The 236,402-nt window shown below is 35.5% G+C and overlaps 11 protein-coding genes and 1 long non-coding RNA gene across 26 annotated transcripts; 7 read left to right on the top strand and 5 right to left on the bottom strand.

The window, feature by feature from the left end:
• Positions 1–18,229: 18,229 nt before the first annotated feature.
• Positions 18,230–44,628, bottom strand: LOC123684135 (eukaryotic translation initiation factor 5B). Its single transcript, XM_045623278.1, has 14 exons — positions 44,412–44,628; positions 44,273–44,347; positions 43,293–44,047; positions 42,799–43,167; positions 42,535–42,714; positions 42,253–42,425; positions 41,972–42,190; positions 40,868–41,340; positions 39,840–40,053; positions 39,521–39,784; positions 27,248–27,324; positions 26,651–26,954; positions 25,086–25,247; positions 18,230–18,647 (listed from the first exon to the last, which is right to left on the bottom strand). Exons 1-14 carry the CDS (start codon positions 44,456–44,458, stop codon positions 18,540–18,542), a joined length of 3,420 nt encoding a protein of 1,139 aa, XP_045479234.1. The 5' UTR covers positions 44,459–44,628; the 3' UTR covers positions 18,230–18,539.
• Positions 44,629–44,833: 205 nt separating this feature from the next.
• LOC123683789 lies at positions 44,834–45,923 on the top strand. The gene is made up of 3 exons (XR_006748052.1): positions 44,834–44,936; positions 45,006–45,211; positions 45,266–45,923. It is a non-coding gene; the product is annotated as an uncharacterized LOC123683789 (long non-coding RNA).
• Positions 45,924–46,614: 691 nt separating this feature from the next.
• LOC123683788 lies at positions 46,615–49,849 on the bottom strand. Its single transcript, XM_045622681.1, has 13 exons — positions 49,643–49,849; positions 49,201–49,548; positions 49,041–49,144; positions 48,879–48,979; positions 48,492–48,775; positions 48,283–48,437; positions 48,027–48,231; positions 47,858–47,943; positions 47,611–47,801; positions 47,344–47,503; positions 47,199–47,293; positions 46,979–47,140; positions 46,615–46,908 (listed from the first exon to the last, which is right to left on the bottom strand). Exons 1-13 carry the CDS (start codon positions 49,799–49,801, stop codon positions 46,835–46,837), a joined length of 2,124 nt encoding a protein of 707 aa, XP_045478637.1. The 5' UTR covers positions 49,802–49,849; the 3' UTR covers positions 46,615–46,834.
• A 1,924-nt stretch (positions 49,850–51,773) lies between these two features.
• On the bottom strand, positions 51,774–59,649 carry LOC123683787 (exportin-5). 2 transcript variants are annotated; one of them, XM_045622679.1, is made up of 12 exons: positions 59,456–59,642; positions 59,113–59,404; positions 58,726–58,947; positions 58,338–58,652; positions 58,128–58,277; positions 57,657–58,039; positions 56,481–56,809; positions 54,228–55,198; positions 53,320–53,443; positions 53,057–53,263; positions 52,563–52,996; positions 51,774–52,088 (listed from the first exon to the last, which is right to left on the bottom strand). In XM_045622679.1, exons 2-12 carry the CDS (start codon positions 59,395–59,397, stop codon positions 51,963–51,965), a joined length of 3,546 nt encoding a protein of 1,181 aa, XP_045478635.1. In that variant the 5' UTR covers positions 59,398–59,404; positions 59,456–59,642; the 3' UTR covers positions 51,774–51,962. The 2 variants fall into 2 exon arrangements, with proteins under 2 accessions (XP_045478635.1, XP_045478634.1); XM_045622678.1 differs by having other exon boundaries at positions 52,563–53,263; positions 59,456–59,649.
• A 1,436-nt stretch (positions 59,650–61,085) lies between these two features.
• On the top strand, positions 61,086–83,932 carry LOC123684236 (high mobility group protein DSP1). 2 transcript variants are annotated; one of them, XM_045623414.1, is made up of 5 exons: positions 61,086–61,233; positions 71,630–72,082; positions 82,241–82,401; positions 82,841–83,015; positions 83,099–83,932. In XM_045623414.1, exons 1-5 carry the CDS (start codon positions 61,153–61,155, stop codon positions 83,213–83,215), a joined length of 987 nt encoding a protein of 328 aa, XP_045479370.1. In that variant the 5' UTR covers positions 61,086–61,152; the 3' UTR covers positions 83,216–83,932. The 2 variants fall into 2 exon arrangements, with proteins under 2 accessions (XP_045479370.1, XP_045479369.1); XM_045623413.1 differs by lacking the exon at positions 61,086–61,233 and adding an exon at positions 63,422–64,075.
• Positions 83,933–85,876: 1,944 nt separating this feature from the next.
• Positions 85,877–103,417, bottom strand: LOC123685397 (acyl-CoA:lysophosphatidylglycerol acyltransferase 1-like). Of its 3 annotated transcripts, XM_045625059.1 has the most exons (6): positions 102,047–102,069; positions 101,964–101,969; positions 101,582–101,793; positions 89,851–90,065; positions 88,669–88,954; positions 85,877–86,773 (listed from the first exon to the last, which is right to left on the bottom strand). In XM_045625059.1, exons 1-6 carry the CDS (start codon positions 102,052–102,054, stop codon positions 86,379–86,381), a joined length of 1,122 nt encoding a protein of 373 aa, XP_045481015.1. In that variant the 5' UTR covers positions 102,055–102,069; the 3' UTR covers positions 85,877–86,378. The 3 variants fall into 3 exon arrangements, with proteins under 3 accessions (XP_045481015.1, XP_045481016.1, XP_045481014.1); XM_045625060.1 differs by lacking the exons at positions 101,964–101,969; positions 102,047–102,069 and adding an exon at positions 102,770–103,417 and having other exon boundaries at positions 88,693–88,954; XM_045625058.1 differs by lacking the exons at positions 101,964–101,969; positions 102,047–102,069 and adding an exon at positions 102,770–103,379.
• Positions 103,418–103,771: 354 nt separating this feature from the next.
• On the top strand, positions 103,772–114,277 carry LOC123685396 (phospholipase D2). 5 transcript variants are annotated; one of them, XM_045625054.1, is made up of 17 exons: positions 103,772–103,865; positions 103,987–104,287; positions 104,356–104,632; positions 104,786–104,987; positions 106,439–106,639; positions 106,701–106,857; positions 106,907–107,234; positions 107,293–107,444; positions 107,520–107,800; positions 108,837–109,072; positions 109,174–109,418; positions 110,054–110,771; positions 110,994–111,205; positions 111,274–111,399; positions 112,826–113,066; positions 113,205–113,543; positions 113,605–114,277. In XM_045625054.1, exons 5-17 carry the CDS (start codon positions 106,462–106,464, stop codon positions 113,704–113,706), a joined length of 3,315 nt encoding a protein of 1,104 aa, XP_045481010.1. In that variant the 5' UTR covers positions 103,772–103,865; positions 103,987–104,287; positions 104,356–104,632; positions 104,786–104,987; positions 106,439–106,461; the 3' UTR covers positions 113,707–114,277. The 5 variants fall into 5 exon arrangements, with proteins under 5 accessions (XP_045481010.1, XP_045481011.1, XP_045481013.1 ...); XM_045625055.1 differs by lacking the exons at positions 103,772–103,865; positions 103,987–104,287; positions 104,356–104,632; positions 104,786–104,987 and adding an exon at positions 105,672–105,993; XM_045625057.1 differs by lacking the exons at positions 103,772–103,865; positions 103,987–104,287; positions 104,356–104,632; positions 104,786–104,987 and adding an exon at positions 105,672–106,136 and having other exon boundaries at positions 106,442–106,639; positions 106,701–106,801.
• A 2,237-nt stretch (positions 114,278–116,514) lies between these two features.
• On the top strand, positions 116,515–118,600 carry LOC123684145. Its single transcript, XM_045623293.1, has 2 exons — positions 116,515–117,021; positions 117,075–118,600. The coding sequence occupies exons 1-2, from the start codon at positions 116,568–116,570 to the stop codon at positions 117,539–117,541; spliced, it is 921 nt and encodes a 306-aa protein (XP_045479249.1). The 5' UTR covers positions 116,515–116,567; the 3' UTR covers positions 117,542–118,600.
• Positions 118,601–118,990: 390 nt separating this feature from the next.
• On the top strand, positions 118,991–123,919 carry LOC123684144 (V-type proton ATPase catalytic subunit A). Its single transcript, XM_045623292.1, has 9 exons — positions 118,991–119,146; positions 119,526–119,618; positions 119,672–119,784; positions 119,840–120,067; positions 120,179–120,316; positions 120,374–120,525; positions 120,583–120,707; positions 120,879–121,489; positions 122,848–123,919. Exons 2-9 carry the CDS (start codon positions 119,543–119,545, stop codon positions 123,247–123,249), a joined length of 1,845 nt encoding a protein of 614 aa, XP_045479248.1. The 5' UTR covers positions 118,991–119,146; positions 119,526–119,542; the 3' UTR covers positions 123,250–123,919.
• A 4,518-nt stretch (positions 123,920–128,437) lies between these two features.
• Positions 128,438–204,493, top strand: LOC123683921 (protein kinase C-binding protein NELL1-like). 6 transcript variants are annotated; one of them, XM_045622928.1, is made up of 13 exons: positions 128,438–128,624; positions 180,160–180,315; positions 183,603–184,030; positions 188,008–188,163; positions 188,238–188,366; positions 190,235–190,328; positions 190,733–190,924; positions 191,073–191,192; positions 194,704–194,964; positions 196,050–196,286; positions 196,341–196,930; positions 198,409–198,458; positions 201,257–204,493. In XM_045622928.1, the coding sequence occupies exons 3-13, from the start codon at positions 183,656–183,658 to the stop codon at positions 201,543–201,545; spliced, it is 2,493 nt and encodes an 830-aa protein (XP_045478884.1). In that variant the 5' UTR covers positions 128,438–128,624; positions 180,160–180,315; positions 183,603–183,655; the 3' UTR covers positions 201,546–204,493. The 6 variants fall into 6 exon arrangements, with proteins under 6 accessions (XP_045478884.1, XP_045478880.1, XP_045478879.1 ...); XM_045622924.1 differs by lacking the exon at positions 128,438–128,624 and adding an exon at positions 130,644–131,059 and having other exon boundaries at positions 198,409–198,429; XM_045622923.1 differs by lacking the exon at positions 128,438–128,624 and adding an exon at positions 130,646–131,059.
• Positions 204,494–204,590: 97 nt separating this feature from the next.
• Positions 204,591–211,892, bottom strand: LOC123683922 (N-acetylglucosamine-6-phosphate deacetylase). The gene is made up of 7 exons (XM_045622929.1): positions 211,496–211,892; positions 209,185–209,459; positions 208,019–208,148; positions 206,668–206,756; positions 206,457–206,595; positions 206,227–206,403; positions 204,591–204,877 (listed from the first exon to the last, which is right to left on the bottom strand). The coding sequence occupies exons 1-7, from the start codon at positions 211,686–211,688 to the stop codon at positions 204,696–204,698; spliced, it is 1,185 nt and encodes a 394-aa protein (XP_045478885.1). The 5' UTR covers positions 211,689–211,892; the 3' UTR covers positions 204,591–204,695.
• LOC123683924 (homeobox protein XENK-2-like) lies at positions 208,426–236,162 on the top strand. Of its 2 annotated transcripts, none has more exons than XM_045622931.1 (4): positions 208,426–208,614; positions 231,511–231,716; positions 234,494–234,884; positions 235,566–236,162. In XM_045622931.1, the coding sequence occupies exons 2-4, from the start codon at positions 231,524–231,526 to the stop codon at positions 235,786–235,788; spliced, it is 807 nt and encodes a 268-aa protein (XP_045478887.1). In that variant the 5' UTR covers positions 208,426–208,614; positions 231,511–231,523; the 3' UTR covers positions 235,789–236,162. The 2 variants fall into 2 exon arrangements, with proteins under 2 accessions (XP_045478887.1, XP_045478886.1); XM_045622930.1 differs by lacking the exon at positions 208,426–208,614 and adding an exon at positions 214,142–214,307.
• Positions 236,163–236,402: the final 240 nt, after the last annotated feature.

Below are 236,402 nucleotides of genomic sequence, written 5' to 3'. Positions count from 1 at the left end.
AAAAATCAACTTTTCCCTCAAATAGGGAGGAACGGAAGAACTCAAAATTCTCTGTACCCTTATGGTCATCTGAAGCCGAACAATATTCTCGACCCTGAGACACGCAAGTTCACTTATTTCCCTATCATATTGTCTCAAGCCAAAAATAAACCGACAGCACGAGTTTTGTACCTTTTACATAATGCCTCACAACAGAATCAAGACAAGGATAAACAATTGTCAATCCATAGTTAAATTTGGACAATACTAGTGACTCCCAAAGATAATCACTCGTTCTCGAGAGGACAAAAATGTCTCTGTCGAAACAAATGAAGCAAGAAAGGATTTTTTCAACAATGAGATATGTTCCTTAAACCTCAACTAACTGTCAAAAATGATGCCTAGGTTTTTGCAAACCCAAACTCAAGTGATACAAAAGGTATTTGCACCAACAGTGTCCTATCAGCAGTTCTGCTCGTGGTAGCTCTAGGAGCTTTCTGGTTTAGGTCGGTAAAAACACCATCAATTTCTTAGCCTGAGCACACTCACGAGTATTCCTATTGTCTCACCCCTATTGTTGGACCACTGCCTTGTATTGGTATTTTCCAATTTCACAGAAGCACTCAGGACCAACAGGTGTCAACCTTGATGCCCTTTTTGCAAGTTCATCGGCTTTTTCATTTCCTTCAATACCATAATTCCCCGGTACCCATAGTAGAGTTTTGATTGCCTCTGGCTAGTTACTTTATGGTATTACGGCACTCCCATGTCAATAGATACCCCTGGCTATATGATTCCAGCGTGGCCTGGCTGTCCGCACCCCTTTGAGGTTCCTTTTAAGACACTCTTGGGCGCAAGTCTGGACAGCTAGTGTCTCGTTTTGAAAGATAGAGGGCTCACTTCCCAGAGATCTAGAGCTCCTTGTTTTAGTCCCATATACCTCGATACCTATGCCTTTTTCTGATTTTGATCCATCGATATACCATATGGAGGACTCTTTGTTCAAGCGATTTACGAAGTTCATTGCAATGAGACGGTCATCAATTACTGTTTCAAAGGTTTTCAACATAGTTGGCATCACATCCGAGGGTTTTGCCAGGATGTTTGAGTTTAATTGATTCAATATCCCTATATGTGTCCAATTCCGGATGGAGATTCCCATGAATATCGTTTAGTGATTTTTGCATTGAAAAATGATGCTTGATCCGTGATAGAAGAGTTCCGAGTAGCAGAATATAATAACGAAATATAACCATGAAATCTAAGTGAAACTGAGATATTCCTGCACGATTTTGTTCTAACGGGTGTTTTTTTTCGAGGTATATAACTTTAAGTTGGCATTACTGTTCAAGATGGCGATTTAACAGCGGTCAAGTGATTTATTCTCAGTTTAGTTTCGCAATTCAACATGAATTGCCTGAACAACGCTTGCAAATAGTGCAATTTCATTTCGAAAATAATGTGCCGTTGTTCCCGATTTTCATGAGCGAATTTTGTTTAGCGATGAAGCGCACTTCTGGTTGAATGGCTACGTCAACAAACAAAACTGCCGCATTTGGAGTGAAGCTAATTCTCAAGTGTATGTCGAAACACCGTTACATCCAGAAAAACTGACTGTTTGGTGCGCTTTATGGGCTGGTGGAATCATTGGTCCGTACTTCTTCAAAAACGATTATGGCCAGAACGTTACAGTCAATGATGATCGGTATAGAGCCATGATTACTAACTTTTTCATTCCTGAATTGAACAACCATGATGTCCAGGAGCTGTGGTTCCAACAAGACGGCGCAACATGTCACACAGCTCGTGCCACAATCGATTTATTGAAAGACACGTTTGGTGACCGCCTAATTTCACGTTTTGGACCTGTGAATTGGCCTCCAAGATCTTGTCATTTAACACCGCTAGACTACTTTCTGTGGGGCTATATAAAGCCATATTGCGGATAAGCCACAAACCCTTGACCATTTGGAAGACAACATTCGCCGTGTTATTGCCGATATACGGCCACAAATGTTGGAAAAAGTCATCGAAAATTGGACAGATTGGACTACATCCGAGCCAGCCGTGGCGGTCATATGCCAGAAATCATATTTAAAATGTAATGCCACAAGATTATCTTGCGGATAAATAAAATTCATGTCAATCGAATAATCCATCGTTGTTTTATTGCAATTTAAAGTTCTATAGCTCTAAAAAAAACACCCTTTACAAGGTATGGAAGAAAGAACGGATTTGCCACAGATATGGAGAAAATGATATCTACATAGATGCAAGTCCAGAGAAATTGTATTTCAAATTAACTACCTTTACGTTTAATGGCTTATATCTTGGCATATCTCAACCTGCCTATGCCTGTTTAATGGAAATGAGTGCACAGCTCAATATCATCTCATCAATAATCGCCTCAACAAAAAAAAAAAAAATTGTCCTGTTATAAGTGAATCCGTTCACTTAACCTGCGTCTTGTATCTTCAACAGAATAATTTCATTCGAACTGTTTCTTCACGCAGTAATTAATGTAAGTATGTATGTGTGGAATCCTCTTCTACGCCAAAACGATGTTCAGAAAGGAGCTCGCCGTAACGAGTGAGATTTCTCCCCATTTTGGTTGTTCATTCATAACTTCTTGTCAATTAAATGACTCCCATATAAAGCAGACAGGCGTTCTTTCGATTCTACGAAACGAATCCAGTGATGAATTGCGAAAAAACCGGAAATAGACTGAGGGATGTTTATGGTAAGACGGGTACGGTCTCCTAAAGAAGTTAACAGTGACGAATGCCATGCTAGGAAAAAAATTGTCATCGACGAATCTCATGCCCATGTAAATAAACACCAGGTGGGTAGAATGAAGACTAGGAAAAATTGGTTTTGGTTTTGATTTAAAATTTCTACTTGTACTCTAGTTGAAAATCATTAAATTCATGCCAAAAAAATCGGCTATAGCGATGAGAATTGACGATTTTGGCTACAACATCTTCATTTTCAAAGAAGTACAGGTCAAACACAACACCAGACCAAATTTCACACCATACATTTACACTTTGTGGATGTAATGGTCTCTCAACAGTTACTTCAGGATTTTTACTGCCCCACATGAAACAATTTTTCTTATTTACATAGTCACCGAGTGAAAAATTTGCTTTGTCGCTGCAAAATAGACCATAGCCTGTCGTAAGAGAGGCCCAAATATTGTGCGCGCCGGGGAATGAGTAAATTTGGATCACTTCCACTTACAATAATAATATTTTAGATCTAGCTAGCAATTCGATAATGAATGGGCCTCAAGTCATCAGTAACAGATCCAGCCTCGTCGTATTTTTTCACTGTCTCAACAATTGTAAGCTCAGATGGACGAAAAATTCGCAAATAATCCAAAACGTACGTCATTCTTTATGTTGTTTTATTTATTCGATTTATTAGTCATTTTTCGATTGGTAGTTTCAATAATTTTAATTTATCCAAAACGGATTACCATGTTAGCATAAGATATGAATGGTAGTTATGGCTAAAGCTCCGCTTGAGTATAGCAACCCAACGATGAAGAAATTTCGACATGTTTTGTACTTTCTATATTTTTAGAACCAAAAATTTGCTATTAACAATTTGAAGATTACATTTTGTAACCGCGGTGAGTAACTGCTGAACCGATTCATTATATTGTTTTCTGAATTGTTAAATCTTGGTACCCATCTGTAGATATGTTCGAATTAATTGATAAAAATATGCGATATAGCTCAGGTAGAGGAATCATCATAAAGAAGATGTATTAAGATTATTTACAGCCAAGTATCTAAAGGATTTTGAGTGGAATTTTCACTTGTGATCTAGTAAAATAGAAGGAGGAAAATAAAGGGTGATTTTTTTAGAACTATAGAACTTTAAATTGCAATAAAACAACGATGGATTATTCGATTGACATGAATTTTATTTATCCGCAAGATAATCTTGTGGCATTACATTTTAAATATGATTTCTGGCATATGACCGCCACGGCTGGCTCGGATGTAGTCCAATCTGGACGTCCAATTTTCGATGACTTTTTCCAACATTTGTGGCCGTATATCGGCAATAACACGGCGAATGTTGTCTTCCAAATGGTCAAGGGTTTGTGGCTTATCCGCATAGACCAATGACTGTACATGGCCCTACAGAAAGTAGTCTAGCGGTGTTTAATCACAAGATCTTGGAGGCCACTTCACAGGTCCAAAACGTGAAATTAGGCGGTCACCAAACGTGTCTTTCAATAAATCGATTGTGGCACGAGCTGTGTGACATGTTGCGCCGTCTTGTTAGAACCACAGCTCCTGGACATCATGGTTGTTCAATTCAAAAATGAAAAAGTTATTAATCATGGCTCTATACCGATCACCATTGACTGTAACGTTCTGGCCATCATCGTTTTTGAAGAAGTACGGACCAATGATTCCACCAGCCCATAAAGCGCACCAAACAGTCAGTTTTTCTGGATGTTACGGTGTTTCGACATACACTTGAGGATTAGCTCCACTCCAAATGCGGCAGTTTTGTTTGTTGACGTAGCCATTCAACCAGGAGTGCGCTTCATCGCTAAACAAAATAAAATGGACGTAGTGCGCGATACGTATTCCGCACAGAACCATTATTTTCGAAATAAAATTGCACTATATGCAAGCGTTGTTCAGGCGTGAGCCTATTCATGATGAATTGCCAAACCAAACTGAGAATAAATCACTTGACAGCTGTTAAATCGGTCGCCATCTCGAACAGTAATGCCAACTTAAAGTTATATACCTCGAAAAAAAACACCCTTCATTATGAATATCATATGCATTAACCGTAAAAATCAACGATAAAAACGTTTAGAATTTTTCGAATATCTCGAACAGAAATGAAGATATAACGAAATATTTGAAACAGTCACTTTTCAGAAACGCCCTTTAACTCGAAAACAAATCAAGATATCTACGATCAGCTTCATGATATTTTAATATTTCGAAAAAAGAAGATAGATAACAATATCATCTCTTGATTGCAGAATGATTCATTTAGTATTTTTCGTTCTCTAAAGAAAATTATTCCGAAAATAATAGTATTATTTCGAAAATCAAACCGAATGACATTTCTTCTCGAATAATACACCTAAGTTGGAAAGAACACCATTCATAACTTCATTCTGACCATTCACAATCATGTTCAGGCCCTTCAACTGTCGATTTTGGCTTCCCTCACTCAACTTCCGGCATTAGGATATCCGGTTTCTCAATTTTTTTTTTCAATGAAAGCATGCGTATCGCTAAGGGATTCACACACGTCGAAGTTTTTTCCAACACCTGGCCAATTTGTGGCTCGGCGTTCATTCATAATTCAGTTTACGTTCGAAAACAAATCGCCAATAGAAGAATGAATGTTGTAACGGAAGGAACTCTTAGGGTCGTATTACTCACCTGGCGAGCATCTCGGGGGGTGTCGAAAACGGAAGTAGACCAGAAGGTTCCGACTTTCATTCATTCTTTCCGAGTAATAATAGAGGAAGGCAGATGTTTGAGTTGACGGGATTGGTTGGATTCGTTTCTGAGGGTGATTCCGACCAAGGGTTGACTTGACATCGACATTGCTATTGTTCCTTGCACAGCTGTTATTCTAGAACTTCGACTGAAAAATTCGTGAACATAAGAAGATAAATTACAAATAGTACTTAACAAATACAGAGTGATCACCACGATGGTCTATTAGACGTTTATGGAAAACTAATCATAATTTTGTGCTGAAATTTGATTGTTGGGGTTTGAGACAATGATCTTTCTCCATAAAATATTTTCAGATCTCTACAACTTCCGGTTATACCGGAAACAGACTACTTACGGGTGTTTTTTTTCGAGGTATATAACTTCAAGTTGGCATTACTGTTCAAGATGGCGACCGATTCAACAGCTGTCAAGTGATTTATTCTCAGTTTGGTTTGGCAATTCATCATGAATAGACTCACGCCTGAACAACGCTTGCAAATAGTGCAATTTTATTTCGAAAATAATGGTTAACGTATCGCGCACTACGACCATTTTATTCTGTTTAGCGATGAAGCGCACTTCTGGTTGAATGGCTACGTCAACAAACAAAACTGCCGCATTTGGAGTGAAGCTAATCCTCAAGTGTATGTCGAAACACCGTCACATCCAGAAAACTGACTGTTTGGTGCTCTTTATGGGCTGGTGGAATCATTGGTCCGTATTTCTTCAAAAACGATGATGGCCAGAACGTTACAGTCAATGGTGATCGGTATAGAGCCACGATTACTGACTTTTTCATTCCTGAATTGAACAACCATGATGTCCAGGAGCTGTGGTTCCAACAAGATGACGCAACATGTCATACAGCTCGTGCCACAATCGATTTATTGAAAGACACGTTTGGTGACCACCTAATTTCACGTTTTGGACCTGTGAATTGGCCTCCAAGATCTTGTGATTTAACACCGCTAGACTACATTCTGTGGGGCTATGTAAAGTCATTGGTCTATGCGGATAAGCCACAAACCCTTGACCATTTGGAAGACAACATTCGCCGTGTTATTGCCGATATACGGCCACAAATGTTGGAAAAGGTCATCGAAAATTGGACGTCCAGATTGGACTACATCCGAGCCAGCCGTGGCGGTCATATGCCAGAAATCATATTTAAAATGTAATGCCACAAGATTATCTTGCGGATAAATAAAATTCATGTCAATCGAATAATCCATCGTTGTTTTATTGGAATTTAAAGTTCGATAGCTCTAAAAAAAAACACCCTTTACTACCTTATTTCAAATAGCACACCTAGTATATTAATGCATCATTCGATAGCTTTTTTGATGACAATTCCGGCAATATGCCATACTTTAGGTGAAAACTCAACGGTTCATGAGTTAATGGGATTTTTTCAAAAAAATGGTGTCGATGAGGACTCACATTTTTTCGAATATTTCTGACGAAAACACTTTTTTCGAAAAAACCTTTCTTATCTTGGATTCTCCAAATACGAAGTATTATGAGACTGTTTCCGGTTTGGACCAAAAATGTAAAGGTTATTATAAGAAGATCATGAAGTTGGACAATTCAACTAAAGATTTTCGAATTAGAACCTATATTTTTTATTATTTCAGTCGATTCTACGTACAAAAAAAGTGGGGGTTACTTGAGCCAACCCCATAGGTACCTGAAATGAAGACTTGAAGAGTTATCGAGAGAACGAGCACTCAAAAACACAAATAATCCAAAACGTACGTCATTCTTCATGTTGATTTATAAGCCATTTTTTAAATGATAGTTTCAATGATTTTAATTGATTCAAAAATGGATTATCTGATGGAAGCATGAAAAATGGCAGTTATGGCTCAAGTTCTGCTTGTGTACCGAATATCAACAATAAGGTCAATAAGAGCAAGTTTTATATTTTCTATGTTTTTACCACCAAAAATACGTTATTTACAATTTGGATTATTACAAGTTTACATTGTGTAACCACAGTTTGTAACGGTGGTTTTAAATTCTTAATTCTTGGTACTCTTTTAACTATAGAAATAAATAATATATTCATCATCAAAGTTTACATATACATAAACATACATATGAGGGACCAATGTTCCTATTGATTGATAGAAATATGCGTTATAGCTCAGTCACAGAAAACATCATAAAATATATGTAGTAAGTGTATTTACAGTCTAGTATCTCAAGGTTCCGAAATTGTTTTCAGACGAAGTTGTTTTCATTAGAACCCGCAAAAATAAATTTCTCAGAAACGGCAACGGTTAGCACGGTTAAAAATTAAAAAAAAAATAATAGGAAACACATTGAGCTCTCAAATAAACCATCACCTACCAAATTTTTGTCAAACGTTGGCTCAACCGTTAATTTTTATAGGTTGTTTACGATTGTATTGCGCAATAAAAAGACTATATAATAAATTATATCTCCCAGCCTTCTACCATTCCATGAATGTAATTACATAAAAGATTCATTCATAAACATGAATATTGTTTTGTAATCTTATCACTCAATTATGAATGTGGTTTCGACACCGGATATATTGTTCATAAATCTGTTATTTTCGGAAAATCTAGCGGAAATGGTATTTGAAATTCGTTTGATCAACCTCTACAAAACACCTTTGTCTAGATTGTGAATAAGTCCATTGTGTTCATTCTGTGCTATTAGTCATCGAATCGAATTGAGTTTTGGGATTTATGCAGGAATATGGGAAATCGAGTTGCAAAATCTACCGAACTGAGTTGAGGATTACTATTTTACTGTTTCAGTCGTTAATATCTTGTAGTTCATTCTACCTTGTTTCAGCTGATTTCATCAAAATTTCGAGTTCAATTTTTCATGAACTGTGAGATCTTCGAGGGACCAGAAAGCGATTTTAGAATGAACGATCCACACTCAGCCGAATTTCGAACATGTCCGAAAATTTTTATATCGAAAAATTAGCCTCCATATTTCCATACTCAGACCTCGGTGAAAAAAAATTGGAATTTCTTACATGGGAATTTATTAGAATTTTACCGATTTTTTTCCAAATTTCGAGTTCAAATTTCCTCAAATCCGTGAGCTCTGCGAAGAATCGGTGAGCGGTGCCTTAATTGACTATCTCTGATTAGCCGAAATTCGATCTCACATGAGATTTTGTCCAAAGATTTTCGCAAAATTTTCCATACATAACCCTTAGAAAAGTTTTGAAAAGATAAAAGGTGGAAAAATCGACGTGATTGATCAGAATGATAACGCGAATGAAAAACTACACTGCAACTGATAATAACCTCAAATTCCAATCGATTTTCAACTATAAAATTAGAACTTTCTATACCTACGTTCATTGAAAACCTTCCAGGCTGAATTCGCCTCAAAGTACTCAAAACGTCTTTAGCGGAACAGAATTTTTTTTGGCAGACGACCAATGTACGAAATCGATTCAAAATCGTATGAAAACGGCCACCCACACACCATCAAACCGGAAGTCTGGATCATAAAAGTCTTGATAACTAATTTCGAAAATAAACAGCTGAAAACGTTCTGATCAACCAATTATCTCTTACGATCGTCAATTTTTGAGGTCATGCAATGAAAATTGGATTATCAGGAGAAGCGGCAGAGCTAAGGAGATTTTGGTGGATCATTTTGGCGTTTTGGAATTTCTTCATCTATGATCAGGAGTAGGTAACTATAGAATATTAAAATTTCAAACGATTCTGGGCTATTCTAGATTGAATGAAAAATGTATCCACAAAAAGATTTGCCCAGTTCCATAATTGAAATTATCTACATTATATGCATAGTTATAGAATTTGAAAGAAATTGTTTTCTTCGACTTAACTTCCTACCTATAATATCTAATTGTTCTAAGTACTCACCGTTGGCTTAATTCCTTTATGTGAAAGAGTTTTTCGTCATTATAATCTTCGATAATATTCGATTCATTCATTTCCCAAAACTTCGTTGACTTCATTTTCTTCATCACTGTTAGGAATTGACTGATGGAACATCATAAATCTATAACAGAGAACATATTTAGTATCATCAATATCATTTGATAAACTATATCATAATTTCAAAAGTAATTTTATATAGAAAATGTTCATAAAATACCTCGAAAATAACTAACTGAAGAACAATTGATTGATTCACGTGAATCTCGTAATTTTGCAAGTCAGTCTCATATACTACAATAATAATTCAGTTCACCAGAAATCATCGATTGGTGGGTGGAGTTTTGGAAATTCTTCAATCTATGATCAGGAGTAGGTAACTATAGAATATTATAAATTCGAAACAATTCTGGGCTATTCCAGATTGAATGAAAAATGTATCCATAAAAAGATTTGCCTTGTTCCATAATTGAAATTATCTACATTATGCATAGCTAGAATTTAAAAGAAATTGTTTTCTTTGAATTAACTTCCTACCTATAATATCTAATTGTTCTAAGTACTCACCGTTGGGTTAATTCCTTTATGTGAAAGAGTTTTTTGTCATTATAATCTTCGATAATATTCGATCCATTCATTTCCCAGAACATCGTTGACTTCATTTTCATCATCAATGTTAGGAATTGACTGATGGGACATCGTAAATCTATAACAGAGAACATATTTAGTATCATCAACATCATTTAGTATAATAAATCGTAATATCAAATGTAACATGTATAAAAACTGAGCATGAAATACTTTTAAAATAATAATATCTGGAGAAAAATTGATTCACGTAAATCTCGTAATTTTGCAAGTCAGTGTCATAGACTACTTTAATAATTCAGTTTACCAGAAATCATCGATTGGTGGGCGGAGTTTTGGAATTTCTTCAATCTATGATCAGGAGTAGGTAACTATAGAATATTAAAATTCGAAACAATTCTGGGCTATTCCAGATTGAATGAAAAATGTATCCTCAAATAGATTTGCCTTGTTCCATAATTGAAATTATCTACATTATATGCATAGTTATAGAATTTGAAAGAAATTGTTTTCTTTGAATTAACTTCCTACCTATAATATCTAATTGTTCCAAGTACTCACCGTTGGCTTAATTCCTTTATGTGAAAGAGTTTTTCGTCATTATAATCTTCGATAATATTCGATCTATTCATTTCCCAGAACATCGTTGACTTCATTTTCATCATCAATGTTAGGAATTGACTGATGGGACATCGTAAATCTATAACAGAGAACATATCTAGTATCATCAACATCATTTGGTATAATAAATCGTAATATCAAATGTGACTTGTATAAAAACTGAGCATAAAATACCTTTGAAATAACTATCGGGAGAAAAATTGATTGATTCCTGTGAATCTCGTAATTTTGCAAGTCGGTCTCATAGACTACAATAATAATTCAGTTCACCAGAAATCATCGATTGGTGGGCGGAGTTTTGTAATTTCTTCAATCTATGATCAAGAGCGTGGAAAACATGCAAAACTGTGATTGAATTTCTGTGCTTTGTCATCGAATAACAAGATTATCAAATTGGAGTATAGAATCATGTTTTCAGAAACCGAATTGCTAGATCGCAATGAATTTAAATGAAATGTATGGAATTGATGCTGCGTCCAAGCCCTTTTGAAAAAAATTAAGGTCTGACTAGGGGCTTTTTTAGTTATCAGCGCTTCGAATTTAAATTGATTCAAAGGAGACTGGATAGACATCCTAGAGAATACAAACAATCATCTGTTGGGGGAACGACCGCTCAAAAATGAAAATAGAAGTTATTTTCCAACAAATAGTCATTTCAACTATTGAACTGATCCCCAAACGTGTAACCTTCGATTGGAAATATCAATCGTTTGAATATCCACAAATTCAACGTGCTCTTTTGCAAATTACTCAAAACCAAAACATTGATTCAATGTCTACCTTGAACGGAAAATAATAAATGTGTCATCGTAATCGATTATGTTCAGTTGATCGTAATTATCACCAACTGCAGTGATTCAATAATTTAGAGAGCGATGATTAAGAAGTATCTTCTACTATTGTTCTTTTTTTTAGTTGCACTGGATGTAAGTAGTGCTTATCATCTGGAACCTCTGTATGTGGATCCTCCGGATTGTCCTGATGATGCAGCCTCTGGAGAGAAGATGCTTTTGGTGCCAGTTTTAGACTATAAAGGGTCTATGAAACCAGAGAAGATCGAGAAATTGGTGAAAGAAATGTTCAGCAACATGAAAATAGATGACGTCGAGAAGAATGAGGAAAGTTAGACTAATCATTTTGACATAAAATATATTTTAAATCGTAATTTGTAATTCTGAGATTCTCTGCTGCAAATTGTAAATATACTTATTTATCAGTAGTAATTGCAGCATGGCTCATTGGTATGAAAGAAATATTGAATTTTTTGAATGTTCATTAGGTACTCTATACCTATTTATAAATTGTAAAATTTGTTGCTATATCATTAATTTATTTCATCTTCATGTAGGTTTTATGATAATTCAATTCTCCTACAGAATGTACTCAATCTGTTAAGTGTTGTGAACGATAAAATATAAAACATTCCAAAATATGTCTACCTACCTTCTGTTGTGTTTTACCAACCAAGTACATAACCAATGCCATTTTCAAGTAACCAAGTTTCATCCAGATAAATGAATTTCACATTTTGTTGCAAATATTCTCTGTATTCACCATAAAATCGTACTCAACTTATTATTTTTTTCTGTTTATCAATAAGAATTTTTCTTTTATTAACTGTTTCGAACTTGTAACCAATTAATTTCATGAAATGTGTCTGTGATTGATTAAAATCCAGATGCTTTTTGGTCAAATTCTATCCAGGTTACTTTTGATTTTGGTAACAATCAAACCATTCAATGATTCTTTGAAGGTCAAACCGTATTGCACAGGTTTACTTCCACTAATAATCCAGGCTGTAATGACTTGCTTTCTTCTTTTTTCAAACAGTACTGGGAGAAATACTCAAATTAACTCATCAATGTGTAAAAAATTGATACAACTTTTAGTTTAAACATTTCTAGGATCAAAACCAATAACACAAACAAACTGAACTAAATCTAACCTCCTGTCAATAACATTTCCAATGCCAAGCCAACCCGAAATCTGCAATTCTAAATATTACTTCATGAGCCAGTAGGTACCAACTTAATTTCGATTTTCCACAGCCACCCGGGATGTCAATAATTCCTGAACGGACTATATTAACAAATAATCCAGAAAGTGGGATCGTTCAAGAAGGCTATTTTCAAAATTTCAAATTAATTCGTTCAAATTAGATAACATCTATTGTATCATCCTGACAAAAGGTGAAATTTCACGTTGCTATGACTACTTCCAAGTCAGCGATTTCTAGGACGTCCCCCCTCTACCCACGCAACACAATAGAAACGCCCTAAAATGCTTTTGGCCTAAGTTTGCATGTTGTCTAGTTAATTTTTTTTTTGCGTGTGCCGAAGTTTTTGCTTCATTCAAATCCGATCCAACTATCGCAGTTTATCATGTCCTTAAGGAACTGAAGGGCGTAAACACGATGCAAAGTAGGTATTTATCTCGTGAAAGCAGTTTTCAAGATTTGTCTAACAAGAATTTTTTTTTTTGTGTTTTTATGCGATAACTTCTGAACGAAGGTACGCGAAAACTTGAAATTTCCAGGGTGGGTTTGGATTTCGAACACCGATTGTTTTTTAAAGGGAAAAATACAGTTGAAGCAAAATCTTGGCTTGATGAACAGTTTCCGGGGTCTGCACCTGGAAAATCAAGCATCATTGATTGGGATGCTAAGTCTAAACGTGGTGAAATGTGCACCGAAGACGGCGAACGCAGTGGACGCCCAAAAGAGGCTGTCACTGACGACAAAATCAGAACAGTTCAGTAATAATTTTGAATTTTAATTAATTAATGGCTGGCAAGGTTATGGTAACAGTATTCTGGGATGCGCTAGGTATAATATTCATTGATTAGTTCCAAAAGGGCCAGACCATCAACAGCGATTATCATATAGCGTTATTGGATCGTTTAAAGGATGAAATCGTTAAAAAAAGGTCCAATTTGTAGAAAAAAAGGTGCTGTTTCATCAAGACGATGCGCCCTGTCACAAATCAATGAAAACAATGGCAAAATTGCATGAATTGGGCTTCTGCATCCACCGTATTCGCCAGATCTGGCCCCCAGCGACTTTTTCTTGTTTTCAGACCTCAAAAGAATGCCCGCTGAAAAGAAATTTAGCGCCAATGAAAAAGTAATGGCCGAAACTAAGGCCTATTTTGAAGCGAAAGACAAATCGTACTACAAAAATGGTATCAAAAAGTTGTGAGATCGCTATAATCGCTGTATCGCCCTCGTAGGCAACTATGTTGAATAATAAAATCGAATTTTGACAAAAAAATGTGTTTTACTATGGTATACCAGGAATTTTCAATTGACCTGTTGATTACAATATAGCAAAAATTCTCGGAAAGCCATTTCCCTGACTAAAAGTGTGGGATCCTTTGCACGCACAAGAAGTATCCAAGTCACGGGATCGATTTCGGCAGAATATCCACCCAGCGGAACCCGAAAACAAAGGTCGTATATTGTTCCATCAATTCCGGAGTTTCAAGGTTCGCTAAATATTTCCCATCTAATTTTTCCTTAGACGTAGTGGTCTCGTTTCCGTTTCAATTTCTCATGTGCATCGACTTCGTCGGAGAATTCCTCCATTCATAAAACTAATACGGGAAGCTGCCAATTACAGAAGAGACTACTTCCTTTCCATGAATGAACGGAAGGAAGTAGGGTCGTATGTGTTTTACATCAATGCTGGTATTTTTAAAGAGGAAAGCCAAGAGAGGGGAAGTTTCATTCATGGTTCTTGTGCTTTGAGCGATGATAGGAGGATGCTAATTGATTTTGGTATGAATGGTGCTTTTACACTTAATATATCGGGGTTTATGAATAATTGATGGATATTGTCGATTTGTTAATAATTCTGGCAGTTCTCCTTAGGAAATCACTTCCCATAACAAAACCTCTTGAAGCATATAGAATTTGTTCCTTCAAGATAGAAAGCTTGTCTTCTAAGTGTGAAAAAAATTGTCATTTTTAAGATTTTATTTTTTTTCCTGGAATCAGTTGGCACTTTTGGAGGAAAAATCCAGAAAAATATCACAATGTAGATCTTCAATCGAAATAGGCATCATTGGAATATCTATTCCAAATTTGAGTTGAATATCTTGTGAAGTCCAGATGATATGAACAAAAATCCAACTTCAACTCCCTGTACCTCGAAAACAAAGCGTTTGACAGACTTTTTTCCTCGAAATTAACTGAGAAATATCTCCTTTTCTCTTGTACCTACAATTTAAATAGCATGCTGTATATATACAGACAGGAAATCCAAATTCGATACTCACAACACATTTTTTTCGCAAAATTCGATTTTATTATTCAACATAGATGCCTTCGAGGGCGATACAGCGATTATAGCGATCTTCCAACTTTTCGATACCATTTTTGTAATACGATTTGTCTTTCGCTTCAAAATAGGCCTTAGTTTCGGCGATTACTTCTTCATTGGCCCTAAATTTCTTTCCAGCGTACATTCTTTTGAGGTCTGAGAACAGAAAAAAGTCGCTGGGGGCGAGATCTGGCGAATGCGGTGGATGCAGAAGCAATTCGAAGTTCAATTCATGCAATTTTGCCATTGTTTTCATTGATTTGTGACACGGCGCATTGTCTTGATGAAACAGCACCTTTTTTCTTCAAATGGGACAGTTTTTTAACGATTTCATACTTTAAACGATCCAATAACGCTATATAACCAATGAATATTATACCTTGCGCATCCCAGAATACTGATGCCATAACCTTGCCAGCTGACTGTTGTGTTTTTCCTCGGTTTGGATTCGGTTCATCGTGCGCAGTCCACTCAGCTGACTGGTCGATTGGACTCCAGAGTGAAATGACGGAGCCATGTTTCATCCATTTTCACATATCAACGCAAGAATTCAGGTTTATTGCACTTAAACAGCTTCAAACACTGCTCAGAATCATTAACACGTTGTTGCTTTTGATCGGTTGTGAGCTCGCGCGGCACCCATTTTTGCACACATGTTATTAAAACATAAAATGATAATTCAATTGTTGAATTTTTTTTACCAAAATCAGTGCTCATTTGAGAATCCTGAGAAAAATTTATGGACTAAATTTTTCAGTGAATCCACTCACTATTTGTCGTAATTTAGACAAATCCAAAAGTTGTACCTAGTAAGGTTCAGTAATTGGTACTGTTACTCTAGTAGTCTAGTAGATAACGTATAATGAAGAAAATTCACTTTCAAATTTGTCAACACTACAATGAGTAGGGAGTCAATTAACTGAATACAAGATTTTTTCCTGAATTTCTCTCATTCACAAATGAGCACTGATTTCAATAAAACAATCAAACAATTGTTCCCTTCATCTTGAAAATCTAATGTATCAAATCTGTAGTCAAAAATTTCAGTTATTATCCCAATAACGATGTAGAAAGATTCAATTAACATTTTAATATTCCCCTAAAATTATTCCTCTCGGAATCAGTAAAATTATAGCTCACAATAAAATGTTGAATTCGTGTTCTTCTCCATGCAAGACTCAACGTTCAATTTCTGAAATTACTGTTTTTACGTCCTATGTAGATTCTTATGATTTTATTAGAATTTCAAATCCGGCTCCCATTTGAATACATAACTCATAAAATAGCATAAATCGTGAATAAAAATTCCATTCCTGTGAATGGAGCTGCTATAAGCAGGCGCACATCAGGCATGAATGAGTTTGATTTCAATGAAATTTATTGCATTGTTCGACGCTAAGCCATTGAATAGATCTTACATGAATGGTTCGGTTCAATTGAAAGTTATTCATATGTTCACTTATCTGGTGAATCACTACGTGGAAATGGGAACAGTTATTTCTGTATTGGTTATACGAAAATAAGAGGTTGTAGGTACCTACCTAAATATTGTACAACTTTGATGACTTGAAACGTATGGCATCTCGTATACCTCTCATTAATTTTTTTCTTTTATTTTATATTTATTTTCAACAATTTCAAAAGGTGACCATTTTACGTTCGGTTGATAAATAAGACAAATCATGAAATGATAAATCATTACATAAACCGGATTATGTGCATTTGCATATCCAGCCAATCTTCACCACCAATCAAAATCAGTTATGGTCAATTGAAAAATCCCGGTCTGCCATAGTAAAACACATTTTTCTGGCAAAATTCGCTTTTATTATTCAACATAGTTGCCTTCGAGGGCGATACAGCGATTATAGCGATTTTCCAACTTTTCAAAACCATTTTAGTAGTAAGTTTTGTCTTTCGCATCAAAATAGGCCTCAGTTTCGACGATTACTCTTTCATTAGCACTGAATTTCTTGCCAGCGAGCATTTTTTTTGAGATCTGAGAACAGGAAAAAGTCGCTGGGAGCCAGATCTGGCGAATACGGTGGATGCAGAAGCAATTCGAAGACCAATTCATGCAATTTTGCCATTGTTTTTATTGATTTGTGACACGGTGAATTGTCTTAATGAAATAACAACTTTTTTTTCTTCAAATGAGGCCGTTTTTTAACGATTTCATCCTATAAACGATCTAATAACGCTATATAATAATCGCTGTTGATGGTCTGGCCTTTTTGGAGGTAATCAATGAATATTATACCTTGCGAATCCCAGAATACTGATGTCATAACCTTGCCAGCTGACTGTTGTGTTTTTCCTCGCTTTGGATTCGGTTCATCGTGTGCAATCCACTCAACTGACTATCGATTGGACTCCGGAGTGAAATGATGGAGCCATGTTTCATCCATTGTCACATATCAACGCAAAAATTCAGGTTTATTGCAGTTAAACAGCTTTAAACACTGCTCAGAATCATTAACACGTTGTTGCTTCTGGTCGATTGTGAGCTCGCGCGGCACCTATTTTGCATACAGCTTTCTCATGAACAAATATTCGTGAATGATATGATTTACACGTTCAGATGATATCTTCACAATGTTTGCTATCTCGATCAACTTCACTTTACGGTCATTCAAAATTATTTTGTGAACTTTTTTGATTTTTTCGTCGGTGACAGTCTCTTTTTGGCGTCCACTGCGTTCGATGTCTTCGGTGCCCATTTCACCACGTTCAAACTTAGCATACCAATCAATGATGGTTTATTTTCCTGGTGCAGACCCCGGAAACTCTTCATCAAGCCAAGATTTTGCTTCAACTGTTTTTTTCCTTTCAAAAAGCAATATTCTATCAGCACACAAAATTATTTTTCTTCTATCTTCTATCTATAACAAAAGTAGCTACACTCACAACGCAATATCTCACAAACTAATGGTCGGACTGCTGTCAAATTTTGACAGGTATCGTTTGAAGGTTGGTACTAACTAAAAATCATCTGTACATCAGACCGGGGACTTTTCAATTGGCTTTAATTACTTATCTTATTATTGGAAAATAATGCCATTTGTGTATATTTAATATTCTTCTATAAGTATATTAATTTTTTATATATTTGGAAATCAATAAACTTTATTATTTTATATTAATATCAGTTGAAGAAGATTCACTTTTTTACCATTTTTATGGATATTTCGAACATTTTCCTTGAACTTCAATGCTTTTTATATTGCATAAAATCCACTTTCTAATAATAACTATATATTGGGAAAGAGATTCATGTTAGTTAGACCAACATATGGGCTATAGGATCAAGGGTTCTAATAAAGCAAAATAAAATCAATTCATTTTTTATTATCAATATACTTCATAATTTCTTCAATAAAAAATAAATTGCAACTCTTTCGAGCTTAATAAATTCAAGAGTATGTTAAACATCTTAAAATTGCATTTGCACATACCAACTCAATGGGACGAAAACAAATCACTGTCCATATCCGAAATAAAAACATTAAATTGAATGCAAGAAACGAAACAGAATTCGATTCGGACGAGAAAAAAACATCTTTTTGAATACATCGATATTCACAATGGGAGGGTTCTGTTTCCAGTTTAGGGGGACACTAGACATACAAGTACATCCAAAGTTTAAAGAATCTGGAACACTTTCTTGAGTTCCACCATCAACGCCCAGTCGGACTTCAACAGGTCATCTCTGAAGTAGTCCTTACAAGCGTCGATTGACTGACGAGATATCTGGAAAAAAAAATCATTCGTTAAAACCATTATTTTCTGACCAGGATTAGGCAATTGTAAAGGGTGTCTTATTTCGAGGTATATAACTTTAAGTTGGCATTACTGTTCAAGATGGCGACCGATTTAACAGCTGTCAAGTGATTTATTCTCAGTTTGGTTTGGCAATTCATCATGAATAGACTTACGCCTGAACAACGCTTGCAAATAGTGCAATTTTATTTCGAAAATAATGGTTCTGTGCGGAATACGTATCGCGCACTACGTCCATTATATCGTCGACAAAATCGTCCATCAGATCAGTTAATTCGATTAACCATGGAACGTTTTCGCACCACGTTTACTCTTATTGATAACTCGCATCCCCAGAGACGCCGTACAGAAGAAGCTATTGCTGCTGTAGAGCGTAGCATTGAGGAAGACCCGAATGAGTCTATCCGCCATAGAGCACAGAAATTGGATCCGCTTTATGGAAGATTTTGCGGAAGGATTTTGGTTTGCGTGCTTACAAAATCCAACTCGTGCAAGAATTGAAGCCAAACGATCATCAAGTAAGGCGTAGATTCGTCGAATGGGCCCAAAATGAGATTGCCGTTCTTCCCGATTTTCATAAGCGAATTTTGTTTAGCGATGAAGCGCACTTCTGGTTGAATGGCTACGTCAACAAACAAAACTGCCGCATTTGGAGTGAAGCTAATCCTCAAGTGTATGTCGAAACACCGTTACATCCAGAAAAACTGACTGTTTGGTGCGCTTTATGGGCTGGTGGAATCATTGGTCCGTACTTTTTCAAACACGATGATGGCCAGAACGTTACAGTCAATGGTGATCGGTATAGAGCCACGATTACTAACTTTTTCATTCCTGAATTGAACAACCATGATGTCCAGGAGCTGTGGTTCCAACAAGACGGCGCAACATGTCACACAGCTCATGCCACAATCGATTTATTGAAAGACACGTTTGGTGACCACCTAATTTTACGTTTTGGACCTGTGAATTGGCCTCCAAGATCTTGTGATTTAACACAGCTAGACTACTTTCTGTGGGGCTATGTAAAGTCATTGGTCTATGCGGATAAGCCACAAACCCTTGACCATTTGGAAGACAACATTCGCCGTGTTATTGCCGATATACGGCCACAAATGTTGGAAAAAGTAATCGAAAATTGGACGTCCAGATTGGACTACATCCGAGCCAGCCGTGGCGGTCATATGCCAGAAATCATATTTAAAATGTAATGCCACAAGATTATCTTGCGGATAAATAAAATTCATGTCAATCGAATGATCCATCGTTGTTTTATTGCAATTTAAAGTTCTATAGCTCTAAAAAAACACCCTTTACTTGCGAATAATCGGGAGGAATGTGACTACTCCAACGGTCCGGCTGCCGAGACTGACCTCAAGAGAAAAAACGAAAAAAAAAAAAGGCAGCCATTAATCCCGTCTGAACGCTGCATAGACCATTCAATATTTCGCGTTTTATCGCTACCGGATGCGCCGCTAAGCTTTAACGACGCTGCCACAACGAAACAAAGCTGCACTTGTCCAGTTTTAAGACTCCGAAACAACTTTCGGATTTTTTTTTTTTTGCGACTTTCTTGGCAAATTATCGAATAAATATAGTCGTATTCCAGAGAGCTGCTGTTCCCTCCAAGGGCGCGGGGATATTTGAAACCTTTTTGTGGGTTTTGCCATCGATCGGCGTGGATGTTCATATATGACCCAAATAGATAGAGGGAGTATACGCAATTTTCACATGTCCCCAACATGGATAGATTACGTTGTCGGATTGTGATATATTTTCAAATCCACAATTCTACTACATCGTTATGAATGTATATTATATTGAATGAAATATATTTATTTGAGTAATTCCCGATTAAATATGCAAATTTGAATATTTGGAATCCGATATTTTTCCTAATTGTCGAATTTTTAATGAGCAGAATATTTATTATTTTCTGTATCTACCTGCTGAAATCCAAGGTTTGGCAACTTTTGCTCTCCTTGTCATCGGTTGTTTTACGTCGTTTGGCGCGCTTGAAATTTGTTTCCTGAATTTCTGATATATTTAGGTATTTAATACAATATATTTTGAGTTAATATGAAACGTTGATTCACTCTGAGACATAAGAAGTGCGTTCTTTGTGGAGAAACTCGCGAATTGAGTGAAATATCGTATCACTGATATATTTTCATTTCCGCGCGCTTCATGTCAAATTTGATAGTTCATGTTGGGGACAAAATTTGCTTACTGAAAATGACATAAGGCTTCCTCTATCTATGTTTATCACTCTGAGGGGTTTTCACATAATCTCCTTAAACAATAATCTAAAGCAAGCAGGTTTTGAAAAATTTTCAGCTTTATGGGCAATGGGTAGTTAAATAATGGAACGGTAGCTCTCCTACTAAGACAACTTTGATGTCTACTGGCAGAAACTTGCAACTACCAGAGAGGATTGGCAATTTGTATTACATTTAAACACAATATGTATGTGAATTTTGGCCTTGTGCGAGTGGGCTTAAAAAAATTAACATCTTCAAAAACATTTTGAAAGTTGATGACGCAATTTTCTGCCCTTCCATTTGTTTTTTCAGTACCTATCGACAAAACGTTCGAAAATCCGTAATATCGCTTTCCACTCCCTGCACACGCCATCGACCATAAAAATCACTAATTCCAACTGCCATAATTTCTCCACCCAAATATGTTTCCGCTATTTTTTTTCCCACTCCCACGCGATCCCGAAATATTGTCTTCGGAACATATCAAAGGGATATAGCGTAGGTCGAAAAGGTCGGACAGCGTGTCCTACATTCCGATTGGACGGGAAAAGCCGGTCACGGCGGCGTCGACCAATCGCGTGGCGGCCGACTGGATGAATGAAACGGGGTTACACTCGCGTCCTACCCTACCCCAGTTTTCATTGATTATTCGAGGAGAGCCAGGCGTGGGAACAGGTCTGGCGGCGGAAAAACCTAGCGGTGTTTTCGAGAGAGAGGTCGATTTTTCGAAAGACTGCAGAGTTGGATGCGATAAGGACTGAATACCGATGATGCTGGGGGGCAAGGGGGTCCCGTAGGAATTTATTCCGGTCGGGAAGATCGGGCGTGATACTGGGTTGTTCATGTCGCGAATTGCCAGCCCTGTTTCAATGACATATGTCAAACGTAACTGTCATCCAAAGCGTCACATGTTTAGATGAAAGTTGGCCATTTAATAAGAAGAACAGCATACTCAACAGTTGTGGAACAGTTGTCAATATTCTCAGAGTAATAAACATAGATAGATGGACAATTTAAGGATATCAGGTGTGGAACTCAAACTCTATAAGACCTATGAAATAATTTTTTCTGCATTCATGCAAAAAGCAAAACTTTATTGAACTATATTTAGTGGAAAAAGAAGTTCTTTATTGCACTAGTGCAATAAAGTTTTTATTGCACTCATCTGTCATTCTACTTCAACGTGCTGTCATCATGACAAACATAAACGTTCAAACCCACTACATATTTATCAGATATGCTGTGAGATTGGCAATACGTTTTAAACAGTTACATATTTTATATTATTTTGTATTAATGTTAGCAGCCAGAGATAAACAAACAATGCCTTCCCGAGTATAACTCCTTAATCAAAACTGATCCGATTTGTAACCGTCTACCTCCATAGAGCAAACTGAGTGTACTATGACCACACCTCATGATACATATTGTACATTTTTTGTTTTTTGCATGAACGTAGAAAAAATGTTGTATGCAACTCGTGCAAAAATTGTTTATTGCACTCGACGTGTTGTCCAACTCGGCCTAACGGCCTCGTCGGACAATTTCCGTCAAGTGCAATAAACATTCACTTGTTGCATAAATAACTATTGAGAGATAATACTGAATGAAAAATCGTAGTTTCCAGATTAATAATCAGACCATTGAAGCATTTTTAACTATTAACACCTCAACATCTCGAATTGATGTGAGTGTTTTAAGTCATGCTTGTTGTTGTTTTTGTCTTACTGAATGTATATTTCAGCTCCCTGAAGATGATTACAATGATGACCGAAAGTTAGGATGGTACAATAAATGAGATAGATCTTATAGAGTTTGACTACCACACCCGATATCCTTGAATTGTCAATTTACTGTAGTCAATATAAATTAGTTGATTTATAGATAGAGGGAGCATATGTCGTTTTCAGTAAGCAAATTTTGTCCCCAACATGAACTATCAAATTTGACATGAAGCGCGCGGACATGAAAACATTACAGCGATACGATATTTCACTCAATTCGCGAGTTTCTCCACAAAGAACGCACTTCTTATGTCCCTTAGTGAACCAACGTATCATATCAACTCAAAATATATTGAAATTGTGGCGGCTCGTCATAAAGCTCCACATAGCAACTATATACACAGCATTCGGTAGCCTAGAGGTTAAGAGGTAGACTCACGCACCGAGATGCGACAAGGTCCCGGGTTCGAATCCCGGCGGCTCCCGATAATAATAAATTCCCCAAGCGTCTGTGACACGGCACACACAATTATACCAAAGTCACACTGATGAGTCCGGTGTGTGTGCCAGGGACGAAACGCATAAGTAGGTATACGTGAAATCCTACATTGGTGACCCCGACGTGATGGCGGAAAACTGCGGCGTTGGAGCGCAGAGGCGACTCACTGCCCCGCTCAACGTTACGGCTACTGGGGTGTCCGTCGGACACTAGAGCCGATGGCACGCCGAGCCTCGTGTTTCCGTCGTCACAGCATGCAAGCCCGACGTGATGGGAATGGTCATCTTGACGATGTGTCCTGGAAAGCAGAAGGTTGATGCATAGCTCCCATATATCTGCAATTTCCAACGAAACTCTAGACGCCCATTCCCATGACGTGCAATACGTGCTCCTTGGTCTGTCGCGGTATGCCGGACGTGAATAGGCGGCATTCACCGTCCGTACGATGCCTGCGAGGTGCAGCTCTGATTAGGCGGCAATCACCCAGCTGCACCGATGACCTCGTAACACGCATAAGTTTCGTTCCTCCGTCACTGGGGAGGGAGTCATGTGGCGGCTCGTCATAAAGCTCCACATAGCAACTATATACACAGCATTCGGTAGCCTAGAGGTTAAGAGGTAGACTCACGCACCGAGATGCGACAAGGTCCCGGGTTCGAATCCCGGCGGCTCCCGATAATAATAAATTCCCCAAGCGTCTGTGACACGGCACACACAATTATACCAAAGTCACACTGATGAGTCCGGTGTGTGTGCCAGGGACGAAACGCATAAGTAGGTATACGTGAAATCCTACAAAATAAATACCTAAATATATCAGAAATTCAGAAAACAAACTTCAAGCGCGCCAAACGACGTGAAACAACCGATGACACTAGGAGAGCAAAAGTTGCCAAACCTTGAATTTCAGCAGGTAGATACAAAAAATGATAAATATTCTGCTTATTATAAATTCGACAATTAGGAAAAATATCGGATTCCAAATATTCAAATTTGCATATTTAATAGGAAATCGCTCAAATAAATATATTTCATTCAATATAATATACATTCATAATATTATAGTGGAATTGTGGGTTTGAAAATATATCACAATCCGGCAACGTAATCTAACCATGTTGGGGACATGTAAAAATTGCGTATACTTCCTCTATCTATGTTTATTACTTTAAGGAAAATCCCATATAAATCGGCGATTTATTTGTAAGAAGAAACATCTCTAATTTTGTTTCGAACTGAGTAGCCAAGTCGTGGTATTCCCTCTCAACAGACCGATACTGAAGCATTATTTAGAAATTTTGTAACTTTGTGAAAAATTTGTTAGTCGCAATGAACCGCCAGTTCTCCTACTAACAGAACAACCAAGTGGCTTTGATATCGATTTGCCGAAAACAAATAGGTCACTAGAACCTTCCTTTGGCCCGCAATGTGTTGACTCGTTTGTCTGTACACGAATTTGCGGGAATGTCGTGTCTGCAAACTTGACTCTCTGCAGTCCAAGAACCGTACAGGGTGGTTCGAATGCGATATCTGGTGATGGGATCTTCTGAACTGCAGCATTCAGAGAAAAATGAATGGCACATTTTCGAGCTGGGATTGTGCTCTTTTTTTCTACTTAGCATCGTACTGAAAGGAAATATCGACTAGGGTTTTTAGTATCCTTCATTTCTCGAAGAAAAAACTCGAAAATATGCCATCCATATTTCACCTATAGTTCCATAGAGTTCTGGAGATCCCATTGAAAGACATCCATATTGAACCACCCTGTATTTCAAGGAAACTAGTTCATTATTAATACCAATACATTCCTCCAATGATGTTTATGAGTTTCTAGATGCCTTTTCAATTGAAAAACTCAACCCTCTGTTATTTGCCAATGCTTGGTTAATGAAAGAGAGTTATTGACAAAAATGAAAAAGATACTCACCTTACTAACTAACATATCTTTTTCGTCGAAATGCCTGCCGAACATCTTGGGGGATTCACCAGGAATAGGTTCGATCTTTATGCACACTTCCATACCCTTCCTGGCATTTTCAACGGGCTTGTGATTAATCTCAACGCTAGTCACTATACCCACTTCAAGGAACTGCAAAAAAAAAAGTTAGTTTTTACGCTGCCGATAACATAAAAGTTAACTGGGGTCAGGAGCTTGTCAGCGCCTTTCATAGCTCAGAAATTATTGTAAATAATATGTAGTAACAAGTAACAACAATCCCTCTTCATAAAGAAACAGTAGAAACACATGGATGAAAACGGGCACAAATTTTAGAAATTGATTTTCTAATGGTTTGTTCCAGATGTGAGAAACTTTCTGAGAATTCAAAATCTTCCTGAGAAAAGCGTTGTTTCTTTGAAGCAATGTGCCATCCCATCCATCTGCTGAGGAATTGAAAACCAGTAATTGAAATATTTTTGTGAAGTTTATGGGTCCACCAAATGTTAGAACTCTCATACAACCGTTGTTGTCTATTGCTAAAGCCAGAGGTCTCTACTGACAAGGGAGAGCCGTAATACCATAAAGCAACTGATTAGAGGGAATAAAGTAACTCTACTATGGGTAGCGAGGCATTGTGGTATTGAAGGAAATGAAGAAGCCCATGAACTTGCAAAAAGGCATCAAGGTTGACACCTGTTGGTCCTGAGACCTTCTATGGGCTTGGGAAATACTAATACAAGACAGCGGTCCATAAATAGGGAGAGAGACAATAGGAAAACCTTCTGAAGGAATACTCCGGGACTTGCTCAGACAGAGAAATTTGTGGTCCTTTCACCAACCTATACCAGGAAGCTCTTGAAGCTACCACGAGCTGAGCTTTGAGTAATGGTGAGACTACTGACAGGACACTGTCGATGCAAATCCTTTTGTACCGTTTGGGTGAGTCGGAAGATAAGTTCTGCAGACTCTGAAAAAAGGAGGTAAAAACAGCCGAACACATAGTGTGTAAATGCTTAGGACTGACTGGCCTAAGAACCACTCACATGGGAAAATCAGTTCTGGATACTCACAAAGTAATAGCCAAAGCTCCTGAGGATGTCGTCGGTTTCGTTAACAGCATCGACAGCCTCCCTAGGATTGTATGAATAGGTAGGGTTAAGAACAAAAGATCAATTTGTATCCAGGCTCATAACACTTAATTATATGAACCTCTTCAGTGCTATCAAAAAAATGATCCGGTAGTATTCGATCTTAATAAAGTCTCACTGAAGGACGGAATGATGAATTTAGCTTCAGCATGGAACAAGTCCCCAGGTTATTGAAAAATGTTGGAATAAGACATTGATTACTACAAATAACAAAACCATTTCTCTTCTTCAAACTTCACAAGACATAGATGATGAATGAATATACTAATCTGGGAGAGTGCAACGAATTTGAAGAAAGTGACTGCAACATTTCGGCTGAGTCAAACTTTTAACACAGCAATAAGGTGGGCAGAACAGAATACTCTGCATTGTCGCGATTCTAACGTTCCAACCTTCTTGACTCACCTCTTTGGTAGGCACACATATCGGAGTGCCCTCTCTGACGACGCCAGCCTCGACGATCACGCCACATACTATCGGATCCCTAGAGTTGAAGACGAACTGCGGTAAAATCCTCAATTTACAAGGGAACACAGCCACGTGTTTGAATTCTTCCCGTTTCCTAGCCTTCAGTTCCTCCCTGTAGGCCATGAACTTGTCGAAAAGATGGTAAATGATGTCGGCTTGGAACACCTTGACGCCCAAACTATCGGCCAATTCTTGAGCGTCCTTCTCAATCTTGACGTCGAAGGCCAGGATGGTTGCGTACCTGCAAAAGTCGAGTATTGGTGGATGAGTGTCTCTGATAGAACTCTTCTGATAGAGAAGTGTCAGTACTCTATGGTCCGATCAGCTGCTGGAGGCACATGTAACAACAATTAAGCATACGCATAGCCTATTGGACAAGTTAAGCTGAATTGACGTGGTCATGGCCAATCAGAAGCCTGTGATGCTTCGGTTGTCCCCCCCCCTAGCAGCTGTTTCGTTAAGTCGGCTGACACTGCTCTACTCGGCACTACACAGTAGTGTAGTCGGATGAAATAGAAGACAAAAAATACTTACTGGCTATCGTGTTCCAACATTATAGACGCCTTCATGATGTCCCTTTTAACTACAGGACCGATTCTTATTCCAGAATACTGAAACAAATAAAAAAAGTAAATAATGAAAAACAGCAACTACAAATCAATTAAGTCTTGCACGAGAATTTTGTCAAACAATAAATGACTACCATAAAAAACTAACGTTGCCTAAGGAGAAGTTTTCGCTTATGAATAATTCTTTAAAAAGACATCTGTTGAAGATTGGTTCCAACATCAACATGAAGAATTTCGAAAAAAGATTTGGGTTAACACCATAGAGTAATAAACATAGATAGAGGTAGCAATTTTTCATGTCCCCAACATGGTTAGTTTACGTTGTCGGATTGTGGTATATTTTCAAATCCACAATTTTACTGTATCATTATGAATGTATTGTATTGAATGAAATATATTTATTTGAGTGATTCCCGATTAAATATGCAAATTTGAATATTTAGAATCCGATATTTTTCCTAATTGTCGAATTGATAATAAGCAGAATATTTATTATTTTCTGTATCCACCTGCTGATATCTAAGGTTTGGCAACTTTTGCTCTCCTAGTGTCATCGGTTGTTTCACGTCGTTTGGCGCGCTGGAAGTTTGTTTTCTGAATTTCTGATATATTAAAGTATTTATTTCAATATATTTTGAGTTAATAAGAAACCTTGATTCACTATGGGACATAAGAAGTGCGTTATTTGTGGAAAAACTCTCGAATTAAGTGAATTATCGTATCACTGGTATGTTTTCATTTCAGCGCGCTTCATGTCAAATTTGATAGGTCATGTTGGTGACATAATTTGCTTACTGAAAATGACATATGCTTCCTCTATCAATGTTTATTACTCTGAGGTTTACACCTTTTCAAAATTCAATTGATTCAAGAACTAAAGCAATTGCATTATAAACGTTGTTCATTTTCTGATTTTGCCCTTGAACAACTTCAAGATTATGAACAATTCTATCTAAAAATTTTATCCAGTGACGTTGCTCATTTTTTGTTAAATGGTTAACAATCATAATTGCAGAATTTGAAGTGATGAAAATCAGCTGTTACGAAACAGTTTCCAACGATTCCAGAAATTTTCCATTGGCGATAAAAGAAAGAAACGCGAGTAGCGAATATATTGTAACTAACGCATCCGTTATCAAATTACAAGAAGGCATAAATAAGGGCCCGCGAGAACGTGACGTACAAATTCAGTACCACCTAAATTTAGTCCTACACACCGAGGTCTCTCAAGATGGCATTAAATCTCTTTTAGGCAAACGCTTATGACAGAAACATTATTTTTAACCGTAATTTTTACATGCCCGACAACCAATTATATAATTCATCCAATTTTAGAATGCAGGAAATATTGACAGGAAGTCGAGACGTGTTGTTATTGCGTCTAAGAAAGTCATGAATGTTTGTCAAACAGGAACACGAATATGTGACAGACGTCATCATCTTCCGTCCTCCATTTTGAGTTATTGTACGGCGGCTCAATTAATTAATCTTTTTCACATCTTGGCCACGCATCGGTTAAATTTAGGATATGAGGGGGCATACGTATAGCATACAAGTGCGGTTCGTGGAGCACTTGGAGGTACCTTGAAGCCTATGAGCAATCGAAAAATGCGTGGCAACGAACCTAGAAAGAAAGGTTCGTAATCCATTCTGATACTGATAGTCAACTTCGCTCAATAAGTTAGGGGCCCAGCCAGTAAAGTTTGTTCTTAAAATTTCGACTTTTTTCGTCAAAAGTGGCTTCTCTAACTCATCAATACCTTCTCCCTAGAAAGATTCGTATTTAATTTCGGAATAGGGTTTTTCAACCTTGGAAATCACTTTTTCGTTATAGTAAAATTTCTTTTAATCTAGTCAACTCAGTAGTTAAACTCGGAATTTGAAATACCCGAATCCAATGTAAATTCTCGACGCTCAAAAGAGAAAAGGAGCTCTCATGAATTCTCTCATGAATTAGTGAATTAATTGTGACTTGATCTTCTTGAGTTCTTGATGTTGAATTTCGAATGATTGATATTTGATTTTATTACCTATATTGTATTTTTTTTATGACATGTAAACTGAGGTTATTGGGTTTCTGGGATTATCCTGTATGTATTCCTATTTATCATAAATAAATAAAAAATAAATAAGACTCGTGTCAAACGCAACAAGAATTGGCAGGTTCATCGGGAGTGACGCAACAAGCCATTTCAAAACACTTGGAAGTCATGGGAATGATTCAGAAACAAGGAAATTGGATGCAGTACGAGTTGAAGCCGAGAGATGTTGAACGGCGTTAGTTTGCTTGTGAACAGCTTCTTGCAAGGCTAAGACGGACGGGATTTCTGCATCGCATTGTGACTGGAGACGAAACATGGGTTCATTACGATAATCCCAAACGCAGAAAATCATGGGGATATCCCGGCCATTTCAATGGATTTAGGATGACCCTGTGCAATCAAGCGTCTTCCTGAATTCGGAAGCCTTACAAATACGCTTTATTAGTGTGACGTCACACACCGCCATTTTTGGTTCTCCTGTCAGTGTTCGGAATCCAAACAAACAATTTGTCAATCAAATTAATACGATGTCGTTGAAGGAATTGGCTTATTTTCATAAATAAGAGTATTTGAGGAACGATTTCAGTATTAGTTGATAGACTGAAGGAACGAGGTTAATACCAGTAAGTTTGAATCCTGTATCATTCCCCAGATTTTGTATAAAGCCGTGTTTATTAGTTGAACTTCAAGTTCGAACTTACTGGCATTAATCTCGTGCCTTCTGTCTATGAATTAATAGTAAAATCCTTCCTTAAATAATCTTATTCATCAAAATAAGCCAATTTATTCGACGACAACGAACTAATTTGAATGACAATTTGTTTGTTTGGATTCCGAACACTGACAGGAGAACTAAAATGGCGGTGTGTGACGTCATCACTAATAGAGCGTATTGCGACATTCTGTGCTGGTACTTCTACGGATTTACAACACTCTGAAGAAGCGGAAACGTCTTTTGGGATATTTTGATATTGAAATGAAAAACGAGTATATTTTATTCCTGCAGGACGCTGCAACTGATGCCAGTATATGCGCTCGGCAATAGGTTAGAAGGATAACTTTTTTGGCCTTTTAAAACAGTTTTCTTTTTATTCCTCCCACAAATGGACTAGTTTTCATTTTTTTGTTAAGGATCAATTCTAAAAATTTAAGTAAAATGAAACAAAATGTGGAAGAATCATTGAAATATCTCTAGAAATGAAAAAGTTATGGGACTTTGAAGTTGCGCTTGGAAGAATAATTTCATAGTCTAGTGTGTGACGTCACGCCACTTACACGTGGCGACTGGTATTCGCAGAGTGCTTACGAATTCATTGGTGTACAATCACTTGTGCCGTTCGTGTCGTGTTTTGTTCGTTACACGATGGCTGAAATAAAAAAAAAATCCTACAAATATTGTATTGTGCCTATGTGTGCAAGCACGACAATTAAAAACCCCAATAAATTGTTTTTTCATGTACCAAATGACATGAATCAAAGGAAGAAGTGGTGCAAATTAATGAGGCGTGACTTAATTGGACCTAAAACTACTTCATATGTGTGTGAAGATCATTTTGATGTAAGTACCTATCAGTACTAGCTGTCTATTTCTGATAATAAAAATACTAAGGTGTTAGTTGGTTTGGAATAAGTTATTGAGTAAAAATAACTTTGTCCTTTCACGAAGCCTTCTTCCATTATGGTGACATAAAAACAAAACTCGAGTTAAAATTACACTGTACAACTACAAACGGCGCGAGAGCCTTGGCGCAGCTAAGTATTTAAACGTAGTTTATGGTGTAGCGATCACAGGCAAGTGGCGTGACGTCACAGACGAGTCGGAGACCAAAGACGTTCCGCGCTAAAATACGTAAATTTAAATAATCTATTTCTCAGTCATTTATTGATGGATTTTCAAAATTTTTTCACTGATTTATCAGTTTTGCTCTATATTTTAAATCTATCGTGTCCAATATAGTATTATCAACATCACTAAACTAGTCCATTGAATTTTGAACGTGGAATTTTTAGTTCGTGAAGTAAAACTGAATCTAGGGGGAGGGTATCCGAGAGAAATACCGCATAGCGTCTCCCATTTTAGTAATATCGACAAAACCATCACCGAAAGACGTCCCCGAACACTTCCCACATAGCAATGAGCGATTCCCAGAACGATAGGAAGAAACCCAAGCGCTGTCAACAGAGGAGGTCGTCGGAGGTTTCGAATTTTGACATTTCCGTCGACTACGAGACACGTCCAGTGTGAACCGGCCATTACGGGGAGGCGACACGTGACCCTCGCTATCACGTGCATCTTTCGCAGAATGGCACGTTCCTCTGGCGTATCCGCTAGCGGAAACAACGTAGCTGTCAAAAGGGGGACCGCACCACGTTTCTGGTTTCTTCAAGGGTGGGTTCATGGGAGGAAGTCTAGGTTGTGAGATGAAAATGTTGAAGAATAAAGGAGTGATGGTGTTACGAAACAATATTTATTATAAGGGTTCTACAATTTGCAGACCTGGAAAGAATGTTCAAGGTAAATAGTCCAATCATCTTAATAAAAAGCAAGTACCAATCTCGGAATTTGAGATACCCGGATAGAAACTTCATCTTCTGCAGTAAATATATAAACAAGCTATTTCCAAAAAATGCGCAAAAAATGAGTTTTTCAACTTTTGACCTTAGATCTTAAGAGGGAACACCACCACATGGTAGAGTAATAAACATATAGATAGGCAGCATTTATGTCATTTCCAGTAAGCAAATTCTGTCCCCAATATGAACTATAGGGTGTTTTTTTCGAGGTATATAACTTTATAACCGATTTAACAGCTGTCAAGTGATTTATTCTCAGTTTGGTTTGGCAATTCATCATGAATAGACTCACGCCTGAACAACTCTTGCAAATAGTGCAATTTTATTTCGAAAATAATGGTTCTGTGCGGAATACGTATCGCGCACTACGTCCATTTTATTTTGTTTAGCGATGAAGCGCACTTCTGGTTGAATGGCTACGTCAACAAACAAAACTGCCGCATTTGGAGTGAAGCTAATCCTCAAGTGTATGTCGAAACACCGTTACATCCAGAAAAACTGACTGTTTGGTGCGCTTTATGGGCTGGTGGAATCATTGGTCCGTACTTCTTCAAAGACGATGATGGCCAGAACGTTACAGTCAATGGTGATCGGTATAGAGCCACGATTACTAACTTTTTCATTCCTGAATTGAACAACCATGATGTCCAGGAGCTGTGGTTCCAACAAGACGGCGCAACATGTCACACAGCTCGTGCCTCAATCGATTTATTGAAAGACACGTTTGGTGACCGCCTAATTTCACGTTTTGGACCTGTGAATTGGCCTCCAAGATCTTGTGATTTAACACCGCTAGACTACTTTCTGTGGGGCTATGTAAAGTCATTGGTCTATGCGGATAAGCCACAAACCCTTGACCATTTGGAAGACAACATTCGCCGTGTTATTGCCGATATACGGCCACAAATGTTGGAAAAAGTCATCGAAAATTGGACGTCCAGATTGGACTACATCCGAGCCAGCCGTGGCGGTCATATGCCAGAAATCATATTTAAAATGTAATGCCACAAGATTATCTTGCGGATAAATAAAATTCATGTCAATCGAATAATCCATCGTTGTTTTATTGCAATTCAAAGTTCTATAGCTCCTAAAAAAACACCCTTTAGTACCCTCGATCCTAACTCCACGCCAATATCCCGATGCTCCGACGCGGGCAGAGGCGGTCAAGTCGGTCTCCTACCGGCGAGATTGTTCGGGCTCGGCAAGACGTAGTCGACGACGACCGGTTTTCTCGGAATTAATCGCCAACACCCACCAGCTTCCGGTGGAGGAAGTCGACGGACGCGCAGACGACGGGGCCGTAAAATTCGGCTGATGTCCGAGGGGGTTGGCGGCGAGACGGGGGGGGCCTACGAAATTTCGGCCCGATCGGTTGCCAGATGCTACACGAGTCGAGGAGGATGGTAGTACCGGGTGTTTTCTTCACCGTGGGCAGTACCGATAACGTCCCCCGCCGCGGGGTACCCGGGCGACGTTGCCGGGTCCGGGGAGTTTTCCCTAAACTGGGGAAATGCCGTTTGGCGACTCCTTTCATCATGGAGAGATACACGTTTCAATAACGTTTCGAAACTGTTGAATTGTTCCATCAAAATCAAAATGCTCATTTGAAAATTGTTAAGGCTTACACAGGAAAAAGAAGAATTTCTCTGTTTCAACTCTATGCTTACTCTTACTCGCATCATGCTATCACCTCTATCAAGTGCTTCCATAATAATTATTATTGTTATTGTTGTTCTCTCGCTTAACAAGGCATATTAAATAAGTTGATATTTAATATTTTGAAACAAGTTGCAGAATGGGCTCCTATTCCAACACGAATGCAAAAGTCGAAAAGGAGCGACAAAGGAGCGAGTTTTCGAACGCATGAGTGTTGGACTTGCCTTCTGCAACGAGTATTAGACGATATTTTCTCTATTTCAGTTAAGTTTTGAGAAATATTGTCAAAATTCAATGAAAAAATCAGATTATACGTCCTAGGGACTTTTGTATTGTATCTTGGCAGTTGGTGTGACTGTAACGAAAATTGACAGATTAAAGAATTTGAATCGTACGTTTCGAATTCTGTATTAATTTATAATTACGCATTAAATTCGTGAATTATGTCTGACGAAATCGATTCACACCACCATAATAAAGAATTGCGAATAAAGTTGCAAATCATTTCACTATTACATCCAAATTATATTGACAATTGACGTGTGTTGAATGTTGATAGGATCGGAAGTCAGTGTAGACAACCACAAAACGAAAAATATAACTGAAAACAATGCTGTAATGAGTTCATTACAACACTTTTTTAGTACTGTAATAGACTCATTTCGATACTAAAATATCGAAATAAATATTTAAATTGTCATTCCTATTGGAAAATTCGTTACATATAATACAAGCAAAAATTAATATTCCAACAGAAAAGTAAAATAAGAGCGTGGTCTAAGCATCAATTATAATAATTATATGCCTTTCAAGGCAACAAAGCACATATAGCTTAAAATATGGCGTAGGAGGTACATAAACACCTGGTCTTTCTTGTTTAAGAATCCAATGTTATTCTTAAAATTCAAATCAATAACTGAATTCTATAATAGTTGCATTTTTACAAGGAGGTACCAGCTTTGATCACTCAAAAAATAAGGTCTGGCATACCTACTCAATGTAGGTACAAACTAACTACCTACTAATAAATTTCATGATAGTAGAAAACTATCGTAGTGATTCAATCAAATGAAATAGCATATTTTTCACTACAAAGTTCTATTTCTAATAGTCCAAGAGTGAGGTCATTTTGACTATTTCATAAAATGTGGATCTCCCAAGTTACCATTAGAGATATTCCCATTGGAAAACCTTTATGTGGTATCCAATGAACGCTCAGAAGCTCCTGACTTAACGTCAAAAATTTACTTTTTTTTCCCCTTAAGCATATATTATTCTCATAGAGTAATAAACATAGATAGAGTGAGTATAAGCAATTTTTACATGTCTCCAACATGGTTAGGTTAGGTTGTCGAATTGTGAGATATCTTCAAATCATCAATTTTACTATGTCATTATGAATGTATATTATATTGAATGAAATATATTTATTTTAGTGATTCCCGATTGAATATGCAAATTTGAATATTTGGAATCTGATATTTTTCCTAATTGTCGAATTTATAATAAGCAGAATTTTATCATTTTCTGTATCAACCTGCTGAAATCCAAGGTTTGACAACTTTTGCTCTCCTAGTGTCATAGGTTGTTTCACTCCGTTTGGCGCGCTTGAAGTTTGTTTTCAGAATTTCTAATATATTTAGGTATTCATTTCAATATATTTTGAGTTAATATGAAACGTTGATTCACTATGGGACATAAGAAGTGCGTTCTTTGTGGAGAAACTCGCGAATTGAGTGAAATATCGTATCACTGATATGTTTCCATTTCCGCGCACCTTATGTCAAATTTGATAGTTCATGTTGGGGACAAAATTGGCTTACTGAAAATGACATATGCTCACTCAATCTATGTTCATCACTCTGAGATTATTCTCTAAGACCGTTAGCTCTTGGATTCTTCAATGTTGTCATCTATAGCCTCTCATCGAGCCATTTCACCAATTCCTCTCTCGAAGTCCTCTTCGTCCAACGAAGCTGGATCCGGATCAATATTAATTACCTACCGAAATGGCCATCTCATCGGATGCTTACAGGCCCCAGAGGATTAATATTTAACATATCGTTTTTTTTCATTATTTATAGCCCCTCTTCTTCTTCTTCTCTGCCTCTCCTCCTCAGCCTTCCTCTTTCATTCGGCCGTAGTGACATGGCTACTGGTGTTTATCTCATTGAGAATCTTCACCGTAATTACAGATCCCTGGACCAGCTGTTTGGGCCCTACCTGAATTTTAGATCGTTATAAAAGATAATTTTTTTTTTTTTAATTTGGGAGCAGATTCGTCTTCGAAGTGGGGTATCTGCTTGGATCTCTGGGCTTTTTTATTATTTCTGTTGCTTCAGGATGTGGTGAGGGATTGATATTGGAAGTTTCGTTAGCGATATAATGATTCGGATCCGGTGCTTTTATTTTGTTTCTGACGGGATGAGCATAGAGGGCCGCGATTTGGAAAATAAGTAAGTCGTATGTCGTATTACAAGAAAATTATGTATCTAATTAATAAAATATTCAAAATACATATGTTTTAACAGGCCAATTGAAAAGTCCCCGGTCTACCATAGTAAAACACATTTTTTGGCAAAATTCGTTTTTATTATTCAACATAGTTGCCTTCGAGGGCGATACAGCGTTTATAGCGATCTTCCAACTTTTCGATACCATTTTTCTAGTACGATTTCTCATTCGCTTCAAAATAGGCCTCAGTTTCGGCGATTACTTCTTCATTGGCGCTAAATTTCTTGCCAGCGGGCATTTTTTTGAGGTCTGAGAACAGGAAAAAGTCGCTGGGGACCAGATCTGGCGAATACGGTGGATGCAGAACCAATTCATGCAATTTTGCCATTGTTTTTATTGATTTGTGACACGGCGCATTGTCTTGATGAAACAGTACCTTTTTTTCTTCAAATGGGGCTGTTTTTTATCGATTTCAACCTTTAAACGATCCAATAACGCTATATAATAATCGCTGTTGATGGTCTGGCCCTTTTGGAGCCATTCAATGAATATTATACCTTGCGCATCTCAGACTACTGAAGCCATAACATTGCCAGCTGACTGCTGTGTTTTTCCTAGGTTTGGATTCGGTTCATCGAGCGCAGTCCACACAGCTGACTGTGGATTGGACTCAGGAGTGAAATTATGGAGCCATGTTTCATCCATTGTCACATATCGACGCAAAAATTCAGGTTTATTGCACTTAAACAGCTTCAAACACTGCTCAGAAGCATGAACACGTTCTTGCTTTTGATCGATTGTGAGCTCGCGCGGCGCCCATTTTGCACACAGCTTTCTCATGTACAAATATTCGTGAAGATATGATGTACATGTTCAGATGATATCTCCACAATGTCTGCTATCTCGATTAACTTCACTTTACGGTCATGCAATATTATTTAGTGAACTTTTTTGATCTTTTCGTCGGTGAGAGCATCTTTTAGGCGTCCACTGCGTTCGCCTTCTTCAGTGCTCATTTAACCACGTTTAAACTTGGCATACCAATCAATGATGGTCGATTTTCCTGGTGCAGACCTCGGAAATTCTTCAACAAGCCAAGATTTTGCTTCAATTGTATTTTTTTCCTTCATAAAGCAACACGAATTTTTTTTTCAACCTTTTTTCGAATAACAGTAGCTATACTCACAACGCAATATCTCACAAACTAATGGTCGGACTGCTATCAAATTTTGACACGTATCGTTTGAAGGTTGGTACTAACTAAAAATCGTATGGATTTAATACTAGCACCGCCATCTGTACATGAGACCAGGGACCTTTCAATCGGCCTAATATGATCAGCTTTCTGATACCTTATTATTTCGAAAAAAGAGATCGAGAGTTCTTGAAAAATGTTTCTCTAAGTCTTATTATAGTTCCAGAGATTATCTCAATGAGCATCGAATTTGATACACCCTGTAAGACATTAACCTAACCTTTGACGCAATCTTCACCCTCTAAAACGGTCAGAAATTTCGTTTTTTCCCCATTTTCAGACGCTAAAACGACGTCAATTCCACTTTGGGAAGCCGCCCGATACATTTATTAATACTTTACTCCCTCCCCCCCTCTAGAGCACCCCTAATTCCATTCATGTTTGCCGCCGCTACATCGTCGGGATATCATCAAACGGACTCTGTACGTGGGACGTCGGGGGCGGCGAAATCGATGCTGGCGGGCGTGCGCACAGGGACGGTTGTTGTGAATGAGTCTCTCCCGAAGGTGTAGTGGGCGTTATCGGATCGGGCAGGGGGTGAAGCTACCCCCCTTCAACAGGGATCTAGCGGGAATATCGGATTACTTTTTTTTCAAGGGATTCGGTGTTTACTTAATGGGAATTCGTCGCAAAGAATAAGATGAAATAATTATAATTTTCAGGAATATTTCAATGTCAAAAGGGTGTACAGGGTGGGCAACTTTCGATGTTTTAGCACTACAACTTTTAAACCAGAGGAGATAGACAAAATCTGATACCCCATTCTCGTTCTCTTTTTCTGAGAAACTAACGAGAGTAGTATTCATTTTTGGCCACCTTCTTTCGTTTTCGAGTTATAAGCGAAAATTGGAAAAATGGCGATATCGAAAAACATTCATATCTCCGCTTATACTGATGATAGTGCTCTGAAATTAAAACATTACAGGCACTTTTTTACGTAGAATTCAGTGGCGTGCTAGTATTTTCAACATAGTTTTTAATTACGAAGCTGTGACCCAAAGTTATGTTTTTTCAAATGGGAACACTAGTTATCTGTGCCATTTTTTGAAAGTTTAATTTTTCCTGATTTCAAAAATATACATGGTATGGTTTGTATCAATATAAACAATAGAAAATGGTCAAAAACCTTTTTCATCTGAGAGTCTCAATATTTCTATGGTTTCAACTGTTGATGAGCACAGAGAAATTGATCTTCCTATAACAAGAGCAGTGTCCTTCCGTCAATCTGATTATTTATATGCTTTTTACTAATTTCTACAAAATTTTTGCTACCAAAAAATGGCACAGAAATCTAGTGCTCCCATTCGAAAAAACATAACTTTGAGTCATAACTTCGTAATTGAAAACCATGTGAAAAAAACTAGCACGCCACTGGATTCTACTAGAAAAAGTGCCCGTATAATGTTTTAATTTCAGAGCTTTATCATCAGCATTAGCGGAGATATGATTTTTTTCGATATCGCCATTTTTCCAATTTTCGCTTATAACTCGAAAACAAAAGAAGGTGATCAGAAATTAATACTACTCTTGTTAGATTCTCACAAAAAGAGAACGAGAATGGGGTATCAAATTTTGTCCATCTCCTCTGATTTGAAAATTGTAGTGCTAAAACATCGAAATTTGCCCACCCTGTACACTACCTTTCACACTAGGTTTTTCACATGGAATAACCAATTTTTCTAAAAAAACAACCTCAAACCAAGCCGTCATTTATAGCTTTCTCATTTTGTAAAAATTCATTGATATTCTGAATTTTCAAATTGAAATACACGAAAATTTATATATTGTTTTTTGAAAAACTCTAATTAGTTGGTATATTTTATTTCAAGAAAATGTAAAAATTTCATTGAAATAGTTGAGATAAGAAGATATTAAAAATCACTGTAAGAGAACTTACAGTGACTTAATAAACCACATTGGCAACACGAGTGGTCTCATATTAGATATGCTGGATTTTTGTTCACATCCTCCATTTACCTAATTTTTCGGATTTATTCAAAATGTAAGGCTCATTTTATTAAGCCACTGTAGTATTCTTCAGTTGAATTAATTTGTTCTATATACAATCAAATACTATCAGGCCCAATAATTTTGATTTTGACGTGTGTCAGTTCAGTTAATCGTATTCTTAAGTTCTATGATTAAGCCCCGCCCCATTCGCCAGTTTTAGGCTCAATTTGAACGTATTGTTACCACTGTGCTTTTTTAAGTCACTGTAAGAGAACTCAGCAATAAATGTGCTAAATCGACTCACCGGTATCTTACTGGTCCTTAAAAAGTCCAAAAGGGCTTCCAAAGATCCTAAGGTGGATGCCTGCACATAAACACCTCTCTCCTGTAGCTTAATATTGGATAGAGCCGATTTGAGTTCTTTGGCTACTTCTTCTTTCAGAATATCCACCTCATCCGGCTTGTTGGCAATGAAGAGATTCAGACCTGCGATAGCCTTCTCCAATTCCTTAGCAGCTATCTTCACTCCTTGTGCTGCTTTGATTTCGCGATATTCGATATATGCATTCTGCAAATAAATTTGTGTTTACAACCTAGAAACCGTTTATGCTGTGTGAAAGTACCTTAACACGCAATTCTTTCATGGGTTGGGGCATCAGCAAACTTCTGATTTGCGTAACAATTGGCCCATCGGTACCAGCAATTAACATTGTATCTCCTTCCCGGAGAGTACCGTTCACTAAAATCACGTCAATCGTGGTTCCCAGTCCTGATATCGCTTTCACTTCCAATACTGTGGCTTGTAATTCGTCTGAGTACATTAATCGCTGAGGAAGTCTAAATTAAAAAATCAAAACTACATGAGTAACTGAATAATGAAAGAAAGTATGAAATTAAATGACCCAATTGCGTAGAATGAAACATTCCCGACAGAAATAGTTATTTATAATACAATTCCAAAAGACATTCATTGTCTTCCACAAATTCAAAAATCCAAAATTCGAAAACACGTCGCAAAGTGCGAGTTTTTAATAAACAAGTGTAATAATTTGCATATTTTCTAGCTTCATCAAGTAAAAAGCCAAATGTCAATTTTAAGGTCACCTTCAAAGAAGTGAAATGCCAAATGCCAATTTTAAAGTCACCTTCAAAGAAGTAAAATGCCAAATGTCAAAGACAACTTGCTTACTTAAATATATTTATAATACAAGTGTAGATGGCATTAACATTCTTCCAAGAGTTGAAATGAGCCTTCAGTACTAGTATTATGCATTATTTTCTCTAACTCACTGAATTTTCATCAAAATTAATGATATATTTCCATAAATATCGTTTTGTGACTTGTACATTGATAAATTTTGGTTGGCGACACTGTTTTCTGTATCACAAATGAGACAGATAGCAGATAAATCTATTACAGGAGAGTTTCCAGTACCAACATAGAATAATGAAATCTGTGTGAAATTGAGATATTCCCTCAAGCTTTTGTTCTAAAAACTAAGGCAAAATGTACAGATTTGACACAAAATTAGAGAAACTAATTCAAACAAACATACAAAACCTCCTGACTTCACGTCAGTACTTTTCAATTTTTTTTATTATAATATAGAAAAAAAAAGAAATGCGTTGGGCCCCTAACCTAATAACTCACCTAGTTTGACAGTATTCCACTATGAGGGCTAACAAATTTCCCATTCCTTCTCCAGTTATGGCACTGGTAGGCACCAAAGAAACGTAGCTTCGTGAGTCTGGATTCTCGTAGAAAAGAGCAGCGTTCAAACCTTGCTGAGCGAACTGCACGATAACATCTTTAGTACGGGTCTCGAATTCGTTTTGTGTGTTCTGCGCCTGCGCCTTCAAAATATCCCTAATGTCCTTTCTATTCATGGTGTTCCAATCGTACAGCCTATCGATTTTATTCAGTGCTACAATGAAAGGCGTTTTCCTCTTCTTCAGGATGTTGATGGACTCTATCGTTTGAGGTTCGAGACCGTGCATAATGTCTACAACCAAGATGGCTATATCACAGAGAGAAGATCCCCGATTTCTGAGATTGCTGAAAGATTCGTGACCGGGCGTGTCGATAATGAGCAGACCAGGTATTTTGAGAGTCATTTCGTTAGCCTGAAAATGAAGGGTATGATAATTATCAGTGCTTATTCCTTGTTTTACACAGAGTGTGACATTTGAAAAGATTTGATCTTCAATATGGCCATCATTTTAATATTTGATTCATTTTCTAATTATTGGACATAGCTTCAAATGCCACACACTATATATTGTGCATTCATAAAGTTTCCTCTCTTCTAAAATTTTATTTGTTGAATTATAGGTTTGAAACTTTTTACACTGTAATTTGCATATTTTCTAGCTTCTTCAAGTAAAATGCCAGATGTCAATTTAAAGGTCACCTTCAAAGAAGTAAAATGCGAAATGTCAATTTAAAGGTCACCTTCAAAAAAGGAAAATGCCAAATGTCAATTTTAAGGTCACCTTCAAAGAAGTAAAATGCCAAATGTCAATTTTAAGGTAACCTTCGAAGACAACTTGCTCACTTAAATGTATTTATAATACAAGTGTAGATGGCATTAACATTCTTCCTCGAGTTAAAATGGGCCTTCTGTACGAGTATTATACATTATTTTCTGCAATTCACCGAACTTTTATCGAAATTAATGGATTTTTCCATTGATATCACTTAGTGATATTTCTATTGCAAAATATTGGTATATAACTCAGTATATAGGGTACATACCCCTTTAACTATTCTTATATTTTCTTTGATAGCGTCTATTGGTACATTCGTTGCACCAATTTGTTGAGTGATACCACCAGCTTCTCCGTCTTGCACATTTGTTCTTCTCAGTTTGTCCAAAATTTTAGTTTTACCAGTATCTACATGACCTAACACACAAACAATAGCTGCCCTTAAATTGTCAAGACTTCTATTCTTTTCGGCTGCTTCTTTTCTCAGCTAAAATTGAAAAAAAAATTATAAATTCTATAAATTTCTGGAAATATGATGAAAAAAATTACCTTTATTCTTTCTAGAGCCTTATCTCTAGCCTTCTGCGCTGGAGTTCGATCATCCTCATCTTCCTCATCTTCTGATTCAGAATCTTCAGTTTCTGTTTCTTCTGAACTACTGTCTTCTTCCTCGTCACCTTTGTTCTTTTCTTCAGATGATTTTGGATTTTCCTTTTTGGACTCTTGAATAAACATTGATTTATCAATTACAAAGTAAAGTTTGAATTTATCATAATCAAAATCTATTAGGGATTGCTTTTTGCATTTTTTTAATCTATGAATTTTTCATACCTGCAGGTAATTCGTCAGAATTATCTTCTTCCTCTTCAGATGATGCATCCCAAGCATCTTTCACATCATCTTCCGACTCTACTTGTGGTTCAACAACTTCCGGAGTTGTTTCAACAATCTCTACCTGAACTGGAGCTGCTGCTTCCTCCTCTTTTTCAGGTTCCTCTTGAGGCTTTTCTTCTAAAAAAAATCACAAAGAGTTACTATCGAGATTTCAACAAATTATTTTTTGTTGAATACATTTACAGAATTAAATTTGCTCACCTTTAGGTTGTGGTTTCTGTTTGGTAGGTTTAACTCTGGTCCCTGGCCTAGGTTTCTTGGTACCAACATCTGGAAGCTCCACACCTTGTGCTTTCAAACTATCAATTAGAGCCTGGGCTCTAGCCCGATCAGCTTTCTGCTTAGCAGTCAGTAACTTTCCTTCAGCTTTTAATCTTTCTTTACGTTCTTTCTCTTTTTGCTTCTTCCTTTCTTTCCTCTCTTGTTCTAATCTCAGAGCTTCAAGTCTAGCTTTCTCTGCTTCTTCTTCTCTCTTTATCCTTTCCTCCTCTTCGCGTTTAAGGCGATCTTCCTCTTCTTTAATTTTTTGCAAAGCCTCTTGCATAGCAGCCAAAGCCTTTTTTCCGGGGCCTATAAGGAAAAATTACCAGTATAATCTTCATATGGAAGAAATTCAAAATATGACTTTTAAGGCAAATAAAGCCTTATAAACGTAGTTCCAATAACTAGGACTATAAAAAAATTATTTTTCTTACCTTTCTTGGCATCTTTAGCTTCTTTCTCGTCCTTGGCTCCCTTTTTCTTTTTTTTTTTAGAATCTTTATCATTTTCCTGTTCAGCTTCTGCATCTGCTGCTACTTCTTTAGTTTCAGGAACTTGACTTACTTCAACAGCCGCTCCTTCTGCAGTATCCCCACTAGGTTTTTTTGCAGTTTTCTTTTGCTTTTCTTTCTTTTCTTTTTTCTTTTGAGCTGCAGATTTGGCACCTGTTGAGTTTTCATCAGCCACGTCCTTTTCGTTTTCTTTACTTTCTACAGGTTCCTCATTTGGTTGTTTATCTTTTTTCTTTTTCTTTAATTTCTTATTATCAGAAGATTCTAGATTTTCAACCATGTCATTTGATTGAGCAGCAGAATCTTTAGCATCTTCTTTTATGCCAGCATTTTCTCTTGCTATTTCTGCCAGAGCTCTTTCAATCTCTTCATCACTATCTTCCTTTTTCCTTTTAGCTTTTTTTCCTTTTTTGCCCCCTTGTTCCTTGGACTTTTCACCATCCTTAGTTGATTTTGACTTTTGTTTCACTTCTTTTTCAATGTCACTATCAGCATCATTGATATTATCGTCAGATCCATCATCTTCTACACCAAGAAGAGCGAAAGATTTTTGAACTTTAGAGACCAAAACTTCCTCTTCATCAGAATCTGAGTCTTTACTCTTTGTTTTTTTCAATTTGGTCTTTTTCTCCTTTTTAGAATCACCATTGCTTTTTTCAGTTGAATCCTTAGCAACTCTATAAGAAATATACATACTTGTCAATGAAAAAATATGGTAACAAATAATACAGAGTTCAAGTTGAATATTGAGTATTGGATCATTATTTTCAATGTATCAGCTTCCTATGAAATGAAGATATACACTCAATATTCTGACTTTCATGCAGTTTCCCCAAGCATTAAATTCAAAAAAGTGTACAGACGTGCACCCTAACCTAAAATTGAATTTGAAAGCAACTTACTTTTCGGCTTTTTTCTTAGGAGCAATTTTTTCAGTAGTCTCTACTGTAGTTGTCTGGGTCTCTTCATCGGAATCACTTAAAATATAAATAAACAATACATATTAAACTTCCCCATTAACCTAGCATATTGTTGACTTACCTTATGTCTCCTTTTCCTCCTTTGCGACCTTTTTTCGCTTTACCCATTTTATATTTTTCAGATATTTGCGATCACTATTCCAAGCTTTGAATATTTGAGTTAACATATGTTGTAGAATAATCCTTAATATAAATTTCACTCAGCAAATACACTGACATGACATGCTTTTCAAAAGGAAAGAATCCCTTTTACATTTGCACTATTTTATTTGACATTAACTTCGGTACTTTGGGGATCATTTGATCAATTATCTTCCTCTTTTTGCCAAGACCATTGAATTTCAATCTGAAACCTAACTTTTTTGGAATTTCTGAATTAAATGATTCAGATCTATTTCTTTGTTCCTGCTGATAATGTAATAAGAGGAAATAATGAAAATAAAATAAATACCTCTTTCCTAATCTACTAATAGGAATCTGTGATTAAAACCATAGATATTGAGCTTAATCTGATAATTGACAAGATAAATGTATAGGTTATAGGTTGAAGTTTCAAGAAAAATATTTGTGATGTAACATCACCATGGTAATACTTTACTAATTATTACTCAAAACAAGAATTTATTGAAGAAATTCAATTGAATTATTGTTTCAGTTATGACAACTATAGGCAACATTGGAATAGGATTATTAATACTCATTTTGGTTTGGATATTTGCTTTAGGAATATTTGTAATTGCAGTTAAACTACAAAGTAATATTGCCTGGATAGCTTTATGTACAGCCGCTGTTATTACAATAATTCTTGCTTCCTTCCCAGTGGAAAAACATAATAAAGAATTATACGATATAGAGACTGAGGTATATAGGAATCAATTGTATTATACAAATATGTCATGACTTATACTTTTTCAGGATAGAGACTTCACATTAATTTATAAAAATTTAGTACTTGTATTTTTATTGTTAAGTGCAGTACTTGGTTCTGTGGCTTTTTTTTTGTTTCATTGTATTGAACCAGTTCATGCAAAAGCAATACATAGTTTTTACCAGAAAAATAAGGAACTATGAATTTCATAACAAGAAGTGCTTGCAATTGCATCAGAAAAAATGTTGAAAAAATTATCTCATCAAGGAATATCACATCCTCTGCACAATTAAAAAAATTAATTTCACTCAAATCAGATGATGAGTTCTTGTCAAGAGTTTTGAATTCAAATAAGCCAGTTATTGTCAATTTTCATGCAGACTGGTGTGAACCTTGCCACATTTTAACCCCTAAACTTGAAGAGTTGATTGCACATAATATGGATATTGATTTAGCAACATTAGAGATTGATGACCATCCAGCTTTAGCCCAAACTTTTGAAGTCAAAGCAGTACCTGCAGTCATTGCTGTGAGAAATGGACTTGTTGTGGATAAATTCATTGGATTAGTTGATGCAAATTCAATTGAGGAATTGATTGAAAAGTTGAGTAAGAAGGAGTAGCAAATCGAGTTTATGCTCAAAATTATGTATATTTTTATATTAAGTTGTCACAGTTAATGAGAAAATATAAAAGTTGAAGGTAATGTGTTATTACTAGAACTAGTCTAAGGAGTTGTGACCCTTTTTTGATTTTAAATGATAACTCGTTGAAATCAGGGAAAGATATAGGCTTTCGATGATGAAAGTCTTATCTCTTATCATTTTTGATAATTGATCAGAGGAAATTTCAGTAGTACACTGAATTGAACTATAGATTCCTCTCATCAAATAAGTCACCTTTTTCATTTGCCATGTTTCCAAATAGAATTCAGTTAGAAAGTTTATGAAGGTTTCACAATGAGCTAATGCACTCCTGTCCTTTCAAGGCTTAAACCACTGAAATAACACAAATGTTAACATAGAAGTTTTATTAATTATATTATTTTTGGATGAAGATGCACGAATAATGGATCGCAGACGTCTGATAAAGTGCAAAATAATAAGCAAAATGTGATCTACTGTTAATTGCACTTCATTATTCGTAGATCTGGAAACGTTCATCCAAAAATAATACAATTCTTAAAACTTCTATGTTTGAATTATAATATCTCAGTGGTTTAAGCCGTGAAAGGACAGGATTGCATTAGCTCATTATGAAACAATTAAATGTTTATAACTTTTTAACTGAGCATAAAATGGTAAATAAAAAAGTGATTTCTTTGATGACGGATCTATAGTTCAATTCATTGCACAACTACGAAAATGGGTACATGGTGAATAAAAATAAGACATTTATGTGATACTAAATTTCTGTATATTTTGTACAGATGATTAGATGAAATTAACAATCTGGAATATAATAAATGTACAAAAAAACCATTTACAAAAGTGTTCCAAACAGTTATTAATTTTATATATTGATTGGTGCAGAAGTAAATACATGATAAAACTATGAAAAGCCAATATACATTTTTAAGTAAAATTAATCAACTCGTATAATTTTATATACAATAAACTATATTAATTCAAAACTGGAACTAGATACACATGGAACATCTTCGAACAGACAGAGTTTTTCCAACCTATGCACTGAAAATGGAGAAATATCATGAGAAGCTATATATTTCATTCCATTCATCAATTCTCTTTAAATCCTTACCTTCTTCAGTCAAATTCAGGTCATCTTCAAATTCTAAAAACGTTTTACATATTTCTTTATATCTTGAATAACTATCGATAAACTTTTCTATTGAGTCATATGAATTGAAGAATAGTAATTCAAAAACTCTAATTCCACATTTGAATATGGAAATATATTTATCTGAAATTATAATTCATTAATAGGTTGATAAAAAAATATGCCACATGTATATCCTCACTTTTTTGCCTATTGTTTTTATTTTCCTTGAATCTCAACAGTGTCCAGTATAGTACCTCTATTATCAATTGATACAATTGCTCCAAACATATACATCTAGAAATTAATATGTATACTTTGTAATTCAGTATTAACGACTAACTTACTTGTCTTTTTGCTGATCGTGTACCCAATATGGATTACTGGTGAAAACATTTTCTACGAATGATAATACATTGTATGTGATATCCAACGATAATTCTTCTTCCTTAATATCTTGCAGTGCATTATTCAAGAGAGAAACGAATAATGTGAATTTGCAGGTGTCTGTGGAATAAAATAAAATGTATACCTAACCTAACATAACCTATATGTAGATGAACTCTCCAACTTAGATATATTATTACTAAGGCTATTAACGTTTTATAAGCTACCTTCTGAGAAATAATTCAGTTTTCGTTTCTTATCCACCGTAAACTTTTTACCATCTGGTTTCATGCACAAAAAATCTAGGAATTTTTTGGATTTCGCACAATTTTTCGTGACAACCAACAGTTTATATATAACAACAGCTGGTGGTCTAGTAAACAATATAGATCCAAATAAAGAAGTGAAAACTGAAAAGCTGAAATAAAATGTATTATCAATATTACTATCGATTTCATTACTTATGAAACTCACATGTTATGATACAAGTTTTCCCTTGAAACGACCAGTAATAAAAATGCAACTGAATTCAAAAAAGTAGTGCATACCTCTGTCTTCCTCTGTTAAAAAAATTTAATAGTATATTTTATTAGTGATTATTCAGTGACTAACTTTCAAGTTGAGATGTTCAATTATAACTTACCAAAATGAAAATTTTTCTAACAATATCATTCAATAATGAAAAGTAGAATTCCTTTTTCTTCAAATCCCTCAAATATTCACGATATGAAGAATTCTCTTGACAATTTTGATTAAATAAAATAAGGTCTTTCATATATTCATTATAAGGTAATAATGCAGCCACAACTTTTATGGTTCTACCTACTCTAACTCCAATTTCACAGTTGCTAAAAAAGTTATCTTACAAAATAAATTTTTAAACAAAAAAGTATTCTCACATGTCATGCTTTTTTTCTGCATTATCACATTCTTTGGAATTTTGCTGTATAAATATCCTATCCAATTGTTCGATATCCTCAGTTCTATATACGTTTTCTAATTGATCCAAATATTGCATGAAATGTTTCATAAGTTGAATGGATATACTTAGTAACTGAAAATTATCGACAATATATTTAAAAAATTCAATATTTCTTATATGACTTACTTTATTGATGGTTTCTTTTTTATCTTCTGCATTAATATCAGTTACATTACTTTGAAATAAGGCAAATACTTCAGAATAAATATCCTCCAAAGAAATGTTCCTATTGTTAATGCAAGCAGATAGTTTAGGTCCTGGTGGAATTGTTAATTCTTCTTGAACGAGCTGATTATGCAGGTATGGTATAGTATTTTTTACAAATTGAGTAACCCTAGTTTCTACCACATGAATTTCTGGGGTAGAACTATCAAAGAAATCGAAAAGATCTTTTGAGTGTGCAATATACTCTGAAATTGATATTAATTTCTTCAAGTCTGGTGTTTCATTCAAAAATGTATCATGAATATATTGTTTATGCAATTATGCTACCGACTCTCAGAAACTGTTTACCTGGTTCTAATAATATACTGGTGTGAACATCTTTTCCTGTTTCTTTTACTACTTTCAATGTTTTTTCCTTATCGTCATGTGTTATATTGCTTCTTGATGGACTGAAAGAAAAAATAAATCATATATATTTTTAACAGTGATAATAAGGATAATTGTATTCACCTTTCAATTCTTTGTTTTTTGTTATGTTCATAAACACTGGAAATACTAAGATTGGTTCTAGAAATTTCTGAAATCTTTTGCTTCAAGTTAACTATTTCCAAGTCCTAAAACAAAAATATTTGTAAAAAACATCTCCCTCATAAAATAAAGTACTTTTTACCTTGAAATCTAACTGGCCTTTTATAGATTTTATTTCCTTTTCTTTCATGTTTGTGATTTCTATATATTCCTTCTGTTTTTTAGATAAATCTTCCACCATATCAGATTTCATTTTTTTTATTTGTGCACGAAGAATACTCACTTCTCCTTCTTTAGCTTCACATTTTTGTTGTAGATATGTTAATTTCATTGTTACATCTTCAGTGTTAGAAATTGGTTGTGGTTTTTTAAATACATTGTGCGGTGTTGAAATAAAATTTTGAGTGGAAGCAAAAGGTATATTCGGTTTGAAAGAATCATAGCTGAGTAGGGTGGAGGAGTTTTGTTGAGATTGCTGCACGATATCATCCTAAAAGGAATATTATTAATTTCATAATGCATGAAAATTGTATCAAATTTTTCTATTTCCATGAGTTTTAAATTCAATCAACGTCCAAGCTTACTTTTTCTAAAATTTTGTTAGCTATTTCGTCGAAACAATTATCATCAAGATCGTCATCCCAAAGTGTCTCATCGTGATCTTCTAATTTTTGTTTCTTTGATGTTTTATTGTTAAGTAGTAGTTCGCCAGAACGTTTTGCCATTTCAAAACATTTTATCATTTAAATATTCAAATATTAGTTTAGGTTATATGGATATTCTATGATTTCTCATAAATAATCATAAAAAACCAAGAAACTGAATGAAATTTTTTAAATAACTAACTTAAAATTCTAAATCGAAAAAATGGATTGTAGAAGACCGAATTAAAATAAAATCCTCTTTCATTTTTTGATTCGTCGAACAAATTATTAGCCCCATTACATTTGTAACTACCAAAAATTCTTTCCATTATACCTATTCGCAGATGAATAATTACTATTTCTTAATAAATCAAGATGAATTTATAATTAATTTCTTATTTAATGTAGAAAAACCATTTCTAAAATTTTTCCATTTTTATACATACCGAATGTGCCGATTCAACTTCATCACGTTCCTCTTTCAAAACCAAAATTTTATCAAGACAGTCAGCGTGATATCCAAATTTGCGGGCTGTTTCACGAGAAAATCTCAAGTTGCGATGACTGAAATGTATAGCTTTTCTATTTGCTATCAATTCCAAACACTTCTGCAATGTATCTGTTGAGAAATTGGCAATATTCGGGGATAAACCGCAAATGAAACATTTCTTCATCGATGTTGATAGAAATAAACTTGAATTTACGAAAGAGTATATCAAAAATGGTGTTATTTTGTTTGAAGAACTGTTTGCTGTAGCTCGGTTCTACGACGATAAGTATTCTGAAAGGTTCAAACAAAATATCATGTTTTCTAGGAAGGGTAAGAATATTTCTAGGAAACTAGGATTTAGGAGTTCCTAATTGGCTGTTTCATATTCAAAGCTGGGGTTTAAGTGATTTGCTTTGAGAAATTGTCGGACAGTTTCTTTTTAGGTTTGACCGTTATGGATTAAGATACCTAATGACACAAAATGATTTCAAAGGAAAAAAATTCGAGAAATGCGCTAACGTTATTCCACCATTATACCTAAAACATTCTTGAATTTGTTGAGAACAGAATATTATTTTATTATCGTCATTATCAAATCAATTTGCTTCCAAAATGTCTCAATTTGGAGATATTTCGAATTTTGTTGATAAATTCTCAAGAGAATTTGATTGGAGAATATTTTCACCAATGAACCTTAAACCTTAGGTCTTATGGAAATATATTATTATTTTGTATAGGTAAACCCACTTAGATCTAAAATGCATAAGTGATGGCACATCAATTATGTGAGTCTCTATTTAAAATTCTAAAAATTTAATTTAGTGGAGAATTTGCCAGTAAGTCATCTATACAGCAATTACTGAACTTATTCTTGGCGATGCTAACTACAAGTAGAATCCTGTAACGTAAATGCAAACTACAAATAGAATCCTGTAACGTAAATGCCAACTACAAGTAGAATCCTGTAACGTAAATGCCAACTACAAGTAGAATCCTGTAACGTAAATGCCAACTACAAGTAGAATCCTGTAACGTAAATGCCAACTACAAGTAGAATCCTGTAACGTTATTGTCACTGCCAAAGCTTGGTTTGAGCTACTTTTCTTAGATGTCGCCATTAGTCAAATCCTTTTAAAGAAAATTTGGTGGATGCGCTATATTTAAGCGCATCCGCCCAAAAATTCTAACAGATAGAAATAATTTTCTGCTAAGAATCCACGCCTTATTCGGAATCTACAATCTTGAAGCCCCTTAAATAACAGAACCAAATTTTCAATTCGATCCGTCGCTATCTTTAATTCTTGATAATTTAGAGAATAAATTGATTAAAAATATCAAATTTGTAAGTCACGTAGAACAGATGGCATTTATAATCTGTTTGTTTAGATATACCAAAGTGTTTCACAAATAGTTTTGTAATGTCAGATAATTCAGTTTTTTTACTTCTGAACTATTTATGGGTTGTGATGATAATTCATGACAGCTCAAGTCTACTATAACTTTGCAATTCACTATCAACCCAAAAAATTTACCTCAAATTATTTCTAAAAGGATTTGAATAATGTAAGGAAAAATAATAAATATATTATAGAAAATATAATATACCACTTTTCGAAAGACTTATCCAATTATATTGGGCAAAATTGAATAATAAATTTAACAAAGTATATATACAAAAAAATGCATTCTCACAAATTTTCCTATACAGACAGTCATTTTTTTTTAACATGAAGTTGTTCAATATATTAAATAAATACATTTACAGAAAGTTCAACTCAGCAGACTCAAATCGCCAATAACTTCCTCCTGTTCCTTTTTCTTCTTTGCAGGCATCTGTGGTAAATCCTGTATTCGAACTTCTTTCTTGAATAACTGCCCTACACTTCTACCAATTAACTAAAACCAAAAAGAAACACGATAAGAATAAATGAAAATCATTAAATTTTTTCATTATGTTATAAGTAACAAACAAATAACAGCACATTCAATACAGCATGTTCCTAAATTAGAGGTTCAAATGAAAATAAGAGATTTCCCAGATGATTTTATGAAGTACTTTTTGGTTTCTTGTAGTTTTGTCGTATCTACTACCAATTTTGTGCCGGTTTTTTCCCAATATGGAGCAATGGTTCATAAAGATTTGAAAAACTCATATAATCATCAATTCATCACAAAAAAAGGGGAATTACAAAAAAAACCTGCATCTCGAAAAAAAGGGTTTTTAGGCTAATGTTTAGAAAACTTTTTTTCTTAAAGTTATGGGGAATCTCTCATTTTAATTTGTACCTCTAATTTAGGAACAACTTGTCTAAGATAAGGAACCTTCAAATAAATATAATAAATGAAAAATAAATAAATGTGTGTACTTACAGAACCGGTAATTTTCCTGAATAAGTCTTTTTTAACCTTTTCGATTTTGTTGCCTTTGCTAGTAGTCCCTGAAATTCTTTCGTCTAATTTCTGTAAATCTACAGGGCTAACACCAGGGATTTGTTGCATGATGCCCAAAACCTCCAGGAATAACGGTCTCAACATCTCATACATCTGAGCACCCAAAGTTAACAGAGAACCCTGATTCGCCTCGTGTTGACCATGCAGAGTTAGAGCGTTCAATACAGCGGCCATCACATGGGCTGCCATTTCTCCGTTCAAAGAATTATCAACCACTAGCTGCCTTATTATCGGTCCGATCAGGTAGGTAGCCTTCAGCGATGCGTTGCTGTCGATCCAAGACAAAGCTCCGAGAACCGTCAGCAGAATGGATTGGCAAGTTTTTTCTTTCCGCAAAAGGATCAGGCCTAAATCTGAAATCACTTCATTTGTGATATTTAATCTAGTCGAAGGAGGTGTGGGAGAGTCAGTACTGAGATCCTCAATTTCCATGGTATCGTGATTCGGCTCCGGAGTGTAGGTACCGCCGACTAGAGCTATTTTGAGAATATCCAGGTATTCACGGGTGAGAACTCTCGTTAGAATATCTTCCAGCACTTCTTGAGTATCTTGATCCTCCTGAGAATCTGGGTTTCGGAGTTCGCTGACTTGTTGCCATTTGATATGCAATTTTGACAACACTGAAAGATACGGTTTTTAGAATTTCCAAATATGGTTTTTTTTTTGTGCTACTTACTTATCGGTGTTAAGTGTTCCATGATCGGGGAAATTACACTTTCATAAAATGGGGCTGGACAGGAATGTATGAAGGGTTTCAAAAATACCCTTATGATCGGCCTTAACCTATAGTCGGGAATAAACTGCAACAAGGGCAAGAATAATGGATTATTTCATGTTGTCGGGGAATTAGACTCTTTGGTTCAATAAACCTCTTATTTACTCTGTATTAAATTAGGGATTTTTTGAGTCTACTATTTAGATTCATACTTTTTATTTTTAATTGGTAATTGCGGAGCTGCTCTATGTTATTTTTGAGGTTATGCTTCAAAAATAGGTTTGAAATAAGATGCATAGAATCCCTGGTGTGTGTACTGATTCGATTTTGTTTCAGACTTTTTGAGATATCCACCTGTTGCTTTGGTGTTCTGCTTCACCAGAGTTCTGCGAGGTGGCGCTCTTCAGAAATTTTCGAATTACCGCTATCTGCCTGGCACGTTTAAAAATGAAATACTGATTTTAGACTTTACAAACATTCACAATAAATTACAATTCAGTTCCTGTCGATTTTTTAATGAAATGAATGGAATATAATGACAGAGTATAAAAGATTGTTACGAGCATAAAATATAAAATATTATTGTTCTATACTCAAAGGTCACGAGAGCCGAGAATCGAGAGAAACGTCAAATTTAAACGATGTATGCGCCATCTGAAACAGACGCGATCCCTCGAAATCAAGTAGGTATAAATCTGAAAAATCTCCCGTTTTGTCTGAAAGTTTTACAGGTATAAGTAGACACACCAGGTTTTCTATGCATCTCAGCCCAGATAAAACCTATTACTGTAAAACCGTTTATATGGCAAAGATTTCATTGAAGCTTGAGTATCATTATCAGTTTTTAGAAATATTCAAAATTTACTCACTTGTAAACAAGACAGAATGCTGTTCATAATGGCTAATCCAATATCCGGCAGGCCGTAAAGATCTCTACCCAAGGAAGGCCCCATCGATCCCATCATATGATAGCAGTTTTCTTGCAGCGCTACCAAAAATCTCTGTATTCTCTCCCCAGAACCGGAAACAGTATTATCGCTACTGTCGGATATAACTTGTCCTATCAACCCCAAAAGATTCGATTTCTCCGTTTCCAACATAGAGAAACAACCCCTATAATCATTGTGAATGATCGATTGCACTTCTGGTAGAAACAATTCGTTAAAAATCCTAATAAGAGAGAGAATGTTTGGCAGTAACGGTATAATGTGAGGTGTTGCCGGATTGCGACAAATGGGGTTTCCGGATTCCGTCAATCCGACCACGAACCCACCTCTGGTTGCCCTCTCCGGGTCGTCTGGCCAAGAACAACGTTTCACAGCCCCCAAAAACATATTGATGCAAAAATTGATGTTGCACCTGTTAAGACCGTACGTGTCCAAGATATTTTGAACGGGGGGCTTGTCCAAACCTATGAAAGATATAAAACTAGGGGCACTCTTGAAAGCTCCGGAATTTGTAATGCTGGCCCAGCAAATGTTCGGTTCTCTCAGAGTTTCAGCGACGAAATTACACTGGCGTTCGTAATCTCCGAAATGGTTTGATATTAACAGTAGAGACTCTTGAAGGGTGACTTTTTCCATCGTACTCAGCTGTGCCGGACCATCTGCTCTCGATAAATTTTCTACAGTTGCCCTTATTTGATCGAAAACGGGTAATAAAAGAAGCGGATACTTATTTCCTATTTTTACCATCAGGGAAGCTGCGTGACGTCTTACGTTTTTCACTTGACGAGATCTAGTGCTCCTATCGTGGCCTTCTGGAGAGTACATAAGTGTCGAGAAAATTTTATCTAATACTTGTGGCAGAAGAGCAGCCCCCGATGCAGCAACTGAATTAACTGGAAAAAATATACAACATACACAGTGTTCCTAAATCGGAGGTATAGGGTGTTTTTTTTAGAGGTATATAACTTTAAGTTGGGATTACTGTTCAAAATGGTGACCGATTTAACAGCTGTCAAGTGATTTATTCTCAGTTTGGTTTGGCAATTCATCATCAATAGACACACGCCTGAACAACGCTTGCAAATAGTGCAATTTTATTTCGAAAATAATGGTTCTGTGCGGAATACGTATCGCGCACTACGTCCATTTTATTTTCTTTAGCGATGAAGCGCACTTCTGGTTGAATGGCTACGTCAACAAACAAAACTGCCGCATTTGGAGTGAAGCTAATCCTCAAGTGTATGTCGAAACACCGTTACATCCAGAAAAACTGACTGTTTGATGCGCTTTATGGGCTAGTGGAATCATTGGTCCGTACTTCTTCAAAAACTATGATGGTCAGAACGTTACAGTCAATAGTGATCGGTATAGAGCCATGATTACTAACTTTTTCATTCCTGAATTGAACAACCATGATGTCCAGGAGCTGTGGTTCCAACAAGACGGCGTAACATGTCACACAGCTCGTGCCACAAAAGATTTATTGAAAGACACGTTTGGTGAACGCCTAATTTCACGTTTTGGACCTGTGAATTGGCCTCCAAGATCACCGCTAGTCTACTTTCTGTGGGGCTATGTAAAGTCATTGGTCTATGCGGATAAGCCATAAACCCTTGACCATTTGGAAGACAACATTCGCCGTGTTATTGCCGATATACGGCCACAAATGTTGGAAAAAGTCATCGAAAATTGGACGTCTAGATTGGACTACATCCGAGCCAGCCGTGGCGGTCATATGCCAGAAATCATATTTAAAATGTAATGCCACAAGATTATCTTGCGGATAAATAAAATTCATGTCAATCGAAAAATCCATCGTTGTTTTATTGCAATTTAAAGTTCTATAGCTCTAAAAAAAACACCCTTCACAAAGGAAAATGAGAGATTTCTTGGATAATTTCATTAAAAAAAACCGCTGGAATTTTGCCAACAAAATGTTTTTTACTATGGTAGACCGGGGACTTTTCAATTGGCCTGTTATGCCAAATTTAAGTTAAATATCTTGTGAAGAGAAGGTGCTATTAGAAAAAATCAAACTTTAACACCCTTTATCTCAAAATCAAAAGGTTGGCGGGCCAATGTTTATACGACTTTTTTTTTTTAATGATCCAAGGAATCTGTCATTTTCGTTGTACCTGTATTTATATCAAAATGTGAGGTCTAGTAAAAAGTTACCTGTTGGTGCCATTTGCCCAGTGGACATACTGAGAAACACGAAAAGGGCAGAAATGCACGTCAACAAAGTGGACAAGATCAGCGGATCTACAGGCTGGTACGAAAGACACAACTGCAATAATTGTAGACCAGAAGCTATCGACGGTCTTTCTTTGGCTTGAAGAACTCGACTCAGTATACTTTCCAGAAACGTTGACAGGGCTTCCCATTCCTGAAAGACTGGATCCGTCTGGTTTATATTGGTCGTTAGATTGGGAACTTGCAGACATTTGATGAGCCACTGCTCCACATAGTTGAAAGTGACTAACGGAGCTACTATTGTAGCGTGCCTGTAATACGTTGTTTGAATAATAAGTGAAAACCGGAAAATAAACATTCTAAATTCAGGAGCTTTTGTGTGCTTGTCCAAATTAGAGAATTCATTGAAATATCTCAGAGGCGTAACATTTTTTTCTTGAAAAATTTGAAAGCAATTAATTGTCAAATATTAAGAAAAAATTTAACATCTATTAGGCCAATTGAAACGTTCGGTCTGATACACAGTCAGCTGGCAAGGTTATGGCATCAGTATTCTGTATAATATTCATTGATTACGTCCAAAAGGGCCAGACCATCAACAGCGATTATTATATAGTGTTATTGGATCATTTAAAGGATGAAATCATTAAAAACGGCCCTATTTGAAGAAAAAAAGGTGTTGTTTCATCAAGACAATGAAAACAATGACAAAATTGCATGAATTGGGCTTTGAATTGCTTCTGCATCCACCGTATTCGCCAGATCTGGCAACTAGCGACTTTTTCCTGGTCTCAGACCTTAAAAGACGCTCGCTGTAAAGAAATTTACCGCCAAAGAAGAAGTAATCGCCAAAACTGAGGCCTATTTTGAAGCAAAAGAATAATTGTACTACAAAATGGTATCCAAAAGTTGGAAGATCGCTATAATCGCTTTATCGCCTTCGAAAGCAACTATAATAATAATAATGAATCGAATTTTGCCAAAAAAATGTGTTTTATTATGGTAGACCAGGGACTTTTCAATTGGCTTGTTATGAAGCATTTGCGAACAAAATTGAGATATCAAAATTTTACAAAAATTTTGTTTTTTCACCTATAACCCCGGAATTTTTTCATTCTCTGGAACAAGCACAAAAATGAGATTAGACCAACGACTCACCTGAAACTATCAAGGAAATCGGCCCGACATCTATAGAAATGAGTAGAAAATTCTTCTTCGCTATCGAAATCATATTTAGCATATGTGGCACTCGGACTAAGGTCAGACTGTGGTGTTTTGGCAGAGGGATAAATGAACTTAATTATTTTTGGTGCGGTGCATTGCACCCACTGGGGAATGCAAGAAAGAAACATCGGATCTCTGGATATCTGGTCATGTTTGAGCATGCAGTTCCATATCGGATTTGCCAGATGGGCGAGTGTTAAACTCTGGTGACTACTGAAAGCAAGAATGGCCTCTAGGAACATGGAGAAGTTGGGTGGTCTGGTCCAGCCGTCTTTACCCCAAAGGCTGCAAATTTGTGTTGTAAGACCTCCTAAAACCTATCGAGAAAGTAACATAAAACAAGTATGTAGTGACAACATTTTTCAGTATGAAGTAAACAAAATTAATTAAAAATTTCTTATTTACCTGTACCAATTTTTTTTTAAAAAGGTAATGCTGTTCATTTCCAGAACTACCAGGGTTCTTAGCAGCAGCTACTAGACATTGAATAGGTTCCTCAGTAAATAAAAGCAGTAGAGGTTTTCGTTCTTCAACTTTTCCTTTTCTGTTAACGATCTGAATCCAAAGAAAAAATGCAAATAACAAAGGCACCTCTCGACTATAATTCCAACTCACCTGAGAAAGACATTCTGCCGAGGGATATTGAAACGATTCATCGTTTAAAAGTAAACAGAGAATCTGTAGTAACCTGCCGTTTTGATTCATTATGTGCACCATTGATACCCATTCTACGAAACCAGTTAAAGTTAAAAGCACCATCTTCACCACTCGTCCATGTGATACACCTTTGCTAGAGTTATTTGTTTCACAGCACAGCCTGAACTGACTTACATGTAATTCAATTAGTCTTAGAAAAAAATCGAAAATAATTGCCATATTGGCTGTCAGCGCATGATAAATATCCTTTCTCCTCTGATTAGATTCTAATGTCTAAAACAAATTAAAAATACATATGAAAAATTCAAATCCTCATGAATGACAATAATATTAATAAATTATTCACCTGTAACAAGGCTACATCTTCAACAAGGCGTAGGAACACTAAAAGAACCAATTCTGTTTGTACTTCACCACAAGCACATGCATCACTCAATTCAGACAAAAGGCTAGGCCATTGCTGGGGCCATTCCCTCTTGACCATTTCTACAATGACTCGACTCAAGGCATCTTTCATATGAAGTTCATCACTAACTCCCCCAGCAGATAATAACTTCATAGCATTTTCCTATGGTAAAATTAAACCAAATGTATAGAAAAATTGATCAGCCATATTAAGTAAAAAATGCAATTATTGCATCACATCTTCGTTATAAAAAAAATACTACTGGAACATATATTCACATAAAGTAAAGGCCAGAAAGATATAAAAGGGTTGATTGAGTGAACTTGCCTTTATGAAAATTTTTTCTTGTTGGGATATTTGTGTCCATCTATATTTAACCATATGTTCCATTAACTGCAGACCAAAATGCCTTGAAGTGAGGGAATGTTCAGAACCTGCAGCCAAGTACAACCCTGCTGCAGCACATAGTGGTGAATTTTCTTTGAAGCTTTCACAAGCATTGTATGCTCGGTGCCTGTCAGAATGAGATGCTTCTACACTCATAGCTAACTCAACAGCTCTAGCTAAATCAGAAGCTAGAGCTGCAACGTCTGTACTTGCCATTAGAGACATTTTTCATCTAAAAAATTAAATTGTTAGAATCGTCACATGTAAATACACATGGTCTTACATAAATCAAATGTTTATCATCAAATCTAACAAGCTTCAATGGCTTTTGTCTGTAGTATAATTTTGTATGGTTTACTGCATCCTCACATCAAAATTTGGATGAATTAAGTGTCACCATCCAATTCTAAAATATTTCAACATTTGTTGCCGGTTGCTGTGATTCTTGGAAATCGTGAAATTGTTCAAAGAATAACTGTCAGTGTCAATTTTGACGAGGGGTGCGTTCAGAAATTATGAAATATTCAAACATTTGGCAATTTATAAATATTATTTAAATTATAAATATATTTATTACCAATATGTTACGATTTATTTTTTGATTACTAAAATTAGCAGAAAAAAATTGAAACAATTAAACGGATTTATATGATTCCTATACGCATATCTACCAAGCATTGTTTAAACAATGCTACCAAGTATTATTATTTAAATTTATATCAGTCAAAACAAAATGAAAAGTTTTGTTTACTAAGTTTAATGAACCAGTTTATGAGAAATATTACTGAGTTGACTATTATAGGTATATAGGAAAGAATTGTTGATTTATTTTATGCTAATATTTTATCGATAATTACTTGCATTGTATATTAGTTTCTGAAGTAATATACTTTATCAGGGATTCAACTTGATATTTTATTATTTTAAGTAGATATCAGGCTTGACGTTGATTTTTCTATTTACTTTCGTGCAGTTTTTTTAAATGATGAAATAAATATATGGTGGATGCGCTATAATAATAAAAACTATACTTTTTTCTTGATGTTTAGACTCGCTTGGAATTAATGTGTTTCCCTTCTCATTTGAAATATGTTATTTTTATATATCAAACAATTGAAGTATTAAAAGGAAATAGTGCAAAACAATTGTTTTGTACTATTGCAGTATTCAAAGGAAAAATTGCAAAATATTGGTTTTGCACTATTTCCTAAGATAAAAGATTGCTCAATATAGATCAACCATATTTGAAATAGGGAGGAAAACAAATGAGTTTCAAACAAATCTAAATATCATGAAAAACATTATGATTTCCATAATTACAGCGCATCCACCATATATTCATTTCAACGAGTCAATGGTCAAAACCAAATTTTTCCATATTAAATGTCAAAATTGTATTAGAGCTCGTTTTGTTTTTAACTCGATTTTTATGCATTGATAGTTTTTGAAAGACGTAGAAAATGGTAATTCGAAGTAATTATTTCCAAATATGTGAATTCGACTAAAAGACAAATACCCATCATGTTTTTGATAAACTTAAATGATTGAATTGATAATTTTCAACTCTTATACGTACGTGGACGATTGCAATATACTTATATTTAAAAAAATTACAGGTTTCAGAACCCTTCAGGTATGTTAATTATTCGAGAGTATCCCAACTGTAAAATATTAAGATATCTTTTGAACATATAGCAAGTACATAAGTTGTAAAGACGTCAACTTAGAGTCAACTGAATTAAAGTTGAAAGAATAAAACTAATAAATTCCGTCTTCTATTCAATTTAATTAGAGCAAATTAATGATTTATTTCCCGCCTTTGTAAGATCCACTAAAAAGCGTTGATGCCTCCTTTATTGTGCAACTGAAAATATTATTGGGCATGAAAAGAAATGTAACGTTGTCGTATTCTCGATCCGCCATTGGTCGATTCGTAGCGCTAATTTTGAATCGTACCAACGAGAGCGCCCGAAATTTCCAATGCTATCTTATACACTCGTAAGTGGCGTGGGGCATCCAAATACGAAGCCGTGTTTCAGCAGTAGTTTGAAGCTCTGTCAGGTAAGAATCGTTTGTATTTTTGTTTGTAGAAATTGTCATAGTTTCATATTCCATTATTTTATTAGTATAATAATATGTAATTTATTCTCCGAGTAGCGTTGGAAAAATATTATGCGTTCACTTGAAAACTCGGATTTACTCGTAGCTGGTAGTATACGTATAGAATATATGGCAAATGGCTGCCATAAGGATTGCATTGGAAGGTTCGGTATGAACAGATATTAATTTTTTCCAAGGAAAGTATGAGGTTTTGTGAGCGGAAAATTTTTGAGGTGGGGTATCGAATTATTTGCGATTTTTAGGGAAAATTTGAGGGTATAGACTTGAACGGTTTCCGATTAATTAAAATTTTCTTTTTAACGCTTTGTTCATATGGCTACTACTTGACTGTATTGGACTCCATTGTAGCACGTAGATCCTATACAGTACAGCGTTAGGCTTATGGCTCGTATAAGTGCATTGGCGTTATATCTTTAATGGAAATTAATGTATTTTTCTCGTTAATTCATCATTATTTCGAATACAATTACACAGAATGATTATTTTATCATAAGTTTCATTGATGACGTTACATCTATTTCGAAATTTTCGTATTAATTTTATTTTCTACTCAGTTTTTAACTAGGCCAATTCCTAGAACGCATTTCGCGCCAAAATTTTTACCCGTCAAATTTGTTATGAGGGGTTTTCTGAGTGTCGATAAATATTTATATTTTCCTTGGAATATAGCCTGAAGGTTATTTGGGGTCAAGACGCCTATTTCAACTAACTTTTTTCGTATTATTTAAATTTTTATTAATCGATATAAGCGTAGTTTTTTTATATTAACTTATTATTTAATTTATACGTTTTTTTTATTTTTCTGGTATGTGTAGAATTTATTCCTATACTCGTACAGTGTGGTATTGATTAAAAATTCACTTGATGTGACCTAATTACATTAGATTTTTAAATTTTACTGTAGTAATTAAATGGAGTCTTTAATATTTTTAACGCTTTAAATGGATTAATTATTGAATTTAATATTGTTGAAAATAATTTTGTCTATGGATTTCTGAAATAGGTAGGTACAAAACACCTAAAACAATTTTACTGTATTGGTAATGATGTTTGATGTTATTTCAATGGATTTTGATTTCTTTAGTTTGATAAAAATATGGTTAACCCCTTGAAATTTTCTCAACAAAATGTATTCGTAGAATCGAATAAAAAATCTTCTATATTGGAACTTTTGAAGAAAAATATATATATATATATATATAGTTACTGCGTAAAAAAACAGTTTGATATTGAGAATCAATAATTTTAACTCTGGATCTTATTAGAATTAATATATTTCTGACGCACTATATTTTTTTTGCTATAGTTTTGATGCTCAGTGAAATTTTAAATCTTATTGTTCTTCCTTTAGTTGCTGATGTAAAAATAATTCAAGAACATTTTGAAATGATTCAATATAGGTATTTTTGTTATGATAGCAGCCGATCTTATCAGTTATTCTAAGGAATTGATGTATTGAGTACTATGGGTATACGTTAATTCTCTTAACATAAACCTATTTCGCAGAAAAGATCTATTGGATTTCAGTAGTAAACAAGTATCATTGATTATTTTCGATAAGTCGATGTTCAGATTCAAAAGTAGACAGGCCAACGCTTTTTAATTTCTTGTAAGATTTGTTTTGAGATTATTCTACAATTTCAAAACTGTTCTTATTGGAAATCCATTTGCATCCCTTTCGAGCCTTTTTGTTACCGAAAAAACTCATCGCCTTTGGCAGAAAGCACCTCTGCTCTCCTTCTCTTTGATCATAGTTTTCAAAAATCTGAATAAAATACCGGCCATCTCTAGAAAACCGGTTTCGGAAAATACATAGCCAGGCTTGTCCGAGATTGGAGTTAATTCGGGGGTACGTTAAGGGGGTTGAAACAGGAGATTTAATACGTTATTGATGAGTTATGGCAGTTTTCATGATTGGATATTAGCGTAGGCTTTCAGTACCCCGGGCTGGGAGCTTTGTCTTATCGAGCGCCTAATGTGGGAGGGCGACAGAAGTTCCCAAGTCGGCCGCTGCGTTTGAGGGCGCTGCCTGCCACTAGATGCCGGTATTGGCGTCCCTCGGTCTCGCGCCATGTTGCCACATTTTCAGGCTAAGGCTACGTCGCGCGTTCTTACTCTTTCATTATTCACCGTGCGTCGTGCCGAAGATTGTACCTCGATGACCGGTGCTCAATGTTTTCGGTGAATTTCGGTGCGTTTGAACACAAGTGACGGGTATGAATGATAGTGTCCTCCAATTGTTCTTGTGTGATGCCCCCCTGTGATTTTTCGTGTAGAATTGTCCTCCATGCGCAATAAATTCTGCGTCCCCCTCGAACAACAGAGTTAGTTTGAAATGTCGGAGCATCACCCAGGAGGCTGGGGCGGCCGACACGACCAGGGGATGTGGTGGAGCCCCGATCATCAGCAGTCGATGCACCAGCATCAGCAGATGATGCAGCAGCAGATCGCTCAGCAGCAACAGCAGCATCAGGAGCAGATTCTGGCTGCTAGCACGGCTGCTTCGCAGTCACAACAGCTGTTTTCTTATAAAATGGCCAATAGTTTCGAAAATCCCCAGATGCATGTGTCGAATGTACATAGTACGTCTCCTGTGGGAGCGCAGGGGATTCGGGAATATGATTACAGACACGGCGGTGGCAATCCTACTATGTCAATGCCGTCTCCGGCGGCGCAATGGTGGTATCCGCCATCCACGATGGAGAATATGCATTCTTCAATGTTATCGCAGCAACAACCCCCTCAACAAACCATGGCACCTGTACAGTCACCCTCTCCTACGGTAGGTTTTCTCGTGGTCATCTTTTTCGATCTTTTTTTTGTACCTGTGAGATAAACAAACCCTTCCAGTTGAAAGGATTCGAGAGTAGTCTGAATTTCTTTGTCCGTCCAACAATGGTTTCGAAAAATCACATTTTTCTGTTATAGGTTATATATTTTGAGTTTAAGATACTGAACATGAAAAAAACAATACTTAAATCCATCAAAAATCGACATGATTGAGAAGAAACAACCAGTAGACTATTATTCTCACACTTCTTGTCATGTTATCATTATAATTTCCAATGAATCACTATAAGAAACACCACAATATACATTTATTATATAAAGCACTAACTTAAATAACACCACTAAGATTACACAAGGTTATAAATAACTAATGTCATAGTGCAGTTTACTTTTAGCAGGTTTGGAAGCAATTACATAGTTAATTTTGAATAATAACGATAACATACAATTTATAATTGCCAATTTTGAAGTGTTTCATATAAAATAATTGTTTGCAATGGCGAAAAGTGATGAAGAACCTTTCAAAAGCCATTTCAATGTTGAAATCATTTCCCTGTAGGTACAATTTATATTCAAGCAATCATAATTTCAAGACGTTGTATAATTGTGCAATATTACAATGTTTTAACAGCTAGGTTCTAGGTTGTATATTCACAATTTTGAATTGTGTATTAACGAAAATAGTAATAATGATACTTAAATATAAACTTTCATCGATAAAAAATTGAACGCTTTAGAAAAAACAACCATTGGACTATTATTGTATCACTTCTTGCCATGTTATCATCATAATTTACAGTGAATCACTATAAGAAACACCACAATATAGATTTATTATATAAAGCACTAACTTAAATAACACCACTACGATTATTCTAGGTTATAAATGACTAATGTCATAGTGCTGTTTACTTTTTGCGGGTTTGGAAGCAATTATATAGTTAATTTTGAATAATAACGATAACATACAATTTATAATTGCCAATTTCGAAGTGTTTCTTATAAAATAATTGAGTGGAATGGCGAAAAGCGATGAAGAACATTTCAGAAGCCATTTCAATGTTAAAATCATTTCCCTGTAGGTACAATTTATATTCAAGCAATCATAATTTCAAGACCTTCTATAATTGTGCAATATTACAATATTTTAAAAGCTAGGTTCTAGGTTGTATATTTACAATTTCGAATTGGATAGAAACGAAAATAGTAATGATACTTAAATATAAACTTTCATCGTTAAAAAATCGAACGCTTTAGAAAAAACAACCATTGGACTATTATTCTATCACTTCTTGTCATGTCATCATTATAATATTCAGTGAATCACTATAAAAAACACCACGATTTAGATTAATTATATGAAGCACTGACTTTGATAACACCACTACGATAATACAAGGTTATAAATGAATAATATCGTAGTATATTAACTTATTACTGGTTTGAAACAAGATAGTTCACAGATTTAAATAAAAGCGATAGTATACAATTTATAATTGTCAAACAACTGTCTGGGATAGTGAAAAAGCGGTGAAAAACTTTCAAAAGCTACTTCAGTCCCTGTATTTATATTAAAGCAATTGAAATTTTCAAGTTAATTCTGCAACATTACAATATTTTCAAGTCAATCACTATAAGAAACACCAAGATATATATTAATTATATAAAGCACTGACTTTAATAACACCACTACGATTATACATGGTTATAAATGACTAATGTCAGATTTCAAAAGTTTTGTATTTTATCTTACACTTATTATAACTACTTTATTAAATTATAACTTGAAAATTATTTACAAAATACTTCTTGCGTGGTAATGAATTCAAGCAACAAAGCATGAACGAATATAATAATATTTACATTTGCACTTTTATCAATTAATATTAGAAGACTCGAGAAGAAACTATTAATAGACTATTATTATCTAATTTCTTGTCATGTTATTATAATTTTCAGTGAATCACTAAAAGAAACACCGCGATATAGATTAATTAAATAAAGCACTAACTTGAATAACACCACTACGATAATGCAAGGTTTCATATGACTAATTTCTCATTGCAATCTACTTATTTCGGAATATAATGAGAAATTTTGAGATTGGAGAATATTTAATGAAAATTAATTAATAATTTATTTTGTTGTGTCTCATTTGTCATATTCTGTTCATATGATGATTGAATGAGGTGAAGTGCAACCTATCTCTGAAATAATAGTTATTTATAATACAAGTGCAGAAGGCATTGATATTCTTCCACGAGTTCAAAATTCAAAAACGAGCCACGAAGTGGCGAGTTTTTGAATGAACGAGTGGTAGAATTGGCCTTCTGTACGTGTATTATACATTATTTTCTCTAATTCATTGCATTTTTATTGAAATTAATGAAATATTTCCATAAATATCATTTAGTGATTTTTGCATTGAAAAATGTTGGTTGGCAGAACTGATTTCTTTAAGGCAAATTGATGAATTGACAGATGAAGCCGTGGCGGAAAGTTCGGAGTACCAACATAGAATAATAAAATATAACCATGAAAACTGTGCGTTTCTGATATATTCTCGCACGATTTTGTTCTACAAGATGTGGAAGAATGAACGGAATAACCACAGAAATAGAGAAAATTAATTTTCATGAGGAATATCTGAAAATGTTCTCTCTAATTTGGCTGGACATTTCTTTGGTATGATATGTTTTAAGATCCCGTAATATAATCTGAAACAGACTGAATTCTCTCTAGGCAGTAACTTTTACATGATTTTATGACCAGGTGAATAAGAATTACTATCCAATTGGTCGGCTAACTTTTTATTATCGTTGAGAGGAAAGAATCGGTTCCCTAAGGCTATGAATACCGTTATTTTAATCGTATGATTTTACTCATGTTATAATATCGTAAGATTTTTTGAGCTCTTGTTCCACAAACCAGACACAAACATTCTAAAAAATTCTGTTATTTCTTTTTTATCGCTCATACAAATTTTTGGTGAAATGAATTGAATGTAGAGTTACATAGATTCTACGTCAACTGAGTAAGAACAAAGAACCACTTAGCAGTATACAAGGCAAGAAAATAAAACGCCGACTATTCCAGATAAGAAGAAGAAACAAAGCTGACCAGTCAAAAAAGCCAGACGCTGATCAAGTTACAAAGCAAAAGGCAGAAAACTCATTCCAATATTGTAATCAACTATTGAAAATGAATATCGCCTTCACATCGACAGACAGATAAAATATGAAAAAAATATCTTTGTTTTTCTTTACACTTTTGGTTGAACAAATTATTCCGTGTTCTTCAAACTTGAATAACTAGGAAACTGTTTATTTTTAGAAGATTCTTTCTTCAAAAAAAACTTCAGAGAATAATATTTCAGTATATCTCTCCTGAAGAAAAATGACGTAAAAAGAGTTACTCACCCCTTGAAAACAACCCTTAGTAAATCTAAAGAATCAAAGTAGTGAATGCAAAATAACTTATTTTGATACCCTCAAATAATAATCAAAATTTGAATCGATAATGTTATTCATGAAAAGCCTATTATCGTTTGGTATCTTCTAAGGGTTGTAGCACCCTTATTAAGCGGTTTTGGTAAAAAACCCACTCATTTTTCGGTGTTTTATTACCCCTTAAAATATTGCTCGACATTGATGAACGATGTTATTACTAAACCAAAACAAAAATTGTTTTTCAAAATAGATTTACATTGTTTGCTTCGTAAAATGTAAATTTGAGCTATATTGTATTTGTAACAATCGATAAGATATTGTATGTGCATGACTAATTGTAATCAGTTAGTCATGAATATTTTAAGATTATAAATGAGTGTTAGACAATATCAAATAGGTACCAATTCGAAAAGAATACTAAATTTTGCAACTAGGATTAAAAATTCAAAATCTCAATAGATGATATCATCTAACATATTTTAGAATTTGAATTCAGTTATAGGTTTTAGTATTCTTGATCTTGATAACTTAGAAATCACTTAAAATAACTTAAATCAGGATAGTGATATCTGCTAAATTGTAGATCCAAAGGAAAATGAGAGATTCTTTGGGTAATTTAAGAAAAAAAGTTCTATAAGCATGAACCGCTAAAAGCTTTGTTTTGGTGATACAGGGTTTTTCTTGTAATCCTACTTTTTTTGTGATGAAAATACCAGTTTATCGAATCTTTATGAATTTCCTCTACATATTGTGTGAATACTTATCAAAACTTATAATTAATTTATTCATCACAGCTTACTAATCGAATCTTTATAATAATTTGGATTTTCCTGAGAATTACTAAAGGATTGTTTGCAATTTTTTTACCGGAATCGGTAGCAGATACGATGCCAAATTCAAGTTAAATATCTTTTGAAGGGAAGGTTCTGTAAGAAAAAAAACTTAAATAATATACTTTAACACCCTGTATCTCGAAAATATGATGTTTGTGGATCATTTTCGTTTCTACCTCCAATTAAGAGAATTCAGTTTTAGGATGTAGTGAAGTATCGACTAATTTCATTCCTAAGAAATCACAAAAAATATGAATTAGGATGTGCTAAACGCCAAACAGGAAACCAAATGTTCCACACATCGCGAATACATTACTTTTAATAGCTGCACAATTAAAAATTAATCCTTCGTGCGTGTCTAGAATGAAACAGGAATTTCATAGCGGCTGAGCCAGCTCTGGAAACCGTTGAAAAAGTTAGTCCAGTCTTGCGGGGTCATACTTTTGATGATGTAGGGGTCAAGCTAGGTGGAGCTCTTCGAGGTAACTTCATGGTATTTATACCATCGCCCAGCCTTCAAACTAGTCGGTTGGCTAGTACTTAAATAATGAGACTGGAAATTACCTAACCTAGGCTTTAATTAACTTTTTGGGTTTTTTTTTTGGGAGATTTTTATCGGTATATAATAGAAAATTAATATGTGTCGGTGGAGTGTCTAGCAAGCAGAAATGAATTTGTGATGATAATCTTCGATTAATGAAGGCGGGGAAGCTTGAATATCTTTATAAAGCCGGAGGATTAGAAAAAAAAAATTAGGAAATAACTAACTCTTGGTATCGGAAGCATAAACTAAATTTCAACCGAATACAATCAATAAAGAAATCTCTTTAGATATTCTCTTTGAATTTTCTATGGTTTTGGTCGAGATATCATCATGAAATTTTGCATCGAGCTCAAAATGGATAATATTATAAATTGACAGGCAAAATTTCAACTCTGTTGAATCTGTTATCATTGAAATATTTGGTTTTTTCTTTTGACAATTCAGTTGAATATGTTATTAAAGAAATATTTGGTTTTTTACTTCGATATTTTGTTCGAAATTTCTATGGTTCTGGTGGAGAGATTACCAGAAAATTTCGCAGGAAACTTGAAATGTTTGTTTTATATGTACAGACCAAATCTCAACGCGATATAATCTGATTCCACTGAGATACTTGGTTTTTGCTTTCGAGATTCTGCTAGAATTTTTTATGGTTCTGACTACGTGATCAACAAAAAATTTTACATTAAGTTTGACATTCTCATTTTATATGTGTACACCATAGAGTAATAAACATAGATGGAGGAAGTAAACGCAATTTTTACATGTCCCCAACATGGTTAGATTACGTTGTCGGGTTTTGATATATTTTCAAATCCACAATTTTACTATATCATTATGAATTTATATTATATTGAATTGAAAATATTTATTTGAGTGATTCCCGATTGAATATGCAAATTTGAATATTTGGAATCCGATATTTTTTCTAATTGTCGAATTTATAATAAGCAGAATATTTCTCATTTTCTGTATCTACCTGCTGAAATCCAAGGTTTGGCAACTTTAGCTCTCCTAGTGTCAGCGGTTGTTTCACGTCGTTTGGCGCGCTTGAAGTTTGTTTCCAGAATTTCTGATATATTTAGGTATTTATTTCAATTTATTTCGAGTTAATATGAAACGTTGATTCACTATGGGACATAAGAAGTGCGTTCTTTGTGGACAAACTCGCGAATCGAGTGAAATATCGTATCACTGATATGTTTTCATTTCCGCGCGCTTCATGTCAAATTTGATAGTTAACGTTGGGGACAAAATTTGCTTACTGAAAATGACATATATGCTCCCTCTATCTATGTTGATTACTCAGAGGTACACACCAAATCCCAACACAATCCAATCTGATGCCACTGAGATATTGATTCTTTTCTTTTTTTCGTAAATCTTTGATTTTCTCTGGTTCTGGTGCTCCGATCAACATGAAACCTTGCATGATGAATCTGTAATTATACGTTCAAATGGTGTGGCTACCTCAAGCAAAGTAGTGGACCACATTCAGAGAAGTAATCGAATAAAGCATAACAAACATTGACGGTAATCTGCAGTTCAAACATTCAATTAATTACATGGCGGTAATTTCCATCAAACACATAATCTTTATTTAATTTCCCATTTCAGTTTCATTTTATGGCGCATTCGCGCCATGTAACCGCATTGTTAATCAATTATTTTTGTCATTTCCAATTCAATTTTGGTCTTTTCACGGTGCTAATACGTATTGCAGGGGTGTTGACTTGTTGGATATTCGAACAATTGAAGAGCTGAAAGGATATCGTTCCTTTTCTGTCTGAATTTTGTTCTAATGCCCGCCACTCACGAAGCGTTTCTTCCAGTGTTTGGTAGCTAGCGTCGAAGAGATTCCAGTCAGACAGCTCGGGACACGGCCGTACGACTGTAAATCAGAGTATGAACTTGACTGCCCGACTGGAATCTCTTCGACGCTAGCTACCAAACGCTGGAAGAAACGCTACGTGAGTGGCGGGCATAAGTAACTTGGGAATCCAATCCCTCTGAAATTTAGCGGGATTTTCCATGCATGATTCAATATTAATATTACATATTAAACAATTAAAGCGCAAACGTCTTTTGAAACATCCAAGAAGGCAATAAACCACTCATAAGTTACAGTCGAAGATGCAACACTGCTAAAACTACACTTCGTTTCATGATCAGCAAATTGGAAAGTCATTATAACTCGACATTGAGTAAAGAAATGGTTAAAGCTTTATTTTCTAGGATAAAAGAGCGCCGTTCATTAATGACAAGTATGATACCGTATTTAGAAAATCCAGGCAAACATCTGGAATTTCTGGGATAAAAGTCAATGTCTACAAATGGCCAAGAAGATACATTTGTACTTTATAGCAAATCAACATTACAAAATGAAATTAAGAGTTTGACTAATAGGCTGCAAATAGGAACGTCTTTAGAAGACAAAACACAATCCCAAACTGAAGATCATCTTCAAGAGCCATACATATACACCAACGCTTCTCCAACTTCTCAAAATAACTTTTCTGTAGAAATAATCGGGGAACAGCCTGAAAAAGACTGGTCAAGCAATAGCCTTGATTGCACAGTATTTCTTCTTATCAAAAAACAGTGATTCATCAACTTTTTTTATCCGACAAAAGTTGCATCAAACTTTATATTGCAAACAAGTGTAACTAATATACTCTAGTAATTATTGATTAAATAATATATTTTCTTTATTCTTCCAGCAGTCAGAAGCTCATGCTAGATTAGAAGAAGCACAGCGTCAACAGCAGCATCAAGAAGCCGTTCAAAGGCATCAAGAGGCTCAGACGCAACAGAACGAAGCTATCCACAGATACCACCAAGAGCGGCAGCGTCAAGCAGAAGCTCAGCACGCCGCCTTGCAACAACACCACCAGGCACTGGTAGATGCTCAGCAGAGGCATCATCAGCAGTTGAACAACCACCATTCGCCGCACCACCAGTCGATTTTGCATCAACAGCAGAATCAGCAACAGTTGCAGCCAGTAGCTACCAAAGGCAGAATGCCGCGCGCAAAAGCTGATGCCAGGCCAAGGGGCCGTATGACTGCGTATGCCTTCTTCGTGCAGACCTGCAGGGAGGAACACAAGAAGAAACACCCTGAAGAAAATGTTGTGTTTGCTGAGTTCTCGAGGAAATGCGCAGATAGGTGGAAGGTAAGTGTTTTCTGGAGCAATGTCATTGATTTTTGAGCACTAGGTCTTTAAAAACAAGAATAACAGTCCGATTGAAAAGTCCCCGGTCTACCAAAGAAAACACATTTTTTTTTTTTTGGCAAAATTCGATTTTATTATTCTACATAGTTGCCTTCGAGGGCGGTACAGCGATTATAGAGATCTTTCAACTTTTCGATACCATTTTTGTAGTACGATTTGTCTTCCGCTTCAAAATAGGCCTCAGTTTCGGCGATTACTTCTTCAGTGGCGCTAAATTTCGTTCCAGCGAGCATTCTTTTGAGTTCTGAGAACAGGAAAAAGTCGCTGGGGGCCAGATCTGGCGAATACGGTGGATGCAGAATCAATTCGAAGCCCAATTCATGCAATTTTGCCATTGTTTCCATTGATTTGTGACACGGCGCATTGTCTCGATGAAACAACACATTCTTTTTTCATCAAATGGGGCCGTTTTTTAACGATTTCATCCTTTAAACGATCCAATAACTTTATATAATAATGGCTTTTGATGGTTAGGCCCTTTTGGAGGTAATCAATGAATATTAAACCTTGCGCATCCCAGAATACTGATGCCATAACCTTGTCAGCTGATTGTTGTGTTTTTCCTCGCTTTAGATGCGGTTTATCGTGTGCAGTCCACTCAGCTGCCTGTCGATTGGACTCCGGAGTGAAATGATGGAGCAATGTTTCATCCATTGTCTCATATCGACGCAAAAATTCAGATTTGAGAGAATTCTTGCATAATTTTGAGAAAAAAGATACCTATAAACAACAAACGCTCTGTTTTCGAGATAGAGAATGATCCAAAGAATCATTTTCGTTTGTACCTCTTATTTAGGAACAACCTGTATATCAGTAGATTATTTATTATGGGGAGCAAAACCTCTGACACGAGAAAAACCCTATAAAACTCAAAGCTTCTGAAGATCAGTAGTAATTATGATTTGTTACTGCCAACCCATGAGTAACAATTGAGGTTTTTCTGTATTTTTTATTTATTGCCGAGCAAACTAGAGTCTATTAATCTGATAGCTGTGCTCTCCAGTGATTTCAGGAAGTTCCAATTATAAATCTAGTGTAATGGACCTTTAGATTCCCCTCTTGATTATTACTTCCACCAATAAACCTTGAAAACGATTCGAGGAAAAAACAACTTTGGCAACTCTGCAAATTCTTACGGTTTTCTTTCATTAGATCATTTTATGGAGACATTTTTTAAATATTTCATTTCTATAATTAATAAAAAAGTGATAACGTCTAAAATATGCAATAGGCTTGTGTAAAGTTTTCAGCGTTTTGTGAAGTTTACATATTTCATAAATATATACATTATTTGTCTAACCATAAATATATTTTTCTGAATAATTTTAATCTTTTAGTTTTTCTATCATTACTTTTACATCTTTGATAGTTAGTTGATACAGATCGTAGATTTATGGAAGACTAATGAAATCAGTACAATAATAACGATTATTAAGACCCTTTCACAATTTTTTCGCGGTTCAAAATATTGCAAGTAGGCAATAGCAATTTATCTAAAGAATTTTCGTTTCCGTTAATCTTGTACACAGAGTAAGTTCACACATGTTCTTATCCTAAACTCCTGACAGTTCACATACGAAACTTGATATAGTAATTCAACATGTGTGGATCCTAGGAAATATGTTGAGGAAACTAAAGTAATAGGTTCCCTTTTTTTTGGTATTATTTTAAATTGTTATGTAATAATATACACCCAAGGCTGATCTTCTTGTTTCAACAAATAACGATACAATTCAAATGGTTATAATGGCAACACTGTATAATTTTCTGACATTTCTTATGTCATTTATGTTCAGTTGTTTATGCCATTGAATCATGGAAGGATATACGCTTCTACATCGTTCAGAAATCGTTGTATTGTTCTATCAAAATCAGTTATGGTCAATTGAAAAATCCCCGGTCTAACATAGTAAAACACATTTTTTTTGGAAAAATTCTATTTTATTATTCAATATATAGTTGCCTTCAAGGCCGATACAGTGATTAAAGCGACTTTCCAACCTTTCGATACTATTTTTGTAGTACGATTTGTCTGTCGGTTCAAAATAAGCCTCATTTTCGGCGATTACTTCTTAATTGGCGCTAAATTTCTTTCCAGCAAGCATTCTTTTGAGGTCTCAGAACAGGAAAAAGTCGCTGGGGGCCAGATCTGGCGAATACGGTAGATGCAGAAGCAATTCGAAGCCCAATTCATGCAATTTTGCCATTGTTTTAATTGATTTGTGACACGGCGCATTTTCTTGATGAAACAGCACCTTTTTTCTTCCAATGGGGCCGTTTTTTTTAATGATTTCATCCTTTAAACAATCCAATAACGCTATTTAATAATCGCTGTTGATGGTCTGGCCCTTTTGTAGGTAATCAATGAATATTATACCTTGCGCATCTAAAAATACTGATGCCATAACCTTGCCAGCTGACTGTTGTGTTTTTCCTCGCTTTGGATTCGGTTCATCGTGTGCAGTCCACTCAGCTGACTGTCGATTGGGCTCCGGAGTGAAATGATGGAGCCATGTTTCATCCATTGTCACATATCTACGCAAAAATTCAGGTTTATTACGCTTAAACAGCTTCAAACACTGCTCAGAATCGTTAACACGTTGTATTACTGGCATTATTTCGGAGTTTCAACTAAATGTGCATTATAACCGACTAAGTTATTGAGATGGTTATTACTGCATAGTCGTTCAATTTGAATAATCTTCAATACTTAATATCCTAGCAGAAGATAGATAGATAGAGATAGATGCTCAAAATGTCCGGTTACAATACAAGTCATTTCAACTTGGGCGAATATAGTACATATTTAACTCTGAAATAATGGCGTTAAGTTATTTGAGAAGAAGAAAAAAGAAGTATTTTTTGCATAATAAACTAATTACATCGCTGAGGTATATAAATCATTAAATGAAAAATATTCAGTAGTTTTTGAAGATTCCAGAAATAAAAACAATATTTTGGTTGATCTGTTTGAAACAGAAAAATTTATTACATTTTCAGAAAGATTCTACAAAATTAATAAAAATCGTACCAGCCGATAGTTTGGAAAGATTAAAAAGAATATTTTGCAATGAAAACTGTCAATTACCATGCTCACTCCAGTACCATAGACTTCCCGTACACAAATATTCAAATGAGATCATCTTGTCTATTTTGAGTCAGCTGCAACACTTCCTTCAGAAAAAAAGTCGGTGTAGAACGCTGAAAATGTCTGTCGAATTTTTTCGTATCGTGCTCTGCCGACTATAAATTATTGTTTGTGCCGCAGGGCCATTTTTTTTATCCACCATCGGCTTTAATGACCATGAGCTCTCGGGAGTGAATAACCTCTAGCCAGCCCGTTCTCTCTCCCAGCCTCTATCGTAATTTATTTCTCGAAAATTAATCATTTCTTTATTAGCGGAATTACAACACCACTATTTTTAAGAATATCGGATATTATTCGACGATTTATCTCTCAGGAATTCCAATGCGTCAGATGGTTCTTGTGGATCGGAGTTTGTTCATTCATATGTTGACAAAAAGAAGAAGCGAACGTATTGCGAGAAGCTTTGATGAATGAATTCGACTATACAGGGTTTTAGCGAATAAGTGCGACAAAAATTTTGATATACAGTGTTAGAATTATTTAGAGGGGCACTATTGGGATATCGAAAACCGTTAGAGATACAGATACATATCTCCAATGGTTTCCGAGATATTTCGAAAAAACTGAAAATCCTGATTTTCTTTTTTTCTGTATAACTCATTTGTTTTTGGAGATAATTTCACGAAATTCAGATTTTTTCTTTTTTTCATTGTTTCAGAGACGCGATAGTCAATTGTTTTTTATTATGGACGCTATATTGGTTTTCCTCATGAGGTGATGCAGAAAAAAATTACGAATTCAACAATCTATCACACTCTACAAAAATATCGAGTCTAGGTACGCAAATTTGAAGAGTTGTTATGTGAAATCATCAGTTGACTATCGCGTCTCTGAAACAATGGTAAACAGAAAAAATCTGAAGACACCATAAGAATCTCTATATTGGATAATGACTACAAACTGAATTTCGTGAAGTTATCTCCAGGAACAAATGAGTTATACAGAAAAAAGAAAATCTCGATTTTCAGTTTTTTCGAGATATCTCGGGAACCATTGGAGATATTTTGGATCTGTTCACACCAACACACTCATCCCTAAATAACGCAACTTTTTTGTAATTTGAGCCACCCAGTCTTTCAAACGGTTTTCGATATCCCTGTAGTGGCCCCCTTAATAGTTCTAACCCTGTATATTCTACCTAAAATCCAAATAGAAATTTCATCAATTCGAAAATGTAAGACTTGGTGGTAAAAAAATTTCATATTCATTATCACTTAGCAAGAGGATCAATGCAGAATATCAACCAATTTTTTGTACCAAATCAGAGGTTATCTTGCAAATATATTTTATTGAAATATCATTGAATTTGGGATATTTTTTCTAGATAGGAGAATAGTTATTCATCATACAAGTGCAGAAGGCATTGATATTCTCCCACGTGTTCGAAATTGAAACACACTGACTAGTTTTTGAATGAGCCGTGTATTATAAATTATTTTCTCTAATTCACTCAATATTTATTGAAATTGATGAAATATTCTCATAAATATCGTTTAGTGATTTTTGCATTGAAAAATGTTGGTTGGCAGAATAGTTTTCTGTATCACAAATTTGACAGATGATAGATAAATCCGTGACAGGAGAGTACCAACATACAATAATGAAATATAACTATGATATCTGTATGAAACTGAGATCCCACATGGTTTTGTTCTACAAGGTATGCAGAATGAACGGATTTGCCACAGAATAAGAGAAAATAGTCATCAACATTATGTAAAATTTGCAGTATTCTGAAAAATATACCGAGGTGAATGGTTAACCTGAACCCCAAATTGTTTCAAACTAAAATCGAATATGCGACTAGACTTCATTCCAACCGGAGATCTCTCTCTCGAGATCAACATATTAGTTGCTTTTCGGTTTTGAAGCAACGGTGGTTCGGAGAGTAATATTCTTCCGAAGGCAAACTGGTTTTCTCCCATCTGCACCGGCTCGCAGGATTTCTGTGGTCAAATCTAGTCAGGATGCAACGTTGCCTTTCTTGCTGCCGGCATCGTCGATTAACATACGCTCTCTTCCTGGGCATGAATTTATGGAGGGTTTCGACTGAGATATATCGTCTAAAATAGGTTAACTTCGCTCACAAAATTAAAATTGCATCATGTTCGTACGCCCGTCTGCCGAAATTACACAGGAATGCGGTATGAGAATGTTGCGCGATAGGGGTTCCGTAATACGTTAATATACAGACCGTTAGTACACGTTTTTACTGGTAACTGTCATTACCGAAAAGAACCAAAGATTTTCCTCATGTTCAATCAATATATACTCTATATACTTTTCTCGGTCGTGCAGCGGACGTCCTGCCAAATATACTTTATACGTTTCACAGGCACAGTTGCGTCCGAAGATTTCAAGAGCCTGTATCAACGCAAATTTTACTGCAATGAGCTCCCATAATTGAATTTCTAAGAACGTGGTACCCCTTCTATAGTTTCTTCTTCCTCTTTGCAATTAACTGATTTCAAGGGAATTAAGTTTAAATATTGTCCCAAGCTGGGTTTAACCCATCTGTAAAAACTGCAATAAAATTCACTCACTATTTTTGTGTTCAACAAAAATGCAAGTATTTTCAGTTCTACGTTGAAAAAGAACAATCTCGAATTCAATTTGAAATGTTTAGCGAAAGGACTATTTTTTTGAAGGCAGAGGTTGTTAAAAGCTTATCCTTTTTTTGCGTTTACTCCAGTGTTGAATTATGCAGGGTCTATTTAACATGATCGATATACATATTGTTGAGTAACTGATGCTATAATCTGAGGAATGTTAACCAGTATATGAAAGGCGGTTTCTCAAGATCTTAAGTAGGAACAACATTCTCAAATCAATTATCTCTTTAATATTTCTCTAATAGGACTCTGTAAACGTTGAATAGTGCGTTGTCGATAAAAATTAGGCGAATTATGTTGAACATATTTCTTCATTATATAATGATGCAAAAATGATGAAAATTTGGAAAAATCAGTTAGTGATGTGACGGATCGAAACCGTCTGCGTCGCTCAAGAAAGAACAATTGAGAATATTGTTGCTGTAGCCCATAGTGTTGACGAAAACCCTGGTTTGTCGATTTTTGGAATAAGACGTTTCATAAACGACATTACACCGTATTTAGCATGAAGACTCAGGTCTTAGGTCTTTTAAAGTTCAGTAAACATAAGAACTCAATTGAAATTTTGCTGGAAAAGTTTCCTGGCCATGTTATTTTTTGAAGAGGCGATCACAATTGGCCACCGAGATCTTTGTGACCTTTAGACCTTTTTTGGGTCCACGTGAAAGATGAGGTCTATGTAAGATGCATAGAATCCCTGGTGTGTGTACCGATTCGATTTTGTTTCAGACTTTTTGAGATATCCACCTGTTACTTTGGTGTCCTGCTTCACCAGAGTTCTGTAAGGTGGCGCTCTTCAGAAATTTTCGATTTCCCGCTATCTGCCTGGCGCCGTTTAAAAATGATATACTGATTTTAGACTTTCCAAACTTTCACAATAAATTCCAATTCAGTTCCTATTGAATAGAGTATAGAAGATGGTTACGAGCATAGAATATATAGTATTATTGTTCTATACTCGAAGGTCACGAGAGCCGAAAATCGAGAGAAATGTCAAATATAAACGATGTATGCGCCATCTGAAACAGACGCGATCCCTCGAAATCAAGTAGGTGTAAATCTGAAAAATCTCCCGTTTTGTCTGAAAGTTTTACAGGTATAAGTAGACACACCAGGTTTTCTTTGCATCTTAGGTGTCTATGTCAATGCTCCACAATCTATTCAAGATGTTAAATATGTTATTCGTGAAGTTATCGAGGACATACAGCTGAAAATGTGCAAATTGGTCATAGAAAATTTCATGAAAAGGATATGGTGCTGTAACCATAGCCTTGGCGGCTATTTAGCTGATATTTTTTCATAGGCATACCTCCCTCTTTACAGAGAAGGAAACGTCCATTGATTTCACTTAAAATATACTCCTTCTTTTATATCAAAATGAAACCTCTTATTGGATAACCCACTACGAAGTATGAAATTCGTTCTAAATTGCTAGTTATCAAATTATATTTCTCTAATTCTGTGGTTATTCCGTTGATTCTTCCACATCTTGTAGAACAAAATCGTGCGAGAATATATCAGAAAAGCACAGTTTTCATGGTTATATTTTATTATTATTTGTTGGTACGGCTTTATCTATCAATTCATCAATTTGCCTTAAAGAAATCAGTTCTGCCAACCAACATTTCTCTATGCAAAAATCACTAAATGATATTTATGGAAATATTTCATTAATTTCAATAAAAATGCAATGAATTAGAGAAAATAATGAAATTAGGTTCATTCTACCACTCGTTCATTCAAAAACTCGTGGAAGAATATCAATGCCTTCTGCACTTGTATTATAAATAACTATTTACATGTGATATTTCTCAAATGAAAAAGGAATAAAATACCATAATATAAAGTTTTGCATAGTTAGTAATATTAGATTCTCCAGACTAAAATTTTCAAATAATCTCCCTGGCAACGGGTCTAAAATTTGGGAAAGGAATTAAACGAGTCTGAAAGGGCCAGAAATACGAGAGAAGGGTCTCCGATGTTATATTCGAATATGTATATAGGTATAAATTCACGCAAGCGCCGACTTATATCCCAACCTCTGAAAATCAATGATAGCTTTGGGATGAGGAAAGGGTTATTTTGATACGAGGGAAACAGCTCCTCTTTTTGCTTCAGCTTCTGTCCTCCTTCAGCAGACCGGGCTGCTCTCTAAATGGAATAAGATAAATCACGAGGGGTGGCGCGTTCGGGTCTGATACAAATTATATTTGGGGCAGAAGCCCGAATTTTAATATTATCGATTCTCCCTCTGCTCCTCGCATGTGTTGTGTTTGGGAAAGGGGGAGAATTTTGCTTTTGGTGTTCTCAAACGTCGTGTTTGAGGCGGTTTCGAAAGTGCTAACGATATTTTGTTGCTTGCAAAAAAAATTGTTGAGCTTATTCAAAATTTATCTATAAGATATACAGGGTTGGAACTAATTAGAAGGCCACTCCAGGTATATCGAAAACCGTTAGAGATACAGGGTGGCTTAAATTACTATTTTCTCTAATTCCGTTCATTCTGCATACCTTGTAGAACAAAACCATGCGGGATCTCAGTTTCATACAGATATCATGGTTATATTTCATTATTGTATGTTGGTACTCTCCTGTCACGGTTTTATCTCTCATCTGTCAAATTTGTGATACAGAAAACTGTTCTGCCAACCAACATTTTTCAATGCAAAAATTACTAAACGATATTTATGAGAATATTTCATCAATTTCAATAAATATTGAGTGAATTAGAGAAAATAATTTATAATACACGGCTCATTCGAAAACTAGTCAGTGTTTTTCAATTTCGAACTCGTGGGAGAATATCAATGCCTTCTGCACTTGTATGATGAATAACTATTCTCCTATCTAGAAAAAATATTCCAAATTCAATTATATTTCAATGAAATATATTTGCAAGATAACCTCTGATTTGGTACAAAAAATTGGTTGATATATTCTGCATTGATCCTCTTGCTAAGTGATAATGAATATGAAATTTTTTTACCACCAAGTCTTCACAGGGTTAGAACTGTTTAGAGGGCCACCACAGGGATATCGAAAACGAATAGAAAGACAGGGTGGCTTAAATTACAAAAAAGTTGCGTTATTTAGGGGTGAGTGTGTTGGTGTGAACATATCCAAAATATCTCCAATGGTTCCCGAGATATCTCGAAAAAACTGAAAATCGAGATTTTCTTTTTTCTGTATAACTCATTTGTTCCTGGAGATAACTTCTCGAAATTCGGTTTGTAGCCATTATCCAATATAGAGATACTAATGGTCTCTTCAGATTTTTTCAGTTTGCTATTGTTTCAGAGACGCGATAGTCAAGTGATGATTTCACATAACAACTCTTCAAATTTGCGTACCTAGTCTCATTATTTTTGTAAAGTGTGATACATTGTTGAATTCGTAATTTTTTTCTTCATAGCCTCATAAGGAAATCCAATATGGCGTCCATAAGAAAAAAATTGGCTATCGCGTCTCTGAAACAGCGGAAAACAAGAAATCCGACGACACCATTAGAATCTCTACATTGGATAATGACTACAAATCGAATTTCGTGAAGTTATCTCCAGAAACAAATGAGTTATACAGAAAAAAAGAAAATCTCGATTTTCAGTTTTTTAGAGATATCTCGGGAACCATTGGAGATATTTTGGATCTGTTCACACCAACACAATAATCCCTTAATAAAGCAACTTTTTTGTAATTTAAGCCACCCTGTATCTCTAACGGTTTTCGATATCCCTGTAGTGCCCCTCTAAATAGTTCTAACAGGAACAATTTATAGGTGTCCCTAAATTGGAGGTTCAAAGAAAAATGACAGATTCTTTGGTTGATTTGAACCTTGTGATTGCAAATTTAGAGGTGTACATTCATGCCTCTAAGCTTATTGCTTTCACTAACCATTTCCAACAGGTTTTTTTATATCGGAGCGAACGCTAACAAGAAATGTTCAGCGTATTCATAATTAAAATTGTAAAACCTTCAAAATTATGCGTCACTTGACACTATTTGATATTAAAGACTCTTGAAGGGGTTGCCACATCACTTGAGATCATATTACCTACGAATTTAAAGTCGCAAGATGTCTCTCTCTCCAAATAAAAGTTGACTTGTCTGCGTTTTTGGAAAAACTCATACCTACGGAAATATTCTATTGGAATGTGGGCCATCCTGTATACTTCAGGAGTAACATTATTTCTTTATCTTTGTTTTATCAGAGGTCAATTTAAATAGTGTATGCTACACTTATAAATATTTTAAAGACTAGGTGCTCATATATCATGTACATAATATTTTGAAAATCAATTTTATTGTACATAATTTCTCATATGAATTTTCTCGTTTCAGACCATGTTGGACAAAGAAAAGAAACGTTTCCATGAAATGGCCGAAAATGACAAAAAAAGGTACGACTCTGAAATGCAGAATTATACTCCCCCCAAAGGAGAAAAAACCAGGGGCAAGAAGAGGAAACAAATCAAAGATCCTAATGCACCAAAACGTTCCTTGTAAGTATTGCAATAGAAAAAAAATTTTGCATTTTGATCCTAGTTATTTACATGTTGATATATTATTTACTTTGTTTTTATTATTGTTCCTGACTCTTTCGGTAGTTATATTTGGCACATTTTGATCAATTGCGTGCTTCTTTATAGTACGACAGTTATAAGCCTGTGCTAAATTAAATGAAGTTGATAAAAGCTGTTGTCAATCATATTTGATCAGAGCAGACAAAAATTTCAACAATATAAAATAACATACATGTAAATAATTCAAGTACACCATTAATAATGTCTGAGTGAGATTAATTATTTCTCTAGATCTCAAATCGGTTCATTCTGCCATATCTTTTAGAACTTTTTAGAATTGTGCGAGAATATCTCAGTTTCACATAGATTTCTTGGTTATGTTCATTATCTTAAGTTAATATTTGTAACTTGTTTTCAGGTCAGCGTTCTTCTGGTTCAGTAATGACGAACGTGGCAAAGTTAAGGCACAAAACCCCGAATATGGAGTTGGTGATATTGCTAAAGAACTTGGTAGAAGGTGGGCTGATGCTGATCCAGAAATCAAAGGAAAGTTCGAAGCTCTAGCAGACAAAGACAAACAAAGATACGAAAGAGTAAGTATTATCCTCAATTTTAAATTAACATTGAATATCTCTTTGGAGAAAAAGAAGTTTCTAATTGTTAATTTTCCTCATAGGAAATGACTGCATATAAAAAGAGGAATAATCCATCAATGCAAGCCCAGCCAGCACCTGTACCTGAAAATGACGATGAAGGAGATGATGATGACGTAGACGATGACGAAGACGATTAAATGGTAAAAAAGACCTCTCATCGTTACCTCATTTTTAGCAACGCCTTCATTTCATTCCTAAAAATGTACATATAATTAATGGCAGTGTTTTGTGTTCTTTTTACCTGCGTCGTCTATGTGTACTTACAAGTAATGAGAAAAAAAATTATATCGGTAAAAACAGAAAAGTGCTAGTGGAACAACTTCCCGAAATAGGTTCAGCGGTCATAGTAAGGAATCAATACAGTGATGTTCATTGCCATAACACATGCCCTCAGTTTTTTCATAGTCCATGTATGAAATCATCTATTATTTCTCATTAATGTGTGTGAAATGCTAGGTTACATAATTTCTTCTAGTTGTATTGCGAGGATGCAACTACTGTGAATATACACCTTATTTCCATTTTGGAATTTTAAATATGTAATATTATATTTTTATGGTTTGATGAAAATCCTAAGGTTCAGAAAATGTATATTATTGATAGGATTGACCATTTTTTTTATTTATTAGAAAAATTTATAATGAATAATGATTTCCTTTTATATTATATTCGAATCGTGAAGATTTTCAATTTTTTTTTATTACTGTTTTTCGTGAAGAATATTGTTATTCGGAAAAAGAAATTGTACTATGTAAAACCATTTGATGAATTTATTATTCATAAACTTAAAGTTGATCCGTTATTATTATATTGATGAATCTTAAATTAATGATTAATAAAAGTTTGATAACAAATCGGCCTTTTATTTTATGCTTATATTTTCAGATATTGCAATCAGTTTCAACAGGACATATAAAAAGAAGTAAGGGAAGGAAACATAAGTAAACAAGATATATTTTGGTTAATTATTTACATTTTTGGCTGAATTTCCTCGTTAACTAACATGAATTCCACGTAAATCCAATTTCAGAGCGGTTACTAGTGGATTTCAATGTTTCAGGTAACCTGCTTCGTATTTACGGACCGCTTGGTCGACCAAATTTTTCTGACAGAATTTTGGAGGTTATAAAAGGTTGATCTCTTTTAATTTGTGAACAACTAAACATTCTTAATGGATGTGAAGGGTATTTGTTTCATAATTGAAATAATAAAGTTTTTGAGTGTTAGTTCATATGGAAAATGTTCATAAACATTAATCTGAAAATTAAAATGACAACTGCCAACCGGAGTGGGCGTGGTTACCGAAGCTAACCAGAATAAAAGTACGGTTGCTCTGATGACAGATAACTCACCGAAGTTTGAGGAAATAGTCACCGGTTTTTGAGGAATTTGACATATACGGACCACCAACTTACTAACCATAGTAACTAAGGTGATATACGGACCATACCCCTGGTTAAACAAGAGATATTAAAGATATCGCTTTACCTGTGCTTATCGTCATCCCATCTGCCATAACACAAATCAATTCCTCCAACAAAAGCATAATTTTGATCAATGACTACCAATTTTTCATGATGAGCCCATAGGAAAACATCTACTTTGGCGTGATCGGGATGTCTCAGCACTTTAATATTTTCATGGGTTAGAGTTTGCTTACTGTAGTAGCTGTTGAGAACTAATTGAGCTGTTTCATAATTAAAATAATACAGTTTTTGAGTGTTAGATTTCATGGAAAATATTATAACCAATAAACTGAAAATTAAAATGGCAACTGACAAGCAGAGTGGGCGTGGTTACCGAACCTAACCAAAATAAAAGTACGGTTGCTCTGGTGACAAACAACTCACTGAAGTTTGAGGAAATAGTCACCGGTTTTTGAGGAATTTTACATATACAGACCACCAACTTACTAACCATAATAACTAAGGTGATATACGGACCATACCCCTGGTTAAACAAGAGATATTAAAGATATAACTTTACCTGTGCTTATCGTCATCCCATCTGCCATAACACAAATCAATTCCTCCAACAAAAGCATAATTTTGATCAATGACTACCAATTTTTCATGATGAGCCCATAGGAAAACATCTACTTTGGCGTGATCGGGATGTCTCAACACATTTCATGGAAAATATTTATAACCAATAAACTGAAAATTAAAATGGCAACTGACAAGCAGAGTGGGCGTGGTTACCGAACCTAACCAAAATAAAAGTACGGTTGCTCTGGTGACAAACAACTCACTGAAGTTTGAGGAAATAGTCACCGGTTTTTGAGGAATTTTACATATACAGACCACCAACTTACTAACCATAATAACTAAGGTGATATACGGACCATACCCCTGGTTAAACAAGAGATATTAAAGATATAACTTTACCTGTGCTTATCGTCATCCCATCTGCCATAACACAAATCAATTCCTCCAACAAAAGCATAATTTTGATCAATGACTACCAATTTTTCATGATGAGCCCATAGGAAAACACCTACTTTGGCGTGATCGGGATGTCTCAACACATTTCATGGAAAATATTTATAACCAATAAACTGAAAATTAAAATGGCAACTGACAAGCAGAGTGGGCGTGGTTACCGAACCTAACCAAAATAAAAGTATGGTTACTCTGGTGACGGATAACTCACTGAAGTTTGAGGAAATAGTCACCCGTTTTCGAGGAATTTTACATATACAGACCACCAACTTACTAACCATAGTAACCAAGGTGATATACGGACCATATTCTAAATGTTTTATTGAGAATAAGGAATATAACCAAAACAACTTAAAATATACGTAATAATTTATTGATTCTTGGATTTGATAATAGTTATATCATATGTTATTAGGAATAATTAAGTATATCATAAGTTCTGCACTTGCCTTGTGTTTAAAAAATATTCACATCGAAATATTTCACAATAAATACCTAATCAATAATGTATCCTATCGTTTTCAGTGTGCTTGCTGTTGGTACAGTGAAAAACCCATATTTGCTTGTACCTTTATTATTCAAATTAGAAAATACGATCTGGATTTATAAAACTCAATATAACTACAAGAAGCCTTTATCGGTGTCTGTCTCAAGGCTCAACTATTTCACCTCCATCATTGGATCGATCCCAATTTGTTAAAAAAAAAATTCTTCAAAAATATAAAGATTTGACGAAGAGTCGACAATGGTCAGATAAGACTTGACAAATCAGCATTATCATTTCTGATCGATGCTATTTGTGCTTTCTTAATTATTATTGTCCTTTCCTGTGTTATCACAAAACAAACGAAAAAATGTGCTAATAAATAAGGTAACTACAATAATGGTAAGCTGCAGCGAATACCTGTACATGGAAATAAGTTGAAGCTATGAAAATCAAATGTAGAATTAGGAAACGTAATGGGTCTTGGACAACGGGTGTCGGCAACTGAGAATTTTCGTCCAAAGGGAACTCTCCCGTTTGGTAGTAGGTTTCTAACATTCTTTCTTTCTCGACCCAGCGATTTAAGAGCCATTTCGACAGGCTGTCTGGGTCTTTAGGCACTTGACTCAAGGGGTACAGTTTGTAAACCATCAAAGTCTTACAAGGGGGGCGATAACCGAAAACAATTTCAGCTAAATCTATTGGGTTGCCTTTCGGATAGGCAATCGTTATATCGAGTATCCATTCAAGTTTTTGGACGGATGTTTCATCTGAAAAAGAGAAAAATAAGTTTTTTCCTTTTTGAATGACAGCAATATGAAGTGAGTAAATGTTGAAGCATGCAATGGAAAGTTATTGCAGTGTGGTTTGTTAATATTTTAGTGAGTAATTATAAAAAAAAAAAAAAAAAAAAAATTATTGGAGAAAACAGAAAGATCAAGCATTCCTCAAATATAGACATGGCAATGAAGACTGCAAGTATATTCAATAGTTACCAAAATAAATTATAGGAACATTTTAAATCGGAATGTTATTGAGTTTATAATAATGGAATTCTAATTTAGTTTCTCTAATTCTGTGGCAAAACTGTTAATTCTGCCATTTCTTACAGAACAAAATCGTGCGAGAATGTTTCAGATTCACACAGATTTCATTCAACCTAACGGGTGTTTTTTTTCGAGGTATATAACTTTAAGTTGGCATTACTGTTCAAGATGGCGACCGATTTAACAGCTGTCAAGTGATTTATTCTCAGTTTTGGTTTGGCAATTCATCATGAATAGACTCACGCCTGAACAACGCTTGCAAATAGTGCAATTTTATTTCGAAAATAATGGTTCTATGCGGAATACGTATCGCGCACTACGTCCATTTTATTTTGTTTAACGATGAAGCGCACTTCTGGTTGAATGGCTACGTCAACAAACAAAACTGCCGCATTTGGAGTGAAGCTAATCCTCAAGTGTATGTCGAAACACCGTTACATCCAGAAAAACTGACTGTTTGGTGCGCTTTATGGGCTGGTGGAATCATTGGTCCGTACTTCTTCAAAAACGATGATGGCCAGAACGTTACAGTCAATGGTGATCGGTATAGAGCCATGATTACTAACTTTTTCATTCCTGAATTGAACAACCATGATGTCCAGGAGCTGTGGTTCCAACAAGACGGCGCAACATGTCACACAGCTCGTGCCACAATCGATTTATTGAAAGACGCGTTTGGTGACCGCCTAATTTCAAGTTTTGGACCTGTGAATTGGCCTCCAAGGTCTTGTAATTTAACACCGCTAGACTACTTTCTGTGGGGCTATGTAAAGTCAATGGTCTATGCGGATAAGCCACAAACCCTTGACCATTTGGAAGACAACATTCGCCGTGTTATTGCCGATATACGACCACAAATGTTGGAAAAAGTCATCGGAAATTGGACGTCCAGATTGGACTACATCCGAGCCAGCCGTGGATGTCATATGCCAGAAATCATATTTAAAATGTAATGCCACAAGATTATCTTGCGGATAAATAAAATTCATGTCAATCGAATAATCCATCGTTGTTTTATTGCAATTTGAAGTTCTATAGCTCTAAAAAAACACCCTTTAGAACAAAATCGTGCGAGAATGTTTCAGATTCACACAGATTTCATTTAACCTGTTATCTGTCAAATTTCTGATACAGAAAACAGTTTTACCAACCAATATTTTTCAATGCAAAAATTACTAAACGATATATTTCATTAATTTCAATGAAAATTTGGTTCAATTAGAGAAAATATTGTATAATACTTGTACAGAAGGTTCTTTTCAACACTTGTTCATTCAAAAACTCACCACCTCGTGGCTCATTTTTGAATTTTGAACTCGTGGAAGATTATCAATGCCTTCTGCACTTGTGAATAACTACTCCACTTAGACTTCTTGAAATTTTTAACCTCTTCTCAAAACACACTAAACAATATATTCGCTCTAACTAATAGCAATGCTTTCAAAAACCATAATTCTTTCTACAATCATCTTTGTCGATAAGATATTGAAAGTTAAGGTTATCTAAGAAGCAAGCAAGCTCTTTGGGATATCGCTTTGCTGTGAAAGTTCTACATGCAACCAGTGGTTAGAACTTAAAGCCTAAATTGTTAATTGATTGTAGAAAAAACAATTTAATACCTATCAATAAAGTGATTTCTGTACCTATGGTAGAGTTATTGTTTGCGGCCACCTTTTCAGGATTCAAACAGTCCATAATGGTGTGCAGAGCACCGACACGGGGTACAGTCACATGCTCCAAATGGGGGAGGTTATTTTTGAGCGCGTATTTTTGGGATCCCACCTTACGTTTCCTCAAAAAACCGCCCTCTGGGAACAGAATGAGCCATTTTCTCTTTAGAGGTATGTACTTCTTGTAGATGTGGCTTGCTAAATTGAGAAGCGATCTTTCTCTAAGTTTTCTACCCTGAAATTGGAGCAGTTAACGAGAAGTTCGTTTGCATATTCATCAAAAATGGGACAGAATTTGTACAGGGTGGACAAATAAGCGAGGTAAGCGGCTATATCTTAGGATCCACTCATCGTAGAGACTTGCGGTAAAAATTTTTACCACTAAAGTGTTAAAGAAAACACACTGGAAATTGTTTTGAAGTTTATACATCTACCGCTAGGGGGCGTAATAGCTACCGTCGAGTAGAAAAATGAATTTTTTTCATGCTAATTTGATGGAATTTCTGTTTCTGTCAAGAAAATCCTATCATTACATTTGAAATTTCGGAGTAAAATGAACAAAACAATAAACTTCTGACTTAGCGCCCCCTATCGAAAGCAGCAAAAACAAATTTATCATGAGTATATTTTGTCCTCAATCAACAAGATATTATCTTTCAGACGAGATCTAATTTGCTCAAAAATGTTGAGCCAAACTGAAGTTAAAGGCGTTTCAATCAGTCAGATTTCTCCCTTTCACCTACCCTTATTTGATGTCGTAAAATCGGAAGTGACAATTCAAAAAGATAGAGAATTTTCAAAGGATTACAGTGATGATATTTTTTCTTCAACTTCACATGAAACATTTTCGAGTAAAATTCATTTTTCCACTCGACGGTAGCTATTACGCCCCCTAGCGGTAGAGGTTTGAACTTCAAAACAATTTCCAGTGTGTTTTCTTGTACACTTTAGTGTTTAAATTTTTTATTTAAGTCTCTACGATGAGTGGATCCTGAGATATAGCTGCTTACCTCGCTTATTTGCCCAACCTGTACAATCAGATTGAGACAGGCACACTTTCACATATGAAAATGGAAACATTTTTTGATATTTACAAATCTGAAGAACCTAAAGTTTGAAACATTTTCTTACCGACATAATGAAGAAATCCTGATGGATCACACTAACAATGCCGAAATTCGTGTATTTGAATACGCTATCCATTATCCACATGATATTTGGCAATATTTGCCGTCTGGTGTTGAAGGTAGCCATTAACAATGGCACATCTCCTGTAGACTGGTGATTGGCTATTACCAACGTCCTGTCTTCGAGACATTCTGTAATGTCATCTCCGGCTTCCATTACTGAAACGAAGAGTTGATTCAATATACAAGGTTAGCTGGCAAGGTTATGGCATCAGTATTGTGGGATGCGCAAGGTATAATATTCATTGATTACCTCCAAAAGGGCCAGACCATCAACAGCGATTGTTATATAGCGTTATTGGGTCGTTTAAAGGATGAAATCGTTAAAAAACGGCCCCATTTAAAGAAAAAAAGGTGCTGTTTCATCAAGACAATGCGCCGTGTCACAAATCAATGAAAACAATGGCAAAATTGCATGAATTAGGCTTCGAATTACTTCTACATCCACCGTATTCGCCAGATCTGGCCTCCAGCGACTTTTTCCTGTTCTCAGACCTCAAAGGAATGCTCGCTGGAAAGAAATTTAGCGCCAATGAAGAAGTTATCGCCGAAACTGAGGCCTATTTCGAAGCGAAAGACAAATCGTACTACAAAAATAGTAATGGAAGGTTGGCAGGTCGCTATAATCGCTGTATCGCCCTCAAAGGCAGCTATGTTGAATAATAAAATCGAATTTTGCCAAAAAAATGTGTTTTACTATGATAGACCGGGGACTTTCCAATTGGCCAGTTAAATAGACCTTAACAAATAGTGTATGTTTGAATGAGGTCTCTTTTGTCTCCATATTTTACTACGAATTTTTTCTGGTAGAATTATGGAAATTTCCTATCCAATTAAAATTTCTGATACAAATTTATGAATGGTTATTAATGTTCAAGTTTTTGTTATCGTTCACTAATCGTATATGTACGTCAAACGCCGAACGAATAAATAGAAGGATTGAAGTCTAACGATAACCTATTTGCAGCAAATAACGAAAAACAAATACTACGAATACGAAATCTATGGCGAGCTTAGACCCTTCTTGTTATTTATAAACATAATTGAATTTCACCTTGGACTGGACTGAATAATTTTTTTTGACACTACTACCGGATAAGACCCAATTAATAGATAAGAAAGCAAGGAAATAACAATTATCGATTCTCCCATAGTTGAACATGAATAGTAAAAATACTTATTACTCTGCTTGAATGTAGAGTTTTTCAATAAGAGGTTTCATTTCGAATGAAAAAAACGAGTTTATTTTAAGACAAATCAGTGGATGTTTAGAAGAAGGTATGCCCTCAAGGATGTAAAGCGATATCAGCCAAAGGGACTTGAGCCTGACTTGAAATCAAGTCAAGCTCAAGCCTAGTAGCTTGAAAATCAAGCCAAGTCGTGAATCTCTATACGCTCTATTAGTGATGACGTCACACACCGCCATTTTAGTTCTCTTGTCAGTGTTCGGAATCCAAACAATCAAATTGTCATTCAAATTAGTACGTTGTCGTTGAAGAAATTGGCTTATTCTGATAAATAAGATTATTTAAGGAGCGATTTCACTATTTATTGATAGACAGAAGGCACGAGATTAATGCCAGTAAGTTCGAACTTGAAGTTCAACTAATAAACACGGCTTTTTACAAAATCTGGGGAATGATACAGGATTCAAACTTACTGGTATTAACCTCGTTCCTTCTGTCTATCAATTAATACTGAAATCGTTCCTCAAATACTCTTATTTATGAAAGTAAGCCAATTCCTTCAACGACACCGTACTAATTTGAATGACAATTTATTTGTTTGGATTCCAAACACTGACAGGAGAACCAAAAATGGCGGTGTGTGACGTCACACTAATAGAGCGTATTCAGGTTCCCCATTTTTCTACATTGGGCTCAGGTGAAAATATTCAGTTTGTTATAGTTGAAAAATGTGTGTTTTTTCTTCGCAGCTATGAAATGACCATTAAGAATGAAATTAATTGAAGTTTTCTAAAACTAAGTTATGGTCTCGCCGATCCATATAACTGTAATTACTAATTAACATGAAAAATCAATTAGAGATAGGTAATACAAAGCCACTATTAGAAAAAACAATAATTGTTAAGATATTCAAGGCTGATAGAAAATTTCGATAAAAAACACCAATATGCTGGATCCACCCCTGAGCAAGGAAATGCCCTGAACACAGAGTTAAATCAATGTCACCACGCTTTTTTAATAAAATTCATAGATGCATCTATGTTCACTTGGTTAACTCTATGGTCTAAGCAGCGAAAGGACAGGGGCGCATTAACCCATTGAGACACTATTAAATTAAATAAACTTTTTATCTCAACCGAATCTAGAAAGAAAGGAAAATGAAAAAAAAAATTTGAGGAGAGGTATCTCTATAGATAAATTTAATGTACAACTTTGAGACTCAGCCTGAATACACGCAAAATTTTAACTTAATGTTTTTTTTTTCGATATTCTTCTTAAATTTTCTAGTGCAGCTTTTCAGTGTAAAGTGTAGTGTAAAGTTTTACGTCTAAATGCACTAGTCGGTTTTTCCCAATTTACAAACATAAACACGAAATTTACCCTTAAAATTTCAAGTTTCTAGGTTTTTCCGTTCGAGATTTATCGTGTTTACGGACGGACATAATTGAATTCGAGGACGCATTCGTCATTAGTGGGTCAAACCTTATCGTTTGGGAGGATTCCCGGCTCAAAATTTAAAAAATACCAACAGACATCTTGACGAAAAGCTAGAGCGATACGTTCAGGGAACGAGCGCTCAAATATCCCATCCGTAGCTATTTGCATGATATTCGGTAAAAAAAAATTATAATTAGAGCAACATCATGTTTTTGTTATTTATGTTGTTAACATGCATTATATCTGAATCCATTCAGCGTGACTCAGACCTGATAAGATTTATTTCTGGTTATTATCCCACTGCAAGATCGTGTTTGTTTTTGCAACTCATCCGAGATTCGTAGAAGCAGAGCACTGAACCACCAGAAAACAGTCTGGTGTTATTGAATCGACATTTCGTCTTATTTTTAGACCTTCGAGTAATCGCCGATTTTTGGAAATTGGTATTTTTTATTTCAGCATTTCGTTTACTTCAATACTGCATAGATAACAGCACATAATAAATGGACGTATACATAAAAAAAATAAACGAAAGCACTGGCGTATACAAAAAAACCGGCAAGAAGTCAAAAACTTCTTGTGCGTTTATCTTAATTAATGTATCTTTTCGGAAATTTATAATAAAAACAACTAACCATCATTTAACAATCAAGTAGAAATATATGATACTTTCAACACAATTTTTGAAACAATGTACTACAGGAAACAAAAAACCATATAAAAATAGGTAAAAATAATAAATTCAAATTTAAACTTAATTATTATGGGTTTCATTCATGATTTTTTCAAATTACCTGCAGAAACTACATATTTAAATTGAGTTTTCAAAAATAGTTAAATCGCTCCGTTGCACAAAGTGACAACAGCGCCTTGTAGGATAGCGAAGTATGATAGGATAGATGAAGTATATGCTCTTCTTTTTCTATTTCCTGCTAGTTGGCTCGATCAAATCATACCAATGTTTGTTTACCTAATCAAAATAATAACAGATTTGATGTGCTTTTCTATCCATGTAATATGCAGAAGATGTTGCCATATTGAGCAATGGAAAAGAATCTCTTCGAATTCTAAATCCCCATTTCTTTTTTCTTTTTGCTGATTGAATTTTTTTGCAACTAAGATTGACCATACGTTTGAAATGTGGCGTTTCATAACGATATTCTATAAGAAATAACGGGTGTTTTTTTTCGAGGTATATAACTTTAAGTTGGCATTACTGTTCAAGATGGCGACCGATTTAACAGCTGTCAAGTGATTTATTCTCAGTTTGGTTTGGCAATTCATCATGAAAAGACTCACGCCTAAGCAACGCTTGCAAATAGTGCAATTTTATTACGAAAATAATGGTTCTGTGCGGATAAGGTATCGCGCACTACGTCCATTTTATTTTGTTCAGCGATGAAGCGCACTTCTGGTTGAATGGCTACGTCAACAAACAAAACTGCCGCATTTGGAGTGATGCTAATCCTCAAGTGTATGTCGAAACACCGTTACATCCAGAAAAACTGACTGTTTGGTGCGCTTTATGGGCTGGTGGAATCATTGGTCCGTACTTCTTCAAAAACGATGATGGCCAGAACGTAACAGTCAATGGTGATCGGTATAGAGCTATGATTACTAACTTTTTCATTCCTGAATTGAACAACCATGATGTCCAGGAGCTCTGGTTCCAACAAGACGGCGCAACAGGTCACACAGCGCGAGCTGCAATCGATTTATTGGAAGACACGTTTGGTGACCGCCTAATTTCACGTTTTGGACCTGTGAATTGGCCTCCAAGATCTTGTGATTTAACACCGTTAGACTACTTTCAGTGGGGCTATGTAAAGTCATTGGTCTATGCGGATAAGCCACAAACCCTTGACCATTTGGAAGACAACATTCGCCGTGTTATTGCCGATATACGGTCACAAATGTTGGAAAAAGTCATCGAAAATTGGACGTCCAGATTGGACTACATCCGAGCCAGCCGTGGCGGTCAAATGCCAGAAATCATATTTAAAATGTAATGCCACAAGATTATCTTGCGGATAAATAAAATTCATGTCAATCGAATAATCCATCGTTGTTTCATTGCAATTTAAAGTTCTATAGCTCTAAAAAAAACACCCTTTACTCAATTTTAGTTTGAAGGAGAATTCCATATTGTAAGAGGTCGAAGGGTATATGGAAATAACTACATATGTATATTCTTATCATTTAGACAAAACTGAACGATATAAATAATAAATTTCGAAAGAATTTCTTCAAGCCAAGAACCTTGGAGTTCCTGTTCATATTTTCCCGTTGAAATTGACTTGAAATCTAGACTTTAGTAGCACACACATGTGATCAAAGGATCAACAATAACAATAAACTTATCAATTTCAAGAAGTTATTTTTATAATACTACAGAATGTAAGAGACAGTGTTGAACGATGATAATTTTCCGCATATGGTTGATAAAACAATATTTATTCGTTTTTAGGAACATAATCACACTTCGATAAATAACATGGGTTCCCATTTCAACTCGAGTCGACTTTTTCGAAGTTTTTTATTTTTCAAATTAGGCTTCATATCAAGCTTCATTTTCGAGAAAAAAATTATAACTCATTTATTTCAATCTAATTTAGGCTAAATGAGCGTCTTATTATTTTAAACAACTGTACCAAATATGTTTTAAAATGTACTAACTGACAAAGAAACTGCAACACCCAGAAGGAGCTGTTTAAATTTTAATTTTTTTGGTAAAACATGGATATATAGCAAGGAGTAAATGATAGACCCTGTCTAGGTAATTTTTTTTTTCGAATGTTCTCATGTAGTTGAAGTGTTTAGCCTTGAGAACGGATTTTGTACTCTGCACGATTCGCTTGGTTGCATCATAAACGTCGTGAAATTGTCTGTTTCTTATTTCTCAAGATTTCCCACTATCCCCTGCGTCCATGATTTGTACATATTTCACCTTAGCGATCGAATTTGTCAATAACAGTGGTCCAGTTCTTCGGTACTAACTCAACATGCTCACCTGACGAAGTCATGTTATCATGACGAAACAATTGTTGTGAAAATAAATATATAAAGCGGAAATAAGTTATTTTACTTTTTAATCATTATCTTTATCCATTCTTTTTTCAGGGCTGAAGGCAAAGTTCGATTTCTATTGACAAAGTATTTTTTTTTATTAAACGAAGAAGTTGTTAATTTCACACAAATAGTTCACAGTGTGAAATGAATCAACAAATGATTAACAGATTTAGGATATTAGAGAATGACGAGATAGCAAAGTCACAAAATATCACAAACAGGTTTTCAGACAATAATTTAAGATAATAAAATGATTCATCTACCTACTTCATTCTCAAAACTAGCCTATACGTCATTCCGTCATTTTATCATAATCAATTATTGTGGGAAAAACCAAATTTTATCATTTTTATTGTTATTTACTCTTCTATCTCCTAATCTCTAATCCTCGGGATTCAAAAGTTATATCCTGCGCAAGAGCAACAACGATTTCGACATCAAATGAAAATGACAGTAGTAAGGAAAACAGAAATGGGACGCAGATGAACTACTCACAAGCAGTACTCGGTAACTACATGTCTGACATATCAAGACAGCCGTCAACCTCAAAATCCAGTAAACAAACGCCAAATCCAATCGAATTTACAAACATAAAACCAAAACCACAATCAAATGGAGCAAATCAAGACAATGAAGGTACATTCAAGGAGGTAAATTATCGACGAAATAGATTAACGTCAACTAACAAGCAACCTAGGAAAAATTTGGGAACAGCTAAATTAAACGAAAATGACAGAAGTGCCGGATTCGCCGGAGTAGAAAGAAGAGTGTGGATGTACCTATACCGTATTAAAAATCATGTGAAGGCAGAAACCATAAAAGAATATATTCAGAAACATGAAGATTTTCATAATTGTAAGATAGATGTACACGAACTAGAAGGAGATCCAAATTACAACAAAAGATTCTTAGTAACAGCACCAATAGATAAAAAAGACTCCCTATATGATACGTCCTTTTGGCCAGAAGGAGTGGGAATCAAGAGATTCGACTTCAGAAGGCACAAAGAATTCTTGAAAAAGAATTTTTTATAGAGTACAATCAGGGGCACAACACCTACCCAAATAGATACTTCTCCATCTTGCACCAAAATGTCCAGTCCCTATCCAACTCAATAAATATAATAGAGGATACAATAAAAGATCTTGAAGTTCTTAACGCACTTTGCTTAACTGAACATTGGAGAGACAAACAACAACTCAGCAATCATGGTATCCAAGACTTCATACTTGCAAGCTCCTTCTGCAGATCCCTAAATAAACATGGAGGTAGTGCAATCTACCTAAGAAGAGGCACAGCTTACCAAGAAAGACAAGATATAGTAAAAATGTCAATAGAAAAGGTTATGGAAATATCATCAGTTGAGATCAGGACCCACTCGGGAAACATAATACTGCTATCCATCTATTCCCCTCCAAATGAAACCAGACTATTCCTCAAGAAAATAGAAGAAGTACTTGATATGATATCCTGGACAAAGAACACAGTTATTATTGCAGGAGACTTTAACATCAACATACTTGATAAGGAAAATAGGAACACAAAGGACTTTCTCGAGCTCCTAAACTCGTATGGCATAATACCAACAATAGAAGTACCGACAAGAACCACATCTACCAGTAGCACATGCATAGACAACATAGCTACAAACCATAAAAACTATACAGCAAAAACAATACGAACAAACATTTCAGACCACGATACAGCTCAAATTTTAACAATAAAACACCAAATAGAGGATACTAATAAATATAAATACAAAAGAATTATGACACCGCATAGCATACAGGAGCTGAAAGAAAGATTGGAACAAGTAGATTGGGAAATTTTGAAGGATATCCCAGAGCAGGAGGTAGATCAACAATGGGCAACCTTTTCGAATATATTTAAACTCGAGATGGATTTTTCATGTCCCATGAAGAAATCAGTACTGAAGACCACCAAAAAATCAAAGCCTAAGAGCGAAAAACTAAGGAACTGTAAATCAAGACTGGACATACTACATACCTGCAAAATATACAACCCAGCATTTCAAGAACCGTACAAAGAAGCAAAAAGAGAATATGATCTTATTATCCAAGAGGAAAAACGCCAGAACTATAGAAAACAAATACTTGAATCGGACAACAAAACCAAAGCCCTGTGGAACACAGTTAAGAAAATTAAAGGTAGCACACACCAAAATACCGATATAACAGGAAATCCAAAAGAAATGGCAAATGAGTTCAACAGCTACTTCTCATCCATAACAACCAATAAAACCAACTGCAAAAAAAATTTAGAACCCCACTGTAAGATCCCAGGCGCTACATCTAACCTCAAACTTCGATCAATATCTGAAGAAGAAACCATGAAAATAATAAGTATGTTGAAGAACAAAAATAGCTGTGGCACTGATGGTATCCCAATGAAGCTTGCAAAAGAGTGCACAAGACAGATTGCAGGTCCTCTCACATATCTCATAAACACGTCTATGAAAAATGGCATATTCCCAGAGATTTTCAAGACGGCACTGATTAAGCCGATATACAAAAAAGGGGAATTAAATAAACCAGAGAGCTATAGACCGATAAGTATCCTCCCAACATTTTCGAAAATATTAGAAATGGCCATCTGTATGCAACTAACTTCATACCTGATAGAAGAGGATATCTTGACGTCCTGCCAACATGGATACCTAAAAGGAAAATCAACACAGACTGCAGTATTTGAGTTTATCACTGAGGTTTTGAGTGCTCTGGAGGACTCCCAGATCATGATTACATTAATGCTGGACTTGTCGAAGGCATTTGATAGCCTATCCCATGATCTCATCTTTGATAAACTTCAGTCATATGGTATAAAGGGAACAGAACTAAACTGGTTTAAGTCCTACCTGACAAATCGTAGACACAGAGTAGTAATTTTCCAGAACAACGAGGAAACATTGTCAGATGTAGCACCTACTGAGCTGGGCGTGCCACAGGGAAGTATATTGGGCCCCATACTCTTTATCATCTTCCTTAACGATCTGTCCATGATAACTGACTCTAAACCATATATAAAGATGATAAATTATGCAGATGACACCGATTTGAGTATAAAAGCAGATACTTTTCCAGAAACAGCCAACTTAGTGAAGACAACATTAGCTCAAGCAAGTGAATGGTTCAAAGACAACAACCTACAAATGAATACGGAGAAGACAAAAGCAATCCTTTTCAAGACTACACATGCAGGCTTTCAGACGCCAACAAACATCCAAATGACAAACTCCACTGTACACCTGCAGAAATCTGGACATTTCTTAGGCCTTCACATAGATGAATCCCTCAATTGGAACGAACATATCTCGGAACTACGAACAAATCTGAGCTCTATCTGCTACACATTGGGAGTCCTCAGGAAACATCTTGACTCCACATCTTTGAAAACGATATACCAGGCGGTCTTTGAGTCGAAGATGAGGTATGGGATCTTGTTCTACGGAAGCTCCGGCAACATGACAGCCATATTAAAGATGCAAAAGAGAGCCATTCGGGTGATGTTTGGTATGAGGAGAATTGAATCCTGCAGGGGGATATTTCGGGAAAATGGCCTCCTAACTGCACCTGCAATCCATATCCAGGAGTGCCTACTTTTCGTGTTCAAAAATAGGCATTACTTCAAGGAGAAAACAGCTAGTCAATATGAAACGAGAACGACCACACTAAAATACCCAAAGCACAGGTTAACCCTAACTGAGAAAGGACCAGAGTACAGATGTATACGTTATTACAACAAAATTGCGAACTACATAAGAGAAGAATCATCCCTGAAACATCTAAAGAAACTCGTATACAAGCTCCTGCTGAAGATTGAACCCTACACGATTGAGGAATTCTTGAACTATGCAATCTGAGTGCAAGCCTTCTATGACACTATTTCATGTCGAGTGGGTTCATTCGAGAATGTATTTTCCTTTACATGAAATAAAGCATATTATTATTATTATTATTATTATTATCTCATAATTCCCTTCTATCCTTCCCCTGTTAATGAAATAACACTTGAAATTTTTATTGTAATCGATCAAAAACAAGAACGTGTCAATGATTCTGAGCAGTGTTTGAAGCTGTTTAAGTGCAATAAACCTGAATTTTTGCGTCGATATGTGACAATGGATGGAACATGGCTCCATCATTTCACTCCAGTGACCAATCGACAGTCAGCTGAGTGGACTGCACACGACGAACCGAATCCAAAGCGAGGAAAAACACAACAGTCAGCTGGCAAGGTTATGGCAACAGTTGTCTGGGAGAATATTCATTGATTACCTCCAAAAGGACCAGATCATAAACAGCGATTATTATATAGCGTTATTGGATCGTTTAAAGGATGAAATAGTTAAAAAACGGCCCCATTTGAAGAAAAAAAAGGTGCTGTTTCATCAAGACAATGCGCCGTGTCACAAATCAATGAAAACAATGGCAACATTGCATGAATTGGGCTTCGAATTTCTTCTGCATCCACCGTATTCGCCAGATCTAGCCCCCAGCGACTTTTTCCTGTTCTCAGACCTCAAAAGAATGCTCGCTAGAAAAAATTTAGCACCAATTGAGAATCGCCGAAACTGAGGCCTATTTTGATGCGAAAGACAAATCGTACTAGAAAAATGGTATCGAAAAGTTGTAAGACCGCTATAATCGCTGTATCGCCCTCGAAGGCAACTATGTTGAATAATAAAATCGAATTTTGCCAAAAAAAATGTGTTTAACTATGGTAGACCGGGGACTTTTCAATTGGCCTGTTATACCGAAAATACCAAAAATCAAAAGCAGAAACTTTTTCTCTCTAATTCTGAGGTTATTCCGTTCATTCTTCCACATCTTGTAGAACAAAATCGTGCGAGAATATATCAGAAACGCACAGTTTTCATGGTTATATTTTATTATTCTATGTTGGTACTCCGAACTTTCCGCCACGGCTTTATCTGTCAATTCATCAATTTGCCTTAAAGAAATCAGTTCTGCCAACCAACATTTTTCAATGCAAAAATCACTAAAATGTTTTTATGGAAATATTTCATTAATTTCATTGAAAATGCAATGAATTAGAGAAAATAATGTATAATACTCGTACAGAAGGCTCATTCTACCACTCGTTCATTCCAAAACTCGCCACTTCGTGGCTCGTTTTTGAATTTTGAACTCGTGGAAGAATATAAACGCCTTCTGCACTTGTATTATAAATAACTATTTTATTATTATTATTATTTTATTATTATTATTTGGATTTGGATCTGGATCCATCACATTACTAATTACAATAATCGAATCATTCAGCTATCTAATCTCGGTATACTTCACGTGTTCGTTCGAGTGTACGTGTACCCATCACAAAAATATCTATTTCGTAAATCGAATTTATGTGATGGATTTTTTTGAACGTCAATGATGCAACCGTACCTGATGTTTTATAAAAATAGGTGTGCAAAGGACAAGGTCGTCTTCAACGTGCCACGCCATATTCTCGTCAGATAATTGAAAAAGAGAATGAATGAAAAACGTTCACTTTATGAAAGGAACATTACGTCGATTTTCTTGAAAGGAAGGAACCAAACTTTTTTATTGTTCAATTGTACTACTGGTAGAATGATCAATTCTGTTTTGCAATTGAATTGAGAAGGAGTTTAACTATTCCTTTTGTTCAGGCGGTAAAACTGATTAATATTTATTGTTTTTATGTAAAATTATAAAGTAGTTAAATGGTAATCTATTTTTGAATACTATTCGGTTGAGATCTTGTCGAATATATGCCTTTATGTGTCCAATATCCTGAACAAAGTATAAAATGAAATTTAAGTCTAAAGTTACCTAAGAATCATTGATAATAATAAGTTTATTAGGTAATTACAAAGTCAATAAACTCAAAAAAAAAGTTTTAAATTATTCAAGTATAAAGCGGTTGAATTACAATGTTGCTTGTTACGACAATAAAAAATGGGATAATATTGACACTAACCTTCATATCCTGCCCACCAACTCCACATGGCTACCATAGCTAGCATCCAATGGAACATTTTTCCTTCTATTTTGTAATACATATCCTGATAGCCCAGCCTCCTCAAGGGGTAGAGCATTATCATCCAAATTGTGTAAGTGCCTATGCAGTAAACATTGTTCAGGAGAATGAAGCATAACCTGAATATTCCCTTTGGAATAAGGAACAATGTCCTGAAAAAGAAAAACATATAGGATATTCATATTATGAAAACAAGAGTTAGAAAAAAAAAATTGAAATCAATAAAGATTCTGAGAATCAACTGCCATACAATATGTTAATTATTCATTTTATTGTTAATTTTGGGTGGGTTCTTTCTACCTCTTATATCTCATTTCAAAACAATAATTCAAAATTTGTTCAAGGGTATGCATAAAAGAAATCATATAAAATATTTCATTATCGCAAATAATTTTTATTCAACTAATACTCATTGCAATATTAATTCAGCTAGAATAAAATCAAAGAACATAAGAGTTTTTTCTATATGTGTATGAAAGTTTCAAGCATCTATTATAGATACACCTGAAATTCCACCTGAACAATTTTATCAATGTTAATAAATGATAAATATTGCAGTATTGTGATAAGTTTTTAGAAACGGCTCTGTGTGTGATAGGAACTATATTTCCATAATAATTCAGCAATTAAAACTGCAACTATTTTATTTGAATTTGAGTAGGTAATTGAATTGATTTCAACTCATTTATATGTTGATTATTGCATAGTTCTTATTATGGAAAAAAATTATGTGCTCATTTACTGTTGGAAAAAATTTTTAATCTTGACCAAGAAAATAAAAACTTGACTCTGGATAGATTCAATTATGATAGTTTGAGAAATTTATATTGTCTTATATTTTGTTTTGAGAACAGATTCATAGATTGAGGTTAAATGTGTAATATTCAATCCTACCAATTATGGAAAACTAATGTCAAAAAATAAAAATTTATCTGAAATTTCATATATCCATTGCTTCATGATAATGGAAACAGCATTGGAGATGTACCTAATTCTGAGGAAATGATAGCATTCTAGTTTTTATATAACAATGTTATCATTCACCAACAAATAAGGCTATTAAAATAATTTTTACATTTACTATTGGAAGCAATAATGATAAATATTGACAGGATAATCAATACTTACTTGCACACATTACACATTCTGTCCATTTTAATGCAAATTTTCTACGACTATTCCATGCCCAAATTTCCAAGATATTTCAAATTCAATAACAATGCACTAACACACCAGAAATAGAATCACTTAAAAAATTAAGTGTTAATACTCCAAAAATCCTCATTTTATCAGAACATCCACTGTTTTTCAAAACTTCAACTCAATTATTGAAAAGGAACTTATTTATATCAACTTATAATTTATCCAAAAAACCAACGGACACCTAACAAAATAGCAATTAAATGATGAAAAATCGATTTCACCGTTTTTCGCCGAGTTCCGAATGTTTAGCAACGACAGGCACAAATATGAAAATAAATAACTACGCGATGAAGTCACCCACTATTATTCATAGATAAATTCAGTCTCATCAGACGGAATTTCAACTTATCATTATATGAGCTATTTGTTCGTATTCCACTTAAAATTGTAAAGAAAATGTTCAAAAAATTGTTAAATCAGTAAAACAAAAATCAACCCATTTCCTCTGACAGTTACACTTTTTGACATTAATATCTGGTTAAGCTGCAAAAACACAAAGACAAACGCATTGCGGGTATGCATAGAATAAACTGACAATACAAGATTTTAAATGGTAGATTAGATTAATGAAAATTAATTAATATTGATTCATCAAATGAGCGATAGCAGCTTAACCTACTAAGAGATATCAGTTTTTTTTATTTATCTTAAACGTAAACATGTAACAATTTGAAATTTTCAGGGGAAGTTTTCTGTTTATTTCAAACATGAACAGGTAACCTGTTGAATAATCGTTGTTGTTATATTGTTGGTGGATAGATGTCGTATCGAGGAAATCAGAAGAAGTTTTCTATAGAGAGTCGACTATTGTTAACCATAGACATGTAATAATTACTCTATGTCTATGTTGTTAACGGAAAATTCAAAGTATTTAAAATTTAGGTTTTTCCTTCTGCATTATCAAAATAAAAATTATTAATTTTCAGATTACATAGCAGTATATTAGTTTCACTTTAGTGTGGAATAGTGTGAATCTTGAGATGCCAAAGTATGTTTGAGGAGTCCTCAACATAGTCTTACAGTAAGTATAGATTGTATTAAACTTGCTAGAATAGTTGTTCCTGCATTGATAATGCATTTTTCTAATCTTCTTAGTTTCAGCTTCTTCGGAATAATTAAAATAGTATTCATTTTAATTTCAGATTTCAATGCAATATACATTGTATCTACTCATTCTGAAGAATTGTGGTCTGCACAACACTGTTTTCCAATAAATTTCTAACAAATTCGCCACGAAAGTTTTCCTTGTAGTTTGATTGAATGCATTGTAGGAGTACATTACATAACTGGAAACTGCCCACTACTGAGTCCTTCAGCCTGTATATAAACAATATACATAGATGACAATTAGAAATCACATTTATTTCGTAAAATGTTTATTACTGTATATCTAGTGCTTGGATGACCAGATATTCGTAGAAATTTTTCACTCTCAATGAATAGGTAATTATAAACTGATATATGATTGACTACATATTCATACTAAAAATGTGTTAACGATAAAAATTAAGTGATTTCAGCAGTTCGTTCCAGTTTTTCGAACAATGCTTACCAAACTCACCATAAAAGAATTTCTTGTACCAGAAGATTGATTAAATGCATTTAAATTACATAAATGGTGGATAAAATAACATTGTATTCCCATCATTGAGCTGGAATTGGTCACCATCCACAGTTCTTCAGTCTGAAGATGAAAAAATACATAGATGACACTTATGGCGATCAGAATTTTTGAAATGTTTATGCCGGTCCAGAAATTCCTTGAAATTTGTCATTTTTGATGATAAGGTAATTATTTACTTAGAGATAAATGTGCTACCCAGCAACAACTTAGTTACTTCAACAGTTTGTGGTCTGCCCAAAAAAGTTTTTCAATAGATGCCTACCAAACTCATCAAAACAGGATTTTTCTAATTTGAAGATTGATAAAATGCATTTCAGGGGTAAATTACGTAAATGGTGGATGAATTATTAATTCATTCCCTTCATTGAGCTTGGAATTGGTTACCATCCAGAGTTCTTCAGTCTGTAGATGAAAAAATACATAGATGACACTTATGGAGTTCAGAATAATTTTTTAAATGTTTACGCTCGTGCTTGGATGTCTAGAAATTCGATGGAATTTGCCGTTTTTTATGAATAGGTAATTATATACTAATAAGTTATAATTGAATGTGCTAAGCAGAAAAATTTAATTCATTTCATTAACTTACATTTTCAATCAGTGAATGTGATTTTTGTTGCATCTTGCACTTTTATTTCAAGATAGTTTTTTGTAAGACAGAGAATATCTATACGGAAATGACATTTTTTTTTCTCTTCAATATTCAAGGCCTAGACACCACATATCTTTTGTGAAACAAAATTGTATGTATGTTTTATTTATGCACATAATTGCAATTAAGAAAACTTTCTTATATCAATCATATCCTCTGATTATTATCACTGGTTTTGATTTATTTAGTAATTTATTGTATTTAGGTATATTCTAAAATTACAGAGAATCTGCAGAAACTAAATGAAATTTTATCACGTACACCCATCCGATCCTCGTGTCAGAAAATCTGAAATTGAATATTAGGAACATGGGAGGTCGAGGAGATATACGTGGTACTCTTAAATTATTCCATACAGACAACGCACAATACGTCTAGGTGTTTCTTTGGCTGCCTATTCATTTTTAACGCTGGATATTACTTGGGATACCTCCTCGCCTATTCTATGTTCCTGATATAAGATTTGGCGATTACGAAGCAGGTAACAGGATCACAGTATCAAAATGGTCGAGGAGGTATCCAATCTTCTCTTTCCTTGAATTGAATGTGAACTGGCAGAATCATTTGATATTAAAAATGGGAATAATTGCTATTATGACCTTTTTCATACTATTCGCAACTATTTCACAGGAATGGTAGCTGCCATATAAGATCTACCATTATTCAGATTTACCCAACAATCCGATTTTATTATGAAGACGCTGATGAATTTAATTTACACTCATTCAAAAGTTTTCAACTCTGAATATTCATAAGACATTAAGATTAAACCACGTTGGTAACTCTGAGTCGGTGGTATTGTGGTTGTGGTAAACCATTTATTATTCTTGCCATATTTTAGCCTTGATTACTTCGATCAAAATGATTTCATAGGTTAGAAATTCAAACAATTATCTATTGTTTATATAGGATTCCGTCTCATTATGACTAAAATTACTCAGAAATGAGAATCAATTAAGACTCTTAGAATGTGTAATTCAAGTTTTTGATTTTGTGGTTATGGAGTTCTGAATAAGGTACCTTTTCCTCACCTGTTGAATCAACCTTCAACCTTTCTTAAAATTATGAATTTAAGGATTGAAGCTCTTCAATCTCTCATTTAGAGATATGAAGAAAATTTGCTATTTGATTAGATAATTCACACACTTGAAAGGAATTGATAAGTTTCTCACTATTACAATACATTGATTCAAAAATGTGATTTGCCAATGTTTAATCATTTAGAATTAATTTCAATTAGTTTCTGTTTCATATATAGAAATATTTTTCAAACTTGTTCGTTTTTTTTTTAACTCTTGGTTTTAATAATTCAATCTAGTAGTCAGTTCCACATTTTCTATAATGGATAACATAGAAGATTCCAATGAAGAACATCTAGAAAAAATTGAGGACAAAAGAACCAGACTAGAGTCAGATGATGGAGAGTTCGATGAAGAATTGGCTCTTCCCGATCCTATATCAATAATAGATATTGGAGATGGTCCAGTTGCTATAGCTCTCTCTGATGATGAAATTGAAAGTAAATCATTATTTCACTGCCTTATAACCTCGATACCAATTCTAACACTTCCATTTTTCAGCATTCAGTAAAACTGGAAGATCATTTAGCACAATTCATAATAAGCCAGTTAAATTCAGTTCATTCAGCAGAGAAGTTTTCATACCTGGTGAAGATATACAAGTCAGTATTATTCATTCTGAGAGAAATTTCACCACACATCTCTTGAATCCAAATTTGTAAGTCGCACAAAGCAGCTCTATTTTCAAACTCATGAATATTTTTCAGATACACCATTTCTCTTACACATGGTCCCTTCACATGGGAAATCAAGAAACGCTACAAGCAGATTCAGAATCTTCACCAGCAGCTAGTTATTTTTCGTACAAGTTTAAATTTTCCCCTCCCTACAAAAACTCATAAAAATAAACGAAACTATGCAAAAGATCCAAAAATGAATAAGGGAGGAAAAAAGAAAAAACGTTCACTGCCTAGGTTTCCTAAAAAACCCGAAGTCTTAGTAACATATGATAAATTAGAATCTAGGCAGAGACAATTAGAAGATTATCTAAACAATTTGTTATCAATAAGAATCTATAGAAACCATCCTGCAACAGTAATATTTAACTTTATGTCAAAAACGTGAATACAATTGCTAAGAATTTTTCTTTCAGATAGAATTCCTAGAAACATCTCGAATATCATTCGTAACAGGTCTTGGCAAGAAAGGAAAAGAGGGTATGTTGAAGAAAAAAAACGGAAGTACTGTTCCAGGACAATCTGGATGCAACTGCTTTGGTCTCATTAGTTGCATGTGTTGCAGGAGGCAAGTGAATTAAATAACTAAATGAATTTATATGATAGAGGACGAGTTGAATGGTTCTATAAGTATTATTTCTAGGTGCCAAATCATAAAGGATCAAATATTCTGCTCAAGATGGTCCGAAAGATGGTTTTTTGTCAAAGACACATACTTCGGTTACATAAATCCGAATGACGGTAGAGTGAATGCTGTTATTTTATTCGATCAGGGATTCGAAGTTGGTTCAGGAATGTATTCTGTAGGTTTACATATGGGTTTTCAAATAATTACAATGAGCCGACAAATCAATTTTAAATGCTGGACTAAAAGAAAATGGAAAGAATGGATTGAAGCTCTCAAAGAAACCGCAGGAGGTACTGGTGAGTGGATTTATATCAACATTCAGAAAAAAAACGTTCATTCTGCCATAACTTGTAACGGGTGTTTTTGTTCGAGGTATATAACTTTAAGTTGGCATTACTGTTCAAGATGGCGACCGATTTTACAGCTGTCAAGTGATTTATTCTTAGTTTGGTTTGGCAATTCATCATGAATAGACTCACGCCTGAACAACGCTTGCAAATAGTGCAATTTATTTCGAAAATAATGGTTCTGTGAGGAATACGTATCGCGCACTACGTCCATTTTATTTTGTTTAGAGCGATGAAGCGCACTTCTGGTTGAATGGCTACGTCAACAAACAAAACTGCCGCATTTGGAGTGAAGCTTATCCTCAAGTGTATGTCGAAACACCGTTACATCCAGAAAAACTGACTGTTTGGTGCGCTTTATGAGCTGGTGGAATCATTGGTCCGTACTTCTTCAAAAACGATGATGGCCAGAACGTTACAGTCAATGGTGATCGGTATAGAGCTATGATTACTAACTTTTTCATTCCTGAATTGGACAACCATGATGTCCAGGAGCTGTGGTTCCAACAAGACGGAGCAACATGTCACACAGCTCGTGCCACAAAGACACGTTTGGTGACCGCCTAATTTCATGTTTTGGACCTGTGAATTGGCCTCCAAGATCTTGTGATTTAACACCGCTAGACTACTTTCTGTGGGGCTATGTAGTCATTGGTCTATGCGGATAAGCCACAAACCCTTGACCATTTGGAAGACAACATTCGCCGTGTTATTGCCGATATACGGCAACAAATGTTGGAAAAAGTCATCGAAAATTGGACGTCCAGATTGGACTACATCCGAGCCAGTCGTGGCGGTCATATGCCAGAAATCATATTTAAAATGTAATGCCACAAGATTATCTTGCAGATAAATAAAATTCATTCAATCGAATAATCTATCATTGTTTTATTGCAATTTAAAGTTCTATAGCTCTAAAAGAAACACCCTTTAGAACAAAAACCACTTCGTGGCTCGTTTTTGACTTTTGAACTTGATTTTTTAGCAAGAGATTTTGTCATGTCCAATCGACATAGGTCATATGCGCCAGTTAGAAAAAGTATAACAGCAACTTGGTTTGTAGATGGAAAATTATTTATGTCGTCAGTAGCAGATGCTTTAGAACATGCTAAAGAAGAAATTTTCATCACTGATTGGTGGTTGAGTCCAGAAATTTATCTGAAAAGGCCTGTTATTGACGGACACTTTTGGAGACTCGATAATGTACTCAAACGTAAAGCAGTAAGTTCAGGAAACATCTTTTTTTTATCAAAATGAAATTAACATCGATAAGTCCTCTAAAGAAGTATATTAACTTTTGTTGTAATTAATTTTTTTTACAGAATCAAGGTGTTAAAATTTTCATACTTTTGTATAAAGAAGTGGAATTGGCTTTAGGTCTCAACAGCTACTACAGTAAGCAAACTCTAACTCATGAAAATATTAAAGTGCTGAGACATCCCGATCACGCCAAAGTAGGTGTTTTCCTATGGGCTCATCATGAAAAATTGGTAGTCATTGATCAAAATTATGCTTTTGTTGGAGGAATTGATTTGTGTTATGGCAGATGGGATGACGAAAAGCACAGGTAAAGCGATATCTTTAATATCTCTTGTTTAACCAGGGGTATGGTTCGTATATCACCTTAGTTGCTATGGTTAGTGAGTTGGTGGTCCGTATATGTCAAATTCCTCAAAAACCAGTGACTATTTCCTCAAACTTCGGTGAGTTATCTGTCACCAGAGCAACCGTACTTTTATTCTGGTTAGCTTCGGTAACCACGCCCACTCCGGTTGACAGTTGTCATTTTAATTTTCAGATTAATGTTTATGAACATTTTCCATGTGAACTAACACTGAAAAACTTTATTATTTTAATTATGAAGCAAATACCCATCAGGTCCGTTAAAAACTTTCAGTTGTTTACAAATTAAAAGAGATAAACCATTTATAACCTCCAAAATTCTGTCAAAGAAAAATTTGGTTGACCAATGACAAGTGTCAAACGGTCTGTAAATACAGAGCAGGTTACCTGAAACACACTAGTAACCGCTCTGAAATTCTCGGCAATATACAGACCATACCCTTTGTAGCATATTTTCAAATTTCAGTTTGAATGGACGAATATTTTTTTCAAAATCTTGTTTAAATGAAAATAATCGCGTAAAAATAACTTAACTTTCTGTTGAATCTTACAAAATTGAAACACTTCAACAACTTCCAGATTAACCGATTTAGGTAGTATAAACGCCAAGTTAGATACTACACAAAGAAAAAAGAAAACATCGAGTACCCCGGAAGGAGGAAGAATCTATCCGATTCCAAAACCTGTGTACAGTCAAACACGAGTTGCTGTTACGAAACCATCTACTCCAGAAGAAGATAAACCAGATCCATTGGAGACTCCTACTGTAGAACCCGGTGATAACTTACTTCAGCCACCAACACTCGACAGAAAAAAATGCAATACTCCCGAGCCAGAAAGAAAAAACGTTTTAGTTAACCTGAAAAAAACCATGAAAAAAGGGAGAAATCTTATCAATTTGGCTTACAGCCCGAACGAAACTGATCAATGTCACCAAAACGAAAATGACGAAACAGAAGATGAAGTAGAAGATTTGTTGGATGGTTCGACAAAGCTTTGGATTGGCAAAGATTATGTTAATTTTATTGTTCAAGATTTCAATAACTTGGACAAACCGTTCGATGATTTTATTGATAGGTATACTACCCCTAGAATGCCTTGGCACGATATTGGTACGTGTGTGGTTGGTAAGGCTGCTAAAGATATAGCAAGACATTTTATACATCGATGGAATAATACGAAATTAGAAAAGGCGAAATTCAACGAACAATATCCCTATTTATTGCCTAAAAGTTATGACGAATTTAAATCTTTGCCAATCAATATGCCAAATGGTTGTTATGAAGTAACTTGCCAAGTGAGTAATTTTACATCAGTTGAAATTTTATTTACTTAAAATTTTGTGTTATTTATTATTTAACTTTTTCTTGTACTCTTATTTATTAATTATTCATTTTTGTTTTTATGTGTTAAAGTTATAATTTCATTTACTAAAAATTTGGCATTATTTATTATTTAGCTCATTCTTGTACTTTAATTTATTAATTATTGGTTTTTGTTTTTATGTTTGTGTAATCAGGCTCTAAGGAGTGTAAGTACTTGGTCTTGTGGTTTTTTAGAACCAGATACCGTCGAACAAAGCATTCACGAAGCATACATTCATAGCATCACAACTGCCAAACATTATATCTACATTGAAAACCAGTTTTTCATCTCATTGTCTTCTAACAACCCTAATACTCAAAATAGAATAGGGGACGAATTATACAAGAGGATAATACGAGCTTACAAGTAAGCCTTTTTTTTCGATAAATGCAAATGTTTCATTGTGATTTTTTTTTAATTTTTGAAATTGTTAGGGCTAAAGAAGTATTCAGAGTTTATGTTGTTATTCCGCTCTTACCTGGATTTGAAGGTGAAGTTGGAGGAACTTCCGGAACTGCTCTCCATGCAATAACACATTGGAATTATGCTTCGATATCCAGGTAACAAAAATAGAAATTCAATTCAATTTATTAAATAATTAAAACATTTGATGAAAATTTATAATGTTTTCCGGATGACTTTTTTTTTGCATAAATCTGATTTCTTGCCATCCATAGCTTCTCTTGTGAACTTTATAGGCTAAAATTATCATTCCAGATCTAACTACTGTTAATGATTTGTATAGGGTGTTTTTTTTTGAGGTATATAACTTTAAGTTGGCACTACTGTTCAAGATAGCGACCGATTTCACAGCTGTGACGTGATTTATTCTCAGTTTGGTTTGGCAATTCATCATGAATAGACTCACGCCTGAACAACGCTTGCAAATAGTGCAATTTTATTTCGAAAATAATGGTTCTGTGCGGAATACGTATCGCGCACTACGTCCATTTTATTTTGTTTAGCGATGAAGCGCACTTCTGGTTGAATGGCTACGTCAACAAACAAAACTGCCGCATTTGGAGTGAAGCTAATCCTTAAGTGTATGTCGAAACACCGTTACATTCAGAAAAACTGACTGTTTGGTGCGCTTTATGAGCTGGTGGAATCATTGGTCCGTACTTCTTCAGAAATGATGATGGCCAGAACGTTACAGTCAATGGTGATCGGTATAGAGCCATGATTTCATTCCTGAATTGAACAACCATGATGTCCAGGAGCTGTGGTTCCAACAAGACGGCGCAACATGTCACACAGCTCGTGCCACCATGGATTTATTGAAAGACACGTTTGGTGACCGCCTAATTTCACGTTTTGGACCTGTGAATTGGCCTCCAAGATCTTGTGATTTAACACCGCTAGACTACTTTCTGTGGGGCTATGTAAAGTCATTGGTCTATGCGGATAAGCCATAAACCCTTGACCATTTGGAAGACAACATTCGCCGTGTTATTGCCGATATACGGCCACAAATGTTGGAAAAAGTCATCGAAAATTGGACGTCCAGATTGGACTACATCCGAGCCAGCCGTGGCGGTCATATGCCAGAAATCATATTTAAAATGTAATGCCACAAGATTACCTTGCGGATAAATAAAATTAATCTCAATCGAATAATCCATCGTTGTTTGATTGCAATTTAAAGTTCTATAGCTCTAAAAAAACACTCTTTATATAATAACATTTGTGATTGATTTTAACAATAATCTAACTTTGTAATGTGAAGGTTAGGACATTAGATATAAACAGGGTTTTCCAACAAGGGGCTTCATTTTGAATAGTCCGCTATCTGAATACTTTTGAGACTGTCATTTTTTGACATTTGACAAGTAAAAACTACACTATTACTAAAAATGGAATGATATACCCAGATTTTGCGATTTAACACTTTTAGACTTCAAAATATACTCGTTTTTTAATATAAATAAAACTTCTTATTGGAAAACCCTTTAATAGAATTCAGTACTCAATTATCGATATTTTTAGGGGTAAAGATGCAATTTTGACTCGTTTAAAGGCAGCCGGCATAGACGATCCATCTCAATACATCACATTTTATGGATTGAGAAAGCATGAAATATTAAATGATGAACCCATTACTGAACTGATATATGTTCATTCGAAGTTGATGATTGTGGATGACATACTTGTAATTTGTGGATCGGCAAATATAAACGATAGGTCACTAATTGGAAAAAGAGATTCAGAAGTGGCAGTTCTGATCGAGGTGAGATATTCTTCACTTCCTTCTAAGAAATCTAACCTAACCTAACCTAACATAACCTAATTTCCTTTTAATAATTTTGAGACACGCATTGACTTAGTTGTTTTCAACTAATTTTCTTGAATGTTCTATTTTTTTCAGGATGAAACATTCGAGGATGGACTAATGAACGGACAACCTTATAAATGTGGAAAATATGCGGGAAGCCTTCGAAAATACCTGTTCAAAGAACATCTGGGTATTCTAGGAAAGGAGTCTGAAAATATCAACCTTGATGTTACCGATCCAGTTGTTGAATCCTTTTACAAAGATATTTGGTACAATACTGCATCGTTGAATACTGAACTTTATGAGAAAGTGTTTCATTGTCTTCCAACGGATAAGGTAGAAACTTTTGCGCAACTGAAGGAATATAAACAAGAGGAGCCGTATTACACAATCGAAACAGCCAGGGCTGAAAAAATGTTGGATACCATTCAGGTGAGGATTGATATTTGAAAATTTTTGAAAATTTAGTCAAAAATTTGATGTTTTGTTGCAGGGCCATATAGTTTTACTACCTCTGAATTTCTTATCTCAAGAGCTTTTAACACCTTCGCCAAATTCGATGGAGGGCATGATGCCCACTGCACTTTGGACATAAAACCCAATTTGCAGTTATAATTTAATTAAAAAAAAAACACACAATTCATTTCCACGCATTTTTTAATTCAGTCAGTCCATACGAACAATCCAGACATTCTAATAATTAACAAACAGTATTAATTGTTGAAAAAAACTGATTCATTCAGATATTTTTATAGGATCTTCAGGGACCACCATTTTAACAAATTTTTAACTCGTTTTTAATATATGAACACATTGTTTCTTGTTTTTTATAATTTATTTATATATTTACATTACTCATAATTTTTGGACAGTTGTTATATCTATTAATACTTTTGAAGGTTGTTTCAGTGATAAGTGATAATTATTTTCATCAGCTTTCAAGTCGATATTTAATTAAGCAATTACTTACTTAGTTTTAAGTTGAAAACAGTATAAGTAAAGCCTTTGTGCAGTAACAGTTAATGCAAAATAGAAATTATATACCTTATTATTGTCAATTGTGTACTCATTTTTTCTATTATTTATTTAAAATATTTTATGTTTTATATTTAAAATATGTTGGTGTTTGTTTTAGCTCAATAAAGTTGATATTTGCAATTTTGAAACTTGCGTTTAAATACCCTTGAAAAATCCACTTTATGAGATTTTCAAAGTTCTTTGTGTTACCAAGCTGGTTCTCATACTCTCGCGAAGTTTGATGACATAAGATAAAATTATTGAACAATTCGTTTTAAATTCAATTTAGTAAAGAATTTGCCTGAAAGCCATCTATTCACAAGTTACTGAACTTATTCTGGCCGCAGCCAACTACGAGTAGAATCCTGTAACGCTTATGTCCCTACCAAAGCTTGGTTTGAGCTACTTTTTCCAGATGTCGCCATATAGGCGATTCCCAGAAAAAAAGGTGGATGCGCTATATCTAAGCGCATCCGCCCAAAAAGCATTTAGTATATGTAATTGAAAAGTTTCTTATCAGATCTGCTTTAAAATTTGATATTACGAAAAGTTTTCAACCCTGAATACCTATATCCGCTAAATATATTTCTTGCAAGAACTTGGGGCTGTTGTATCATTTGTTTTGTGGGATTTTCCAAAAAAAAGAAAGGTTTGGCATCGGATTTTCAAAATTTGATTCGTGGGACAGCTTCCAGTCCGTTTGTCCTTTAAATGTGTGGACAAATTTTCTGCGTGAAATCGATGCCTAATTCGGTATATAAGACCTCAAAACCCTTCAAAAATATGTTGAAATATTTGATATTATGAAGAATTTTTCATGGTGAATTCCTATTCGCAATCTGTTCCTCCTAGATGCCCCTAAAATTGTGTTACTTCGAATTTTGTGGGAAAATTTTCAAAGGGGCTTTTGTCTGCCCTCTGATGGCCAAAATCTGAAGCTTGTAAAATGGACATACATGCCCCACAACTGCGATATTCCAGTTGTGTGAAAATTGTGCTTTTAAAATGTAGAAAAATTTTTCTGGTAAAATTGGATGCCAAATTCGAAATCTACGATCTCGAAACTATCTAAAACTATCAAAAAATGTTCAAATTTGATCGGTCGATTTTTTTGGAAAAACCAAGACTATAACCTTGGATATTTTTTCGCCAAAAAAAGTGTTTGATTCAGATCGACTTCAAAACTTGATATTATGAAGAATTTTTCATGCTGAATCCCTATTCGTAATCAGTTACTCCCTGGATGCCCCCTAAATTGAATTATTTCGAATTTTGTGGGAAAATTTGAAGGGGTGTTTTGTCTGCTCTCTGGCGGCTTAAATCTGAGGCTTGTAAAATGGGTGTGCATGGGTAGACATTCCAGCTGTGGTTTTGATTGATACCTAAATCGGTTCTGCTACCCTTTAAAAACATTATTAAATGTTCGAATTCATTCCGTTGATTTTTTCAGAAAAACCAAGATAATAATTTTTCCGCCAAAAAAAAATTTTTGATTCAGATCGACTTCAAAATCTGAAATTATGAAGAATTTTTCATTTTGCTTCTGAAAGTTCCCGATACCGATTATTTCTAGATATTTCTAGTTTTGTCGTAGAATCATTCATGATTGGAGATTCTTCTTACCGATGAATCTTAATCCTTATGGTAAAAAAAAAATGAATTATCAGTTTGAATAGGTGTGTCAGTTTGAATAGGTGTATGCACTCAGACTTAATCAATTATGCCCGTTTTCCTTTAAATTTTCAAAAATTCAATTCAGTAGAAAATTTGCCCATAAGACATCTATACACAATTTACTGAACTTAATATTGCCGCATCCAACACCGAATAGAATCCTGTAACGAAAACGTCACTACCAAAGCTAGGTTCGAGCTACTTCTCCTAGGTGTCACTATATAGTTAAAACTCAGAAAAATGGTGGATGCGCTTTTGTGTATATTTTGAAAAACGTGTTTTCATTTTTTCAATCTCAATACAAAGTTTTTGCATTCCGTAAACTGTAAAGTTAACTTTAGGTGGCACTTTGCCTAGCGACGGCTTCAGATCTAGGGATTCAAATGCTTGTGCATGTTCAATGCGAAGCTCACACTTGGAAAAGCTACCAATATTCTGATAAGATTTATCAAAGTTCTGGCCGCTACAAGGATTTACGAACAGACACTAAACAAGCATTGGTCAGAATATGAAATGCATTTTGCCAACGAAAATTTTGAACTGAGGAACAGAAAATTGTTTTCATAATAAAAGTGATCTCAAAATTTTCCTCTTTCCAGGCAAAATATTTTGATGATTACGTTATCAGTTGGACTTTTGCAGGGAGTTCATATCAAATAGGGTCTACTTTAAAGGCCATACAATTAATTTGGATGAATAATATGTTATTTCGTCCAATTTCTGGTACTTATTCGACGTAGTTTCTAAACCTCTGAAAAGAACGTTATGGTAAGTATGGCGTGTGAAGACGTATCTTCAAACCGCTCCGCAAATTCTCAAAGTTTAACAGATGATGAGTTATTTTGCAATTATTGTAACAGAAAAGTATGTGAATATGTCGAGTGTATAAAGTGCAAAGAAAAGTTTCATCCTTCATGTCTTACTCAAGCGGCAAATAGGAAAAATGCTATATGTCAGCATGAAAAGGTAGTCGATCAAAAATCGGATACTGGTAACGTTGAGGTAGAGAACGGACTAATGAAAATGGAAATAAGTTACTTGAAGAAGGCCTTATTAGAAGAATCACAAAGTAAAAATAAAATATTAATGGAGAATAATAGATTATTACTGGAGAAAATCCATAACATTGAACAAGGTAAAAAGATCGAAGCCGTTGCGCAGAATCGAGATAGTTATGGCCAATCATACAGTTCTGTGCTCCAACGTCAGCCTTCATCTGGTATGTCAAAGTCAAAAATGTCACAGTTTACATTCGATAAACATTTTTTTCAGAAACCTGGGAAAAACAATACCACGGAATAGCAATTAAGAATAACAACAAAACTTTAAGAAGTAAACACGAAATATGTCTCATTCACCAAAATGTATGCTCTATAAACAACTCGCTTGATCGTATTGAACATAGTGTGAATAGCCAAATTACAAATTGTAAAATTATATGTTTAACAGAACATTGGCAAAGTAGTGATGCATTAGAAAACATCCTAATAGATAACTTCAATCTTGTAGCAAGTTATTGTAGACCTAAAGGTTATGGGGGGGCAGCAGTTTATCTTCATCAATCAGTTGTAGGAAAAGAGAGAAAGAAGCTATCTCATTTATCAGTACAGGGTGAATTTGAGTGTGCTGTGGCGGAATGTGTATTAAATTCAGAAACTTTCTTAATATTTTCAATATATCGTCCACCTAATGGAAATATTAAATTATATGATATTAGCAATGTTTTTAGATTTATCTAAAGCGTATGATTCAATCAATCAGGAATATTTACTGAAAAAACTAGAGATATATGGAATAAGGGGAAAAATTAATGAGTGGTCTGATCATATATATCTGAAAGAACACAAAGTGTTAAAATTACTAAAAATGGTTTCACTGTGAAATCTGCCATGCTAGTTAACAAAACTGGGATAGCCCAAGGGAGTGTAATTGGACCTCTACTATTTATAATATATTTAAATGACTTGTGTGAAATAGTACAAAATACTGTAGAGAGTATCGTAAATTTTGCGGACGATACTAACTTAGTGGTAGGTGCACGCGAAAAAGGTGAATTGATTAGAATCGAAACAGACTTTTTCACTAGAGCAGAAGAATGGTTCTCAAGGAATAAACTGTTATTAAATGCAAAGAAATCTAATTTTGTAATATTCAGTACAGACAGAAATAGGAAAGAAAAGCCCAACAACATAACATTACACGGTGAAGAATATAAATTTTCTGAGCACTCAAAAGTTTTAGGATTATTTATTGACAACTTTTTGAAATGAAGAGTACACACGGATTATGTGAAACAAAAACTGAATAAAATCAACTTTGCAATGAGAACAACCAGTAGATACATGAATGAAAAAACCCTTAAAATTTTATATCACGTTAATTTTGAGTCAGTTCTCAGGTATGAGATCATGTTTTGGGGGATGGAATACAACCTGGAGGATGTTTTTGTTGTCCAAAAACGAGTCATGAGAATAATTTTCAAGTTACCTTTTAAACAATCTTGCCGCGGCATGTTCAGAAAAAATAATATTCTGACAATTTTTGGTTTGTATATACTTGATTGCCTAACTTTTTCAAGTAGTAACAAGGAGAGGTTCACAGGGAACGCCGTAGAATCGTGTTATAATACAAGAAGTCAATAACGGTAAGAAATTCGTCAAAAGAGTAAAAACACTATTAATAGAAAGGGAACCCTATAACATAAGGGAGTTTTTCGATAGATAAATTTTGGTTTTGGTTATGAAGAAAAGATTGTTTAGGAAATAAGTATTAATATTCAAAGATGTAATATTTGACGCTATTTTGATTGATGTTTCGTGTAGCTGTTATATCTATGTGGAGATCATTCAAAATAAAGCATGTTATTATTATTATTATTATCTTCAGCTGTAGGTTTAGTAATTTATTCAAATACTAGCTAGTAATTAGCATGTCTTTAGTAATCGTAGACTAAGGGCCAGTTGCACCATTTGCCTAAACATTGATTAAAATTTAAACATTTATTGATTAATTTCTGATTTCTCTTGAGAAATCATAGAGTAATCAACGTTTAAATTTTCAATGTTTAGGCAAATGGTGCAACTGGCCTTAAGCTTCTCAAAATATTGAGACAAACATTCATTCTTAAAATGAAAATCGAATTTTCCACGTATGTTGAATGTAATTGAGAACACTCTATGATCCGAGATCCAAGCTTTAATCAGTAAAGTCAGCTGACTTTTCGGAACCTTGTGACAATTTCAGTACTCAGGGGTTCACGTCTGTAGTTCATATTTTCAGTCTTTCTGGGAAATTGGGCGAGGTTTTGGTGATCCTGTGGTGTTTTTCATTTTACTAATCTTTCGGTAAGTGAATTATATTCGTAAAAGACAAAAAGCTGCGAAACATTTAAAGTTTTTCCGTTCCAACAAACTGTCTGTTCCTATTGATTTTCTGACCTATATATAACATCTTATTGGCTCTTCTGTTAATATTATCTTTATCAATTAGAAGTTCTTATTATTTATTGTCACACTAATTTGTATATTGCTTAATGAATATCTTTTCATGAGAAAATTTAAAAGTATTCTAGTTCCAATAAAAGTGGAAGGCGTAGTCTGTGGTCACGCGACTTCATTTAGTTAAGAAAGTTTTGCGTTTATATAGAATTAAACATTTTTTTAATCTCGGAAAACCTTTTTATTTTCCTCTGTTTTTTGTTACTTTATGTACATATTCTTCCAGGTGAAAAACAATACAAAATGTCGAACTTACGATTAATAAGGGACGAGGAAAAGGAATCTGAATATGGTTATGTTCATGCAGTTTCTGGACCAGGTAAACAAACTCTATTCAATTCCTATTTACATATTAATTTCAAAATTTTCCAGTCGTAACTGCTGAAAAAATGTGTGGTTCGGCTATGTACGAACTTGTAAGAGTCGGTTACTTTGAATTGGTTGGTGAAATTATCCGTCTTGAAGGTGACATGGCCACAATTCAGGTATTTTGAAATGATTTTCTCCTTTTTTTTTGTTCTTACACTTTTTATTAATTAGGTATATGAAGAAACTTCTGGTGTTACTGTTGGAGATCCCGTTCTACGTACTGGTAAACCATTGTCGGTTGAGTTGGGTCCTGGTATTATGGGTTCAATTTTTGACGGTATCCAGCGTCCTCTGAAAGATATCAATGTTTTAACAGAGAGTATCTACATTCCTAAAGGTATCAATGTACCTTGTTTGTCCAGAACTGCTAAGTGGGACTTCAATCCTATTAATATCAAAGTGAGTTATTTTTTAAAGATAGTACCCTCAATTATTAATGTTTTATTTTACATTATTTCAAATTCAATTTCAATTATTGATTGATTTCATCATTGAAATTTTTTTATTTAGTTGGGATCCCATTTGACCGGTGGAGATATTTATGGTATAGTCCACGAAAATACCTTGGTGAAACAAAAATTGATGTTGCCTCCAAAATCTAAGGGTACAGTCACATACGTCGCAGAACCTGGAAGTTATACTGTTGATGTAAGTTGTACTCTCGAATAACGGAGATAAAACACTAAAAATTATTTGTTCCCGAAGGATATTGTCTTGGAAACCGAATTCGATGGTGAACGCTCAAAATATACTATGTTGCAAGTTTGGCCAGTACGTCAACCACGTCCAGTCAGTGAAAAATTGCCAGCTAATCATCCTCTACTTACTGGACAGAGAGTTTTGGATTCTCTTTTCCCGTAAGTTCATAAATATCTTTATGCAATTAATTTTGATTAATATTCGGCTGATTTCAGATGTGTCCAGGGAGGAACTACTGCTATACCTGGTGCTTTCGGTTGTGGAAAAACTGTCATCTCACAATCTCTGTCCAAATACTCCAACTCAGATGTCATCATCTATGTCGGTTGCGGAGAAAGAGGTAATATATTTTTTCTAGTTGTTTAATGGTTATATTTCATTATTATATGTTGGTATTTGGAACTCTTCTGTCACAGAAATTCCACAAATTTGACAGATGACAGATATTATCTGTCAAATTAGTGAAATTTCAGTAAACTTATAAAATCGACAAATCAATCTCCCATTTCAGGTAACGAAATGTCTGAGGTACTCCGGGACTTCCCCGAACTGACTGTCGAAATCGAAGGACAGACCGAATCCATCATGAAGCGTACCGCCTTGGTGGCCAACACCTCCAACATGCCTGTCGCCGCCCGTGAGGCTTCCATCTACACCGGTATCACTCTATCCGAGTACTTCAGGGACATGGGTTACAACGTGTCCATGATGGCCGATTCCACCTCTCGTTGGGCTGAAGCCTTGAGAGAAATCTCCGGTCGTTTGGCCGAGATGCCTGCCGATTCAGGCTACCCCGCCTACCTGGGGGCCCGTCTGGCCTCCTTCTACGAGCGTGCCGGTCGCGTCAAATGTCTGGGTAACCCCGATCGAGAGGGCTCCGTGTCCATCGTAGGAGCCGTATCGCCACCTGGTGGTGACTTCTCAGATCCCGTCACTTCGGCCACTCTGGGTATCGTGCAGGTGTTCTGGGGATTGGACAAGAAGCTGGCCCAACGTAAACATTTCCCCTCCATCAACTGGCTGATTTCCTACTCGAAGTACACCAGGGCTCTGGACGATTTCTACGACAAGAACTTCGCAGAGTTTGTGCCCTTGAGGACCAAGGTTAAGGAAATCTTGCAGGTGGGTTTTTCTTGATACACCATGGTAATAGATGCGTATAAAACCTGGTGTGTTTACTTATACCTTTAAAACTTTCAGACAAAGCGGGAGATTTTTCAGATTTATACCTACTTGATTGCGAGGGATCGCGTCTGTTTCAGATGGCGCATACATCGTTTATATTTGACATTTCTCTCGATTCTCGGCTCTCGTGACCTCTGAGTATAGAACAATAATGTTTTATGTTCTATACTCGTAACAATCTTCTATACTCTGTCATTATTTTCCATTCATTCCATTAAAAATTAGATAGGAACTGAATTGCAATTTATTGTGAAAGTTTGTAAAGTCTTAAATCAGTATATCATTTTTAAACGGCGCAGGAAATCGAAAATTTCTGAAGAGCGCCACCTTACAGAACTCTGGTGAAGCAGGACACCAAAGCAACAGGTGGATATCTCGAAAAGTCTGAAACAAAATCGAATCAGTACACACACCAGGGATTCTATGCATCTTACACCATGATTAACAACTCTTAGGAAACATTCAACTAAGATGTTAGAGTGATATTCTGTTTTTAATTTGTTCGCATATTCACAAATTACTTTTCTCTAATACGCTCTATTAGTGTGACGTCACACACCGCCATTTTTGGTTCTTCTGTCAGTGTTTGGAATCCAAACAAATAAATTGTCATTCAAATTAGTACGGTGTCGTTGAAGGAATTGGCTTATTTTCATGAATAAGAGTATTTGAGGAACGATTTCAGTATTAATTGATAGACAGAAGGAACGAGGTTAATACCACAAAGTTTGAATCCTGTATCATTCCTCAGATTTTGTAAAAAGCAGTGTTTATTAGTTGAACTTCAAGTTCGAACTTACTGGCAGTAATTTCGTGCTTTCTGTCTATCAATTAATAGTAAAATCGTTCCTCAAATAATCTTATTTATCAAAATAAGCCAATTTCTTCAACGACAACGTACTAATTTGAATGAAAATTTGTTAGTTTGGATTCCCAACACTGACAGGAGAACTAAAATGGCGGTGTGTGACGTCATCACTAATAGAGCGTATTCTGTAGAAAATCTGTTCATTCTGCCAGATTTCATGGTTACATTTCATTGTTATATGTTGGTACTTGGAACTCTCCTGTCACGGATTTATCTATCATCACAAAACAGTTTTGCCAACCAACATTTTTCAATGCGAAAATCACTAAACGATCTTTATTCAGTGAATTACCCAAAATAACATATAATACTCCTACGAAAGGCTCCTTTTAACACTTGTTCATTCAAAAACAGTATAATTATAAATAAACCAATTAAATTTAAAGTTTCCTCAAATAATTTAAACCTCTATTTATAATTATTCCAGGAAGAAGAGGACTTGTCCGAAATTGTACAACTGGTAGGAAAAGCATCACTAGCAGAAACCGACAAGATCACCCTTGAGGTAGCCAAGCTTCTGAAGGAAGATTTCTTGCAACAGAACTCCTATTCATCGTACGACAGATTCTGCCCCTTCTACAAGACTGTCGGCATGTTGAAAAACATGATCGGTCTTTACGACATGGCCAGACATGCAGTAGAAACTACCGCCCAATCCGAAAACAAAATTACATGGAACGTAATCAGGGAGGCGATGAACAACATTTTGTACCAACTCAGCAGTATGAAGTTCAAGGATCCCGTGAAAGACGGAGAGGCTAAAATCAAAGCCGATTTCGATCAGCTTTACGAGGACATACAGCAGGCTTTCAGAAACTTAGAAGATTAGGTAGACTGACATAAGGTATAGAACTCATTAAGGCCTCTGACATTGTCTGGACTCATTTTCATATCCAAGTCAACTTTGTACGGCCATTATAACACATACATATGTTGATATTTCATTGTAAGTGTACAATACTATGTATATATATGAGGTGGATCAAGAATGCATCTGAAACTTACATCAAACGGTCGGTTTCATGCAATAAGAATTTTTTTGAACGAGATTATTGTTGATTAGCAACAATCGGCAAGATATGGATACATTTGAAGCTGATATTACTTAGAAATTTCCTGAGATGTAATTTTGGATCACCTTGTCTATTGAATTAGAATAATTTAGAATTTAATCGAGTTTTAGTGGTGAAGGTTTCAGCTAATTCTGTTCACCTTTTTCCTTCATTCCAATTATACTTTTAGGGAAATTACAGTTTTTTTTTTGAGATGATTTTCTCAGTATTACCCGTTACGATGTTTTTTTGTCATATAAATATTTACTTTTTTTTTTTTGAAGTGCTGCATATAATTCTTCATATCTATAGTTTCCTATTGCTTTACATTTTAATCCAAGTTTTATTGTACAGTTATCAATTTTCATATATAATAGTTTAAATTTTGAATGTAGTTGAAATGTTCTATTGTGAACAATAATTATGCAATATATTGTTGTTTTGAAACCTTGTCTTTTATTTATTGAAAAACCCGATATAATCTTTGAAGTAATACACCTTAAAATATAGCATTCAATTATAAAGCTATTACTAGTTTTCATCAACTTAGGAAAAAAAGAGAAATTCATAAAAGGGTCAGTTTTGAAAAAACTGAGAAATTGAGTAATTTTTTCGAATTCTTGAATTTTCTTTGGTTTTGGTGATGTAAGAAGCTTCAAATTGTTATTCTACATTTAAATTCGAAGTTGAAGGTCCACCAAATCTGTAGTTCTGAAATTATCAGGATTAGTCAATGTATAAAGGTTAGAATCGAGGTAATCATTCGGAAGGCGAGCCTGAGGAATCACGAGCAACGGATTTTCATTCTAGCCGAGTGGCAGACTATACTTTCTACCAGTGGCGGCGGTAGAGAGGGTTCAGGGTGTTCCCTCCCCCCTGAAATATCCCATGAGTGAAAAAATACAACATGAATTTAAGGTTAACCAGATAAATCTGGAAATCTTGGCCCTTTTTGAAAATTCTGTCCCCTCCTAGACCCCCCATTTTGAAAGCTGGTGTCGCCAACGCTTTCTACATGTTAAAGTAAAATAAAAAAGAATAGGTTTTTTCATTAAGGAACAATAATACAAACTCAAAAACAAATTTCAAACGTCAAAACGTAATTCATAATGATATTTATATTTATTGTATTTTGGCAAGAATTATTGAAAGTGAAAACTGGAACTGAGATATTTCGTGAAGAATCCTCTATAACATGTTTTTCAGAAGATGAAGTTATATTGAGGGCTTGTTCAATACAGGGCTAGAGCCACAGACTACTTAGGATAAGTTGTCTGTGGAGTTATTAGAGACATCAATATATTTTCTATGTTCATCCAATTTCGCATTGAATTTTCAAAGTATCCTTCATCAGCAACTTCCAAAGATTTCAATCCTCCGAGTCTTTCGAGTGTTGTTAGATCGGCTCATGTAATTCAGAAATGAATGACATTTTGCAAACTGCAATGAATATGCCAGTCAATTCGGATCACAGATAGATTTTATTCTCTATGTTATCGAAATAATTTCGTAATATTCCAAAACAACTGATGGAATAAAATTCAATCAAAATGCTTACGAAACCAGGTGTTGTAGAATTATTATAATTACATATCAAGCGATGAAATACTAACATGTTGTGATCAAATTCGAAATGAGAAGAATTATATTCTTTATCAGTCGCCGAGAAAATGAAAAAGTCTAATACGAACTAGCCCTGAAAATTTCAAGTCAAGAATTGAATTTGAGGTGAGTCGAACATTATTATTTACAACACAAAAAACGTAACGAAATGATATATAACACCTTTTCGGGGAACGAACGCTCAAAAATGGCCTTAGAAGCTCTAAGTACCTAGATAATAATGGTTTATGGCATTAATAATTTGATTCTATTTAGACAGAAGTTTAGCATTAAAATATAGAAGTTTGTGTGAATTTCAACGGTACCTATTTTCATGTGCTTCTACTCCCTTATATTAGGCAACAACACAAGGGAGATTTGGATTAAGTGTGTGGGCAGGTGTTTTCAAGTGAAGGATTATTAATTGGTGCGTGCATTTATAAAGGCGCCCCCTTGTCATAATATTTGGATATTTCATTTTTATTGAAAAATTATTATAAGAACGAGTCGGTTCTGTTGTTTTTTGACATCTAATTTCTGAATTGAATTTGTTGTTCATAGGGATTCTAACTTTGGCCTTCTAGATCTCCAGATTTGGGTGTCTACAATACCTCCTAGATAAAAGGACAATTTTGGATAGCCGAATTCAAAATTTCCACTCGCGTAAAGTATTTTAGATAATTTTGAACACATTTATAGTGTTCAAGGAACGTGTTTGCAAAATTTCATGAGAATCTACCCATATGAATTGAAGAATGATCTTTTTTTTTGGGAAATATTTAGTTATCTCTTGATCTATGCATCAGATTTTACAGAATTTTGGGTGTAGAGTTTCATCGACAAAATCAGTTATTAAAAAAAAAATCTATGAACTGATGTTTTTTTTCGAGGTATATAATTTTAAGTTGGCATTACTGTTCAAGATGGAGACCGATTTAACAGCTGTCAAGTGATTTATTCTCAGTTTGGTTTGGCAATTCATCATGAATAGACTCACTCCTGAACAACGCTTGCAAATAGTGCAATTTTATTTCGAAAATAATGGTTCTGTGCGGAATACGTATCGCGCACTACGTCCATTTTATTTTGTTTAGCAATGAAGCACACTTCTGGTTGAATGGCTACGTCAACAAACAAGTGAAGCTAATCCTCAAGTGTATGTCGAAACACCGTTACACCCAGAAAAACTGACTGTTTGGTGCGCTTTATGGGCTGGTGGAATCATTGGTCTGTACTTCTTCACAAAAGATGATAGCCAGAACGTTACAGTCAATGGTGATCGGTATAGAGTCATGATTACTAACTTTTTCATTCCTGAATTGAACAACCATGATGTCAAGGAGCTGTGGTTCCAACAAGACGGCGCAACATGTCACACAGCTCGTGTCACAATCGATTTATTGAAAGACACGTTTGGTGACCGCCTAATTTCACGTTTTGGACCTGTGAATTGGCCTCCAAGATCTTGTGATTTAACACCGCTAGACTACTTTCTGTGGGGCTATGTAAGGTCATTGGTCTATGCGGATAAGCCACAAACCCTTGACCATTTGGAAGACAACATTCGTCGTGTTATTGTCGATATACGGCCACAAATGTTGGAAAAAGTCATCGAAAATTGGACGTCCAGATTGGACTACATCCGAGCCAGCCGTGGCGGTCATATGCCAGAAATCATATTTAAAATGTAATGCCACAAGATTATCTTGCGGATAAATAAAATTCATGTCAATCGAATAATCCATCGTTGTTTTATTGCAATTTAAAGTTCTATAGCTCTAAAAAAAAACCTTTTTATAATATACATGCAAATATCAGGTAGGCACCAATCATTCATTAATGGGTTATCATTTAGTAGAAATCCTTTGTACAAACCTCACAGTAGTCACAGTACAGGTACAATATGTCCGTTCACAGTTCAGCGATCGTATGCAGACGACCATATGACGCCACTTTTTGAGCCACCTGTCCACCCTAAGCCTTGCTCAGTCAAGTATAAGGACTCAACTGGCTTCCTTGTAATGGATAACGGCCTCTAGAGGTGTGTAGCACGTGGATAGGAGAAATAATTACTTATAAAAGTTTTAGATGTACCCTTCTAGAAGTGGAACAGTTGGTGGAATTCTGCATCCAAGTTTAGATGGATGATTTTAATTGATATAATGTGATAGGGCGCGTGGAAAGATGATCCCAACAGTTCGCAGTTAACCTATTTTTATTCGAAATTTAATTTTCCGTATACACTGCGCAAAAAAATTAACGCACATTATGGAAATCTCAAATTTATTCTACAACTGAAGGTGTTCTCAATGATAATTATTTTTATCAGAATTATGCATGCATATGTTATCCACTTTCAACGTTTTTCTTCAATACAGATGTTTTTTTCCAGCAGGAATAAAAAAAGATGAGATTATCAGATTTTGAATGTTTTGGCTCCATTCTGAAATCAGTTGTTCTCGATCAATTCTAGTGATAAATAGTTTTTCTTTCGTTTGATTTTCTACACTCGATCGCTATGCAACGCGAAACACGCAATTTGACACCCAAGAGGAATGTGCCCAAGCGGTAGTTTTGCGAGAAGAAGGGTGGACATACACAAGAATTGCAGAAAGGTTTGGAGTTCCCCATACAAGTGTGTCCAGAATATTGCAGCGATTCAGGGAGACAGGTATGAATGTCCGAAGACCAGGACAGGGTAGACCACGGGTAACAACTGCCATTCAAGAACGTTACTTGAGAGTTTCTTCGTTGAGACAACGGTTTGCAACCGCTCGCCTCCCTCAAAATACCAAGTATTAAATCACTTATCAGCATTCCAGTATTTTTAAAATTGTTTATTTCTCTTCTTTCACATAAGATTCGGTGAAATCCTGAATTTTTCTTCCATTTAATGTGTCTTGTTTCATTCAAAACATTCCCGAGAGAACATAAGAAATAAGTTATAAAGTCAATGATCAATAAAGTTAACTTTCATTAAAATTGAGATTTTCAGAATGTGCGTTAATTTTTTTGCGCAGTGTAATTACAAAATTAATGAGTCTTCCGAGTTTATATTTTGCGAAAAGATATAAAATAACAATATTATGCTCTATGCAAAATTTCCTTTGGATCGCTATCTCAGAACCATTGAAAATTCAAGTAGGTAGATAGAATATAGAAAAAACCTTATATTTCAGCGACAGCAGATCCGACTAATAGACATCTTTATTATTCTGTGTATAAGACAGATATAAATTTCTTCCTGCTCGTCTTACATTTTCGATTTTATTGTTACAGCAGGTATGTTTGATTTAATTGTTGGTTTATTCATATCATTTTCATCAATTCGATCATTTCAATGAATTATTGTTACAGATGCAGACAAGTCTATTCAATAATGAATTGGAATCTTACGAATGGAAAATATAATTATATGACATCTTGTTATGTCAAAATACCAGGTTGTGGTTGAAGCCAGCAGCGAAAATGATGGTTTTGGAGCTGGAGAGAATCAAAGCAGAAGATGAAGATACTTAGTACAGCTTCTCTGATGAATTCCAATATCTCGGTAGGTAATCATAAAAATTTGGCTGGTCTTGTATACTAGTAAAATCTGCTATAAGAGTAAGAGGTCAGTTACGAACTGTTAATTTATTTCCCTTAACAACAATTTCAAGCTTGATGCGAATTTTGATCACACCATCAAAATCAGAATCGATAAAGAAACCTACAGGGTGTCACATTGACGCAATGCTTTATTACGGTTAATCGCTGAAATTTTCGAATTTTTTTTTTTTTTGATACTGTATCATTAGGCTCCATTAGAGCTACATTCTCGAATAGTTTGGAAATGCACAGGGTGTACCAAAACAGTGCAAAAAACCAAACACTTGTTTCTTTCTTATGGAACTATTGCCCAATATTATATAACAACATTTGGTTGGAATTTAGTATGTATACAGGGTGTTCCTAAATTGGAGGTATCAAACAAAATGAGAGATATGTTGGTTAATTTATTTTCGAGATACAGCATGTTTCTTGCAGTACATTTTTTTGGTGATGATTATATGTTATGAGTTTATAGAATCTTTATGAATCATTGCTATATATAGGGAAAATAAGCACAAAAACTAATAATTAATTTATTCATTGTATCTTACTGATTGGATTTTTATGATGCTATGAATATTCCCGAGGATTTTAAGGAAATTGTTTGAAATTTCTTCTCGAAATCGGTAGCAGATGCGACAAAACTGCAAGAAACCAAAAATTGTAGTACTGGACCAATTTTTTTTAATAATTTTTTGAAACTATTAGTGGTCCAACAAAAAAAAGTTCTAAGGGAAAAAATATCACTTTGTAAATTTGCAATCGAAATAGGCGTATCATGTGATGTAATATCTAAATTAGAATAACTATGCCAAATTTCAGTTGAATATTTTGTAAAGTGCAGATGCTATGGGAAAAAGACTTAAAAAATCAATTTTTAACAACCTGTATTTCGAGAAAAATGCGTGTGCGTAACCATGTATACAGGTTGTTTCTTAAATGAATATTGATGGGGGTGATTTTTGGGCCCATTTTAAGAAAAAACTTCATATGAACATTTTGAGATACAGGGTGGTAAAGTTTTCAGATATAAATCATTTATCATTAATATCTACAATACCACTTAAGTTATTTCAATGAAATTTGTCATACATGTTCTATGAATCAAGAGGCATTTTTTTATGTATCACTTTTTTTTTAATTTCCGCCAGTGGTGTTCGTACGTAATTTGACCTGCATATTTTGACAGACATTGATTGTACGCCACAGATTTTTCTTGAAATGAAAATTATTTTTGAAATTTCCAATCATTTCTCACAAAAGTTGATCACTTGGCTTTTTCAATCCGATGCACGGTTTTTACTTAAAAAAATAAAAAGCGTTTCTCTGCATGATCACAACAATATCGTTAACACATACATATATTATGATAATATCACCATTCAGAGACATACGTAGATTTTATTTTTTTAGATGAAACCCGTGCGTCGGTCTTAGAAATTTCAAGAGATCAAATTTGCTCATAACTGAATACAGATGTCATTTTTTTTTATAAATATTAGTTTCACGTCTGTATATTGATAACATATCAAATTAATTTCACGGCGTTCAGACAATTTTTCGATTTTGGAATTCCTTTTTTATTTTTGAAAACTTCACCACCCTGTATCTCCAAAGGTAAGACGTTTAGCACATGTGTTCATATGAAATTTTTTTCTTAAAATGGGCCCAAAAATTACCCTTATAAATATTGATATTCAATTAGGAAACACCCTGTATACTACTAAAAACTATTTGGGGAATCTCTCATTTGTCATGTGAAATAATCCCTCGAACGTTGATGCCGAATTTCAGGAGGATCGCAAAATAGGCACTTCAACGAACGAGCGCTCAAAGGCTCCACTTACTAAATCTTCTCAAAAGAATCATCATTTTCAGTTCGCAACTCTCAACTCTCCAAGACGCCCAGTTGCCGCCCTCCCACCCCAATACTCGCCCAGCGTACACGTCCGTCTCGACGTCTCACGTCGCGGCGTCGGCGCACCTCTATTCCACAACGGACGTCGAGAATCGGGCCCGCACCGCGCTCTCGCTCTACACACAACACAACACACAGACAGACGGCGAGAGTCGAATTCGCCGCTAATCCAGTCAGTTTCAGACGGTCGGGCTATCCATTCGGTCTATGCGGTGCGCTCCTAACACGATTCTTGGGCGACAAACATGTGTAGAAGAACGACGAGGGCCGAGGCGACAACAGTGCCATCGAGAGGGTCGTGAAGCAGCAGCCAAGGGTCCTAGAGCGGGTGACCACCGAGTCAGGGCTGCGGCTCCCCCATGGGCCGACTTCCTGGGGGCTGTCCTTCGGGCTGACCACTTGGAGAAGGCCGCGGACATAGGACATGGCCTTTAGCCTGCTCGCGGCTTGGACCACCCTGCTGTGGCTTGCCTCAGGTAAGGCTGATCCGCGAAACATACCCCTAGAGAATTTGGCGCTGGAAGTAGGTCTAGGCGGCTCTATTGACCGGCATGCTTCTGGTGGCTTGTGTAACCCTTAGTTTGTATCTAGGTTAGTTCAGGCCGCGAAGCTCTATTCCAGCGGTTCCTAACCTTTTCCCAGCTTGATATACATCGGTGATTTACCGCATTATGTGATTTTTAACGGAGCTAGGTAAATTTGAGTTGGTTGCGAAGCTGTCAGTTATATGTTAGGTTTCTGCGAAAAAACTTTACTTTATTCTTATATCCTAACTTGGAGCAGAGGAAATTGGGGGAATCCTTGGGTGATTTTAAGGAAAAAAAGTCCTATAAATATTGGCCCGCAAACGTTTTGTTTTCGAGATACAGGGTGCTTCTTGTAGTCCTACTTTTTTGTGATGATTATACCAATTTATCGAATCTTTATTAATCTTCGCTACAGATTGGCTAAATAGGTACCAAAACTTACTATCTGGATATTTATGAAGATTTGGATTTTCCTGATTGAAGGAATTATTTGAAATTTTTTTTCGAAATCGGTAGCAGATACTTCAAAACCACAGGAAACCAAAAAGTGTAGTTCTGGACCAAAGTTTCTTTTCACATTTTTCCTAAACTACCAGTGGAACACCAAAAAAAAGTTCATGAAGAAAGAAGCGGGCACTGTCTCAAAAAAAATATCACCCTGTAGATTTGTATTCAAGATTACCATATCACATGATGAAAACTTTAAATTGGATTATCAATGCCAACTTTAAGTTGTGAAGGGAAGAAACTTTAACACCCTGTATCTCGAAAACATAACTTTTGATGGCCCATGTTTATTGGACTTTTTTTCTCAAAATGATTCGGAGAATCTGCTATTTTTGTTCGTACCTCCAATTAAAGAACACCCTGTATATTCAAATATAAATATACAGTTCTGCGTTCTACAACGATGCAATTGGCGCATGAATGAACGATTGCTCAGACTTGAGAATGTGAATTCGCCATTTAGTCATAGTCTACACTTTTCCAAATAATATCAAATTGATTGATAACGGCAACAATAATAGTCAACTTACTCTTGACGTATTTTCATAACAGTACAAACACGATGAATGTTTGATTCGCCTTCAAACTCACAAAATTGTCATTAATTGAATGACATCGATGTTATGGCTGGAACATCAAACATTCATTCCAGTAATGAATTGTTTGAAGCAGACCTTCGAATAAACGGATTAAAATCATGCTTTCCATCAGATAATTGATAGTTCGATTTTAACGAGATTACCAGCAGATTAACTGGAAGATATTACCAGGTATCATCTATTTTGGCACGATGAAAAGGCAACTAAATCAAAGTCTTCCAAGAAAATACTTTCTGTTAGAACATCGCATATTATTTTCGCTATTAGATTTCCATATTTGCCTATTGCCATGTTTCATTCATCTTGAAGGAGATAGATATATCGATATTGATCCAATAAGAAGCAGAATTGCACCAATAAAACACATTTTGGAATAGTATATTTTAAAACAAGTTGCAGACTGGGCTCCTATTCCAACACGAACGCAAGAGTGTTGGAATTGCCTTCTGCAACGAGTATTAGACGATATTTTCTGTATTTCACTAAAATTTTGTGAAATATTGTCGAAATTCAATGAAAAATTCAGATAATATCTCATAGTGACTTTTGTATTGTATCTTGGCAGTTGGTGTGCCTGTTACGAAAATTGACAGATTACGGATTTTGAATTTGAATCGTACCTTTCGAATTTTGGAATAATTCGCAATTACGCATTAAATTCGTGAATTATATCTAATCAAGTCGATTTAACACCACCAGAATTAAAAGAAATTGCTAATAATGTTGCAAATCATTTCACTTTATCCAAATTATATTATATTGACAATTATTGACGTTTGTTGAATTCTGTCAGTATAGACAACCACAAAACGAAAAATATAACTGAAAACGATGCTGTAATGAGTTCATTACAGCACAAATAGTTATTTATAATACAAGTGCAGAAGGCATTGATATTCTTCCACGAGTTCAAAATTCAAAAACAAGCCACGAAGTGGCGACTTTTGGAATGAACGAGTGGTAGAATGAGCCTTCTGTACGAGTATTATACATTATTGTCTCTAATTCATTGCATTTTCATTGAAATTAATGAAATATTTCCATAAATATAATTTAGTGATTTTTGCATTGAAAAATGTTGTTTGGCAGAACTGATTTCTTTAAGGCAAATTGATGAATTGACAGATAAAGCCGTGGCGGAAAGTTCGGAGTACCAACATAGAATAATAAAATATAACCATGAAAACTGTGCGTTTCTGATATATTCTCGCACGATTTTGTTCTACAAGATGTGGAAGAATGAACGGAATAACCACAGAATTAGGGAAAATCAAATATGACTGCGAATTTTGAATGAAGGTTCGAATGAACCTTCGACACCAAGCCAGTGTTTTCACAGTTGTTGCACTTCCGGGAACTCTAATCACCTAAAATTCTTCGCTCCCAACTATAGAATTGCATCATTCGCAAATCCAAGCTCTGTGTCCAACACCATTAGGCAATAATTTAACGTGAAACAGACAGAATTGGGCAAATCGGGGGAGAATGTCCTCTTTCAATATAGTTAATGGTCTTTCTGATCCCCTTCCACAGGGGAGTTCAGACTTATATCTTGTTATCTTCGTTACTATCATTCAAAGCTCCCCAGAAATTAGTCATGTATTCACCTACACAGCTGAATGGGGTGGAAAAGATCAATTCTTTCACCAGACGGCAGTATAGTTTACCGAAATCTGGAGATCTTTCCACATAAATTCGTTATGTCCGAAAAGGAAATTGAAAATGAAACCGTTAAAATCACTCATGCGCCGATTGGAGACCACAAAACTGTTGTGATATATTGAATCATTGATGTGGGATGTTTTGTCTAGATCTCCTTTTATAAGGCGAGTTCTGATGTAATAATAATAATAATAATCTTTATTTTTCTGACCTTAAATCAGTACAGGTGTACTGGTACCAAGGCTTCAACTCATATAACAAATCTAAATTAACAAATCACTTCTATCGAAAAAAAAAATAAACATGTATGTAATGATCTTTCTAAAATTCAGTATACATTAGACATTTACATTTACAAATTTAATTTTTCTTCTGCTCGAAATGGTTATTTCATAACTACATACTAAAATTGCAAATCTATCGGATCTGATGTCATATATGTAATACCACTAAATATTGCCGGTAAAATTTCTCAGGTTTATAGTAAGTTCACCAAATATTAACTGATCTTAATTCTATATGTTTTCTGAGAATTTTGAATGGCAGCTGGTACTTTGAGAAAAATGGAAAAAGATACTTTGGTCCAGATCTGCCCTTTTCGTTTTCTTGCAGTTATGTCGTATGTGCTACCGATTTCGAGAAAAAAATCAACCAATTCTCTAGTAATCCTCAGGAAAATCCAAATTATTATAAAGATTCAGTTAGTAAGCTATGATGAATGAATGAATTTGAATTTTGGTACTTATTTACCCAATCTGTAGCGAATATTAATGAATATTCGATAAACTGGTATAATTTAATCTCGAAACAGTATACTACAAGAAACACCCTGTATCTCGTTTTCGGGCAATGTTTATAGGACTTGTTTTCTGAAAATTTTCAAAGGAATCTCTCGTTATTATGATGGATTTTCCGATTTTGCTGATGAAACATCGCAACATCTGAATTTAATTAATATTTCTGAGATAAAATAAAATTGGACGCAATCTCGACGAGTGCCTGTTGACAAGCCAAACAAAAGATCTTCCCTTCAATATCGAATGTTGTAATAATCAGTGCTAGTACTTATCAGGTTTCACTTCATAAAAGATTCAAGTGAGGTAAGGTTGCGAAATTGGGGTGGTGATTCATAAATGAAAATACAGCATTTTAGTCATTTAACGTAGAATTTGAGGGGACTCTGGACTAATGGTCTTCAGTTTTAATGATTTACAGGGCGTTCCTAAATTGGAGGTACAAGGGCAAATAAGAGATTCTTCGGATTATTTTAAGAAAAAAATATCAAACTTCAACACCTTGTATCTCGAAAAAAATCTGTTCTTTTCGTTTGAACCTTCAATTTAGGAACACCTGTATATAAAATAACTATATCAAGTTTCTTGCAAAATTTCATGAAACTTCTTTATGATACGAATATAATTAATACAGTTTTCTCACAGCAAATTTAAATAGCTCTAAGCTTTCGCAATAAGAAATTTTGGAATTTATATTTTGTCAATGAGTTTTAATGAATAGAAATGAGAAACTTGCACTTATGAATTCAGGTTTTCAAAATAATTTCAAATGAGTGTTTAGAGTGGAAATGATCTTTTTGCAAATGGATTTTCTCATTACTCTTGTCGTAAAAAAAAAAAGAATTGAAGAGTGTTCTAAAAATAGGACATATTTTGAAAATAACGATCAAACTTACTAGATCTGTTCAAAGTTCCATTGACCCTGATCTATTATTGACCTCGTTTGCGATTTTTAACCCTGGAACGTCTAGTAGAGACTAGGATAATTCAATCGTAACCCAATGTTACCTTTCCAACATAACATAAATGAATTCCAACTGTATATTGACAGAATTCCTGTGAATGTATTCATGAATCATCAATTCTTCAAAATTTAATTCGAATATATTCGCAACTTTGTGTTATTTGACTCCTAGATATTCGTCGAGTTGAAATTCTTAATATAACAGTCGAATTGTTCGATTTTATAGAAATGTTTTTCAATAAAGTATGAGAACACATTTGCTGTTCGCATTTTGGTTTGTTATTTCTATGATGAACCATTGGAACCGATTATAGAGTAATAAATATAGATAGAGGGACTATACGCATTTTTTACATGTCCCCAACATGGTTAGATTACGTTGTCGGATTGTGATATATTTTCAAATTCACAATTCTACTATATCATTATGAATGTAAAGGGTGTTTTTTTAGAGCTATAGAACTTTAAATTGTAATTACACAACGATGGATTATTCGATTGACATGAATTTTATTTATCCGCAAGATAATTTTGTGGCATTACATTTTAAATATGATTTCTGGCATATGACCGCCATGGCTGGCTCGGATGTAGTCTAATCTGGACGTCCAATTTTCGATGACATTTTCCAACATTTGTGGCCGTATATCGGCATTAACACGGCGAATGTTGTCTTCCAAATGGTCAAGGGTTTGTGGCTTATCCGCATAGACCAATGACTTTACATAGCCCCACAGAAAGTAGTCTAGCGGTGTTAAATCACAAGATCTTGGAGGCCAATTCACAGGTCCAAAACGTGAAATTAGGCGGTCACCAAATGTGTCTTTCAATAAATAGATTGTGGCACGAGCTGTGTGACATGTTGCGCCGTCTTGTTGGAACCACAGCTCCTGGACATCATGGTTGCTCAATTCAGGAATGAAAAAGTTAGTAATCATGGCTCTATATCGATCACCATTGACTGTAACGTTCTGGCCATCATCGTTTTTGAAGAAGTACGGACCAATGATTCCACCATCCCATAAAGCGCACCAAACAGTCAGTTTTTCTGGATGTAACGGTGTTTCGACATACACTTGAGGATTAGCTTCACTCCAAATGCGACAGTTTTGTTTGTTGGCGTAGCCATTCAACCAGAAGTGCGCTTCATCGCTAAACAAAATAAAATGGACGTAGTGCGCGATACGTATTCCGCACAGAACCATTATTTTCGAAATAAAATTGCACTATTCGCAAGCGTTGTTTAGGCGTGAGTCTATTCATGATGAATTGCCAAACCAAACTGAGAATAAATCACTTGACAGCTGTTAAATTGGTCGCCATCTTGAACAGAAATGCCAACTTAAAGTTATGTACCTCGAAAAAAAAACACCCGTTATGTATATTACTCTGAGATCCGGATAGACATCCGAAGTCGAACATCTCTGCGGAAATATCGAAATTTAATTTTAAACCCCGACAAAAAAAAAGGGGTCGAAACCGAAATGTTCATCTTCAAAGCCCTCGCGAAAACCGTTAAAATACCAAATAAATCCTCTCATTCTTCAGTCGAAAGCTCGTGCTTTGTGCGGTTCACCCGGTACAGTCAGTCGGAAACCGCAAAGATTTACTTCACTCCCATTAGGCCTTATTTGCTCGATTTATTCGGTTTTGTGGAACTGATTTATCATCAATGAAGGTGGAATTCGCCCAGACGTTTCGAAAACGAATTTAATCGCCCGAGGAAGCACACAGGATTTTTCGATAGAAAGTTCGATACGTGGTCGTTGCAGCTGAATAGGTGAAAAATGATACACGCCTCGAAAAACGGGTCACGCCACTCGAGCTTCAACTGCAGGCGTTGTTAACGGGTAAATTTCGTACGCGAATTTTCAGTCCTGACAGGCGAAATTTTCCATCTACCCAAATTCTGCCAGAACTTGATATATCCTCAGAGGAAAAATCATAAATAGAGGGAGTTGTAAGCGAATTTTGTCTCCAAAATGAACTATCAAATTTGACATAAGCAGGGGAATGAAAACGCATAGAATAGAATAGAATAGCCTTTATTGGTGATATTGCATAAAAATATAGTTGCTTTCACAAGTCATAATCAATACAATTAATAGGTGAGATGAAAACATTCGAAATATATATGAAGAGCACAAGAGCAGCCAAAAGTCATCAAAATTATAAATGATATGAATACAATCAATAAACAATATATCCACACAAAAATACACTATAAAATACTATACATATACAATAGTATGATAAATAATAATAATAGAGAAAAAATAATGAATAATAGATCAAATTTGCATTTCATAAGAGCCCGACAACCTTAAAATTTACATTTAAAAAACTCTTCCACCGAATAGAACACATTCTTCACTATTTCCTCCTTCATTTTATTCTTAAAATGTTCAAATGTTAAGTTCTTGAAAGAGGAGGGTAAAACATTGATGTTGCGCAGAAGGCGGGAGAGTTCTGGGATCTATCAGTGATAAGGTATTCCACTCCACTCAACTCTCGAGTTTCTCCACAAAGAATACAGTTTTTATGTTCTATAATACTGAAACAAAGTTTCATTTCAACTCAAAATATGTTGTACATAGACGTACAACTTTGCTTCCGCCGTTTTTTTCCGAAATTCGAGGCTCTATTGTGAAAAACTGGTTATACATTTATGATTCAAAGTATTGTCCATCGCTGGCCACTACTTTCTCCCATCTTTCGGGCAGCGTACGAATCCCGCGTTGAAATAACTGGTCATCTTTTGAAGCGATCCTCGAATCGATCCAATTTTTTACTTCTTCAAAAGACCGGAAGCACTGGTCTGTCAGGCCGTGTGCCATTGATCGAAACAAGTGATAGTCCGAGGGAGCAACGTTTGGAAAATACGGGGGGTGGGGTAGGACTTCGCATTTCAACGTTTCCTAGTATGTCTTGACCACTTGCGCAACGTGTGGTCGAAAATTGTCATGCTGTAAAATCACTTTATTATGTCTCTCGTTGTATTATCTTTCAATGCTCGGTTAAAACGCATGAATTGCGTTCGATAACTATCACCTGTAATTGTTTCAGTCGGTTTTAACAACTCATAAAACCCTATGCCGAGCTGGTCCCACCACATACTGAGCATGACCTTGGAATCGTGAGTATTCGGTTTGGCTGTCTACGTGGAACCATGGCCGGATATCCCCATGATTTTCTGCTTTTGGAATTATCGTAATGATCCCATTTTTCCTCTCCAGTTACAATGCGATGCAGAAATGTCTTCCGCCTTTGCCTTGCAAGCAGCTGTTCACAAGCAAAAAAACGTTGTTCAACATCTCTCGGCTTCAACTCGTACGGCACCCAATTTCCTTGTTTCTGAATCATTCCCATGATTTTTAGGCGTTTTAAATGGCTTGTTGCGTCACTCCCAAAGATCCTGCCAGTTCTTGTTGCGTTTGACACGAGTCTTGATCAAGTAATGCCTCCAATTCTGCATCTTCGAAAACCTTCTCTCTTTCACCGTCATGCTGGTCTTCGACGTCAAAATCCCGTTCTTGAAGCGTTGAAACCGCTCTCGACACGTTCTGCCACTAAAAGCTGCATCACCATAGGTATTTGAAAGTATTCGATGAGCCTCAGCCGCAGATTTCTTCATATTATTAAAGCAGAAAATTAAAACCTCCCGCAAATGACGAGAATTTGTCTCGTAAGCTGACATATTCAATCCATTATAACTTAATGATGCAGACACAAATCGACTTATATTTCGATGGCGTTATGTTTACAAATACCTAAGCTTATTGTATGACATCTACGATCTATTTTTTTCGACTACCACTTACCGCTACAGTCATCTATTGCAATACGGCGGAAGCAAAGTTGTACACCTAATATTAAATAATAATATTTTGTCAATTTGGAATTATATTTCTAGACAAAAAAGTGTATATCAAAATGATATATCGAATAGTGAAGGTTTTGGCACAATTATGTCAGAATTTTGATATTTCTATTGAATTGCATTGCATTGAATAATATGAAATATCTTTCTGCATATTACTGGGTCTTGTTTCATACCTTATAATTTGCAATTTTCAATACCCGAAATATTAAACTTAGCCAGCCAAATTCTCAGCCCTTCTGGTTGTTATTCACGACCCTATATTAGCCCGAACATCCCCAGAAATTGAATATAAACTGATACGAATGCCTTCCTATCGGCCGCTGCAACATTGAATAGAAAGAAACGATCCCAGGCTCTCCCATTTTTCATCTCCGATAAAACAAATGGGCAAACGACGTCAAATCGATATCTCCGATCCTTCAGAGGACCTCCATACCAGTCATCCAACTCCGAGAAACTGCAGACAATTTTTCCGATTCTTAATCGCGGAAAATGGGACTATTGACTCGGATTCCTGACGATGAGATATCTGGCGCATTGTTCCCTGCCCCGCTTATCGAGTTTCCGAGTCTTCGCAGAGAGGTCCTTTTGTTGACTTTGTTCCTCGGGATGGCGGAAGGACGAAGATGACATACGGGCGCTTGGATTTTTCTGCTTTTGTAGTTTTGTAAGAAGAGGGATTTCGGTAACTGGATACCCCAGGTCGATCGGCCGGAAGAAACTGAACTTCCGAGAGTTCAAAGGCGTATATTGTGGATAGGGTGGGGTGTGTCGCTACTATCCATGATAGTGCTGGTCCTGTTTATTCGAAATGTCTGAGGGAAGGTCAGTTTGAGGGCGATTTCCCGATTAATTAGATGGGTATGGGAGTGGTTTGGCGATTTACACTGCATGATGTGGCTTTCTGAGGGTTTTCAGTACATCATTTTCAGTGTTGGTGAAATTGAATGGGAATTTGCAGTTGATAGTTTTTCTGATCACTCGTACGCCTGTTTTTTCATGTTGCGTATTGGTGAGCCTGCAATAAATTTGGAATTTTGTTCATAACTCTACTCATTCATACGAAACCAAGGAGGACGTCGATACTGTTAACGAAACCGACGACATCCTTAGGAGCGTTGGTGAAGGGTGTTTTTTTTTAGAGCTATAGAACTTTAAATTGCAATAAAACAACGATGGATTATTCGATTGACATGAATTTCGTTTATCCGCAAGATAATCTTGTGGCATTACATTTTAAATATGATTTCTGGCATATGACCGCCACGGCTGGCTCGGATGTAGTCCAATCTGGACGTCCAATTTTCGATGACTTTTTCCAACATTTGTGGCCGTATATCGGCAATTACACGGCGAAGGTTGTCTTCGAAATGGTCAAGGGTTTATGGCTTATCCGCATAGACCAATGACTTTATATAGCCCCACAGAAAGTAGTCTAGCGGTGTTAAATTACAAGATCTTGAAGGCAATTTACAGGTCCAAAACGTGAAATTAGGCGGTCACCAAACGTGTCTTTCAATAAATCGATTGTGGCACGAGTTGTGTGATATGTTGTGCCGTCTTGTTGGAACCACAACTCCTGGACATCAGGGTTGTTCAATTTAGTAATGAAAAAATTAGTAATCATGACTCTATACCGATCACCATTGACTGTAACGTTCTGGCCATCATCGTTTTTGAAGAAGCACGGATCAATAATTCCACCAGCCCATAAAGCGCACCAAACAGTCAGTTTTTCTGGATGTACCGGTGTTTCGACATACACTTGAGGATTAGCTTCACTCCAAATGCGGCAGTTTTGTTTGTTGACGTAGCCATTCAACCAGAAGTGCGTTTCATCGCTAAACAGAATAAAATGGACGTAGTGCGCGATACGTATTCCGCACAGAACCATTATTTTCGAAATAAAATTGCACTATTTGCAAGCGTTGTTCAGGCGTGAGTCTATTCACGATGAATTGCCAAACCAAACTGAGAATAAATCACTTGACAGCTGTTAAATCGGTCGCCATCTTGAACAGTAATGCCAACTTAAAGTTATAATCCTCGAAAAAAAAAACCCGTTAGAAGTGAGGAAGGAACCTCCTCGAAGACATCCCAGAGTTCATTAGAACTGGGGGGCGAGCTGTAGACTAATGATGAGAACAGATCTGATGGACAGACCACACAATAGACCATAAGGTTGCTGTGCAATGAAGCTCTCCTTAAATCTGATCTAGTCCAATCTTCTTCTGAAATTTCTCTCAGTATTCACGAATTAGCACTGATTCGGATGTTTCACAATATTGCTATTATAACAATTTTAAATTGCATCATTCCTATTGGAAAACCTCATATGAACTCAATTGGCAATGAAACAAATCTGATATGAATTCTCAAAAAATATAAAAGTTTAATGAGTCTTCTTGATGAAGGATATTTAATATATTAAATATCCTTCATCAAGAAGACTCATTAAACTTTTATAATTTGATGTAATCATTTATTGATTAGAGAGTCAGTATCAACCAATTGATAAATTTAAAATTTCTGAAATTGTTTATTCAATTGTAAATGTCGATTTGTATATGTATTTCAAAAGAAGAACAATGAAGAAATCTATGACTACCTTAGGTAATGGCTTGTTCTGTGAATCCTCACCAGAGCAAACGATACGTTTAGTTAGTTTGTAGTTTCTTACTTGCAATTTTGTTGAGGTAGATATACACGTGGTAAGTTTGTAAATTTAATAATTCCGTTGAACTATAAGGCACTGATGAGGAAAAATTGTATTATTAAATACAAAAATTCCGAAACGTACGTCTGTCTTTATGTTAATTTAGTTGTTCAATTTATTAACCGTTTACTCAATTTGTACAGTTTTAGTCATTATGAATTTTTCTTTTGGTTGATTATTAAATTTGTCATTTTTAGAATTGGAATATATTCCAAGACAAAAATAAACTGAATATATCATACAGATATATTATTGTGAAGGATTAGACACAATGTTGTCAAATTATTTGATTTATAATTCTCAAAAAACTTCTAGATTCATTTTTTGTTATTAAGAAATATCGAAGAAAAGGACTATAAAGATCTATAATAATAAAATCGTATCGTCTGAGATCTGGCCGATGTTATTGCTTCGAATATTTACCAAACAGTCTGACTATACGGAGTCACCCAGACTTGTCGCAACTCTTGTTGTCACTCTGCCAAAATGTTTTACTCATCGACCGTAATCTTGAATTGTGACGGTTAATTATGTTTATATCTTTATTTAACATATTATCACGCGGCCTTCTTGATCAATATTACGGCACATCAAAAAGCGCCAAGGTTCGTTTCTATAGTAAATATATATACAGGGTGGCCCACATGAAACAGCCGGATATTCTCTTCAGAAGGAGTTTTTCGGAAAAACAACGAAACAGTTCAATTTTGGTTTATTATTTGAAACTGTCCGAGGAAAAGAATTGAATAATCCTTTTATTTGCTATATTTTTCGTGTAGAAAGAAATAAGAAACCGATGTGTAAAATTTGCTGTGTTTCACATGAGAGAGGACATTGCAAAACGCTACCTCCAAATTAAAATCGACCTGGTGTTCATATTCACGGAAATATTCGGCTAAATATTTCATGTGGGCCATTCTGTATACGTTTTCATTGCAATAACTGTGGAAGAGTACTCTTAAAGTCTCAACACCTAACATGTAATATAATGAGTAAAAGTGTGCAATGAAAAAGAACTTGTATCTGAGGTATTTTTACCCTTTTTTTTCGAGTGTGATAACTGAGGAAATATTATGTATTCTTAAATAGATTTTTATGGATATTCATTCATGATATAACTTAAAAGTAATAATATTTCATTCAAGATGAATATCCATCGAGTAACATTCAAACAACCTATCATAGAAAAAATTGGATTTTCACTCAAAAATTCAAGTGGTACTCAGTATATGTACGAAATTCACATTTTATAAATATAATGAATCGATTTACGTCCTTTTCGTCTTTATGAAACTTCCTCCAATGTAAAGAATTAAAGTTCTTAATTCTATCAAGATATCTTGAGAAGTTTAATCCAACTGCTGTTCAAATAGATATAAATTCTAGTAACCTAACTTCTTTACCAAGTTTCCTTGGGAAATTACGGCAACGACATCTGCTTCTGAGCCGAGGACCAAATTATATACGAGAATAAATTCGAAAGAATTGCCTGGAATTGAATCCAAGTGGAAAGTTGAATCAACGCGCAGTATTTCCACTGCAGTATTCCAGGAAGTTTCAATATTACAATTTTCAGCGTTCTGGGTACTGAATTTCGTATTATTTCAATATTGCGGAGACTTATTTCAGTTGATAATTTTCAATAAAGTAAATTTTTTTGAAGATTTCTCGGCTGGAATTGAATCAGAATGAAGGTTGAAAAATGCGCTGTTTTTCCACTGCAGTATTCCCGGAAATTTCAATTTATCAATTTCCACTATTTTTGATATTGAATTTGGTAATAACGGGTGTTTTTTTCGAGGTATATAACTTTAAGTTGGCACGCCTGAACAATGCTCGCAAATAGTGCAATTTTATTTCGAAAATAATGGTTCTGTGCGGAATACGTATCGCGCACTACGTCCATTTTATTTTGTTTAGCGATGAAGCGCACTTCTGGTTGAATGGCTACGTCAACAAACAGAACTGCCGCATTTGGAGTGAAGCTAATCCTCAAGTGTATGTCGAAACACCGTTACATCCAGAAAAACTGACTGTTTGGTGCGCTTTATGGGCTGGTGGAATCATTGGTCCGTACTTCTTCAAAAACGATGATGGCCAGAACGTTACAGTCAATGGTGATCGGTATAGAGCCATGATTACTAACTTTTTCATTCCTGAATGGAACAACCATGATGTCCAGGAGCTGTGGTTCCAACAAGACGGCGCAACATGTCACACAGCTCGTGCCACAATCGATTTATTGAAAGACACGTTTGGTGACCGCCTAATTTCACGTTTTGGACGTGTGAATTGGCCTCCAAGATTTTGTGATTTAACACCGCTAGACTATTTTCTGTGGGGCTATGTAAAGTCATTGGTCTATGCGGATAAGCCACAAACCCTTGACCATTTGAAAGACAACATTCGCCGTGTTATTGCCGATATACGGCCACAAATGTTGGAAAAAGTAATCGAAAATTGGACGTCCAGATTGTACTACATCCGAGCCAGCCGTGGCGGTCATATACCAGAAATCATATTCAAAATGTAATGCCACAAGATTATCTTGCGGATAAATAAAATTCATGTCAATCGAATAATCTATCGTTGTTTTATTGCAATTTAAAGTTCTATAGCTCTAAAAAAAAACAACTTTTATATAGACTCAAATATTCATCAGAATTTTTCTTTAGGTGAGTGACTTGATCATGGGCATTGTACCTAAGAATGTTATCGTACTCCTCAAATCTTGAGCAATTTCTTTGTAAACGGAGAATTGCATAATAGCTCGGTCGAATGGAAATGTTTATAAAATATGAATCGAAAACAATCCATTCATTAATTTGATTCAAAAATCAACTAGCCATTAATATACATACTTGGATATACAGGAAAATATAGGTGAAAGGTAGGTGTAATTTTCAATCGATACAGCAATAAATTGAGCTGATTCCTAGAACAGCTAAATATTACCGTACCTCAATCAACTACATATGTATATATAACAACATATTATTTGTTCAATTGTTCCGTTTTATATGAAACATTTTAAGACTGCAATCAGGCTTGTCTATCAGACGTTGCATTGAACAGCTCTATTGCTTTGACCGTTTCTAAAAATAAAATTCCGCTTAGTATCACACTCCATTTGTCATTATTGGGAAGTTATTAGGAATCAATTGATTTCCATTAAATTCCTATTTCAATTTTTTCACGCCACTGGAATGTTTGAGGGACTCGCAACACTTTAAATCGATTCTAGATTGCATGATGAAAAACATGACGGAGAAAAATAATCCTTTGCTTGTGCAGTGCAGGATTTATTGAATGTATTTATTTGTATGTCGATATTCCAGAATTTCATACAATATTATAATATGCTATTTCCTTCGAATGAAAAACACTTTTGTCAGTATTAATGGAAAATAATCTCAGAGGGAGCATATGTCATTTTCAGAAAGCAAATTTTGTCCTCAACATGAACTATCAAATTTGACAGGACGCGCGCGGAAATGAAAACATATCAGTGATACGATATTTCATTCAATTCGCGAGTTTCTCCACAAAGAACGCACTTCTTATGTCCCATAGTGAATCAACGTTTCATATTAAATCGAAATATATTGAAATACTTACCTAAATATATCAGAAATTCAGAAAACAAACTTCAAGCGCGCCAAACAACGTGAAACAACCGATGACACTAGGAGAGCAAAAGTTGCCAAACCTTGGATTTCAGCTGGTAGATACAGAAAATAATGAATATTCTGCATGTTATAAATTCGACAATTAGTAAAAATATCGGATTCCCAATATTCAAATTTGCATATTTAATCGGCAATTTCTCAAATAAATATATTTCATTCAATATAATATCTCTACATTCATAACGATATAGTAAAATTGTGAATTTGAAAATATATCACAATCCGACAACGTAATCTTACCATGTAGGGGACATGTAAAGATTGCGTATATTCCCTCTATCTATATTTATTATTCTATGAAAATAATAATAAAATATAATCCTCTATAATCTACCTATTTTTGAGCGCTCACTCCCCGAACAGAGCGTTCTACCATCTCCTTAGATTTTCTTCACCTAATTTATGTTAAGTTTGGTTGAAGTAAACGGCAAATCTTCAACCATATCTAGACTGATTTTTTAAGTTCTGCATCACCAATACTCAAGTGTTTTTTGAAGGAATTTTGTCTCAAGCCTTATGTAACATTTTCATTGTTTTGATGTCCCAATTCTCATTTATAATGTAAAGTTAAGAATGCGCGTATTCCCAAAATGAACAAAACAAACAATACGAGGACACCTGAATTTTATCGCTAGATTACATCATCATTGTTGAAAGGACACTCGGCAAGATATTCATCCAACAAAATTTTACTAGGGTGAACCACGAATTCTCTGGTAACGTCATCAACCCTAGTATCGATCTGTGTGTATATCACACGCAACATAACCGTGGTCCCTCTATTTGTGCTCCTTTGCCAAAGGTCGATTATTATACAGAGTGTTCATCTGAATTATTCATGAGAGCGACCCTTAAGTATATATATTAAAAAAACTTTGCTAGATTGTTTCGTATATTTTTCGGTAGGAAGATGATGAAGTCGATTAGGTGTTTATTATGATTTAATGGCTTTCGACATGAAAATATGACCTAAGTGATGAAAATTTGATTGAAAATGCCAATGTGAATGGGGGTGTTATTATTCGGTATTGTAATGAGGGTAGATAGCAAAAATATACTTCGGGTAACAACTGATAATAATAAATGAATCGAAAAATATATATTGAATTATCTAAAATACATCAAGAAGCAAAGATCATTCTCACAAAAGAGGGGTCTCTCTCTGGGGAAATTTATTGTAAACTGATATTTTCAAAAAAATTTTGATAATATTCTCGAGGCTGCCAATTCTCCTAGAGGCAAGATATGGACTTGAAACCTCAATATGTTTTAGATCACAGCTAGATCTATAAAAAAACGTTTTTGTTTGAGGGGGCTATGACCAATATTTCAGGAGATATAACGGTTTTTGTGTAAAATTCAATTTTTACGGGTTTTTCCAAATTTCGAGTTCAAAATTTTCATAAACTGTGAGTTCGACGAACAATAGGTCAATCTTCAACTGTTAGACCGGCGCATCCTCCATTTTGTATCGGATCAGAAAAGGTAGTTCAATCTTATTTAAAAAATAAGTCTCTAAAACAACATTATTAAATATTAGGGGATCTATAACAGATCCTTGTGGCACACCTGATTCAATGAACGGGCGTTCAAAAGCCCCCATTTCACGTTTAGGATTACACTCATTTTCGTGTCTGCCGTTTTCAATCTATCTGTGTAATATCCGGAAAACAGTATGGCTTTATCTATTTCCACTATTTCTCCTTTTGCGTCTTCCGGGAGGTTTTTAAGACTCGAATTCTGAGAATTGTATCCCAGCAAAACAACTAAAGGGTGTTTTTTTTAGAGCTATAGAACTTTAAATTGCAATAAAACAACGATGGATTATTCGATTGACATGAATTTTATTTATCCACAAGATAATCTTGTGGCATTACATTTTAAATATGATTTCTGGCATATGACCGCGGCTGGCTCGGATGTAGTCCAATCTGGACGTCCATTTTCGATGACTTTTTCCAACATTTGTGGCCGTATATCGGCAATAACACGGCGAATGTTCTCTTCCAAATGGTCAAGGGTTTGTGGCTTATCCGCATAGACTAATGACTTTATAAGCCCCACAGAAAGTATTCTAGCGGTGTTAAATCACAAGATCTTGGAGGCCAATTCACAGGTCCAAAACGTGAAGTTAGGCGGTCACCAAACGTGTCTTTCAATAAATCGATTGTGGCACGAGCTGTGTGACATATTGCGCCGTCTTGTTGGAACCACAGCTCCTGGACATTATGGTTGTTCAGTTCAGGAATGAAAAAGTTAGTAATCATGGCTCTATACCGATCACCATTGACTGTAACGTTCTGGCATTCATCGTTTTTGAAGAAGTACGGACCAATGATTCCACCAGCCCATAACGTGCACCAAACAGTCAGTTTTTCTGGATGTAACGGTGTTTTGACATGCACTTGAGGATTAGCTTCACTCCAAATGCGGCAGTTTTGTTTGTTGACGTATCCATTCAAGCAGAAGTGCGCTTCATCGCTAAACAAAATAAAATGGACGTAGTGCGCGATACGTATTCCGCACAGAACCAATATTTTCGAAATAAAATTGCACTATTTGCAAGCGTTAATCAGGTGTGAATTGCCAAACCAAACTGAGAATAAATCACTTGACAGCTGTTAAATCGGTCGCCATCTTGAACAGTAATGCCAACTTAAAGTTATATACCTCGAAAAAAAACACCCTATAGTTCTTGTGTTTCCTGTTGATAACTTTACTAACCGTTGAAAAGAGTATGTTAATCGGATACCAAATTGATAGGAACTATAATCCTTAGTATACCTCAGACTATATTCAGAGAGATTAATAACCTAAAAATCATATTAATATGTCTTTTGAGTTTTATTTCTAGATCACCATAAGTTTTTTGTCTCATTTTCCAAAATTCCCTTTGAATTTGCTACATAGGTGAGCTATTATTCCCTCGTTTAGGTATTCTATTGATCCTCTCTGAAACCACAATATTAAATATTACGGGGCCTATAACAGATCCTTGTGGCACGCCTGATTCAATGAACGGGCGTTCAAAAGCTCTAGATATTTCCGTCAGGGATTACATCCTTTTTAGATCTATCCGTATAATATCCGGTAGACAGTATGACTTTATCTATTTCCACTATTTCTTTTTTTTGCGTCTTCCGGGAGGTTTTTAAGACTCGAATTCTAAGAATTGTATCCCAGCAAAACAACTATTAACTGTCGGCAAATCAACCGCTCGAGATTAACAAATCAGGAGGAGTTATCCCTTATTATCTCATCCCATGTCATCCCTAATTACAACTACGTAGTAACCTCGGCAAAAGAACCCTTGACCACCCCAATTTATACAGCATTGACTGGTTTGTTTTCGAGCAAATTTCTGCTCGGTATCTTTCCAGTTCAAGACGGTTCGAACACAGCGTAAAGCGGGGTATCCACGGGGCGGTTTGCCTTGGGGCAAATCCGCCCTGTCTGATGTAATTGAAGGCAGGGGTAAATCACCGCAAATTCGAATCTGAGGTAAACAAGAATCAGGCGGGATTGTTCTTCAAGGCCATCGGGTAATTCGTCCCCGTATATCCTTTTTTGAGGATGTTAAACATCGCCTTGACCTCTTGAAACATTGACTTGATTCGAGGATTCAACTGATGGACGTCACGCGGTGAAAATGACGGCAATTTGATGTAAACGTTGATTAGAATTTCAATTTCCCTTTTCTCGGTATTGCGTTCTCTTGGATAAATACCTTCAGTTTTTTGATTCGTGTGATTTACCCCCAGTGAATATGAGATTTCGTTACTGATTGAATAATTATGAGATAGGGAATTTGAGGTATTATTCTTGATAATTTTTCACATCTTTTAAGAAATACACAAGATTATTCAAGAATTTTTATTTTTCCTTATAGCACACTTGTTGAAGTTTGTATAAAAATGTGTTGGTTATGTTGATTAGTCCTTGTATTTTTTGGATTCACTTCCTTGAGTGAACATGTTGAAGTTCTAATTACATACAGGGTTAAGACCTGGATTCATCAAGCCAAGTAGCTTGACATTTTAACCAACTACTTGACTTGAAAATCAAGCTCGTGAAAAATTACAGACTTGAGCTTGACTCGACTTGATTTTAGATATTTATTCCTTGACTTGATAAAAAACTACTTGATATTTCTTGAGCTTGATATGCACGCGTCGCACGCCATATTATATTTCTGCAATCTCGTGCGCGCTTAGACTAAATAAGGAGATTCCTCGAGCGCCGAGAGACTGAAGCATTCGCTAGTGTGACTTTATTAGTAGTTTTCTCACATTTCTATGAAATCTATTCGTAGATTTTGGTAGTTTCAGAAATAATTTTCCAAACTTGGCCAAAATGGCCAAGGATTTTTTATCAACGCCAGCGTCTTCAGCTCTTGTTGAAAGACAATTTTCCAGAGCTGCTCTTACAGTTACAAAAACCCACAATACGTAAGGCGACAAATCTATAAGATGTCTCATGTGTCTTAGATCCTGGATGGAAAATTATTAAATCAAACAAAGCCTAGAGGTTTCTCAATATTAAGAAACTTTATTCTTTATTATTTTTTATTTTGTACTTATTTATAGTTATTTAATTTATGTTTCCATTTCGAAAAAGTTGATATTTTCTTTTATACAATAAGTTTATTAAATCAAAATGTTTTTTGTTCTTCTCATTTGATCATTTTTTTTTATTGTTGTAACTCTACACAATAAAACTGCTAAAATAAAAAAACTATATAATTCAAATATAATTCAAGTACTTGATAAATAAATACTTGACTTGAGATTAAAAAAACTACTACTTGACTTGAGCTTGGCTAGAAATCGAGTCATGCTCAAGCCAAGTAGCTTGAAAATCAAGCCAAGCTCTGAATCCCTACTTGGTATATTTAGATTTCATCATGGCAACAGATGAATCAAACAAAATGGGTGGTGATTCCGGATGTGATTGTAAAATAACAATTTCAAACTTTGCGCAAAATTTCAAGTTGATTACAACAACAGAACAATAGAAAAATCAATGAGAAAAAATTCCATTTGTTCAACTGAGTTGCGATAAAATCTCTACTCAAAGTGTAAATTGAATATCCTAAGATTTATAAAATTGCGAAATACAAAGGACAGTATTATCAGCCTCCTTGATCCACGAAATTGACCATCCACAAAACTATGAATATGAAATGAGGATTTGGGTTTTTGTCGTATAAAAACTGCATTTGCATTTCAACCCCCTAGGCCGGATCACGACAGCAAACTGTGGAATTCATGTTTATTTAATATTTGGATAACAAGCAACATTCAATAAATCAGCTTTTATCGGACAACCGCCATACCAGACTTGTATGTTTAGGTTTCATTTCGTTACACCCTTTTTGGTTTATTTATGAGAATATGATTCCATTATTTCATTCGGAGTTTTTTTCTTTCATAGTCGTCATATATCAAGTTGCAGATGATATAGAAATTTACAGGGAAAGAACTCTAACTCAATGTAATAGAAAAATTGTGTTTCTGTATCATTTTTGTCAAGATATCGATGGATACCTAACACTTCACTCATAAGCCCGGGTTTTAATAAATAAAAACATATTTTTTATGACTTTGTGGCAAATTCGTTCATCTGTCAAATTTGTGATACAGAAAAATAGGGATTCACGGCTTGGCTTGATTTTGAAGCTACTCTGGTTTTTATTGATCAAGTACTTGAATCATATCAACTACTTGATTTTTAACAGTTTTATTGTGTAGTGTCACATCGATAAAAAAATGACAAAATGAGAAGGGACCTTGCAAAAAAACAATTTTATTTAGTATTAAATTTTTTGAAATACAAATATAAATTGAATCACTTGTTTGAATTCATAATTTCTCATCCAGGATTTAAGAGACATGAGTCATCTTATAGATTTATCGCCTTACATATTGCGGGTTTTTGTAATTAATTAGGAGCTGAAGATTCTGGCGTTGATAAAAAATCCTTGGCCATTTTGGCCAAGTTTGACAAGTTATTTCTGAAACTACCAAAATCTACCAATAGAATTCGAAAAAATGTAAGAAAACTACTAATAAAGTCACACTGGCGAATGCTTCAGTCTCTCGGCGCTCAAGGAATCCCCTTATTCAGTCTAAGCGCGCACGAGATTGCAGAAATATATGCCGTGCGACGCGTGCGTATCAAGCTCAAGTAATATCAAGTAGCTTGATATCAATTCAAGCAATAAATATCTAAAATCAAGTCAAATCAAGCTCAAGTATGTGATTTTTCACGAGCTTGATTTTCAAGTCAAGTAGTTGGTTAAAAGCTACTTGGCTTAATGAATCCCTATAGAAAACATTTCTGCCAACCAACATTTTTCAATGCAAAAATCACTTTACGATATATATTCCATTCATTTCAATAAAAATTCACTGAAATAGAGAAATTAGGTTCAAACTCGTCACTTGAACCTGTGAATTATCAATGCCTTCAGCACTTGTATTATGAACAATTATACTATTTTTCTAATAATTTGTTCTCAATTTGGCAGACATTTTCTTCTATAGAAAAAGTGTAGAGCAGCTTCTAAATTTCAATTATCAGGGTATTTCTTGCTCTAAAAAAGGAACGAGTTTGGAAGATATTTATCGAGGAAATAAACGACAAGGGGGACAATTCCTTCACGCATAATTTCAAGACTTCATACGCTCCGTCCTCCAATAAATTTCGTTCCCTATATCGGAAATTTGTATTTTAAATACTGGATACCGCAGAAATGTTTCCGGAGGGTCATTATATAGACTACGTACTGTCGTAAAATTTTCCCCGCATTGTGAATATCGCATTTTGCTTTACATAGTCGGAACTCGAAATGTTGTGCCGCTACGGTTGCGGTCTATACATCGATTTTGCGGCCACGAATATTCTGTACAGGTCCGGAATTATCCATTTGTTAGATAAGACGTATAACGTAAAACTTTCGATCTTGTCCACAATTGAAATACTTTTATTTCTGGTTGGTACTAAGCTTCCAAAGATTCTTGTCGAAAATTAAGTGAAGCTACATTTGTTGTTGTTTGGAAAGTGAATAAAAATGAGCATCGTGTAGCAAGGACTTGATAAATGTTTATCCAAACTCTGTTCCCTCGACAATAATGATTAAAAAAAGCCAAGTAGCAAGTTCAACTACTTGACTTGAAAATCAAGCTCATGAAAAATTACATACTTGAGCTTGCCTTGACTTGATTTTAGATATTTATTGCTTGAATTTATATCAAGCTACTTGATATTACTTGAACCTGATATGCACGAATCGCACGGCATATAAAGGGTGTTTTTTTCTAGAGCTATAGAACATTAAATTGCAATGAAACAACGATGGATTATTCGATTGACATGAATTTTATTTATCCGCAAGATAATCTTGTGGCATTATATTTTAAATATGATTTCTGGCATATGACCGCCACGGCTGGCTCGGATGTAGTCCAATCTGGACGTCCAATTTTCGATGACTTTTTCCAACATTTGTGGCCGTATATCGGCAATAACACGGCGAATGTTGTCTTCCAAATGGTCAAGGGTTTGTGGTTTATCCGCATAGACCAATGACTTTACATAGCCCCACAGAAAGTAGTCTAGCGGTGTTAAATCGCAAAATCTGGGAGGCCAATTCACAGGTCCAAAACGTGAAATTAGGCGGTCACCAAACGTGTCTTTCAATAAATCGATTGTGGCACGAGCTGTGTGACATGTTGCGCCGTCTTGTTGGAACCACAGTTCCTGGACATCATGGTTGTTCAATTCAGGAATGAAAAAGTTAGTAATCATGGCTCTATACCGATCACCATTGACTGTAACGTTCTGGCCATCATCGTTTTTGAAGAAATACGGACCAATGATTCCACCAGCCCATAAAGCGCACCAAACAGTCAGTTTCTCTGGATGTAACGGTGTTTCGACATACACTTGAGGATTAGATTCACTCCAAGTGCGGCAGTTTTGTTTGTTGACGTTGCCATTCAACCAGATAAAATGGACGCAGTGCGCGATACGTATTCCGCACAGAACCATTATTTTCGAAATAAAATGACACTATTTGCAAGCGTTGTTCAGGCGTGAGTCTATTCATGATGAATTGCCAAACCAAACTGAGAATAAGTCACTTGACAGCTGTTGAGTCGGTCGCCATCTTGAACAGTGAGGCCAACATAAAGTTATATACCTCGAAAATAAACACCCTAATGGATATTCTTATCCTCGACCTTCATCAATAACCATAATATCGATTCAGTTTCAATAAAAAGTAACTACATGGAATGGAAATTTCAATAGAAAATTCTCATATTTCACACAGTTATAATGCCATTTAATAATAAAACGACAAACAATTACTTACGAAGATGAACTGGTTCTAAAATTTCCCAACTTCGTTCTTTTGGTGTTCGAACATCGTCGTTCATAACATAGTTGGCCTTTATACGCAAGTATTTATCGCATCAGGGGTATTCGCTAATTGAAGGCGAAAACTAATTGATAGGGTTCGGGAGCTTATCCCAAAGTGTGGCAATTCGTGGCCCGGTTTTAATATATCTACCTATTAATCATTTAATTGAAACACAACAAAGCCCGGTCAAGACCAGGGCTGGCTTTGCAAAGGGAGAAAATGATTATGATGAAGATTAAAACTTCCAATATAAGGGTTTGGTATTTGGCCAAGTCTTTTTTGTTGTGGTTAGCGTTGGTAGCGAATGATAGCGTTGGAATTTCAGTAGTTCTTAAAAGCCATTTAGTTATGGTGTGCTCTTCTCTGGTCTCTATCACGTATGTCGTAATTGGTCTGACTTCTTCGTGGTACCCATATATTCACTCTTCCAAATTGTATCTCTCAACTATTCTGATATGCCTTTGTTGTTTGAGTTTTTTCTGCATTCCTTATATTCCTATAACTCCTTATGTTCACTCCAATGAGAAAAAGTTGTGATTTCTAAAAAATAATTTTACCTCATGGTCTATTGTGTCCCCCAGCAGAGCTGTTCTCTCTGTTACTCTCTATTAGTCATCGTAGTCGACAGCTCGCTCTCCAGTTCCAGAGTTCTAATGAACTCCAGTATCTGGGATGGCTTCAAGTAGGCTACTTCCTCACTTCTAAAGGGTGTTTTTTTTCGAGGTATATAACTTTAAGTTGGCATTACTGTTCAAGATGGCGACCGATTTAACAGCTGTCAAGTGACTTATTCTCAGTTTGGTTTGGCAATTCATCATGAATAGACTCACGCCTGAACAACGCTTGCAAATAGTGCAATTTTATTTCGAAAATAATGGTTCTGTGCGGAATACGTATCGCGCACTACGTCCATTTTATTTTGTTTAGCGATGAAGCGCACTTCTGGTTGAATGGCTACGTCAACAAACAAAACTGCCGCATTTGGAGTGAAGCTAATCCTCAAGTGTATGTCGAAACACCGTTACATCCAGAAAAACTGACTGTTTGGTGCACTTTATGAGCTGGTAGAATTATTGATCCGTACTTCTTCAAAAACGATGATGGCCAGAACGTTACAGTCAATGGTGATCGGTATAGAGCCATGATTACTAACTTTTTCATTCCTGAATTGAACAACCATGATGTCCAGGAGCTGTGGTTCCAACAAGACGAAGCAACATGTCACACAGCTCGTGCCACAATCGATTTATTGAAAGACACGTTTGGTGACCGCCTAAATTCACGTTTTGGACCTGTGAATTGGCCTCCAAGATCTTGTGATTTAACACCACTAGACTACTTTCTGTGGGGCTATGTAAAGTCATTGGTCTATGTGGATAAGCCACAAACCCTTGACCATTTGGAAGACAACATTCGCCGTGTCATTGCCGATATACGGCCACAAATGTTGGAAAAAGTCATCGAAGAAAATTGGACGTCCAGATTGGACTACATCCGAGCCAGCCATGGCGGTTATATGCCAGAAATCATATTTAAAATGTAATGCCACAAGATTATCTTGCGGATAAATAAAATTCATGTCAATCGAATAATCTATCATTGTTTTATTGCAATTTAAAGTTCTATAGCTCTGAAAAAACACCCTTTACCTTTTCATTATCAAATGGCATAACCTACTGAACACAAATGATTAATGAAATAATACACAATGTTACATTATAATCATTTTAAATTGATGAAAACCCTATTCAATTTGAAGTATTGTTCCGAATAATTGAACAAACTATCAATCTCAGGATTTCTCGCCTTCTCGTTTGTGTTGAAAGCTTCGAGCAGTATCCATTGCAATTGGCGTTATATAACCTTCTATTCTGGAAATACTGGCACACAGTTCTCTGGAGCGGAAGCTCGTTAGGGTTGTCGAATGCGTTGAATTGAATACAATCCCCTCGACAAGTCTGGCGAATGTACTCACTTTAGCGAAGAAAAGTGCAACGCGTGATAATGGCCTTTTCACGATGTTCAAAGTAGCAATTCTTGACTTTTGCTTGGCGGAAATAACTTCCATAATGGCCGTGAGGAGTTTTAATAACTCTTGTTCCGTTGCAGCTGCTGTTGAGAAGTTTCAGTATATCGGATGTTTCAGCTACAGTCGATGATTTAGGAAATAACGAGTATAATCAGAGAACCAATAAAAATATTTGAAATAATTCGAGTGGTTATAGAAAAACATGAAGAGAGCGCATACATTTTTAAAATTTTCAATTGCGCCTTTAGAGACCACTGAACTGTATATAGGTATATGTGGTCTACAAAGGCGTAATTGGTGCATTAAGCTTCTATCTTCAAGTCAGTGCTTAGAGTATTAAACATAGATAGAGGGAGCATATGTCATTTTCAGTCCACAAATTTTGTCCCCAACATGAACTATCAAATTTGACATGAAGCGCGCGGAAATGAAAACATATCAGTGATACGATTTTCACTCAATTCGCGAGATTCTCCACAAAGAACGCACTTCTTATGTCCCATAGGGAATCAACGTTTCATATCAACTCAAAATATATTGAAATCAATACCTAAATATATCAGAAATTCAGAAAACAAACTTCAAGCGCGCCAAACGACGTGAAACAACCGATGCCACTAGGAGAGCAAAAGTTGCCAAACCTTGGATTTCAGCAGATAGATACAGAAAATGATAAATATTCTGCTTATTATGAATTCGACAATCAGGAAAAATATCGGATTCCAAATATTGAAATTTGCATATTCAATCGGCAATCACTCAAATAAATATATTCATTCAATATAATATACATTCATAACGATATAGTAAAATTGTGGATTTGAAAATATATCACAATCCGACAACGTAATCTTACCATGTTGGGGACATGTAAAAATTGGGTATACTCCCTCCCTCTATGTTCATTACTGTATGGGTCAATCTCAGTCTCAGTTTCATACAGCTTACACGATTATATTTCATTATTATATGTTGGTGTTTGGAATTTTACTGTCGCGGATTTATCTATTGTCTGTCAAATTTGTGATACAAAAAGCTCTTCTACCAACCAACATTAATCAATGCAAAAATCAGAAACATAAGTTCGATTCATGCTTCTTTGTTAGAAAATGTATTAAACATGACTGTAGAAGATGAAATTCAAATATCAAAATTCATACTCCTAAATCAGTGATGTAGCTATGTGACTGGAATGGATTCACTGGAAGTGAATTACATTTGTTTCAAAATTTATATTCCTTGAATTTTGTCTTCACAAATTACAAAAAAAAACATGTTTTATCTAAATTTAAAAGAGCACTGGACCCAACACACCACCTTGGGGAATCCCACATTTTGATGTTATCTTATCGCTGCTAATGTTTCCATCTGCTTTTTATCCTCAGATATTTCCTTAATTCTACAGGTGTGAAATTTGGAGAACAATTTTTCCTTGCTCAACGTAGCCTTCGAAGGGTCAAAGATTCATTAGTATCATAGACCGGATTTGTACGATCGATTAAGTCTCGCTTGAAACGTGGAACCCCCGCATATTTGAATATTTAATCCTATAAGGTATCTTCAATCCATTATACCATGAGAAAAAGTTCAATTAATTTAGGAAATTACAACGGGGAGTATCTCCTGACCCTTCTACAGGAGTTAGGGGTATAATGTGCCGGAGATAATTGAAATTCCCAAGGGTATAAACGACCGATGAAACAGAAAGGTCAACGGCTCATAGATATAAGAACTTTACGCGGCCATAAATAAAACAGGGAAACGGGAAAATGAAGTTCAAATTGCGATACCTTATTTTGCTATGTCCGTATGTAGCCAGCAGTTTGGTATTTCCGTTAGGTCAGTTTGAACAAAAAATATAAATCGATATTTGGGATGGAAAGGTTTGTTGTGATAGATAATGGAAATTCTGAATTGAAGTTGTCTTAATGCAGAATTTGAAGGGTGTAGATCATATAGTAATAAACATAGATAGAGGGAGTCCCCAACATGGTTAGATTACGTTGTCGGATTGTGATTCATTATCAAATCCACAATTTTACTCTATCATTATGGATGTATAGGGTGTTATTTTTCGAGGTATATAACTTTAAGTTGGCATTACTGTTCAAGATGGCGACCGATTTAACAGCTGTCAAGCAATTTATTCTCAGTTTGGTTTGGCAATTCATCATGAATTTTATTTCGAAAATAATGGTTCTGTGCGGAATACGTATCGCGCACTACGTCCATTTTTATTTTGTTTAGCGATGAAGCGCACTTCTGGTGTAATGGCTACGTCAACAAACAAAACTGCCGCATTTGGAGTGAAGCTAATCCTCAAGTGTATGTCGAAACACCGTTACATCCAAAAAAACTGACTGTTTGGTGCGCTTTATGGGCTAGTGGAATCATTGGTCCGTACTTTTTCTGAAAACGATGATGGCCAGTACTTTACAGTCGATGGTGATTGTTGTATAGCCATTACTACTAACTTTTTCATTCCTGAATTGAACAACCATGATGTCCAGGAGCTGTGGTTCCAACAAGACGGCGCAACATGTCACACAGCTCGTGCCACAATCGATGTATTCAAAAGACACGTTTGGTGACCGCCTAATTTCACGTTTTGGACCTGTGAATTGGCCTCCAAGATCTTGTGATTTAACACCGCTAGACTACTTTCTGTGGGGCTATGTAAAGTCATTGGTCTATGCGGATAAGCCACAAACCCTTGACCATTTGGAAGACAACATTCGCCGTGTTATTGCCGATATACGGCCACCAATGTTGGAAAAAGTCATCGAAAATTGGACGTCCATATTGGACTACATCCGAGCCAGTCGTGGCGGTCATATGCCAGAAATCATATTTAAAATGTAATGTCACAAGATTATCTTGCGGATAAATAAAATTCATGCCAATCGAATAATCCATCTTTGTTTTATTGCAATTTGAAGTTCTATAGCTCTGAAAAAAACATCCTTTATATTCAATTGAATGAAATATATTTATTTGAGAGATTCCCGATTGAATATGCAAATTTGAATATTTGGAATCCGATATTTTTCCTAATTGTCGAATTTATAATAGGCAGAATATTTATTTTTTGCTGTATCTACCTGCTGAAATCCAAAGTTTGGCCACTTTTGCTCTCCTAGTGTCATCAGTTGTTTCACGTCGTTTGGTGCGCTTGAAGTTCTGAAAATTCTTCACATCTGCGACCAGGGTTTAGGAATCACCCTCTGCACTATCAATCCATCAGCGTCCACGACATCTCTTTCAATATCCTACGCTCAAACAAGCACTACAGATAAAATTACTTTTGAGTCTCCGTCGATATTCAAACAAAACCTTGAATTTATTGAAGTAATAAACGACATATAGGAAACGTAGGTAAACATTTCCCATGTGCCGACACCAAATGAAATGAATTTTTGTCTGGCCGTGTTTGTCTCTTTGTTTGGTGGTTGCTGCTAATATTTATTCTATTGTGGAAGGTTCGGGTTTGACTAGATGGAATTCTTCCGTTTGAAATTATTGTAGTTTATCTCCGAAAATATTTCGTTTGGTGACAAGCATCCTGAATAGTTCGTGGAATTTTTCTTACGTTGGATACTATCTCAGAGTAATAAACATAAATAGAGGGAGGATATGTATTCTTTAGTAAGCAAATTATGTCCCCAACATGAACTATCAAATTTGACATGAAGCGCGCGGAAATGAAAACATATCACTGATACGATATGCACTTCTTATGTCCCATAGTGAATCAACGTTTCATATTAACTCGAAATATATTGAAATAAATACCTAAATATATCAGAAATTCAGAAAACAAACTTCAAGAGCGCCAAACGACGTGAAACAACCGATGAGACTAGGAGAGCAAAAGTTGCCAAACCTTGAATCTCAGCAGGTATATACAGAAAATAATAAATATTCGGCTTATTATAAATTCGACAATTAGGAAAAATATCGGATTCCAAATATTCAAATTTGCATATTTAATCGGGAATCACTCAAATAAATATATTTAATTCAATATAATATACATTCATAACGATATAGTGAAATTGTGGATTTGAAAATATATCACAATCCGACAACGTAATCTAACCATGTTGGGGACATGTAAAAAGTTCGTATACTCTCTCTATCTATGTTTATTACTCTATATAAACTAGAAAATGAAAATATTTCGCTTCAATCAAGATTATATGTATCTTAGTTGTGAAAAGAAAACTTTTTCGTTATTCAACTTTCTAATTCTACCAAAACCTCTTGTACCAAAAACTTTATTTTCATCAACCCAAAGCTAGTCTAAACTCCGATCCTTCAAGATATTTTAATCATGAACTTACTTCGGCACATCTTCGTCCATATTAATCAACCTAACCTAAAAAGGGACATCGATGACATAAAGTCGTAAATCCCGAGTGCTTCTCCTTCTGAACTGGGCCTAATGAGTGTTGTCCGACTTGTGGAAGATGAGACGACTTTAATTGGGTGAATCTAGATGTCTGACTTTTCTCCGAGACGTAAAATGAGTTTGGACATGGGCCATTTAGATGTCAGCTACTTCTGCCAGCGGGAATAATAATTCAAAACGAAATCAGATTTGCATCGCTTTCATGTTTTATGTACACTGCTGCGAATTTGGATGAGTTATTGCAGTAGCGACGGATTTCCCGAGTGCTTCCTTTCCCAGAGCTCTTTCCTCACTTCTGGTTTTAGATAAAAAGCTTAATTTTACAGGGTGTTTCGAAATTCGGCGTCGAGATTGAAGCGGCGTATTTTTCAGGTCACAATAACTCTTTTTGAAAGCTTGATTTTATTAATATAAGGAAAGGGTTTTCCAATAAGAAGCTTTACTATGATATTGAAAAAAACTACTGCATTTTAAGAGAATTACAATCACAATGATGGTTCATTTCATTGTGAAGGAGGTATACTAATAACCATGGAAACGGCTACGGTTGCATATACATTTCATGAAATTTTCCATGACTAATTCGGACATTTGAGGCTGTAACAGGCCAATTGAAAAGTCCCCGGTCTACCATAGTAAAACACATTTTTTTTTGGCGAAATTCGATTTTATTATTCAACATAGTTGCCTTCGAGGGCGATACAGCGATTATAGCGATCTTCCAAATTTTCGATTACATTTTTGTAGTACGATTTGTCTTTCGCTCCAAAATAGGCCTCAGTTTCGGCGATTACTTTTTTATTGGCGCTAAATTTCTTTCCAGCGAGCATTCTTTTGAGGTCTGAAAACAGGAAAAAGTCGCTGGGGGCCAGATCTGGCGAATACGGTGAATGCAGAAGCAATTCGAAGCCCAATTCATGCAATTTTGCAATTGTTTTCATTGATTTGTGACACGGCGCATTGTCTTGATGAAACAGCATCTTTTTTTCTTCAAATGTGGCCGTTTTCTAACGATTTTATCCTTTAAACGACCCAACAACGCTTTATAATAATCGTTGGTTATTGGTCTGGCGCTTTTGGAGGTAATCAATTAATGTTATACCTTGCGCATCTCAGAATACTGCTGCCATAACATTGCCAGCTGACAGTTGTGTTTTTCCTCGCTTTGGATACATTGTTACATATTTCGACGCAAAAATTCAGCTTTATTGCACTTAAACAGCTTCAACCACTGCTCAGAATCATTAACTCGTTGTTGCTTTTGATGGATTGTGAGCTCGGGCGGCACCCATTTCGCACACAGCTTTCTCATGTACAAATATTCATGAATGATATGATCTACACATTCAGATGATATCTTCACAATGTTTGCTATCTCGATCAATTTCACTTCACGGTCATTCAAAATTATTTTGTGAACTTTTTTGATTTTTTCGTCGGTGACAGCCTCTTTTGGGCGTCCACTGCGTTCGCCGTCTTCGGTGCTCATTTCACCACATTTAAACTTAGCGTACCAATAAATGATAGTTGATTTTCAACTGTATTTTTTTTCTTCAAAAAGCAATATTTCTTAAGCACACGAAGTCCTTTTTTTTTCATCTTTTTTCAAATAACAAAAGTAGCTACACTCACAACGCAATATCTCACAAACTAATGGTCGGACTGCTGTCAAATTCTGACACGTATCGCTTGAAGTTTGGTACTAACTGAAAATCATTAAGGATTTAATACTAGTAGGTACTGCCATTTGTGCATCAGGCCGAGGACTTTCCAATTGGCCTAATACAGGGTTTTTGTATTCTTTTAGATTGTTTCGAGATATTATCATAACGAAGAAAAGATCAAACGATGTTATCCAACAACAAAAATAATTTTTATACGATTATTCGATTTCTAGGGTCGGCTATGCCTTCCCCACAGTTCCTCACGAACCACCACTGATCAATACAGGAAATATATATCCCAACATGTCATCACAAACCATTAGAAATGTTCCTTCCCATATGCCACCGCCAAGCAAGCCAGCTAAAAGTCAGCCAAGTATGAAATAGTGCGACAGAAATGAAATCCAATCTTCGAAAACGGCATAAGGCAAATACTTGATACACCCTCAGATGGCGCAAGCTATTATTGACACCCCTTCCTAATGTCTTATGTCTTCATTATTCATCTAATGGTGTATCGTTCCTGCAAGGATACCGTTGAACCTTGTGTTTGTTGCCCTTATAATAACAGGGGGTTGAAATGACAGGGAATCCGAAGTGTCAACTGAGAAATTTTATTGATTTTAATGACAGAACAAACGCTTTTAGCCGACAGTTGCAGCTGTGAGTTCAACACCTTGTAGGTTTACACATGGCACGAGGAACGCCAACACTTAGTGTTGTTCGAATTTGCTAAAGTCATATTCACACAAAAAAGAGGAGGACGCTGTTAACACGAAATTGTTATTCTACAGACTGCTCCTATATTCAGCGTACAATAAAAAATGACAGATTCCTCGGATCATTAAAAAAAGTCATATAAAGTTTGATTTTTCAAAGATTTTTTTCATAGCATCTTTCCTTCACAAGATATTCATCTTAAATTTGGCTTAGATATTCCAATTTGAAGATTTCCCCTTGTGATTTAATGATTTTGAATGCAAATCTACAGGGTCATATTTTTTCTGGAGCAGTGCCTGCTTCTTTCCTATAGAATTTTTTTTTGGTGGACCACTGATAGTTTAGAAGGATGTAAAAAGAAACTTTGATCCAGTGCTACACTTTTCGGTTTCTTGTAAAGGGTATTTTTTTTTAGAGCTATAGAACTTTAAATTGCAATAAAACAAGGATGGATTATTCGATTGACATGAATTTTATTTATCCGCAATATAATCTTGTGGCATTATATTTTGAATATTATTTCTGGCATATGACCGCCACGGCTGGCTCAGATGTAGTCCAATCTGGACGTCCAATTTACGATGACTTTTTCCAACATTTGTGGCCGTATATCGGCAATAACACGGCGAATGTTGTCTTCCAAATGGTCAAGGGTTTGTGGCTCATCCGCATAGACCAATGACTTTACATAGCCCCACAGAAAGTACTCTAGCGGTGTTAAATCACAAGATATTGGAGGCCAATTCACAGGTCCAAAACGTGAAAGAAATTAGGCGGTCACCAAACGTGTCTTTCAATAAATCGATTGTTGCACGAGCTGTGTCATGTTGCGCCGTCTTGTTGGAACCACAGCTCCTGGACATCATGGTTGTTCAATTTAGGAATGAAAAAGTTAGTAATCATGGCTCTATACCGATCACCATTGACTGTAACGTTCTAACCATCCTCGTTTTTGAAGAAGTACAGACCAATGATTCCACCAGCCCATAAAGCGCACCAAACAGTCAGTTTTTCTGGATGTAACGGTGTTTCGACATACATTTGAGGATTAGCTTCACTCCAAATGCGGCAGTTTGGTTTGTTGACGTAGCCATTCAACCAGAAGTGCGCTTCATCGCTAAACAAAATAAAATGGACGTAGTGCGCGATACGTTTTCCGCACAGAACCATTAATTTCGAAATAAAATTGCACTATTTGCAAGCGTTGTTCAGGCGTGAGTCTATTCATGATGAATTGCCAAACCAAACTGAGAATAAATCACTTGACAGCTGTTGAATCGATCGCCATCTTGAACAGAAATGCCAACTTAAAGTTATATACCTCGAAAAAAAACACCCGTTTGGTCGTACCTGCTACTGATTTTGAGAAAAAAAATCAAATAATTCTCTAGTAATCCTCAGGAAAATCCAAATTATTATAAAGATTCAGTTAGTAAGCTGAAATGAACAAATTAAACATAAGTTTTGGTACTTATTTACCCAATCTGCATCGTAGATTAATGAAGAATCCATAAACTGGTATAATTATCACAAAAAAGTAGGACTACAAGAAACACCCTGTATCTCGAAAACAAAGCTGTTGCGAGCCCATGTTTTCAGAACTTGTTCACTTGTTTACCACTGTAAGGGTTATTCTTCATCAACTCTTAGCTTATGAAAAAAATGCAAGCGAACTCTCCTCGCAAAATTAATTTAATCTAAAATGATTTTCCGTACTTCCCCCGTATACAAAAGGAGGAGTGTCTGGTGCAAGATGAATTAAATTCCTCATTAGGACCCTCGTGCTCTGGGGTGGCATCAGGATATAATGAATTCGTGATTTCATGTTAATGGCTTGGATGATTTTAGTGCGGTATGCAAAATGTATAGGGGAGGGGTTTCACGCTTATCAATTTTTCCATTTTCCTTTATACCAAACTGCATTCCTTCGGAAGAAGGGGGAGATTTTCCTTAAAGGATCACGGGACATTAGCTCCAGAAGCTGGGATTATTCATAGGATTCGAAATGAGTTTTTGATTCTGCTGATAGTGAATTTTATATAAAGTTCGTACAATCATGCTGGTGATCTTAGAATTTGAACTGCTTTGAAGAGAAGTTTCAACAAAATGTTCCAACAGCTTTAAAAAGCGATTTAATATTCCAAGGATGATATATTCCTTTTAGATTTGGGATGACGAGATTCTTCTAACACAATACCATTTATCAATTCTTCTGGAACAATTTTCGAAAAATTACATAACAATGAATCTTTGGAAGGTTCGAATTTTCGAATTGATTTTATCGCGAGTAAAAATGAATCATTTAAGAACATTTTTAGGATATAATTCGAAAATTACAAAGATCTGCGCTTTTTCACTGGAACACAAATAGTTGTACAACAACCTGCATACACTTCCTATTTGATGAAACAGAAACTGAATTTTCAAGAGAAATATACATGTAACTTATTTTTGATGATAATTCAAGTTGTAGTGGTAGTATTCAATAATTTATGCACCCTTAACTATGATACAAAAGCCATAACTTTTTATGATACTTGGTTTACGATTACATTTATTGCTGTATACGAGGAAAATAAAAAATGTTTTGCCAATGTAATTGAATTAGTTTTCGATGGTTGCACTGAATGTCAAGCTATTGTTTTCTTACATTTCAGTGTTCAAGTATTATAATATTTTCCGAGTTGAATTCAGTTTTGCCACACCATGTAGAACATTTAAGAATAATTCATGGACGACAGTAATAAGTTACTAGACCATAGAGTATTAAACATAGATAGATATACGCAATTTTTACATGTCTCCAACGTGGAAAGTTACACGCTTCAACAAAGTTTAGAAAATTGTTGAATTGTTTGATCAAAATCAATGATCATTGGTGAATACTGAATACGATTATATTAAGTTACTAGACCATAGAGTGATAAACATAGATAGAGGGAGTATACGCAATTTTTACATGTCCCCAACATGGTTAGATTACGTTGTCGGATTGTGATTTATTTTCAAATCCACAATTTTACTATATCGTTATGAATGTATTTTATATTGAATTAATTATATTTATTTGAGTGATTCCCGATTAGATATGCAAAATTGAATATTTGGAATCCGATATTTTCCCTAATTGTCGAATTTATAATAAGCAGAATATTTATTATTTTCTGTATCTACCTGCTGAAATTCAAGGTTTGGCAACTTTTGCTCTCCTAGTGTCATCGGTGGTTTCACGTCGTTTGGCGCGCTTCAAGTCAGATTTCTGAATTTCTAATATATTTAGGTATTTATTTCAATTTATTTCGAGTTAATATGAAACGTTGATTCACTATGGTACATAAGAGGTGCGTTCTTTGTGGAGAAACTCGCGAATCGAGTGAAATATCGTATCACTGGTATGTTTTCATTTCCGCGCGCTTCATGTCAAATTTGATAGTTCATGTTGGGGACAAAATTTGCTTACTGAAAATGACATATGCTCCCTCTATCTATGTTTATTACTCTGAGGGTGCAATGAACACCTGATCACAACCATAGAAAATCCATGAACAATCTTGTTCTTCCCAATACGTTTTATCAGTGATGACGTCACATACCGCCATTTTAGTTCTCCTGTCAGTGTTCGGAATCCAAACAAACAAATTGCCATTCAAATTAGTACGTTGTCGTTGAAGAAATTGGCTTATTTTGATAAATAAGATTATTTAGGGAACGATTTTACTATTAATTGATAGTCAGAAAGCACGAGATTAATGCCAGTAATATTGAACTTGAAGTTCAACTAATAAACACGGTTTTTTCCAAAATCTGGGGAATGATACAGAATTCAAACTTACTGGTATTAACCTCGTTCCTTTTGCCTATCAATTAATACTGAAATCGTTCCTCAAATACTCTTATTTATGAAAATAAGCCAATTCCTTCAACGACACCGTACTAATTTGAATGACAATTTATTTGTTTGGATTCCGAACACTGACAGGAGAACCAAAAATGGCGTTGTGTGACGTCACACTAATAGAGCGTAAATTAGCACTCATTTCCAAGCATCATAACAGTGATAGGACATAGGGATTACAATTTTTGTTGGATTTTGTGGTTTCAACATCAGAAAAGAAATGGCCAATGCCTTGTACCTGGATAATACCATTTCGGGCAGAACTTCCAAGACGTTGCGAATTCTCGCAATCCCACCAGAACAATCGCTGGAGATCCAAGATAACGCATGGTCAAAAAACCGCCGATGCCTCCCAAACTTCACCGATTTTTTCTTCGCCGCATTCTCCGTCTGGCCCATACCTAAGAAATCCATCAAATATCGAATTCGATCAACCAATGCGGCCCATTCAGCTCATTGCATCAATGGATGCGAATTCTTTTAAATATCTGCATATAAAAAACCCCCTTCGGCCTTATCTGATCTGCGCCGCCGGTGGTCCGGTGGTTTTTCCGAGAATGTCCCAAATAGATGTCTTCGCATCGCATCCTTGAAGTATTGTGTTAGTTTGGCAAATCGAATCCCGTGCGGACCTACGATAAATCGTCTGGCACCTGACTCCATATGAGCTCTCCGATCTGGATCAGACGATACGGCAGGCTATATTTAAGGTGAAACACCACGTAGGCTGCGACCGCTGCAACCGAAGATCCTGTGTGGGTTCCTGCGGGACTTCGATTCGCGGAAGTGGGTTAGACCCACATCAGTAGGATGATTCGGATGTGTTAAGGGAAATATATACGACTCAACAGAACGTGTAATTTATGTTTTTTTCAGCGGTGTGGCTCTTATATACCTTGTTATTTATTTCCGGAAGATCCTTGTTCTGTTGGCGGGAAAAAATTATGTTGCTTTGGAAGTTTGACAGTTTTATGGAGCGTTTTGGCGTTTAGGCAGTGCTGGGTGTGGAGCTCTTCCGTCCCCTTGCTTTGAAGAGATCACGCTCTAGTTTTTCTCTGAAGGATAAATTAGAAGTCAAAAGGTTTCATTTTGAATAGCCTGCTATCTGGGCAGATGTCGCGTTTGAAGCTGTGTTTTGACATTTGACAACTAAAAACTAGGCTACTACTGAAAATTAAACTATACATGCCTTAACAACGCAAAAATGGAGAAAAATTTGAAGTCACAGTTTCGCAAGACGAAAATAACGGGTGTTTTTTTCGAGGTATATAACATTAAGCTGGCATTACTGTTCAAGATGGCGACCGATTTAACAGCTGTCAAGTGATTTATTCTCAGTTTGGTTTGGCAATTCATAATAAATAGATTCACGCCTGAACAACGCTTGCAAATAGTGCAATTTTATTTCGAAAATAATGGTTCTGTGCGGAATACGTATCGCGCACTACGTCCATTTTATTTTGTTTAGCGATGAAGCGCACTTCTGGTTGAATGGCTACGTCAACAAACAAAACTGCCGCATTTGGAGTGAAGCTCATTCTCAAGTGTATGTCGAAACACCGTTACATCCAGAAAAACTGACTGTTTGGTGCGCTTTATGGGCTGGTGGTATCATTTGACCGTACTTCTTCAAAAACGATGATGGCGAGAACGTTACAGTCAATGGTGATCGGTATAGAGCCATGATTACTAACTTTTTCATTCCTGAATTGAACAACCATGATGTCCAGGAGCTGTGGTTCCAACAAGACGGCGCAACATGTCACACAGCTCGTGATCTATGCGGATAAGCCACAAACCCTTGACCATTTGGAAGACAACATTCGCCGTGTTATTGCCGATATACGGCCACAAATGTTGGAAAAAGTCATCGAAAATTGGACGTCCAGATTGGACTACATCCGAGCCAGCCGTGGCGGTCATATGCCAAAAATCATATTTAAAATGTAATGCCACAAGATTATCTTGCGGATAAATAAAATTCATGTCAATCGAATAATCCATCGTTGTTTCATTGCAGTTTAAATTTGTCTAGCTCTAAAAAAAACACCCTTTACTTCTGGATCGTCGTGAAGCACCTTCTAGGCTGAAAATAGTGAAACTGGCAAAAAAATTAGAGCTGTTGGAACAATTTAGTGACGTTAAGAATCGAAACCCTGTGCGTCGCTCAAAAACAACTGAAAATATTGATGCTGTAGACTGTAGTGTGGACGAAAACCCAGGTGTGTCGATTCCTCTTCAATCTTTTGGAATTGTGCATTCCACAAACGACATAACACCGTATTTTGCATAAAGACTTAGGTTTAACGATTTTAAAGTTCAATTCAAACAAGAACTAAAGCCAGTGGATCACCAGCAATGTCGTATTTTCGCTATTGGGTCATTGAAATGCATCCAAATGATCCGGATTTTCATCGAAAAATCATCTTCAGTGATGAGCCCCATTTTCAACTAGGATGCTACGTTGATAAGCAGAACTGGTGCATTTGGGGTACATCAAATCCAAGAATGATTGTTGCAAGGTCTGCTGTTTGGTGCTGTTTCTAGGCTGGTTGTGTAATTGAACTTTACTCATTCGAAAATGAGGCTTGTGCAACTGTTACGATGCCGATGAATTGATTGCACTACCGAGTTATGATTGATGCATTTTTATGGCCGGAATTGGAAGATACTGATGTGGACGAAGTTTATTTTCAACAAGACGGCGCTATGTGCCACACAAGCAACGGAACAATCGCAATTTTGCAAGAAGAGTTGTCTGGTCGTGTAATTTTTCGAAGAGGCGATCACAATAATTGGACACCGAGATCTTGGGATTTAACATCGTTAGAGCTTTTTCTTTGGAGCTTCATTAAAAATAAGATCTATGCTAATGTTCCACAATCGAGACAAATTAAATCATTTAACACTACTCTTGCACCAAAAATCGAAAATTAGAGGCTAATTCACTATTACATAACACTAAAATAAAAATTAATGATTTTTGGTGGGAAACTATTTGGACTTTTTTTGGCACCATATTTGGGATTTATGGTTATCCATAAATTCAAATGTTAAATGGAATATAAATGAATATCTCTTTCCATTTAATATCAAAACCACGGAAATGCACCAAAAGCATCCAAAATAATAGGACGAGATGAGTACTTAATAAACAATGTGAAATGACCGTCTAGAACGGCTTGCCAAAATAATGTCATAACCATCAATTTGCGAACCCCCGACCTGATATTTGGAAATGGGCCAGAGTATTGCCCCTGCGGGTTTTTAGATTTGAGAGTTTTTCCATTTCCCTTGGAATATGATTAGTTGACTCTCTTCAGATGTAACTTGTTGATTCTGGAATTTAGAGCATGATTACGTATAAAATGAAGGTCACATTTTGACTTTCATCCTTTTATTTATCGGTCTATTATTTACAGTTTTTTGGAGATTGAAAATCTTACCATTTTCGACCATCCTGTACAACTTTCTCTTGGCTTCAACTCGTACGGCACCCAATTTCCTTCTTTCTGAATCATTCCCATGACTTTCAGGCGTTTTGAAATGGCTTGTTGCGTCACTCCCAATGATCTTGCCAATTCTTGTTGCGTTTGACACGAGTCTTGATCAGGTAATGCCTCCAATTCTGCATCTTCGAAAACCTTCCCTCTTCCACCGTCTACCTGATCTTCGACGTCAAAATCACCGTTCTTGAAGCGTTTGAACCACTCTTGGCACGTTGTTTCACAAATAGCGTCCTCACAATAGATATTCGATGCATTCGATGAGCCTCAGTCGTAGATTTATTAATATTGAAGCCGAAAATTAAAACCACCTACAAATGACGAGAATTAGGCTCGTAAGCTGACAAATTTAATCGATAATAACTTTATGATGCATACACAAATCGACTAATATTTCGATGGCGTTATGTTTACAAATACCTAAGCTTATTGTATGACATCTACGATCTATATATAGGGTGTTTTTTTCGAGGTATATAACTTTAAGTTGGCATTACTGTTCATGATAGCGACCGATTTAACAGCTCTCAAGTGATTTATACTCAGTTTGATTTGGCAATTCATCATGAATAGACTCATGCCTGAACAAACGCTTGCAAATAGTCCAATTTTATTTCGAAAATAATGGTTCTGTGCGGAATACGTATCGCGAACTACGTCCATTTTATTTTGTTTAGCGATGAAGCGCACTTCTGGTTGAATGTCTACGTCAACAAACAAAACTGCCTCATTTGGAGTGGAGCTAATCCTCAATTGTATGTCGAAACACCGTTACATCCAGAAAAACTGACTGTTTGGTGCGCTTTATCGGCTGGTGGAATCATTGGTCCGTACTTCTTCAAAAACGATGATGGCCAGAACGTTACAGTCAATGGTGATCGGTATAGAGCCATGATTACTAACTTTTTCATTCCTGAATTGAACAACCATGATGTCCAGGAGCTGTGGTTCCAACAAGACGGCGCCATATGTCACACAGCTCGTGCCACAATCGATTTATTGAAAGACACGTTTGGTGACCGCCTAATTCCACGTTTTGGACCTGTGAATTGGCCTCCGAGATCTTGTGATTTAACACCTCTAGACTACTTTCTGTGGGGCTATGTAAAGTCATTGGTCTATGCGGATAAGCTACAAACCCTTGACCATTTGGAAGACAACATGCGCCGTGTTATTGCCGATATACGGTCACAAATGTTGGAAAAAGTCATCGAAAATTGGACGTCCAGATTGGACTACATCCGAGCCAGCAATCATATGCCAGAAATCATATTATTTAAAATTCATGTCAATCGAATATTCCATTGTTGTTTTATTGCAATTTAAAGTTCTATAGCTCTAAAAAAAACACCCTTTAACTATGGTAGAGTTCTAAAGAATTAGAGAAAAATAATTACTCAACTCCGCCCGAAAAATATAAAACCAGGATGGAAAATCCCTAGTTTTCCAGTCTCGGGATCAGCTGATCAGGGAGAGCGTAGCCCTCTGCGTCAGTGATGTAAACGGGGTCTTCCGAACCGTCGCGGCGCCTAGATTTCTCCCGTTACTGTTACGGAGCTCGCTAGTCGAGACGGCGTCGTCGGAATGCCAGATTTACAACTGTGCTTTTACTAGCCTAACGGGCGCCAGCGTCGTCCTATAACCCGAAGTTCCCGTTTTTTTTTCCCTATTACAAATGCAGGACGATGCTGCCGAACAGGCGATGGACCATCCAGATGAATATAAATTTTCTATTACGTTATTATAGGTGCAATTACATCACCTCTAAGTACTGTTTTGAGATTGTCAGGCGATGAATCTGAAATGGCGTGGAGTTGTACGCTAAGGAACCTATAACTTTTGGAGGTGGGTGTAAATGTTGAGATGATGGGGTAGTTTCTCGATTACGAACTCTTATTTTCACCTGAAAACTTTATGGGTAACAATGAAGAAGCTAGTTTTATGAGTTATTTAAACTACCATCTGACTTCGAATTGAATGAAGTGAAATATCCAAGAGAAACACTGTCTTGATGTCAAGATATTTTTTTGGTGGGAATGAATGCTGGCAAGCAAAGTTAGGGATTCACGGCTTGGCTTGATTTTCAAGCTACTTGGCTTGAGCTTGATTTCAAGTCAAGGTCAAGCCAAGTAGTAGTTTTTCAATCTCAAGTCAAGTCAAGTATTTATTCATCAAGTACTTGAATCATATCAAGCTACTTGACTTTTAGCAGTTTTATTGTGTAGTGTCACATCAAAAAAAAATGATGAAATGAGAAGAACCTCGCAAAAAACACTTTCATTTATTAAACTTATTGTATGAAAAAACAAAAAATATCAACATAACAGATATACACATAAATAAAATCACTATAAATCAAAACAAAATAAAAAATTATAAAAAAATAAAGTTTCCTAACATTGAGAAACCTCCAGGCTTTGTTTGATTTCATTATTTTCCATCCAGAATCTAAGACACATGAGACATCTTATAGATTTGTCGCCTAACCTATTGCGGGTTTTTGTAACTATAAGAGCAGCTCTGGAAAATTGTCTTTCAACAAGTGCTGAAGATGCTGGCGTTGATAAAAAATTCTTGGCCATTTCGAGCAAGTTTGGAAAGATATTTCTGAAACTACCAAAATCTACCAATAGATTTCATAGAAATGTGAGAAAACTACTAATTTAGTCACACTGGCGAATGCTTCAGTCTCTCGGCGCTAGAGGTATCCCCTTATTTAGTCTAAACGCGCACGAGATTGCAGAAATATATGCCGTGCGACGCGTGCATATCAAGATCAAGTAATATCAAGTAGCTTGATATCAAGTCAAGCAATAAATATCTAAAATCAAGTCAAGTCAAGCTCAAGTATGTAATTTTTCACTTGCTTGATTTTCAAGTCAAGTAGTTGGTTAAAATGTCAAGTAATTGCCCTCAAAACCATTTCATATTATGTCATTACTATTGAAAAACCCTGTACATTGTTTTATTCACTGGATATCTTGCGTATAAAATCCAACTCTATGAAAGCAATTTATTGGTTCAAATGTGGGAAAATAACCACAATACCAGTAAGTGCACAATGTGGAATTCTCTGTTGTCTCTAGGGAACATCAGGCAGGTGGTGATTCTTTTTTGGGGTGGCTGTATTTCCTGGTTCCGATTCAGTGCATTCTTTCCACTGAAAAATCATTTGCCATGTTATTAACCCTGTTTACCGGCGGTGACCTAACAGAATAACCTAGTTTGTGATTTTTCGCTGAAAAAGAAGTCTTTGTAGCTTTGGTTCCAGAATTCATTTTACTATCTTTTTAACGAAAATTTCATTACTGCCAGAATGTTTTTTAGGGGTTTCTATTAAGAAGGCATATTGAAAAAGCCTTCGTTTCTTTACACCCAGCCAACGACCAGAAACCAATAATAATGTGTATTCTGTCATATAACAACCCATAAATATCCTAGGAACTAATATTTCTCAGGAACAATAAGTAAGTAGTGGATTTCCGAATGTGCGTGATAACCTATAATTACATTTACTCGGCTAGACGCACATAATTTCACTTCCATAAATAGAAACGAAGTTTTAGTGTGATGACAATCAACCCTGACATTTTTCCATAGTTCAATATTTGTACATTCGTAAACGAAATTCTTCAAATAACAAGAATTTGTGTTATAATGGCAACGCTGTGTATTATTTTTTGACGTTTCTTATGTCATTTGTATTCAGTAGGTTATGTCATTTAATTGTGGAAAGATACACGCTTCCACAAAGTTTAGAAATTGTTTAATTGCTTCATTAAAATCAGTCTCATTTGTGGATACTGAGAGAAATTTAAGAATAATTCATGGACGACAATATTAAGTTACTAGACCATAGAGTAATGAATATAGATAGAGGGAGTATATGCAATTTTTACATGTCCCCAACATGGTTAGATTACGTTGTCGGATTGTGATATATTTTCAAAATCCACAATTTTACTATATCATTATGAATGTATATTATATTGAATGAATATATTTATTTGAGTGGTTCCCGATTAAATATGCAAATTTGAATATTTGGAAACCGATATTTTTCCTAATTGTCGACAGAATATTCATTATTTTCTGTATCTACCTGCTAAAATCAAAGGATTGGCAACTTTTGCTCTCCTGGTGTCATCGATTGTTCCACGTCGTTTGGCGCTCTTGAAGTTTGTTTTCTGAATTTCTGATATATTTAGGTACTTATTTCAATATATTTTGAGTTAATATGAAACGTTGATTCACTATGGGACATAAAAAGTGCGTTCTTTGTGGGAAACTCGCGAATTGAGTGAAATATCGTATCACTGATATGTTTTCATTTCCGCGAGCTTCATGTCAAATTTGATAGTTCATGTTGGGGAAAAAATTTGCTTACTGAAAATGACATATGCTCCCTCTATGTTTATTACTCTGAGTACTAGACTCACTATTCGTCGTAGAATTTGTCTGGAACACGACTGGTCTAAGAGAAAATAATAAATAGTCAACTTATAGAAAAAACTTTAACACCCCTATCTGGGAAAACGAAGTAACGGGTGTTTTTTTTATCGAGGTATATAACTTTAAGTTGGCATTACTGTTCAAGATGGCGACCGATTAACAACTGTCAAGTGATTTATTCTCAGTTTGTTTGGCAATTCATCATGAATAGACTCACGCCTGAACAACGCTTGCATATAGTGCAATTTTATTTCGGAAATAATGGTTCTGTGTGGAATACGTATTGCGCACTACGTCCATTAGCGATGAAGCGCACTTCTGGTTGAATGGCTACGTCAACAAACAAAACTGCCGCATTTGGAGTGAAGCTAATCCTCAAGTGTATGTCGAAACAGCGTTACATCCAGAAAAACTGACTGTTTGGTGCGCTTTATGGGCTGGTGGAATCATTGGTCCGTACTTCTTCAAAAACGATGATGGCCAGAACGTTACAGTCAATGGTGATCGGTATAGAGCCATGATCACTAACTTTTTCATTCCTGAATTGAACAGGAGTTGTGGTTTCAACAAGACGGCGCAACATGTCACACAGCTCGTGCCACAATCGATTTATTGAAAGACACGTTTGGTGACCGCCTAATTTCACGTTTTGGACCTGTGAATTGGCCTCCAAGATCTTGTGATTTAACACCGCTAGACTACTTTCTGTGGGGCTATGTAAAGTCATTGGTCTATGCGGGATAAGCCACAAACCCTCGACTATTTGGAAGACAACATTCGCCGTGTTATTGCCGATATACGGCAACAAATGTTGGAAAAAGTCATCGAAAATTGGACGTCCAGATTGGACTACATCCAAGCCAGCCGTGGCGGTCATATGCCAGAAATCATATTTAAAATGTAATGCCACAAGATTATCTTGCGGATAAATAAAATTCATGTCAATCGAATAATCCATCGTTGTTTTATTGCAAATTAAAGTTCTATAGCTCTAAAAAAAACACCCTTTATTTGCGAACAAATATTAAATAGCAAACAATCATTATTTTTTCATGCAGAATCACCCTCTGAATTTTGTCGCTCTTATTCACCAAAACCCTATTTATCGAAATGTAAGCAAAATTTCGATTTCGTGTATAAGAATCAAATTATCGAGTAAGCTTCGAACAAACATACGTTAATAACTATCGCAACGTCTCTCATAAATTGAAATAATACGGCCAAGGGAAGCCCCAACCCTCGTAACAAACTGTACTTATCGACCCAACAAAACCTAGGACTGAAACGATTCAAAATTGTAGGGGTGGGATGAGATAACATCGAATAGGATTTCGTGATAGTCCTGCCATTGAGGTAATTCCCTTGACGGTCGTGATATACCGAAGAAAACTCTTCATTATTACGTTTCTGGGCAGTAAAAGACCGACATAAATTGTCATCAATTTGCATATTTCTAAGCGATCGTTACCTGAACAGATCACCTCGTCGCAATCTCTGTAATTTTCGAATTTTGAGCCGGAAATGTGCGGCCGGCCGTGAACATGATAAGTCCCGAGCGAAAGCAAGGGCGTAGAAAGATTTCCAAAATATAAAATTCCAGAAACCTTGCGACGACGAAGAACGAAAATTTTTCCCATAAAATGAAGGAATAATCTTTTTACTTTCCTTTGAAATTGACACGGCAGTAAAAAATCGGACTATTTAAGGGTTTATGAGCTTATTATCACTTTCAAGACGAGTTCTTTTATTGAACTACGAGCACGTCTATGTCCTAGGTTTATTATTTTCTTTTATCTATTCGCTTTGTCGACATCGCCCCTTATTTCGCATTTGTGATTTTTGCATTTGTCATCGGTATACACTTACCCGTTGTTTTCGGCTTTTTGTTCATTCTCGTCACAAATTTCAATACTGTAGTTATCAAAGAACTGAACTGAGTTATTCGCATCAAAAAATTGTCTGGGCTGTGTTGTACAATTTATTGTGTTTCATTCAAATTGCAATTTATTTGTGAATATATCAGTTTTGATTTGACTATATCTACAGGATGTTCCTAAATTGAAGGTAAAGGGTGTTTTTTTAGAGCTATAGAACTTTAAATTGCAATAAAACAATGATGGATTATTCTATTGACATGAACTTTATTTATCCGCAAGATAATCTTGTGGCATTACATTTTAAATATGATTTCGGGCATATGACCGCCACGGCTGGCTCGGATGTAGTCCAATTTGGACGTCCAATTTTCGATGACTTTTTCCAACATTTGTGGCCGTATATCGGCGATAACACGGCGAATGTTGTCTTCCAAATGGTCAAGGGTTTGTGGCTTATCCGCATAGACCAATGACTTTACATAGCCCCACAGAAAGTAGTCTAGCGGTTATAAATCAGAAGATCTTGGAGGCCAATTCACAGGTCCAAAACGTGAAATTAGGCGGTCACCAAACGTGTCTTTCAATAAATCGATTGTGGCACGAGCTGTGTGACATGTTGTGCCGTCTTGTTGGAACCACAGCTGCTGGACATCATCGTTGTTCAATTCAGGAATAAAAAAGTTAGTAATCATGGCTCTATACCGATCACCATTGACTGCAACGTTCTGGCCATCATCGTTTTTGAAGAAGTACGGACCAATGATTCCACCAGCCCATAAAGCGCACCAAACAGTCAGTTTTTCTGGATGTAACGGTGTTTCGACATACACTTGAGGATTAGATTCACTCCAAATGCGGCAGTTTTGTTTGTTGACGTAGCCATTCAACCAGAAGTGCGCTTCATCGCTAAACAAACTAAAATGGACGTAGTGCGCGATACATATTCCGCACAGAACCTTTATTTTCGAAATAAAATTGCACTATTTGCAAGCGTTGTTCAGGCGTGAGTCTAATCATGATGAATTGCCAAACCAAACTGAGAATAAATCACTTGACAGCTGTTAAATCGGTTGCCATCTTGAACAGTAATGCCCACTCAAAGTTATATACCTCAAAAAAAACACCCTATATAAATGAAAATGGCAGATTTCTCGGATCATTTTCAGAAAAAACTTTTCCATAAGTCTGCAAATGCTTTATTTTTAGATACAGGTGTTAAAGTTCAAATTTTTTTCTTATAGCACCGCCCTTCACAAGATACCTAACTTGAATTGGCATAGATATTCCAATTTGAAGTTTAAAGTGATATGCTAATTTTGAATGCAAATCTACAGGGTGATATTTTTCTGGAAGGGTGCCCGTTTCTTTCCGCCAGAACTGTTTTTTTATGAACTACTGGTAGTTTAGAAAAATGTTAAAAGAAATACTGACCCAGTACTAAATTTTTTGGTTTGTTTTAGTTAAGTCGTATCTGCTATCGATTTCGAGAAAAAAAATTCAAACAGATCTCTAGTAATCCTCAGGAAAATCCAAATCATTATAAATATCCAGTTAGTACGCTGTGATGAATTGGTTGATTATAAGTTTTGGTACTTATTTACCCACTCTGTAGCGAAGATTAATAAAGATTCGATAAACTTATATATGCATCCCTAAAAACTACGTTTACAAGAATCACCCTGTATCTCACAAACAAACCGTTTGTGGGCTCATGTTCATGAGAGTTTTTATTCTTAAAATTATCCAAGGAATCTCTCATTTTCCTTCGTCACACCAATTTAGGAACACCCAGTATAAGATAATGTACGAAAAATCAAATTGGTAATGAAAAAGAAAAAAAAAAGATCTACGCCCTTGAATGAAAGGACCAATTAGTGCACGAATGAACCAACGCTCAAAAGCTCCTGACTGCATATCAGTGCTTTTTTCAGTCCATTCATTATTTCGTCTAATCGATAACTAGAAGAACTACATTGCTTTGCTCATCAAATGGAATTGATTTGGACATACATTCTGGAAGTAATTCCTTCCGCTAGTTTACCAGTGATATAAATAAGGTGTAGGTAATTTGGGGTTAAAATAAACGGCTAGTCGTAAATCAAGTGGGATTTGAAACGATCTATTAGAAGAAATTTATGTTGGGTATCCCATATGTTCTACATACATTCCCGACGTAATATGATGCCCTTGTGTAATGCCAAGAGCTTTTCCATTTTATCGATTTCAGTTCTTTTAATGATGACAAATGAAATAATTAGGCGAAAGTGTGGCCTTGAACGCTTGAACTTATAGATTCCAAACTGAAATGTTTTTTACATACCTATTCAACAGAAATTTAATGTTGAATAATTCAATCTCTGAAATAACTTAAAAAAAGTAACTCTAATGAAACAAAAATCCTTTGGTTATCAAAATCTATCTATTTACTTGCACGATTTTAGAAGAATTTTCACAGACATTATATAAATTTTTTTTTCTACATCCATGCAAAAAGCAAAACTTTATTGAACTATATTTAGTGGAAGAAGAAGTTCTTTATTGCACTAGTGCAATAAAGTTTTTATTGCACTCATCTGTCATTCTACTTGAACGTGCTGTCATCATGACAAACAAATATTTCAGCCTGAAGGAAATAACGATGTACAGTTACCAAGTACTAGTACGTTTACAGCAGTAACAAATCAAGAAGTGGATTTAAAAAGTACTTCACTACGAAATATTCATATTGAAAATTGCACCAATTGTTCATTCACTTTCAACATTGAGGGTAAAAATAAAGTTTGAGTTAAATTGTTCGTAACATATTAGTTCCTGTTTCAATGCAAATCGACATTAATAATAAAGTATTCAAGTTGCGCTTTTCATTTTCCTACACTTAGTGCCGCACCTCAATAAATCATTTTTTGCTTTTTGCATGAACGTAGAAAAAATATTGTATGCAACTCGTGCAAAAATTGTTTATTGCATTCGACGTGTTGTCCTACTCGGCCTAACGGCCTCGTCGGACAATTTCACGTCGAGTGCAATAAACATTCACTTTTTGCACTTATTGCATAAATAACTATTAAATATGTACTTGATTTCAACTCCATTTCATTACCCGTTGTTTGTAAATATTTTTTTGAAAAACGTGAAATAAAGTATGAGGTAATTGAATTAGTAGCTAGTTGACTCTTTGAATTTCTCATTAACAGCTATAAATGTGAAACTATTCAAAAATTTAGGACGTGAAACTTATTTTCTTTTTTTTTTTCAGCTACTGGCTTAGACCCTTCTGGTCTTTTATCTACCATAAACACAACACGTCAAACGATTGATCTTCTGGGTGCCTTGGGCTTGCCTAATACTAACTGGAGTGGAGTTTCAAGAACTGATGGTCCTCAGAAGAACAAACCGGCCTATCTCCTACAAGGTGAGTTCCTCCCATATTTCATTATTCCTGAATATTTAGATTGGCCCAATTGGGATTATGCAGTATGGACGCCTTTCCTGACGTTCTGTGCTAGGAATTCCAGGCTTGGCTTGATATTCAAGCTACTTGGCTCAAGCTCAAGCTCAAGAAGCTTCAGCTTGACTCGAAATCAACTCAAGTTCAAGTCAAGCTCAAGCTACTAGAGCTTGATGCTTATTCTCCAGATCTGGCCCAAGTGAATACTAGCTTTTTGCACACCTCAAAAGAATGCTCTGGGGATAAAAAAATTGGCTCTAATCAAGAAGATATTGCCAAAGTTGAAGCCCATTTCGAAAACGAAGACGAATATTTCTACAGAGGAGGTACTGAAAAGTTTGAGAAGCGTTGAAGTAAAGGGTGTTTTTTTAGAGCTATAGAACTTTAAATTGCAATAGAACAACGATGGATTATTCGATTGACATGAATTTTATTCATCCACAAGATAATCTTGTGGCATTACATTTTAAATATGATTTCTGGCATATGACCGCCACGGCTGGCTCGGATGTAGTCCAATCTGGACATCCAATTTCCGATGACTTTTTCCAACATTTGTGGCCGTATATCGGCAATAACACGGCGAATGTTGTCTTCCAAATGGTCAAGGGTTTGTGGCTTATCCGCATAGACCAATAACTTTACATAGCCCCACAGAAAGTAGTCTAGCGGTGTTAAATCACAAGATCTTGGAGGCCAATTCACAGGTCCAAAACGTGAAATTAGGCGGTCACCAAACGTGTCTTTCAATAAATCGATTGTGGCACGAGCTGTGTGACATTTTGCGCCGTCTTGTTGGAACCACAGCTCCTGGACATCATGGTTGTTCAATTCAGGAATGAAAAAGTTAGTAATCATGGCTCTATACCGATCATTGACTGTAACGTTCTGGCCATCATTGTTTTTGAAGAAGTACGGACCAATGATTCCACCAGCCCATAAAGCGCTCTAAACAGTCAGTTTTTCTGGATGTAACGGTGTTTTGACAAACACTTGAGGATTAGCTTCACTCCAAATGCGGCAGTTTTGTTTGTTGACGTAGCCATTCAACCAGAAGTGCGCTTCATCGCTAAACAAAATGAAATGGACGTAGTGCGCGATACGTATTCCGCAGTGAACCATTATTTTCGAAATGAAATTGCACTATTTGCAAGCGTTGTTCAGGCGTGAGTCTATTCATGATGAATTGCCAAACCAAACTGAGAATAAATCACCTGGCAGCTGTTAAATCGGTTGCTATCTCGAACAGTAATGCCATTTTAAAGTTATATACTCCGAAAAAAACACCCGTTAGTTGTCGAAATAGGCAAAAAAGGCATGGTGAAATAACATTGTTACATTATGTCTTCTTTCCCTGAAGCAATACGATTAGAAGACTAGTCCAAGATGCCGTAAAGGGCGTAGGTCACAAAATCCCCAGCAGTTCTTAATGAAATTTGGCAGAGGAAGTCCAGTGATAAATTTTCCTTCCGACCATAAAAATTGCACGGGAGTGGAATACGATAAGAGAAACAATTTTCACGGCCCTATTGGTCACGAACCGTGCATATAAACCAGCTGTGTTGGTTGAACGAATGAGAGAGGCTAAATATTGATTGGACTTCTAGGAACCCCATAAATTTTCGATTATAAATGGATGTATCCGACCAAATTTAGTCCGAATGGAATTCCTATTCACTGAAGGAGAAAGGTAGCCTTTAACTCGCACCTTTAAAAGTAAACCGTATAACTAAACAAAAATACTTATCCAATTTTGAAAGATTAGAGCGATTGAACGAAAATAAAAATAATTTTTTTTGTCAATAACATTCAAGTTCTTAATATAAAATTTTTTTTTTTTAATCCAACTGTTACTAAACTTATTTATGCACATCACAAGATAAAAGGAAGAAAACTTTCGTTCTTTTATCAGATCATTATTTATTACTGGTTTTGATCAAGCAAAGGTTTGCCTCCAAAGATACATAGGCGTATACAACTTTGATTCCGCCGTTTTTTTTTCCGAAATTCGAGGCCTTATTGCAAAAAAGTGGTTATACATTTCTGATTCAAAGTATTGTCCATCGCTGGCCACTACTTTCTCCCATCTTTCGGGAAGCGTACGAATCCTGCGTTGAAAACACTGGTCATATTTTGAAGCTATCCACGAATCGATCCAATTTTTTACTTCTTCATAAGACCGGAAGTGCTGGTCAGCCAGTGTATGTCATTGATTGAAACAAGTGATAGTCCGAGGGATCAATGTTTGGAGAATACAACGGGTGGGGTAGGACTTCCCATTTCAACGTTTCTAAGTATGTCTTAACCACTTTCTCAATATGGGGTCGAGCATTGTCATGCTGTAAAATCACTTTATCATGTCTCTTATTGTATTGCGGCCGGTTGTCTTTCAATGCTCGGCTCAAATGCTTTAATTGAGTTTGATAACGATCTCATGTGATTGTTCCAGTAGGTTTTAACAACTAATAAGACTCAACGCCGAGCTAGCCCCACCAAATAATGAGCATGACCTTGGAACCGTGAATATGCGGTTTGGCCGTCGACGTGGAAGCATGGCCAGGATATCCCCATGATTTTCTGCTCTTGGCATTATGGCAATGAATCCATTTTTCGTCTTCAGTCACAATGCGATGCAAAAATCCCTTCTGTCTTTGCCTTGCAAGCCGTTCAACAACTCTCGGCTTCAACTCGTACGGCACCCAATTTCCTTGTTTCTGAATCATTCCCATGACTTTCAGTCGTTTTGAAATGGCTGGTTGCGTCACTCCCAATGATCCTGCCAATTCTTGTTGCATTTAACACGAGTCTTGGTCAAGTAATGCCTCCAATTCTGCATCTTCGAAAACCTTCTCTCTTCCACCGTCATGCTGGTCTTCGACGTCAAAATCACCGGTCTTGGAGCATTGAAACCACTCTCGGCACGTTCTTTCACTAATAGCGGCCTCACCTTGGTTATTTGAGAGTATTCAATGAGCCTCAGCCGGATATTTCTCTATATTAAAGCAGAAAATTAAAACATCCTGCAAATGACGAGAATTTGGCTCGTAAGCTGACATGTTTAATCGAGAATAACTTTATGATGCAGACACAAATCGACTAATATTTCCCTGATGTTATGTTAACAAATACCTAAGCTTATTGTATGACATCTAAGATCTATTTATTTCGACTACCACTCACCGCTACAGCCATCTAAAGCAAAACGGCGGTAGTAAAGTTGTACACCTAATAATTTTTGTCTTTGTTTTCAGGCGACAATAGAAATCTGAAGCTGCCCTCGCCAGCCTTTGAGCAGGTGTCAGAAATGCTTCGGCGCAGTCCAGAATTCACCATCAGCGCTTATCTCAAGCAGGACATGGGCAACACAGGCATCATCCTGAGTTTTGTGCAGGGTTACAACCGATACCTGGAGCTCGAGTCGAGTGGGAGACGAAACGAGATACGATTCCATTACCTATCGAAAGAAGATAATAAAGTGCACGTAGAGACTTTTCATTATAAACTTGCGGACAATTTGTGGCATCGCATGACTGTGACTGTTAGTGGCTCGGTTGTCGAGCTGTTTGTGGACTGTAATAGGTTATATAAAAGACTACTTAGGCCGGGTAAGCCTGATCGAAATTTTACCGAAGCTAAGCAGCTTTGGTTAGGACAAAGAAGTCACCTTTATCATTATAAGGTGAGTGAAAACATCAATAATAATACAAGTGTCCGTATTTGCTAGCAATAAAAAATGCACAACCAACAAATAAAACGCAATAAGAAACGAATAACTCAAAAGGAAACCAAAACTAAGAGAAAATAAACCTTTAAAATAGAAGACTTTCTATGTGGTTCGATCTACAGAAAATCAATTGATCAATAGACTCTATCTCTATTTGAAACTACTAAGTACTACGTCATAGAGTAATAAACATAGATAGAGGGAGTATACGCAATTTTTACATGTCCCCAACATGGTTAGATTACGTTGTCGGATTGTGATTTATTTTCAAATCCACAATTTTACTATATCGTTAGAAATGTATGTTATATTGAATGAAATATACTGCGCAAAAAAATTAACGCACATTATGGAAATCTCAAATTTATTCTACCACTGAAGGTGTTCTCCATGATAATTATTTTCATCAGAATTATGCACTCCTTTTCCACTTTCAACGTTTTTCTTCAATACAGATGTTTTTTCCCAGCAGGAATAAAAAAAGATGAGATTATCAGATTTTGAATGTATTGGCTCCATTCTGAAATCAGTTGTTCTCGATCAATTCTAGTGATCAATAGTTTTTCTTTTGTTTGATTTTCTACACTCGATCGCTATGCAACGCGAAACACGCAATTTGATCCAAGAGGAATGTGCCTAAGCGGTAGTTTTGCGAGAAGAAGGATGGACATACACAAAAATTGCAGAAAGGTTTGGAGTTTCCCATACAAGTGTGTCCAGAATGTTGCAGCGATTCAGGGAGACAGGTATGAATGTCCGAATATCAGGACAGGATAGACCACGGGTAACAACTGCCATTCAAGAACGTTACTTGAGAGTTTCTTCGTTGAGACAACGGTTTGCAACCGCTCGCCTCCTTCAAAATCAGCTTGAGCAAACACATGGGGTGCAAATTAGCACTCAGACAATAAGAAATCACCTCAGAGAATATGATTTAAGGCCTCGTGTCGCGGCAAAAGGCCCAGCTCTTACCCCAGCCCATCGAAGGGATCCAGTGTAGAAAATCAAACGAATGAAAAACTATTGATCACTAGAATTGATCGAGAACAACTGATTTCAGAATGGAGCGAATACATTCAAAATCTGATAATCTCATCTTTTTTTATTCCTGCTGGGAAAAAACATCTGTATTGAAGAAGAACGTTGAAAGTGGATAACATATGCATGCATAATTCTGATAAAAATAATTATCATGGAGAACACCTTCAGTTGTAGAATAAATTTGAGATTTCCATAATGTGCGTTAATTTTTGTGCGCAGTGTATATTTGTTTGAGTAATTCCCGATTGAATATGCAAATTGAAATATTTGGAATCCGATATTTTCCCTAATTGTCGAATTTATAATAAGCAGAATATTCATTATTTTCTGTATCTATCTGCTGAAATCCAAGGTTTGGCAACTCTTGCTCTCCTAATGTCATCGGTTATTTCACGTCATTTGAAGTTTGTTTTCTGAATTTCTGATATATTTAGGTATTCATTTCAATATATTTTGAGTTGATATGAAACGTTTATTCACTATGGGACATAAGAAATGCGTTCTTTGTGGAGAAAAAATTGAGTGAAATATCGTATCACTAATGTTTTCATTTCCGCGCGCTTCATGTCAAATTCGATAGTTCATGTTGGAGACAAAAATTACTTCCTGAAAATGACATTATGCTCTCTCTATCTATGTTTATTACTCTGAGCTTAACGTAAATAGACCAAACTCAGTGGTCAAATACCTCCAAAATGAAGCAGTTGTAATTTCTAATTACTATACTCGAAGCTTCATCCGACAATTCAAAAACCAACAAAAATTGTACCTATTATGACATCAGATAGTTCCACCACCCACTACATAGAGCAGGACAAAAAACAATCGATAGAGGTCAATTTCTTACTTAATTCTAATGTCAAAGGGTTTACCGAAGTGAAATTAATTCTGCATACTAAACGGTTTACAAGTCATTTACATCATGCAACGTTTCGCCAAATCATGCAAGTTGGCGTTATTCTAAATATGAATGGCGTGGAGAAATGCATATTAGATTAAAACGCCTTCGGTGTCTTAAGGTGTTTAATGGATCATTAGTTGAATCGTACAGGGTGGCCAGTTTTCGATTACGTATTTACCACCACAACACCTAAATTAGTTTGTGAGGGTGTTTCATGAATGATTGAAGATGCTTTCAGTGCAAAAGCAATGTGGAAAATCTGAATTGGTGTTGGAAATTTGTTCAAAGTTTATTCGTTTAATGCATTTCATCAAAAATTTTTTAACGTTATTATAGATTAACAACGCAGATTAGAAAGGACCAAGCCCTTGCATGTGTGAGAAATTGTTACTGGTTAATTTTGAGTATTAGTATTGTTTCTTGTAAACCTTTATGCTCTTAATAAGAAAATCTGAACAGAAGACTGATCAACGCTGGTTCCCAAGTTATAGGGTGTTCAAAGTAGACATAGGTCCTCGCTACTTTGCATAGGGATTCACGGCTTGGCTTGATATTCAAGCTCAAGTAGCTTGAGCTTGACTTGAAATCAACTCAATTCCAAGTCAAGTAGTAGTTTTTCAATGTCAAGTCAAGTATTTATTTTTCGAGTACTTGATTTGATATTGAAAAACTACTATTTGCCTTGAACTTGAGTTGATTTCAAGTCAAGCTCGAGCTATTTGAGCTTGAGCCAAGTAGCTTGAATATCAAGCCAAGCCGTGAATCCCTAACTTTGCAGCAAAAAGGGCTATTAATAATTGTTCGCTAAGGTTTTCAATTTTTTAGGCGGAAAAACATTTCTGCTATGCTATCACTATTTTCATTGAAATATCAAAGGCGAAAGATTATAATAACATCTTCTTGAATGGCACACTATCTACCAGCAAGTCTCCCTTCTCTGAAGCAGGTTTCAGCCAGTATCGTCATCTACAAAGTTGATATGAGTAACTTTGTTCCTCTTGAATCATTTATTATTGCTATCAACTTAAAGGTCTTGCACCATGTTTCGTGAGGTGGCATCTTGGATATCTTGCAGCAAAGCTGTGCTAGGGTACTTTGTGTTCAGTTGATGCATATCCCAGAAACTGTAAAATGCGGAAATGGTAAAAACCTCTAACTGAATCTTCGATCTTGTCTTCATTGATGTCATGACTTGGTCTGTACTTTACCCATAGTTGATTTGTTCGTCTTGTGAAGCATGAAAAGCCCCTCCTCATTTCTAAAGTTGCCAACTTCCAGGACTTCCTAGATATCTCGTGTTATTTTATCTTGAATATAGAAAGTAGCAAAATCGCTCTGTTAGACGCCTAGGGTCAGATCTTTCAAGTAACCTGCCCACGAAACACCTTGCAAAACTTTCAAGTTGATGGCAATCATAATTGATCAAGAAGGAACAAAGTTACCCATATCAACTTTGTAGCCCACGATACTTGCTGAAGTCTAATTCGCCATCCTTTACGCCATGCCTTTGCTGAAATGGGGTCGTTACGGCTCTGTTAGCCTGCCTGGAACTGCGACCAAGTTGGTCTTTTATTCTTAACCCTACCTATTCATACAAACCCAGGGAGACCGTCGATACTGAAACTGACGATATCTTTAGGAGCCTTGGCTATGACTTCGTGAGTATCCAGAACTGACTTTCCCATATGAGTGGTTCTTAGGCCTGTCAGCTGTGTTCGGCTGTTTCTACCTCCTTTCCACAGAGTCTGCAGAACTCATCTGCTGACTTACCCATGCGGTACGAAAGATATTTGCACCGACAGTGTCTTGTCAGCAGTCCCACTCTTACCTGGAGCTAAGCTCGTGGTAGCTTCAGGAGCTTCTTGGTATAGATCGGTGAAAGCACCAAAAGTTTCTTTTCCATGCCTTCGCTAAAATAAACATTATCTAGACTTGTTAGTAAGGCAGCTCCGCCAGTAGGTCTTCGCTAAGTCCAGTTCTTTCGTTCCAGGGTGCGATGCAAGATGTGCAGTTTATAGCCGGTCCCCATGGGTACCTTTTAGTATGTCCCCACCTGGACTCGACGTGTCCGACGTGCGGCCAGTTCACCCTGCTGGAGTCTACCGTTCAGGAGCTGACGCAGCATCTTCAGGATCTAACCGAAAGGGTATATGGACTACCATGTAACGTCAACCTTGAACCGCACACTGTTTTGATTATATAAAATTTTTTGTTTTGCAGTTGTCCGCTGCCGAGGGAAGGATATCGAGGGTGGAGAAGTGCGACTGTCCAGTTTCCTGTCACATCAACGGCACCGTGCACGCAGATGGCGCCAGGTGGCAAAGCGGCTGTGATTTGTGTTCCTGTGTGGTTAGTATTGTTTTCTCTAAATCTGTGGTTATTCCGTTCATTCTTCCACATCTTGTAGAACAAAATCGTGCGAGAATATATCAGAAACGCACAGTTTTCATGGTTATATTTGATTATTATATGTTGGTACTCCGAACTTTCCGCCACGGCTTTATCTGTCAATTTATCAATTTGCCTTAAAGAAATCAGTTCTGCCAACCAACATTTTTCAATGCAAAAATCACTAAATGATATTTATGGAAATATTTCATTAATTTCATTAAAAATGCAATGAATTAGAGAAAATAATGTATAATACTCGTACAGAAGGCTCATTCTACCACTCGTTCATTCCAAATCTCGCCACTTCGTGGCTCGTTTTTGAATTTTGAACTCGTGGAAGAATATCAATGCCTTCTGCACTTGTATTATAAATAACTATTATAGTGATGGGTTCACTCCCGAATGTTTGAGTTGATCGAATCTCGCGGTTTTGTTAACGATACTATATACAGAGTGAGTTTTTACTATGGAACGCCTCAATTATCTCAGAAACAAAACGCCATTTGTGTTTTGGCCGATATTATGTTGTTTTTTACAATTGTAGCCAGATATTTTTTTCCGGAATAATAATCAACTTTGTTATTACAAGAAGAGCACCCTGTATGTTTTTTGCCTGTTGAAAAATACTGAGAAAGATCTGACTAGTGGTTGCCTGAATATGGCCCTGAGATTTTTTTATGTATATAAAGGGTGTTTTTTTTAGAGCTATAGAACTTTAAATTGCTATGAAACAACGATGGATTATTCGATTGACATGAATTTTATTTATCCGCAAGATAATCTTGTGGCATTACATTTTAAATATGATATAATTTCTGGCATATGACCGCCACGGCTGGCTCGGATGTAGTCCAATGTGGACGTCCAATTTTCGATGACTTTCCAACATTTGTGGCCGTATATCGGCAATAACACGGCGAATGTTGTCTTCCAAATGGTCAAGGGTGGCTTATCCGCATAGACCAATGATTTTACATAGCCATGCAGAAAGTAGTCTAGCGGTGTTAAATCACAAGATCTTGCAGGCCAATTCACAGGTCCAAAACGTGAAATTAGGCGGTCACCAAACGTGTCTTTCAATAAATCGACTGTGGCACGAGCTGTGTGACATGTTGCGCCGTTTTGTTGGAACCTCAGCTCCTAGACAGCATGGTTTTTCAATTCAGGAATGAAAAAGTGAGGAATCATGGCTCTATACCGATCACCATTGACTGTAGCGTTCTGGCCATCATCGTTTTTGAAGAAGGACCAATGATTCCACCAGCCCATAAAGCGCACCAAACAGACAGTTTTTCTGGATGTAACGGTGTTTCGACATACACTTGAGGATTGCTTCACTCCAAATGCGGCAGTTTTGTTTGTTGACGTAGCCATTCAACCAGAAGTGCGCTTCATCGCTAAACAAAGTAAAATGGACGTAGTGCGCGATACGTATTCTGCACAGAACCATTATTTTCGAAATAAAATTGCACTATTTGCAAGCGTTGTTCAAGCGTGAGCCAATTCATGATGAATTGTCGAATAAATCACTTGACAGCTGTTAAATCGGTCGCCATTTTGAACAGTAATACCAACTTAAAGTTATATACCTCGAAAAAGAACACCCGTTACATTATAATAATATCAATGGTTTCTCCAAATTTCTAGTTGACAGTTCAACTGTTTCTGTTTCATCAGAACCATAGAATATTCAAGCAGAATATCGAAAAAAAAAACTAATATTTCTGTGACGCATACATTTTTTTAAAACTTCTTCATGTTTTCTTGTAGACTATCAAAAATATTTAGTGATATGCATAATTTTTACCATAAATGAATACTTTCAGCATGGAAAGGTTGAGTGCCGAAGAATCGAATGCCCTAAGCCGATGTGCAAGTATCCTGTAACGAAGGCAGGCGAATGCTGTCCGCAGTGTCTTAGTGAGTTTGTATTTTTGTATTATTCTTTTATTTTATAAACACCAATAATATCTTATTATGTTTTATTCGACGGAAATTTTTGTTGAATCGAAAAAGTAAAGTGAATTCATTTTTGAAAAATTTATTCAACACATGAATTGTTTCGTCTAGTAGATGCTGACTTTATAGCCATACTGATAGCCATACCTGATGAAGTCAACACATAGTTGTAGAAACAATTTTACGTAAAACAAGTAATTCCACTTTCCTTCAATCCACTATGAAACTTTACATGATATAGACTACTAACGAAAAGAAAAATTGTGCCATCTGTGCGTCAGTCCCTGGACTTATTGAGTGTTGTGTTATGACGTCATGCCATTGTTAGAATAAATGCACTATAGCTGATGGTATGTTTTCTCCAGGAAATTGCCTGTTTGACGGCACACTGTACGACCACGGTGAGGTAGTGAGCTTCAAGAAATGCACAGATTGCGAATGTAAAGATGGAAACATGCAGTGCCATAGGATAGACCCGAAGACCCAGTGTCCAAAGTTGACCTGCCCTCCGGAGAAGAGATTCAGCGTAACAGACAACTGCTGCAAATTCTGTCCAGGTTTGTTGGGAAATATTTGTTTTTGATGTACATAACAATATATGTTTCTGTATATAACATGGTTAATGTTTAACCGATCATATTCATAATCATCACAATCGCTTCTGCTATACTAACAAAGCTTTCAACTAACTATAATCCATAACAGGTGTTGACTATTGCGCCAAAGGTCACGTTTGTCATGCTAACGCGACCTGTTCCAACCTGCAGACTACGTATGCTTGTCAGTGCAGTCAGGGGTACCAAGGAGATGGCAGAAACTGTACTGGTACGTATCCATGCCATTTTTCATCAATAGGCTAGATGACAGATTTTGAAATCCCTTCCTGTAATGTCCAAATACATGCATCTACTATTCCCTAAAAAAAAAACCTTAATTCGGCAATCTTCAATCAATTCAAATTTAAATGCAAGTTATTGCCGTTTTTTGAATTTGTATTTACCGCTAAAGTGCGCGTGACGTCATTTATGACGTCAAATTGAAGTATAAACCTCCCGATAACTTCTATTGTTCATATGTTGTCCAAGCTGAAACTTACATTTCACATGTTTGTTCCTGTTGTTAAAAAATGTAATTAAATCCAATTCTGAATCTATAATAAGTTTTTCAATTATGAATAGATTAGATTATTAGAGTGCTTTCTATTGAATTTTTGAGTAGACGTTTCTTCATACATATGTAAATATTCTTATTGAAAATTAATTTCATCTCATTCCTAGAAGTCTCAGAAAATTTCAAATGAACAAATCTCTAGTATACAGGGTTAGAACTATTTAGAGTTAACGCAACTTTTTTGTAATTTAGGCCACCCTGTATCTCTAATGGTTTTCGATATCCCGGTGGTGCCCCTCTAAATAAATCTAAACCTGTTTAGTTGTAAAGGGTGTTTTTTTTAGAGCTATAGAACTTTAAATTGCAATAAAACAACGTTGGATTATTCGATTGACATGAATTTTATTTATCCGCAAGATAATCTTGTGGCATTACATTTTAAATATGATTTCTGGCATATGGCATATGGACTTTACATAGCCCCACAGAAAGTAGTCTAGCGGTGTTAAATCACAAGATCTTGGAGGACAATTCACAGGTCCAAAACGTGAAATTGGCGGTCACCAAACGTGTCTTTCAATAAATCGATTGTGCAGCACGAGCTGTGTGACATGTTGCGCCGTCTTGTTGGAACCACAGCTCCTGGACATCATGGTTGTTCAATTCAGGAATGGAAAAGTTAGTAATCATGGCTCTATACCGATCACCATTGACTGTAACGTTCTGGTCATTATCGTTTTTGAAGATGTACGGACCAATGATTCCACCAGCCCATAAAGCGCACCAAACAGTCAGTTTTTCTGGATGTGTAGGATTTCACGTATGCCTACTTATGCGTTTCGTCCCTGGCACACACACCGGACTCATCAGTGTGACTTTGGTATAATTGTGTGTGCCGTGTCACAGACGCTTGGGGAATTTATTATTACCGGGAGCCGCCGGGATTCGAACCCGGGACCTTTTGTCGTATCTCGGTGCGTGAGTCTACCTCTTAACGTCTAGGCTACCGAATGCTGTGTATATATTGTTGTTATGTGGAGCTTTTATGAGAAGCCGCCACATGACTCCCTCCCCAGTGACGGAGGAACGAAACTTATGCGTGTTACGAGGTCATCGGTGCAGCCGGGTGATTGCCGCCTAATCAGAGCTGCACCTCGCGGCATCGTACGGACGGGGAATGCCGCCTATTCACGTCCGGCATACCGCGGCAGACCAAGGAGCACGTATTGCACGTCATGGGAATGGGCGTCTAGAGTTTCGTTGGAAATTGCAGATAAATGGGAGCTATGCATCGACTTTCTGCTTTCCAGGACACATCGTTAAGATGGCCATTCCCATCACGTCGGGCTTGCATGCTGTGACGACGGAAGCACGAGGCTCGGCGTGCCATCGGCTCTAGTGTCCGATGGACACCCCAGTAGCCGTAACGTTGAGCGGGGCAGTGAGTCGCCTCTGCGCTCCAACGCCGCAGTTTTCCGCCATCACGTCGGGGTCACCAATGTAGGATTTCACGTATGCCTACTTATGCGTTTCGTCCCTGGCACACACACCGGACTCATCAGTGTGACTTTGGTATAATTGTGTGTGCCGTGTCACAGACGCTTGGGGAATTTATTATTACCGGGAGCCGCCGGGATTCGAACCCGGGACCTTTTGTCGTATCTCGGTGCGTGAGTCTACCTCTTAACGTCTAGGCTACCGAATGCTGTGTATATATTGTTGTTATGTGGAGCTTTTATGAGAAGCCGCCACAGATGTAACGGTGTTTCGATATACACTTGAGGATACGCTTCACTCCAAATGCGGCAGTTTTGTTTGTTGACGTAGCCATTCAACCAGAAGTGCGCTTCATCGCTAAACATAATAAAATGGACGTAGTGCGCGATACGTATTCCGCACAGAACCATTATTTTCGAAATAAAATTGCACTATTTGCAAGCGTTGTTCAGGCGTGAGTCTATTCATGATGAATTGCCAAACCAAACTGAGAATAAATCACTTGACAACTGTTAAATCGGTCGCTGTCTTGAACAGTAATGCCAACTTAAAGTTATATACCTCGACAAAAAAACACCCTATATATAAGAATTCTCTTTAATTTCATTAGCTCCATTCGCTGACTACGAAAAGTCTTCTACAAACAGAATATAGAACAATTTGATCGAACAAAAAGCTTCGAATTTTTTAATTGCCAATCTTCGAACTTTCCGATCAAAAGTAGGTTTTCACGCTCAAAAAGTTCGTTAACTCGACGATCTTCTCATGGTTTTTATACCACGTAGTCTGACTTTTGTCTGAGAATGAAACGAGAAGCATCGAGCACGAAACCATGTCACGCAAAGGAGCCATCTGTTTTCTTACAGTCCGACAAAATGTTCAATTATTGAATTTCCCAAAGACATTGATAGATGCTTTTGTAGTCGAATGTTCCCAATTTACCGCTGAAATTTTGCTTAAAATGTGTGGGTTTTCCGCCCTTCTGCGTCAATTATTCCTGTTGAAATTGGACTGTTAAATCAAGAAATTGAAATTGAATGAAGTTGTCCATAATCAACTCTTATAGTAGCATGTTCAATAGTTCAATGAAATATATTTTGAGATTTAACTTCTGCAGAAAATTTTGTTTTTATTTGATTAACTCGGTCTTAAATCCACTCAAATTAATGTTAAATGAAGAAAACATCTCCTTCCAACAACCTACATCCTTCAATGTATTCACAATGGAAATTCAGTCCATCAGATGTATTAATTTTTTCTGATGCAAGATCCATTTCCATAGGTTCTCAACTTTTCATAACACAACATAAACCGACGTCATAATAAATCGAATCACTCATTTAACCTAGAATTATCGTCATTTAATAGCATGTTCCATAGATTAGTTAACATTTCCATGAGTCAAGAAATTATAATACAAAACATCATTGAATGAATAGTACCTAATAATGGATATGATGTGAAATAGATCGCTAAACTGAAGATTAATAAAACTGTAAAACAGCATTGAACATGATATATTATCCAGAAATTAAAGAAAATTTCAAATTGTTGTTTCTGGAAATTTTTGAGTGCCTTGTTAACAATATTCTTACCTCTATATGCATCTGAGATATATTTTCATCACAAGAATTCAGTTATTCGAAATCTGAATAAGTAGCTCAACAATTGGAAAACAATAAAACCAAAAGATAACCTTAATTTCAATGACGTTTGTTTTCTGTCATAGATATAAACGAATGCCTGCTAGAGGGCGGTTTGGAGGGACACCACTGTCACCAGAACACAAAGTGCGTGAACACACCGGGATCATACATCTGCGAATGTCTACCAGGTTACAGAAGGATAGATAAGTTCAATTGTGCAGAATTGGACGAGTGTCACACTGGTGAACACGAATGTGATGTCAACGCTGATTGCATCAATACCCAGGGCAGCTACCATTGCAAGTGCAAGGCGGGTTATTCTGGAGATGGTTACAAGTGTGAACGTAAGTGATTAAATTTGAAACATTATCATGAACTTTTAATATGATGTGAGGTTACTTATGTCAGGGAATGCATACCCGATGGTAACGAATTAGGAACTCTAATAGACGTTGAATTGCCAAATGAAACCATGCACCACTGCTAGATCCCACATTTCAAAGGCCTCTCGTAAAATTTCAGGAGAAAATGAATAATATATGTCTTCCAGAAAGGTTTTATATGAAGATCTTCAGATTCTTGGTGTTACATTCTCCATATCTTCCACGGTTCTTGGAAGACTTTTGAAAACATGGGCCTTGAGTTAATCCTATAGGAAATCAAGAGGCCAATACAGTTGCCAGAAAAGTAGTATCAAAGTCTTTTACTGTCCCGGAACCTTTCTGTGGTATAGGAAAATTCACCTATAAGGAAGAGGTTCAACAGGAAGAGCAATACCTACTCTAATGGAATCTCCCAGGGATGAATCACTAAAAGAGGCTCGAATTTGGAGAAAGCAATAACTTCTGAAGCTGTTCGTGCAAAGGGATCACTTGGCTCTTACAAATATAGAGAATAACTCATTGATGATGCATCATGCATCATTGCATCATTGTGGAGAAACCAATAGCAGAAACTGTGACTTCTGAGCTATGAAGGGATGTTTAGTGAAGCTGTCAAGGGATATCGGTTGTCCAGTAATTACAATTTTGCTATAAACAGACCCTGAGAGATGGAAGTGAGCTTCATGGAGTGTCCACAGAATCACAGTCGAAGGAATAGGCTAAAAATGGTCTGGAAATAGTCAACATCATAGTCCCCCAGTCATTTAGGGACTATTCCTGGACAACCATGATCTTATCTTGAGGTTATTATGCAAAATCCTTGCTTCTATGGTGCCTGAAACCCGTACAGAACTAAATGGAAATTCCTTGTTAGATTAACTCACTGTAGCGTTGCTTTCAGTGTTGCCATCTTTGAAAGGAAACAGCCTTACCTCTCTGGGATCTCCTGCTATACCACCGTGTTTTTCTAAAATGTGGGAGCTTGCCATGGTGCATCTTTTTTTAGCTTGATTACAAAGTATCCATTGAACTTTCCAATTTTTCAGCAATCTGCAAACAAAGCTGCATGAACGGAGGCGTTTGCCGCAAACCAGGCATATGCGCATGTGCTAACGGTTACACCGGACCCAGTTGCGAGAGAGACTTGGACGAATGTGCCACCAACACCCATCGTTGCACATCCTCTTCCAAATGCGTGAACATGATAGGTTGGTACTACTGCACGTGCAAGGAAGGGTTCAAAGGACCTGGATCCGACAATAACTTAGGGACGTTATGTGAAGGTAAGAATATTTATTTTTTTCTGTTGGCAACTCTTAATTCCGACTTTCTTCCAGATGTAAACGAGTGCGACGAAGAAATCGACACCTGTCACCCTTCAGCAACCTGCGTCAACACCGTTGGTGGTTTCCAATGCAAGTGTCCACCCAGAAAACCGAACTGCAGGTTGAGTTGCCTCTTTGAACAGATGGAAATAGACGACGGCAAGACCATACCTCACCCAAATGATCCGTGCACCAAGTGCACCTGCAATTTGGGCGTGATAAAATGCGAGAAAGTATCTTGCAACTGCTCCATACAGGCCAGGAAGAGCGACCCATGCTGCCCCCAGTGCGACGTGAGGCAAGCTTGCGCCCACCAAGAGATACCGGGCGTTGTCTTGATGCATGGCGAGAAGTGGTCTTACCAGTGCCAATCTTGCGAATGCCTGAACGGAGAGACCGACTGTTCAGACCTGGAATGTCCACCTCTGCTCTGTTCCAAGCCGGTGCAAGGTCCGAACGACTGTTGCCCGCATTGCGAGGAAGACCAGTGCATGTGGAACGCATCGGCGGATGGCAGAGACTGCAACTTTATGAACAGGAGATACAAATCTGGTTCAGAATTCGACGATCCTAACGATCCGTGCGTCACATGCAAATGCAAGGTATGTTCATTATTGGTTCTCTAATTTTGGTCCTTTATGTTAGTATCAAGAATCTTTTAGTCTGAATGTTGCTGTAATTGAAATTGAAAAAATAAAGGTATGGTTTCCCATGATGTGTTAAAATGCTTGATGCATATTCAAGGTATAGCCTTAAATGTACATTACATCAGATTCATTATCATCATCTCTTGTGTATCATCAATGAAAACTAGAACTGTATCATGAGCATGTCCTTATTCAAAGGCGGTTATTTTTTTCCCTTGAAATCATACTAACGTTTACTGAAGGAAAATCTACCTGCATCAAGCTTCTTCAGCTACCAACTATTATAATTCATTGGTTTGTTTCATTTTCAATAACTGATGCTAAAGACGATGTAGATGATTTTTCTCGAAGAGTAAAATCATATTGAGATTGAGAAATAATTTAACAGAAAATTGTGTTGAAAAAATTATTAAGTTTTAATTTTCGAACATTCCTACAGCTTATAGAGATAACTCAACCTCAACAAATGGCTAGAAAACAGATTTTTTCAATATGATTTGATTGTTCAGTTCGAAGTATTGGCCCATAGATCAATATTCCAGTTTCTGTATTGGATGATTCGATTTGAAATATTGAACTATAGTTCAGCATCTTCGATAACATTGTGTTAATAATTTAAATTCCATGCATCTGGACTTCTAACATCATGAATGTGAATTTGAATGTTTGTTCAGTTCACGAGTTGAAATTCGTATTAATTCTTGAAACTGCATCTTAAAATTTCAGCAATTGCTCAAAGGAATCGCAATTTTCATCAAAAACTAAAAAAATTGTAAAAGCCATAGTCAACTTCTAATGAAAATGTAGTATTTAGTAGTTTTAGAGATGATTTAAATCTGAAAAATGTAATCGGCAGTGAATTCAATTCACTAAAAACTACATCCCAATAATTGGTCTAATCATTTTTGGTCACTTGGATCCTTTCTCATATGTTAACTCAAACATATCAAATTGAAAAAAATTGTTCAAAATGATTATTCAACTTGTAATCAATGAATTAACAGAATTCCTCATTAACTGCAAATTATTGAGACTACATCATATTTTGGTGAAGCTTTCTCAGCCAGATTGCGGTGTCTCATCCAGGGAACACCGATGGAATCGTCAGTATGGCACTCGATGTTCCCTGCCATATACACCTCCATTTCCCTGGCATGCTAACTTTACCGTAGAACGAATGGCTTTATGCAAAGAGCGGTACCGTCCTTCCGAGAGATGTGCAGCCCACTACGACATCTCTCGGGCTGACAAAGAGTCACTAGTCTATTTAAAGCAGTTTCAAGGGTTATCACGTTTCGAAACTCGTGAACCAGACTTTGTTTCCTAACCTCGACTGCCTTTGTATGAGGAACAATGCATGGCTGGCCCTTGCGCATTAGAGCAGGCTCGCTAAGCTTAGCAATACTAACAATTAACACTAAGTTCCCTTACAGGTGCCGTTCTGCGCCGAACTGGTGAGCAATGTCGCGTGTTGTGTGCATCGGTAATCACGTCACTCTAACTACACTCAGACAATACACACCTCTAGTAGTGCCTGTTATTATTTGCCTGCATTTCAGTTTTCAGTAGTCGATTATTATAATAGATTTTAAATTAACCTGACGAGATTTGGCATGTTTCGGTTCAAAGAGCATGGTATTTTATACTCGATACTGAGTCATTTATTGAACTAGCATCTTGTTATCAGAACACAACATCTTCAATGATATGGTGCATCTAATCAGGCTCAAAGTAACCCCATGCATCACTGTCTTAAGGACCTTTCTCTTTTATAATCCTTTTGGGGATATGGACTTTAAAGATATTCCTCAGATTTCATCTTCTCTATCTTTGAACATAGCAAAATCACTTATTCATGAGCCTCTAACCTCTGACACTATCAATTTTGGTCGAGGCTTCAACATTATACATCTTGCATTGGCCTTACTCCAGAATAAATGCAATTGTATTCAAAGTAGAGCTTCAAGCTGCCAACAGCGTTAGATGTGATGAAGCACCTCAGTAAAAGCTCAAAGTACCTTCAGCCATCATATGGGCCTCTCTTTCTTATAATCTTTTCGGGAATATGGACTTACAAGATGCTACATCCGAGCTTCGTCAGATTTCATCATTTTTCCTTAAGGTCTAGCAAAATTATTTTATTTCTGAGCATCGAGCCTCTGACACTATCAATTATGGTCGAGCCTTCAACATCTTGCATTGGCCTTACTGCAGAATAATTGCAATTGTATTCAAAGTAGAGCTTCAAGCTGCCAACAGCGTTAGATGTGATGAAGCACCTCAGTAAAAGCTCAAAGTACCTTTAACCAACATATGAGCCTCTCTTTCTTATAATCTTTTCGGGTTTATGGACTAACAAGATGCTATATCCGAGCTTCGTTAGCTTTCATCATGTTTCCTTAAGGCCTAGCAAAATTATTTTATTTCTGAGCATCGAGCCTCTGACCCTATCAATTATGGTCGAGCCTTCGACATCTTGCATTGGCTGTACTTCAGAATGAATACAATTGCAATCAAAGTTGAGTTTCAAGCTGACTAACAGCGTTAGATGTGATGAAGCACATCAGCAAACGCTCAAAGTCTCTTCAGCCACCATATATTATCATTTGGATCTCTCTTTTTTATAGACTCTAGCATCTGATAGTATCGATTATGCTGCACAACAGCATCATCATTTCATTGAAAGTGCTCTCTTTTTCTATAATTACTTTATCAGGTCCCAGCTATTCCCTATTTAACACTAGATATTTGAAATTGGTGCACCTACCTCCAATCCAGTAGTTTCTGCTAGTACAATACAATGTCCTCAGTTTCTTTCATTTGTCGTTAAAAGTATTGAAAAATAAAATGGGTATGATAAAATATTGAATTTACCTAAATGAAGTAATAAAACATGGCTATTCTCCGTCAAAATCTCACACGAATTTTGCAGATATTACCATATAGAGCACTCTATAGATGTGTATCGCTATACATTACTCTTAGTTTTTCCCCTTATAATGCATGCATTTGACACTATTTTAAACTGAATGAATACATCGTTGGACTTGAAGTCAGAAGCAGAATGCGTGAATGTAAATTGGCATGTGCGTAAGCTGAATGAAACCAAACTTTTATGACTTTGAAAAGTATTCAAATTGAAAATTAAATTGATGTGGTCATAAGGAGAATCGAACTTATTTTGAAGATTGACTGAATTTAAGGGGATGAGGCGAAATACAAACATAACTCAATTTAGATATCATATCAATGCGAAAAACACACTGTATGAAGTTACACATACAGAGTGTTCTATTTACTGCTTAAGGGATTACTATGCACCTCTACCTTGTGATCTATGGTCCTCCCCATCAGAGCTAGACTCTCCAGTCTACCATCTACAGCTTCCAGTTCCAGACTTCTAATGACCTCCAGTATCTGAGATGGCTTTAAGGAGGTTACATCCTAATTGTCTAGTCCACAGCATTTTTGGCGTTGGACTGCAATGGCAGGGTATTTTGTGACCAAACCATCAGGAGTCTCTTCACCCTCTATCCAGAATCTGCACTCGTCAGTTTCTAGTAACTCTTTTCTGTAATGCCCTGTAAGGACGTCAGTGAAGAGGTGTAGCATGTCCTTGCTGATTCCCAAATACTTTTTGGATCTTACAGTTTTAAAGTTCCTAAGGAACTTCTTAGGGTTATCAGTTCCTCTTCTCTTTGAACACTTTCCTATACTGCAAGCAGCTTCTGTGGCAATAGAAGGTGTTCATGTCCCCTTTTTGGCAAGTGTATTGGCCTCTTCGTTTCATTTGATTCGAAGTGGCCAAGAACTCAAATTCAGCAGACCTTAATATTTTTGCTCCATCCATTAATATTTCTTCAGCACTCCCATATCAACTTCTATTTTCCATATTCTTTATCCAAGGGTGAGATATTTATCATGTTCCTTCAGAAGATAACTAATTTTTTATAGTTTTGAGTCTGGATCTGGATCTTTCGCTTCACTCATCTTCGAAAATTCAGTACCTACAACTATTTAAGAATCACACGATATATCCTTAATGACCATTAATGTTCTATTACAAAAAAAAATTACATTTCGAAAAAATTTTGCATTGAAAGTAGATTTGTAACATGATTGAATGCAAGAATCTGTTGAGATCCACTCAAAGTGGATAAGCACCTTGTGCACTCCTTCTAAGTTTTTGAGCACAACCGAAGTTTGGCTACAAAATTCAAACTTCCACCAACTCAGACACTATCGAGGAACACGATTCATGAATGCATTATTTCCCTATAGGACGGATCACTTTGCTGCAGTTATAATCTCCATTGCAATGACAATGCGGTCGCAGTTGGCTTTGACGGAATTACCGTCCCTTCAGCCCCTACTCAGCAGCACAAACTCATCAGTACAACGAAGATCAGCACTGATCCTGGACAGTATAGTTCGGCTTATAGCTTGGGTGACGGCGCCAGCGTTGACCAGAAGAAGCAAGAACCGGCTGAGGGAGTTACTATGGCAGCTGGTGGATGAGTTGTCCCACGTACAGAATCGTCTTACATTCCTGGAGCCACTTGAGCAATAGTCGCGGCCTCTGTGCAAAATGAGCACAACTGTAATTAATGAATCAATCAAAATATCGCTGGGCCTCTCTACCAAGTGTCTTCCTTGTTGCGCAGTTAGCTTTGTGTGCTACTGTCTAGCTTACTTTTCAACGATAGCACCGTATTAGTCGTACACTAAACTTGTGAACTTGAAATTTAATTTTAAAAATAACCAGACTACCATTTTATGAATCTCCTCGGAAACCACTGACAGAGCTTCTGATATTCCTGGGGTACTGAATTTTATATCAATTCGATGTTGTTTGTAAATCTGCATTGACGAGAAGATTTTCTCTCGAATATCCAGCGTAATGTTTGCCTTTTTAGGAACTTCGGTCACTGGATTAGAAGTTGTTCTAGTTTTTAATAGTGATCCATATATATTTCTGACTAAGATAGGACGTTAAAGTTCAACGTGACGCTTTGAAAATTTATGATACAAACAATTAAAGAGCTTCAGCAGCTTTTCGCTGCAATTGTTGAGATATTATATCATAAGGAATAAAATATAGACTATTGGAGGTAGAATTGCTGCTATAGACTTTTAGAAATAGCATCCACCGTCGCGTGTTGCTACTTGCAAAAAATATGATCATTCTGAGAAACGTATTTCCTTAGATTACTGAGGATAACTGATTTTTGAGTAAAATTTTTACGAGGACAATACTGGAAGTTCGAAATATAAAAATTTCAATCTCTATATTCAAATTGATATTTTTGCGTTTTGTCTTGTCCTGATATGTGGTAAACGAAGTTTCTGATGTACATAATTTCCGAGTGATATATTTTCACGTTGATCTCCCTTCTACCGTGGAAAAAAATATTCTATATTAATAAAGACATATGTAGTGAAAGATTTTCAGGAATCGCGTTCATTTGAAATTTTGAAGGTTGAAATATATACGATGGGAGCGCTTTGCAGATTGAATTGTTGATACGGAAAATTTTGTATTTGATGAAATTGAGCATATACAATGCTGAAAAATATCAATTTATGGATGTTTCGTTGATATATAGTTCGATGTTGCATTTTTTATCCAACTAGAACAAGCTGTTAGATATTTAGACTTGATATATAGAAAAAAATATATATAATTAGAATTAAGCACAAGAAATGTGTGAAAAGACATAGTTTTATAGCTGAACAACTTATTTAAGAAACTGAAAATTCACTGTCAATTTTTTCCTGCGAGCGAATAATGGAATTCAATTAGTGCTCAAGGATCCCTCAATCCTGAAATAGTGATATCAAGTCACAATAACTTAATAGGTACTAAAATATATCAAAAAAAATCTATGATTATAGCATCGATGTTGTCTACAGCTGTTTCAATTTTGCTATTGAAATCGTAATTTTTATAAGATTATATACATGAAGAAAACATTTTATGCTAGAAGCACTATGGGCTATATAAGTGTTTTTGAGGAGTAGCCTAACTTCAGTTAGGGAATCATTTGCATATAGGTGTTTTATTTGGTAGTCTGTTCCGATTTTTTATGATTATAGGTAAAATCTCTAGTCAAATTGAGCTTGCTTGCAAAATGAGAGGAGGAGATTAATTTGCAAGCCACGTCAAGGTTGAGTCTTACACCTAAGTAATGGAAGCATATCTAGCCACTAAAAAAAAATTATTGCAATATTAAAATTGTGATATTATCAAATGAGACTTATAATAACCATTGTATGAATACTAGTTCCTGCAGCCAGTCCCTTTCAAATGTCGCTTCAGGCATAGTTATGAATATACTTTCGATTGCACTTTTCCAGTTCCGTAGAAATGCATATTACCCAATAATTTTTTTTTTTAGGAATATTGGATGATTTTTTTTGAGTTGAAACAGTCCAAAATCTCGAAAAGGAAACATCAAACGGAAATGTTTATCGAATAAAAGGTTGATAGTTTTACAGGGTAAGCCCACTTATGCCAAAACCTTTTCCTTGTGGGGAGTATGTGTTAACTTTAAAATTTCAAATGAGAACCCCTGTTTTTTAGTGCTAATTCGTATTCTTCAGCAAAAAATACAAAAGTTTTGTATTTGTATCAATATTTTTCTCTAAAAATTTTTCCGTAAGATGTTTACTTTTCGAGAATTTGAACTGATTCAACTTAAAAAAATCACCTGGTATAGTAAACGCGTTGGTGTATTCCATGTATATCGTACATGCTTGTTCTCGCATTGCATCCTGAAATAACAATACATACTCTCCAAAAAATTCAATTCAGTTTATTATTTTTCTTTTCACACTAATAAAATTAAAAAAAAATTAAAACAATTTAAGAGTGAGAACTACGAACAGAAAAGGATAGTCAGTTTTCTGGATGAATCAAGTTGTTCAGATCTGTGGAAAATTCACGATAAATGAACTACATGAAGTGCAGTCAAAAGTATATCAGATTGGGAACGATATATGAAGTTATGTAAATACCTAGCACAAATAAAAAAGTTTGGGGCATCCAAATCGTGGAATTTCTGAGGATTTGCTATGAGCTGAACAACGAACGTTTGGCCAATTTTAAACAATTGTATATTATTCTTATTTTATATTATTTATTTTTATCCAATAATGAAACAGTACCTATTTCCCAGATTTTTTTACAAGAAGGTCACTGTTGTACATAATATATCATTGCTGAAGTATTATATTTAGAAAAAATAGGGATATGAATGAATTGAAACTAAACTTTCATTTTTTTTTCTTTCGGTAACTCCATTTGAATTGTTTATACATTCAGTCTTATGTAGACATAATGATTTAGTATGTTCATTTTAATTGATGTAAAATTCTAGGCGAATCAATGTCAGCAACTGATAGTTTATTTGGAATTATTTAGTATTGCATTGGATTTATTGACCAGACAATGACTGTATAATCTGTTGTAAATGAATGTGTGCCAATCATTATTACAAATAAATGAAAAAACAGAAATATCATTTTATATACATCCCTCCCTGCATCCAAACAAATCATATACATATATGACATTCCAGTCAAGATAAGTATTTTTTAAATAAGGTAAACAAAATCACTGAAAAATATAAAATATATTTCATAAAATCGCATAATAAAACATGTATATGACATATATATTCAAAAAAGTATATATAATTATAAAAATAAGAAGCACTTTTCAGCTGAAACTCGGAAAGACTTTTTCCCCTGCAATCCAAGTTGATTGAACATGCAAATCGTCATTTAAAAATATAAAATCTGCATCTGCTCCATAATTCAACGTTCCCTTGTGGTTTTCAATGCCTAGTGCTTTAGCGGGATGAAGACTTGCGGCTTCCAGAGCAAAAGCTTTCGAACACTCTGAAATCCAAACAGTTTATTAGAATCATATTACTATAACTCCGAAATTATGACATTTAGGTATAAAAAACAAGTTATACTTGAAATATACTCGATAAATATATAGGATTTCTTAAGGATTTCAAAAGGCAAAAAATATATACAAGGTTTTCATTTCTAACAGCAAAGTTCATTATTACTTCGAAAAAAGGAAAGATCTGACAACAATGTACCACCATAATATCGGCCATATTACAAGATCATGGCACACCAAAATCTATAAAAATCGTTCGATCCGTTTCCGAGATGAATGAGGCGTTTCATACTTAAATTTCTCAGTATTTATAGATGATATTTTTGAGCTTTCTTTGCCCCCACTTCACTTTAGTGCTTTTCCCATATTGATACAGAAAATGAGATATTTATTAATCTCTCAAATGATTCAAACATAATCTCAAAAATAACTTCAAGATTTGATGCAGCGCTCTAACTATCCCATAAACAAGCGTTGAAAAGGTAAAGTGTAATTGTGCCAGACAAATATGAGGCGTCAAAAAAGATACCAAACAGACATGGTTCAATAAGGACTTATGGTTGGTTTATGCACCAATCCTAAGGACTAAGACTAAAACTAAGAATTGAACGCTAACAAATCAATGAGGGCGTTTATGCATTTTACCTAAGGACTAAGAATAAACACTAAGACTAGAAAGTTGGCTAATGGTGGGTTTATGCACCGTTCCTAAGAACTAAGGACTAAGACTAAACCTAAGAATTGAACGCTAACAATTCAATGAGGGCGTTTATGCATTTTACCTAAGGTCTAAGAACTAACACCATGACTACAAAGTTGACCAACTTTTAACTAAGAACTAAGTTCTTAGTTAACATAATGAGGTTCGCATGTGCCGCATAGAATTTCAATATTAACGAGTATCAGTTTTTATCGTTTCATGTTCCGTTATTCGTGTTTATCGATGAAAAGTATATCGGTGTATCTGAAAAAAATTCATTAAATTTTTTCACAATCAAAATCAATGTCAAACATCAAAGTATAGAACAAATAGAAAGTAGTTCGAGCACGTGCGCTTTCCTTTATTAGAACTAACAAGAGAGTGCATAAACGCCACTGAATTCTTAGGTTTAGTTCTCAGTTCGTAGTTCTTAGTCCTTAGTTCTTAGGAATGGTGCATAAACCAGCCTTTAAAAAATTCATTCAACGAGTTTAATCTAAATCTCCCTGGGTGTTTCAGGGTTCCAGAATTCATCTTTTGAAAGATACCATGAATGCAGCAGGAATTGAATTTTTGAGCAATAAGTCCAGCTAAATGATTTAAAATCAATTTTGGGCATCAATTCGTTAAACTTACTTGTGAATTTATGGAATTTCTGCACGCACTGATTAAGATTACTGGTTGAACCGCACAAAACATCTGTGCCTAACAGCATGGCTCTTTCACCTCTAACTTCAACATCCAACTGTCCCAGATGGTACTGCCCATCGGCTAATCCAAGGGCAGCTATAGCGTCAGTCACCAAGACCACACCTGCAGAATTAAATCGATTATTCCTAGAAAAATAGAGCTGACCATCTCCCTACCATCAGGATGAGATTTATAGGCAACCCTCACAGCAGCTGGATGCGTATGAATCCCATCCGATATCAATCCATAAAAAATCGGTTTTGGTATCTTCTCTGAAGTCAAAAGGCCAACCAATCCCGGATCACGATGATGGAACTGAAACAAAATTGGTGGTAACAGCGATAGACGTACTTCGGTTTTTAAAAGAAGCTACCAATAGGATCTTACGCCTAACATAGCGTTGAAGAGATGCGTTATCAGTGTGGCCCCGTTCCGACAAGCCTCCTCTCCTTGGTTCAGATCGGCCACGGAGTGTCCTGGAAAGAAATAGATTAGACGAAACAATAGTATATTGTGCCACAAGTGGGGAAAGTCCAACTTTTCTGATGAGTGTGAAAGTTTGTGGCACGAGCCTGAAAGGCGAGTACTGCGAACACAAGAGTGAGAAAAGGATTTTTCCTTCAACTCCTATGAAAAGTAGCGTATTCTTCATAGCTTACTCAATTTCAGAACTATGTATTGCTAATACTATGGGAATAGTTATTTATAATACAAGTGCAGAAGGCATTGATATTCTTCCACGAGTTCAAAATTCAAAAACGAGCCACGAAGTGGCGAGTTTTGGAATGAACGAGTGGTAGAATGAGCCTTCTGTACGAGTATTATACATTATTTTCTCTAATTCATTGCATTTTCATTGAAATTAATGAAATATTTCCATAAATATAATTTAGTGATTTTTGCATTGAAAAATGTTGGTTGGCAGAACTGATTTCTTTAAGGCAATTTGATGAATTGACAGATAAAGCCGTAGCGGAAAGTTCGGAGTGCCAACATAGAATAGTTATTTATAATACAAGTGCAGAAGGCATTGATATTCTTCCACGAGTTCAAAATTCAAAAACGAGCCACGAAGTGGAGAGTTTTGGAATGAACGAGTGGTAGAATGAGCCTTCTGTACGAGTATTATACATTATTTTCTCTAATTCATTGCATTTTCATTGAAATTAATGAAATATTTCCATAAATATAATTTAGTAATTTTTGCATTGAAAAATGTTGGTTGGCAGAACTGATTTCTTTAAGGCAGATTGATGAATTGACAGATAAAGCCGTTGCGGAAAGTTCGGAGTGCCAACATAGAATAATAAAATATAACCATAAAAACAGTGCGTTTCTGATATATTCTCGCACGATTTTGTTCTACAAGATGTGGAAGAATGAACGGAATAACCACAGAATTAGAGAAATATTATTCCACACGGCACTTTGCCCACACCTCGCTTGGTAGACCAATGAAATTGGTTTGAGTCGTTTCTATAGAAACGCAATAAATCAGCACATAGTGTCAACGAAGGCCATTTTGATTTGAATCAAGTCCATTACTTGAATTATTGAAATTTGTGCAGTTGTAGGAAAATTATAGTGTGCAGCATGTGGAGAAAGTCCTTTTCTCGCTCGTGTGTTTGCAAACTTCCACACTCGCGAGAAAAGTTGGAATTTCCCCACTTGTTGCACAATATACTATTTTATGAACTAATATTGGGCGAATTTTCCCTCTTATAATACAGTTACTTACCTAGAGATACAATGATATGCCTCTCCACCAATTTTCTTATAATTTCTTCACTGTTGAGTAGTTCCGGTGCCAAAGTAACAATGCTGATGTTTTCAAAAGATCCATAAGCGAGCTCAACAGTGTCGAAACCCTTGAATATATCGTAGAAAAACGTATTAATTGAAAAATTCTTTCAACTAGATAGAGATATTACTAAGCTGTGGTGAGTCCTATTGGAAGACAGCCTGCCAATGTTTGTAAAGGAAAATCTGCAGATTCTTTCTCACTTCAAATTGAACAGCATGCATATTATCGATTTATTAAGTATATCATATGGTGATAACTATTTTCCTTAAAACAGCTGTTTTAATTTCAATGAACCACTTTCTAAAGTGAATTCCATTCGAGATGACTGATGAGATTGAACAAAACATATCTTTCCGATAATGTCAGCATAAGTTTTTTTCGAATGAGCATTTTTGTGAAAACAGCTGCTTCAAAGGAAACCAAGGGATAGATACCATATGGTGATACAATTTGTAGTCTTCGTTTGTGCATTTTATGGAATGATACTTTGAAATGGGTATGATTCTGCAAATTTTCATTTACAACATTTGGTAAGCCGTTTTTCATAATCTATAGATACGCTGGTGTCATGTAAAATAAAATATTCGACCAGACTATTCCTAAAGCTGATATTGAAAAAAAAACTGCCAAGCTAAATATCTCGAAAACCATCAGTATTTTCGAAGTGAGGGTTGATGTCTTTGTCTCTCATGTCTCTTTTATTTTTTATGTAGAAACCGAAAAAGTAGAAAAACAAGTTAAAAAGTGACGAGTTTTTGAATGAACCATCGTTTTCTCTAATTCACTGAATTTTTATTGAAATAAATGGAATATTTCGATAAATATCGTTTAGTGTTTCGCATTAAGAGATTTTGTTTGAGTGAACTGTTTTCTGTATCACATATACGACAGATAAAATAGATAAATCAGGGACAAGAGAGTTCCGAGTGCCAACATATAAAAATGAAATATAACCGTGAAATCTTTGTGAAACTGAGATATTCCCGCACGATTTTCTTCTACAAGATATGGCAGAATGAATGGATTTGTTACAGAATTTGTTTAAACTTTCCGTTCAAAAATTACTCATCCTAAATTTCCATGAATCTCATGGCTATTACCTTGCTATATTCCCTTATGCAGTGCGGTGGATGTGCCCCCTTTTTCTCCGGACTGATGAAGGGACCTTCCACGTGTATTCCAAGAATCGACGCACCGTGGGATCCACCAGCTGTCCTCTGTATTTTTGGCAATATCGATCGATATACTGGAACTGGGGATGTAACGATCGTTGGACAGAATGAAGTGACGCCATTTTCGATTATCCTGCCGGCCACCAGAGCTACCGCTTCCTGTATATTCTCCGTGTCATGTGAAAAGTCAACGCCGTAGCCTCCTTGGAATGAAAATAGTTATTTATAATACAAGTGCAGAAGGCATTGATATTCTTCCACGACTTCAAAATTCAAAAACGAGCCACGAAGTGGCGAGTTTTGGAATGAACGAGTGGTAGAATGAGCCTTCTGTACGAGTATTATACATTATTTTCTCTAATTCATTGCATTTTCATTGAAATTAATGAAATATTTCCATAAATATAATTTAGTGATTTTTGCATTGAAAAATGTTGGTTGGCAGAACTGATTTCTTTAAGGCAATTTGATGAATTGACAGATAAAGCCGTAGCGGAAAGTTCGGAGTGCCAACATAGAATAATAAAATATAACCATGAAAACTGTGCGTTTCTGATATATTCTCGCACGATTTTGTTCTACAAGATGTGGAAGAATGAACGGAATAACCACAGAATTAGAGAAAAAAAATTACCATGAGCGATACATTGGACTGAAGTTTTCATTTGGAAAACATTGAAAAATGTAGAGTGGAATTTTTTTACAGTTTTCAATATGTTGGTATTGATATAGATCGTTTATTTAAGCAATGTTATGACGTCAGCGTTTGAAGGCAAATGTGGTTGCCAGATTGTGAAAACAATACTTTTACTGCTTGCAGAACAGATTTTTTTCCCAACTACGTTATGAAACTGCAGAGGTGTAAAAATAGTATCTATGAACATCATATGTCTGGAAATGCTTCACTTATGAGATACAAGGCGTTGAAGTTAAAAAAAAAACGATTTTTATGGAATTTGGTAAAGTTATGAGGTGCTTATTTAGACCTTACCAAATTGAAATTATTAGGTCCAGAGGGAAAAAGTACGCCACTGACTTTTTTATAGTTTTCGAGGTTTTTGGATTGAGCAACTAGAAATTCAACGTTCTGTTCTTAGAGTTTGCTTCATATCAAGTTTCGTTTTCGAGATAATAAATGAAATTAACTTTAACTCATTCCAAAAATTATCTATGGACAACATAGAATGAGAACCAAAGTTCAAAAATAAACAGCTTCGACCATGTGAATCGATTTAACCGTTTTTTTCAATCTTCTCAGAAGAAACTCCACAAATCTGTTCATGAAAACTTCTTTCTTTAAAACGACCTAAAGAATCATACTCTGAAGTTCAGTGCCGTATTGAGGAAACACCCTGTATACAAAATTTCATCGAAATCTGGCGGATATATTGTGAAATATCAAAATTTCTCCAACAATTTTTTTTTCGATCTTCCAATAATACGATTCTCATGAAATCTTACATTCGTTCCAGTATTTTATTGTTCAACAACCAAGATCAGAAATAACTACATCCAGTATTAGAAACCTTGAATCAATTATCGCATTTGTAATCCAAACTCTAACATTTTGAATAAATAATTGTGAATTTCTCTTGTAGGTACCTTCATCAAAAATAGATTATTTATCAAAAACTCTCTATTCTTTCAGTTACACATTTTTCTAGTTTGAACACAATCACGAATTGAAGTTCTCCATGCAAAATGTTTGTTTTTTAGCTCTCTTTCCCCAAACACAGACAATATCTTTTTGTTAAGATATTTAAGTTTTCAGAATTTTGAGCCAGGAGAAGTCTCATGCCAAATTATTGTCCAAATTCAAATTCGTCCGGCCGTAAACAAACTAACTCTCGAGCGGAAAACATGAACAGAATTGAAATTGTCAGGTTTTAGGTTCGGATCTCAAATGCTGCTGTAACATTATCTATAATTATTTTTTATTTATATTTATTATTAATATATCGATTATTTTTGAAATCATTAAGGTATAATAAATACTTACATGTATAGATACCTGTAATGATTTATAATTTCAACTAGAATTTCTTTAAATAACTGAGATTAGTTCTAACATTTACCCTGTTAATTAATAGATGGCATTACCATAAGGACATTCAAAGATTTTTATTATAATTTTTAATTTAATACACTCTTCAATAAATTTCACTTCGTCAAATTTACAGAAAAGAAAAGAAAGAAAATATTGAAAAAAAAATCCTCATTAGAACTTGTTTTAACTCACCATTAATTTGTATGTCGATGAACCCAGGTGCGATTATCAGTCCACCGCAATCAATTTTCACATCTGGCGTGGATTTTTCGTCAAAAAAAATCTTTTCGGGATCGATAATCTTTCCATTTCTCACCCACAATTGCTCGTCAATAATTTCATGATTTCTCAAAATCCTACAGTTGAAAAAGTTCTTCAGAGTCATTCTGCAGATTCAACGGGAATTTATTAAATCGAATGATAAAAAAAAATGCGAATTGATTGATTTCATCGAACTAATACTGTATTATCATCTGAACATTCATCATTCATACGCATCTTATCTCATTGTGCTCATTCCAATCTGGAATTGGAGCACTGCTTGGAAATTTTACAGCGGTGTAGGTTGACAGAACATAACTGTAAAAATGTCATGTTTGACAACAATCATATGATCAAACTGTTGAAGAGGTTATGATATTATTCGATGTGTTCGTTCTTTTTTTTCTGATCAATTGATCAGCTAAGAAATCATTAGAAATATAATAATAGGGCGGACCCACACATCAGTGATATTCTTGAAGAGATAACATTATTTTTCTTTACACGATAAATCAACAAAGTTATCTTGGTCGAGTGCATTATTACGTAAAAAGATAATAAAAATCAAGTACCTGTTAAAACTTTTAATTTTAATATATAGTTTTTCGTCGTATTTATCAGTTGAAATGTTTTAATTTCTGTTGAAATCTAATGTGTAAAGCTTGTTCATCAGTTTTATCTTGAAATAGATTCGACAAATAAAACCAACAAAAACCAGAGAATCAATGCTTTGCTATCATTTGGGCTCTTTCCTGAAATTTCATAAAACAAGTGGAATCAAAAACATTTTCGAAAGTCCAATCAATTTTAGTTCACATTCAAAACATTTCAATTTTTTTTAAAAAAAGGAGTTTTCCGGAGTAAGAACATTACTTTTTTCTTGAATATCGAAACAAAATATATAGTAGTATCTGTAAATAGGTCATTCACGGATCTTGTTAAATCATTTACAGTTCATTGAAAAAATCATTGCATAGATGATTGAATCACTGCAACTAAATATACTCCGAGTATAGTAAATTCCCTTACTTCATCTATTGGTTAGTTCGTGAACTCTGAATGTTAGGGATGTATATAACAGATGGCTCTGATTGTATTTATTACAGTATACTTCACACAAGATATTGTAGTACAGAAACTCTGATTTAGATGGCGCTCTATGAATTAAAAGCAGAAGTAATCGTATTATTCTTAAATTGGACTTGAGATTATTCATTGGTCTTGAGTGTTATCAATTTGAGATCACTTACGGCCTCTTAAGAGATTTGAGCGCAAATTCAACACTCATAAATGAGAAACGAATTGCAATTTAATGCGTTTGAGGACTGACTACGATCAATCTGAATAATTTATTTTAATTCATACCTGTGGGCGCAAAGACTGGGCCGACGTTATGGGTGAAACAGTCAACCAACCGCTTCAGGCGCCTCTATTTGAGGGGAGGAAATTCGGCACAGTTTAATGGTCGCCTTTTCATATTCCATCCTTGATTGTTAAAAACAACATAAGGTTGTTACGAGGTATAGGGTGTTCGGTTTGGCAATTCATCATGAATAGACTCACGCCTGAACAACGCTTGCAAATAGTGCAATTTTATTTCGAAAATAATTCGTTCTGTGCGGAATACGTATCGCGCACTACGTCCATTTTATTTTGTTTAGCGATGAAGCGCACTTCTGGTTGAATGGCTACGTCAACAAACAAAACTGCCGCATTTGGAGTGAAGCTAATCCTCAAGTGTATGGCGAAACACCGTCACATCCAGAAAAACTGACTGTTTGGTGCGCTTTATGGGCTGGTGGAATCATTGGTCCGTACTTCTTCAAAAACGATGATGGCCAGAACGTTACAGTCAATGGTGATCGGTATAGATCCATGATTACTAACTTTTTCATTCCTGAATTGAACAACCATGATGTTCAGGAGCTGTGGTTCCAACAAGACGGCGCAACATGTCACACAGCTCGTGCCACAATCGATTTATTAAAAGACACGTTTGGTGACCGCCTAATTTCACGTTTTGGACCTGTGAATTGGCCTCCAAGATCTTTTGATTTAACACCGCTAGACTACTTTCTGTGGGTCTATGTAAAGTCATTGGTCTATGCGGATAAGCCACAAACCCTTGACCATTTGGAAGACAACATTCGCCGTGTTATGGCCGTTATACGGCCACAAATGTTGGAAAAAGTCATCGAAAATTGGACGTCCAGATTGGACTACATTCGAGCCAGCCGTGGCGGTTGTATGCCAGAAATCATATTTAAAATGTAATGTCAGAAGATTATCTTGCGGATAAATAAAATTCATGTCAATCGAATAATCCATCGTTGTTTTATTGCAATTTAAAGTTCTATAGCTCTAAAAAAACACCCTTTAGGTGCATCCTTTAATTTGTGGATAGGGCAAACGATGCGTTCATATTTCGTCTACCGAAAAAGATCCCCGGTTGGAGTTTCACATCAAGGCACCTGTCAACAGGCAAAACAATCTTTATTTTCATATTATACCATTTATCTTATCAATATGTCGATACTTCACCTGGCATAGATAGATAAGCCGTTACTCTCGGCAAGAACCACTCATATCACTTCAGTGGTTCGGAATCAAACACCGGGTTCTGTTTTTTTTTATATTCGTGAAGTATGGCTGGTAGCGAATTCGATGAGTGTGGATCTTATGACAATACGTGGCATATCATACCACCAGACTATGTTCATATGGAGGAGGAATACAGATATGCGTAAGTAGCACTTGATGTCATATAGGATTTCAGTAATTAGGAGAGAGCATTATAAGTACTCAATATGTTATGTTGATTTATGACGATTATAACTACTTGATAGGATTATTGAAGGGGAGGAATAAAAGTTTCAGGAATAGTTATTGGTGTTATTTTAATGCTGGCTGGTTGTTGAAGACAATAATTAAATATGAGATAGATGTATTATGATCTTATCCGATTTGTTTTACTTCCAAAGAAGAATTTTGGAATTTCCACAACAAGGTTTTTTTCATCTTCACATCATTTTTATCTACATGGCCGAGCTCAGTCGAAGCAACTGAAAATCAGATTATCAACACACATCTAGAAGTACAATATAGATTTCAGTTTATTATTTTCAATAATCAACTTTTGAAATCGTTTGTGAAAAAAATTCAATCTATTCCTGATATTTTCATAGTTTATGTTTTGGAATGTGTAAATCAAAAAAATTGTACAGGGTGTGCAAATAAGCGAGGTAAGCGGCTATATCTCAGGATCCACTCATCGTAGAGACTTGCGGTAAAAATTTTTACCACTTGAGTGTACAAAAAAACACACTGCAAATTGTTTTGAAGTTCATACCTCTACCGCTAGGGGGCGTAATAGCTATCGTCGAGTAGAAAAATTAATTTTACTCGAAAATGTTTCATATGAAGTTGAAGAAAAAATATCATCACTGTAATCCTTGGAAAATTCTCTATCTTTTTGAATTGTCACTTTCAATTATACGACATCAAATAAGGGTAGGTGAAAGGAAGAAATCTGGCTGATTGAAGTGCCAGTAACTTATGTTTGGCTCAACATTTTTGAGCAAATTAGATCTCGTCTGAAAGATAATATCTTGTTGATTGAGGACAAAATATACTCATGATAAATTTGTTGCTTTCGATAGGGGGCGCTAAGTCATAAGTTCATTGTTTTGTTCATTTTACTTCGAAATTTCAAATGTAATGATAGGATTTTCTTAACAGAAACAGAAATTCCTTAAAATTTTCATGAAAAAACCTACAGGTTGTAAAGCGATAGTTTCAGGCGTTCTGAAGTTATGGCCGAAAAAAGATATTCATCAACTGATGCACGGCGAAAAACCAAATTGTGTCTTTAAGTTCTGACAGAAACAGAAACCCCATCAAATTTGTATGAAAAAAAGAGAAGGTCGCAGAGCGATAGTCAGTCGTTCTGAAGTTATGGCCGAAAAAAGATATTCTTCAACTGATGCACTGAAAAACTAAACTGTGTCTTCTTTCGGCCATAACTCCAGAACGCCTGAAGCTATCGCTTTGCGACCTTATGGTTTTTTTATACAAATTTGATGGGATTTCTGTTTTTGTCAGAACAGACACAATTTGATTTTTCGCAGTGCATCAGTGGAAGAATATCTTCTTTCGGTCATATCTCCAGAACGCCTGAAACTATCGCTTTGCGACCTTCAGGTTTTTTCATGCAAATTTGATGGAACTTCTGTTTGTGTGAAGAAAATTGTATCATTACATTTGAAATTTCGGAGTGAAATGAACAAAACCATGATCCTCTGACACAGCGAATAAGTCGATTTTTTAGGGAAAAATATGTTTTCCTGGATGGGCCCGTAACTTATTGAGGGAAGTGCTATAGATCTGCATTATAACTTTATAAGAAGCGTTTCGTCAATAAAACCAGCTGTAAGATTAGCAGAAATGGAGCTTATAGAATCACAAATCCAATTAAATACACTTTTATATCCAGCACCTACGAAAAAAAAAATTAAATCAAAATTCTATTCGATTCGAAATGCCAGTCAAATGCCGGCGAATTCCGTTCAAACATGTGAGAACCTCGAGAAAGGACGGTTTTAAAAACCACACAACCATAATCCCATCAAATAAGACTAGCGAAAATTATCGGTGATCGTTTAAGTCAAATAGAAGCGTCATTTCCGTCCGTCACTTGTGATGTGTTTAAACATTCTGGATTACGGCGGCTTTTGAGAGGGTCCTCGTGAGCGTAAGAGTTGGACCAGAAAAACTTATGAATGGAACGGATATACTACAAAGTTTACTACAAACTGTGCGGGTGGTCGTGAAGGAATTTCGGTGTGGCGACCACTTGTCTAGCGAGGTATTTCCGACCATACACACTTACCTGCACAGGTGTTTGATTTTTGCTTCCTTTATATGTGAGAACTGACCTCGGGCTTGGGTTTATTGGGATAGAGCTTCAATAAAATCGTTCACAACTACGAAGATCTTAAAAAAAAATTTAACACCTTCAAAGATCGAAAATATGATTCCTTTTGGTTGGTGTGTTTTTAGACTTTCATACCTATGAGATTTCTTCAAAATATGCACATTTTCATTAGTATAGGGATTTTCCAATATAATGGCAACACTGTCTAATATTTTTTGACATTTCTTATGTCACTTGCCTTCAGTAGGTTATGTCATTTCATTAGGGAAAGACAAACGCGTCAACTTTGTTTAGAAATTGTTAAATTACTTCATCAAAATCAGTGCTCATTTGTGAATACTGAGAGCAGTTCATGAATTATTCATGGCTGACAATATTCAGCTAATCCACTCACTATTCATATAATTGTAGACAAATTTTAAAACTTGGTACTAATAGTCTTGTATCGTGTAAAGAAAATTCACCAGGACCAGGAACCTGAATAAGGATTCACGGCTTGGCTTGATTTTCAAGCTACTTGACTTGAATTCAAGTCAATAAATAAATAAATAGAGGGTCGAAGTCTAGCTTAAACTAGAGTCTTAATCTAAGTCTAATCTAGTCTAAGCGCACACGAGATTGGAGAAATATATGCCTTGCGACGCGTGCATATCAAGCTTAAGTTATATCAAGTAGCTTGATATCAAGTCAAGCAATAATTATCTAGAATCAAGTCAAGTCAAGCTCCAGTATATAATTTTTCACGAGCTTGATTTTCAAGGCAAGTAGTTGATTAAAAGGTCAAGCTATTGGCTTGATGAATCCCTAAACCTGAATGTTCGAAAAATGGTTGCTGTTTAATTTCAAGTGTTAGTATTGTTTTTTGTAGAATTTTATGATCAGAAAACTCTGGTCAATGCTGGTTCCCAAGTTATAGGGTGTTCGAAGAAGACATAGCGATAATAGCTATACAAATGTAAAGTATTATAGCTTTTGAACGTGGAAAAATATTTGAATAATCTATTCTTTTTTGATCGCTAAGTTTTTCACATTTTTTAAGGGTTTATCATTTTTACATATGAAATCTTTTGGTAGATTTTGGTAGATTCAGAAATAATATCTTTCCAAACTTGGCCAAAATGGCCAAGGGTTTTTCATCGACACCTCCGTTGAAAGACAATTTTCCAAAGCTGCTTTTATAGTTACAAAAACCAGCAATAGCTTAGGCGACAAATCTATAAGATGCCTCATGTGTCTTAGATCTTGGATGGAAAATCATGAAATCAATAAACAACAAACAAAGCCTAAAGTTTCTCAATATCAAGAAACTTTATTTTTTTAATATTTTTCATTTTGTTATGATATATAGTGATTTAATTTATATTTATATCCCAAAAATGTTCATATTTTCGGTTCTTTTATACAATAAGTTTAATAAATAGAAGTGTTTTTTGCAAGGTTCCTTCTCATTTCGTCATTTTTTTATTGATGTGACACTACAAAATAAAACTGCTAAAAAATAAGTAGCTGCATATGATTCAAGTACTTGATAAATAAAAACTTGACTTGACATTGAAAAACTACTACTTGACTTAAGCTTGGCTTTAAATCAAGTCAAGCCGTGAATCCCTATCTGTCATATTATCTGAGAACTCGGATATTGAGAAGGGTTATGATTTATTATTGGTTATACAAATAGCACGTAAAATTCACTAGTATCCTGTGATTATACAAGTTATTTTACTAGGCACTGTGAAAATGAAACGAAGCCATTTTCAAAAAGATTCGCAGTTAATTTGAACTAATCATGAATGAAAGTCATAATACTTAAGTTCAAATTAATATTTGTAGTAATGACCTAAATTGAGGATAATTCCCCATCATTTTAATTTGACAACATAAATTGATTGATATTAAATATGAATTATTCTGATTTTCACTATTTCATTATTTAAATTGTGGATATTAGAATAACTGAAATGTGATACCAATTAAATCCGAGTTAATCAAAAACATGAATTGATTCAAAGTAATAAGAAAACATTCGATGAAATAAAAACTTCTATTTCATTAAAGCAGGTATAGATTATCCTCACCTTTCAAATAAACTTCCGAAGATTTTTTAAAAGAATTTTTTGCTGATACAGAAATACCTACAAGAATCTCATGTTTCAAACAAAAATTCGTACGTGCAACGTATAATAGTTCATCGGCTTTAAACATAAATGCTCAGCACTTCAGCTCATTATTTGCAAGGTTACCTCAATGCAGTATTCCTAAGAATGATCTTCACTCTCTTAACTTTACAGCACCTAAATTTCAAGCACTACCTTCCGAAGATTCAGTTGGGTATGTCTGGAAAAACCAATTGGTTCTGAAATACGAAAGCTAACAATAAACAATGTGAGAATACCACCTAGGAATAGTGGTTTGGAAAAACCTAACAAGGTTTTTAGCCTTTCGTCTTGTAAAACTCTCAGTTTGGTGTTAGGAGAAATGTAATCATATAATAATACTCCTTTATATTCCACTAAGAATTTTTTACCTACAATTCTTTGAGTATATTACAACCGAGAAATATATACTGTGATGATATGATTCTCTAGTTTCTAGATTTTTGAGCGCTTGTTTCGCAAATATCTCTAATTTTCTACTTTTGAACAGAGATTGGGCTTTCAGCCGTCTATACAATAACTCTTGAACGGAAATGTACTATAGCGACTTGCACTTTTTAGGGTATTTTTAGGGTCCAAATATCTCCGTTGAGTTTATTACCGGGCTAAATCCATTTGATGGTTTAGGTGTTATAACTACAGGGTGTATCAAATTAACTCTGTTATTATTTATGCTACGATGTCGGTTAAATAGGCAAACTAGTAGCTTTTTTAGTGATCTTCTCGATGCCCAAAGCAAAAAACAAATTGACAGTCGTGTTGTCATAATATTTCATGAAATGATTTTTTTTCAATGGAACACCCTATATTTTTTCATGCATTTCAATTCGTAATAACATTCTCAACAACAAAGCTCATTTGACTTTTTTTCATAAAGGTGAAAATAAAACAGTTGTATTAATAAGAAACGTTCATAACAAACGGATTTGATGAAGCGCTATAAAATATCGATTAAATGGTCCAAAACACCGCCTTCTTGTAAAACACATATTTGAGCCATTCTATTGACACTATTGATTCACAAAATGAATGCGGCTAGCGAAATGGCTTTAAGATGGAAATTATCGTTTTGTCTATTAATGTCAAATAGCTTAGTGGTGTCGATTGAGTAGTACTACATGATGATCACGAGTTCACATCCCAGCGTCCTTTTTGCTTTTTACTGTCTTATTTTGCTATTAGTAACAAAATATTGTCATTCGTATAAGTACAAAAAATGGTTGTTTGGCCAATCATGAGGTTTATTCGCCAAAACAAATAAATTATTTGTACTAGTGAAAGAAATGAATATTTCAAAATAAGTCGCTCATTTTCCACTTTAGGAAGAAAGGTGATATGAGCTTTGTTGTTGAGAATGTTATTACGAATCGAAATGCATGAAAAAATATAGGGTGTTCCATTGAAAAAAATATTATTTTATGAAATATTATGACAACGCGACTGTCAATTTTTGTTTTGTTTCCGGCATAGAGAAGAACACTAAAAATGCTACTAGTTTGCCGATTTAACCGACATCATAGCATCAATAATAACGGAGTTAGCAATGGTGCCGACTTAATTTGAAACACCCTGTATATCCAATTTTGTTTTCTCAATACTTGAAAAAATTTCAATGCGATCGGAATAACATTTTAGAATTGAAATAGTCAGTAATTCTCGTGGCAAACAATATACAGGGGGATCTATTTGAAATAACGAAGTTTACCAGTAATCCGGAAGAAGGAAAGGTTTGACAACAATGTAAATACCATCATATTATCGGCCATATCAAATGATCCTTGTACACCAAAATCTATAAAGATCGTTTCCGAGATAAACTCATTCTGTCAATGATACTCATGAAGTTGAATACCATGCACTCTATGCTTTCATTGAATTGAACATTTCAAAATAACAACTATTGGATCTTACCTTATTTGTCAAGAGGTGGCATTTGCTTCTGTATTAAATTTACAACCTATCAATCAGTCTTTCTTGAGTGTTAATTTTCAAAGTACTAAATCTTTCTATTTTTCCAAGAATTGAGTTATGAGTAGATAAGGATAATTTTGACAATTCGTGAAAATAGGTTTTGTCATAGATAAGACCTAAGGGCTGATTCATGGGTTGAAAAATGAAGACATTCAAGGGAAGTTTGGATTGTAGTGTACCGGGGTTTTCATCATAATTTGACCCCCCCTTTAACTTTGTTACTAGAAGAGATACAAAAACATTACACGAAATCGACAAGTGTTTTTAAAAATAGCAACTTCATTTTTTCAAATGGAACACCCTGTATATTTTTCTATATTTGACTAGCTCTTTTTCCCCTGACTTCAAATATATAACATATGTTTGGCCTATCTCTCTTATTCTGAGTACCACAGAGTTTCAAATTTTTAGAACCACCTGGCAAGCTGAGTAATTGTTTTCAATTGGAAGACTGCGATATTCAGATTGCCCTTTTTTGAGTTATCTCGTTGGCAACGATATAAAACATACGTTTGTCATGGAATAAAACTATCCATCGAATATGCACTACATAGAAGCGGAAAAATTTGAAATATTTTCGCTTTATGTGGAGAACAATAAAAATAAAAAAGCTACAAGGAGAATATATGGAGTTGCATCCAAATGATCCAATTCCAATTTATAGTGAAAAAAGTATGTCATATCGTTGCCAACGAGTAACTCAAAAAAAGGGCATTTTGAGTTATCGCAGCCTTCCACTTGAAAATTGATTACTTTTGCCAGGTGGTTCTTAAATTTGAAACTCTGTGGTACTCAGAATAAGAGAGATAGACCAAACATATGTCATATATTCGAAATCAAGGGAAAAAGAGCTAGTCAAATATAGAAAAATATACAGGATGTTCCATTTGAAAAAATGAAGTTGCTATCAATATGTTACCCACTCTGGATATATTTCATTTTGTCAAATCATTTTAAGAAATACTAGTCGATTTCGTGAAACTTTTGTAGAAAACATTTTTTTGTACCTCTTCTAGTAACAAAGTTGAAGGGGGGGTCAAATTATGGTGAAAAACCTGGTACAATTTCAAGGGCAAGAAATATTATTTATTTACCAGAAATGATTTTTTTTAAGATTAATTTTCATCTTCTTCTACGTAGAAGAGAAGTAGAGGTGTCATACTTGTCATTTACATTAACTTCCATAATAACTAGAGAAAGCTTTGAAAATCATTAGGTTTTACACCTCATAAATCGTTCTTTAAGAGGGTATAGGTACATAATTCCAAATGTAAATGAAAGTTACAAATTATAATGGGCACTGAGTAATAAACTTTTATGTTTCTTAAGCCATTCGTGTACAGGAAGATTCGTCGCTCCAAATGATCTTATTAAAAAAATCTGGATCTGCATAATGTTTTCGCAGAATTTGCCGGCAAAATTGAACTTCGTTGAGTTGAATAATTATGCGAGTAATATTTTCGCACGTGAACAATTGCCATTGTTCACTAAGTAATGCAACATCGAAGATTTCTTAACAGAATTGACAAACTTGATTTTGTCAGAAACGTACCCATTTGGATAAAAACAGCCATATCTTTTTTCTTTGAATAACAAATGACTTGTGTGATACCTTTTTGAAATCACTATAAAATAGACAATTTATTGGTGTAATGTGCAGCAGTAGCTCGGTACATTTTGGTTCCACTACGATAGGCTAAACTTCATGAACAAAAATCCACTACCAAAATTTCCAATAAAAATATTTCTCATAGCCCCCCTTTAAAATATTCGGAGGATGCTTTTGATGTAAACGTTAAAATCATTCTTCAGCAATATTTTACTGAAAAAATTAACCAAAAAGGTGTAAAATTGTACCAGCCGTAAGGACAAAACTATTGAAAGGGGCAAAAATTCATAATTTCCAAAAAAAATATCTCGAAAACAGTAAGACTCTTATTATGGGAATGTTGTCATAGCAGGTGGGTTTTAGTTTGATCTACAGTCGCCCTTGGTTTAACGTGGTCTTCACGGGACACCCTGTATATGTTAAGAACCGGATACAGCTCCTGTAATCATTGGGTTCTACACTTCAATTTATGAAAATCAAAATCCTGAATCACTGTTGATTATAGAGATAAAATCAAAACTACCTAACGACCAACATAGATCTCTTTTGTGCTGTACACCAAGATCATAAAATTTAATCCTTGTAGGATGGCCCTTTTGCATTCAAGAGTCAAATCAGGTACTCACTGGAAGATGACTTAGAAGTACCCATAAAATAAATTAACTTTACAATACTCCTTTTGAATTGAATGCTGAAAAGTTTGTTTTGCCATCAAATTTAGAAATTTCACCCCTGCAAAGCAAAATACTTGCGCAGTATCTACAGTGGTACCTTACAAGCAACAAGTACTTTGAGTTTGTCTACGAAATAGACAGAGAATAAAATGCCACGTGTTTGTTACTGCAGAAAAATGATGGGGTAAGTCATTTCAAGTTTTCGCTTTTAGGTTTGAGCTATCATGAAGTTAGTAGATTCATAGATAACTATTTTAATTCATTGAAGTCTGGTTTCGCATTTTTATTTTCAACGATAAACGTTTTGAAAAATTTTTGAAAATTATAAAATATAATATTTTATCAAGGTAGAATTTTTTTGAGAATTGCAAGCGACGGTATCATTTTCGAAATCCGTAAGAGAATTTCATAAAATTATATCAGCGGAACAATAAGTTCTAGGACATTAATACAAAATTGATTCTCGAAATTTTTTTCTTCTAAAATCGTGTTCTCAAGCAAGGAGAATCAATGCGGTATAGCAAGCAATTTTTGAAATACACGCTTCAACAACGTTTAGAATGTTTTGTCAAAATCAGTGCTCACAATTGTGAATATTGAGAGAAATTGAGAGACGGAAATATATAGATACTATTCTAAGCTACTATATAAGAAAAATCAGCACAAATTAACTTTTTTCATTCCATTTGGTGAATGAAGTAATAATAATACAATAAATATGAGGGAATCGCGGTTTGACTTGATATTAAAGCTACTTGGCTTGATATTAAAACTACTTGACTTGGGCTCAACTTGAAATCAACTCAAGTTCGAGTCATGTAGTAATTTTACTATGTCATGTCAAGTACTTGATAATTGAATACTTGACTCGACATTGAAAAACTACTACTTGAATTGAACTTGAGTATGATTTCAAGTCAAGCCCAAGTTAAGTAGCTGTAATATCAAGTCAAGCCGTGAATCCCTAATACACTTTGTTTATATAAATTAACGCACCACTACAAATTAGGAAAATTAGTTCGTGAAATCTACTAATTATTATTTAGGTCCATAATGAAATAGTGAAAATTAAAATAATTATTTCTCTAATTCTGTGGTTATTCCGTTCATTCTTCCACATCTTGTAGAACAAAATCGTGCGAGAATATAGGTATCAGAAACTCACAGTTTTCATGGTTATATTTTATTATTATATGTTGGTACTCCGAACTTTCCGCCACGGCTTTATCTGTCAATTCATCAATTTGCCTAAAAGATATCAGTTCTGCCAACCAACATTTTTCAATGCAAATATCACTGAATGATATGGAAATATTTCATAAATTTCAATAAAAATGCAATGAATTAGAAAAAATAATGTATAATACTCGTACAGAAGGCTCATTCTACCACTCGTTCATTCGAAAACTCGCCACTTCGTGGCTCGTTTTTGAATTTTGAACTCGTGGAAGAATATCAATGCCTTCTGCACTTGTATTATAAATAATTATATCAAAATCAGTGCTCACAATTGTGAATATTGAGAGAAAATGAGAATAGGACGAAAATATATACTATTCTAAGCTACTATATTAGAAAAACCAGCACAAACTAACTTTTTCCATTCCATTTGGTGAAAGAAGTAGTATTTATAATACAATAAATACTAGGGATTCGCGGTTTGACTTGATATTGAAGCTACTTGACCTGATATTAAAACTACTTGACTTGGACTCAACTTGAAATCAACTCAAGTTCGAGTCAAGTAGTAATTTTTCAATGTCATGCCAAGTACTTGATAATTAAATACTTGACTCGACATTGAAAAACTACTACTTGAATCGAACTTGAGTATGATTTCAAGTCAAGCCCAAGTTAAGTAGCTTGAATATCAAGTCAAGCCGTGAATCCCTAATACACTTTGTTCATATAAATTAACGCACCACTACAAATTAGGTAAATTAGTTCGTGAAATTTACTAATTATTATTTAGGTCCAAAATAAAATAGTGAAAATAATAATAATTATTTATAATACAACTGCAGAAGGAATTGATATTCTTCCATGAGTTAAAATGCAGAAACGAGTTCACGAAGTGGCGAGATTTTGAAAGAATGAGTTTTAGAACGGAACTTCTGTATGAGAGTTATGCATTATTTTCTCTAATTCATTGAATTTTTAATGAAGTTAATGGAATATTTCCATATATATCGTTTAGTGACTTAAGAATTGAAAAATGTTGGTTGGCAGAACTGTTTTTGTAGCACAAATTTGACAGATTATAGATGAATTCGTGACAGTAGAGTTTCGAGTACCAATTGGTACTCGAAACTCTTTATGTTAACATATAATAATGAAATATAATCATGAAATCTTTGTGAAACTGAGAAATTCCTGCACGATTTTATTCTACAAAGTATGGCAGAATGAACGGATTTGTCACAGAATTAGAGAAAAACTTGTATTCAATATCAATACGTATTACTTTAATTTAAAGTGTTGTGAATTCTATAATAGTATATTCTAAAACAAGTTGCAGAATGGGCTCGTATTCCAACACGAATGCGAAATTCGAAAACGAGCGACGAAGGAGCGAGTTTTCGAACGCAACATTGTTGGAATTGCCTTCTGCAACGAGTATTAGACGATATTTTCTCTATTTCAGTCAAGCTTTGTGAAATATTGTCGAAATTCAATGAAAAATTCGGATTTTATATTCTAGTGACTATTGCATTGTATCTTGACAGTTGGTGTGACTGTTACGAAAATTGACAGATTACGGAATTTGAATTTGAATCGTACGTTTCGAATTTTTGAATAATTTAAAATTACGCATTAAATTCATGAATTATGTCTGACGAAATCGATTTAACACCACCAGAATCAAGAGAAATTGCGAATAATGCTGCAAATCATTTCACAATAAACAAATTATACATTATGTTGACAATTATTGACGTTTGTTGAAATTTGATAGGATTGAACGGCATTAGAGACAACCACAAAACGAAAAATATAACTGAAAACGATGCTGGAATGAGTTCATTACAGCACTGTTTTTAGAACTGTAATGAACTCATTACGATACTGAAATAGAGAAAATCAAATGTAAAATCTGTTAATCGATACGTGATTTAAAAGAACAAATGAACTTATATCTTATACAACCATCATCATCCAGGGTAGAGCCAAAGCAGCGCGTTGTTACACACAGTCTGAGAGGGTAGTGTAAAAATCCACCACCACAATAAAAAACAACCAAACTCATCATGCAGGAAATACATCCATTAACATCACAATAGAATCAGAAACCAGTATGTTGTATTCAATTCGAGATCGAAGAATTACACTCAAATGACCTAAAAAGCCTCTTCACTAACAACATAAAGAGAACAAAGGGTCTTTGCTGGAAAGCATACGCAGCTTTTCGAAAAGGGGCGTGTTCCTCTCCCCATTGGTCGGCGTAGACTCCACCCCCTAGGGGATAAATTTTATTGGTGGGTTTGAGAGATTCTCGAGTGAAGAACACCTCTTCAACGCTCTTCAGTGGTGCTTCAGAAGCTCTTGAAGCTCGCGTGCCTAACCACTTTAACCTTCTGGGAGCTCTTGTGCTGCGTAACAGCGATTTTCAATAAGATATACCGGATTTTGTAACATACGACGTTTCGTTCGATCGGCATCTTCAAGGCAGTCGTTTCGCGTTACGTATTGGTGTGGTGTTTTTTGAAAAGTGGCTGATAAGGAGAAGCCTCGGATTGAAGGCATTACAATGCCGCCTGCTAGTGTAACAGTGCCGTCATCTTCTGCTGCAGCAGCTCTTTTGGCATGGCCCCCTTTGCTGCTGCATCCTTGGGCACCAGCTTTGCTGCCTGGGGCTTGGTGTTCTCCAGCAATGCGATCTGCTCTACCAGGGTAAATTTTATTTTGTTATTCGATCAAATATTATTTCCTTATCTGAGGTTAAATCTCGAAAATCTGTTTGTCCAAGAGAAATGTGAATGAAAAGATCAATCAAATAGGTATAGTAGATAGTCTACAAGATAACAAGCAACAAGCATAGATAAAAGAGCATCTAATTTCAGTTCCGTTGCCTTTTTATTCGTAAATATTAACCTAGTATAAAGTATATTATGTATACTATGATATTATATTTGATTTTTTACCTAATATTTTTATCGTGACTTTTTCACTAGACGTCATCAGCAAATTTGCCAAAGAAACAAAATTTCATTCACAATATTTTTCCTCATGATATTATATACGAAAAAATCAAAAGAATGGAAATACAACAAGAAAAACAAAACCAAGAAAACAAATTTGACTTGTATTCAAGAATGGCAATCATGAACTTGATGTCCTACATAAAATATAGGTACTTTTTCATGAATATAATGAAATTGCATTCCATTGATATTATAAATCTCTGTTCTTAAATTGCACAATTCTATAATTGATATTGAGTGTATTCATTGTTTCGATGAAATCTTCATTGGATAGAAGATCTTTTCTCATTAGATGTCGGACATTAAGTGCTTTGGACAATAATGCATTACTCATACAAAGTACAACCTATATAATTGGCTTATTGGAAGTTGTTCCTTGATTCATTGAAAACAATTCATCATATTATGGTTAACGAATTCTCATTGTATTAATTTTTCTGTTCATTTGTCGAAAAATGATGACTGATTCCATTGAGTTCATGTACACTTTTAGTAATAATAATGATATATCCCCTAATTTTCAGATGGCTTAATTCGTATCATGCATGATTTTATTCTGACAATTGGTTTCTCTGTTCACCATATCAAAATTCAGAAAACTGAAGGAAATATTTTATCTTATCAAATTCATCGGAAAAAAAATTATCATGATTGACGTACATACCTATGCCCATCACTCTTGTTTTTTCGATTATTTTTGTCGTTATCTGATTGAATTCATCACAATAGGGATTGATCCTCGATCAATTATAATTGCGATCCTATTGGCCTTTGAATAAATAATCATGTTTTTTCGAGTTAATGTACAGGTCATCCTTTTTTAATCCAAATTCATATCCTGCAGAATTTGGAAGAACTAATCCCGGAAATGAACCATTTTGGTATGTCATTTTCAATAATGAACCTTCAGAAATCAAGATTTCAAAGGGAAACAATTTAAATATTGAAAAACACAATAGTTTTCGTGAATAAAATTCTGGCTCTTTTAGATTTCAACGATTTGAGATATTCTATAAGACATGGGAATAGTCTATCATAGTCGAATGAAATAAAACAAAATTAATACCTACAAATATATCAATATTAACAACAATTGTTTCGCCAACAATTTTACGCCATAATTCAGCTTCAATCAAAATGTTTACTTTACCTGAAAAAACAACAGTATTGTGGAACCAATTGCTGTTGATGTTAAAATACATATATGTGGAAACTAATTTTGATTATTTCATTTTTTTTTATAGTAATAATTAGATATCAGGAGGCAGATCATAGATATCTTGAATCGTTTTAGAGTTACAAGGCGTTTCTGACAAATGTGTGTTTCAAATATTTAGTTATATTTTGGTTTCTGTTCTGAATATTTGAAAAATTCTAACTTTTTTTTTGAGTTTATCTTGGTTTATATGATACTCATAACAAATTATAGATATCAATTACCATTTTAGAGATATAGATGAGATTTGGCGTTTTCCAAATGCTTTTCAACAATTCTGCTACTAAAAACTGTGTTGAGAAATATAGGGTGTTCCATTTAAAAAACACTAATTCTCCTCTATATCTCTAAGACGGTAATTGATTTCTATGATCTATTATGAGTACTTATTATATAAGCCATAAAAATTACTGAAAAAAACGTTTTAGTAGCGAAATATTTGAAACATTCAATTTTCAGAAACGCAAGATATATATGATCTGATTTTTGAGATCTTATTATTTCGACAAAAGAAATCGAGGGTGCTTGAAGATTTTTTCTCTATTAACACTTAAAATTCTCGAGATGCAGTGAGCATCGGATTTGGGACAACCTGTAATTATTTCCAAAAGCGATTTTGTCGAAGTTTCAATTCTATTCTACGGTCACTAAGTCAAATTTTTTTGGGTATGCATTTTTCCCTTGGGAGGAACACTCGAAAGTCAAGTGGTTGATCTTCTTAGGGATAATTACTCACCTGTTCACAAAATTCCGAGAAACTCTCAATAACTTCGTTCAAGATCCTGTGTAGGACACTCAAACCTCTCAATAAAAAATTGGAAGGGATGCCTGACAATAATTATCGGAGAGTTTGAAAGACACCTGTTTACGACTCGTACGTGACATATCGCTACTACCACGGATTTGACTTATTGTCACCTCCGCTTTCTGCGTCAATAAAGATCTTCAGGCAGAATTATTGTTATACCTTGCAACCCCTAGGGGTCCAGTCAAGGATGGAAACAAACTGCCACAATGGCAGGTTACGCCGATTTCGACGGTAAAATCGGAATTCCGAAAGGTTCTATTTCCGGCCCCGGCTAGTTCTCATAGTGGTCGAGAGAACCTGATAATAGCGGAATGATATTAGTCAGTTTTTCATTCCTTTGTGCGTGGTGCTGCACAATGAACGATCTCAGGATGAGAATCATTGACTTTTGGTTCTTGTTCTGCAGGTTTGAACAGGTAGAAAAAAGAGTATTATGTGTAGGTGAAACTATTACTGAATTGAATAAACTTTCGCTGGGAATTTGGACAATTCTGCTTGAATAAGTAATTTGTAACTGTTTCAGTTGTAAAATATAATGTAAGATATACATTTTTAGCCATAAAAAACAGCGGACTGATTTTTGGATTCTAAACATGGAAAGTTTCCTTGAACAAATCTAAAGATCATTGTATAAAAATATAAACATATGTATTCATGATCTATAACAATTGAGAAATCAACTGAATTAGAGAATAGACCTTTTTCTAATCTAATAGTTTCAATATAACGAAACTTCTACGGGATAATATTTAGTGGCATATTTCGAAAATATTTCCGCACTAAGTTGAAATATTCATCGAGGAGAAGAAAAAATCTTTTCATAAAACGCTGCTTTTTATATTTTTTCAGTAAGATTCTTCTTGGCTTTCGAAATAGGCTTCAATCTCGGCAAACACTTCTTCAATACAGTAAAATTTCTTTCCATAGAGCATTCTTTTGAGATCTGCATTATTTTTAAATTATTGAGATTTACGCAAAACTGAAAATTGGGTCAAGGATGGCTTCAGTAAACGAAAACCCTTCAATTTATTGTCTGTAAACGTAGTGTAGAGCTTTTATCGAAAAATAATATGAGGATAAAATTTATTACAAACATTTAATCGAATCCGTTGAAGTTCAAATCGAGAGAAAATTCTTTCATTAGAGAATGAAGTAATTTGAACTGGATATTTATATGTCATCTGAAGAGAAATACTCCACCTCAAAGTATGATACCTATTAGTTTTTAATGTACAGGGTGGGCAAATAAGCGAGGTAAGTGGCTATATCTCAGGATCCACTCATCGTAGAGACTTGCGGTAAAAATTTTCATTATTAAAGTGTACAAGAAAACACACTGGAAATTGTTTGGAAGTTCATACCTCTACCGATAGAGGGCGTAATAGCTACCATCGAGTAGAAAAATGAATTTTACTCGAAAATGTTTCATATGAAGTTGAAGAAAAAATATAATCACTGTAATCCTTGGAAAATACTCTATCTTTTTAAATTGTCACTTTCGATTTTACGACATCAAATGAGGGTAGGTGAAAGGGAGAAATCTGACTGATTGAAATGCCTGTAACTTCAGTTTGTCTCAACCTTTTTGAGCAAATTAGATCTCGTCTGAAAGATAATATCTTGTTGATTGAGGACAAAATATACTCATGATAAATTTGTTTTTGCTGTTTTCTATAGGGGGCGCTGAGTCATAAGTTCATTGTTTTGTTCATTTTACTCCGAAATTTTAAATGTAATGATAGGATTTTCTTAACAGAAACAGAAATTCCATCAAATTTTCATGAAAAACCTGAAGTTCGCAAAGCGATAGTTTCAGGCGTTCTGAAGTTATGGCCGATAGAAGATATTCTTCACCCAATATAGTTCTTAACAGTTTCGTAATTTGATTTATTTGGCTATATGTTGAGGTGTAGAGGGCCTAGAAATGAGCCTTACGGCACTCCTGCTTCTACTTGCCAATTGGTAGATTTAGCGTCGTCCATTTTGACGTAGAAATTCCTATCCCTCAGGTAGTTTCTTACTATCTTACAGATTCTGATAGTGTAGTCTGCCATCTTCATCTTGTAGGCTAGTAGGTATTTCGTCCCAAAATCGGTCGAATGCTCTCTCAACATTTAATAGCACTAATCCAGTAGGTTGTTCGTTCTTAAATCATTGAGTACCATATTCAGTGAGCCTCAATAGCATTAGACGTATCGGCCAGTAGTTTTTGGTGAATTTTTTATTTATTCCTGGCTTATCGGACACAATAACTGTTGCTGTATTCTGTTCTCATCCTTGCGTTAGCTATATAGGTTAGTGCTACAATCATAACAATTTTTTTCCTACATAAAGCCTTCTCACACCTATAGCATATATTAATTAAGTATTTCTTTTTCAGATTACTGGATAGCATGAAGATGAGTGGTTCTACCATGAACCAACAGAGACCAGCTAGTTTTGCCATAAGTGACATTCTGGAGCTCGATCGAAATGTTCCTAATTCTTATGATAATTCAGCACCAGAAAACTCTTTGTTCACTAACTCAGCGCCTGACATCAACCCTTACACAACTCTGAACAGGCACTGGTCTACTGTCACAGAACGTAAGTTATTGTTGAATTAATTTTATCACTTATGTTGGAATCCCGAATAAGAGCATATCGCCAATACGCTCTATTAGTGTGACGTCACACACCGCCATTTTTGGTTCTCCTGTCAGTGTTCGGAATCCAAACAAATAAATTGTCATTCAAATTAGTACGGTGTCGTTGAAGGAATTGGCTTGTTTTCATAAATAATAGTATTTGAGGAAATATTTCAGTATTAATTGATAGACAGAAGGAACGAGGTTAATATCAGTAAGTTTGAATCCTGTATCATTCCCCAAATTTTGTAAAAAGCCGTGTTTATTAGTTGAACTTCCAGTTCGAACTTACTGGCATTAATATCGTGCCTTCTGTCTACCAATTAGTAGTATAATCGTTCCTTAAATAATCTTATTTATTAAAATAAGCCAATTTCTTCATCGACAACTTATTAATTTGAATGACAATTTGTTTGTTTGGATTCCGAACACTGACAGGAGAACTGAAATGGCGTTGTGTGAAGTCATCACTAATACAGCGTATTATTCCTCAAAGTCAAAGTTCCTTTTTGAACAAAAAAAAACATCAAAATTAGATTTGAAAAGAAAAAAGAGTCATTCGTGGGAGGTAAAGATATTATGTTTTCAGAAAATTAGATATTTTCAACCCTCATTTCAGAACAATGATTACAAATTTCAATTGGGGATATGAATGTTGATATATCTCCCATTAGTTAATGAAATATATCATTAAATCTGTATATGCACGCGGTCTCGAAACCATAGAGCATTATTCGAATGTCTGCCTCCCTCCTCTGAAGTGATTAAGCCCCCAATACAACACCAGGATTAGGCCCTGGGAACAGTTATATTCACACTACAACCAATTTGAATTGTAAAGGTTCGCTGATACTTGAATAGAGGGCTGTAACCGATATATATTACCCTTGATAGGTGGCAAATGTCGGTGGCTGAAGAGATGTTTAATGTTGAGCTGCTACTGGTTGGGGGAACCCTCTGGAAACACGGGAGCATCACAAGTCACGCCTTACTCGATGAGGCAGCTGTTCGAAGTCCCGGATTTCAATGTCTCAACCGTTTCGAAAAGCAGCTGCAATTTTCAGGAAAAATGTATATGAGTTATGATGTTGAGCGTTTGAATTGTCCTTGTCTTGTAATCATAATCATTTTCAATTTTCACGAATCTTGTTTTAAAGTTGGGACAATTAATTGTAAATTACAAACGTTTTTTGTACCAAATTTTATGCGAATAGCTGTTATAGTTTCCGAGTAGAACTCTAGGTTGAGAGTTATTATGATACTAGAGCAATGTGCTGTTATTGGAGGTGAATAACGATAGCTCAGTTGGCTCGTTTTGTATTCGATTTTAGATTCTATCTATTTCGTACTGTATTCTTTGAAAGGTTCAGCTGCTAACATTTTTCTTTTGATGAAAAATAATAATTTTTCGCCTTACTAAGGAGTCGTTGCCAAATCCATTGACAAACATAATTTCTGGAAAGGAATACCTAGCGACTTGAATGGTTTCAGAAATATAAAAGAACTCCATGAATCCTAAACATTTAGTCATAAAAAAATTGTTGTTTCTTTTCGAATAGCTTTGGAGGAACTTACACTGCGCAAAAAAATTAACGCACATTCTGAAAATCTCAATTTTAATGAAAGTTAACTCTACATTGACTTTGATCAGCATTCATAGCTCCATTATCAACGACCACTAGGTCTGCGCGAGCAGTCAGATATATTCCACCCCAAACCATAATCGATCCTCCCACGAAACCAGTAGTATTCAGGAAATTGCACTGAGCATATCTTTCATGTGGACGTCTGTATACAAGTGAACGTCGATCACAATGGTAGAGGTAGAATCTAGAATCATCTGTGAAGAGAACTCTTTCCCAATCAGCCTCTTCCCAATGGATATGCTCTCTCGCAAAATCCAAACGCGCCCTTCGATGGGCTGGGGTAAGAGCCGGGCCTCTTGTCGCGACACGAGGCCTTAAATCATATTCTCTGAGGCGATTCCTTATTATCTGAGTGCTAATTTGCACCCCATGAGTTTACTCAAGCTGATTTTGAAGGAGGCGAGTGGTTGCAAACCGTTGTCTCAACGAAGAACTCTCAAGTAACGTTCTTGAATGGCAGTTGTTACCCGTGGTCGACCCTGTCCCGGTCTTCGGACATTCATACCTGTCTCCCTGAATCGCTGCAACATTCTGGACACACTCGTATGGAAAACTCCAAACTTTTCTGCAATTCTTGTGTATGTCCACCCTTCTTCTCGCAAAACTACCGCTTGGGCACATTCCTCTTGGGTCAAATTGCGTGTTTCGCGTTGCATAGCGATCGAGTGTAGAAAATCAAACGAAAGAAAAACTATTGATCGCTAGAATTGATCGAGAACAACTGATTTCAGAATGGAGTCAATACATTCAAAATCTGATAATCTCATCTTTTTTTATTCCTGCTGGGAAAAAACATCTGCATTGAAGAAAACGTTGAAAGTGGATAACAGATGCATGCATAATTCTGATAAAAATAATTATCATTGAGAACACCTTCAGTTGTAGAATAAATTTTAGATTTCCATAATGTGCGTCAATTTTTTGGCGCAGTGTATTTGTTGTTTTTTTGCTTAACTTCTAAATTCGTGAATAATAAAATAATATATTCGTAGATGGCTCTTTTGGAGAGTACGGTGATACAAGAATTGAAATTTCAATCGAACGAATTACTAGCTTTCAAAATTTCATGTATGATATTCTTTCTTTCCAGCACTCAGCATTACCAACCACCTACCTCTACCAAATGCCTCACAACTGAGTCCTGACAGCACAAGTCCTTCAATATCAGACCGTTCTAGTGTGGATCCTTCTGTTCAAGATCATAGTTCCAGTACTATCGATCCCACAGCAACATCAGCAGATGAAAGAGATGACGATGAAGATTGCTTAGAAGACGACAAGGACGCATCGGATCACACAAATTCCAACTCAGCCAATCAAAAAAAGAGGAAACGCAGAGTGCTGTTTTCCAAAGCCCAAACCTACGAATTGGAGAGGAGATTTAGACAACAAAGATATCTTTCGGCTCCTGAGAGAGAACATTTGGCTTCGATAATCAGATTGACACCTACCCAAGTTAAAATTTGGTTCCAAAATCACAGGTATGTACAAATTATATTATAATTTTTACGTCTTCTACAATTTAAAAGTTAGGTGAAGTTATTATCTGGGTTGTTGAAGCTTATACTTTTATTTCAAGTATAAAAAAATCACGAACGAGTTCTCAAGAGCTTTTCACGTCGAGTTTTTTATCCTCTACTATCCTCGAGAGTTATTGTTGCTCAATGCATACACGAAATCTATCATCAATATCATTGTTATCTGTTCAAATTATATAGTTGACTTATTGCTTAGCAACACATGCATTGTGTGATTTCGACTGGAATTATATCTTCGAATGAAATAAGTACACACAGGTTCTAAATAAATAAGTGTATCTACACAAATAAGGATTTATTTTTGGGGAAAAAGTATTAGAGACATGACGAAATATTTTTGATCAAAAAATGTTATACATCTTGCACATGTAAAATCAATTTAGGAGTTCTTCAGGGCTCTGTTATGGGTCCACTTTAATTTGTATTGTTTATCAATGATCTATGATGTGATGTTATAGGGAAATTCAGTTGGGTAGAGTGTTTGTAACTCAAAAGAAGATATTACTTTTGATTTTTATCCTGATTCCTGAGCCTTTTTTTACAAATTGGAATGTCTTATCGATGGATTAGCCTAAAACGCCAAACCATAGAATATAATTTCTAAATATCCTTTCTTCTTTACAGATATAAGACCAAACGTGCCCAGCATGAAAAAGGCTTGCATGACCAAGGATCCAGCACAGGTTTACCCTCGCCGAGAAGGGTAGCAGTACCAGTTCTAGTGAGAGACGGTAAACCATGCGTTGGTGGTCCACCAAAATCAGATAATTTAATGCCTCCTACTAACATCATGATGGGAGCTCATCCCCACCACCTTATGTACAACCAATCCAGAATTTGGTGGTAATACCTACGACAAGGAATAATCTATTGTTAGTAGCTGGAAAATCCTGAAATGAATGTACAACAGCATCAGCAGCTGTTGGTGTCATTCATTTCGAAACGCAGATTTTGACGCAGATTTCTTCGCAGATTCGTTTTATGAGTTTGGAATGAAATATTTATTGTGAGAATTGTAAATATCGAAACTTGTTAGGACATGTATAAATGTGTAAATAGATTTTAGAATGTGATTTTGTAGGTAGCGTTGGAACGGACTCCGACTAAAGCACATTTGTTGGTTTTGTAGTGGTGAACCACAGACTAGTCAATTTTATATTATAAATGATGTGATAGAGTTAATATAAAATATATAATTATATATATACTCCATGATTAAAACCTGGTGTTTTCATTCCAAAATTCCCACTTGCAATAGTTTCGAAGCACTCCTATAAAGAAGAGAGATAAGATAATATACAGTGAAGAGAACAAAAAAAAATCTAAAGTCTAAAAGTCAAGCTACTAAAATGCGATAGAAAATATTTTAACTCAACTTCAGTTTGTTTTGCCCTTGCTTATTGTTTGTAAAGGGTGTTTTTTTTAGAGCTATAGAACTTTAAATTGCAATAAAACAACGAT

This window comes from Harmonia axyridis, chromosome 7, assembly GCF_914767665.1.
Source record: "Harmonia axyridis chromosome 7, icHarAxyr1.1, whole genome shotgun sequence".
NCBI classification, from domain to species: Eukaryota; Metazoa; Arthropoda; class Insecta; order Coleoptera; family Coccinellidae; genus Harmonia; species Harmonia axyridis.
The sequence above is the reverse complement of the archived record's forward strand: the minus strand, read 5'-3'. Positions and strand labels throughout refer to the sequence as shown.

Bases quoted from the DNA above. Each gene is read 5' to 3' on its own strand.
- LOC123684236 (XM_045623413.1), top strand. From the start codon at position 63,629: ATGTCGGAGCATCACCCAGGAGGCTGGGGCGGCCGACACGACCAGGGG. The intron at 64,076-71,629 runs GTAGGTTTTCTC...TTATTCTTCCAG, and splicing joins TACAGTCACCCTCTCCTACG to CAGTCAGAAGCTCATGCTAG. The intron at 82,402-82,840 runs GTAAGTATTGCA...ACTTGTTTTCAG, and splicing joins AATGCACCAAAACGTTCCTT to GTCAGCGTTCTTCTGGTTCA.
- LOC123683922 (XM_045622929.1), bottom strand. From the start codon at position 211,688: ATGACTCTGAAGAACTTTTTCAACTGTAGGATTTTGAGAAATCATGAA. The intron at 208,149-209,184 runs GTAATAGCCATG...GATATATTCAAG, and splicing joins GCATAAGGGAATATAGCAAG to GGTTTCGACACTGTTGAGCT. The intron at 204,878-206,226 runs GTAAGTTTAACG...TTTGGATTTCAG, and splicing joins GAAATTCCATAAATTCACAA to AGTGTTCGAAAGCTTTTGCT.
- LOC123685397 (XM_045625058.1), bottom strand. From the start codon at position 102,795: ATGGACAGAATGTGTAATGTGTGCAA. The intron at 90,066-101,581 runs GTTAGTGTCAAT...TCTTCGTTTCAG, and splicing joins TTGGTGGGCAGGATATGAAG to TAATGGAAGCCGGAGATGAC. The intron at 88,955-89,850 runs GTAAGAAAATGT...CTCCAATTTCAG, and splicing joins AGGATTTCTTCATTATGTCG to GGTAGAAAACTTAGAGAAAG.
- LOC123683787 (XM_045622678.1), bottom strand. From the start codon at position 59,397: ATGTCTCTAATGGCAAGTACAGACGTTGCAGCTCTAGCTTCTGATTTA. The intron at 58,653-58,725 runs GTGAATAATTTA...AATTTGTTTTAG, and splicing joins AAGATGTAGCCTTGTTACAG to ACATTAGAATCTAATCAGAG. The intron at 53,444-54,227 runs GTGAGTAAATTT...CCCTTGTTGCAG, and splicing joins GCATTCTGTCTTGTTTACAA to TTTATTCCCGACTATAGGTT.
- LOC123684135 (XM_045623278.1), bottom strand. From the start codon at position 44,458: ATGGGTAAAGCGAAAAAAGGTCGCAAAGGAGGAAAAGGAGACATAAG. The intron at 44,348-44,411 runs GTAAGTCAACAA...TTATATTTTAAG, and splicing joins GGAGGAAAAGGAGACATAAG to TGATTCCGATGAAGAGACCC. The intron at 18,648-25,085 runs GTGAGTATCTTT...TTTTTTTTCCAG, and splicing joins AAGATATGTTAGTTAGTAAG to ATATCTCGTCAGTCAATCGA.
- LOC123685396 (XM_045625054.1), top strand. From the start codon at position 106,462: ATGGATAACATAGAAGATTCCAATGAAGAACATCTAGAAAAAATTGAG. The intron at 107,445-107,519 runs GCAAGTGAATTA...TATTATTTCTAG, and splicing joins AGTTGCATGTGTTGCAGGAG to GTGCCAAATCATAAAGGATC. The intron at 111,400-112,825 runs GTAACAAAAATA...CGATATTTTTAG, and splicing joins AATTATGCTTCGATATCCAG to GGGTAAAGATGCAATTTTGA.
- LOC123683788 (XM_045622681.1), bottom strand. From the start codon at position 49,801: ATGATAAAATGTTTTGAAATGGCAAAACGTTCTGGCGAACTACTACTT. The intron at 48,232-48,282 runs GTGAGAATACTT...TAACTTTTTTAG, and splicing joins GCAGAAAAAAAGCATGACAT to CAACTGTGAAATTGGAGTTA. The intron at 47,504-47,610 runs GTAGCTTATAAA...TTTATTCCACAG, and splicing joins ACTGAATTATTTCTCAGAAG to ACACCTGCAAATTCACATTA.
- LOC123684145 (XM_045623293.1), top strand. From the start codon at position 116,568: ATGGTAAGTATGGCGTGTGAAGACGTATCTTCAAACCGCTCCGCAAAT. The intron at 117,022-117,074 runs GTATGTCAAAGT...CATTTTTTTCAG, and splicing joins CCAACGTCAGCCTTCATCTG to AAACCTGGGAAAAACAATAC.
- LOC123683921 (XM_045622923.1), top strand. From the start codon at position 131,008: ATGGCCTTTAGCCTGCTCGCGGCTTGGACCACCCTGCTGTGGCTTGCC. The intron at 184,031-188,007 runs GTGAGTGAAAAC...CTTTCGTTCCAG, and splicing joins GTCACCTTTATCATTATAAG to GGTGCGATGCAAGATGTGCA. The intron at 196,287-196,340 runs GTAAGAATATTT...ACTTTCTTCCAG, and splicing joins CTTAGGGACGTTATGTGAAG to ATGTAAACGAGTGCGACGAA.
- LOC123684144 (XM_045623292.1), top strand. From the start codon at position 119,543: ATGTCGAACTTACGATTAATAAGGGACGAGGAAAAGGAATCTGAATAT. The intron at 120,068-120,178 runs GTGAGTTATTTT...TTTTTTATTTAG, and splicing joins TCAATCCTATTAATATCAAA to TTGGGATCCCATTTGACCGG. The intron at 120,708-120,878 runs GTAATATATTTT...CTCCCATTTCAG, and splicing joins TGTCGGTTGCGGAGAAAGAG to GTAACGAAATGTCTGAGGTA.
- LOC123683924 (XM_045622930.1), top strand. From the start codon at position 214,210: ATGGCTGGTAGCGAATTCGATGAGTGTGGATCTTATGACAATACGTGG. The intron at 214,308-231,510 runs GTAAGTAGCACT...TTTCTTTTTCAG, and splicing joins GAGGAGGAATACAGATATGC to ATTACTGGATAGCATGAAGA. The intron at 234,885-235,565 runs GTATGTACAAAT...TCTTCTTTACAG, and splicing joins ATTTGGTTCCAAAATCACAG to ATATAAGACCAAACGTGCCC.